General features: G+C 43.5%; 3 protein-coding genes and 2 long non-coding RNA genes across 16 annotated transcripts in view; 2 read left to right on the forward strand and 3 right to left on the reverse strand.

The window, feature by feature from the left end:
* Positions 1–108,703, reverse strand: part of LOC133502021 (anoctamin-1-like) — a 199,870-nt gene extending 91,167 nt beyond the window's left edge. For 4 of the 7 annotated variants that reach the window (XM_061822299.1, XM_061822297.1, XM_061822293.1 and 1 more), the window contains exons 1-16: positions 108,434–108,703; positions 97,375–97,725; positions 83,496–83,594; positions 80,669–80,820; positions 68,505–68,559; positions 66,333–66,381; positions 57,890–57,945; positions 55,998–56,039; positions 47,275–47,339; positions 42,061–42,195; positions 25,245–25,405; positions 22,077–22,159; positions 17,058–17,069; positions 10,891–10,965; positions 5,815–5,883; positions 152–353 (exon numbers count right to left, since the gene is read on the reverse strand). In XM_061822299.1, the coding sequence (XP_061678283.1) occupies positions 152–353; positions 5,815–5,883; positions 10,891–10,965; positions 17,058–17,069; positions 22,077–22,159; positions 25,245–25,405; positions 42,061–42,195; positions 47,275–47,339; positions 55,998–56,039; positions 57,890–57,945; positions 66,333–66,381; positions 68,505–68,559; positions 80,669–80,820; positions 83,496–83,594; positions 97,375–97,725; positions 108,434–108,529 (1,702 nt within the window). In that variant the 5' untranslated portion in view covers positions 108,530–108,703. The remainder of the gene's footprint in view (positions 1–151; positions 354–5,814; positions 5,884–10,890; positions 10,966–17,057; positions 17,070–22,076; positions 22,160–25,244; positions 25,406–42,060; positions 42,196–47,274; positions 47,340–55,997; positions 56,040–57,889; positions 57,946–66,332; positions 66,382–68,504; positions 68,560–80,668; positions 80,821–83,495; positions 83,595–97,374; positions 97,726–108,433) is intronic. The other 3 variants (XM_061822296.1, XM_061822294.1, XM_061822300.1) reach the window with 3 other exon arrangements.
* A 23,792-nt stretch (positions 108,704–132,495) lies between these two features.
* LOC133502070 (uncharacterized) lies at positions 132,496–139,558 on the reverse strand. Its single transcript, XR_009795343.1, has 3 exons — positions 139,439–139,558; positions 132,772–132,946; positions 132,496–132,686 (listed from the first exon to the last, which is right to left on the reverse strand). It is a non-coding gene; the product is annotated as an uncharacterized LOC133502070 (long non-coding RNA).
* Positions 139,559–146,278: 6,720 nt separating this feature from the next.
* LOC133502276 (paired box protein Pax-6-like) lies at positions 146,279–213,244 on the forward strand. Of its 3 annotated transcripts, none has more exons than XR_009795423.1 (10): positions 146,279–146,831; positions 166,979–167,109; positions 167,365–167,580; positions 168,779–168,932; positions 174,797–174,955; positions 197,268–197,350; positions 198,155–198,305; positions 202,099–202,204; positions 208,477–208,615; positions 211,577–213,244. XR_009795423.1 is itself a non-coding variant. In XM_061822898.1 (10 exons), the coding sequence occupies exons 1-10, from the start codon at positions 146,798–146,800 to the stop codon at positions 211,660–211,662; spliced, it is 1,263 nt and encodes a 420-aa protein (XP_061678882.1). In that variant the 5' UTR covers positions 146,279–146,797; the 3' UTR covers positions 211,663–213,244. The 3 variants fall into 3 exon arrangements, 2 of the variants coding, with proteins under 2 accessions (XP_061678882.1, XP_061678883.1); XM_061822898.1 differs by having other exon boundaries at positions 202,099–202,208; XM_061822899.1 differs by lacking the exon at positions 146,279–146,831 and adding an exon at positions 149,958–150,014 and having other exon boundaries at positions 202,099–202,208.
* A 2,140-nt stretch (positions 213,245–215,384) lies between these two features.
* Positions 215,385–240,535, forward strand: LOC133502587 (uncharacterized). Of its 2 annotated transcripts, none has more exons than XM_061823575.1 (3): positions 215,385–215,470; positions 236,257–236,393; positions 237,408–240,535. In XM_061823575.1, the coding sequence occupies exons 1-3, from the start codon at positions 215,421–215,423 to the stop codon at positions 238,493–238,495; spliced, it is 1,275 nt and encodes a 424-aa protein (XP_061679559.1). In that variant the 5' UTR covers positions 215,385–215,420; the 3' UTR covers positions 238,496–240,535. The 2 variants fall into 2 exon arrangements, with proteins under 2 accessions (XP_061679559.1, XP_061679560.1); XM_061823576.1 differs by lacking the exon at positions 215,385–215,470 and adding an exon at positions 234,821–235,238.
* On the reverse strand, positions 223,121–240,951 carry LOC133502589 (uncharacterized). Of its 3 annotated transcripts, none has more exons than XR_009795510.1 (5): positions 240,542–240,951; positions 226,161–226,288; positions 225,060–226,049; positions 224,414–224,716; positions 223,121–224,273 (listed from the first exon to the last, which is right to left on the reverse strand). It is a non-coding gene; the product is annotated as an uncharacterized LOC133502589 (long non-coding RNA). The 3 variants fall into 3 exon arrangements; XR_009795509.1 differs by having other exon boundaries at positions 225,060–225,176; positions 225,444–226,288; XR_009795508.1 differs by having other exon boundaries at positions 225,060–226,288.
* Positions 240,952–247,571: the final 6,620 nt, after the last annotated feature.

The following is a 247,571-nucleotide window of genomic DNA, read 5'->3' on the forward strand; positions in this document are numbered from 1 at the left end:
AAAAAAGAGACCACTTGAGGTAGGCAAAAATAACTTGTTTCTCTCTATCGATAGGAGTCTTTCAAGTATTTCAACAATTGCCTAGAAATCAATTGTCAAAAAGAAATCAGCATGCTAAGTCAACAAATCCTTCAAACTGTTCCACACTTACCTAAAACTGTGAGCCATCGTGCTACTGCTCCATAGACCTCATCCAGTATAAGGATGACCACAAGGTTGATAATGGCTGCTGTTGTTTTCACAGTAAGTTGTACATGGTTTCGTGTGATTGGATTGGAGCTCATATGAAGAGCAGCTTTTGTGGAGATCCGGTAAAGTATCACACCAAATACAATGGCAAATGTCACACCAATCTGACAACACAGAGAGCACTTTTACAAATATAATTTTTCAAAACCGAAGTGTGTGCATATATACAGGTATACACGTGTGTGTGTGTGTGTGTGTGCGTGCATCCATCCATTTTTGGAGACGGTTATCCTCACGAGAGTCGCAGGAGTGCTGGAGCCAATCCCAGCTGCCATCGGGCAGGAGGCAGGCTACGCCTGGAAATGGTTGTCAGCCAATTGCAGGGGACACGGAGACATACAACAGCTGCAGACACAATCACACCCAGGGGCAATCCAGAGTCTCCAATCAATGCATGTCTTTGGGACGTGGGAGGAAACTGGAGTGCACAAAGAACACAAACGCAGGCACGGGGAGAACATGCAAACTCCACACAGGCGGGGCAGGGATGTGAACCCCAGTCCTCAGAACTGAACAAAATATATATATCCATCCACTCATTTTCTTAGCCGCTTATCCTCACAAGGGTCACGGGAGTGCTGGATCATATCCCAGCTGCCAACAGGCAGGAGGCAGGGTATACCCTGAACTGGTTGCCAGCCAACTGCAGAGGCACATAGAGACAAACAGCCACACTCACAATCACACACAGGGGCAATTTAGAGTGTTCATGTTGGGATGTTTTTGGAATGGGGGAGGAAACCGGAGTGCCCAGAGAAAACCCACACAGGCACGGAGAGAACATGGAATCTCCACACAGGCGGGGCCGGGATAGAACCCTGGACGTCAGAACTGTGAAGCCAACGCTTTACAGCTGCGCCACCATGCCGCCGAATATATATATATATATATATATATATATACAGTACATAAAATATCATGGTACCATTATATCAATATCATACCTGTGTGGGCTTTCTCTGGGCATTCCAGTTTTCCTCCCACATCCCAACAAATGCAATATTAATTGGAGACTCTAAATTGCCCCTAGTTGTCATTGAGAGAGGGAGATATGTCTGTTTTCATGTGCCCAGCGATTGGCTGGCAACCAGTTCAGGGAGTACGCTGCTTCCTGCTTGATGACAGCTGGAATTGGCTCCAGCCCTCCTGCAATCCTCGTGAGGAAAAGCGGCAAAGAAAATTGATGGATGGATGGATGGATATAATATCATCCATCCCAAGGTTGGGTCATGGGGCGCAAACTTAAGTAGGGAAACCCAGACTTCTTTCTCCACAGCCGCTTCCTCCAGCTCTTCCAAGGCGTTTTCAAGCCCCTTTCCTGGGGCCTCCACGGGGACATGCCTGGTGTACTACACCAGGGAAGAATCCTAAATAGATGACTGACCACCTCATCTGGATACTCTCAATGTGGAGGAGCAGTGGCTCTAATCTGAACCCCTTCTCTGTGGCCGAGCTTCTCATCCGATCTCGAAAGGAGAGCCTGGACACCATGTGCAGGAAACGGTAAATGGCCGAGCTCCTTCTTCACCACAAAGGACCGATATTGAGCCCACACTACCGTAGATGCTACACTGGTCCGTCTGTGGATCTCCAGTTCTATTCTTCCCTAAATTATGAACACGACACCAAGATATTTGAACTCCTCAGGTAAATAAAGGATTTCATCGCAACCTGGAAAGCACAGTTCACCCTGTTCCGACTGAGGACCATGGTCTAGCATTTAGAGGTGTTGATTCTCATCCCAGGCACTCCACACTCAGCTGTGAACCGCTCCAGTGACAGTTGGGGATCATTGTTTGATGAAGTCAAGAGAATCACATCATCTGCAAAAAGCAGGGATCCATGACTTAAACCACCAAACCAGAGTCCAACCCTCACGAGAAATGAGCGCAACTTACTTCCAACTTAGTCGTACAGGGACTGAATATCCTGTATCAGGGGGTTTGGTACCACATACTCCTGAAGAACGCACCACAAAACTCCCGGGGGACACAGTCGAATGGATTCTCTAAGCCCACAAAGCACGTAGACTGGTTGGGGGAATCCCATGCTCCCTTGAGGACTTTGCTGACGGTGTAGAGCTGGTCCGTTGCTCCACAGCCAAGATGAAAACCACATTCCTCCTCCTGAATCGGAGATTCAACTTCCCCATGGAACTTTCTCTCCAGCACGCCTGAAAAGACCTGAGCAGGGAAGCTATGGGTGTGTGACCCCCCCTGTGGTTGGAACACACCCTACAGTCCCCTTTCTTAAAAGGGAGGACCACCACCTCAGTCTGCCAATCAAGAGGCACTGATCCCAATGTCAGTGTGATGCTGCAGAAGCGTGTCAGCCAGGACACATCAGGACTCTTGGTTTGTGTGGCGTGATCGAGCTGCTCTCCCATTTGCTATTGACGTGGCATTCATTTCGTTTCCATTGGACACAAGACTGTCACCGAATACACAATAACACACAGTGATAAAAGAAAAAAAACGTTTTCGTTTGTTTTTTACAAGTTTATTCATATTTATTCACCATGGGCCCAAGAAACGTTAGTGGAATTAAGTATTGTACGTGCGTACATTTGTGTGTATGTTTTCTCTCAGCTGTCAAACGTTTGCCTCCTCCTCTCTCCTACTCACTCACCCTACTCTTCGCATTGTCACCCAATGCCAAAGGGTAAATACTGTCAAGAAAGTTGCCATGCCACGTAAAGCAATGGAGCGAATTGATAATAATTGGCTTGTGTGGCTCGGGTTCAAGTGTTGAGCTGAGCCCTAGAACCAACTCTCAAATTGAACACCAGATGTCACCAAACCAAATTATACTTGATTGGGTCACCCGCTAGGCAAAGGTCTCTCTAATAAACGTAGCCTTCCCACTTAGCATCTCACCGCATTAAATACATATACCAAAGTCAGTAACCTTAAAAACCCAATTATTTTCATATCTTTGTATTCACATCTTGTTTTTGACATAAAGACATCAACAGGATGCGTTTCAGCAGCTGTTCACACCCTGCGGTTTTCAACGGTTTTTCAACGGTGGAGCACAGTTGCCTGCAAGTGACAAACAGGATGTTTGCAGCATCGCTGGGTTGCCAAACAGGAAGCCTGTGACACCCTTGAGTTACCACGCAGGATGTTTGCAAGCAACTGATCTTATTTTTTTATTACTATTTTTCCATTTAACCATTAGTGAAGAATATGATGCTTTGAAATTGCTTTTTGAAAAGAATATAACCTGTGTATGACTGTCCCTCTCAGACAAGGTAACACAACGATGTGCGACCAACGAGAACAAGCCTGATGAATGCATGAGAGAATTGCATTAACAAGAAAGTTGATAAATTTACCGCTATTGCTTAAGAACTAGAGTGAAACTGAACCCGGGTTTGTGGTTATATCTACAGGATGCACCTGTTGGTTGTTGATGTAAGGGGAAGGGACAGTTGAGTTTTCAGGCGCCTTGGCCCATTTTAAGTGAGCTAAGAGGGGCGTGACAAGACACCCCAGGGATGGCAAAGGGGGCCTGATAGAATAACAAAGGGACCCCTTCCCACTGGGTGCATATAAAGCCAAAACCTTCCAGAAAGTTCTACCCAAAAGCTATAAAAACTTTGGATACGGAGGTCCGAGGCTCTTTGCTTGTTTCACGCTGACGAAGAGACTGGCCTTTCTGCAGGGAGTAATAGTTGTGTGGCAAGCTGGCGGGGAGAAATCTTTGAGCAACTTGGGATGGTTATTTTTGACCTCTTCATTTATAATTGGGCACGAGTAAAACAACTACTATAATAAGGTAACGACAGGATAATACCAGCAATATTATGTGGTTACCTAAAAAGGACAAGTTGGCTTGACAATTTATCCTTAATCCTAAAATTCCTTATTACTAAATTAGGCTTTGAGCTTCGTAGGACTTGATCACCCCTAAAAGGCTCACTCAAAAATGGCTACTTTATCGAATTTCTAATGCTTTTGAATGCTTTTAATCTTCCTTCATTTTTATTAATTTTTACTACTTTTATCATTTATCTCACCCTACTTACCATCAGTATCATCATATTAATCATTTTTCCTTTTATTGAATTATGTTCAATTGACATCGAATTTGCCTTAACATTGCAATCACAACCCCACGACTGGCGGGAGTAATTGTCGAGTAATGAATGTTATCTGAACAATTTCCATCATTTTATTAAATACTTTAACTTCCATTTTCATCTATCGTTGTCATTCTTATGAGTTGTCTCATTTTTACCATTCAACCTCATTAAAGATCAATCGCCAACGACATTAACATCACCTAGTTGTAAATTCATTCTATTTTAATCAGTCACTCATTGATAAACTCCGGCTTAATATAAAAACAAATCCGTAAGTGAGGGCAGATCGGATTGGCTCTGCAAAATTAAAGGCCGTTAGTTTGCCTAGGCGAATTCATCTCAACACCGACTTAAGAAGCTCCCGTCCCCCCGCACGCATAGCGTTAGTCTGCTGGGGTAAAAGGGGAGCTTAACCCTTTAACTGTAGAGTCGGTCAGGACATTTCTCACGATTAGTCCTGCGGATAAGCGGAATCTGACAATACATACTTGTGATTCTTTACATTATGTACTTTGAAGGCTTGTTTTTTTTGGGGGGTGGAGGGGGGCGTTGGGTGTGTGGCTTAGAATTTATTGGGCTATTTACATGTAAAATACACTTCTACTTATGAAACATTCAGGTTCCGAAACAACTTCCGGAATGAAGTAATTTTGTAAGTAGTTTTACCAGTGTATATACAACTCCCAATGAAGTTGTCATGTGTAATGTAAATAAAGGCAGAGTACATTGATTTGCAAACACTTTTAATTTAATTCAGTCAACTACACTACAAACATGATATTTTTAATGCTGAAATCGCTAACCCTTTTTTGGTAAATATTCACAAAATTTTGAATTTGATCCCTACAAAATGTTTTTAAAAAAAAAAAGACGGGCCCGTTTACCAATGTGTTACATCACCTTACCTTTCAACAAAAGTCAACCATTTGAAAATTGAGGACACTAATCGTTGAAACCTTGTACATGAAATTCTTTCTCATGCTTTATTAATGTACAACTTGAGTTACTCAACAGTCTGGGGTCTCTGTTGTCATATTTTGTGCTTCATAATGTGCCATACATTTTCAGTGGGAGACTGGCTTGAACTGTGAGCAGGTCAATCTAGTACTCTAGTAACAACAGAGGTTTACGGCGATATTCTACTACACCCACTAACCTGACCTGTTTCCAATTAACCTGTTCATCTGTGGTATCTTCCAAATAGGCATTTTTTTTTAACATTCCACAACTTTCCAAGTCTTTTGTTGCTGCAGCAATGTTTTTGAGAGGTATAAATTTCTAAAATTAGAGAATATTTGCAAAAACACAACAACATTCATGAAAAAATTAAATATTGTATCTTGTCTTTATATTCAGTTGAATATTGCTTGAAAAGATTTTGCAAGTTATTGTATTGTATTTTTTGTGTTTGTTTCACCTTCATTGGAATTGGCGTATGTATCATATTACAACCATTAAGAAATCTAGTGAAAACTTACCATTAACAACATTGCAACAAAGTTTGTCATGTAGGCTGGGAGGCGATCTCGACATGTCAGCTTTTCCATCTGAGAAAAACAAAAACTTTTGAAAAGAGATTTTTAACAGGTGCACTGACATTGATGGTGAGCTGTAGAACAGAAAGCACATACAGGAAAGAAAAGTACAATATACTGTATTTACTATGAGAATGTTGACCTAATGTTCCATCCATTCATTTTCTCCCACTTCTCTGGTTCGGGTCATGGGGGAAGTAGTTCTGCAGGGATACTGTAAGATAAGCTTACACATTTCACAGAGGCCTGTGAAATGTATCACCTCATGTGTCATAAATCTCTTTTAATGACTCTGTTGCTGTGCAGGGATGCGTGTGTGTGCTGTTTGTCTATGGGAAGTTTAAGAGCTCAAGATGACTGCAAATTTATGATAGCTGCATTCTTGTGGGTTTTTGTAACAGGAAGAACTGTGTCTACTCAGAGGACACCCGGCCTTGAGAAGATTAACTGTCTCTGTATAACAACTTTACTTGTCTTGTGAAACCTGCTCTCCCCCACCCTATGAGTGGAGCTCAATAAAATGTGTGGTTTTGGGGAGACTCGGAGAGAGTCTTACGGGCGGGCTTGGAGGATATGTTCTTCTTCCCCCGAACTTTCCCCAAACTGCAGTTTGGTAAAAAATAACTCTGCCTCTGTCTCAATCATTTTATCCTGGTGCCGTGAGCTTCTAGGTCCACATTGAGCGAGAAGTCCGTGCTTTGGACCTAACAATACCCAGACTTCCCTTTCCCCGGCCACTTCTTCCAGCTATTCCGAAGGGATCCTGAGGCAGTCCCAGGCCAGCTGAGAGACATAGTCTCTCCAATGTGTCCTGGGTCACCAGGGAGGCGTCCGGGAGGCATCTGGCTCAGATGCCCCAGCCACCTCATCTGGCTCCTCTCAATGCGGGGGAGCAGCGGCTCGACACTGAGCCCCTCCCAGATGACAGAGCTTCTCACCCTGTCTCTAAGGGAGAGCCCGGACACCCTGCGGAGGAAACTCATTTTGGCCGCTTGTATCCGGGATCTTGTTTTTTCGGTCATAACCCACAGCTCTTGCCCATAGGTGAGGGTACGAATGTACATCGACTGGTAAATTGAGAGCTTTGCTTTCCGAGTTAGCTCCCTCTTCACCACAATGGACAAATACAAAGTCAGCATCACTACAGACGCTGCACCGATCCGTCTGTCGATCTCCTGCTCCATTCTTCTGTCACTCGTCAACAAGAGCCCAAGATACTTGAACTCCTCCACTTGATGCAGGATCTCACCCCCGACCCGAAGAGGGCACGCCACCCTTTTCCGACTGAGGACTATGGTCCCTGATTTGGAGGTGCTGATTCCCATCTGAGCTGCTTCACACTCAGCTGTGAACTGGACTGGTTGTACAGGGACCGAACAACACGTATCAGTGGGTTTGGTACCCCATTCTCCTGAAGAACCCCCCACAAGACTCCCTGAGGGACACAGACGAACGCCTTTTCCAAATCCACAAAACACATGTAGACTGGTTGGGTGAACTCCCATGACCCTCGAGGATCCGGGAGACGGTGTAGACTGGTCCACTGTTCCACGGGCAGGACGAACACCACATTGCTCCTCCTGGATCTAAGATTCGACTTCCCAATGGACCCTCCTCTCCAGCACCCCTGAATAGACCTTACCAGGGAGGCTGAGGAGTGTGATGCACTTTCATTGGAAAAAAACCCTCCACTGTTCACCACCCCAATCTGCCATTCCAGAGGCCTTGTCTCCGATGTCCATGGGATGTTGCAGAGGCGTGTCAACCAGGACAGCCCCACAACATCCAGAGTCTTTATGAAATTGGGAGAGTTCTTCCCACGAACTCACAACATCCCGAGATGAGGTCAGCAGTGCCCCATCCCCACTATACACAGTGTTGACAGTGCACTGCTTCCCGCTCCTGAGACACCAGACGGCGGACCATAATTTCCTCAAAGCCTTCTTGAAGTCGTTCTCCATGGCCTCACCGAACTCCTCCCATATCCGGGTTTTTGCCTCACTGACAACCAAAGCTGCAATCCGCTTGGCCAGCTGGTACCTATTAGCTGCCTCGGGAGTCCCACGAGCTAAAAATGCCCAATAGGACTCCTTCTTCAGCTTGACAGTATCCCTCACTGTTAGTGTCCACCAACATCTTCTGGAGTTGCCGCCATGACAGGCACCGACCACCTTACGGCCATAGCTCCAGTCGGCCACCTCATCAAGGGAGGTGCAGAACATCATCCTCTCTGACTTAATGTCCCCTGCCTCCCCTGGAACGTGGACAAAGTTCTTTCAGATTCCTTCTGATAGGTGAAAAAAGGTCCACTGTTGGAGCAATTGGAAAATGGAAGAGGCTAAACATGATGGTCGATCTCAATCGGAGTGGAGCCCCATGCAAGATATCACCTCGTGGGGTCTCAATGGTCATTAGAAAGGTGAGGAATCAGCCCAGGACTACACGACAGGACTTGATCAATGACCATTCCACCAACCGTGTTTGGAGGAAGACGAATGATGACTTCCACCCCAAGAGCATTATCCCTACTGTGAAGCATGGGGGTGGTAGCATCATGCTTTGAGTTTTTTTTTTTACTGCACACGGGACAGCACGACTGCACTGTATTAAGGATGACCGCAACCATGTATTGTGAGATTTTGGGGAACAACTTCTTACCCTCATTAAGAGGACTGACGATGGGTCATGGCTGGGTCTGTGAACATGACAATGACCCAGAGCACACAGCCAGAAAAACTGGCTCTGTAAGAAGCCTATCAAGGTCCTGGTGTAGCCTTGCCAGTCTCCAGACGGAAACCTAATAGAAAATCTTTGGAGGGAACTGAAACTCCATGTTTCTCAGCGACAGCCCAGAAACCTGTTTGAGCTAGAGAAGATCTGTGTGGAGGAGTGGGCCAAAATCCCTCCTGCAGAGTGTGCAAACCTGGTGAATAACTACAGGAAACGTTTTTTACCTCTGTAATTGCAAACAAAACCCACTGTAACAAATATTAACATTGGTTTTCTCAGATGTTTTTAATACTTATTTGCAGCTGTATCACCCAAATAAATCCTTAGAAAAAAATCATACATTGTGATTTCTGGATTTTTCCTTTTAGATTATCTCTCTCACAGTGGACATGAACCTACGATAAAAATGTCAGACCTCTCCATGATTTCTAAGTGGGAGAACTTTCAATATAGCAGGGTGTTCAAATACTTATTTTCTTCACTGTATATATAGGAGCGGGGTACACCCTGAACTGCTTGCCAGCCAATCACAAGGCACATCAAGACCAACAGCTGCACTCACAATCAGACCTAGGAGATATTTAGAGTGTCCGATTAATGTTGCATGTTTTTGGAATGTGGGAGAAAACCGGAGTGCCTGGAGAAAACCCATGGTGAGAACATGCAAACTCCACAGAGGCGGGTCTGGGATTGAACCCGAGACGTCAGAACTGTGAGGCCAATGCTTTTCAGTTTATTGTCTTCTGACTAGACTCCCAAAAAAGTATTAAACAACTGTAGCTCATTCAGAAAGCTGCAGCTCGCGTTCTGACCAGAACAAAGCGGTCAGAGCATATAACTCCCACCCTAAAGCCCTTGCACTGGCTTGCAGTCAGCTTTAGAATAGAGAGTTCTGCTCCTAGTCTATAAATCACTAAAGGATTTAGGTCCTGAATACGTGAAAGAAATGCTTACAGAATACAAACCCAGTAGAGCTCTGACAGATTCAGGTCAAATGCTGGAGCACAGAGTCCAAAACAAACACGGTGAAGCAGGATTTAGCTATTATGGTGCACACAAATGGAATAATTTGCCAATAAAGGTGAGGTTAGCTCCAAGTGTGAATGTTTTTAAATCCAGGTTGAAAACATTTTTTGTCATGCTTTTGTAACATACAAGAGAAAAGAGAGTTGGTTATATTGTTTTTTTTTTCTTTCACCAAAATCCCTCAAATCCTTTTTGGATTATCTACGGTATTGTAATTTAATTTCTAATCTGACATGGGATTCCAATTATTAGAGTTAATTTTTACAATGTATTGCTGACTAACATGGAAGTGTTCCTGTGAGAAATGTATATTTTTTTCATTATTTATATAGATGCGTATTTTTTTTATTTTTTATTATTCCTGGTAATCCATTCACATGGTGATTTGGTTGAATTATTTTAATACTGTACATTGAGCACTGGCTTGTTAATGGTTATTAATCTTATGTACAAATTATTCATACATGTTTTATTTTTCATAAAATTGTGAGGTTGCAGAGCATAATGTGAATCAGCCATGAATCTGTTTGCGAGAGGTGGCCTTTTGGTTGGCATGAAGCTCACACTCTTGATTTCATTTCATATGATGCAGGAATAAAACAACAGTCAGACAGACAGCAGCCTTTGTGTCCAGCGTCCCTCTTTGTCTGGTCTCCCTCTATACACCAGAACACAACACAGTGTAGGCAGGGTGTGAGGACTGGCCAGGCTACACTTTTTAGAGTATTTCCACTTTTTAATAATTTCTTGCACTGTACGTGGTTTAACTGCACTCTTTTTAAATATATATATATATATATATATATATATATATATATATATATATATATATATTAGTCATTTTTGTTTCTATCCCAATGTCAATGTTTTATCTCTTTGTTTTCATGGAATGTTAATCATGTAAAGCACATTGAGTTACCTCGTGTATGAAATGCGCTATACAAATAAATTTACTTTGCTTTGCTTCGCTTCACATGGCTTGAGAAAGTTAGCACAACTGAACTTTCCTTGTCATTGCCAAACTGCTGGTGACCCCAAACAGTGCGTGAGCTGAAGCTGTATTTCTTTACCAAATGAAAGGTATCACTGAACTCATTTCGGCTTGTTTAACGTTATAACTGATACCGTGAAACATGCATTGTGTGACTTTTTAAAAAATCTGAATTTGATATTGATTTCTGATGCCTACCTGGGGAACTTACACACAAATATGTAACTTTTTAAAATGTTACTCCAGATTCAAACATTTCCAATGAAGCATACCTTGTACTGTGTTGTGTGATCTCTGCTTAGAGACTTCTGCGTGACTTGGAATTCATATTCTGCTCTGGGGTGGTCCTGTGGTGGTAATGGACAGAAAAATTGGGTAAAAAGGGCTAGAAACGAGGCAAATTTAAGATAGCCATGGACCCTTTGAGAAAAAGTTTGTATTTCCAATGTAAAAAAGAAATTTGAATAATCTATACTATGGTGTCGAATGAAAACAGCAACTTTTTAGTCAGTTGAATTTCAGACAGCGAATTGTAGCCGGTTGAATTTCAGACTGCAAATTGTTGCCGGTTGAATTTCAGACAGTGAATTATAGCCAGATGAATTGTTAACATTGAAAAGTTACACTGTAATACAAGTATTGAAAATGTGATCACTTTACATTTCAAATTCAAATCCTGGTAGCACATGGCGTAATTTCCGTCCTCGAGAGCGCACCTAATTATAAGCGTCACCCAGTACATTTGTAAAGGAAATACCATTTGGTACATATATAAGCCGCACTTGTGTAAAAGCCCAAAGTGGCCACATTGAAACACCAGATATTTACAAAGAAAGATGGTACACAGAAAGAGTTTTGAAAGTTTTAATGCCTTACCTTAGCTTAACATAGCAAAAACACGGTGGCCCGAACAGGGTTGTTTAAAATGACAGCTTAGGGGTAAAAAAAAAAAAAAAAAAAAAAAAAAAAACAGCCGCAGCAGCTACACAGTAGCAACATGGTAGGACAGCACTCACAGGGCCGGTTAAAAAAAAAGAAAAACATACCTAAAAAACTGAGACTCGGCAGTAACACAGCAGCACTATACTAGCGCGGCGCTAACGCTAGTGTGGCGCTAACAGGACCGGTTAAAAAATACATATACCGTAAAAATCACTGGGATGCAGCAGCAACACGCTAGCACAGCACTAACGCTAGCGCAGCGCTAACAGGGCTGGTTATATAAAAAAAAAAAAAAAAAACATACCTTACTTGGCACATATATTCCACCGGTCTCACTCTCGAGTGCCCCCTTGCAGGCATTAAAAAAAATTGTAACAAATTAGCCGCAGGGTTGAAAGCGTGTGGAAAAAAGTCACGGTTTATTGGCCAGAAATTACAGTATTTAATTCCTTAGGCTATTAAGTAAATATCCACATTTTTTTCTCGTTTCTTATCAAGAAAAATAGTATTGTATTGTGTATAAATGTAAAAACATAGTACAAAAGAATGTACAAAAATAGCTCGTTTTGATAAGTACAACTAAGCTGAAAGTGACACACTCAATCAGACAAATATAGACTATAATAGAGTACATTAGTGTGTTGTGTCTTAAATTTCATGGCCAAGAGAATGCAGAGCACCTCCCCTGTAGCCTGTTTTCTCTCAACCTACTCAGCAACTCTTGCAGAAGGGATTCAGAGGGCTTAACTAATCAGTGAGAGCTCAGCGTAATTACCACTCACTTTCAGTGTTTCTTTATAACACAATCGCTTGCAATCTTGTTTTTCCCTAGTAATTATCTGACCTCATTTTCATGTTTTTGGACCTTGCCTTTTGCCACATGATTTTGTGCCTTTGCCTTTTTTGGACTGCCGACCTGTGTATGACCTCTGCCTGGAAAAAAAAAAATATCTTGCCACTGCCTCAGAGTTTTATTTGGTTCCTACCCTTGTCCCATGTTCAAATTGGCCACAACAGGGCCCAGCGGGAAAAACGCGGCATCGCCTGTCAAGCCACCGGTCTGCCTCCCAGCACACTCAGCCTGTGGACCAAGTGTCCCCTCTCTGAGTGGTCAGTCTTTTTGTCCTCGCCTTCCTTTTCTCCTGCGCCTCCCATGTATTATGATGATCCTCCTCATCCAACCCATTCACTGCCACCTGTTTTTTTTAGACACTGATTTTTTTTTTTATCTTGATGAGCTTGACTTATATGACCAGCTGCCTGATTCTGACCCTGATATATCCATAAATTTTCTGAGCCGTATATCCTCATGAGGGTTGCAGGAGTACATGAGGGTTGCAGGAGTACTGAAGCCAATCCCACCTGTCATCGGGTAGGAGTTGGGGTACACCCTGAGCTGGTTACCAGTCAATCGCAGGGCACATGGAGACAGACAACAGGCGCACACACATTCACACCTAGGGGAAATTTACTCTCCATTTAATGCATGTTGGTGGGATGTGGGAGGAAACCAGAGCGCCCGGAGGAAAATCACGCAACCACGGGCAGAACATGCAAACTCCACACAGGGACAGGATTTCAACCACGTACCTCAGAACTGTTGTACAGCAGCTCCACTGTGCTGCTGACTCTAATATAGATTTAGTTTTTTCCCTCCCTACTTTTAGTGCAAGTCAATTTGTGTTACCCTGTATGTCTAAACCCAAGTCCTCTCCCTCTGACCTTTTCTGGGGCACCTGATTGGCCATTTATCTGGGACCCCCACGTGGTGGCCAGTGCAACTGTCCAAGTAGTGCACAGCTTGATGGGTCCCGCTTCACTCCGCCCAAGTCACGCCAAGAAATATCCAACCCTGAGTCAACTCGTTCCATACCACCCATGTTTCCCAGTTCACTTTCCTGAGTTCCTGTTTACTCTGCCCCTCTCGTATCAACTCCTACTAAGTCTCTATCAGCAGGCTAAGGAAACATCTGCAGACCCTGAGCTGCCTCTTGCTCATGTCTCGGTGGAGCCTGAGCCCGAGCCACCTCTTGGTAATGACTCCGTTAAGCCTGACCCCAAGCTGCCTCTCACTCATCATGTCTCGGCACAGCCACACACTGTGCTGCCTCTCGGGCATGTCTTGGTGGGGCTGGACCCACAGCCGCCTCTTGCTTATGTTTCAGCGGTGCCTGAACCACAGCTGTCTCTCGTACATGTCTTGGCGCTTCCTGACCCGCAAGCTCCTCTTGTTCATGACACTGCAGTGCCCGACACCCATCCGCCTCTCCCTCATGTCTCGGCAGAGCCTGACCCCGAGCCGTCTCTTGCTCATGACTTGGCTAAGCCTGACCCCGAGCTGCCACTCGGTCATGTCTTGGTGGGGCTTGACCTGCAGACACCTCTTGCTTATGCCTCAACGGTGCCTGAACCACAGCTGTCTCTCGTACATGTCTCGGCGCTGCCTGACCCGCAAGCTCCTGTCGTTCATGCCACAGCAGTGCCTGACACCCAGCCACCTCTCGCCCATATCTCTGTGGTTCCCGACCTGCAGCAGCAGCATTCTCTCGCCCATGCCTCAGCTGTGCCCAACCATTAGCTATCGACTCTCACCCATTCCTCAGCGGTGCCTGGGCAACAGCCGTCGTCTCTTGTCTTTGCCTTGGTGGTGCCCAAGCTACAGCAGCCTCCACCTCTCGCCGATGCCTCGCTGGTGCTCGACCAACAGCAGCTGCCGTCGCCGGCTCTCGACCATGCCTCGTTAGTGCTCGACCAACAGGCGTTGCCGCCACCACCTCTGGACCATGTCTCAGTGGCGCTCGACGAGCAGCAGCAGGCGCCGAAGGTCTCTCATCCATGCCTTGTTGGTGCTTGACCAACAGCAGCTGCCGCCATCACCTTTGCACCATGTCTCGGTGGCGCTCAAAGAGCAACAACTGCTGCAGCTGCCTCTCAACCATTGCTCGACTGTGCTCGACCACCAGCTTTCAGCGATGTTCGACCAGTAGCAGCTGGCACTGCGCCGCCTCTCGACCATGCTTTGGCGGTGCTCGACAGGTAGCAGCAGCCACGCCTTTCGACCATGCTTCGGTTGGTTCTCAACCAGCAGCAACTGCTGACTTTTGCTCCTGCTTCAGCAGTTTTCTTTTGCCGCAGTTCTCTCCTGTTCCTGTTTGGATCACGTTGTGCCATTGTGACCCTCCTCACGGACGTCCACTTGTTTGGCTCCATAGGACCCTTCGCTGCTTAACCAAGCTCCTTGCTTTGGGTGGGATCGATGGCCACCGGACAGACTGGGTTGGGGGTTTGGGCCATTATCTGGACCCCATTCCGCCCGGCCCTGGTTGGTGTTTTGTTTTTGTCTTTGTAATCGCATCGGGGATCCACTCGTTGGGAGGGACTTCTGTCAGGGCCGTGCGTCCAGCAGCAGTTCCTCACCTGCACCTCATTTGCTCTAATTATGCTAAGTATTTAAGCCGTGTATGTTGTGTTACTAGTTGCCAGTTTGTTATACAAGACTGTCTGAGTCTCGCGTGAGTTGCCTAGTAGTTATCCGACATCATTTTCATGTTTTTGGACATTGCCATTTGACACTTGTTTTTGTTCCCTTGCCTTTTTTGGACTGCCTACCTATGACCTCTGCCTGGAATAAAACCACCCTCGAAATCATGTCACTCAGAGTCCTGCATTTGGGTCCTACCCTTTGTCCCATGTTTGTGACCAGTATATAATTCATAGATTATTTATTGTACATATTGATTCATATCCATCCTCCCAACATTTTCTTCTTTTTCTCGTGTTGGTCACGGGGGAGTAGTTTAAGCAGAGAAGCCCAGACTTTTGTCTCCCAAGCCACTTCCTCCAGCTTTACCAAAGAGATCCAAAAGTTTTCCCAGGCCATCTAGGAGAAATTGTGCATCTTGGGTCTTACCTAAGGTCTCCTTCCAATGGAATGTGCTTCGAAGACCTTCTTGCCTTGCATCCTCATCAGCTACCCCAGCCAGAGCTGAAGTGGAAGTACCCTGACAAGCTCACTTTGTCCTGTATCTGCAATTGTGTTCTTTCAGTCACGAGGGTGAGGGTGAGAATGTAACTAACCTGTAAATCACATTTGCCTTTCAGATGCAGCCCTGATTTTCCATTGGCCAAGGGGTATTTATGGCTAAGTGATTAGTGTCCCACAGGACCTATGCTTGGGGCAGGAGTCCACAACCCAAAGATGACCATCCAACCTTTTCAGACTGAGGGATTATATTTAGTGCTCCTGATTCTCTCTGTCTCTGTCTCTCTCTCTGTCTCTGTCTCTGTCTCTGTCTCTCTCTCTCTCTCTCTCTCTCTCTCTCTCTCTCTCTCTCTCTCTCTCTCTCTCCTCTCTCTCTCTCTCTCTCTCTCTCTCTCTCTCTCTCGTACCCTTGGTGGAGATTACAGCTATATGAAGCAAATGAAATCATCATCTCCAAAAAGCAGATATCACTAAAGCACATGCTCTCTTCTCCCAGCCAGCACCTGTAAAATTTTGATTCAAAATTAAATTCTAAATTAACAGTCAGTGGCCAAGAACAGCCTTAGTGGTGTCTGCCCTCATCATGAAAAGTTGAGACTTAACTCTCAGCAATGGGGACCAAACACTGCCACCAGTTGTGCAGGGACCAAATGACCCATTTCAGGGTGTCAGATAACCCACATTCCTTGGGCAACACCCCAAGAGTACAGGGTCAAACACATTTTTCCTTGTCCACAAAGACATGGAACCGAGGGTATAAAGCTGGTTCGCTGTTCTCCTACCAGGATAAATAGACTGCTTCTCCTAAATTCAAGGTTTGACTTACCAATGGATCAGCCCCTTTCATGCTCATTGTTATGTCAGAGGAGAGAAGAGAAACTCTTTCTAACAGGGGAGTTTGCCAGACATTTTCAGCTGACTCTCACATTATGTTTAGATTTGCTTGGCTAAACCAGCATCCGCCACATTCACCATAGCCAATAGACCACCATATCCTCATCAGTGGACATCGCAACCCTTCTCACAAAATTGCTGGACACGTGGCCACAAGTTGAATCGCACAACTAGAAACTTGTCAAACTGTGACCTAGGGTGTCTTGGTATCAACTGCAGATGTGGACACCCTTATAGTTGAACATGGTGTTTGATATGGACAATTTGTGACAACCATCGTTGTCCAATAACAAAGCACTACTCAGGTTTAGTTGGGGGAGGGAGTTCATCCAAATCACTCCCTTCCTGGTGTCACAGTCTTTGCCTTAATTAAAGTCCCACAGAAGATCAAATGTGTCCCAGAGGGTGTAACTTCAGGACTCCAAATATTGTGGGGACTCAGAGCTGTTCGGTCCAGAGGCACTATGCTCCATTTTCTGTAACATTGGCAAGTTATTTTATTGGATGTTTTACAGTGTATTTTATTAATACATTTACTGTAGTGATAAGCATGAGAAAATAATTTAAGAGTAGCAGAAAGACAGAATAATAACATATGTAAAAAATATACTTTATCCAAACCTTGAGTGCTTCCTGTGAAAAATAAACAAAGAGAAACAGAGGAGAGGGTGGAGGGGAGAGATCTATTGTTAGTGAAGGCAATCTGAAGAACCTGATCAGTGGTAACATGAAAAGTAATTGATATACTACACAGACAAATGATACAAATTATTCATTGCAGGTATATGATGTCGTGCAAGCCTCGTACACTCAGTGGCTCAGTCACACATTAATAACAAAACAGAAGCTATTGGGAGGTTCAGTTTTACTCAAGGACATTTGAGATTTGTGGCACTATCGAGAAAAACCTGCAACATTTACATGTAAATCAGACATGTATATACTGTTCTAAAGTGCAGACAGTACCAGGTGCCTATATGGAGGAGGCGTCTAGTGGAGAGATACTTTTATTTGTAACAGTACTTAAATATATTTTCACCTGCCTGAACAGCAGGGATGAAGCAAACAAACAAAAGCCTCTAGTCCTTACTCTTAATTGCCCATAGTTGTAACTGTGATTGTGAATGGCTGTTTGTTTATATGTGCCCTGTGACTGGCTGGGAGCAAGTTTGGGGTGGACCCCACCTTTCGCCAAGAATAGGCTGGGATGGGCTCCAGGATCCCCGTGACCCCACTGAGGATGAGCAGTATGGAAGCTAAATGAATGAATGAATAAATTGTTTTATTTATCCGTCCCTTATACAGCTTGTCCTCAATGGTGTCGCGCATATGGAGGACTAAGAATGCCAAAATCCATCCATCCATTTTATACCGCTTCTTCGGATCGGGTCTTGGGGGAAGAAGCTTCAGCAGGGGTACCCAGACTTCCCTTCCCCCAGTCACTTCCGGAGGGATTCCAAGGCATTCCCAGGCCAGCCAAGAGACACAGTCTCTCCAGCATGTCCTGGGTCATCTCCGGGGTCTCTTTCCACTGGGACATGGCTGGAACACCTAACCAGGGAGGCGTCTTGGAGGCATCCGGATCAGATGCCGCAGCCACCTCATCTGGTTCCTCTCAAGGCGGTGGAGCAGCGGCTCGACACTGAGCCCCTCCTGGATGACCGAGCTTCTCCCCCTATCTCTAAAGGAGAGTCCGGAAACTCTGCAGAAGAAACTCATTTTGGCGGCTTCTATCCAGGATCTTGTTCTTTCCGTAACGACCCACAGCTTGTGACCATAGGTGAAGGTAGGTACGTACATCGACTGGTAAATTGAGAGCTTGACATTTGGCCTTAAGCCTTTCAAGGCTGAAGAGTCTGATCCCCTATAGAGATCGTGCACATGACATCCCCGTTTTCACGGCACCATTATGCCAGTCAAACAAAGCTGTTCGGCAGTGCACCGTAGCAGATTTTTCACAATAGCCGAGACCTATTGTGCTTTTGATTGTCACAATAGACGAGATAGTTCTTCAAACAGATCATTTAATAGAATACCATCTGAAAAGAAAAGAAAAGATCGATGGATTTTAGCAATTAAACGGGATGGTACCCAACAAAAGACACACGTCTGTGTAGCAATCATTTCATTTCAGGTAGGAATTATTCTTCTCAATCTCAAGTTATCAAGAAGTATTTATAACGCTAAATTGACTCATTTGAGAATAATTCATATTTAAAAATAATAATTAACCATATGTCACGGAGGTTTACGGAGGTAAGCGTGTGGCAGAAATACGCTTCAATGTACCAAGGAGATGACTCCATCCTAACTTTTTTTTTTACAGCCATAGTTAATTCTAAAGTTTTTTGGGAGGTGGGGGTTGAAAATCTTTCTGACAGGGGATTCTGCCAGCCGTTCCTAGCAGACCCTCACAATACATTTGGGCCTGCCACATTGGACCGGCATCTTCCCCCACAATCAGAGTCAACTCACCACCAGGTGGTGATCAGTTGAAAGCTCTGCCCCTCTCTTCACCCGAATGTCTAAGACATGCAGTCACAAGTCCGATGACACGACCACAAAGTCGATCAATGAACTGCGACCTCGGGTGTCCTGGTGCAAAGTGCACATGTGGACACCCTTATGCCTGAACATGGTGTTTGTTATGGACCATGACAGGAGCTTGCGGGTCAGGCAGCGCCGAGACATGTACGAGAGACAGCTGTGGTTCAGGCACCGTTGAGGCATAAGCAAGAGGTGTCTGCAGGTCAAGCCCCACCAAGACATGACCGAGTGGCAGCTCGGGGTCAGGCTTAGCCAAGTAATGATAAATTTGAACTGTAATGATTATGAGCACAGAAGTCCAGTAATGGAACACTCCTCTGATTCTGATCGGGGCGAAGGGGGTGTTCTTCCCAATCATGCCCTTCCAGGTCTCACTGTCATTGCCCCCATGTGTATTGAAGTCACCCAGCAAAATGATGAAGTCCCCAGAGGCAGTGCTCTCCAGCACTCCCTCGAAGAACTCCAAAAAGGGTGGGTACTCTGAACTGCTGTTTGGTGCGTAGGCACAAACAACAGTCAGGACCCGTCCCCCTACCTCACGCACCAACTCGGGCTCCTTCCCTGCCAAAGAGGTGACATTCCATGTCCCTAGAGCTAGTTTCTGTAGCTGGGGATTGGATCACCAAGGGGCCCCACCTTTGGCCATTTCTCACATCTCACCTCACCCCTAGGCCCCTCTCACAGTTGGTGAGCCCATGGGAAGGGGGGCCTATGTTACCCTTTCAAGCTGTGCCCAGCCGAGCAGGTCCGGCCACCAGGCGCTTGCCTCCGAACCCCACCTCCAAGACTGGCTCCAAAGGCATCGGGGCAAGGGAAACCAAGATCTAATATTTGTACTCGTCATAGGGGACATGCCAAAAATGAAATAAATATGTAATTAAAATACAGTAATGACATGTGTCATGAAATATGTTTCAAACATTTTCAGATCATGCAGGTACACTTCAAAACTCAAAAACACTCAGCAACACACACACACACACACACACACCACACACACACACCACACACACACACACCACACACACACACACACACACACACACACATTGAGCCACTTATCCTTGCGAGGGTCACGAGAATGCTGGACCCAATCCCAGCTGTCATTGGACGGGTTGCCAACCAGTCGCAGGACAGATGGAGGCAGACAACAGTCACACTTAAAATCACACCTTGGGATGATTTATAGTCTCCAATTAATGCATGTTTTGAGATTTGGGAGGAAACCGGAGTGCCCAGTGAAAACCCACACAGGCACGGGGAGAACATGCAACCTCCACACATGCGGGGCTGGGACTTGAAGCCCGGTCCTCAGAACTTTTAGGCCAACGCTCTACAGCTGTACCACCGTGCCGCCCCATACTAAACCTTATTGATTAAATTATGTCACTAAGTTTCACCTTATCTTAGTGGAGGGGTTTTTGTGTCCTAGGAGCTACAGACAAACAGATCCTAAGTGAGGCACCAGACAAAGTATGGCTCAGTGATCCCTAATTACGAATAAAGTCAATCGACCAAGGTTTCCCTTGCTTGGATGCGGGTCACTGCTGCCCACCTTTTGGAGCTAGCCCTAAATCTTTGGTTCAAAAGCAAGCACCTGTTGGCCACTCCTGTCACCAGTGGGCAAGGTTGGGCAAAGCCCGAAGATGTAATATGGGGCGCCCCTCTCATGAGGTCATTGCCGGCCAAGGTGTTCAGGTGCGTAGTTGAGCTGGGTGGCGGCCTGAGCAGGGACCTTTGTATGCCAATCTGTGGCTGGCTCTGGCTACAAACACAGGGTCTAACGACATAGAATGTCACCTCTCTGGCAGGGAAGGCATTGAAGGTCGTGTGAAAGGTTGAAAAGTTTCAACGAGATACAGTCAGACTCACTTCTAAACACAATTTGGGCCCTGGTACCACTTTTCGTGAGAGGGGTCAGACTGCCTTTCACTCTGGAAATGGCCAGAGTGAGAGGTGCCGAGCAGGTTAGGGTGTACACATTGCCCCATGTCTTGGTGCCTGTACGCTGGGGATCGCCCCAGTGAATGAGAGGGCAGCCTCCCACCCCCTACAGGGTGGAGAGGGGATGTCAGTGATAGGTCCCGACTATTGTTTGTGCCTATGCACCAAACAGAAGTTAAGAGTATCAACCTTTTTTGGAGACCTTGGAGGAGACTTTGTTGGAGTCTTACTGGTTCTGTGCAGTGGACAGGTGTCTTTATACAGCTAACAAACTCTTACCGGTGCTTAACATTTAAGAATAACAGGTGGAATACTGGTGGACTTTTTAGAGGAGGACAAACAGGTGTTTGAGGGACATAATTTTTGCTTATTGATAGGTATTCAAATCCTTATTTGCTGCAGTAACAACTAAATTAAAAAAAAAATCTCCTGGAGAGCGTTGGCGTTACAGTTCTGAGGACCTGGGTTCCATCCCAGCCTTCCATGTGTGGAGTCTCCCTGTGCGGGTTTTCTCTGGGTGCTCCGGTTTCCTCCCACATCCCAAAAACATGTAACATGGACACTCTAAATTGCCTCTAAGTGTGATTCTGAGTGTGACTGTTGTCTGTCTCCATGTGCCCTGTGATTGGCTGGCAACCAGTTCGGGTGTACCCTGCCTCTTGCCCCATGACAGCTGTGATAGGCTCCAGCACTCCCTGCGACCCTTGTGAGGAAAAGTGGCAGAGAAAATTGATGGATGGATGGGTGGATGGATGGATGGATATATATATATATATATATATATATATATATATATATATATTATATATATATATATATATATATATATAGTATATTTTATATAAACACGTCCACATCCTTTGAGAAATCTCCACCACCCACCACTGCAAACAAACATACATTGGTTCACACCCAATTTTGTCTAATTACCGTAACATACATAGTGTATTTAGTCTATGGGAGGATACTGTCAGTAGTTGTAATTACTTTTGATTATTATTTAGAACAATTGAAAGAAAAATGTTGTATGTTCGGTATTTGCTTTTCTGTGAACATACACACGACTAACTGTGACTTTGGAAAACTCAGAACATCATGACTTGATTGGATGGGCCATACAAATAACCAGACATTTACGGTCAGCCTTACCTCCTCGTCTTCGAACCCGGTGAGGTCCCACTCGTAATTAAGTCTCATTTGTCTCCTCTTCCAATGCTCCATGAACATGGCAGCTTTTGTTTAGAGACAGAATAGAAGACAATGAAGAGATAATAAAAAAGTCTGATGATGGTTATTTTTTGTCATGAGAAATCCACCTGTCTTGCAGAAAATAAGTTTGAACTGTAATGATTACAGTGTAGAATAGCCAAACTTGGACAATGAAAATATTCCCATTGCCTTATAACAACTGGGCAAGACGAGCAAACAGAAATGGCGTGAGGAGGCCTCAGGCAGCTGAGAGTTTTCAAAACATTTCTGACCGATGGGTTAGTTTATCATTGCTTGTGATTTTTAATTAATTGTATGTTCCAAAAAATACAATTTTAAAGCAATACCATGTACCCACTACATTAACCACGTTAATAGAACATATTATGGTCATGCTACCAGAGGTAATGAGGCTAACATTGCTAGATTAGATGTTATTATCCCTTTATCCATGCATATGTTGGGCTCCAATGAGGCGCTGGGATGTTCAATCAGCTCTGTACCACAGTGTTAAGAGCCAGGCAAACTGGAAAAATATTGTTTCTTCTCAGGACACATTTTCTCAACTATTTTTAGCTTTTGATAAATTCACAATCAATGATAGGTTTGCAGCACTATGCTCTCAGCGTTGCCACCATGTAGCTCGCCCTCGTAGTATTTTCATTTGACTCACAGGCTCTTGTGAAAAAGCGCCACTGTGCCATTAAACAGCTTCCAGTTGTTTCAAACCGTTGCCGTATTAGTCTCCAGTAAGCTTGTCGTAATTAAAATGTTTTGTCTGGTAGTGCCGCTTAACAGTGATTTCCTTGAAAACAGCTACTGTGTCATGACAAATTAGGCACAGGTGTTGCCTATGTGGGCAAAAATATTACTCCAATTTCCAGAAAATATTACTTATATATATATATATATAAGAAAACATTTTCTTTACACGAGTATACAGCAATGCAGCCTTGTTGGGGCACAAGCCAGTCCAATCTGTAGGCCGATCCCAAACCCAGATAAATGCAGAGGGTTGCGTCAGGAAGGGCATCTGGCGTAAAACTGCCAAACAAATATGAGCATTCATCTAGAGAATCCCATACCGGATCGGTCATGGCCTGGGATTACAACCCGCCGCCCCCCGGGAATCACTAACCTGCAGGGTGTTAGTGGAAATTCACCAATTTTGGGTCAAAGAGAAACAAAAGGAGGAAACCGGATTCATCGGCAGAAGAAGAAGGGGGATGCACAGACCCTACAACAGGGACTTTGAATGTTGGGACTATGACAGGAAAACCTCAGAAGTTGGTTGACATGATGATTAGGAGAAACGTTGATGTATTGTGCATCCAAGAGAGCAGGTGGAACATAAGTAAGGCTAGAGGTTTAGGAGCAGGGTTTCAATTATTTGGGAAGAGAAATGGATTAGGGGTTATTTTAAAGGAAGAGCTCCTTTTTCCAGAAGAAGCCGGAACATAGAGTGACCTACAAGAGAGGAGGTAGAAGCACGCAGGTGGATTATATTTTGTGCAGACGATGTAATCTGAAGGAGGTTACTGACTGTATGGTAGTGGTAGGGGAGAGTGTAGCTCGACAGCATAGGATGGTTGTGTATGATGACTCTGGTGGTGGGTAGGAAAATTAAGAAGACAAAGGTAGAGCAGAGAACCATGTGGTGGAAGATGAGAAAGGAAGAATGTTGTGCGGCCTTCCGGAAAGAGGTGAGACAGGCTCTTGATGGACACGAGGAGCTCCCAAAAGACTGAACTACAACAACCAAGGTGATCAGAGACACATGCAGGAGAGTACTTGGGGTATCCTCGGTAGGAAAGGAGAGAAGGAGATTTGGTGGTGGAACCCCAAAATTCAGGAAATCATACAAGAAAAAAGATTAGTGAAGAAGAAGTGGGACGCTGAGAGGACTGAGGCGAGGCGAAACGAATAAATTGAGATGCGACTTCGGACAAAGGTCGAGGTAGCAAAGGCTAAACAAGAGGCATATGACGACATGTACACTCAGTTGGACATGAAAGAGGGAGAAAAGGATCTCTACAGGCTGGCTAGACAGAGTGATAGAGATGGGAAGGATGTGCAGCAGGTAAGGGTGATTAAGGATAGAGATGGAAATGTGTTGACTGGTGTCAGTAGTGTGCTATATAGATGAAAAGTATTTATTTAGTTCAAATTCTTAGGGTCAACAATCCAGAGCAATGGTAAGTGTGGTAAAGAAATGAAGAAACAGGTTGGAATTGCTGGCGGAAGGTCTCCAGTGTGTTATGTGACAGAAGAGTCTAGAATGAAGAGCAAAGTTTATAAAACAGTGGTGAGGCCAGCCATGATGTCCGGATTGGAGACAGTGGCACTGAAAAGGTAACAGGAAGTAGACCTGGATGTGGCAGAAATGAAGATGTTGAGGTTCTCTCTAGGAGTGAGCAGGTTAGATAGGATTAGAAATGAGTTCATTAGAGGGACAGCCAAAGTTGAATGTTTTGGAGACAACGTTCGAGAGCGCAGACTTCAATGGTTTGGACATGTCCTGAGACGAGACAGTGAGTATATTGGTAAAAGGGTGCTGAAGATGGAGCTGCCATGCAAAAGAGGGAGAGCAAGCCCAAAGAGACCAGGGATCAAATCCCGGGCCGTGCCCGTGTGGAGTCTGCATGTTCTCCCGGCGGTGCCTATGTGGTATTTCTCTTTTTCCTCCCATATCCCAAAAACATGCATTCATTGAGGATTTTAAATTGCCCTTAGGTGTAATTGTGAGTGTGACTGTTGTTTGTCTCCATATTCCCTGACATTGGGCTGGAACCAGTTCAGGGTGTACCCCGCTTCCTGATGATAGCTGGGATGGGTTCCAACACTCCCACGACTCCTGTGAGGATAAATGGCTTGGAAATGGATGGATGGATTTAAATGTGATTAATCAAGATTCATTAATTACAAATCCTCTAAGGAATGAGACGGTTTTTTTTTAATTGAGTGCCACCCTTCATACTGTATATAATATACAATATATATTCTTGATACTTCTGTGTACAGCATGATTATAATAGCAAGAATACAACTTATGTACATGTGTTTTGTGTGTGTGTGTGCGCGCGCGCGTGCGTGCGTGCGTTTACCCACCCCAAAGAGCCATGAATATAGAGAAGAACACAGTAGCTGGGTTGTCAAATAGGTGACTGGCCCTTGCAGTTCCACAAGCAGAACTTAGGCTCCAATAGCTGCACACTCTATCACACAAAGGACACATGGTGATGTTGTTCTTTTGATGGCATATCTCCATGCTGGAAGACACAATTCAAAGATAAAACTCAAAACTGTATAAAGGTCTAAAAAGCACCAAAGTGAAAGCAGTGAATGGAACACGATATAAACTTTTATTTTCAAATGCATTTATCTACCATCTGCAAGTTTGTGCACGTCTTTGTGGTATTTTAGAAAGATGCTGGTCTAAAGCCAGCTATAAATCCCCCAAGGAGTGAACATTCCAACAAGTATTTTTAATACCTTTAAAAAACGGTGTACAGGTAAGGATAATACTAAAACAACATATGTTGAACGCCTTTGAATTAAAATGAAAATGTCATTACCTACTGCCCACTACCAAATTCCTACTAGTAGAATACAAAATGGCGCGAACTTAATTTTTCCTACATATTTTATAATTACTGAAGACTGTCATAGTGGTTGCAGATTTATAGTATTGGGTGGAGAAGCCCCCGGAGCACAGAAATGACAAGGAATTTTAACCAAGCAGAGAATCTGCAGGGCAACAGGAATGCACAAAAAGAGATGTTCAGTGCTATTCTTGTCTTAGTTTATTTGTCTTGGTAATGTTGAAGGAAATACTTTTTGTTAGTTTTCTTATTTTGGGGAATGGAGTGGAGAGATGTGGGTTTTTGAAAGGATTTAGTACATTGCAACCAAAACAAAAAGACATCAATTTCAGTATGACTTTGCTGAAAGGGGTGTTAAAAAAATAGCATTGTGTTTACCATTGCCTTAGATAAAACCTGGAGGCCCCATATCTCAGTGGTTAGAGCATTCATTTGGTAAACCAGAGGTCATGGGCTCGTATCCCACTGGGGCCTCCACTCCCCAAGAGGGGTTGTGTCAGGAAGGGCATCTGGTGTAAAAACTGCGCCAAACAAGTATGAGCGTTCATCTGAGATGTCACGCTGCGGTGACCCCTAACAGGACAAGCTGAAAGAAACTTACTTCCTTACTTTTTTTTAGATAAAACCTGAATGATGAGAATTAAGGTCTGAGTTTAGAAAGTAAGATAGACAAACTCCCGGTGTAATTCTACTTCAAAGGACTTCTTTGGCCAAGCAATGAGGAAGTGTGTGGAGGATTCGCTGGCATCAGGACTCATCAGACTTCTGTCGTCGCCAGCCGGGGCAGGCTTTTTCTTTGTGGAGAAAAAGGATAAAACCCTACGCCCCTGCATTGACTATCAAGGACTAAACAGCATTACAGTAAAGAACAGGTACCCTCTCCTCCTTATTTTCACAGCCTTTGAAATCCTGAAGGGGGCCAGCGTTTTCACCGAGCTCGACTTGAAAAGTGCATACCACCTGGTCTGGATAAGAGAAGGGGACTAGTGGAAAACCACTTTTAATATGTCCATTTGGCATTATGAATATCTGGTGGTGCCCTTTGGTCTCCCGAACACCCCTGCAGCATTTCAAAACTTTGTCAACGATGCGTTACACGAAATGCTCTACATAAGTGTCTTTGTGTATCTGGACAACATCCTAATATTCTCCGTGGATGAAAAGTCCCATGTTGGGCATGTTCAAGCAGTTCTACAGCAGTTTTTGCGTCATGATCTATATATCACAATGGGAAAATCTGAGTTCCACCAACCTTCCGCATTATTTCTGGGGTTTGTCTTGGCGGAGGGTGAGATTCGCATGGATCACCACAAGGTGGAGAGCATTGTTCCTTGGCCCACTCCTATGAGTTGCAAGGTGATGCAATTTTTACAGAAAATTCATTCGGAACTTTAGTACAGTTGCGGCCCCGTTACATGCGGTAACCTCAGCCCACAGTTCCTTCGACTGGAACCTAGTTGCCAGGTGGCCTTCCGTAAGCTCAAAGCCAGCTTTTCCTCCGCCTCTATCCTCATCTTGCCGGATCCCAAAGGGCAATTCATTGGAGAAGTTGATGCGTCCGATTCGAGTATAGAGGTGGTCCTCTCACAGAGGAGTCTGAAGGACGGAAGATTACACTACTGCGCATTTCTATCCAAGAAACTGACTGCTGCGGACACACTAAAGAACTCTCGCAGTCCAGAAGGATGCCCCGAAGACAAGATGTATGTCGTTCCTCTGCTAAGGGGTCAGGTAATTGATTGGGCCCACACCAACTGCACAGTATGCCAATTGGGTATGGCCAAAACGCACTCTGTGACAGAACAATGCTTTTGGTGGCCGAATATGAAGACATCAGGGAGTACGTCAACAACGCCTGTCCTGCTTGTGCATCAAACAAACTCTCCCGGGAGCGCCCAGCATTGGAATTATGCCCTCTATCCGTGCCATGTCGCCTGTGGTCACATATCTCTCTCGACTTTGTGAACGGGCTACCAGCATCGTGGGGTCATGCCACAGTTTTTAGGGTCATAGACCGATTTTCTAAAATTGTTCACTTCTTTGCGCTGCTTAAACTCGCCTCCACAAAACAGAAAGCTGAGCTCATGATGAATAACATATTTAGGTTGCATGGTCTAACCACTGACATCGTTTCCAACAAGGGGCCCAAATTCTTTTTCCGGTTATGGAAAGAATTTTGCTCCCTAATAGGGGCCAGAGTGAGCCTTTCCTCAGGCCATCATGCTGAAACCAATGGCCAGACTGGGCGTATAAATCAGGACATAGAAATGGTGTCTTGCTTCTTGTGACCCGGACCCGTGGAGCCAACAGTTAATCTGGGTCGAGTACTCTCACAACTCTCTTCCCTCAGCATCCACAGGTATGTCTCCTTTTCACGTTGTGCACAGTTATCCACACTCTTTTTTTCACCATCTATAGACTCCAACTCATCGGTGGCATCTGTGTTGGTCATTGTGAGATGCTGAAAAAGGACCTGGGAGCGAACCTGAAAGATGCTTCTGCGCAAGGGGCGCTCTGATAAGGCCGCGGCGGACAGTTATGAGGGTGCCGGCAGTGGTTTACAGGGTAGGTCACTGAGTCTGGCTGTCGGCTAAGGGCCTCCCACTCTGAGTGGAATCCCGGAAGCTTGCTCCCAGGTCCATCCGTCCGTTCCTGATTGCAAAGGTGATTAATCCAGTCACCATGAAGTTGAGACTTCCAAAGTCGATGCAGGTTCACACTACCTTTCACGTTAGCCTGCTCAAGCCTGCTTAAGTGTCCTTGTTGGTCCCGCCTGCTAGCCCCCCTGTTCCCCTCATATTGTGGATGGGGGTCCGGTCTACACGATACGCCGGCTCCTGTCGTAGTGCCATCAGAGTAGGGGGATGCAGTACCTGGTTGATTAGGAAGGCCACAGTCCAGAGGAGCGGTTGTGGGTTCCTTCGCAGTTCATTGTCGACCCCTCACTCATCAGGGACTTCCACGCCGTGCATACTGAGGCCCCTGGGCCATCTGGTGCCAGCCTTTAGTTGGGAGAGTACTGTCATGGGTGTGTCTGTCCTCGACCCGGCACGCATCTGCTCCGAAAAGACGCACTCACCTGTGTTTTGTCTCGGTAATTACGGTCCATATATATTACCACACGTGCGGTCTGGTCTTTGCCAGATCGTTGTACTTCCATGTCACGTTCCCACAACCCTTCATCACTGTCTTTGATCCTTTGTGTACCGAACCCTGCCTCGTTGACAGCTCTGCCTTTATGCCTGTTGATTTTGACACCGCTGCCTGGTTGGATTGCATGCCTGTGTACCGACATTGGACCAAATGAACACGCTTCCAGAACTGTACCTGGTCTTGTGAGTCGTACATCTTGGGTTCAGCCCAGTGTTCTGGTCATGACAGACGAAGTGGGGAGTGTGTTGTAACAGCATGTGTTTGCATGTGTCTGCATCGGTGCATTGTGTTTGCTGAATTAGGCATCAATGTACCCCATGTCATTCTAAGTGCAATAAGTTGATAGGGAGCCGGCAGGTTTAAAGGAGTGTTGTTAGCGTTCAACCCATCTATTAAGATTACCCTGTGAGACCTAACATAGGCGGGTTTGATGGTTCCAAAGATGGCTTCGAGAACCTGGACAAATTCGATCTGACACCAGATAAAGCAAGCTCCTGTTGCTGTTTACAGTCCACTGTGTAATACGCAGGGAGAACAGGGACCTTTAACCCTTTAAACAGAGAGCCGGTCAGGACCCTCACAATACCTGTAAGTGGATGGGAGTTTGGGATAAGTGAGATTTGACAATCCTCAAAGATGAACATCAGCGGATGTACTATAATTTCTCAAAAATAATGCACAAAATTTTCCCAAAATATTTTCAAAAAGTTAATAGAGCGCATTATATTTAGGTATGGATGAAAAATAAAAAATACAATCACATTGTATAGACGTATACAGGTACATAGTGTGTTAAAAAACGTATAATGTGCACCCCCAACCTAAGCTCTCAGAGCTCCTCTGGGAGCTTGCATCTTATGATTGTTGGCGTAGCATGTTTGTTGGTACTGCACCAAAGATCAGAAACACATGCACATGAGTTTGTTTAAAATTAAACTAAGACAAAAAAAAATGTCGACTGCAACGGCTAGTTGTGTAGCTGCTTTTAAAAGAAACGTGTCATCACTCGCGCCAATGATGCCGGCAACCCAGAAGTCACGCCGCAGTCCGAAACAACGATAGCTCGCCTCAATGGCTTCAGGTGGTTATCAAAACAAAAACTATGTAAAACGAGTGTCATAGGGACATTTAAAAAAAATGGGAGAGCGCACACAATTGAAATGCTTACTTTTTAAAAAATGTGCCCATTACAGTCGTTTCTACGTAGTTTGAGCTCACGTTGTTTTGATAGCTACTTGGTACACATTCATGTTGAGTACTGAGAAGAAGAACAAACAAATAAGAACAATAGACATTGAATATATCTCCATCCTGCAGTGTGTGCAAGTAGTATTTGAACACCCTGCTATATTGCAAGTTCTCCCACTTAGAAATCATGGAGGGGTCTGAAATTTTCATCGTAGGTGCATGCCCACTGTGTAAGTGTCAAGTTGTCTTTAACTCCCTCAGTTCTTTGCCCCAACTTGAAAAGCGCCTTGGTCTTCAAACACATGAACAACTCAAATCTTCCCCTTTTCACAGTATATTGATGGTTAAGGTGGTTAGAGGGTGGTTGGAGGGTGATTAGATGTTGATTAGTTTGAAAATCTTGAACAAAGAAGCACATTGAACACATTGCATTATTTTTGGTTTAAATAAATAGGTCATCAAAGCATTACTTCAACCTTACTAATCACTTTTTAAGTAAATTAATGACATACATTTAAGTATTCAAAAGTAACAAAGTAAAAAGCAAATAAGCACCATAACTGATTGAATAAACCAAACAAAAGCATTCACTTTGTCTCCATGAATACTTTAGATTAATTCAGAAGTTAGACAAACACAAAGAACATAGCTTGTAACTGAAATGACACAAATTAACCTATGAGCATCCAAGTCCTTTCCCTACCAGTTGTGTCTGACCGGAAACTGAGGGGTGCCTTTAGGTTTTTTAGTTGCTTCAGTTGTTTGTTAGTAATTTATTCCTTTTCCTGGTAGGCTTTCTTTGTCCCACACAAGCTCACATGCTGTCTGCGACCAATATGGCCACCCCTTGCCTCTGACAAGAAGTTTGAAGAGTTGTGTGATTGACGTTTCTCTACCCCCTTCAGGTCTGGAGGAGGACAGGGTTAGGGTTAGGGTTTGTCTTCCTGTTAGTTGACTTGACAGTAGGAGATAATCACAATGTATGATTTTTTTTAAACGATTTATTTGTGCGATACAGCTGCAAATAAGTATTTGAACACCTGTCTATCAGCGAGAATTCTGACCTTCAAAGACCTGTTAGTCCGCCTTTAAAAGTCCACTTCCACTTTATAATGTATTGTGTATTATCCTGAATCAGATGCACCTGTGTGAGGTCGTTAGCTGCATAAATACACCTGCCCACCCAAGATAATCAGTAAGACTCAAACTTGTAACATGGCCAAAGACACCCGAGACAAAATTGTACAACTCCACACGGCTGGAAAGGGCTACGGAGAAATTGCCGAGCAGGTCGGTGAAAAAAGGTCCACTGTTGGAGCAATCATTAGGAAATAGAAGAAGCTAAACATGATGGTCAATCTCAATCGGAGTGGAGCCCCTTGCAAGATGTCACCTCGTGGGGTCTCAATTATCCTGAGAAAGGTGAGGAATCAGCCCAGGACTACACAACAGGACTTGGTCAATGACCTGAAAAGAGCTGGGACCACCGTTTCCAAGGAGACTGTTAGTAATACACTAAGACGTCATGGTTTGAAATCATACATGACATGGAAGATTCCCCTACTTAAACCAGCACATGTTAAGGCTCGTCTTAAGTTTGCCAATGACCATTCGGATGATACAGAGGAGTCATGGGAGAAAGGTTTGTGGTCAGATGAAACTAAAATGGAACTTTTTAGTCAGAATTTCACTAACCGTGTCTGGAGGAAGACTAATGATGATGAGAACACCATTCCTATTGTGAAGCATGGGGGTGGTAGCATCATGCTGTGGAGGTGTTTTTCTGCACATGGGACAGGATGACTGCACTGTATTTAGGAGAGGATGAGCGAGGCCATGTATTGTGAGATTTTGGGGCACAATCTCTTTCCCTCAGTCAGAGCATTGAAGATGGGTCTGGCTGGGTCTTTCAACATGACAATAACCCGTAGCACACAGCCAGGAAAACCAAGGAGTGGCTCCATAAGAAGCATAACAAAGTTACTGGCGTGACCAGCTAGTCTCCAGACCTAAACACAATAGAAAATCTTTGGAGGGAGCTGAAACTCCATGTTTCTCAGCGACTGCCCAGAAACCTGTCTGATCCAGAGATCTGTGTGGAGGAGTGTGTCATGGTCCTGCCGGTCCAGCCCTGCCTGTGCGGGTCCCGGCACACCTGCACTGATTAGGAGGCACACACCTGCGCCTCATCAGCAGTGATTAACCACTGTATTTATAGGACCCAGCGGATTATCTGTTTTTGTCAGATCGTCGCCACCCATGCCTCGTTCCCGCACTCCTGCATTCCAACCTCCCCTGTACCAACCAACGCCTGTTTCCTGACTAACCCCGTAAGCCTGACGGTCCTATTCCTGCTGCTTGTGCTGACTGACTCCCCGGTTACTGACTTTGGAACGAATAAAGACTTTCTCCTAACTGCCTTCCTGTCCACCAAGTCGTGCATTTGGGTCCGCCCTCAAGTCCTGGTTATCACAGAGTGGGTCATAATCCCTCCTGCAGTGTGTACACACCTGGTGAACAACTACAGGAAACGTTTGACCTCTGTAATTGCAAACACTCTACCAAATATTAACATTGGTTCAAATACTTATTTTCGGCTGTATCACACAAGTAAATCATTAAAAAAAAAATCATACATTGTGATTTCAGGATTTTTCTTTTTAGATTATCTCTCACAGTGGACATGCACCTGTTTGTTCATGTGTTTGAAGACCAAGGCACTTTTCAAGTTGGGGCAAAGAACTGAGGGAGTTAAAAACAACTTGACACTGTCACAGTGGGCATTCACCTACGATGAAAATTTCAGACCCCTCCATGATTTCCAAGTGGGAGAACTTGCAATATAACACGGTGTTCAATTACTTATTTTCTTCACTGGATACATATGTATATATATAAAACTGAATTATTTCTTATAAGAGTCACAGTTCTGTGAAGATGCAGAGTCTTTCAGAGCAGTTAGAGTGCATCAAGCCCTCACATTATGTTGAGCTTATACAGTGTGCCCTAACCCATTTGTGGTTCGCCGTTATCGACCAGTGAAATGACAATTGTGCAATGGGTGCAGTTTAAATTGACAAATCGTGTGATAGTTTGCAGTATATATAACTAATACTGACATGACCAGCGGGGTGTGAGGGTGTGTCCCAACAACAGCGGAAGGTGGAAAATACTAAGTTCGCTGATCGAGATTTTCATTACTTAATTCCAAGAGGAAAAAAAAACAGTTTGAATGCCAACGAGTTTTGACTTGAATTGATTGGTAGCGCCTATGCGCCGGAAGGAGCTGGAAGAGCTGGTGGCCAGGATGTGGAGGGTCCAAAAGGATCCTGCCCACTCTGGTCCTAGTTCGAGTGCTGTGCCAGTCTTAGGCGGGTACTGTGGTGATGACAAGCTGATCAACATTTCTGATTGTCCGGTGTAGTTGGAGATTATCCTTTTTTGGCAGCCCCAAACCAGACTGTGATCGAGGTACACAGTACTGAATCAATGGAAGCTATGTCGAACTGTCTCAGTCTTCAAGGGTGGGTAGAATGGTGCAAACCATCTGATCAGCGGTTTTGATTGTCCGTTGCAGTCGGGAGTGTGCCCTTTTTGGTGGCAGCCATAAACCAGACTGTGATGGAGGTACACAGTATCCATTCGATAAGTTCTCTCAGCAGCTCTTGTGACAGGCCATGGTTCCTCAGAAGCCGCAAGAAGTATGTCCTTTTCTGGGTTTGCTTTTTTTAGGATGGAGTTGATGTTTGTCTCCCAATTTAAATCCTGTGAGACTGTAATTCCCAAGAATTTAATGCTCTTCATAGCTGCTACCTGGGGAAACTGTAACACTCTTGAGTTGGTCTAGTACAAGGGTGTTCAAAGGACTTCATGACCAGAGATTTCAAGGCAATAAACCTGTAGTCATTAAGAGCTGAGACTGCAGATTTTTGGGGAACTGGTATGGTGGTAGAGTGTTTGATGTTGAAGAAGGTCGGTACTTCACACAGTTCTAGAGACCTGTTGAAGATCTTTGTGAAGACATCAGATGGTGCTAGCTTGCTACTTGCTGGTGTTGAATAGTTACTTCAGTTAAACAATGATTATTTAGGAAAAAAATGCTTTAATACTTTAAATTAAATTTATACAAGCAGCTTTGAAAATGTTTAGTCAGTGAATGAAATGAGACACTTTTCCCAAGAGTATTGGACCCCACTGTTACCAGCCTCTTCCCCTCCTCCACTGATTAACAAGCAGACATCAGTATGTATATATATATATATATATATATATATATAGCTAATATATGTTTAGCAACTGAGTCTTTTGGACCCCACCCTGACAATATATTACAAAAATCACAATTAATTAATTAATTATTCAGACCATCCTGTTGGTGTTTGATGTGTATGATTTAAGATCCATCATTGTCAATAAAAGATCCAAAGGTATTTTCCGTCTTTTAAATATATAACATAATCTCTTAAAGCAGCATGGTGGCGTAAATGAAGCGCGTTGGCCTCACAGTTCTGTGGATCGGTGTTCAAAACCCGACCCCATCTGTGTAGACTTTACATGCTCTCCTTGTGCCTGCGTGGGTTTTCTCCAGGCACTCCGGTTTCCTTCCACATCCCCAAAAACATGCATTAATTGGACACTCTAAATACATTTTCCCTAGGTGTGGTTCTGAGTGAGTCTATGTGCCCTGCGATTGGTTGGCAACCACTTCAGGGTGTACCCAGCCTTCTGCCTGTTGACAACTGGGATTGGCTCCAGCACTCCTGTAACCCTCGTAAGGATAAGCGGGTGAGAAAATGGATGGCTGTATAATCTCTTGAATCTTACATTTTTTTCTGCAGAAAGAACTTAAAGTACACTGCATTCACTAAGAAGCGTATAGAGTGCCTGATTAACACAGAGTTTGTAAAGGAAAAAACAGGTATTGTTGGACTCCAACCAATATTCTTTTATATATGAAATTAAAATATTCGACATGTTAAAGGATTTCATGTTTCATCTGAAGTATTGTATGAATTAATTAACTCAAAATTGTGATGCAAGTTATTATTTTACAAAACTGGTAACAAAATACATCTTAAGGGGGTAAAGATTAAAAAACAAATGCCAACTGAGATTTATTTTCAGATGGTTATAGGAACCGAAACAGGTTTTTAGCGATATGAACTCATTTAAAATGGAAATGTGACTGAGAGATTTTCAGTTTCTCAAATTATGTAATTTAAATTATTGGATTTTATCGTAATTTATATGATTGGAATTTAACATCAGAGTGTACTGATCTCAATCAATTTAGTCATGTTTATTCACACAGAATGCAAATGCAATACAACAATAAATCAAAATGATTTAGTGTGTATTGTTTTTTATTTAAAACGTCATCAGAATCAATGTTTTCTGCTGTTTTACGAATAACACTGCTCAAAATGTTTGACTTGGTTTAAGTTTAACCATGATTGAATTAGTCACAATTCTTTTTGCATCTTCTTCTTCTTCTTCTTTTCCTTTCGGCTTGTCCCGTTAGGGGTCGCCACAGCGTGTCATCTTTTGCCATCTTAGCCTATCTCCTGCATCTTCCTCTCTAACCCCAACTGCCCTCATGTCTTCCCTCACCACATCCATAAACCTTCTCTTTGGTCTTCCTCTCGCTCTTTTGCCTGGGAGCTCCATCCTCAGCATCCTTCTACCAATATACTCACTCTCTCGCCTTTGAACATGTCCAAACCATCGAAGTCTGCTCTCTCGAATCTTGTCTCCAAAACATCCAGCTTTGGCTGTCCCTCTAATGAGCTCATTTCTAATCCTATCCAACCTGGTCACTCCGAGCGAGAACCTCAACATCTTCATTTCTGCTGCCACCTCCAGTTCAGCTTCCTGTTGTTTCTTCAGTGCCACCGTCTCTAATCCGTACATCATGGCCGGCCTCACCACTGTTTTGTAAACTTTGCCCTTCATCCTAGCAGAGACTCTTCTGTCACATAACACACCAGACACCTTTCGCCAGCTGTTCCAACCTGCTTGGACCCGTTTCTTCACTTCCTGACCACACTCTCTCCATTGCTCTGTATTGTTGACCCCAAGTATTTGAAGTCGTCCACCCCGCTATCTCTTCTCCCTGTAGCCTCACTCTTCCCCCTCTACTTTTCTCATTCACGCACATATATTCTGTTTTACTTCGGCTAATCTTCATTCCTCTCCTTTCCAGTGCATGTCTCCATCTTTCCAATTGTTCCTCTGCATGCTCCCTGCTTTCACTGCATATGACAATATCATCTGCGAACATCATGGTCCCAAGGGGATTCCAGTCTAACCTCATCTGTCAGCCTATCCATTACCACTGCAAACAGGAAGGGGCTCAGAGCTGATCCCTGATGCAGTCCCACCTCCACCTTAAATTCCTCTGTCACACCTAAGGCACACCTCACCATTGTTCTGCTGTCATCATACATGTCCTGTACTATTTTAACATACTTCTCTGCCACACCAGACTTACGCATGCAGTACCACAGTTCCTCTCTTGGTACTCTGTCATAGGCTTTCTCTAGATCCACAAAGACACAATGTAGCTCCGTCTGACCTTCTCTGTACTTTTCCACAAGCATCCTCAAGGCAAATAATGCATCTGTGGTACTCTTTCTAGGCATGAAACCATACTGTTGCTCGCAGATACTTACTTCTGTCCTGAGTCTAGCCTCCACTACTCTTTCCCATAACTTCATTGTGTGGCTCATCAACTTTATTCCTCTATAGTTCCCACAGCTCTGAACATCCCCTTTGTTCTTAAAAATGGGAACTAGAACACTTTTCCTCCATTCTTCAGGCATCTTTTCACCCGCTAGTATTCTGTTGAATAAGTTAGTCAAAAACTCCACAGCCATCTCTCCAAATTGCTTCCATACCTCTACCGGTATGTCATCAGGACCACTGCCTTTCCATTTTTCATCCTTTGTAATGCCTTTCTGACTTCCCCCTTAGTAATCATTTCCACTTCCTGGTCCTTCACTCTTGCCTCTTCAACTCTTCCTTCTCTCTCATTTTCTTCATTCATCAACTTCTCAAAGTATTCTTTCCATCTATTTAGTACACTACCGGCACCAGTCAACAAATTTCCATCTCTATCCTTAATCACCCTGACCTGCTGCACATCCTTCCCATCTCTATCCCTCTGTCTGGCCAACCTGTAGAGATCCTTTTCTCCTTCTTTCGTGTCCAACCTGGTGTACATGTCTTCATATGCCTCTTGTTTAGCCTTTGCCACCTCTACCTTTGCCCTACGTCGCATCTCGATGTACTCCTTTCGCCTCTCCTCAGTCCTCTCAGTATCCCACTTCTTGTTCGCTAATCTCTTTCCTTGTATGACTCCCTGAATTTTGGGGTTCCACCACCAAGTCTCCTTCTCCCCTTTCCTACCAGATGACACACCAAGTACTCTCCTGCCTGTCTCTCTGATCACCTTGGCTGTCGTCGTCCAGTCTTCCGGGAGCTTCGGTTGTCCATCGAGAGCCTGTCTCACCTCTTTCCGGAAGGCCGCACAACATTCTTCCTTTCTCACCTTCCACCACATGGTTCTCTGCTCTAACTTTGTCTTCTTAATCTTCCTACCCACCACCAGAATTATCCTACATACTACCATCCTATGCTGTCGAGCTACACTCTCCCCTACCACTACTTTACAGTCAGTAACCTCCTTCAGATTACATCGTCTGCACAAAATATAATCTACCTGCGTGGTTCTACCTCCGCTCTTGTATCTGGTCCCTCTCTCTTCGCTCACTATAATGCCACTCCTCCCTCTTCTGGAAATAAGTGTTCACTCAGCCACTCCATCCTTTTTGCAAAGTCCACCACCATCTGCCCTCAAAGTTCCTTTCCTGGATGCCGTACTTACCCATCACTTCTTCATCGCCCCTGTTTCCTTTACCAATATGTCCATTACAATCTGCACCAATCACAACTCTCTCTCGCTGTCTGGGATGCTCAGAACTACTTCATCTAGTTCCTTCCAGAATTCTCTTTCAACTCTAGGTCACATCCTACCTGTGGTGCATAGCCGCTAACCACATTATACATAACACCCTCTATTTCAAATTTTAGTCTCATCACTCGATCTGATACTCTTTTCACCTCCAAGACATTCTTAGCCAGCTCTTCCTTTAAAATAACCCCTACTCCATTTCTCTTCCCATCTACTCCGTGGTAGAATAATTTAAACCCTGCTCCCAAACTTCTAGCCTCACTACCTTTCCACCTGCTCTCTTGGATGCACAGAATATCAACCTTTCTCCTAATCATCATGTCAACCAACTCCTGAGCTTTTCCTGTCATAGTCCCAACATTCAAAGTCCCTACACTCAGTTGTAGGCTCTGTGCATTCCTCTTTTTCTTCTGACGCTGGATCCGGTTTCCTCCTCTTCTTTGTCTTCGACCCACAGTAGCTGAATTTCCACCGACGCCCTGCAGGTTAGCAGTGCCGGGGGCGGGCGTTGTTAACCCGGGCCACGACCGATCCGGTATGGGATTCTTTAGATGAACGCTCATATTTGTTTGGCACAGTTTTTACGCCGGATGCCCTTCCTGACGCAACCCTCTGCATTTATCCGGGCTTGGGACCGGCCTACAGATTGCACTGGTTTGTGCCCCCCATAGGGCTGCATTTGCATGTTACCCCAATATTTATCTTTATAACTATATCTGATAGTTGTCTACAACCTGTTTCCTGACAATAATTTCAGCCTGAAGAAACTAGAAAATTCAATAAACTGTCAGAGCAGTGTCTACGAAAAGAGACAGAACATCATCTGAAAAGTGGGAGTATCTTCTACAAACATGATGAAGAGCAAACATATCTATTTGCTGTTAGATCACAGTAGTCTAATGTTGAATTTCAGTGTCAGATGCTCACATTTTACATGGCTCATCTCACACACCTGCGAAAACCAATGTTAACATTTGGTACAGCAGCCTTTGTTTGCAATTACAGAGACCTAACATTTGTTGTAGTTATTCACCAGGTTTGCAAACACTCCAGGAGGGATTTTGGGCCACTCCACACAGATCCTCTCTAGATCAGACAGGTTTCTGGGCTGTCGCTGAGAAACATGGAGTTTCAGCTTCCTCCAAAGATTTTCTATTGGGTTTAGGTTTGGGGTTAGGTCTGAAGACTGGCTAGGCCACGCCAGACCCTTGATATGCTTTTTACGGAGCCACTCCTTTGATTTCCTGGCTGTGTGCTTCAGGTCATTGTCATGTTGAAAGACCCTGCCACGACCCATCTTCAATGCTCTGACTAAGGGAAAATCCCCAAAATGCCCCAAAATCTCAAGATACAGGGCCACGGTCATCCTCTCCTTAATATAGTGGAGTCATCCTGTCCCATGTGCAGAAAAACACCCCCAAAGCATGATGCTACTACCCTCATGCGTCACAGTAGGGATGGTGTTCTTGGGATGGAACTCATCATTCGTCTTCCTCCAGACAAAAAAAATATTATTTTGGTCTCATCTGACCCAAAAACCCTCTCCCATGTCTCCTCTGTGTCATCCAAATGGTCAATGGGAAATTTAAGACGGACCTTGACATGTACTGGTTTAAGCAGGGGAACCTTCCGTGTCATGCATTATTTCAAACAATGACGTCTTACCAACAGTCACCTTGGAAACGGTGGTCCCAGCTCTTTTCAGGCCATTGACCAACTCCTGTCGTGTAATCCTGGGCTGATTCATCACCTTCCTAAGGATCATTGAGACCCCATGAGGTGATATCTTGCATGAGGCTTCACTCCAATTGAGAATGACCGTAACGTTTAGCTTCTTCCATTTTCTAATGATTGCTCCAACAGTGGACCTTTTTTCACCAAGCTGCTTGGCAATTTCACTGTAGCCCTTTCCAGCCGTGTGGATTTGTACAATTTTGTCTCTGATGTCTTTTGACAGCTCTTTGGTCTTGGCCATGTAACAAGTTTGAGTCTTACTGTTCATATAGGGTGGACAGGTGTCTTTATACAGCTAACGTCCTCAAACAGGTGCTCTGAGTCAGGACAATATACGGAGTGGAGGTGGACTTTTAAAGGAGGAGTAAAAGGTCTTTGAAGGTCAGAATTGTAGCTCATAGACAGGTGTTCAAATACTTATTTGCAGCTGTATCACACAAATAAATCATTCAAAAATCATTCATTGTGATTTCAGGATTTTTCTTTGTAGATTATCTCTCACAGTGGACATGCACCTACAATGAAAATTTCAGACGCCTCCATGATTTTTCAGTGGGAGAACTTGCAATATAGCGGGGTGTTCGAATACTTATTTTCTTCACTGTATGCAGCTATTTTGAAAGTAATATTCAGTGGAAAACGTGTCCTGGGCCAAAAATAAAGAGTTCAGACTGTGGTAATATCATTTGTATAGAGCTTGTTATCCTGAAATGCTGGTCAGACTTTAGAGTTAAGTATCTTATGAGATGGTTCGTCCCACATCATGTGATTTATTGAGCTGTTTAGATTTTATGCTCTAACATCACAACTGGGCCATGAGTCCATAAGGATTTTACCATGCTCCCTCATAGTATTTTGTCCCAGAGTTATTACTTTGAAAGTGCTCCATATTATTTTATTTCAGACAGACAACAGTTGCACTCACAACCACACCTAGGTGCAATTTAGAGTCTCCAATGAATGCGTTTTTTTTGGGATGTGGGAGGAAACCACAATGCCTGGAGAAAACCCATGCAGGCACGGGGAGAACATGCAAACTCCACACAGGCGTGGCCGGGATTGAACTCAGAGCTGTGAGGCCAATGCTTTAGAGCTGCTCCACTGTGGCGCCTTGAAATTTCCTGTAATTAAATTATCTACTCGTATATTGACTATGAAATTGCTGTTTGTCACTGTGATCTGTTTTAATGCTTATTTGAGCTCATGGTAATGGCTCAGGACGATGAAAACTGTTTAACAATGCTTTTGCGTAGCACACTTGACATGGGTGTCACAATTTCAAGAAAAATATTTATGTTGAGTGTTTACATATTTTCTTTTTTTATATATATACAGTGGTACCTCTACCAACGAACCTCTCTACTAACGAAAAATTCAGGTTACGCACTGCTTCCTTCGAACGCCTTCTGTGTTTGGTTATGAAGGAAATTCAGGATACGAAAGGAAAAAATAGGCACTGGATTCACAACCTCCAAACGTGAACATTCTGTATCTTCATTTTAGTGGCACGGTAGGACTGCTCTCTCATTAGCTATTGCCGTAGCATCTTACTGCCATCCCATTGACTAGGAGGGTCGTCAATCTTTACCCATGAAGCACATCCTATATCATGGTTTTGTGTGGTGCGATAGAGCTGCTCTCCCATTGGTTATCGCCGTATCATCTTCCTGGCATCCCATTGGCTAAGAGAGACGTCGATGTCTCCCCATGATGGTTTGCGTTTCCTTTGGACACTTGACTGTCACGCTTCCATACATTGGAAAAGTTCTACTTTTAGATGAATTTTTTTGTTTGTTGCCAGTTTATTCATCATTATTCATCATGGGGCTCAAGAAAGTTTAGTGGAATTAAGTGGGGTTTGTGCGTATATTCGTACGTATGTTTTCTCTCAGTACCTCCATCCCCCACAATGCCTTTTGCTTATTACTCACCCTTCTCTTCGCATATTCCACCAACGCCAAAGGTAAATGGGTGGGGGGCTTTGAACAGATTAGGCTATTTACATGTAAAATGCACTTCTACTTACAAAAAACTCACATCACCATGCGACTTCCGGAATGGATTAATTTCGTAAGCAGAGGTAGCACAGTGTTAAGGGGAAAAAAAACATGATTTTACCAGTTAAAACCACTTTTCTAGTCCATTCAGAGGGGGTGATCCCCTTCCTCGTTCAAAATATCAGGATTCTTTTTTTCCCCCCAGGACTTAAGATAAACACGTATAAGTGCATGTGTGCATGTGAGTGTGCTGTTTAATCTCATCTCGTGATGTTTACCTTGGTATATTGTCATCAACGGTTGCACATCCATACAGAAAGACAATGACTCCCACCAATGAAGCAGGGATCAGCATCTGTGTGTATAGTCCCAACCAGGCAAAGTACAGTCCAATCTTCTCTCCAAAGTACTTTCTAAAAAACATCACGGAAAAAAATGAAATTTACAACCAGACGGGAAAATAATTACACTTAGTACATTGACTTAATGTGCACACATAAACTGGCTTCACCAAGTTCATTCTATCGATTTTTGATAATTCTCTTAAAATTCCAGTTTACATCCACTTTGAAAAAGAAGCCTTCTAAAAAGTACAGTAAGCAAGATTGAAAAAAGACTGAAAGTAAGCAAGAAAGCAAAAAATGAAAAATTGACATTTCCAAATAGATAAAAACTTTGGTAGAAGAGAAAGCGAGTTTGCAGAATCAGTAAAACTAATGAAGAATTTGAGATTTGCTGTACTTTATCAAAATTAATTTTCTGTACTTAAGCGGCACTGTGGTGCAGCTGTAAAGCCTTGCCCTCACAGTTGTGAGGACCGGGGTTGAAATCCCAGCCCCGGCTGTGTGGCGTTTCCATTTTCTCCCTGTGCCTGCATGCGTTCTCTCCAGGCATTCCAGGTTCCTCCCCCATTCCAAAAAGATACATTAATAGGAGAGTCTAAATTGTGTGATTAGTGTGATTTGTGAGAACAACTGTTGTCTGTCTCCATGTGTCCTTCAATTGGCTGGCGACCAGTTCAGGGTGTACCTCCCCTAACCCTCGTAAGTGGTTCGGAAAATCCATGGATGGATAAATGTACTTCAGAAAACTCAATGATACCATTTTTATTGTTTTTATATCTGTCTACAGTATGTATTCTCTTTCCAGGTGTGAGGAGATCCCAGCAGACATTGGGTAAGCGATAGGGTATATTAATTGCTCACAAGTGAATTGCAGGGCCTATTCATACTGACAGGAATACCTACAGAAAATTTAGAGTCCTCAAATAACCTAACATGCATGTTTTTGTGGGAAAGCCTATACACGCATAAAGGCGATAGTCGAGCCTATGACCTCTGAACTGTGACGTGGATGTGCTAACTAGTTCACCACTGTGCCTCCTTCTCCTTGATCATTCAATTTCATCCATCCTTTCACTGAACCGCAGATTCTTGGGTTGCAGGTGTGCTGGCACATAAACCAGCTAACCTTGGGCGAGTGGCGGGGTACATCCTGAACTGGTTGCCAGCCATTTGCAGGATATATATAAACTCACATTCACACTGAGGGACAGTTTGGTGCAGAGGTTGGCAACCCGCAGCTCTTTCATCTTTACGTTGCGGCTTTGCATTGCTTGGGAAAATAAATACATGTCCGCTTGTGTGTACGTTATTTGTCTCAAAAATGTGTATCATGTCTTCTTTTGAAGACAAAGTTTTTAACTTCTTTCTTCAAACCTTGTACAATTTCGGTGATCACTTTCTTGAGTGACGTTTGGCAGCACTTGATTTACCAGCAGGCAGATTTGACAGCCAGCATATCTATCTATCTATCTATCTATCTATCTATCTATCTATCTATCTATCTATCTATCTATCTATCTATCTATCTATCTATCTATCTATCTATCTATCTATCTATCTATCTATCTATATCTATCTATCTATCTATCTATCTATCTATCTATCTATCTATCTACTGTATAGAAATACATATATCTGTCTGTCTATATACTGTATAGAAATATATATATCTGTCTGTCTATCTACCTATCTTTATACTGTATAGAAATATATATATCTGTGATTTGACGGGAGCGTATGTGCCCACACGCCATCGCACTCACAAATCTGCATAATCGAGCACGAAAAATTACGTGCGTAAAATTTGCTACAAGTAGAAATACATAGATACATAGATAGACGTCGCTTATTTTGTGTAGTCTTGACATTAATTTACATGTTTATTTCATAAACTGTAACAAAACATGTCTGATCCTAAACAATCAGTATTCATCTGGAAACAGGAAATGCAAGTTAACCGTACTGAGCATGTTCGGAATTTATGCCAAAAGAACAGAGCTTCTTCATGTACTTTGAGCGCATTTACATTGAAAATCATCAATATCATGAGCCATGTCAAAGGAAATTAGCTTACACTGTAAACCTTTCTGGCACATAACACAGGCAATGTTCCAGTATCTAACTATAATAAGTATGAGATTGTGATTTACTTTGACTTGATGTAAGTTCTAACGTGAGACTAGTCTGTCCATATATCTAAATGTGAACGATCATTATTTGCCTTGATGATGCTGATGGAAAAAGCACAGAGAAGGTCAGAAGGTGCTACATTGTGTATTTGTGGATCTGGAGAAACCCTATGACAAAATATCAAGAGAGTAAGTGTGGTACTGCATGCGCAAGTCTGGTGTGGCGGACAAATAAGTTAGAATAGTACAGGATATGTATGAGGGCAGCAGGACAGCGGTGAGATGTGCCGTAGGTGTGTCAGAAGATTTTAAGGTGGAGGTGGTACTGCATCAGGGATCTGCACTGATCCCCTTCCTTTTTGCAGTAGTAATGGATAGGTTTACAGATGAGGTTAGACTGGAATCCCTTGGACTATAATGTTTGCAGATGATATTGTGATCTGAAGTGGAGGACCAATTAGAAAGATGGAGGCACGCACTGGAGAGGATTGAAGATTAGCCGAAGTAAAACAGAATATATGTGCATTATTATGAGGGGTGGAGGAGGAGGAGTGAAGCTCCAAGGAGAAGAGATAGCGAGGGTGGACGACTTCAAATACTTGGGGTCAATAATACAGAGTAATGGAGAGTGTGGTAAGGAAGTGAAGAAATGAGTACAAGCGGGGTGGAACAGTTGGCAGAAGGTGTCTGGTGTTCTATGTGACAGAAGAGTCTCCACTAGGATGACTCCCCAACCCCAGTCTGTCAGGTGGCCATCCAGGTCACCCAAAGCGAGGCGTCCGGGTGGGCAGGTGAGGAGGTCGACCCGGACGCCAACCACCAGTATCCCCGGAGGAGGAGGAGTGAAGCTCCAAGGAGAAGAGATAGCGAGGGTGGATGACTTCAAATATTTGGGGTCAACAATACAGAGCAATGGAGAGTGTGGTAAGGAAGTGAAGAAACTGGTCCAAGCGGGATGAACAGTTGGCGGAAGGTGTCTGGTGTTCTAGGAAGCAGAATTGGAGGTAGTAGAAAGAAAGATGCTGAGATTCTCGCTTGGAGTGAACAGGTTGGATAGGATTAGAAATGAGCTCATTAGAGGGACAGCTTTAGTTGGATGTTTTTGAGACAAGGTTAAAGAGAGCAGACTTTGATGGTTTGGACATGTTCAGAGGCGAGAGAGTGAATATATTAGTAGAAGGGTGCTGAGGATGGAACTGCCAGGCAAAAGAACAAGAGGAAGACCAAAGAAAAGGTTGATGGACGTTGTGAGGGAGGACATGAGGACAGTGGGTGTTTGAGAGGAAGATGCACGAGATAAGATTAGATGGAAAAAGACGACACGCTGTGGCAACTCCTGACGGGACAAGCCGAAAGGAAAAGAAGAAGAACATATAAGTGACAAATTATGAACTTATTTGTTCTGATAACTCCCTGGAACCAAGGAAGAGCGATCAGAAATTATCGAAGCAGCACCGGAGAAATACATGACTATCAGAAGAAAAAGTAAAGTGAAGAGAGATGATATTGAAACATCTGGCATGCTTGGCATTCCAGCAAAGAGGCCTAGCGTGGACAGAAACAGTGACAGAGACGTTAAGATCACTAGTGGAGAAAATGATGATGATGATGAGGATGATAATGATGATGATGAAATAAAATGATTTGATTATACGAATATTTAGTTTAGAAATATTATGTCTATGGACCTCTTTAAAAATGTCTGTCTCAGTCAATGCATTATCAACAAAGGCTCTGGCAGCCGGCAGCCGGCAACCGGCCATGAGCGAGCTCCGGTGGCGGGCCGTGAGTGAGCGCCAGTGGCGGGCCGCAAGCAATTCTCCTTTAAATTCACATCACGGCTCCGCTTCACACTACAAAAACCTAATGGACAATGGCTTGATGCTAGATTAATAATTTAAGTTACTTTTAAACCTTTTTTTAAATAGTTAAAAATGTGTTTGTGTTTAATGAATAAAATTACATTTTCTGAAACATGGATATTTGCATTGATTTTATAAGGAACACTATTTTACAAGTGTAAAGATATCTATCTATCTATCTATCTATCTATCTATCTATCTATCTATCTATCTATCTATCTATCTATCTATCTATCTATCTATCTATCTATCTATCTATCTATCTATCTATCTATCTATCTATCTATCTATCTATCTATCTATCTATATATATATATATATATATATATAAAATGTGTGTGTGTGTGTATATACATTCTTTAGAGGGTGTATGGACACCAAAAAAATCTATCAACTAACATCTTCATTTCAGATGTCAAGAAGTATTTGCGGCTCCCATCGTTCTCTTTTGTCATTAGAAATGAGGTTGAAATGGCTCTGGTTTAGCATCTTCAATTAACCAACCATGCATGGTTTTGGGATGTTAGAGGATACCAGAGTACCCGGAGAAAACTCACAGAGGCACAGGAAGCACAAGGCACACAAGAACAACTCGACCCAGGACCTTAGACCTGTGAGGAATACGTTCTAACCACTTGTCCTGATTATTTCAAAAGATGTATGGGATTGAAAGTGAACATTCAGAAAATGTAATGAAGTAAAATTAAAAGCATAAATAATTAAATAAATGAAGGAATATGTGGAAATTCTTTTCCATTCTATGTCAGAAACAAGTATTTGTACTCCATTGCGTGCCAAGACTCAGTACAATTATATCTGTGACAAAGCAATGTTGGCCTTTGTAACGTTAGGAGGCATTGATGCGGGTTTCATCTTGTTTGGCTATGGGGGTTTGTGGGCTCCCGCTTGCTATTTCCTGACTAGTTCAAGCTGAATGATGCAGGACAATATTTTAAAATGCACACTTCATTACATGTAAATCTTAATGTTGAATTCCTTAACAATGGGAGCAAGCATTGTGTTTATATTGAGATCAGGATGGATTGCTGGATGAAGGGACGGATTGATTGATCGACAAGAGAGAAAGAAACAAAGATAAAAAGAGAGAAAAACAAAAAAGGCAAGAAAGAAAAACAGAGAAAGACCAAGGAAATTACCTCACTAGTCCGATGGGCTGGTACTTGTAGAAGACACTGTAGTTTGCCCACTCCTCATACAAAAGCTGAGAAATAAATCACTATTCTTAAAAAAACATCATGTCAATGTATGGGTCTTTCTATGGAATTAATGCAAAGCAAAGGCTAAAAACGTACAAAAATGTATATGTACTGTATATATAGCGTTGCTTGATGCTCACAACTAAAACACATACGTACACTAATGTAACTTTTTTTTTTTTTGGACTACACTAAAATATTTTGTGGAAACAAAAATCACATGCATAAATGCAAGGCCAGTTTCATGTCAAAACAGGTCATCAGAAATATGTATTTGAACTCCAGGAACTCCACGCAGGTAACCCTTTCTAAACAGTCCCATTAGAATTTAATGGTGTATGATAGTGTTTACGAGTGCCCCTAAACCTTATCACCATCCACACTTACAAAAGGATTGTGTGTAGTCCGAAACACAGATTTACCTACATTCTATTTGCAGACTCAGCATTGTTTCTGATAGAAACCCACCACCGTTATACAAACAGCAAACTTAATGATACTATGGTTGCTGACAGGCCAAAAGGGAGGGAACTGAGGACACAGCTGTGGGGAAGCCTGTGTGTAATTCCCACTGTTTGTTGCTGTTGTGACAGGATGTTGAGGACCTAGTTGCAGGTGCCCGTGCCTGCTTTTCCAAGTTGAAATTCTATCCCGTTTAGGATGTGTGCATGTGCGTGCGTCTGTGTGTCAGTGTGTATTTGTGTTTCTCTGTGTGCGTTGTATTATTACACAAAAAAAGTTTTATATTTATATTTCTTAATTCAGCTACTTCGCGTTTCACTTCCTTACGACACTCACCATTGCTCTGGATTGTTGACACCAGGTATTTGAAGTCATCCACCCTCGTTATCTCTTCTCCCTGGAGCCTCACTCTTCCCCCTCTAACCCCCTCATTCACGCACATATATTCTGTTTTACTTCGCCTAATCTTCATTCCTCTCCTTTCCAGTGGATGCCTCCATTTTTCTAATTGTTTCTCCACCTGATCCCTGCTTTCATCTGCGAACATCATGGTCCAGAGGATTCCAGTCTAACCTCATCTGTCAGCCTATCAATTACCACAGCAAACAGGAAGGGGCTCAGAGCTGAACCTTGATGCAGTCCCTTCTCTACCTTAAATTCTTCTGTCACACCTACAGCACACCTCACCACTGTTCTGCTGCACTCATACATGTCCTATACTATTCTGACGTATTTCTGTCACATCAGATTTACGCATGCAGTACCACAGTTCCTCTCTTTTTATTCCGTCATGGGCTTTCCCATAACTTCATTGTGTGGCTCATCACCTTTATTCCTCGAGAATTCTCATAGCTCTTTGTTCTTAAAAATGGGAATCAGCCCACGTTTCCTCCATTCTTCAGGTAGTATTCTGTTGAATTTGCCCATAATTTTTGTCTCAAGTATGCAAAATATAAATGCTGTACTGAATATTAAACATTCTGGGACCCACACCGCACCTCCAGCAGAAGTCTCAGAGTGATGAATGGTAACTATACAGTAAAATAATACAGTAAGTGTTCTATAATTTATATTTGTATGATAAATTTAAAAACTGTATATATTATATTTATAAGGTTATATAATTAAAGATTTTCCTAAATACCTCTATTTGTCTCAAATATGAAAAGTACAAATACTGTTTACATATTTTAAAAGTTCTGATACCTGCATAAAAATACATCCAGCACTATTCGCAGGTGGCTCCAGTCCCAATTAACCATGAAAAACGAGGGATTACTGTGGCGTATACACATTTCCATTTTAGAAATTTCAACATATTCTGCTCTTCAAGGTCAGGAACAATTGTAACATTATATTCTACAGGGTGTCACATAAATCTCCGTGCGTAGGAGACAAAATACAGAGGTAACGCTACTTATGAGCATTTCTAGTCATGAAAAATTCAGGTTATGAAACGCTTCCTCGGAAAAATATTAGGAGTTACGAAGGAAAGGGAAAATAGGAGCTGGATCCCCCAAATTCTACAGAATGTAGACATCCTTTACCTTGGTTTGTGTAGCTCCACAGAGCTCCTCTCCCACTGGCCATCACTGTAGCATCTTCCTGGCATCCTATTGGCTAGGAATGATGTCGATCTTTTCCCATGATGCACTTCCTGTATCTTTGTGTGGCGCGTAAGAGCTGCTCTCCCATTGGCTATCTCCCTAGCATCTTGTGGATTACTGTAAAGCCACAGTCACATATAGCTTGCAGGACCTGATCGATCTGGGACTGAAGCATTATAACAAAGGAATACCAAAAGGAAAACAATATTCCAGAGGACATCACGAGAGCACCGTGATCTCGGTGGATAGTCGCTCTCAGCAAGCGACACCGAAGGCGGAGGGAGTGCAAACAAAAACGAGGAGGTCAGGCGGACCTGGCTGCTAAGCTGAGAAAGCAACCTCACAAACCTGCGCTTCCAACCATCTTTTTGACCAACACAATATCCATCACCCACAAAATGGAATAATTGGAATTACAACTAGCCACAAGCAGCTGCAGTATTATTTTCATCACAGAGACTGGGCTACACCCGCGAATCCTCAATGCTGCAGTTTTGCTAGCAGGCCGCACGCTACATTCACAAGATAGAACCAAAGACTCCGATAAATCCAGAGGGCGAGGGCTTTGTGTCTATGTTGAAAACGTATGGTGTTCTAACAGCAGGATAATCAACACCCACTGTTCCTTCTGATTTAGAGGTCCTTGCAGTCTCGTGCAGACCATTTTATCTACGGAGGAAGTTAACAGTGGTCATTGTGGTAGCTGTTTATATACCGCCAGACACTAATGTTACCGCAGCACTTAGCCATCTGCTCGTGACTGTAAACAAACCGCAGCTCGCCCACCCTGAAGGAGTATTGATTGTTGCTGGTGATTTCAACCAAGAGTGTTTAAATACTGTCTTACCCAAATTCGTCCATTATGTGACGTGTCCCACCAGAGGAGACAAAACCCTGGACCATGTTTACTCCAACATTAAACATGTATACAGGGCCTCCCACCTCCCCCATCTTGCTGGATCCGATCATGTCTGCGGTATCCTTGCGCCCACATACATCCCCCTACGTAAACAAAGACAATTACAACATCTCAGGTGCAAGACTGTTTTTCATGCACTGTTTGGGAATTATTTGAACACCAGAACCTCCAGGAACAAACAGTTACTGTTCTGTCTTACATAAAAAACTGGATAGACACTCTCACTGTTAAGAGATGTATCCGGGTTTTCCCCAACCAAAAACCCTGGATGAGAGACTCAGGCACTCCTGACAGCAACGCCACCTTCAGGTCTGGGTACAAGGCACAGTACAGTGGTGCTAGAGCCGACTTAAAGATGGGCATCAGAGTGGCCAAGGCGGCCTACAAAAGAAATATTGCCTCACAGAAAACAACTCCAAAAAAGATGTGGGAGGGATTACAACACCTCACAAACTCCAACAGAAAGAACAAGATGTGTGTCAGAAACACAGACGCCTTGCTGGTAGAGGAACTAAGCTGTTTCTTTACCCGTTTTGAGATGGACAGCCCAAACCCAGGCTCATCACAACGACCTCCAATCAGCAGCACACTGACACTCCAAGAAAATGAAGTGAGAGGCATACTCAGGACTGTAAACACCAGGAAGCTTGCTGGCTCAGGCAGAGTGCCGGAGAAGGTACTGAAGGCCTATGCTGGTCACCTGATGGGTGTTTTCACAAAAATCTTCAACAGCTCAGTGCAACAATCAACAATTCCCTCTGCCTGCAACCTGCAACAATCATCCTCATCCCCCCCCAAAAAAATCTGCCATTGACAGTCTAAAAGACTACAGGCCTGTAGCACTCAACACCTGTGATCATGAAGTGCTTTGAGAGGCTCATTGCACGCCACATAAGGGGCTCACTTCCTCCCTCACTCAACCCCCTACCAGTTTGCCTAGCTCTCCACACTGCACTGAGCCACCTGGAACACCAAGGGAACTACCTCAGGATGCCTTTCATAGACTTTAGTTCAGCATTTAATACCATCATCCCTGGTATTTTGGTTGGCAAAATCTCCCTCCTTTGAGTATCTCCTTCCATCTGCTGCTGGATTTAAGACTTCCTCACAAACCGTCCACGGGCTATCAGACTTCACCCATATCTACCCTCCTCAATCACCCTCAGCACCCAATCCCCCCAAGGCTGTGTAATGAGCCCTCTGCTGTACTCTCCGCACACATATGACTGCATACCAGTCCATCCCAGCAACTCCATTATCAAGTTTGCTGATGATACCGCTGTGATCGGGATCATCACAAAAGGAGATGAGTCATCCTACAGAAACGAGATTGGAAAATTGTTAAAAGGGTGTTCTGCAAACAACCTCACACTGAACCCCACAAAGACAAAGGAAATCTTCCTGGAGTTCTGGAAGTGCGGCGTCGACCCAGTTGCACTGGTCATCATTGGGGAGTGTGTGGAGAGGGTCCACATGGACTGTGAATACCACCACAGTGGTGAAAAAGTCCAGCAGCGACTACATTTCCTGAGAGTGGTCAGGAAGAACAACTTGGAAGATCAGCTATTGCAGGCTTTCTACAGAACCACCATGGAGAATATCCTCACATACTGCATGACAGTGTAGTATGCTGTATGTGCAGCATTGGACAGGAAAGCTCTGCAAGGAGTGATCAACAGTGCCCAGAAGATCACTGGCTGCTCTCTGCTCTCCCTAGAGGACATTGCCAGTAATTCCCCAATCACAGCGGAGCCACTAATATTGTAAAGGACTCTTCACATCCTGGTCACCACCTGTTTCACCTGCTGCCCTCCGGCAGGTGATACAGGTCACACAAAACACGGACAACCAGATTCAAAGACAGCTTTTTCCCTGGAGCCATCAACTCCTTGAACTCGAAACCACTGAACATAACAGTACTGTAATGTAATACAGTATGATGCAACTGCGCTTTACCAACGCCCGGGCAGGGAGAATAAGACTGAAAAATACACTGTATTCATTTATTAATTTATTTATTTTAGCAATAACTGTGCCTTAATGTGATGATTTTATCTGTTGTTTCTACCCAAGATCTTCTACTTTTATTCTATTTTATTCATACATGCACCTTGTGGAGCAGCACTCATCATTTTGTTGTATGCCAGCATAGAATTACATTAAAGGCTTTTGACTTGATTGATTGATTAATTGATTGATTGATTGATTGATTGATATACATACATACATTATGTACTTTGAATGTTTATTTTGGGCAGGGATGGGGTAGGGTCGGGGGGCTTAGAATGGATCACGCGATTTATATGTAAAATATGCATTTACTTTTAAAAAAATCATGTTAAGAAACCACTTCCGGAACGGATTAATTTTTTGTCTTTATTGTCTCTTGTTATGAAGGAAAATTCAGGATACTGTCACGTCCCATCGGAACGAGAGGTAGGACCCAAATGCAGGAACTCGGAAGACGCAAGGGAGTTGAAGAAGAGACACGTTTATTGTATGCCGACGTCGGGGATCGAGCAGGCAGTCCGGTGCAGCAGCGGTTGTTGGGGCGTCGGGCGAAGAGAGCAGATGAGTGGGCAGGCAGTAGTCGGTACACGGGGAAACAATCAACGCAGGCAGAAGTGTCAAGGAGACAGGCTTACAGGATTGGTCGGAGAACGGACGAAGGTCGGTACACACAGGTTCAGTCAGGAATACGAGAGTGCTGGAACGGGACATAAAGCTCAACGAACTGGCGGCTGACCAGTTGTCACTGGGTCCTAAATATACGGGGGATGATCAGCCCGCATGAGGCACAGGTGTGTGCCTCCCAATTAGCGCACCCGCACAGCTTGTGCTGGAGCGGCAGGATCATGACAGATACCAAGGCAAAAATAGTCGCTGGATTCACAACCACCAAAATTCCACTGAATGGAAACATCCTGTATCTTGGTTTGTGTGGTGCGATAGAGCTAGAGCTGCTCCCCCATTGGCTATTGGCGTAGCATCTTCCTGGTATCCGATTGGGAAGGAGGGATGCCAGTCGTTACTCATGATGCTTTTCGTTTACCTTTGACATTTGAGTGTCACTGAATCACATGCTTGCCTTCCACAGAATTTACAAGTACAACATATTTACGCGTTTTTCATTCAAGTTTTTTAATCTTCCTTCACCACGGGCCCCAAAAAACTTTTGTGAAATTAAGTTGTGTGCATGTACTGTACATTCATACATATATTTTCTCTCAGTTGTCAAATGTTTGGCTCCTCCTGTGTCCCCCACGATGCCTTTTGCTTTGCACTCACCCGTCCAAAAGCATTTGTGTGTGTGCGTGTGTGTGACTAGGGGATCCTCGCCTTAGGCTATTTATAGGTAAAAAAAAAAAACGCTGATGAAAACTTCATGTTCCAGAACGAATTAATTTCGTAAGTAGCGGCACCACTGTACATTTCATATATATATGGTTGAAACGTGATTTCTTGTATGTAATGCGCAAAATTTTCCAAAAATAGTTTTAAAAAGTCAATAGAGCACATTAGATTGAGGTATAGATTAAAAATTAAAAAATCACATTGTATAGTCGTATACAGGTACAAAGAGTGGTAAAAAAGGTATACATATACATTTCAATGTGAGATTTGATGTCACTCCAGTTTCCTCCCACATCCCAGAACATGCAACATTAATTGGACACTCTAATTTGCCCCAAGGTGTGATTGGGAGTGTGTCTGTTTGTCTCTATGTGCCCTGCGATTGGCTGGGAAACCAGTTCAGGCTGTACTTTGCCTCTGCCCATTGAGAGCTGGGATAGGCTACAGCACTCCCGCGACACTTGAGATTATAAGCGGCCAAGAAAATGGATGGATCGATGTTACATATATTTGTACGTATTTCAGTAATGTGTGCCACCAACGTGAGCTTTGTGACCTGCTCGCGGGAGTTTGCTATTTTACAATCACTAGCGTAGCATATTTGTTGGTACTGTACCAAACATCATAAACGGCTGGATGTGAGTTTGTTTTAACTTCAACTGAGACAAAATAATGGCTATAAAAGTTATGAACAAAATCAAAGGGGAGCCTTGGCAGAGTCAGACTCTAACCGGAAACGAGTCTGACTTATTGCTTGCAATGCGGACAAAACTCTGACACTGCTCGTGATGGGATCGAATAGCACATATCAAGGCGTTCGCTACCCCTCACTCCTGAAGAAGCCCCCACAAGACTCCCCGAGGGACACGGTCGAACCTCTCCTCCAAGTCCACAAAACACATGGAGACTGGTTGGGCGAACTCCCATGCACCCTTGAGGATACTGCTGAGGGTATAGAGCTAGTGAAAACATGCAACATTAATTGGACACTCTAAATTGCCCCTAGGTGTGATTGTGAATGTGGCTGTTTGTCTCTATGTGCCCTGCGACTGGCTGGCAACCAGTTCAGGGTGTACCCTGCCTCCTACCCGTTGACAGCTGGGATAGGCTCCAGCACTCCCGGGACCCTCATGAGGATAAGCAGCAAATAAAATGGATGGATGGCTATACCTAATGTTTCTGTCGAGAAACATTTATTTTTCTTATGTATGGAGACTTATGAGACACCTTGTATCCATCCATCCATTTTCTACCGCTTCTCCAAGTCGGGTTGTGGGGGAAATAGCTTCAACAGGGATACTCACACTTCCCTTTCACCTGCCACTTCTCCAGCTCTTCCGGAGGGATCCCGATGCGTTCAGGCCAGCCGAGAAATAGTCTCTCCAGCGTGTCCTGGGTCGTCCCCAGGGTCTATTTCCAGTGGCACATGCCCGGAACACCTCACCAGGGAGCCGTCCGGGATGCATCTGCATCAGATCCCCTAGCCACCTCATCTGGCTTCTCTCAATGCAGAGGACCAGTGGCTCAACACTGAGCCACTCCCGGGTGACCGAGCTTCTCACCCTATTTCTAAGGGAGGGGAGAGCCTGGACACCCTGCGGAGGAAACAAATTTTTAGCCGCTTGTATTTGGGATTTTGTTCTTTCATTCACAACCCACAACTCGTGCCCATAGGTAAGGGTATGAATGTTGATCGACTAGTAAATTGAGAGCTTCGACTTTTGACTTAGCTTCCTCTTCACCACAACGGACCGATTCAAAGTCCGTATCACTGCAGAGGCTGCACCTATCCGTCTGTTTTGTGATGCTCCATTCTTCCCTCACTCGTGAACTCGACCCCAAGATACTTGAATTCCTCCACTTGGGGTAGGATCTCATCCCTGACCTGGAGACGGCATGCCACCCTTTTCCGACTGAAGACCATGGCCTCATATTTGCTGGTGCTGAGTGTCATCACAGCCGTTTCACACTCGGCTGCGAGACGCTCCAGTGAGAGTTGGCGATCACGGCTTGATGAAGCCAACAGAACCACATCATCTGCAGCGATGGTGAGGCCACCAAACCGGACACCCTGTACGCCTCGGCTGCGCCTAGAGATTCTGTCCGTAAAAGTTCTGAGCAAAATTGGTGACAAAGCCAAGGCTGATGGAGTCTACCTCTCACCAGAAACAAATCCATATTTTCATATTAGGTATGTATTGTACAATGATTCATGTTGTGTATACTCAATTATTCCCAAAATCTCTCATTTGTGAGTTAAAACTGGTTATTAAACCTGTGAAGACTTGGGTAAGAAAAAAATAAGTCAAAGGAATACTTACTTTTCTGTCATTAACCTCTGTTGTCTCTTCATCAATATCTCCCTATAGAGGGGAAAGCATATTTATTGTATTTGGAATGGAAGTATTCTCAGCATTTGCAAGATTTGGATGCCTTTGTCAGACTTCTCAGACTTTTGCATATTTCAATGTCCAGAAATCTCAAAAACCTTTAAAATCTAAATTAGTCGGACTCTTGCATTTAAAAAATAGTCCCCAAAATTTTCATGATTTGTAGAAATTGTGAAAACTTCACATTTCGTCTTTCCCTGCAATGTAAGACATTTTTAATTAAAACTTGTCACGGTGTCTTTGGCCTCAGAACTTTATCGGCGCAGTTGCGCACAGATTGCTACAGATTATGCACTTACTAACCTCGATGTGTTCTGTAGTTGTTTGATTCTGACTTCTGAAATTTTATTCTCTTCATTCAAATTTCCCATATGCTAACTTTTTTTTTGTCTCTTATTTTTCCTGGTAGGAGTCAGTCAATAGTTTCTTGGTTTGGGTCTTTAGGCTTATAATGTTGTATTTTTTTTTCCATGATTCTCATTTTTTTCAGTATTACTGTCCATCTTCCTTATTTACTTTGTAAGATTTAAGATAATTTGTCAATTTTTTGACTGATATTTTCTCATGTGGCTTTCTGAGATTCAGTTTTGGTACCCCTATGTTGTGTGTGAACCGTTTGTTGTGTTCTCTGTGCTCTTTATTTTATTAGAACATGTTTTGGGGACTATTTCTCTTGAGTCTGTTTGGGGGAATATGTTCACAGTGTACCCATTAATGACAATAATAACTTTTAAAAGGTTATTTAAATAGATACAGAATAATCTCCAAAATTCTGAAGATCTTTGAGAATCCCCAAAGCTTTTGCATTATTTGATAGTTCATCTATAGAGGGAATGCGCCTACACAATAAAATCACGTGATTTTTATTTACGCCGCCATACTGCCAGTCAAACAAAGGACTGAAGCGTTGAAAGTTAATTATGTTGAGACGCAACGAAAATATGTCTGATAGCACAACACCCAAAGTTTTGTCCGATCCTGTTAAACATTTATAAGGGGTTAATAAACAAAGGTATGTGGAAAAAATAGAGACACTTGGCATTGAGGATCCATTTTTGATGCCGATGTCGATGAGTCCATCAATCAGAAATTTGACTGTTAATTCGCATCCCTGTCTTGGACAACTGGATACACACATGTGTCTGGTGAATAAGTCGTCGAGATTTACAAAGAAGAGTTTGAAAGAATATAAAAGTCTGGACGCATACAAATACTTGCTAACGCTTCGTTGCAGAGGCTAGATAAAGGCCCAATCAAAATATACAATCTTCCTTGATCTGTTCTCAGTCAGGAATAAATCCCACATTGTGATGGACCCACTCAGATTTTTTTCAGTACAAATACATAACTATGATTGGAAAAAAAAATAGGACAGGGAGTCGTCTCCTCCGTAAACCTCTCTGTGACAGTTTATTATTTTTTAAAATACGCATTATTCTCAAATGAGTCAACTTGGAATTATAAAATCTTCTTAATAATTGGAGATTAAGAAGAATAATTCCAACCTGAAATGAAACAATTGCTACATAGGCATGTGTATTTCATTGGGCACCATTGATCCCATTTAATTGCCGAAATCCATTGATCTTTTCTGGTCTTTTCAGATGGTATTATCCAGAATATCTTTGAAGAACTGTCTCGTCTATTGTGACAACCAACAGCAAAACGGGTCTCGGGCGCTGTGAAAAGTCTGCACCGGTTCAGCGACTCCTGCACTGCCGAGCAGCTTTGTTTGACCGGCAATTTAGTGTCGTAAACAAACCGTGACATCACGATCTCTAAATGAGTTTTCATTGTTGCCGAGCGATCTGTACAATACTCACATCGTGGAGAGGGTAGGCAGCTGTATAAACACCACTACCTAAGAGACTTGTGATACCTGCCACAGAAAAAAAATCATTAGTTTTGATGATAATGGTCAACTAAAAGTTTCAACCGCTCCTGATTTTCCCTGTTTCATGGCATAGGTGTCATTGACAGAAACAGTAATTCCCAAGATATTCAGATATTTTGGAGAAGAAACTAAGAAGATCTGTCTTTCAGTTCAAGTGCAATAGCTGATGGATGATGCAAGAAGACAATGACCCAAAGGACAGAGGTAATTCAATAACTGAATAGCTTCAACTGAAGAAATTGCACCTTCTGGAACAGTCCAGTTACAGTCCTGACATCAAAGCAATTGAGATGCTGTCGCCGGACTTCAAGAGAGAGATTGACAATTGACATGAATATTGCTAAACCGAAACATGAATCGATTCTTCTATTTTCTGTACAACTTATCCTCACTATGGTCATGAGCGTGCTGGAGCCTATCCCAGCAATATTTAGATTGGACGCTGTAAGAATAATTGTGATCATAATTATCATACATCTGCTTCCAATAAAGAAATGCTTTGCTCTGCTCTCGATAACATGGCAGCGTCCTAGCAGGAGATGGCAAGAACAAAAACGTCTAATCATCAGAACTGTTAGAACTGCTGCCTGTTAAAGAAATGATGACCACACATGTATTCAGCAATCTTCCACACATGCACACGCATATGAACAAACATGTACACTTTGTTTCAAACTGTTTTGGTTGTCGTCTCCTTTTTGTAACATCCATGTAAATAAGGGGCATCTTAAAACTAAGTAAATAGAGGTGCTGAGGAGAGGATAATCACAGAGTGCAGCGGTGAATTGTACGAGACAGTTCCTCTCCTCTCTCCTTGCGAGACTTGAACTGGTGTCTTTGCTTCCTTTTTTGTCCTGTTTAATGAATGTCTGATTGGTGAACCTGACAGACGCGTAGGATCCCCTCAAATGTTCGCCATCCAATCGGAGTGAATTGTAGTTGTTTTTTTTTTTGTGAAAGAGGCATTATCAAAAATTCCTTCTAATGATTGTGCAGATGTGAGCTACTGTATAACTGTGGCAAACGTTTGACTGAGATTATTTTTTTCAAATGAGGCTAAGCTAATTATGAAATCCAAAGGTTACGATAATTGTTTCACTCTACACTGCTTCCCTTAAGTATTGTCAGGGGCCTGGACTACCCACTGCACTGGGCGTTGCTTCCTGTGAGGGACGTGGCCAGGCCACTGCCCTGGGCGGTGCCTCCTCTGACAGCTGTCACACAGCTGTGTTGCATGTTGGACACTAATTGACCAAGCACTTAAAGTGGTGAATGTGTCATCGGCCTTAACCAGTTCGTTGCATATGTTTTAGGAACCTTGTGCTCGTTTTTGGATCTTGCCTGTTGCCTGGCGTTTTTGTGCTTCCACCTGTTTTGAACTGCCTTTTCATGTTCGACCTCATTCTGGAATACAACCACTCGAAAAATCATGCCCTTGCCTCTGAGTCCTTCATTTGGGTCCACCCCCGTGCCGCTGTCTTATGACAGATCAAACTGTCCAGAACAGGACCCAGCAGGGAAGACGCAGCGTCGCCGCCCACACTGCTGGGCACGCCGCCTGTCTGCCTCCCAGTGCTCCCAGCCTGAGGACCAAGAATCTCGTATCCCGGTGCGCTCCGCCTTGTTGTCCTTTCCGACCGCGCCATCTGCACCACCCTGGTGTCCTGATTATTTCCTGACAACGGCCCACTCACCACCACATATTTCGCTGGACTCAGATTTTTCGGATTATGCAAAAGACCTGAATTTATATGACTGGCCGCCTGATTCTGACTCAGAGACTGACTTCGGTTTTTCTTTCCTGGTGTTCAGTCCAACTCAGTTTATTTTGTCACCCCATGCTTTCAGCCCCCGAGTGCCTTCGTCCTGTGCGTCCAAGTCCTCTTCCTCCAATTCTTTCTGGGGGACCCGTTTGGCCATCTATCCAGGCTCTCTGCGTGGGGGCCAGTGACGAAGCATAAGTAGGGTGCTGCCTTGTCCCTCCCGCTGCTCTCCGACCAAACCACAGCGGTATATTGCTTCCACCCCAGCGACGAACACGCTACAGCCGACATCCGTCCGCCACTCTCCAAATCCCACGCTCCTGTTCAGGTGGTGGCAAGCTTCGCGGCCGCCTCACGTTCCTGTCCAGGAGGTGGTGACGGCTTGTCAGCCGCCTCACATTCCTGTCCAGGAGGTGGTGACGATATCACGGTGCCCTTCATTTCATTACCAGCGGCGACAGGTATTCGGAAGTCTCTCATTACTGTCTAGACGGTGACCGGCCCGCGACCACCCTACGGTTCTGCTTCGACGGCGACCGGTCCGTGGCCGCCTCACGACCCTGTCTTGACGGCGATAGGTATTCTGTCTCCCATTCCTGTCTCGACAGTGAGAGGTATACGGCCACCTCACTTCCCTGTCTTGATGGCTGTGGCCTCCCTCTCCTGCTTCAATGGCGACCGGTCTGCGGCCGCCTGAGGACCACACCACGACGGAGACCAATCTTCGGCTGCCCCCCGACCTATCCTTGGTGGTAACTTATTCCCGACCGCCTCATGACCTAGCCTCGGCGGTGACCAACCCACGGCTGTCTCTCGACCGAGCCTCGGCGGCGACCGATACCTGACCGCCTCACAACCACGTCCTAGAAGGTCTTCATCCGGCGCCCTCGCATGCTTCCGTCTGGTTCCTGCTTCGGCGTTGGGTTCCACCTCGAGGGTGTCCGCCCGAATCACCCTGTGGGGATACTGGTGCTTGGCGTCCTGGTCGACCTTCTGACCTGCCCAGCCAGACGCCTCGCTTTGGGTGACCTGGATTACCACCTGACAGACTGGTGTTGGGGAGTCATCCTAGTGGAGACTCTTCTGTCACATAGAACACCAGACACCTTCTGCCAACTGTTCCACCCCACTTGTACTCATTTCTTCACTTCTTTACCACACCCTCCATTGCTCTGTATTGTTGACCCCAACTATTTTAAGTCATTCACCCTCGCTATCTCTTCTCCCTGGAGATTCACTCCTCATCCTCTGCCCCCCACGTTCATCCACATATATTCCATTTTACTTTGGCTAATCTTTATTCCTCTCCTTTCCAGTGCATGCCTCCATCTTTCTAATTGGTCCTCCGCCTGCTTCCTGCTTTCACTGCAGATCACAACATCTTCTCTTCTGCTAGTATTCTAATACGTTGGTCAAAAACTCCAAAGCCACCTCTCCAAATTGCTTCCATACCTCCACTGGTATGTCATCAGGACCAACTGTCTTTCCATTTTTCATTCTGTTCAGTGCCTTTCTAACTTCCCCCTTACTAAACATTGCCACTTCCTGGTCATTCACGCTTGCCTCTTCAACTCTACCTTCTCTTCATTCATTAACTTCTCAACTCTACCTTCTCTTCATTCATTAACTTCTCAAAGTACTCTACCACTACTGGCACCAGTCAACATATTTCCATCGCTCTCCTTGATCACCTTTACTTGCTGCACATCCTTCCCATCTCTATCCCTCTGTCTGGCCAACCTGTAGAGATCCTTTTCTCCCTCTTTCAAATCCAACCAGGTGTACATGTCATCATATGCCTCTTGTTTAGCCTTCGCCACCTCTACCTAGCCCTATGTCGCATCTCATTGTATTCCTTCCATTTCTCCTCAGTCCTCTCCATGTACCACTTCTTCGCTAGTCTCTTTCCTTGGATGACTTCCTGTATTTGGGGTTCCACCACCAAGTCTCCTTCTCCCCTTTCCTACCAGAAGGCACCTCAAGTACTCTCCTGCCTGCCTCTCTGAGTACCTTGGCAGTCGTATTCCAGTCTTCTGGGACCTCTTCCTGTCCATCGAGAGCCTGTTTCACCTCTTTCCAAAAGGCCGCACGACATTCTTCCTTCGTCAACTTCCACCACCTGATTCTCTGCTCTACCTTTGTCTTCTTAATTTTACAACCCGCTACCAGAGTCATCCTACACAACACCATGCTATGCTGTCGAGCTACACTCTCTCCCACCACAACCTTACAATCAGTAACCTCCTTCAGATTACATCGTCTGCACAAAATATAATCCACCTGTGTGCTCCTACCTCCGCTCTTATAGGTCACTATGTTTCTGTCTCTTTTGGAAATAAGTGTTCACCACTGCCAATTCCACCACCATCTGACCCTCAAAGTTCCTTTGCTGAAGGCCGTACTCACTCACTCACTTCTTCATCACACCTGTTTCCTTCGCCAACATGTCCATTGAAATCTGCACCAATCACAACGCTCTCTCGCTCTGGGATGCTCAGGACTACTTTGTCTCATCTAGTTCCTTCCAAAATATTTCTTTCAACTCAAGGTCACATCCTACTTGTGGGGCATAACCGCTAATCACATTTTACACAATGCCCTAAATTTCAAATTTCAGTCTCATCACTTGATCTGATACTCTTTTCACCTCCAAGACATTCTTAGCCAGATCTTCCTTTAAAATAACGCCTACTCCATTTCTCTTCCCATCTACTCCATGGTAAAAGAATTTAAACCCTGCTCCTTAGCTTCTAGCCTTACTCCCTTTCCACTTGCTCTCTTGGATGCACAATAGATAAACCTTTCTCCTAATCATCATGTCAACTAACTACTGGGCTTTTCCTGTCATAGTCCAAACATTCAAAGTCCCTACACACATTTGTAGGGACTGTGCATGCCTCATCTTCTTCTGCCGACTAAGTCGCTTTCCTCCTCTTTTCCGTCTTCGACCTACATTCCCTGAATTTCTACCTATGCCTTGCTGATTAACAGTGCCCAGGCTGGGCGTAGTTAGTCTGGGCCACAACCTATCCATGATGAAAGTCATTTGATAAACGCTCATGTTTGGCACAGTTTTACGCTGGATGCCCTTCCTGCTGCAACCCGCTGCTTGGGACCGGCTCACAAGTGCACAAGAATTGTGCACCCCTTCGGGCTGCAGATAGACAAAAACAAGCAATCAAATAAACAAAGTCAGCACATAAGATACTACATTTACATACTACCTAGTCTATGTTAAAGTTTAAGTCAAATAAAAGCTTTCAAATAAACACAGTCAGCACATAAGTTATACAAATCACATACTCTCTATGTGAAAATATAATGGATATGACGATTCAAATGATATGTGGATGTAAGGGATGAGGTAAGATTGTTAGCATGCTAGGCTAACTTGGGCCAAGCAGCGTCAACATGAACTATACGGCTCGTATTTGGGTACTAACATAAGACATGTTAAATTTCCTATAAATCCTCACATCCCTTCGTTGTACACGTTGATTAGGTCTTACAACACATTATGAAGTTACACACGTTCGATGTTTCTTCAACAGCACGGAATCCAGAATAAAGTGAAAGATGAAAACCCTGTCCAGGATTTAATTTACCTCCACTGTATCATCCACTAGGTATCTCTCCGTAAATCAGTATTACAGCTGAATCATGTTGTGATTCCTGCTGTGAAACCAGTCAACTTCATACACGGGAGGGGACTTCAGCGCTGTCAGTTTATTGCGTTCCTAGAGGAAACCAATGTAGATCTGCTGTTTTATCACTCCCGTGTCCGCTGGTTAAGTTTGGGCCAAGTGCTTCAATGCATCTGGGAGCTCAAAGAGGAGATTGGCATGTTTTAAAAGCAGCTGGGCAAGGCTGATGAATTTCCTGAACTGAGAAACAAGAACTGGATATGTGACTTTGCGTTTGGCAAGGACATATTTTCACACTTGAACGAGCTCAACACGAAACTGCAGGGAAAAGATCAGTTTGTGCACGACATGTACACAAATGTGAAAGCCTTCAAATCCAAGCTGTCTTTATTCAAGACATTCACTCATTTTTCTACACTAGCCACGCTTGTCACGGCGAGACTCGAGGGCGAACCCAAATGCACGACTCCAGAGGCAAGCAGGTAGAGTACAAAAGCCTTTATTCAGTTCGAGGTCTATGATCAGCAAGTCAGTCCGTAAGAGCAGCAGTAGCAGAAGAGGCAGGCTTACTTGGATGGTCCGGGGACAGGCGAGGGTCGGCACACGGCAGGTCAGGTATACAGGAGAACCTTCAAAGCAGGCAGAATTATCGAGGGAGTCAGGCTTACGGGGTGATTTGGAGAACAGGCGAAGGTCGGTACACACAGGTTGTCGATCAGGGATACGAGAGTGCTGGAACGGGACATGAAGCTCAACAATCTGGCGGCGGACTGGTTGTCCTATAAGTACCGGGTGTACTCAGCCCAAACCAGGGTGCAGGTGTGTGCCGACTAATTGCCTGACCACACCCAGCCTGGGGAGGATGCCAGGAGCATGACAACGCTGAAAGAGGCCGGCGCAAAAGTGAAGAAATAGAGCGAGTCACTGGAAGCACTGCACGGAGAATTCTGTCGTCGGTTCTTGGATTTCGACAAAGTTGACAAGTCACTTTAGTTGGTGGCCTGTCCTCTGTCACAAACAGCTTCAGAGGAGCTGCAACTCGAACTGATCGACCTTCAGTCCAACCCTGTCTTAAAATAGAAGTTCAACTCTCTGAAACTAAATGACTTCTGTGCTTTACTCAATGAAGCAGCGTTTCCAAAGTTCCGGCGGACAGCGCAGAAGATGCTGGCATTGTTTGGCTCGACCTACGTGTGAACAGACCTTCAGTATCATGAACAACAACAAAGCCAGCCACAGATCCAAGTTGACAGACCAACACTTCAGATCATTCTGAGAATCGCCACAACAAAACTAACTCCAGACTTTGATTCACAACAGTGTTCCCATTAAAATTGAAAGTGTCTCTGTGATGCGCATGTTCAAAAAATAAATAGTGCGCGCAAAACAAATATAACACCGCTCCACAGATGAAATTGCTACCATTCTTTTGTCCTTGGAGTAATATTTGTTGACTTGGCGCCGATGATACAAATTGAATAGAACAAGCAGGACAAGTACATCTGCATCTCCTACCATTTAAAAAAAAAAAAAAAGACAGTCAGAAGGTGACATCCTGAAGGATAACAAAACGTTCAGTGTTTTAAATAGAAATGGTTTGTAATACAAAAAAAAGAAAATATTAAATTAATTTGATTTTCACTGTTTTAAGACTCCTTCCTTCTTTTTCTTTTGGCTTGTCCCGTTAGGGGTCGCCACAGTGTGTCATCTTTTTCCATCTAAGATTATCTCATGCATCCTCCTTTCTAACATCCACTGTCCTCATGTCCTCCCTCACAACATTCATCAACCTTTTTTTTGGTCTTCCTCTCACTCTTTTGCCTGACACCCCCATCCTCAGCACAACTTTTACCAATATACTCACTCTCTCGCCTCTGAACATGTCCAAACCATCAAAGTCTGCTCTCTCTAACATTGTCTCCAAAACATCCAACTTTGTCTGTCCCTCTAATGAGCTCATTTCTAATCCTATCCAACCTGTTCACACCAAGCGAGAACCTCACCATCGTCATTTCTGCTACTCATTTCTCCAGTTCTGCTTCCTATTGTTTCTTCAAAACCATCGTCTCTAATCCGAACATCATGGCCGGCCTCACCACTGCTTTGTAAACTTTGCCCTTCATCCTAGCGGATACTCTTCTTTCACATAGAACACCAGACTCATTAAGACTCATTCCTAAATCGGATATTTTGATGTTATGCTTTTCTTCATTTTCATTTGAAATTAAAGCACACGTTTTCTCCAAATCCCAAGGTGTGCATTTTTTTCTTCAATGAAATGGGTTTCAAAAGCACTCCATCTATCTGCTACTGATCTGTTCTGAGGATTGCCACAACATTATCACCACTCTTTGCATTGGTTCAAATGAGTGAGAATCAATATTTCTCATTAAAAGGTATCTTAATACTTCCATACTTTTTTCTTGGTATGTTTGATTTGTACTGTTAAAAAAATGCAGTTTTTATTATATGTATGGTATCTTGTGCTGACCCGGCCCGTTTGTCAAATTCTAAAAGTGGATGTGGCCCCCGAGCCAAAATGTTTGCTAACAACTAACCCCTCCCAATCCGATTGCTCAGTTTTGCACACTGACTCTCTCACTACGTGCCCCTTGAACATCTTGAAATTTGACTTATATGATGCATCTTTCGAGAAAAATGTTGCATGAAACAAAAGTTTGCATCGAAACCCAGTATACTTTAATAGATTTTGTCGCATGAGGCCACCATTTATTTTGAGTGCCTTGGGAATATAAACCCAAAAACTGCTGAATCATACATTTCATTCCAAAACTAATAGGGTGGCAGAAGCTCAACTGTAAGAAACTGAGCTTTGGAACTGGAGGGTCAACTTATTCAATACAGAAATAAAAATATTTAAATACTAAATTGTAGTGATTATAGCAGTATTAGTTACCTGTTTTTTAGTTTGTTTTCTGAAATATTATTTAAATCAGTGACTTACCCATGCTGTACTTGGCCTTGCATTTAGTTCTTTTCAGTATTTCATAAACCTAAAAGAAAAACAATACAATGTAGTGCAGCATAAACATTTACAAAATATGAAATTGAATAAGGACGGCAAAGACAAGTCATTTTTTTGTTTGGTGCCAGTTCAGCCAAGAGGTAACATCAGAGTTTTGTTGCGCTTGCCAAGTCAAACAGCTTTTGAACTAAATACATTTGTATTAGTTTGTTTTGTGTTCATAGCTATCCATCCATCCATTTTCTTATCCTCACACGGGTTGTGGGAGGTCCTGGAGCCTATCCTAGCTGTCAATGGGCAGGAGGCGGGGTACACCCTGAATTGGTTGCCAGCCAATCACAGGGCACATCGAGACAAACAGCTGCACTCACAATCACAGCTAGGTTGCAATTTAGAGTGTCCAATTATTGTTGCATGATTTTTTGGATGTGGGAGGAAACCGGAGTGCTTGGAGAAAACCCACGCAGGCACGGGTAGAACATGCAAACTCCACACAGGCGGGTCCGGGATTGAACCCAGGACCTCAGAACTGTGAGGCGAAAGCTTTCCATCTGAATCACCGTGCTGACATGTTCAGAACTAGCAAGGCTAAAAACTTCTCAACTGATATCCTTAGATCATTACAACCCAACTGACGGGGTGAGAGGCGGGGTGTGCCCCTGACTAGTCATCTGCCAATCACAGTGCACATATAGAAAAATACCCATTCATGCTCAAATTTACACTTACAGACAATTTAGTCTTTCAATAATCTATGTTTGTTTTGGCAATGAGAGAGGAAGACAGAGTGCCCAGATGAGCATCGTAAGAACATACAAACTACACAGGAAGGCCGAAACCCAGATTCAAATCCTCTAAGAACGTCGACTTTTTCCCCCTGATGAAGTCCTTTGGTGTGTTGGCAGTATGTTTTGGGTCATTGTCTTGTTGCATAATGAAACTTCTCACAATTCGTTTTGAGCCATTTTTTCTTTAAATTACCAGACAAAATGGTTTGCCATCCTCCAGCAGGCTGGGGGTAAATTAGCATAATCTGCGATTTGAAGATTTCAAGTGAAGAAATAAACAGGCCATACCGCAAGATGCAAATCACTGATTAGAAAAAATATTCAGGAGCCCGGGTTGGGATTTTTTACTTCTTTCGAAAAGAAGTACAAAGATGAGCCACAAGTTTTGGAATGACGTTTTTTTGACGGATGAGACCAAGATTAACCAGTAACAAAGTGTTGAAAAGGCCAAAGTATGTAGAAAGAAAGTATTTGCTTTTGCTCAGAAACACCCAAGCTCAGATGTGAAGCATGGCGAAGGTAATGTCATGATTTGGGCTTGCTTGGCTGCTTCTGGAAGCGGCTCAATAGTCTTTATTGATTATGAAGATGATGATGATGATGATGTTTACAAAACCATTTTGTTGTAATTTACAGAAATATGTATCCAAACTAATCTGAAAAAAAAACTACATGATGCAACAGGGCAATAACCTCAAATATTATCAACATAAGAAAGGATTCATCAGTGGGGGTAAATGGAAAGTCTTGGACTAACTAGATCAATCAACAGACCTTAACCAAATAGAGCATGCATTTTACTTCCTGAAGAGGAGACTGATGAGTGAAATCCCCACAAACCAAAACTAAAACAGGCTAGAGTAAAGGGCTAGGAAAACATTTCAAATGACGAATGCAACAATCTGGTTAGTCAATGGGTCGCAGGCATGATGCAATTATTGCAAGTTAGAGTGGCCACCATATCAACCCAGCAAATATCTGTCAATATTAAATGTTGTTCACTTTAAATTAATTTAATGTCCAATACTTTTCCTCACTTGAAAAGCGGGTGCTTCAAAGAAAAGTGCTGTCTCCCGAGTTATTTAACTCCTCTAGATCTGAATATTGAGAAATAAAAGCTGAAATCGTTTGTTTTGAAAAACAAATGGATTCATTATCGAACAAAAACAATGGAATTGACTTTGCTGTTTGAGTAACTTTGGACTGTATTTGTGTGTGTATGCATTATCTATATACATTAATAAAATTAATTTTAGTTGAATTATTTTATTTAACCTATATCATTTGCGTAATAATATCACACTATGATAGTGGGCTAACATTATCTATTTGAAAGATGCTCAGTTGACCTCAGTTAACTTACCATAGAGCTCCGGGTTTTACTGTCAAAAAAAGAATCCTTGTCTGAAAAGTCAAACCTGGTGACACAAAAACACAAAAATGTCAATGTTTCACCACAAAACGACATCCATTGTTACCAACTCTTCAGCAAGTAAAGTCACTATGGGTGATGCTAAAAGTTGCGAGAAGCCAAATATGAAGACAATTAATGTGCCACTGTCATGAAATGCATGATTTTTAGTATGTTATTAATGAAAAAACGCCAGCCTCCGTGGACCCATGCATTTTTTTTCACCACAAAACATGATTTTGACGTATACAGATTTTTGTAACTCTCCCCATGAAAATCCTCTCGAGGGGTTTGTTTTTTAGAAGAAGCAGGAAGTGATGTACATGGCATCATTTGTTTCGATTAGTTTTACCTCCGGGAAGGTAGCTCATTGTTCCTTCGTATTGGCCAAAATGCCGGCTCGTTGCATTGCTGGACATTGCTTGAAATTCGGGAGGATGGATTTACCTTTCATAAGTTTGCAAGAGACCCGGCTCTTCGTGTAAAATGGATTGCGCGATGCAAAGGACGAGAGCTTCGTGGGTTCCAAATGACAGGTCAGTGTGTATACAGCTACTTGAAAAAAAACCCACAATAGTTGGGGGGGAGTGTAATCCATAAATCAGCGTTGCTAAATGTGTCTATGTGGCATCGGAAGGCTTCCGTACAGCAGCCGCTGAAGGACGGCCTCCGAAGGCCTTGTGGATCGCTACCGGCTGTCTGCGCTTGCCTTGATAGCCGGGGTGGCTCATCGCCGCAGTGGCTCATGTCCACCGCGGAAGTGGGCGTTTATCACCGCCTTGCGGAGGTGGATATGGCGGGGAGGTGGTTTGGCCGTGATCTGCATGTCATCTAAATATGGCTCGAAACAATAGGGTAATATTGCTCCGGACACTTCACTCGATTGTGAGATGTTTTCTTCGAAAAGAGCTTCTGTGTCTCAAGGGGCGTGTTCTACACTAGGGGCCACAGCGTGTTTTCAATGGTGACGGGGTGAGGTCACGGACCGGGGATGCAGCCAATATGGTGGATGATTGGATGTCGTCGAATGACACTTCCGCAACTTTGCGCATGGATGACGTGCTCTCCGCTCATATTTCTTTTTCGTGTAGACATTGAAGTGAATGATCTTACATGTATTTTTCATTTCAACATCTATTTTAGAATGTTTATAGGGATGACACTTGACCTTTAAGTCACTACTTGCTCTTTTGAAAAGGGAAAAAGGAGGAAAAGTTGGCATCATTACATCCAGCAGCATTTTATTCCATTAAATAATCATAACATTTTTGTCATTCACTTTAAAGATGATGCAAACAGAGAAACAATTTTCAGTGAGAGAAAGTTACAGCAGCATAACGAAGGAGAGGTTTTTTTTTTTTTAGTTTTGAACACATTGTAAACACCAGCGTCCTTCTTGATCTTATTTCGTGTTAAAAAATGATGTTTGAGAAGATTGGAATGTTTTTAATTTCTAATTTAAATTCCACATACATCCATGTGCGCTGAGGCTGCGGCCCAGCCTCAGTCAAACTCCGCCTCCAGTGGCCCCAAGGTAAATTGAGTTTGAGACCCCTGGTTTAGAGGTCCTTGCAGCAGTCTTTTGACCTCAACAGAGTCAAAAGAATGTGCCTTAAAGCCCGGGTGTCATCCCTATAAACATTCTAAAATAGATATTGGAATGAAAAATACATATAACAGTATTCACTTCAATGTCTACATGGAAGAAAAAAAAAGTGAGCGGAGAGCGCGCCATCCATGCACAAAGTTGCACAACTGAGTGTCCCTCGACATCCAAGTGGTCGCATCATCTGTCCTTGACGTCATCGTCACTTCCGCCATTGAAAACGCGCAGTGCCTGCTGCTACGGAAGCCGAACAACAGATATATTCACATTTTTTCAACGCCCCTTCTGACACCGAAGTTCTTTTTGAAAAGGACAACACCACACAACCGAGTGATGTTACCGGGGGAATGTTACACTATTGTTTCGAGCCCTCAGGGCAATATTACACTATTGTTTTGAGCCATATTCAGATGATATCCGATCACGGCCAATCCACATCCCGTCCGATCCACTCCCGCGGCAGAGATGAGCCATTGCGGCTCATCGCAGCCGGCCGGTGTGGCTTATAACAGAGCCGAGCGGTGCTGCTTTAGTGACAGTCGAGCCGGGGCGCTTTATGCGCGTTACGTGACTGAGTATTGGCTGGGTTCTTCAGAGCCGCCCCCGTCGTAAAGCCCGACACGCAGCCTTTGCAGAAGCTGTGACCGCCGAACGCAGTGCCTCAGCCAGTGTGGCTGAGTTTCGTGGCAACATATGAGGAGGTGGAGCGTGGCTATGTTGCTTTTCGGGGTATGTTCAAAGTCGCCACAGTACTCGATGAACACTATCGCGACATTGTTGGCTGGGCGATGCGCACATCGACACATTTCATACGTGGATCTTTTGTTACGTTATGAGAGGGACCGATTACGTGGTCCGCCCCAAACTATTTTTTTTTTTTGGAGCTGTATATACACCTACCTGTTATTTGGAACCCACGAAGCTCTCGTCCTCTGCACCCATGCAATCAATTTTTCACAACGAACAGGGTCTCTTTCAAACTTATGAAGGGTAATTACATTCTCCCGAGTGTTCAAGCAATGTCCAGCAATGCAATGAGCCGGCATTTGGGGTAACACGAAGGAACAACAAGCTCCCTTCCCGGAGGTAAAACTAATGGGGGCGCCTCTGTCCTGTACGTCACTTCCTGCTTCTTCTCGAAAACAAATCCCTTGAGAGGATTTTCATGGCGGGAGTTACAAAAAGCTGCATACGTCAAAATCATGTTTTGTGGTGAAAAAACGCACGGGACCATATTGGCTGTGGGGTTTTCATTAATAATATACCAAAAATCATCCATTTGACGACACTTGAGCTTTATGTTATACGTATGACACACCCCAAAAGTGCCAGCATATTTAATGACAAGTTTACCTTTCAATCATGACAGAATCTTATGAACGTGTGATTTTGAATGCCATAATCGAGGAACATTTTCATTTTTGTCTTAACCACAGAAAATTCCATCCAAATTGCCTTGCCTTGAATTTTTTGACTCAAGCAAATAAATTACTGGATACCGGCAATATCCAATTTCTAATGTTATAAATTTATTTTGTGTGATTGGCTGGGCCCTAGTTAAGGGTCTAGCCTGCCTCTCACCTGAAGATATTTGGAATACCCTCCGGCATGCTCGCACCCCAAGTGAGGATAACCGCAACGGAAGATGAATGAATGAATGAATGAATGAATGAATGAATAAATTTATTATCACCTATCAAATATACAGGCGCGCCATGATGGAGGAGCTGTCAAGCATTGGCGTCACAGTTGTGAGGTCTAGGGTTCAATTCCATCCCTGCCTGTGTGTATTTTAAATGTTCTCTCCGTGCCCGCGTGGGATTTTTCCGGGAACTCTGGTTTCCTTCCACATCCCAAAAACATGCAACATGAATAGGACACTCTAAATTGCCCCTAGGTGTGATTGTGAGTGTGGCTGTTTGTCTCTGTGTTCACCACCACACATTTTGTGAGACTCAGATTTTTCTTATTTTGAGGAGGACCTGGACTGATGTGACTGCCTGCGCGATTTTGACTCGGATATAGATTTTGGTTTTTCCCTCCCTATCTTTAGTCCCAGTCAATTTGTTTCACCTCCCCGTGTTTCCACCTCATGCTCATGTACCGGCAGTCCTGACGCCCACCCACCTGTTATTCATATTGTGGCGGTACCTGACGCCTATGCTTCGGTAGTTCCCTAGCACCAGCCGTCTCTCGTCCTGCCTCTGTGGTGGTCGAGCCCCAGCCACTTCTCATCCACACCTCTGTGGTAACACAGATGTCTCTTGCCTATGCCTTGACGGTGCCTCAGCCCCAGTCCTCTCTCGCCCACGCCCCGGTGGTGCTCGACCAACAGTTGCCGCCTCTCGACCACGCCTGTGTGGTGGCCGAGCTTCCTCCCACCCACGCCTTGGTGGGACTTCAGCCCCAGCTCCCTCTCGCCCACGCCTCGGCGGTAATCGACCAGCTGCCGCCACCTCTCGACCACGCCTCGGTGGTGTGTGATACAAGGCCGCCTCTTGCCCAACTCTCAGCGATGCTGAACCTGCAGTTGTCTCATGTTCATGTCTTGGTGGCACCCACTGACTCCTATCCACCTGTTGCCCATGTCCCAGCGTTGCCTGACTCCCAGCTGCCTCATGCTCATGTTGCGGTGGCGCCGGAGCCCCAGTCACCTCTTGCTCCTGTCTTGGCGGTGCCTGACCCGAGCAGTCTTTTCCTCTTGTTGTGGGGGCAACTATTGACTCCCTTCCACCTCATGCAAATGTCTCAGTTCTACCTACTGAACCCCAACCGCCTCATGCTCGTGTACTGGCGGCCCTGGCGCCCAGCCACCTGTTGTTCATGTCACGGCGGCACCTGACCCCCTGCCGGCTCTTGCTTCTCTATCAGTGTCGTCTGACCTCCAGCCGCCTCTTGCTCATGCCGTGGCGGCACCAACCAACTTCCAGCAACCTCGTGCAAATGTCTCAACCGCGCCTACTAACTCCCAGCCGCCTCTTGCTCATGTCACGCGGCGCCGGATCCCCAGCAGAGTTTTGCTTCAGTCTCGGGCCGCATCCCGCCCACGCCTCTGCGGTCCCCGAGCCCCAGCCACCTCTCTCGTCCATGCCTCAGCGGTGCCCCGTCCACCAACTGCTCCAACCTGACTGGACCTGTTTCTTCGAACATTTGAACTTTGAGAGTGTTTAAACAAGAGATATGTTAATGCCTGTCTCAGAACTTTACAACATGTGTGGTTAGGGGTTTAACAGCCTTAAAACATATCATAAATGGAAAAAAAATAAGATTGTGAATGCAAAAAAACATAATGTAAATGAAAAGAAACCGTGGGGGCGGGAGGGGGGAGCTGCTCATAATATTAGAATAGCCAAGTAATAATAATTTTTATTGAATTCAATTCATAGATTGGGATTATTATCCAGGTGGCACATTTCAACAACTGGTTAGAGCGTTGGCCTCAGTTTTCTGAGGACCAGGGTTCAACTGCCGGAGTTTGCATGTCCTCCCCGTGCCTGTGTGGGTTTTCAACGGGCACTCTGGTTTCCTTCCACATCCCAAAACATGCATTAATTAGAGGCTCTAAATTGCCCCTGGGTGTGATTGTGAGTGCGACTGTTGTGTGTCTCCATGTGCCCTGCAATTGGCTGGAAACCAGTTCAGGGTGTTCTCTGCCTCCTGCCCGAAGATAACTTTGGCTCCAGCACCCCCACGACCCTCGTGAAGATAAGCAGCTCAGAAAATGGATGGATGGATCATTGTTCGTGTGCATTTAAAGTTAAATACTGGACTTCTTCTTCTTTTCCTTTCGGCTTGTCCCGTTATGGGTCGCAACAATATCATCTGCGAACATTATAGTCCAAGGGGATTCCAGTCGAACCTCTTCTGTCAGGATAGAAAGGGGCTCAGCGCAGAGACCCTGATCCGGTCCCACCTCCACCTTAAAGCTCAAGTGTCGTCAAACGGATGATTTTTGGTATATTATTAATGAAAAACCCACAACCAATATGGTCCCATGTGTTTTTTCACCACAAAACATGATTTTGATGTATACAGCTTTTTGTAACTCCCGCCATGAAAATCCTCTCAGGGATTTGTTTTCGAGAAGAAGTCTTCTTCTTCTTCTTCTTTTCCTTTCGGCTTGTCCCATTAGGGGTCGCCACAGCGTGTCATCTTTTGCCATCTTAGCCTATCTCCTGCATCTTCCTCTCTAACCCCAACTGCCCTCATGTCTTCCCTCACCACATCCATAAACCTTCTCTTTGGTCTTCCTCTCGCTCTTTTGCCTGGCAGCTCCATCCTCAGCATCCTTCTACCAATATACTCACTCTCTCGCCTCTGAACATGTCCAAACCATCGAAGTCTGCTCTCTCGAATCTTGTCTCCAAAACATCCAGCTTTGGCTGTCCCTCGAATGAGCTCATTTCTAATCCTATCCAACCTGGTCACTCCGAGCGAGAACCTCAACATCTTCATTTCTGCCACCTCCAGTTCTGTTTCCTGTTGTTTCTTCAGTGCCACTGTCTCTAATCCGTATATCATGGCCGGCCTCACCACTGTTTTGTAAACTTTGCCCTTCATCCTAGCGGAGACTCTTCTGTCGCACAGAACACCAGACACCTTTCGCCAGCTGTTCCAACCTGCTTGGACCCGTTTCTTCACTTCCTGACCACACTCTCCATTGCTCTGTATTGTTGACCCCAAGTATTTGAAGTCGTCCACCCTCGCTATCTCTTCTCCCTGTAGCCTCACTCTTCCCCCTCCACTTTTCTCATTCACGCACATATATTCTGTTTTACTTCGGCTAATCTTCATTCCTCTCCTTTCCAGTGCATGTCTCCATCTTTCCAATTGTTCCTCTGCATGCTCCCTGCTTTCACTGCATATGACAATATCATCTGCGAACATCATGGTCCAAGGGGATTCCAGTCTAACCTCATCTGTCAGCCTATCCATTACCACTGCAAACAGGAAGGGGCTCAGAGCTGATCCCTGATGCAGTCCCACCTCCACCTTAAATTCCTCTGTCACACCTAAGGCACACCTCACCATTGTTCTGCTACCATCATACATGTCCTGTACTATTTTAACATACTTCTCTGCCACACCAGACTTACGCATGCAGTACCACAGTTCCTCTCTTGGTACTCTGTCATAGGCTTTCTCTAGATCCACAAAGACACAATGTAGCTCCTTCTGACGTTCTCTGTACTTTTCCACGAGCATCCTCAAGGCAAATAATGCATCTGTGGTACTCTTTCTAGGCATGAAACCATACTGTTGCTCGCAGATACTTACTTCTGTCCCGAGTCTAGCCTCCACTACTCTTTCCCATAACTTCATTGTGTGGCTCATCAACTTTATTCCTCTATAGTTCCCACAGCTCTGAACATCCCCTTTGTTCTTAAAAATGGGAACTAGAACACTTTTCCTCCATTCTTCAGGCATCTTTTCGCCCGCTAGTATTCTGTTGAATAAGTTGGTCAAAAACTCCACAGCCATCTCTCCAAATTGCTTCCATACCTCTACCGGTATGTCATCAGGACCAACTGCCTTCCCATTTTTCATCCTTTGTAATGCCTTTCTGACTTCCCCCTTAGTAATCATTTCCACTTCCTGGTCCTTCACTCTTGCCTCTTCAACTCTTCCTTCTCTCTCATTTTCTTCATTCATCAACTTCTCAAAGTATTCTTTCCATCTATTTAGCACACTACCGGCACCAGTCAACACATTTCCATCTCTATCCTTAATCAGCGTAACCTGCTGCAGATCCTTCCCATCTCTATCCCTCTGTCTGGCCAACCTGTAGAGATCCTTTTCTCCTTCTTTCGTGTCCAACCTGGTGTACATGTCTTCATATGCCTCTTGTTTAGCCTTTGCCAGCTCTACCTTTGCCCTACGTCGCATCTCGATGTACTCCTTTCGCCTCTCCTCCGTCCTCTCAGTATCCCACTTCTTCTTCGCTAATCTCTTTCCTTGTATGACTCCCTGTATTATGGGGTTCCACCACCAAGTCTCCTTCTCCCCTTTCCTACCAGATGACACACCAAGTACTCTCCTGCCTGTCTCTCTGATCACCTTGGCTGTCGTCGTCCAGTCTTCCGGGAGCTTCGGTTGTCCATCGAGAGCCTGTCTCACCTCTTTCCGGAAGGCCGCACAACATTCTTCCTTTCTCAGCTTCCACCACCTGGTTCTCTGCTCTACCTTGGTCTTCTTAATCTTCCTACCCACCACCAGAATCATCCTACATACTACCATCCTATGCTGTCGAGCTACACTCTCCCCTACCACTACTTTACAGTCAGTAACCTCCTTCTGATTACATCGTCTGCACAAAATATAATCCACCTGCGTGCTTCTACCTCCGCTCTTGTTGGTCACTATATGTTCCTCCCTCTTTTGGAAATAAGTGTTCACTACAGCCATCTCCATCCTTTTTGCAAAGTCCACCACCATCTGCCCTTCAAAGTTCCTTTCCTGGATGCCGTACTTACCCATCACTTCTTCATCGCCCCTGTTTCCTTTACCAATATGTCCATTACAATCTGCACCAATCACAACTCTCTCGCTGTCTGGGATGCTCAGAACTACTTCATCTAGTTCCTTCCAGAATTTCTCTTTCAACTCTAGGTCACATCCTACCTGTGGTGCATAGCCGCTAACCACATTATACATAACACCCTCAATTTCAAATTTTAGTCTCATCACTCGATCTGATACTCTTTTCACCTCCAAGACATTCTTAGCCAGCTCTTCCTTTAAAATAACCCCTACTCCATTTCTCTTCCCATCTACTCCGTGGTAGAATAATTTAAACCCTGCTCCCAAACTTCTAGCCTTACTACCTTTCCACCAGCTCTCTTGGATGCACAGAATATCAACCTTTCTCCTAATCATCATGTCAACCAACTCCTGAGCTTTTCCTGTCATAGTCCCAACATTCAAAGTCCCTACACTCAGTTGTAGGCTCTGTGCATTCCTCTTTTTCTTCTGACGCTGGATCCGGTTTCCTCCTCTTCTTTGTCTTCGACCCACAGTAGCTGAATTTCCACCGACGCCCTGCAGGTTAGCAGTGCCGGGGGCGGGCGTTGTTAACCCGGGCCACGACCGATCCGGTATGGGATTCTTTAGATGAACGCTCATATTTGTTTGGCACAGTTTTTACGCCGGATGCCCTTCCTGACGCAACCCTCTGCATTTATCCGGGCTTGGGACCGGCCTACAGATTGCACCGGTTTGTGCCCCCCATAGGGCTGCATTTTTTCGAGAAGAAGAAGGAAGTGAAAAAGACAGTGGCGCCCCCTCGTGGACTTGTTTGTTTCCATTATTTTTACCTCCGGGAAGGTAGCTCGTTGTTCCTTTGTGTTAGCCAAAATGCCGGCTCATTGCATTGCTGGACATTGCTAGAACACTCGGGAGAATGGAATTACCCTTCATAAGTTTGCAAGAGACCCGGCCCGTCGTGTAAAATGGATTGCACGATGCAAAGGACGAGAGATTCGTGGGTTCCAAATAACAGGTAGGTGTGTATACAGCTACTAAAAAAAATAATAGTGTGGGGCGGACCACGTAATCGGTCTCTCTCATAACGTAATAAAAGATCCACGTATGAAATGTGTCGATGTGCAGATCGCCCAGCCAACAATGTCTCGATAGAGTTCATTGAGTACTGCGGCGACTTTGAACATACCCCTAAAAGCAACATAGCTAGGGTCCATCTCCTCCTTATATGCCACCATGGGCCCCTAAACTCAGCCACACTGGCTGAGGCGCCGCGTTTGGCGGTCACAGCTTCTGCGAAGGCTGCGCGTCGGGCTTTGTGATGTGTGCGGCTCTGAAGAACCCAGCCGAGAATGCGTTACTCAATCGCGTGCGCGCATAAAGCGCTCCGGCTCGACTGTGACTAAAGCTCTGTCATAAACCACACCGACCAGCTGCGATGAGCTGCGATGGCTCATCTCTGCCGCGGGAGTGGATCGAACGGGATGTGGTTTGGCTGTGATCGGATATCTGAATATGGCTTGAAACAATAGTGTAATATTGCCCCGGTAACTTCACTCGGTTGTGTGGTTTTGTCCTTTTCGGAAAGAACTTCAGTGTCAAAAGGGGCGTCGGAAAAATGCGAATATCTCTGTTGTTCGGCTTCTGTAGTAGCAGGCACTGCGCATTTTCAACAGCGGAAGTGATGATGACGTCAAGGACAGATGACGCGACTAATATGGTGACTACTTGGATGTCGAGGGACACTCAATTGTGCAACTTTGTGCATGGATGACGCGCTCTCCGCTCACTTTTTTTTTTTCCATATAGACATTGAAGTGAATACTGTTATATGTATTTTTCATTACAATATCTATTTTAAAATGTTTATAGGGATGACACCCAGGCTTTAAGGCACATTCTTTTGACTCTGTTGAGGTCAAAAGACTGCTGCAAGGACCTCTAAACCAGGGGTCTCAAACTCAATTTACCTTGGGGCTGTCACGTCCCATCGGAATGGGAGTAGGACCCAAATGCAGGACTCGGAAGATGCAAGGGAGTTCAAGGAGACACGTTTATTATATCCAGAGGTAGGGGATCAAGCGGGCAGTCCGGTGCAGCAGCGGTTGTTGGGACGTCGGGCGAAGAGAGCAGGTGAGTGGCCAGGCAGGAGTCGGTACACAGGAGAACAATCAAGCAGGCAGAAGTAACGAAGGAGTCAGGCTTACAAGATTGGTCGGAGAACAGGCGAAGGTCGGTACACACAGGGATACCGGAGCACACGAACGGGACATGAAGATCAAACGAACTGGCGCCGGCCAGTTGTCATCGCGGTCATATAAATCCACAGCATAATCAGGCTGCATGAGGCGCAGGTGTGCACCTCCCAATCAGCGCACCCGCGCGGGCACCCGCACAGCTCGTGTTGGAGTGGCAGGATCATGAGAGGGGCCACAGGAGGCGGAGTTTGGCTGAGGCTGGGCCGCAGCCTCAGTGCACATGGATGTATGTGGAATTTAAATTAGAAATTAAATTAGAAAACATTCCTATCTTCTCAAACATCATTTTTTTTTAACACGAAATAAGATCAAGAAGGACGCTGGTGTTTACAATGTGTTCAAAACTAAAAAAAAAAAATAACTCTCCTTAGTAATGCTGCTGTAACTTTCTCTCACTGAAAATTGTTTCTCTGTTTGCACACATCACCGCTGTTCTGCTGCCCTCCAGTTAAATACTGGACAATTTTCACAATTTTAACATTAACAGATGTTGAATCTTTTAAATGATTGATTATGCTGCAACCTTTTTAAAAGATAACCAGTTACTATTGGCAACTCTTTTTTTTTTTCTTCTCTTCAGTCACAGTTATGTGTGTTTTTTTTTTTAATGTGTTTGGATTGTGTTTTCAGGTCCACATTTCTTTGGAGGAGCAAAATGGTGCAATCAGCGTACGTCTAATGTGTGCCATGCAGTCCTCTGCCTTTCTTGAGGTTTCTGATTCACCCAAGCCTTTTGTTCAGTTTGTGTACAAGCATCAATAGCGGACTCCTTGGCCTAGCAGAAGGTTCATCTGCCAGACTATCCACGAACTCTCGTTAGGCCTTTGGAGTGATTCATGACTTTGCCACCCTTTGGCACCATTACATCTATTTGAAATCTGATGGCAAACCTATTCTTCACCATGGCGACGTTGTCACTCTTCTTGATCCCATCCTCCTCATTTCCATCTGCAAATGCTGAACACACACAAACACGTCTGACCCAGTCTCTCAAAGGAATGCCAGTGTAGATGCAACAACCAAGGCTGCATCACTTCTGCCTACTCCATCTTTCCATCCATCCTCTCCTCACTCACCACCCACCCCCACCCTTGCATACACCTTTTTTCTCACTGACCTTCACTAACCGTCAACTCATACTGAACGTACTTTGTGGTGCATTCAATGTGCTGTGTCTTTTGTGGATTGTGTTTGGATGGACCCAACTGGTACGGCACATCTCTTTTGTCTGTTTTTTTTTTGTAACACACATTTTACACAGGCAGCACATAGGAACAACTGGTTAGAGTGTCTCCCTCAAAGTTCTGTGGACTGGGGTTCAAATCCCGGCTTCAAGCATTAATTGGCGACTCCAAATTGGCCTTAGGTGTGATTGTGAGTGCATCTGTTGTTTCTCTCTATGTCCCTTGCAATTGGCTGGCAACCGGCTCAGCATATACCCCGGCTCCCGCCCGAAGTTAGCTGAGATAGGCTCCAGCACTCCCACGAACCTTCTGAGGGTAAGTGGCTAGGAAAATGCAATGCAAAAATTGACACACAGGATTGACATTTTTGTAGAATCTATGAAGAACCTATGAAGGCAAAAAAAAAAAAAAAGTCTAGTTCTGATAGACATGGTATTTAAAATGGATTGAAGTATTTCTGGCAAAAAAATCATGGATGATTTGAATTCATATTTCACATTTACTCTGGCACCACAGAACCATTATCACATCATCATCATTCTTAAAATGCCCATGTTCATCATTGTGTATATCAAAATTTGTACTTACAGGTGTTGCTTTTCCCTCGAAAAAGTGTGTGATAGGTGTTTGATGTTTTTCGGTTGGGGTTCATCAATGTGAGGATGAAGAGGCTCCAGAACTTTACTGACGAGCAGACTGAGCTTCTCTACAACACCACTTGACTGTTTGACTTCATATACCTACAAACAACAATCCATTTGTAAATCCATGCAGACAAACAAACTAAAACCAACAGACAGCTCTTTCCATACATTCATTAATTTCCCATCTGCTGATCCCTTTTAGAGTCACCAGGAGACCCTATCCCAGCTGTGACGTATGAGCACACCATGGATTTGATCAGAGGGGTTACACACACTCACATTCATATCTATCGACAATTTGGCGAATTCAGTTAACTTGTTTGGACCATGGAAGATGGAATGTCTCATACAAGACCACTGTACAGAATATTAATTAATGCATTTTCGTCTGCTTATCCGAGGTCGTACCGCGGGAGCAGTAGCTTTAGCATGGAAGCCCAAACTTCAATTTCCACAGCCACTTCATGCAGCTCTTCCGTGGAGGTTCCAAGATGTTCCCAGGCCAGCCGTCTCTCAAGGGTAATGCCTGGAGTCTCCTTCTTGTGGGACATTCCCGAAGCACCTCTCCAGGGAGGCCCCCAGGAAACATCCTAAAAGATGCCCAAGCCACCTCATCATGCTCCTCTCAATGTGGAGGAGTAGCGGCTCTACTCTGAGCCCCTCCTGGATGACCGAGCTTCTCACCTTACTGTACCTCTAAGAGAGAATCCAGACACCCTGCGGAAGAATTTAATCTCGGCCACTTGTATCCAGCGTCTTGTTCTTTCGATCATGACCAATGGCTCATGACCATAGGTGAGGGTAGGAACATAGATCGACTGATAAATCCACCTGTCAATCTCCTTTTCCTTTCTACCCTCACTCATGAATAAGACCACAAGATATCTGAACTTCTCCACTTGGGGCAGGGTCAACCCATTCTTTCTTTGACTGAGGACCATGGTTTACGATTTGGTGCTAATTTTCATCCACATTGCTTCAGATTTGGCTGCAAACCATTCCAGTGAGAGTTGGAGATCACCCTTGATGAAGCCAACAGAACCACAAAATCTGCAAACACCAGGGATCCAATACTGAAGGCCACCAAACCAGACCAACTTTCTGCCATAGCTGTGCCTAGAAATTCTGTCCATAAATAATATAAACAGAATCGGTGACAAGGGGCAGCCTTGGCAGAGTGCAATGCTCCATTAAAACAATTCTGACTTACTGCTGGCAATGCAGATCAAACTCTGATACAGGTCATACAATGCCTGAATGGCCTGTTTCAGGGGTTTCGGTACCCCATAGTCCCGAAACATCCCCACCCCGCAGAACTCCCTGAGAGACATGGTCCAATGGGTTTTCAAATTCCACGAAACACATGTATACCTGTTGGGTAAACTGCCATGCACCCTCGACAACCCTGCCAAGACGGAATAGCTTCTCCACTGTTCCACAGCCAGAACAAAAACCACACTGCTCCTCCCGAATCTGAGATTCAACTTTCCAATGGACTCTCCTGTCCAGTACCCCTGAATTTACTTTACCAGGGAGGGTGGAACACCCTTTGGTCCCCTATCTCTAACCCCAGTCTCCCAATCCAGAGGCACTGTCCCCAATGTCCACACGATATTGGAGAGGCATGTCAACAAGGAAAGCCCCACAACATTCAGAGCCTTGAAGAAATCCGGGCGAATTTCATCCACCCCGTGGCCTTGCCACCAAGGAGCTTTTAACCACTTCTGTTACCTCAACCCCAGAGATAGTAGAGTCTGCCTCAGAGAGAACAGACTCTGCTTCCTCATGGAAAAGCGTCTTGGTGGAATTAAGGAGTATTCTCCTCACCAACTCACAACATCCAGAGTTGAGGTTAGCAGCACTCCTGACTGTACACAGTGTTGATGTTGCACTGCTTCCCCCTCCTGAAATGCAGGATGATGGATCATAATTTCCTCAAAGCTATTTGGAATTCATTCTCTGTGGCATCCCCGAACTCCTCCCATGCCCGAATTTTTTCCTAGCCGACATCCAAAGCCTCAATCCGCTTGTCCAGCAGGTCCTTTTCAGCTGCTTCAGGAGTCCCACCGGCCAAAAAGGCCAGATAAGACTCCTTATTCATCTTGACTGAATACCCCATGATTTCTTTCCACCGATGGGTTCGGGCCTTACTTCAAGAGCTCTGGTTGTCTGCCTCAGCAATAGAAGTGTGGAACATTGTCCACTCAGACAGAGTGTCCTCCACTTCCACGGAACAAATGAGCAGAGTTCTGTTGGAGGTGGCAGTTGAAACTTCTTCTGACAGCGGATCCTGACAGACGTTCCCAGCAGCTCCTTACAATATGTTTGTGACTGCCAGGTTGAACATGCATCTTGCCCCACTATCGAAGCCAACTCACCACCAGGTGGTTATTAGTTGACAACTCTGCCCCTCTCTTCACTTGAGTGTCCAACACATGAGGTCACAAGTCCGCTGACATAACCAGAAAGTCAATCACCGAAGTGCAACTCAGGGTGTCCTGGTACCAAGTGCATGTGTGAACACCTTTATCTCTTGATCATGGTGCCCATTATGGATCATCTGTGATGAGCACAGAAGATCAATAACAGAACACTTGGGTTGTGATGAAGGGGGCCATTCCTCCAAATCACACCTTTCCAGGTCTCACTGTCACTGCCCACATGAGCATTGAAGTCCCACAGCAGAACGATGGAGTCCGCAGCGGAAGTGCTTTGTAAAGTATACACAGTGTGTATCGCATCTTGGAAAGGAAAATATCAATAATCCTTACCCTTTTGGTGGGCCTCTTCAGCTTCATAAACTCTGCTTCTCGACAGAGAATATTCCATGGTGCATGAATTTTCACAAAGCCCACACCTAGACTCTTGGCCTATGGTCAACAAGGCAGAATTATTGATGTTTTTTTCAACAGTGTAACATAAATTACAAAAACAGTATACATCAATAAATTTAAGGAGGAAAATAATTTAGTGGTAATGTCTTGTGGGGGCACAGTTGCGGGGATGAGTACAGTTCACAGCACTCTCTGTGGTTAAGGAAGGGCTTGGTGTGTCCTTTTTCTCTGTTTGCTTGACAGGTTGGTGGCTTAGTATTTAAATAGACATTTTTCTTTGTGTGTAGGGGAAGTTCAAGATGTCTGTACCATTTCCAAAGACAATTTCTGACCAGCGATAACCTTGATACATCATAGCAACTCGGATCGCATGCTGGTGGCCAGGTTCACGGTGTAACAGAATACATGTAATAGTGTTACCTATTCAGAATTAGAAAAGAAAATGGAAGTGTTCTGTGATGGTAAAAAAAAAAAAAAAAAAAAAAAAATTATCAGACTACTGGACTCAGATAACAATTACATTTTGAATGCAGGGGCATGCAGGTCACTGGGGCTCCCCTCTGGGGGCAGACCTGGAGGTGGAGCTCAAAGCCAAGCCCCGGGCTTCACCCATGGGGCTCAGCCAGGCACAATCTGAAAGAGATGGGTCACCCTTCCCATGGGCTCACCACCTGTGGGAGGGGCCAACAGGGTTGGGTGCAGTGTGAGCTGCGTACTGGGCAATTCGACTGGCTCTATGAATGTGGAATATCACCTCTCTGGCAGGGAAGGAGACTAAGCTAGGATGTGATGTCAAGAGTTTCTGACTATGTATCATCAGGCTTGCCTCCACACATGGCCCAGGCTTTGGTACCAGTTTTCTTGAGAGGGGTTGGACTCTTTGATGTGGGAGTTGCCTATGGTGAGAGGTGCCAGGCAGGTGTGGGTATGCTATACTCGGAGCCTGTACATTTGAGTTGACTCCTGTGGATGAGAGGGTAGCCTCCCTCCACCTTCAGGTGTGGGGGTGGGTCCTGACTCTTGTCTGTGCCTATGCACCAAAAAGCGGTTCGTAGTACTCACCCCTTTTTGTAGTCCTTTGAGGGAGTGCTGGAGTGCACTGCTGGTTGGGACGCCATCGTTCTCTTCGGGGACTTCAATGCTCACGTGGGAAATGACAGTAAAACCTGGAAAGCCCTCCCACTACCGAACTTGGTTGTGTTCCGTTATTGGACTTCTGTGCTCACCAAGAATTGTCCATATGTGCACTTGGCACCAGGGCACCCTAGGTTGCTGTTTGATGATTGACTTTTTTATCAGACTTGGGGCCATATGTCTCGTACATTTAGGTGAAGAGAGGGACGAAGTTGTCCATTGATCACCACCTGGTGTTAAGTAGACTCTAATGCTGGGGAAAGATGTTGGTCCGGCCTGGCAGGCCCAGATGTATTTTGAGGGTTTGCAAGGAAAGTCTGGCAGAATCCCACTATTGCCGAGGCAGCCGACCAGAGCTGTAGCCATAAGGTAGTCAGTCCCTGTCTTGGCAGAATCCCCAAACCCGTTGGTGAACACCAGCAATGAGGGACCCCGACACACTGAAGAAAATGTCCTATTAGGCCTTTTGGCCTGTGGGACTCCTCAAGCTGCTGATGGGCATTGGCTGGTCAAGAGGAATGGAGTTTTGGTGGTCCCTGAAGTGAGGCCATGGGGAATGACGTCCGGATGGCTTTGAGGAAATTCTGGTGCACCATCTGGTGTCTCATGAGGGGAAACGTGTGCACCATCAGCAATGTCGAGAAGTGAGTATGGGGCACTGCTTAATTAGACTCGGGATGTTTTTAGTCGGTGGAGAGAATATCGTAGGCCTCCTCAATATCACCAACATGCCTTCCTATGAGTAAGGAGATTCTGTGGTCTCTGAGGCAGGCTCACTTATCTCTAGGATTGTGGTCACCATTGTGGTCAAAAAGGGGATTTGCCTGGAGTTCGTAAGGGCTCTGGTTGTTGTTGGGCTGTCCTGATTGACATGCCTCCAGATCATCGCATGGACATCGGCGACAGTCCCTCTAGATTGCAAGGCTGGAGTGGTGGTCCCCCGGTGTGTGTGTCTATTCAGGGGTGCTGGAGTAGAGGTTTCATCAACAAGTTGAATCTCATACAGGAGCGGCAATTTGGTTTAGAACACTGGACCAGCTCTACGTCCTCGGCAGAGTTCTCAAGGGTGAATGGGAGTTCACCCAAGCAGTCTACATATGTTTTGTGGACTTGGAGAAGGCGTTCAAGCGTGTCCCCCAGAGAGTCCGTTTGTATCGGGCTTGTACTTACATTTAAAAACGAGGTAGATACTTGTACTATACTAATTAACTGAACACGTACGTACTTACTTGCTACTGTTGCCAAGTGAATGCTGTACTGGGTTTTCAAAGCAGTCCTCCGTGAAATGCTTGGAACATATTACTCTCAACTTTGATTTGTAAGTCCAATGTGCCCGCTTTGTCTTCACAAACCTGGTCCATAACCTGCCTATCTGTTCATCTTTCACCCATTCATGTAAGCTGACTCCGTCAGCATTTGACGCAGAACAGCTATACACAACACACTTCCTCACCATCTTTGCTAGGTTTTTCACTCTCTGGCTAAATTTTGTCTGGATGTGACGTCACATTCCGGGGAATTACGGAACTTGCCGAATCTAAGTCACATTTTAACAACATTTTGAGATTGTCTTTGACCCTAATTGTCGGATTTACCAATTAGACATTCATTAAACTGGACAAAAAAGGAAGCAAAGACACCAGTTCAAGTTTGGCAGCTCACGAGGAGAGAGGAGAGGAACTGTCTCGTACAATTCGCCACTGCACTCTCTGATTATCCTCTCCTCAGCACCTCTATTTATTTAGTTTCAAGACGCCCCTTAATTACATGGATGTTACAAAAAGGAGATGGCAAGCAAAACACCTTTGGAAACAAAGTGTACTTGTTTGTTCATGTGTGTGTGAATGTGCGTGGAAGATTGCTGAGTACATGTGTGGTCATCATTTTTTGAACAGGCAGCAGGTGCTCCGGGTTCTAACAGTTCTGATAATTAGATGTTTTTGTTCTTGCTATCTCCTGATTATCTAGAGCAGAGCAAAGCATTTCTTTATTGGAAGTAGATGTATGATAATTATATTCACAATTATTCATACACTAATTTATTCCACTTCTGTTGTGTTGAGAATTTTTTAAAAATATTTTTTAATGAAATTTAAGAAACTTTTGTGTAATGGACAAATAAAATCCAGGTCTTTTGGAATAGATCTTCAAAACAATTTAATCACACACACAACAATACAACATAAACATGATAAAATAACCACAAAATAGAAGTTCAAAGACAGAGTAGTGGAGCCAAACAGCGAATAGTCACCAACGTTGAACGTTTTGGGAAGCAGAAATCAAGTGACCAGGCTTCTTACAATAAGCATAGACTGGACCAGAGTCACAAGAGTCACTATAAGACTTGGGTTTAGATTGAGAATGTGACTGCTTGACAGAAGAATTTGAACCTGCCTTATCACCACCAGACCCTGCATGACGAGTAGTCTTACCCCACAAAGTCCTTTTGGTGAGAAAACTTGTAATTGCCGGGAGAAAAAAAGGACCTCTTGTGAATCAAAAAATAATCATCTGCCAACACTGCTGTATCATGTAAGGCATTAACCTTCTGTTCATCAAACTAAGTCTTAAACTCACAATGAACACACTGCTTGAAATCCTATATCAAAACTAACTGCCTCAAACCCTCAAAATCTGAAACCTTTTAACCACTACACCACCTATCAAAGTTTCCTTTACCCTAGAAAACCTTATCCCTGTTATCAGAATTTCTAAATTTCCGACGGTTAGCTTCAGGCAATAACTCATAAGCTTTCAGAAAGGTCTTTTTTACAAAATTATAATCAGAACTGCTCTACAGAAAGGGCCGAATATGCATCCTGAGCTTTACTGTTTAAGACAATTTACAATAACATAGTCCATGACTCTTTAGGCCACTGGAGGTTTTCAGCAACCTTCTCAAAGTAGAGGAAGTACTTCTCAACTTCTTTCTCATGGAAAGGAAGGACCATTTTGGTTTACCATGTAATATCAGATGATGAACTAACTGAATCAGAGGACCTTTCAAGTTTCTCAAATTCAATCTCTTCTTCAATTGGGAGTTGTAATTCCAGTTTATTTACTTCCATTACGTCTGAAGGTTCCTCGACTAAGGCCAAAACATCAGGAACAAAAATGTTCTCATAAATGTAATGACTCAGGACAATTTTCAAAATTTGGAATTTTCTCAGCGCAGGTTTGGCATCAAGTCTGAAATGACTAGCAAGTTGCAAAAGATCAGACTTGCACAAATTACAGACTGATTAGGAGACCTAATAAATTGCTCAAGTTTCAACTACATTCTAATGGATTGGCATTCCAACCCACTGACTGATAACGACCTTCTTGACCTGACAATGCAATTAAGGAAAATGACGAGGACATGACAAAATGGTGTCGACCATTGTGTCAACCTTCGGTACATTCTCCCTCCTATTGTTTGCGTTTGTGTGTTTTTTGGTCGTCTCGAGACTCAAGTACATTACAAGTTATTTGCTAACCATCAGAGTCTTCTATTTTTTTTCCAGAACTCTCGCCATTTTGCTGAATCTTTGGAGTTACTCTTCGCTGCTCTCTACAAAGCTTCGCATCAAAGCCACTGAGGCTAACGAGCGAACACACAAGTTCAACTGTGACAGACAGGACACAGAATGGCACTTCTGTCTATTCAACTCACGAACCTACGCTCCCTAGGCAACAAAATGGATGAAGTTCAGGTTCTGATAAAGACTTCCAAAGACTTTGGACGTTCAGCCGCTTTGTGCTTCACGGAGACTTGGCTTGACGGCGCCGTTACGCTACCCGGCTTTCATCTTTTTCGAGTGGACTGCGTAGGACAGAAATCGAAAGGCGGCGTTATATGCTTTTATATCAATGAGAAATGGTGGATGGATGTTAGTTCAGCACACACTGCGGCCCACTTTTGGAGTCGTTGTTCTTAAACTGGAAGCTGTTTTCCTCACTGTGTGAATTCGCCTCTTTCATTCTCTAGGTGTGTACATTGTGCCTCAAGCTAACATGAACCCAGCACTGCTAACACTTGCCGAGCAGGTAAATGAGACCCAGATTCACCGCTCATTATCCTAGGAGCTTAACTTTACCACGAACTGTGAAGTGAGCAGCCTTGATGAATTCACAGATATTGTTTCTGGGTATGACAGTTTCTGTGAGGAGGTGTATGTACCAAAAACACTTTTCGCACGTTCAATAACAAGCCGTGGTTTACAGCCAGACTTAGGCAACTCAGCAGGGCAAAAGAGGTTGCATATCATAATGGGGATAGAGTTAATGCAATCACACTAGAAATCAGCTGACCAAAGAAACTAAAATTGCAAAGATTGACTATGCAGTTAAACCTGAAAAACAACCTGGTACTAGTGACTCCAAATCAGTCTGGCATGGATTACAATCAATCACTAATTACAAGTGACATTCCCCCCAGTAGAAAACAAGAGTGGGCTAGCTGACGACCTCAATAGTTTTTACTGCAGATTCGAAAAAGACACTTCCACACCACGCACCCACCAACCACACCACAAGCTGCACCAGCTTCCACTCCACCGTTTAATATCCATGAAAGGGACGTTAGACAGCTCTTCAAACAACAAAAGATCAACAAAGCCACATTGTGTCCCCATCTAGTCTCAAGGTCTGCGCAGACCAACTTGCTCCTGTCTTCACAAAGATCAACAGGTCTCTACAACTGTGTGAGGTATCAACATGCTTCAAACGCTCCACCATCATATCGGTCCCCTAAAAAGCAGCAGTCTCAAGTCTTAATGACTACAGGCCTGTTGCGTTGACAACTGTGGTGATGAAGTACTTTGAAAGCCAAGAGTGAGTGGACTTATGCGAGGAACCTGTTCGTAGACTTCAGCTCTGCGTTTAACACCATCATCCCTGAACTCCTCTCCTCCAAATTTCTGCAGCTCACCGTCTCGCCTGCCATCTCCCAGTGGATCTAAAACTTCCTGACGGGCAGGACACAGCAGGTGAGACTGGTGGACACCACCTCATCCACGCGCACTATCAGCACTAGGGCACGCCAAGGTTATGTCCTCTGCACTCTACTCTTCTCGCTCGACACAAATGACTGCTCTTCGAGGCACCCGACTGTCAAACTCCTGAAGTTCGCAGATGACACCATAGTCATCGGCCTCATCAAAGACTACAGCTTTGGTGTGGCCAACACAACCTGCCGTTGAACACTCTAAAGATCGTAGAGATGATTGTGGACTTCAGGAGGCATCCTAACCGCTGTCCAACTTTCTTGTGTCAACCGTCGAGACCTTCAAGTTCTTGGGAATTAAAGTCTCACAGGACCTGAAGTGGGAGACAGAAATTAACTCAATCCTCAAAATAGGCCAGGAAAGGATGTACTTCTTGCAGCTTCTGAGGAGGCACGGCATGTCACAAGAACTGCTGAGACAGTTTAACACACCAGTCATCCAATCAGTAGTGTGTACCTCCATCACAGTCTGGTTTGGGCCTGCCACAAAAAAGGACAAACTCCAACTGCAAAGAACAATCAAAACCGCTGAACGGATTGTCAGCACAACCCTTCCCACTCTTGAAGACCTGCACTACATTCAGACTAGGTCCAGAGCGGGCTGGATCCTTTCGGACCCTCCACATCCTGGCCACCAGCTCTTCCAGCTCCTTCCGCCGGGTAAATGCTACAGATCAATGCAAGTCAAACTAGCAGGGATTCAAACATTTTTTTTTTCCCTCTGCAAATTAAGTCATTAAATTCTGGATCAGCAAACCTGCTATTTGTTGCCTTCTGCTGTTTTTGGAACACACCCTCACATCCTGCTGGTTCAATGAGTATTAGTAGTTTTAATATATTCTGTAGACAATCTCACAATTCGTCACCTTAAACTGCTCCCTTTGCATAGTTGTCATTGCACTGTTCTATAACGGAAACTGTGAATGGGTAAGAACACTCTGTACAAGCTCAACGTAATGTGGGGCGTTGACCCACTCTTATTTCTTATAGGCTCTAAAGGAAGAAGACTATCTTGCACATATGCTGGAGAAAAATTCCTTGTGTGTTTTTACACACCTGGCCAATAAAGCTGATTCTGATTAGTTCCTATTAACAGAATGTCTCTTGTTCTTAGTTTGATTTTTCTTTGTTCTGAATGTTGTACCAGGGTGGCAGAGACTGCCGGAGACAAATTCCTTGTACGTTTTTACACACTTGGCCAATAAAGCAAATTATGATTATGATTCTGACAAAGACGAGGCGAAAACTGAAAAGTGTGGCCTTACCCTGAAGAGCCTGCTATAATTGTAATTAACAGAGGAATTTTTTAGCAGAAGAAAAAACAAAAACATCACAATGTTCTTCTCCAAAATAACACCCTCTGTGGCACTGTCAACACCTCCCTGTACATAATATAAATAAATATTTAAGTAAACACTTGCACTGTTGGAATATTTGTATGTATTTTGTAGTATGCAAATTATAAATGCTGTACTCTTGACATATTTTGAACATTCCGGTACCCCCCCCACACACACATGTATGCACACGCACACACACACACACACACACACACACACACACACACACACACACAGCAAAAGTCTCCAAGTGATAAATGGTAAGTATACAGTAATATAATACAATAAGTGTTTTATAATTTATATTTATATTCTAAATTTAGGCGGCACAGTGACGTAGCTGGTAAAGCGTTGGCCTCACAGTTCTGAGGACCGGGTTCAATCCTGGCCCCACCTGCGTGGAATTTGCATGTTCTCACCGTGCCTGCGTGGGTTTTCTCCAGGCACTCCGGTTTCCTCCCACATCCCAAAAACATGCAACATTAATTGGACACTCTAAACTGCCCCTAGGTGTGATTGTGACTGTGGCTGTTTGTCTCGAAGTGCCCTGCGATTGGCTGGCAACCAGTTCAGGGTGTACCCCGCCTCCTGCCCATTGACAGCTGGGATAGGCTACAGCACTCCCTGTGACCTTCGTGAGGATAAGCGGAGAAGAAAATGGATGGATGGATGGATGGATGGATTATAAATTTATAATCGTGTATTATATTTTCAAGATTCTATAGTTAAATACTCCCGTGACCCTTGTGAGGATAAGCGGCAAAGAAAATGGATGGATGGATGGATTATAAATTTATAATACTGTATGTTTTATATTTGTAAGGTTCTATAGTTAAAGATTTAACTAAATACCTTTATGTCTCAAATATGCAAAGTACAAATAGTGTTGGCATATTTTAAACATCCTTTTTCTTTCAGCTTCTCCCGTTAGGGGTCGCCACAGCGTGTCATCTTTTTCCATCTAAGCCTATCTCTTGCATCCTCCTCTGTCACACCCACTGTCCTCATGTCCTCCCTCACAACATCCATCAACCTTTTCTTTGGTCTTTCTCTCACTCTTTTGCCTGGAAGCTCCATCCTCAGCACCCTGTTACCAATATTTTAAACGTTCTGCTCCCCACATAAAAAAATCATCCCCCACTACTTCACAGTTTTTCACTTGTTGTGGGTGGTTCTGGTCCCAATTAACCATGAAAAACAAGGAATTACTGTATACTTTGCAACAGTAGCTTCTAATTTGACCTGTCTAAACCTTCAGAATAAACCTTTACAATATTATTGCTATGACTTATGAAGAAATTTAAAAATAAGACAGTCCGTCATTTACACATACTGTAAATTCAAAAAGATGGATGCAAAAATACTGTAAATGAAAAAAAAAAAATAAGCCCTGCGATTGCCAGGCAACTAGTTCAGGGACTGGCTCCAGCACTCCCGCGACCCTTGTGAGGAAAAGTGGCTAAGATGATGGATAGATGAAAAAAACCCACTATAAAAAAAAAGCACTATAAATCCTGTAAATGAAATCATACAGTGAAGAAAATAAGTATTTGAACACCCTGCTATATTGCAAGTTCTCCCATTTAGAAATCATGGAGGCATCTGAAATTTTCATCGTAGGTGCATGTCCACTGTGAGCGAGATAATCTAAAAAGGAAAATCCAATAATCGCAATATATGATTTTTTTAAACGATTCATTTGTGTGATACAGCTGCAAATAAGTATTTAAACACATGAGAAAACCAATGTTAATATTTGGTACAGTCGCCTTTGTTTCCACTTACAGAGGTCAAACGTTTCCTGCAGTTGTTCACCAGGTTTGCACACACTGCAGGAGGGATTTTGGCCCTCTCCTCCAGACAGATCTTCTCGACATCAGACAGGTTTATAGGCTGTCGCTGAGAAACACGGAGTTTCAGCTCCCTCCAAAGATTTTCTATTGGGTTTAGATCTGGAGACTGGTTAGGCCACGCCAGAACCTTCATATGCTTCCGATGGAACCACTCCTTGGATTTCCTGGCTGTGTGCTTCGGGTCAATGTCATGTTTAAAGACCGAGCCTTAACCCATCTTCAATGCTTTGACTGAGGGAAAGCGGTTGTTCCCCAAAATGTCACAATACACGGCTGCGGTCATCCTGTCCCATGTGCAGAAAAACACCTCCAAAGCAGAATGCTCCCGCCCCCATGCTTCACAGTCCGGATGGTGTTCTTGGGATGGAACTCATCATTCGTCTTCCTCCAAACACGGTGAGTTGAATTATGACCAAAAAGTTAAATTTTGGTCTCATCTGACCACAAAACTTTCTACCATGACTCCTCTGTATCATCCAAATGGCCATTGGCATGACATGTGCTGGTCGAAGCAGGGGAACCTTCCGTAGCATGCATGATTTCAAACCATGACGTCTTAGTGTATTACCAACAGTCACCTTGGAAACGGTGGCCCCAGCACTTTTCAGGTCATTGACCAAGTCCTGTTGTGTAGTCCTGGGTTGATTCCTCACCTTTCTAAGGATCATTGAGACCCCATGAGGTGATATCTTGTATGGGGCTCCACTCCAATTGAGAGTGACCGTCATGTTTAGCTTCTTCCATTTTCTAATGATTCCTCCAACAGTGGACCTTTTTTCACCAAGCTGTTTGGCAATTTCGCTGTAGCCCTTTCCAGCCATGTGGAGTTGTACAATTTTGTCTCTGGTGTCTTTTGACAGCTCTTTGGTCTTGGCCATGTTACAAGTTTGAGTCTTAATGATTGTATGGGGTGGACAGGTGTCTTTATGCAGCTAACGACCTCAGATAGGTGCATCTGATTCAGGATAATACATGGAGTGTAGGTGGACTTTTAAAGGCGGACTAACAGGTCTTTGAGGATCAGAATTCTAGCTTATGGACACGAGTTCAAATACTTATTCGCAGCTGTATCACACAAATAAATCATTATGGTTTCATACATTGTGATTTCTGGATTTTTCTCTAGATTATCACTCTCACAGTGGACATGCACCTACGATGAAAATTTCAGACCCCTCCATGATTTCTAAGTGGGAGAACTTGCAATATAGTAGTCACTCACACTTGAAGAGCCTTTTCGTAATTTTTTTTTACTAGTAGGAATACATAGACATTCTCGCAGTGAACCACAGCCTGACTATTTTTTTTCAACACGTGTCCTGCTTTTTAGCTGACTCCGCCCCCCTTCGGCTCTTAAAGGGGTACAATCATAATTACACAGTCTGGGCTACGTAGAGCTGGCTGCTTTTGTTACTTTCAATAATAATTGTAAAAGTAAAAAAAAAAAAAAAAAAAAAAAGAAAAAGAAGTGCTGTTGCTTTAATGAATGTCGGGGTATGTAGATAGAAGAAAAAGTGGTGAAACCGGACGAGATTTTCTCTTTTTTGATTAAAAATGGTCTGGTCTGAAGCCAAAGTAGAAAGTATAGGTTGAGATGGTGTCTAATGAATAAAAAATCCCACCTTGTTACAGCTCTGATAGAGGATGAAAGCACAGACAATACAGTGCACAAAAAGCAAATTCTGTATTTTAAATACAGGAGGCAACATAACATTAACCATAAAACTGTGTGGAAGCATCATTTAGCTTTCGACATGCATTGCCAAAACGTATTCTGCAAGCAATAATTTAGTTTTACACCAAGAAAAACAAACAGGGATATCATCGTGGGGTAAAAACAATGAAACAAAGCTGCAAGCGACCTTTCAAATTTATAGTTCATTGTTGGCTTGGTTTAATTACAGTCACTCACATTTGACAGGCTCTTTCAGAGATTGTTTCTTTTTTAAATACTGAGCACGTCAATACGTTGTCTGGCCTTCTTAACAATGGCTGTGGTATTTGTAGTCCAGGAGAGGGTGTCTGTAACGTATAACCAAAAAAATGTGTAACTGTGTAACCCTGGACTATTTCCACATAGTCACCATTGATTAAAATGGGGGATGTTTCTGGTCAGCATTCAAGTCCAATGTAAGTTCTTTGTTTTCTTTGTATTAAAAATCAGGTTGTTTGCAGAGAACCACAGAGACAGATTTTGGACATCAGCATTGTTGGCGTATCCATCCTTCCCTGAGATGAAACCCACCACAGTTTTGTCATCTGCAAATGTAATGATGTGATTGGAAGGGTGGATGGGTGTGCACCTAGAGGTATACAGACTAGACAATATATATGTATACAGAGGAGGACTCAGCACACAGCCCTGAGGGAGCCGGTACTGAGAGTGATGGAAGACGAGAGATGAGGGCCAAGTCTGACAGTTTGGGGGTGGTTAGTGAGAAAGTTTATAATCCAGAAGCAGAGCTGTTTGTGAAGACCAAGGTGAATCACTTTCCTAATCAGAACTGTGGTATAGTTAAATGCAGAGACGTAATCAATGAAGAGCATCCAGACATATGAGTTCTTGTGTTCTAGGTGTTCCAGCGTTGAATGGAGAGCAATTGTGGTGGCATCCTACATTGACCTCTTTTCCCTGTAGGCAAACTGAAAGGGGTCAAAGGTCAGGGGTATACCTTTTGTTGGTCCATAGGCCAGGTGATATCAGGTCTTGCGACTGCATATAAGACCCTGTCATCTGATTTGAAAGCCACATCACAAGCCCTGAGATGGTTGCAAGTCATCCATGATTTCTGATTTGGATAAACCGGGATGTTCTCTTTGATTGTAACATTTTCTGACCAACTAAAGTGTAGAATACCACCGTCTGTGTGAATTCCTCAAGGTCATGGTGTTCAAATAAATCCAAACTTGTCTCAGTGAAGCAGTTTTTTAATTTAGGGAGAGGATCTGCAAGCCAAACATGACCAGTTTTTGTGGTTGGAAAGCACTAATTGTAAACTTGCATCCATTTTCTTAGCCGGTTATCCTCACAAGGATTTTGGGGAGTGCTGGAGCCTATTCCGGCTGTCAGCGGGCCGGAGGCAGGATACACCCTGAAAAGGTTGCCAGCCAATCGCAGGGCATGTAGAGACAAACAGCCACACTCACAATCACACGTAGGGGGAGTTTAGATTGTCCAATTAATGTTATATGTTTTTGGGATGTGGGAGGAAACCGGAGTGTCCGGAAGAAACCCAAGCAGGCACAGGGAGAACATCCAAACTCCACACAGGCGGGTCTGGGATTGAACCCGGGACCTCGGAACTGTGAGGCCAACGCTTTCCAGCTGCGTCAATATGCCACCTCATTGTAAACAAGATGAGAAAAACAAATCATTCTCCTCATAATCGTCCCACACTGAGAGACCCTGACAGCCGGCCACCCAGAGGAGGCTAGGTCTCTGACTGGCAATTATTGGCTCAACCCCTTGTGTCAGTGGCCCCACTCTCTCAAATGGTGTGCCGCATTTAAATCTGGAGAGGCCAGTTAGCCAAACTGTGTGTGTGTGCGTGTGTGTGCGTGTGTCTGTGAGGGGAGGGGTGTGGTGGTGCCAGGCACTGCCTCTTAACAGCCAAATCCCCTCCACCCACGACCCACTACACGTCACTCAAAAAACACCATACTAACAGTGAAGGAGATTGTGTGGGTCTGCATTTCAGCAAATGGTACTGGTAAACACATTGGAGGATGGATGCATGGACAAATGTACTGAAACATTATTTAAATAAATCTGAGATGAGGATGATGAAAATGAAAAGAGGGTGAATATTTCAGCAATGACCCAAAACATACTGCCAAGGAAACTCTACATACATTTCGAAGAAAAATAAATAAAGCTGCTAGAATATCCCAGCCAATCATCTGACTTGGAGAGGGAGAGGGAGAGAGAGAGAGAGAGAGGAGAGAGAGAGAGAGGGAGGGAGAGAGAGAAACTCCACAACTCCGGAGAATATGTCACAAACCACCAGTGCAGTTTATCCAGACAATCAACAAATTTTAAAAGGCAATTAATCTAATCTCATCCCCATCTGTCAGTTTACAGATTAATTATTGAAACTGTGCCATATAAAACATTAAGCGATTGTATTTTTGCCTTTTGAGTGTAACTTTGTATGCAAAAGTTATCAGATATTTCCCAAGACAGGGTCATACTTGTCTCCCTTTTTGTAATGTTATAGCGAAACATCTCATCCACTAACTGCTGAGAGCTATTCACCATAGCACACACTATGAATCTAGAAAACTGGTTTCTAATTTTTCAGAGAAATTGGTCAGATATAATACTTTTTTATTGAGGTGCTGCAAAACACACACACACATTTGGAGATTGGTCATACATAGCCAAAATATCAGATTAAGCTACCCTGACTTGAAAACAGCTCTGCAAACATGACAAGAGCATTGCATTCATACTTATTAGGTTAAAAATTATAATTAATACAAGTATGAATTCAACTTACGTCTTCATCAATCTCCAGCTCCAGACCCATATCTCTAAGTTTCCCTTCAAACTCCTCCCTCCTGAGGTTTTTTTGATGCTCCTGGGCACTGAAGGTCTCTCCTGTGGAGTGTAGATCCAAATTTTTTGAAGATAATGAACATTTTTCAGCAGATGATTGTTGATGGCTATGCTGTAAGCTGCGTGCAACTGCATTTTCCATGAGCAAATGCGTTGGGTATCGAATGGAACGTCCCCCAGAAAATTTCTTCAAAGCGTAGGTGAGAACATAGTCCACATGGCGTTGACCATCTCGAAAGTAAAGGCCATGATGACGATGGGGATTTTCCGCTGGGGTTAGAGTCTTCAGCAGCTAACATTTCCAATAGACAGACAATGGGACAAAAATAGCATTTAGGTTCAGGGAAAACAATTTGAAAGTAAATTAATGTTTTCATTTACCAATGCTTTTTCCTTTGTTTTTATAGAGCATTCCTCTCATAACGCTTCACTAATATGGGTGGTTTGACTCTTAGTATTGTTGTTTTATTCTGGGTGATTGTAGCTCAGTAGATTACAGGAGGTTATCATGGCAAAGGCTAAACAAGAGGCATATGAAGACATGTACACCAGGTTGGACACGAAAGAAGGAGAAAAGGATCTCTACAGGTTGGCCAGACAGAGGGATAGAGATGGGAAGGATGTGCAGAAGGTTAGGGTGATTAAGGATAGAGATGGAAATGTGTTGACTGGTGCCGGTAGTGTGCTAAATAGATGGAAAGAATACTTTGAGAAGTTGATGAATGAAGAAAATGAGAGAGAAGGAAGAGTTGAAGAGGCAAGAGTGAAGGACCAGGAAGTGGAAATGATTACTAAGGGGGAAGTCAGAAAGGCATTACAAAGGATGAAAAATGGGAAGGCAGTTGGTCCTGATGACATACCGGTAGAGGTATGGAAGCAATTTGGAGAGATGGCTGTGGAGTTTTTGACCAACTTATTCAACAGAATACTAGCGGGCGAAAAGATGCCTGAAGAATGGAGGAAAAGTGTTCTAGTTCCCATTTTTAAGAACAAAGGGGATGTTCAGAGCTGTGGGAACTATAGAGGAATAAAGTTGATGAGCCACACAATGAAGTTATGGGAAAGAGTAGTGGAGGCTAGACTCAGGTCAGAAGTAAGTATCTGCGAGCAACAGTATGGTTTCATGCCTAGAAAGAGTACCACAGATGCATTATTTGCCTTGAGGATGCTCGTGGAAAAGTACAGAGAAGGTCAGAAGGAGCTACATTGCGTCTTTGTGGATCTAGAGAAAGCCTATGACAGAGTACCAAGAGAGGAACTGTGGTACTGCATGCGTAAGTCTGGTGTGGCAGAGAAGTATGTTAAAATAGTACAGGACATGTATGATGGCAGCAGAACAATGGTGAGGTGTGCCTTAGGTGTGACAGAGGAATTTAAGGTGGAGGTGGGACTGCATCAGGGATCAGCTCTGAGCCCCTTCCTGTTTGCAGTGGTAATGGATAGGCTGACAGATGAGGTTAGACTGGAATCCCCTTGGACCATGATGTTCGCAGATGATATTGTCATATGCAGTGAAAGCAGGGAGCATGCAGAGGAACAATTGGAAAGATGGAGACATGCACTGGAAAGGAGAGGAATGAAGATTAGCCGAAGTAAAACAGAATATATGTGCGTGAATGAGAAAAGTGGAGGGGGAAGAGTGAGGCTACAGGGAGAAGAGATAGCGAGGGTGGACGACTTCAAATACTTGGGGTCAACAATACAGAGCAATGGAGAGTGTGGTCAGGAAGTGAAGAAACGGGTCCAAGCAGGTTGGAACAGCTGGCTAAAGGTGTCTGGTGTGTTATGTGACAGAAGAGTGTCTGCTAGGATGAAGGGCAAAGTTTACAAAACAGTGGTGAGGCCGGCCATGATGTACGGATTAGAGACGGTGGCACTGAAGAAACAACAGGAAGCTGAACTGGAGGTGGCAGAAATGAAGATGTTGAGGTTCTCGCTCGGAGTGAGCAGGTTGGATAGGATTAGAAATGAGCTCATTAGAGGGACAGCCAAAGCTGGATGTTTTGGAGACAAGATTCGAGAGAGCAGACTTCGATGGTTTGGACATGTTCAGAGGCGAGAGAGTGAGTATATTAGTAGAAGGATGCTGAGGATGGCGCTCCCAGGCAAAAGAGCGAGAGGAAGACCAAAGAGAAGGTTTATGGATGTGGTGAGGGAAGACATGAGGGCAGTTGGGGTTAGAGAGGAAGATGCAGGAGATAGGCTAAGATGGCAAAAGATGACACGCTGTGGCGACCCCTAACGGGACAAGCCGAAAGGAAAAGAAGAAGAAGATCACCCATTAGCGTGTGTGCATGCATGTGTGTGTCACGGACGAGACTCGGGGGTGGACCCAAATGCACGACTCAGGTGAGAGGTAAGCAGTGCGGAATAAGCCTTTATTCGTTCCAATGTCGGTTACCAGGGAGTCAGTCCAAACAAGCAGCAAGATCAGTAACGGCAGGCTTACGGGGTAGGTCGGGAGACAGGCGTTGGTCGGTACACGGGAGGTAGACGTCAGGAGTACGGTAGTGCGGGAACGAGGCATGAGAGGCAACGATCTAGCAGAGTCTCTGTCATCCCCCGGGTCCTATATGTACTGGGTCTAATCGGAGGTCATGAGGCGCAGGTGTGACCCTTCCGATTAGACGGCCACGCCCACCCCTGGCTGGAATCCAGGATCATGACAGTACCCCCCCCCTCAACGGCCGGCTCTGGATGGCCCAGGCGCATCAGGGTGAGCCGCGTGAAAGTCCCTGATGAGGGAGCGGTCCACGACGAAGCGGGAGGGGATCCAAGAGCGCTCCTCCGGGCCATATCCCTCCCAGTCCACCAGGTACTGGACCCCCCTCCCTCTGCGGCGGGAAGACAGCAACCGGCGCACGGTGTACACCAACCCACCGTCGACCATGCGGGGGGGACTTGAGCGGAAGAGCCAGCGACGACGTGCGATTCGGGCGAAGTCTGCTGACGTGGAACGTAGGGTGCACCCTCATCGACCTGGGCAGTTTCAACGAGACGGCGACCGGGTTAATCACCTTGGAAACAGGGAACGGGCCAACGAACCTGGGAGCAAGTTTGCGGGATTCCGTCCGCAGCGGGAGATCTTTGGTGGAGAGCCACACTCGCTGTCCCACTCTGAGCTCTCGTGCGGCCCTCCTCTTGCGGTCTGCTGCGGCCTTGTAGGCGCTGCTCATGCGCAGCAGTGTCCTCCGAGCTGCTTCCCAGGTCCGTTTGTAGCGTCGCACCACGGCCAGGATCGACGGAACTGTGGATTCTGTGACCAGTGGAGGAAACAGGGACGGAGGATACCCATGCACGACATGGAGTGGAGCCATACCTGTTGAAGCGGAGGGTAGGGAATTGTGGGCATACTCCACCCACTTGATGTGCTGGCTCCACGTGCTCTGGTCCCTGGATACCAGACATCGAAGACCGGTCTCTAATTCCTAGTTAATCCTCTCAGTCTGGCCATTAGACTCTGGGTGATGACCCGATGTCCGACTTGCTGAAGCGCCGATGAGGTTGCAGAACTCCTTCCAGAAACGGGCGCTGAATTGCGGACCCCTGTCCGAAACGATGTCCTGGGGTAGACCGTGGTAACGGACGACCTCGTCTAATACCAACTGGGCTGTCTGCTTGGCCAACGGGATCTTCGGGAGCAGCACGAAGTGGACCATCTTGGAGAAACGGTCCACTATGGACGGCACCACTGTGTTCCCTTGTGAAGGCGGCAGGCCGGTAACGAAGTCCATCGCGATGTGTGACCACGGATGAAAGGGGATGGACAGGGGTTGCAACTCACCAACGGGCCGTAGGCGGGAAGTTTTATTGGCAGGCGTTGACGAACTCCCTTACATCCTTGCTGAGGTTAGGCCACCAGAACCTTTGTTCGACCACTGACCGTGTCTTCGCCATACCCGGGTGGCAGACCGTCTTGTTGGTATGGGCCCAGTTGATGACGTCTCCCCGCAGAGATGGGATGACGAACAGACGGCCCGACGGACAATCCACGGGTGGCGGTGTCTCTTCCAGGGCCTCCTTCACCCGCGACTCGATCGACCAGGTGAACCCGGACACGAAGCACCCCGCTGGCAGGATAGTAGCGGCGTCTGAATCAGTGCGCCCTCCCTCGTGGATCCGCGAGAGTGCATCCGGCTTTCCGTTTTTGGAGCCTGGGCGGTAAAACACCTTAAAGTGGAAGCGGGTGAAAAATAGAGCCCACCTGGTTTGACGGGCGTTCAACCTCTTCGCGGACTTCAGGTATTCAAGGTTCTTATGGTCCGTGAAGACAACGAACGGTACTTGCGAGCCCTCCAGCCAGTGCCGCCACTCCTCCAACGCACTCTTGACCGCCAGCAGTTCCTTATCTCCCACGTCGTAGTTCCTCTCTGCCGGGGTCAACTTTCTAGACAGGAACGTGCACGGGTGAATCCTTCCATCCCTGGGACTCCTCTGCGACAAGACTGCTCCGATTCATGAATTCAACGCATCCACCTCCACCACAAACTGGTTATCGGGATCCGGAATAATGAGAACGGGCGCAGTAGTGAAACTTGCCTTGAGCCTGCCGAAGGCCTCCTGGCAGGTCCCGGACCAGTCGAAGGTGGTATTTGGCGAAGTGAGCGAATGCAGAGGAGCGGCCACGGAACTGAAGTTCCTTATGAATTTCCTATAGAAATTGGCAAATCCCAAGAACCTCTGCACGTCCCTCCTGTTGGTGGGGGTAGGCCACCGCAGCACCGCGTCGACCTTCCCGGGATCCATCCGTATCTCTCCCTCAGCCAGGACGAAGCCCAAGAAGGACACGGATGCCTGATGGAACTCACACTTATCCATATTCACGTATAATTGGTGCTGCTGCAGACGCCGGAGCACCTCTCGGACTTGTTGAATGTGAGAGGCTAGGTCTGCTGAAAAGATGAGAATGTCATCCAGGTAAACAAAGACAGATCTGTTCAGGAACTCCCGGAGCACGTCATTAATGAAGTTCTGAAAGACGGCCGGAGCGTTTGTCAGTCCAAAGAGCATCACAAGATACTCATAGTGCCCTGTGGGGGTGTTGAACGCCGTCTTCCACTCATCCCCTTCCCGAATCCGCACCAGATGGTTAGCGCTGCGCAAGTCGAGCTTGGTGAAGATCCGGGCTCCCTGGAGGAGTTCGAATGCTGTAGAGATAAGCGGCAAAGGGTACCTGTTCTTGACTGTGATGTCGTTCAGTCCTCGGTAGTCAATGCTGGGTCGCAGCGTGGAGTCCTTCTTCTTGACAAAAAAAAAACCCCGCACCGGCTGGTGAAGATGAGGGGCGAATGAGTCCGGCTGCCAGCGAGTCCTCGATGTAGTCCCTCATGGCTTCATGCTCCGGTCCTGTTAAAGAGAACAGCTTCCCTCTGGTAGGAAAGGTGCCTGGCAGGAGTTCAATCGCGCAGTCGTATGACCGATGTGGTGGTAGAGACTTTGCCTTTGATTCAGAGAAGACCTCCCGTAGGTCATGATAACAGGAGGGCACTGTGGTCAGGTCCAGGGCGGTACCAGGTTCTGTTAGCCGAACCGGCGCGACTTGAATACCCCTGTCTCTCCGGACAGCGAAACAACGACTGAGACAGTCCTCACCCCAAGTCTTGATCTGACCCGTGGTCCAATCTATGTGCGGATTATGTTCTTTGAGCCACGGACTGCCCAAGATGATGTCGCTACTACGTGCGTCGAAGACATGAAAGCTAATTCGCTCCGAGTGAGCATCCGGAAAGCTCATACGTAGCGTCTGAGTACAATGTGTAACCCGACAAAGGAACTTGCCGTTGGCGGCATAGGCGTGACGAAACCGTTGCGTGGGGAAGGTTGCCGCCCCCAGCTCCTCGACCACGCGGGGATTTATCAGGTTTGCTTCCGACCCAGAATCTATGAAAGCCGTCACAGAGCATGAATGGGAGTCCGTTCCCAAGGTGAGGTGAAGAAGGGACCTCCCTGACCCCGTCGCGGTGTACCGCACACTCACCGGAGTAGCGATCCTGATGTCAGAATGCCCTGGTCGAGTCGGGCAACGGGCGATCAAGTGTCCCAAACGCCCCCAGTAAAAACAGCGTCCCTCTCGTCGCCGACGTAAGCGCTCCTCCGCTGAGCTGCCAAGCCCCTCCACTTGCATGGCTTCCGGTGAAGCTGACAACACGGGTGGCCGGGAAGCGGAAACAACCGGACTGCGACTCTCCCTCTCCTCCTCCCTCAGGCCCTCCATCTGTCTCTGCACGGTGAGGCGCTGGTCCACCTTGAGGGCCAATGCGATGAGGGAGTTAAGCGAAGGCGGAAGATCCATGGCCACGAGGTGACCACGGATCTGTGGGGACAGTCCCTCGTAAAACGCGTCATGGAGGGCTTCCTCATTCCAGCGGCTCTCGGCAGCCCGAATCCGGAACTCAATGGCGTAGTCGGACACGCGGCGACGCCCCTGGCGAATTGTCATGAGTGACGACGCCGCCTGGCGTTCCGGAGCCGCATACTGGAACACCTGGGTGAGCGCGCAGACGAAGCTCGCCCATGAGCGGCAGGTCTCCGAGTTACGGCTCCACTCGGCGGTGGCCCATGCCTCCGCCCTCCCTGTCATGTGGGAAATGACGAAGGCGATCCGGGAGCGGTCCGTGGGAAAAGCGGAAGCTTGCAGCTCAAAGTGGAGATCGCACTGCGCCAGGAAGGGCTTGACGTTACCGGAGTCGCCTGAGAACCGCTCTGGTCGAGAGAGCGGAGTGATGGTGGCACGGGGAGGCACAGGAGCGGCCGCGCTAGCTTGGGAGGCTAGCCACGGTTGCAGCTGGGTACAGAGCTCCTGGATCTGGTGAGTCATACCCTGGAGAGCAGCCTCTTGCTCACCCAGGCGTTTGCCCTGCACTTGCAGCGCACGGCGAATGGCTTCAGAGTCGGCTGGGTCCATGTTCTTGGCTAGATCGTTCTGTCACGGACGAGACTCGGGGGTGGACCCAAATGCACAACTCAGGTGAGAGGTAAGCAGTGCGGAATAAGCCTTTATTCGTTCCAATGTCGGTTACCAGGGAGTCAGTCCAAACGAGCAGCAAGATCAGTAACGGCAGGCTTACGGGGTAGGTCGGGAGACAGGCGTTGGTCGGTACACGGGAGGTAGACGTCAGGAGTACGGTAGTGCGGGAACGAGGCATGAGAGGCAACGATCTAGCAGAGTCTCTGTCGTCCCCCGGGTCCTATATGTACTGGGTCTAATCGGAGGTCATGAGGCGCAGGTGTGACCCTTCCGATTAGACGGCCACGCCCAGCCCTGGCTGGAATCCAGGATCATGACAGTGTGTGTGGAGGGGGTGAAAGTCTGCTTGGGCACTGTGAAGGTGTAGATAAAGTATTATATAACCCCAGAACAGATTTACCATTTTATTGTGGATCTGTAATTTCTTGTAGCGACACAGCAAAAATTTAACAAGTTCACTTTTTAAAAGAGAATTTGTTATTTTGGAGTGGCTGACAAAATATGCAAACCCTTCGGCTTTTTTTTTTTAAATTGCTCTAAAAATTGTCTTTATTTATTTATTTATTTATTTATTTATTCTCATGGTGCTACAAAAAAATTAAAAACATGACTATTTACAATTTAACTTAACTATTTTAAGAGAAACTTTCTTCTTGGAACAAATGTAGTGAAATAAATAAATAAAGTGAAATAGATAAACTTAAAAAAACACAAAACAACAAAATGTAAATTCTCCATCCATCCATTTTCCGTACAAATTATTCTTGCAAGGGTCACGGGCATCCTGGAGGCTGTCCAAGCTATCTTCGGGCGAGAGTCGGGATACACCCTAAATTGGTTGACAGCCATTTACAGGGAACAAATATGCAAACAACCATTTACACTCACATTCACAGCTATGGGTTGAGAGTAACCTACCATACATGCTTGGGGGATGTAAGAGGAAACTCGAGTATCCAGAGAAAACCCACAAAGGCAGTGGGGGGGAGGGAGGGTGTCATTGGCCAAGTCCTGTCGAGCAATCATTAGAAAATGGAAGAAGCCAAACATGATGGTCAATCTCAATCGAAGTGGAGGCCCATGCAAGATATCACCTCGTGGGGTCTAAATGATCCTTAGAAAGGTGAGGAATCAGCCCAGGACTACACGGCAGGACTTAGTCAATGACCTGAAAAGAGCTGGGACCACCGTTTTCAAGGGGGCTGTTGGTAATACACTAAGATGTCATGGTTTGAAATCATGCATGTCACGGAAGGTTCCCCTGCTTCGACCAGCACATGTCAAGGCCCGTCTTAAGTTTGCCAATGACCATTTGGATGATACAGAGGAGTCATGGGATAAGGTTTTGTGGTCAGATGAGACCAAAATGGAATTTTTTGGTCATAATTCCACTAACCGTGTTTGTGCGGCTCATTTTCGCTAATTATGGCATGTATTTAAGCCTTGTGAGCTGTATTGTTACTTGCCGGTTGGTTGCATGAGACTGCATCAGTCCGTGTGAGTATACGAGCTTCTGAGAATATTGTGAATTTCCCCCATTGTCACTGCCAGCGTTCCTGTGGCACTGTAGCTAAGTCAAGTCTTATTTTTGCTTAGTAGCTATCTGACCCTGTTTTCATGTTTTTGGACCTGGCCTTTTGCCACGTGTTTTTGTGTCTTTGCCTTTTTTAGACTGTTTACCTTCGTATGAACTCTGTCTGAAATTAACCCCCCCTCAACAGCATGTCACTGCCTTGGAGTCCTGCATTTGGGTCTAAACCCTTATCCCATGTTTGTGACAGAACGAACTGGATTGACATGGACCCAGCGGACTGAACCAAATAAATGCGGAACTTCTAGCCCAGTGGCATGAAGAATTTGCTGCCCTTCAATTGCAGCGGGTCAAAGAATTTGCTGCCTTCTGCCTCCGTTTCAAGGATCACTTGAAGTGGTCGAATTCCTCGATTAATCATTTGGCCTCACTGGTTGTGGTTCTTGTGTACCGGGCTCAGGAGAGGGATTAATAAACTGGCCGCCGCCCCTTTTTTTCCGGCAATGCCCAGCCTGTGGCATTCACCGCTGTCTCCTGTTTTGTCGGCGGAAGGTACGTGGCGACCAACCTCCACTTGTGTGGTCATGCTTCGACGTTCAACCTGTGGCTGTCTACTGCTCATACTTCGGCCACTCCCAACCCGTGGCCACCATTATGCTCTCCTGCAGCAGCGTGCGACGTATGGCTGCCACCTCTCGCTTCTGTTTCGGCAGCTTCTGTATAGTAGCCGCTCCCTCTCTCTTTCTTCAGCAGCAGCGCCCAGTCTGAAGTTTTCATCACATGCTCTTGTTCCCGCAGTACTCGGCCTATGTAATCCACCACACGCTCAAGTCCCAACGACACCCAACCTGCAACATCCACCACGGCACCCAACCCTCAACTTCCACCACCTGCTCTCCTTCCGACAGAGTCGGACCCGTGCCCTCTACCACTTGCTCATGTCTCGGCAGAGCCTGACCCCCAGCCACCTATTCCTCATGTCTCAGAGGACCCTGACTCCCTCCCATTTCTTCCTCGTGTCGCTGCAGAGCCTGACCCCCAGTCGCCTCTTGCTCATACATCGGCAGAGCCTGGACCCCAACTGCCTCTTGTTCATGCCTCGATGGAGCCTTACCCCAGCTGCCTCCCACACATGCATTGGTAGAGGCTGACCCCCAGTCATGCCTCGGTGATGCTAAACTATCAGCAGTAGCAACTGCCACTTCTCGACCGTGACTTGGTGGTGCTCAACTAGCAGCAGATGCCCCTCTTGACCATGCATCTGCGGTGCTCAATCAGCAGCAGCATCCGCCGCCTCTCAACCATGTCTCGGTGGTGCTCGACCTGCAGCAACAGCCGCCCACTCTCGACCATGCCTTGGTGATGCTCGACCTGCAGCAGCAGCAGCAGAAGCCCCCGCCTCTCGACCGTGCCTCGGCGGTTCTCAGCTGGCTGCAGCCGCACCCTCTCACTCCTGCCTTGGCAGTGCTTCATCCGCTGCTGTCACCTGCTCCTGTTTTGTTCTTCCACCCGAGTGGACCCTTAGGGACCTTGGTGGTTGCCGTCCTAGCCAACCTCCTGAACTACTCAGCCAAGCTCCTCGCTTTGGTTGGCCCGGACGGCCACCAGGTAGACTGAGCTACGGGTTTGTGATACATAAGTGAATAAACCTCAGCAACTGGTGTGAATAGTGTGAATAAATGGTGTCATGTAATTTGAGATTACTTCCAGTATTCTTCCCATTTTTCTGGTGACCCTGAAGAGAGATGACTAAACTTCCATGAAGTTATGCTTACAAAGGTAATCCACTGATTTTGAACTCGATTGTAACAGTACGTAAGGAAAGGATTCTTGGCAAAGCAAAACAAATTAATTTATGTAGCACATTTCAAACTAGGCAACTCAACGTGCTGTACATGATCAAAAGCATTCAAATACAAATGAATAAAAACATTTGAAAATAAAAGTACAGTTAGAAAATAATTATTACTCTCATACAATTTTTTATTTGGTGAAATCTGATTATATTAGACATGGTCTCATTACAGTCAGAGGAATAATAAGCCGTGAGAAAAAATATATAAATTTTTTGGGGGAGGGAGGTTCTCAAACCATACTTGTACTTTTAAATGTGTAGTCTGTCTCATCATGACACTGACACCACACAGTTTTATGTTAATCAAGCATCTTAAAAAAACAAATGAGTTTTTGTGACTGACTAAATTAGCCCAAAGCGAGAATTGAATCATAATATCAGACCAAGAATCATAAGTATTATGGACTAAAGTGGGTGAGATTACTATTATTCATCCACATTAATACAGGTATATTAAATTGTAACAGCATGTCTCGAATTGTTACTAGTACTGAATACATGCAACTTTAACAAGACTGTTGATGTGTTTTGGGATTACATAGCCAAATAAACATGTATGAGCAGCATAAAATAGCAGGGTGAGCATGAATATAATGTAAACAAAAATTACTTAAAGTGCAGTTATGATTTGTGTGACTGACTCTCACCTCAAACTTTCCATGGAAGACAACATCTTGCAGAAAATGTGGGATTTGCTGCACTGAAGAGCCTGAAAGGTTTGCAGCCTCTGGTTCATTACTCATTGTTGGTTAAAGATGTGTTGAAGTGGAATAGCAAGATAAAAAATCCCAACTGTCCTTAATTTCGTTGACTGTGAGTTGGAATTTTATAGTGGTATCTGGAATCAAATTATCTTTATCCCTCTCAATGGCTTGATTGTCTCCCTCTAAAGCTCAGGGTAGAGTCCTGTTTCCATCTGTTTCTGTAACTATGTGGCGCGGCTATGATCACCCGCAAGCTTTGCTACTTGAGAATCTGAATTTGAGCCAACTTCTAAACTTAGACAACCATAAAACTCTGATGAACACAAGGCAAACTCCCTCACTTCCTGTCAATCTCCCCCTCAGCAGTATTCACTGCAAAATGAATCAACCCCAGCCCTCTGTCTCCTTACTTCCCTTTGTTTCAACAGTGAAAAGAAATTGCTAAAAAGGTCAACTATGATTCACACGTTTTGATACACACTATTTGATACACACCCCGGTATAAATAACAAACAATCCCCACCCATCTACTCATAAATCCGAGAAATTAATTCCAATTATTTTGTACTTTGTTCATTTAAACTTTTTTCATCCACGTAAGAACATTGAGACCAGGATATCATTTGAAATGCTGATTTGGCAGCAGACAACAAAATAAAAACACAGCAAAGCAATAGAAAATGTAAATAAAGACCAAACTGTACAGTGTGATTTAGTTACATAACGCATTGACTACTTGTTCGTGAACATGTCAGGAAAAAATGATGAACTCGCACAACCGTATCAACTTGAGCAGTTTTTTAAGAATGTACATAGGAAAATAAATGTTACTTCTAAACGCACTATTGTTTAGGACATGTGTTGACTGGAATTGGAATTTGTGTGACCAATGGTAAACAGAAAGACCATATTCAGCCTCAACATTGCACCACAGCAATATGTCAAATGAAGTTTCCCAAGGAACAACAAACAGCTCACAATCCAAACTCACAAGGTTAGAAAAGTACAATTGAAAATCAAGGACTTTTATTATCATACCAACTAGGGTTGTGCACCAATTGAGAATCGATTGAAACCAGGACTAATGTTCTGATTCTCCTCGAATTGTTAAAAAAAAAAAAAAAAAAATGAAGTTTTGATGCCATTACAGTTGTCCCACCCCAAAGAAGAACGCACCTCAAACCAACAAAGACTACCTGCTGAAAACCAATGAAACAGTATGGGTACAAAGCAGAGGTGGGTAAAAATTTTGATTTGGGGTTGTTTTCATTGTAATGTTTCTGGGTCCAATGCCATATTGATTCAGCAAAATAATCTGAATTGAATTCTCCTGCCCACTGCAAGTACCTAACTGGAAGAGCCAACATTTTCTTCAACTACACCACAACAAAACTGACATAATTGCTTTTTGAAATAAAGAAAAGATTATTCCTGTAAGGTGGCACGATGGGGCACCTGGAAAGCGTTGGCCTCACAGTTCTGAGGGCCCAGGTTCAATCCCAGCCCTCCCTGTGTGGTTTGGATGTTCTCCCCATGCCTGTGTGGGTTTTGTCCAGGCACTCCAGTTTCCTCCCACATCCCACAAACATGCAACATTAATTGGACACTCTAAAATGCCCCAAGGTGTTATTGTGCGTGGAGCTGTTTGTCTCTATGTGCCCTGCGATTGGCTGGCAACCAGTTCAGGGTGTAGCCTGCCTCCATGGATGGATGGTTGGATGGTTTCCTGTTTGTAAATACCTTAGTGTTCTGATCGATTCCAATCTGACTCTCAACAGCCAGATCAAATCAATTACTAAAACTGCCTTTTACCATCCGAAGAACATATCCAGCATGTGTCAAGCCAACCAGGAAAAACACAACCTTGCTTTTATCTCAAGGAGACTTTATTATTATAAAGGTCTTCTGACTAGACTCCCCAAAAAGACCACTAAACACATGCAGTTCATTCAGAATGCTGCAACTCTGGGTTCTGACGACAACAAGGAGTTCACACAATGCCAATTCCAAAGTTGTACACTGGTTTCCAGTCAGCTTTAGGATAGATTTAAAAGTTCTGCTACTGGTCGGTAAATCACTAAATGTTTTAGGTCCTGAAAATGTGAAAGAAAAGCTTATGGAATACAAACCCAGTCGGGCTCTGAAATCGACAGACTCAGTTCAAATGGCTCTTGATCACCTGGCTTTGGACGTGACTCGTGAACATGCATGCAGCAAGCTCAACAGTATCCATCCTTCAGTGTCCCTTGATATACAGTTGGGTTTCTCACCGTGCCTGCGTGGGTTTTCTCCAGGCACTCCGGTTTCCTCCCACATCCCAAAAACATGCAACATTAATTGGACACTCTAAATTACCCATAGGTAGAATTGTGAGTGCGGCTTTTTGTCTCGAAGTGCCCTGTGATTGGCCGCCAACCAGTTCATGGTGTACCCCGCCTCCTGCCCATTGACAGCTGGGATAGGCTCCACCACTCCCACAACCCTTGTGAGGATAGGTGGCTAAGAAAATGGATGGATGGATGGAATAACCTTTGGGTTACCTATAAGACAGAAAAAGAAACATATTAAAAAATGCTAAAATCAACCAGTATAAATTATTTTAATTGAAAACAGATCTGTCGAGCTCTCACTCCATTCTTCCCACACTTTTGAAAAAGATCCCAAGATACTTAAACTCCGCCACATCTCATGGATGGATGTTATGTAACATTCATGTTTGAAATGATGTTTTTTTTTTCATTTTCCATTTTCAAACCATTTTCAATTGATTTATATATGATTTATTTTTTATGTTATTTGAAATGTTGCACTTCGCAGCACATGGTTAGCTCATCTGCCTCACAGTTGAGAGGACCCGGGTGGAAATCCAGCTTCTCATATGTGGCATATGCATGTTCTCCTGGTGCCGGCATGGGTTTTCTCTGGCTACTCTGGGTACTACATGATTGAAGAATCTAAATTTCATGTAGGTGTAAATCTGATTAGGTGTACCTCCCCTTTCGACCAGAGATAGCTGGGAGAGGCTCCAGCACGCTCACAACACTAGTGAGGAGAAGTAAATAAGGAAAATAGATGGATTGGGACTGCACGGTGTCGCAGCTGTAGAGCGTTGGTCTCACAGTTCTGAAGACTGGGGTTCAAATCCAAGTCTTCCACTATGTGAAGTTTTTATGTTCTCGCCGTGTCTGCGTGGGGTTTTTCCGGGCACTCTGGTTTCTTGGCACATCCCCAAAACATGCACTAATTTGGACACTTAAATTGACCGTAGGTGTGATTGTGGTTGCAATTGTCTGTCTCCATTTGCCCTGCGATTGGTTGGCAACCAGTTCAGGATGTACCCTGCCTACTGCCTAGCTGTGATAGGCTCCAGCACTCCTGCGGCCCTTGTGAGGATAAGCGGCTCAGAAAATGGATCGATGGAGGGATAGATTGATGGATATTGTTCTGCAAGTCCTGTTCCTGGTCTGTCATAAATCTAAACTGTGGAATGCAGAACAGTGACAATCTACTCAAAGAGGCACAGACTGACAATTAAAAGAATTTTATTTAGCAGTGTATAGATAAAAATAATTTCTGCCTTTTTATTCGGCATAATACAATTTTCTGGGCTTTTACCTCATCTGATGTGTAGGATTATGGGTAGACATAAGTACCTCTATTTTAACATTATAAGCAAAGACATTCCCAAGATATTCCTGGATTTATTTCCATAAGCATATTTCCATTATTATTAGAGTGCGTAAGTCTTTTGTCTTTTCAAGAGTACAGAAAAACCTGAAATATTCAACATTATTAAAGATTGACCTGTCCTAAAGTTTGCAGTTAAATCTGGCGAGTTTTAGCTGTGAAGTAGTTACAGGAAACAATCCATCTTCCATGTTTACTTAAAACCAAGCTCCTAAAGTCTTAAAATCAGCCACTCATTTCTCATTCCTCATAGAACGTTGCGCAACACAGTACTGATATCCGTGCTTCAGAATATTTTTAGCTTTTAAGAGAGAAAAAATATACAGATTCAAGCAAAGGAAAGCAGAAACCTTGAAGAGCACAAAGTGTCAAACTCTCAGGAGGATAATATGGATCTTACTTGATGATGAGAGCAAGATACCATACTGAGAAGCTAACTTCTCACAGGAAATAGTAGGAAGTTTTATTTTAGTTATCAATAAAATAAATTTTACTGATACCAATGGCCAAACCACATCGTACAAATTCTAGTTCAGGGGTGTACGATAAACCAGTAACAAGGGCCATGAAAATATCATATAATAAAAGATATTCATCCATAATTTTCTTTGCCGCTTATCCTCACAAGGGTCGTGGGGAGTGCTGAAGCCTATCCCAGATGTCAACGGGCAGGAGGCGGGGTACACCCTGAACTGGTTTCTAGCCAATCACAGGGCACATCGAGACAAAAAGCCGCACTCACAATTCTACCTATGGGCAATTTAGAGTGTCCAATTAATGTTGCATGTTTTTGGAATGTGGGAGGAAACCGGATACCAAACCCATACAGGCAACGGGGAGAACATGCAAACTCCACACAGGTGATTGAACCCAGACCTCAGAACTGTGAGGCCAATGCTTTCCAGCTGCTCCACTGTGCCGCCAATAAAAGATATTATGATAGTTAAAGTCATTGAATCCTTGAAGATTAGAATGCTTCACCCATTTTAACTAAAAACCTAATAAGTGCATATTCATAGTCTGCTTTGTTTCATGAGCTATCTACATGAGAGTGAATTGTTATACCCCTGCAAACAATGGTAACAGAACGACTTTTGGAGTTACACTATAGACACATATTTTCGATCATCTGTAACAATAGAGTAGGCAACTTCTGTACTCTACTCATGAAGCACTGATGGATGTAATCATCATGTTAGACCTTACTAACAGCAAATATTACCGGCTACAACAGGAGTCTTCATAATTTAATGGTGCAATATCAACAACACACTTGTGTTCAATTCAGAAGCATCTCTCAAACTGCAAAAGCACCAGTGAGTGGGGTTGAAGCGACAAGCCTGAAACAAACAAATACATGCAGACAGCCCACAACATGAACATGAGGCACTCTCTGTACGAAACCTCCGGATTAACAAATACTTCCAGTTAGATCGAAAATTTTGAATGAGGTACTTTTTAAAAGCAAAGAGATAGCATAGAGTTTGGAGTGAGGACGCATTTGAATGTGTTAAGTACATTAGTTAATGTCCATTTTCCATCTCCAGGGGAAGAAATGAAAAGGCACAGTTTACTACGATTTAACGCCAAGTCTCAGTTTATGCAACTAAAATGGATTGAGTTTTCAATCATTTACTTAGATTCACAATTAATAATTATAAAGAAAACACACTTGCAGAGTCACTTTGATAATTGTGCATGACTGTTGCAAGCTAACATGACGGTCAACACCAAAGCAAATGACAAACGGAAAAATAAGGGCCACTTTGAAAACTTGGACACCCACTGAGCATGGCAGGGGATGCATTACATAACTAGACAGGATACCAGCTGCCTATCCAGTAGCGATATTTTAATAGTAGAGCAGCTCAACCAGTTCTTGAGATGGAAAGAACAACAATGACTGTCGACACAGTTTCCTCCACTAACAGCCAAGCCACTGGCATCTGTACCGAACATGGCATATAGCCAAAGAAGGTGACACAGACTTCCCATGACTCAACAAACTGCATTCTTTGATGCTGCCCCACGGACATGGTCTGGTGGCCCCTAAAATTAATCAACAGCTAACCTCGAAGTCTACACTCCCGAAAGTTGCCACCAATCCCGACCAATCAAAAGGCTGGGGAGACATCAAATGGAACTAAATGGAATTAAAACTCTTAGCAGCTTCTTGTCAAATCTTGATTCCTTAAACACGGACTCATGATGTCACCCACTGGCGTTGAGAGAAACTGCACACATCCATGTCAATAGAAGATAAAATCCATCCATTATTCAACAGGCTTATCCTCACAAGAGTCATGGAAGAGCTGGAGCCTATCCCTGCTTGCTTCAGGCGAACAGCGGACTACACCCTGAAATGGTCACCAGTCAGTTGCAGAGTATAGATATCAACACCATCACTGAGCGGGAATCGATCCCACGCTGCACACAACAAAGGTAGGCGTGTGTACCACGACACAATCACTGACACTCGGAAGGTAAAATGTTTTAATATTTCATGAACACTTCAGAAATATTTTAACCATGCCTTGATGTCTGTGTAAATATCTCAAATCTGTACACTTGAACTATTTCTCAGTAACAGATTTTGAGAATTGTTCCTTAATTTTGATTTAAAGTAGTCTCAATTGTGAATTTGAACAGTGAACAACTGATCTGCTATGACTAAAGTTAAATAATTATTTTTTGCATTCCAGAAACAACATTGGGAATGACTTAGTTTATGATTTTAAACTTGCATCCGAAAGTTTCTTCGTTGTTTTTGTAGGTTGTAGTCAATGACGTAGATTCTATGAAATTCCATCTCAAATATTTTTGCATGTTGTGATGTGTGTTTTGGTTTATTGGGAATGTCGACAACTCTATTTAAAGCTCTCTTACTTCTTCTCCATGTATTTATTTATTCATTTATTTTCAAAAAGTGCTTGAGCCTCTTTATTTTAACGAAACAGTCCTTTGATTTCGAATGAGGAATTCTAGTCTCCAGGATTGTCCAAAAAGAATGACAACCTCCCGGTCCAGAAAGTTTTGGACTGGCCTCAACCTACCGGTGTGTCTGACAGTCACTGGATTTACAAACTTTTGTGTCGGCACAACCTCCGAACACAGGGCACTTCTAAACCCTTTTTAGAGTGGTACGCCCACACATTCTAAGGCTTCTCAACCTTTACTCAAGACTGTAATTGTGTATTTTCACTGTTCATCCGGGTTATTCTTCTCAACTTATTTTTATAGAGTACACTTAGTCCTTTGATTTTAAATGAGGAATTCTAGTCTCGAGGATTCTACGAAAAAAAAGGAGACAACCTCCCGGTCCAGAAAGTTTTGGACTGGCCTCAACCTACCGGTGTGTCTGGCAGTCACGGGATTTACAACCTTTTTATATTGGCACAACCTCTGAACACAGGACACGTCTAAACCCTTTTTAGAGTGGTACACCCACACACTCTAAGGCTTCTCGACCTCTACTCAGGACTATACCACCCAAAGTTTCCCCCACTGTTCAACCAGCCAGAAACTATAATTTCACAATGTCACAAATTCCAACATGAGACGTACCTCAACCCAGTTAATAGACAGAAGATCACTTTTGGAGGATAAATGTCCTCTTATCTTATCAATTGTTGGCCGGCTGATGTTCTGTCTGTCAACCAACACTTCAGTCCGAAATCATGTCGGGGTCACCAATTGTTGGATGATGGTTTTTTCCTCCACGTTTTCATTTAATTTTGGGTAGTGAGAATGTTGGTTACCCAAATAAATGCTAGAGATGGTGAACAGTTTTTTCAAAGTTTTTTACTTACAGAATATTCCAGGCACTTATGAAATACAGATCGATAATTTCCACGCAATGAGAGATAGACAAATGATGAAGGAAAAAAAAACTTACTCAAGTGGGAAGGTCCCTTTCAGGAGTTATTGACATCCCCATCAGCTTTAAAAATACAAAAATTAATACTTGAGTTCATTTGTCTATTGTAAGATTTTGAAACCATTGTTAATTCTAAAGCCCAATTTGTTTTTATTGGCCACTTATAAGATATCTGTTGTCATTCCCACTGCCAAGTAGTCCGGTTACACAGGGGGTAGTGGTATTTAGAACCCTACCATCTCAATCCGGTGAAGAAAACAACCCGACCAATGTATTTAGAGGAGTGAGACTGCTGTCATAATGGCGACCAAACAGTTATATTTTGCTGTTGGGTGTTGGATGAAAACACTATCCGTTAATTTAAATTTTTCTGATTGAGTGGTGCCTGTAGAAACCACCCAAGGTCCCAGAAAACAAATTGGATAACAACATCCAAAAAAATTAAATTGCGTAAATGTAAAATCACAGTCTTGTCACAAGTGTTACAATATGTGTATCTGCAAATGGAACTCGGGTTTATGTGTCTTCCAAAAATCCTCAATTCCCCGTGTAGATTTGTGCAGGTCACAAACTACGATAACCTGCTTTTGAAACAGTTTTGAGATTAAAGGGAGTGGCTTCTTATTTTAAGAGATTGTAATGTCTAATTTCTAATGCAAATGATCTTATCTAAAAAAATAATATGTGTTCAACTGTAAAATACATATCCTGTTAGATGTTTTTTCCAAAAAATATGTTTTTGAATTAAAGTCAGCCAACTTTAACCTAGTTTACTCCACCTGAAAAACGACTCATTTACGGGGGCAGAGCCTTTGATGTCACTCAAGGTGGAGCCGGTGGTGCGATTTACATCCGCATGGAGACTCGCTGGTTTTGAGAATTCTTCAGTGATTGTAAGCTAAAACCAATCCATAACAATGGTGAACACGTGGTTCGGTTTTGTAGCAATTCGAATAATTCTGGTCACATTGTGCTTTATTTTCCCAAAGACCCCAGCCTCAGAAGACAGTCGATAAGCTTTGTGCAAACAAAGGGGGCTAATTTTTCCAAATCCGGTCAACACTGTCACATGCAGTGAACATTTCACCTGAACCTGGACACTCTTCGACAAGCTTAGGGTTACAAACACACACACACACACACACACACACACACACACACACACACACCACACACACACACACAAACAAAGGACCAAAACTGCAAATACCTTTTGTTAAGAGATAAGTTGCGGAGATATGTTGATAATCTTTTATTTCCTGAAAACGTCAACCAGATGACTAGAAACTACAAAAACAGGATAATGTGTACAAATGGCGGCACGGTAGAGCAGCTGGAAAGTGTTGCTCTCACAGTACTGAGAACCCGCGTTCAATCCCAGCCTCCATGTGTGGAGTTTGCATGTTTTCTCCGTGCCTGCATGGGTTTCGTCCCACGTCCCAAAAACATTAATTGGAGACTCTAAATTGCCCCTATATGTGATTTTGAGTGTGCCTGTTTCTCTTGATGTGCCCTGTAATTGGTTGGCAACCAGTTCCGGGTGTACCTTGCCTGTTGAAAGCGGGGCTCCAGCACTCCCGCAACCCTTGTGAGAGAATAAGTGGCTAAGATAATGGATACAAACCTTTTATTTATTTTATTTATTTATTAATTTTGTTGCAGGTTTTTATTTTATTTTAATAATATATTACATAACATTAAAACAAGTAGTATTACTTACTAGTCACTCACAGGAGTCCTGTTTGCAACTCAAGTTGCAAGCGCTCAGAGAGAACCCTCGCAGGCACGGGTAGAACATGCAAACTCCACACAGGAAAGGCCGGGCTCGAACCCGGGTCCTCAGAACTGTGAGGCCAATGCTCTACCAGATAGGCCAAAGTTTTACCAACAATTTTTTTTCTTATTTTATAAACTTGGAACCTCATTTTTCTATTAGTTACAGATGTTGCAGGAAGTATCTTCTGCACAAGAGGTTGACATCGAACCAGCAGATGCTGAATGTCCATCTTTGGTCCATTCCAAAAGTTGACAGACTGAAGTGCCTATTCACGACGGAACACATCTTTCCGACAGCAGAGAGAATGTAGCAACATGTACTTGAACCACAGGTGTTCTCAAAGACCAAATAATTCTGTGCTAATGTTATATTTATACAAAATATAAGTATACAGTTCAATACAAATGCTATGATTCTACTTCTGTGGTGTATGTTTATTTCATGTACAAACATATTGTCAAATAGCTTGCCATGCCATGTGAAGCAATGGAGCAATTGATAGTAATTGGCTAAAGGCAGGGGTGTCAAACTCAAATTCACATAGGCCAAATTTTTAAATTGAACAAAGCTGTGGGCCAAGGTTGAACAAATGAACCTTTTAATATGGACCCAAACAAGTGTGTGATACTTGTAATACCAGCGGGACAGCTCTAATAAGAATTTGAAATTGCCTCGTGGGCCAAATATAATTACACTGCGGGCCAGATTTGCCCTGCAGGCTAGAGTTTGACACCTATGGCTTAAGGCAGGGGTGTCAAACATACGGCCCGTGGGACGGATCCGGCCCGTCTGGTGGTTTGGTACGGCCCGGGGAAGAAAGCTGCATTGTATAAAAAAAATATGAATTTTCTTTAAAATTTGTAGTTCTTGTATTATCCGCTAGGGGGCGCAGTGTTTTAGTACGTGCAGACAACATGAAAGCAACACTGCGGCGGAACTAGGACCACCTTGACCTGGTAAAATTGAACGTCTGTACAGCATCTATTGGCGACAATTGCATTATCTACTTTTCCGTTTGCCTCGCACCCTCATCAGAAAAATGTCTTTGTCAAAAAGGAGAAAAGTAGACACAGAGTGTCGGACTTTTCAAGAAAAATGGACATGTTCTTATATGTTCACGGAGGTGAATGGGAAACCAGTGTGCCTGGTGTGCCAGCAGCAAGTTTCGGTGCTTAAAGAATGCAATATTTGGCGCCATTACGAAATTCAGCATGGTGAAAAATACAACAGTTTGCATGGAGAATTGAGAAAACAGAAGGTAAATGAAATGATGGCGTGTCTGAAGAAACAGCAATCTGTTTTCACCCGGAGCCGAGAAGCCAGTGATGCTGCGGTGAAAGCCAGCTACCTAATTGCGAGCCAAATAGCAATGGCATCAAAGCCGTACAGTGATGGAGAGTTCATCAAAAACTGCTTGCTGACGGCTGCTGAAATTGTGTGTCCTGAGAAGCGACATGCTTTCGCCAATATAAGCTTGACAAGAAATACTGTGGCAGACAGGATTTCGGAACTCTCTGCAGATTTGGACCACCAACTAAAACACAAAGTGGGGTCATTTGTGGCATTTTCTGTTGCGATTGATGAGAGTACTGATATCACGGACGTCGCTCAACTGGCCATATTCATTCGTGGAGTTGACAAGACTTTGAATGTCACAGAGGAGTTTCTCGAGCTGGTGCCGATGATTGACACCACAACAGCTGAGGACATTTTCAGCTCCGTCGTTGGAGCGCTGGACAGAGTCGGAGCGGACTGGTCACGCGCCGTAAGCCTGGGTACTGATGGTGCGCCGTCAATGATCGGTAAAAAGGCAGGTGTTGTGACAAAGTTCAGAGATAAAGTACAAGCCGCAAATGGGGGAGGTAATTTTTGGACATTTCATTGCATTTTGCATCAGGAGGCATTATGCAGCAAATCGCTAAGAATGGATCACGTCATGGAGGTGGTTGTCCGAACTGTTAATTTCATCCGAGCCAGAGGTCTCAATCATCGTCAATTTGACAGCTTTCTCAGTGACTGTAACATTATCCATGGTGTGCCTTATCACACGAACGTACGATGGTTAAGCAGAGGTGCTGTGCTAAAGCGCTTCTTTGATTTACGTGATGAAATCGGACAATTCATGGAGAAAAAAGGTGAACCTGTTAAGGAATTACAGTGCCATCTGTGGCTGCAGGACCTTGCGTTTATGGTTGACATCACTGAGCACTTGAATATTCTTAACAAAATGTTGCAGGGACGCAAAGAAATCGTAACACAGTATTATGACAGCATACGTGCATTCAAGTTAAAGCTCGGGTTATGGGAGATGCAGGTGGCAAGCGGTGACCCTGCTCATTATCCCTGTTTAAAAGATATGTGCGCAGCAAGCGTTAATTCTGACGTGAAACGGTACAAAGAGAAGATTTCAGGGCTGTTGATGGAGTTTGAGAAAAGATTTCAGGTTTTTAGCGAACTCGAAACAGATTTTGCAGTTTTTCGCTCACCATTCACAGTCAGAGCTTCTGATTTGCCCGTTGCCATGCAACTTGAAATCATTGATTTGCAGTGTGATGTAGAACTGAAGGACAGATTTGCCACTGTAAGCTTGGACACATTTTACAAGTACCTCCTACCAGGCTATCCCGCATTGACAGCACTAGCTGCTAAAACATTGTCCATGTTTGGGACAACCTACCTTTGTGAGCAAGTTTTCTCACTAATGAACATTAATAAAACAAATCTGCGCTCAAAGCTCACACATTTGAATGAGATTCTGAAATTGGCTGCTTCTCAGGACATGATGCCTCATATTGATGCACTTGTGCTGGATAAACGATGTCAAGTTTCAAGGGCAAATTCCAAGCAAGACGAATAATTGCTGTGAAAGTTATTCATTTGTTCAAATTGCTTTCCAGATGTTGAAAAACAGTGTTTTTAAGTTCCACAAGGCTGGTACTAAATGTTTTTGGAACATTGTTACTATTTCTGTGATCAGTTTTATGTACAACACACTTAAATATATGTTTAACTGTGTAAAAGTGTTGTTAAAATTGCACATACTTTATTTATGTTCTTATGTTATTCTCTTGTTCATAATATATTGTTCATAATGTAAAAGGAAAATTCTGTTAATAAACATTTTGATAATTTACTCATTCTTTGCACTAATTATTAGTATAAGTGACTAATACAAGGGAAAAAAGTGGGTTAATAGTTAGTTCTATGTAATTTTGCAATGAGTTTACTGGTCCGGCCCGCTTGATCTCAAATTAAGCTGTATTCGGCCCGCAGACCAAAGGGAGTTTGACACCCCTGCCTTAAGGACTAGGGTTCATGTGTTGAGTTGAGCCCGAGATCCAACTCTTAGTTCAGACACTAGATGTCGCCAAACCAAATTATACTTTTGCCGGATTGCCACCACAGCAAAAGTCTCTCAATAAATTTTATTCTTTCACAATCCTTACCACAATTCTTAGACACATACCAAAGTCATTAACCTTAAAACCTTACTAATTTACTATGTTTGTATTCATATCTTTGATGTTTTTATAATACGTTTCAGCAAGACTGTTTACCAAGGCTGATCACACCCTGCGGTTTATAGCAGCAAGAACACTAAGCAAACAGCATGCTTGTATCACCCTTGAATTGCCAAACAGGATGCTTGCAACATATATATATAGTATCTGCATTTACCGGATACGTTTATTGCTTAGAAATTCTCTTGGTGCCTTTCTAACTACTCCCTCACTAATCTTTGCCACTTCCTGGTACATCACACTTACTTCTACTCTTCCTTCTCTCTCATTTTTTCATTCATTAACTTATCAAAGCATTCTTTTCATCTATTCAGCACACTACTGGCACCTGTCAACACATTTCCATCTCTATCCTTAATCACACTTACCTGCTGCACATCCTTCCCATATCTATCCCTCTGTCTGGCCAACATGGAGAGATCCTTTTCTCCTTCTTTCGTGTACAACTTGGTATACTGTACATGTCATCATATGCCTCTTGTTTAGCCTCTTCGACCTCTACCTTTGCCAATGTTGCAGGCATATTCCTTTCGCCTCTCCTCAGTCCTCTCCAGGCCCTACTATATTTCTTGAACTATTTTTAATTGTACTTTTATTTTCATTTTTTTATGTTTATTTTTATTTTAATTATTTTCCCCCTGTTTTAAATGTTGCATTTCTTTGTATCAAATGCTTTGAATCATGTAAAGCACATTGAGTTACCTTATGTAAGAAATACATTTCCTTTGCTTTTTGTGGGGGGAAACATTTCATCTGGTTCAGTTGAAAAATAGATTGGATAGCAAGTATACAAATTTGCAGAAATACAATCACTAGTGGTGCTATTGTGGTGGTACCGTTCAACATTCAATTTCAGTGAAGATTGTAATAACTGTAATTCATTGGTTGTTGCAGTATCGTTCCACTACCTGTAGATGTCGCAAGTGCTCCATCCATTATCCCAGACAGAAGGAACAAATGTCACTGAAAACAGAGGGAAAAGAAAAAGACTTTGGTGGTGAGACTCTTCGGGCTGGCTTGGAGTGGAAGTTCATTAATTTAGCGATGAGAACCTGGGACGTCATGCACAAACACTTGCATGTATTTCCTACTGAAAAATGTAGGAATGAAGAAAGTTGGCAAATCCAAAACGTTGGACACACGAAAATATGCAGATGTATGAATCTGCGTGTATGCAAGGAAAAACGCACATTTTCTTCGTACATCCTAATCCACATAGAATTGAGCGCACATTTTGGAGTAGCTAACCCCTCCTTGTCCACGCCCATATTTAAGTATGCAAATAGTGTTTAAATGAACGCAGTACCCAAGATTTTGATTCCTATATTATCAGGAAAATATTGTAGCGCCGGAGAAAAGGAGTCGGAGGCGGAGTGTCGGACACAGGAACAGAACTTGCTTTATTGTTCGACATAAAAAAAAAAACTACTCGCAAAATGGCGGGAACTCTGTTCACCTTTACTCCGGAAGCGCAACAACAAAAACAGTCCGTGCGGAACCCCGCACCCCAGCTCGAGGTCCCGCGGGTGAATTATGTAAACGCCACACAACGCCCCCAGAATTCACCCATAGTCAAAGTCCTTGTGCCATGGAGGGATGATGACCCGACCCCGGCGGGTGTGCACTGTAGGGGCCGAGGGGGGCGGGGCCGCACTGTCCATTGAGTCACGGGACAAGGGCTCAGGCGGGGTCAAGGGCACCCCGGCAGGCGCAGGGGCACAGGGCAAAGGGGGACGACCCCGGCGCGGGGGGAGGGCCAACCCAAAAGGCTGGGCAATGTCCAGGTGCGCGGGTTTGACCCTGTCCACGGAAACAGTCTCGGGTCTGCCGCCAATGTCCACGACCAGGCTCTTATCCCTGTGCTCCAGGACCCTGAACGGCTCGTCGTATGGGGGGCGCAGAGGTCCACGGTGGGCGTCATGATGAACAAACACAAAATCCTCAGAGCGCAGGTGATGGGGCAGCCGGGCAGCTGGGGTGCCATGTTGCGACGTGGGAACCTGCGCGAACCCTTTTGCGGCCTCCAGCAGGGAGGACCGTTGCCTTGCTGCGGACCAGGGCGCTGTGGCGTCCGGGATGAAATCGCCGGGGACCCGCAGTGGCTGGCCGTAGACGAGTTCGGCGGATGAGGACAACAGGTCCTCCTTGGGGGCGCACCTGAGGCCGAGCATGACCCACGGGAGCTTATCCAACCAGTTGCCGTCCGTCAAGCCGGCACGCAGGGCTGCTTTCATGGAGCGGTGGAACCGCTCGCAAAGACTGTTCGCCTGGGGGTGATAGGCGGTAGTGCGGTGCAGCTTGACCCCCAAACTCTCAGCGACTGCGTTCCAGAGTTCAGAGGTAAACTGAGGGCCACGATCTGAGGAAAGGTTGCACGGTGTCCCGAAGCGTGCAACCCATGTGCCGATGAACGCCCAGGCCACGTCTGACGACGTTGTCGAGGAGAGTGGAACGGCTTCGGGCCAGCGGGTCGTCCTGTCCACCATGGTGAGCAAGTAGGTGAATCCGTGCGAGGGAGGAAGTGGACCTATCAAGTCGACGTTGACGTGGTCAAACCTCCTCTCGGGGACAGCGAAGGGCTCCAAGGGGGCTTTTGTGTGGCGATGCACCTTAGCCCACTGACAGGCCACGCATGAGTCGACCCAGGCCTGCACATCTTTCTTGAGACCGCGCCACACAAACTTCTGGGCCACCAGCCTCACGGACGGTTTCCTTCCGGGGTGGGAGAGGTTGTGGACCGCCTCGAAAACAGCTTTTCGCCAGTTTGCAGGGACCAGCGGCCGAGGCTGGTCAGCCGAGAGGTCGCACAGCAACCTGACGCCCGAGTCACCAACCGCGACTTCCTCCAGGCGCAAACCCGTGTCAGAAGTCTTGAGGGCCTGCACCCCGTGGTCCGAGGCCTGGTCTGCACTCATGCGGGAGTAGTCGAGACCCAGATGCACAGTGCCGACGATCGCCCTGGAGAGGCAGTCCGCGACCACATTGGATTTTCCGGCGATGTGTTGGATGTCCGTAGTGTACTCAGAGATGAACGACAGTTGGCGTTGCTGGCGGGCGGACCACGGCTCGGCCACCTTGGACATGGCGAAAGTGAAGGGTTTATGGTCCACATATGCCGTGAACTCACGGCCTTCCAATAGGGAGCGGAAGTGGCGGATCGCCAGGCAGAGGCCGAGGAGCTCTCTATCGAACGTGCTGTATTTGCGCTCCCTGGGGACCAGCTGACGGCTGAAAAAGGCAAGCAGTTGCCAGGCGCTGCCGACCTACTGTTCGAATACGGCTCCAACAGCGTAGTCCGATGCATCAGTAGTGAGAGCGACAGGGGCCCCGTGGGTCGGGTGGGCCAGCATAGCGGCACGACTCAGCGCAGCCTTCGTAGCCTCGAAGGCTTCTATCCTCTCGGCCGTCCATTCAACGTCCCGGTTGGGGGCCTTGTCTTTAAGAGCCTCATAGAGCGGGCGCATGATGTGGGCCGCCCGGCGGATGAACCGGTGGTAGAAAGTCACCATCCCCAGGAACTCCCGGAGGCCCCGAGCCGAGCGAGGTCGGGGAAAAGCGGAGACGGCCTCCACCTTTGCCGGAAGGGGGGCGGTGCCGTTCTTGTCTATGAGGTGCCCGAGGAACTGGATAGAGGGCAACCCGAAAACACACTTCGCCGGGTTGATGATCAGGCCATGCTGCTCAAGCCTTGCGAAGAGGTCGCGGAGGTGCATCAGATGTTCATCCTACGAGGAGCTGGCGACGAGGATGTCATCCAAATAGACGAACACAAATGGCAAGTCCCTGAGCACAGAATCCATTAAACGCTGGAAAGATTGTGCCGCGTTTTTAAGACCAAACGGCATCCTCAGAAACTCGAACGGTCCAAACGGAGTGATTACAGCTGTCTTGGGAACGTCTGAGGGGTGCACGGGAACCTGGTGATACCCGCGCACCAGGTCGACCTTGGAGAACAAGATTTTGCCTGCCAGGTGGGCTGAGAAGTCCTGAATGTGTGGAATAGGGTAGCGGTCGGGCGTAGTGGCGTCGTTAAAGCGGCGGTAGTCACCACACGGTCGCCACCCGCCACTCGGTTTAGGGACGATGTGTGGTGGCGAGGCCCACGGACTATCCGAGCGGCGGACGATGCCCAGATGCTCCATGTTGGCAAACTCGGACTTAGCGACTGCAAGCTTCTCGGGGTCAAGCCGTCGGGCCCTCGCGTGAATCGGGGGGCCCTTGGTCTCAATGTGGTGCTCGACCCCATGTTTAGTCGTGGCAGAGGAGAAAGTGGGCCGTGTCAAGCCAGGGAACTCACCAAGGAGGAGTTGGTACTTGGTGCCGTCCGATAGCGAACTGGAGAGACCACCATAAGTCGCCTCATTGCGGACGCAGGCGACCGTGGAAAAAGTCAGTGCATCCACCAGACGGCCCCTCTTAACATCCACCAGCAGCCCGTGTGTACAAAAAAAATCAGCGCCGAGGAGAGGGAATGAGACATCCGCAGTGACAAAGTCCCATGTGAAGCGCTGACTCCCAAAACACAAGTCCACAGTCAGTCCCGCCAGCGGCGTCCTCCGCAGTGGCCGTCAGGACGCTCCTCTGGGCGCCGGTGTCGCAAAGGAATTTGCGCCCGGAAAGGTTGTCCTTGACGAACAGCAGCCGGCTCTTCGCGCCCACGCTCATGGCCGCTGCGAAGCGTGGGCTTTGGCGTTTCCCGACGCGTCGTAGTTGCAAGGGGCGCGGCACCGAAACGGGCATGGAAGTAGCACAAGCCTATGCCAGCACCGCCGTCGGTGGCGATGGGGCCCCCTGCTGGATGCCGCCCCCGCGCCCGGAGGCGAGTAACTGCGCGTCGCGGCCAGCGTCTCAGGGGAGAACCGCTGGGTTGCCAGGAAGAAACGGTCGGCCTCCTCGGCCAGGGCCCGGGGTTCAGCGACAGTACTGTTCGCGAGCGCCGTCTGAACATGCGGTGGCATATGCCTGAGAAACAGTTCCATGAAAATGAAATTGGGCTCTTCCGTGCCCAGCAGGTTTAGCATCATTTCCATGAGTTTGGAAGGTTTGCTGTCCCCCAGTCCATTAATAGCCAACAGATGTCGGGCACGCTCCGGCCGTGAAAGCTCAAAAACCTTGAGAAGGTGAGCTTTGATCCCAGGATACTTATCTCGGGCCGGGGGAGAGGTGATGAAGTTCACTGCTCTGGCCGCCGTTGAGCTCCCGGGTGCTGAGACAACGTGGTAGTAACGCGTGGAATCATCTGAGATCCTGCGGAGGGCGAACTGAGCCTCCGTCTGCGCGAACCATGCTGCCGCGGACGTCTCCCAAAACTCCGGCAATTTGAGGATGGCGGTTGCCATGTTCGTTTCAGTCTCGAAAACGCCGGGACTGACGTCGGGGTCACCAGTGTAGCGCCGGAGAAAAGGAGTCGGAGGCGGAGTGTTGGACACAGGAACAGAACTTGCTTTATTGTTCGACATAAAAAAAAAAACTACTCGCAAAACGGCGGGAACTCTGTTCACCTTTACTCCGGAAGCGCAACAACAAAAACAGTCCGTGCGGAACCCCGCACCCCAGCTCGAGGTCCCGCGGGTGAATTATGTAAACACCACAATATCAATATTACCTGTATATCAAGGAGAATGAACAATGTAATGAAAATAAAGTATTTTTCTGATTCTGAAATTGCTCAATGACGTGGCGGTAACCAAGGCAATCCTATTTAGCAGGCTGTTCCGGCATTACAACATGCCAAAATGTGAATGTGAGTGCGAATAGTTGTTTCTATGTGCCCTGTGATTAGGTGGCAACCAGTTTAGGGTGTATGCTGCCTCCTGCCCAAAGATATTTGGAATAGGCCCAGCACTACTGCGACCCTCGTAAGGATAACTGGCTCAGAAAATTGATGGATGCAAAGAGAAGTGAATGGAACAGCGTGTGTGTTTTTGTCAATACTGTGGAGTCAGAACAGCGCACATAACCTGAACTAAAAAGGTAGTCAGATATTCAGGGGATGTGAAACAGAAGACAGGTGCCCACCTCCACCATGTCCAATGCTGATGGGCACGGCAGTGTACCTAATTACTGTAATAAGTTCCTTAAAAAGATTCGTTCACTGGATCGGAAATATAACAACAACAACAACAAAAAATGTTGCCTTCAGTGAGCTCAGCTATCAACCATCCTTCCCCATCTGCTCACAACCAGTTGGGCTTTCGCCAGCCGGTGTGACTTTTCTGCATTCCATATAATCCTCATTTGATAAGGGAGATACAGTTGACTGATTAAAAATTAGCCGTTAGCTTGAAGAAGCAGCTGCCCGTGAAAGCTATTCCTGTAAGGATGACAGACTTGCTGTTAAAATCCCCTGTGGATACACTCACTGCTTAGTGCGTCACTCTGGCAAACGAATCCCTCATTGTAGTAGTACATCGCACCTTAGTGGATCGCAAATGAGCAAATCACTCTTCAGTTCCTCAGTACTGTACACCAATTCATTGAATATATGACTCAGTTGACTTAAAGCCCGGGTGTCATCCCTATAAACATTCTAAAATAGATATTGTAATGAAAAATACATATAACATTATTCACTTCAATGTCTATTCGAAAAAATAAATGTGAGCGGAGAGCGCGTCATCCATGCGCAAAGTTGCAGAAGTGTCATTCTACGATATCCAAGTGGTCGTCATGTTGGCTTCGTCCTCTGTCCGTGAGGTCACCCAGACATTCGCAAATGAAAACACACGGTGCACCCTGACTATGGGAGACAAATGTGCCCCGTCTGACATGCAAGCTCTTTTCGAAAAGGAGAACACCACACAACCGAGTGAAGTTACGGGGCAATATTACACCATTGTTTGGAGCCCTCGGGGCAATATTACATTACTGTTTCGAGCCATATTCAGATGATAAGCGATCACGGCCAAACCTATTCCCGGTCCAATCCACTTCCGCGGCGGAGATGAGCCATCGCGGCGACGCGCAGCCTTCGCAGAAGCAGTGACCACCGAACGCAGCGCCTCAGCCGGTGTGGCTGATTTTCAGCTCCGTGGTGGCATTTAATGGAGCTGACTCGTGCTGCTTTTAGGGGGATGTTCAAACCCGCCGCAGTACTTGTTGAACACCGTCGAGCCGGGGCGCATTACTGCCTACCTGTTATTTGGAACCCATGAAGCTCTCGTCCTCTGCACCCATGCAATCCATTTTTCACAACGAACCGGGTCTCTTGCAAGGGTAAATCCATTCTCCCGAGTGTTCAAGCAATGTCCAGCAATGCAATGAGCTGGCATTTTGGCTAACACGAAGGAACAATGAGCTACCTTCCCAGAGGTAAAACTAATGGAAACAAACGAGTCCACTTGGGGGCGCCTCTGTCCTGTACGTCACTTCCTGCTTCTTCTCTAAAACAAATCCCTCGAGAGGATTTTCATAGCGGGAATTACAAAAAGCTGTATACGTCAAAATCATGTTTTGTGATGAAAAAACGCATGGGACCATATTGGCTGTGGGGTTTTCATTAATAATGTACCAAAAATCATCCATTTTATGACAGTCCCCCTTTAAGTCCCTCTTCTGTCTACACAGCGCTACCTGACACTGGGTGTTCATTGGTCATTGCTGAAGTGAGTCTCGCCGCCACATGTAGGCTGACTGGTCATTGATCATTCTCCAATTATTCAGAAGTGAGTGACAAAATGCTTTAACAGTACATTTCCGCTCCTAGGCGACTTCCTCAACTCGTGGCGGTGGTCGGTAGCCAAGCAAAATGAAGGAATCATTTCATAGACTGATTCAGTTCAGTACATTCACAAATTATTCGATCTTTTAAAGAAATAATTCGTGAATGAAACAACATATGTGGACAAACCAAGGGCAGATCAATTAATAGGTGTGCTCATATGCCAGATGGTGTTTGGAGTGGAATGGCTAAGACATTAATAACGTACAGTTATAAACATTATTTTTGCCCCACCAATTACACAACACACACAACAATAAAAAAAAATACTTTACCCCTCAAATCGAACTCTTTTGTGATTCTGGATATATAAAACACATTTGCTTCGTTTAAGTGTGTCCATTCTTATACTAACACCAATTCGCCAGCTGAGGGCGCTGTGTTTCAGTCGTCGGCCGACGCTGCCCAGCTCGTTCGCAGAAGAAGCTCCAGCACCCGGAAATATAAAGCATGTGAGAACGGTTAGCGGGTGCTATTTATGTGCTGTTTACAGGTAAAATAAACGGGAGGTGGGGGGTGTTGTGTTGTGTTGTGTTTCAGATCCCTTGCTGTTGAACCCTTATAGCAATTATAAGTTTTGACACGTTCATTGAACATGAGAACGCTGATAAAGCCCGCGCTAAAAAACAAAAACAAACAAAAAAAAAGCGATGGAACAAGAAGAGTTTATTTAATCCGGCTGTATTATTTTCGATATACAACTTGTCATGTGTGATTTCTCTATGTTGAACAACGGAATTAGAATTAGAATAGAACTCACTTATTTGAAATATTGCTTCAAAGAGTTTTGTTCAGTACATTTATCTTATATGCTGTGTGATTCAATTCGCAGAAGAATCTGCAAGATAGGGAGACATATCATGTATGAGAGCAGTTAGCGGATGCTATTTATGTGTTGTGAGGTAAATGTGTATTCTGTGCTGTTTGCAGAAATAAAATAAACAACTAATATGCTGCACAAAGAATTGGGTGACTCCATTCTTTAAAGTGTAACATACTTTGGAGAGCCAGCCAGGAGGTGGCGTCGGTGGACTTCAAACCCATTGACTCCCCTTCCTCCACCCAAGAGACAAACCTTCATCAAACCTAAGAGAAATGGTCGATATTGAGCGTCTGCGAGACCAAGTGAGTGCAGCCCTTGGGCAGCTAAAGGAGGAAACTCCTGGATGTCTCCTTGTCCTTAAAGTGTGATGGCCTGGACAAGAAATAGCCCGCTAGCGTGTCACACAGGTTGCTTATAAGGAAAGCAGAAGAGGTACTGGATGGTATAGAGAGAGATCGTACTTATGTGGCGTTTAAAGAAGTTTTGAATAATGTTCTGATCAAAATGGAAAAACAAGACAAAAGACATTGGAACATTGCCGAGAGAAGGCTGGAAAGAGAATCTTCACCACACCACTCAACGCCAGCTGTGAAGGCACGTACTCACGAGAAACGCTCATCACTGCGCTACCCTCTGCCAAAAAGTCCAGAACCTTTACTAAGGGACCCATCAGACGTTGCCTCAAGCACACTGAGGAGAGAATTTAAAATATTCGGACAAATAGGGGACGTGGGCAGAAGGACAAATTATACTACCTCAGTTTAGTCCGACAGATTGAGATGGGGACAGAAAATGGGCACGCAGAGTCTGAAATAACTGATGCTGTGATCAGGACTGCCATTAAGAGATGTGTTGGAGATAAAGTGTGGGTTGACACACACCTCAGTACTCACCATCCTGAGAGCTCACTATAAGGTCGATAGCTCCACAGACCTTTACTGCCAATTTATTAACCTATCTCGAGACCCAAGGGAGACGGCCCTGAACTTCGTGTTTCGTGCAATTGAAATAAAAGAGAAGTTGTTATGAGAAGCTGAAAATGAAGATGCTGGGGAACATTATAGCCAAGCCATCATCCAGCGATACTTTCTCAGGTCCATTGAAACAGTGTTATTGAGTGACTCTGTAAAACATATTGCCCTACTACTACTGTCGGCATAATTGGGGATAATTTGAGCTTGTTTTTATTTGGAGTCATCATTGTTTGTGCGAAGAAAAAAAACAAACCCTTTGTACCATAAACCCTTCGTCCCCCATAAAGAGTTCAGTTAATGGATTTTCTGTACCTTCACAATGTAAATGGTGATCTCATGTTTTCAAATACAAGGATGACTTTAATTCTAGACGTAAGAAGAACTTAAACTACGGACTTCAGAAAAAGGTTGACCATTTGCTCGAGTGTGAAAAGACTGGAAAAAACCCACGTCTATTTCCAACAACAAAGAAAAGGTAAAGGTATTGATACACAAAGTCGTCATCTAAATGTGTGTGCAGGACACTGCTACCAGTGTTGTATTTATATTTTCTTTCCAACAAGAGCACATTGACAGCACAAGGGGCTGTGGCTTGTTACAAAATTGCAAGGGCATGTATTCATGTGCAACGTGCAAATGAAAGAATTAAACAATTTGAGAAACTAGGCCACATATCTGCCGTATACAGACCCAGTCTTTTAAATGATGTTCAACTCTCGTAAACTTACAAGCAGCATTGGTGAAAGAAATAGAAGTTGGAGTAATATAAACAATAAATGTACATGTAGTTCACTATTAAAAGATGTGTAGATTATCAAGCAGATTATTGATCTTCCATTATATATTTAGGATAAGTTTCATTTTAGACAATGAAAATACATGAAATGTCAAATTTTACATTGTAAATGTGTACGGTTGTATATTGAAATTGATATTGTGTGCTATTAGTCCATGTTTTGTATTTTAAACCGGATTCTTTAAAATGTTTTATTTAATAATTTATAGCTAACACACCACGTTCGTTACAGAAGTTGAATCTGTATTCCAATGTATATACAATCAGCAGTACAAACAATCAAATAAAAATTTTCTTGAAGCATACGATAACTTATTTGTCACCTTTTGTTCATAATAATTGATACATTTTAAATTCCGAGCAAAAAGGCAACACAACATATTGTAAATACGTTTTAACTTTCTCACCACCATTAACAACTGTGGCATAATATCTTCATGGTCTTACAAAGTCGATCCTGATCTACGATGGTGGCGGCGTACACGACAAAACCATACTATCCGATCGGATACAACGATTTAAGATGTTTTTTCTGAAACTGAAGGTATAAATTTTGAAAATTTAATTTCCATGAGGGTACCCAGGTTGGGGTACTAAGATCTATCTCCAGGTATTCTGGCACTGGCATAGTATTCCGGTGTCCAAACCACAAGGTCACAGCATCTTGTTCATGTTAGGTACATCTGACTTTCTATTTGAGAATTGTATGCATTACCTTTCTTAAGAATGGCGTTCTCATTTTGGATTTCTGAAATTACACCAGACTAAAAACGGAAGTCAATGTTAAAGTAGCACTAATACCATATATATGATAGTTTAACTACTTGCCCAAAAAGAAAGATTTTGTGTCTTTGCCGCATCGATTATTTTCATCTGTTCCGGTAAATACGGACACTTGACCTCGATCAATTCACCACGTCCTGGGCCTCTGGTGTTTGCCAGAATATCTTCTCTCTTGATGGGGGGCAGAGAACAATGCCACCTGGAGATGCTCCAAGGACCGCCTCGTGAAGCCAGATACCTGATTAATTAAAGGGAACTTAATATTTTTGATGGACACAAATAAACATGTTGTACATAGAAAACATGGAAAATACGTGAAGTACCAGTTTCACAAACAGCAACACCCAGTTGATCCTGGTAGAGTCGCAGGGCATCAGCTTCATGGGTGATTGTGAGGGGCACAGCCAAGCCACTGCTCTGGGCAGTGCTGCCTGTAAGGGGTATGGCCAAGCCACGACCCTGGGCGGTACTGCCCATGACAGCAGTTCCACAGCTGATCTGCATTAGACCCCAATTAGACCAGGCATTTAATGTTTGAATGTGTCATCGGCATTTGCCAGTTCATTGCGTTGTGTTACTGTATGTTGGATTCTCCGCTATTGAGCGTAAGTTCGCAAGCCTTGTTTAGAGCATCCATTTGTCACAGTGAGCCTGAGCCACTTTCGTCTTGTTACTTCTTGTTCACGTTTCCAAGTTTGCCTCATAGTCATCGGACCTTGTACAGTGAAGAAAATTTGTATTTGAACACCCTGCTATATTGTAAGTTCTCCCACTTAGAAATCATGGAGGGGTCTGAAATTTTCATCATAGGTGCATGTCCACTATGAGTGAGATAATCTAAAAAGAAAAATCCAGAAATCACAATGTATGATTTTTTTTCAATGATTTAATTTGTGTGATACAGCTGCAAATAAGTATATAAACACCTGTCCATCAGGTAGAATTCTGACCCTCAAAGACTTGTTAGTCCGCCTTTAAAAGTTCACCTCCACTCCATGTATTATCTATCCTGCATCAGATTCATCTGTGTGAGGTCGTTAGCTGCATGAAGACAGCTGTCCACCCCATACAATCAGTAAGACTCAAACTTGTAACATGGCCAAGACCAAAGAGCTGTCCAAAGACACCAGAGACAGAATTGGACAACTCCACACGGCTGGAAAAGGCAATGGAGAAATTGGCAAGCAGCCTGGTGGAAAAAGGTCCACTGTTGGAGCAACCATTAAAAAATGCAAGAAGCTCAACATGACAGTCAATCTCAATCAGAGTGGACCCACATGCAAGATATCAGCTCGTGGGTTCTCAATGATTCTTAGAAAGGAGAGGAATCCGCCCAGGACTACACAACAGACTTGGTCAATGACCTGAAAAGAGCTGGGACCACCTTTTCCAAGGTGACTGTTGGTAATACACTAAGACGTCATGGTTTGAAATCATGCTTGGCACGGGAGGTTCCCCTGCTTAAGCCAGCACTGAATTTATATGACTGGCTGCCTGATTTTGACTTGGAGGCTTACTTTGGTTTTTCTCTCCCGGTGTTCAGTCCCAGTCAGTTTGTATTGCCCCCCTATGTTTCCAGCCCAGAAGTGCCTTCGTCCTGTGTGCCCTAGACCTCTTCTTCCGATCCTTTCTAGGGGACCCATGTGGCCATCTATCCGGGCCCTCTGCGTGGCAGCCAGAGGAGACTCCAAAGTAGGGTGCCGCCTTTTGCTTCCCACTGCTCGCACACCAAGCCATTCAGAGCTGATCCCTGATGCAGTCCCACCTCCACCTAAAATTCCTCTGTCACACCTATGGCACACCTCACCATTGTTTGTCTACCATCATACATGCCTGTACTATTTCTTCGCCACACCAGACCTATGCATGCAGTACCACATTTCCTCTCTTGGCACTCTGTCATGGGCTTTCTCTATATCCACAAAGTCACAATGTAGCTTCTTCTGACCTTCTCTGTACTTTTCCACCAGCATCCTCAAGGCAAATAATGCATCTGTGGTACTCTGTCGAGGCATGAAACCATACTGTTGCTCGCAGACACTTCCTTCTGTCCTGACTTTACCCTCCACTACTCTTTCCCATAACATCATTGTGTGGCTCATCAACTTTATTCCTCTATAATTCCCACAGCTCTGAATATCACCTTTGTTCTTAAAAATGGGAACTAGCACACTTTTCCTCCATTCTTTTTAGCATCTTCTCACCCGCTAGTATTCTGTTGAATAGGTCTTTCAAAAACTCCACAGGCTTCCAAATTGCTTCCATACCGCCACAGTTATGTCATCAGGACCAATTGCCGTTTCATTTTTCATCTTTTGTAGTGCCTTTCTAACTTCCCCCTTACTAATCAATGCCACTTCCTGGTCCTTCACACTTGTTTCTTCTACTCTTCCTTCTCTCTCATTTTCTTCATTCATCAACTTATCAAAGTATTCTTTCGATCTATTCTGCACACTACTGGGACCAGTAAACACATTTCCATCTCTATACTTAATCACCCTTACCTGCTGCACATTCTTCCCATCTCTATACCTCTGCCTGACCAACCTGAAGAGATGTGTTTCTCCTTCTTTCGTGTCTAACCTGGTGTACATGTTGTCATATGCCTCTTGTTTAGCCTTCACCACCTCTACCTTTGTTCTACGTTGCATCTCAATGGATTCCTTTCGCATTTCCTCAGTCCTCTCAGTGTCCCACTTCTTTGGTAATCTCTTTCCTTGTATGACTTCCTGTGTTTTGATGTTCCACCACCAAGTCTCCTTCTCTCCTTTCCTACCAGAAGACAACCCAAGTACTCTCCTGCCTGTCTCTCTGATCACCTTGGCTGGAGTAGTCCACTCTTCCAGGACCTCCTCCTCTCCATCAAGACCCCATTTTATTTATTTCCGAGAGGCCATATAACATCCTTCCTTTCTCAGCTTCCACCACATGGTTCTCTGCTCTACCTTTGTCTTCTTAATCTTCCTACCCACCACCAGAGTCATCCTACACACCACCAGCCTATGCTGTTGAGCTACACTCTCCCCAACCACTAGTTTAGTCAATAACGTCCTTCAGATTACATCGTCTGCACAAAATATAATCCACCTGCGTGCGTCTACCTCCGCCCGCTCTTGTAGGTCAATCAATGCCTCTTCTCGAAATAAGTGTTCATTTCACCCACTTCCATCCTGTTTTCAAAGTCCAGCACCATCTGCCCCTCACAGTTCCTTTCCTGGATGCCATACTTACTCATCATGTCTTCAAAATAATGACAAAGGCAAAAGTTGATAACAATATAGACATGAACAACTTGACAAAAGTCATCTGGGTCACACAATTTACATGTTGCCCTTCAAACTCTACACAAAGAAATGCATAAATGATCTTGACTACTCATTTAACCCAGTACACGCTTGTCTTTAGACAATTGCCAGAACAGAAAAGAGATCCCAGAGTTCCAAGACTTTGACATGTTCATACATATTCATTGATATTGCATAAATCATCTTGCTCTATGCTTTTTTGTTCATCCAAAGTGTACTGTTCATCATGGAACTTCACCTCACAGAGGTGTATTGCAACAAAATAATGAGGCTCTCGCAAGCTGCATTTATGATAATTGTAATTGCAAATCATGAAACTTGGATTCAGAAACCAAACGGCAATATTTTGGCATTGAAAATTTAATGAAATACCTAAAAATATATTTTCTTTTTTGAAACAATAATGAACGTTTAATTGATAATTACCAATAAATCAAAGACCCATAATCCATCCATCCATTTTCTACCGCTTTTCTGGGTCGGGTCGCGGGGGAAGTACCTACAGCAGGGATACCCAGACTTCCCTTTCCCCAGCCACTTCTTGCAGTTCTTCTGGAGGGATCCCGAGGCGTTCCCAAGCCAGCCGAGAGACATAGTCTCTCCAGCTTGTCCTGGGTTGTACTCAGGGTCTCTTTCCAGTGGGACATGCCCGGAACACCTCACCAGGGAGACGTCCAGGATGCATTCGAATCAGATGCGCCAGCCACCTCATCTGGCTCCTCTCAATGCGGAGAAGTAGTGGCTCGACACTGAGCCCCTACCAGATGACCGGGCTTCTCACCCTATCTCTAAGGGAGAGCCCAGACACCCTGCGGAGGAAACTCATTTCTACCGTTTGTATCGGGGATCTTGTTCTTTCGGTCACAACCCACAGCTCATGCCCGTAGGTGAGGGTAGGAACGTAGATTGACTAGTAAATTGAGAGCTTCGCCTTTCGACTTAGCTCCCTCTTCACCACAATGGACCGATACAAAGTCTGCATCACTGCAGACGCTGCATCGATCCATCTGTCGACCTCCCGCTCCATTCTTCCCTCACTTGTGAACAGGACCCCAAGATACTTGAACTCCTCCACTTGGGGAAGGATCTCATTCCCGACCTGGAGAGGGCACGCCACGCTTTTCCGACTGAGGACCATCGTCTTGAATTTGGAGGTGCTGATTCTCATGCCAGCTGCTTCACACTCTGCTGCGAATTGCTCCAGTGAGAGCTGGAGATCACGTATCATAGGGGGTTTTGGAGTCGTACTTTGTCTGGTCCCTCACCTAGGACCTGTTTGCCATGGGTAACCCTACCAGGGCATGTAGCCCCAGACAACTTAGGTCCTCGGATCATCGGGACACACAAACCCCTTCACCACGATAAGGTGACGGCTCGAGGAGGAGAGACCCATAATCAGTCAAATTAATTGATTGGCCATGTCATTACTATTATTGCCCAAATGATCCGAAACATCACCCATTCTTCTGATAATGACTTTATCTTGAACCATCATGAAGTGAACTGACCCAGCAAGTAAGGTGTTCAGGGTCTATGAGAGAGACAGTCACTCTCCCTTCTTCCCTCACTCCCTCTCTGTCCCTCTCAAATACAAATGAACTCATCACTATCCTGGTTGAAATGTTCCCTCCCCCTCTTAGCTGGTGCTCACCTCCCTGTACTACCCTCCTCCTCCTCAGCAGTCTCTTCACCCTCCAACTCTACCAATCTCCCTCTCTACCTCCTACCCTCTGTCCGCCCTTCTGTTTTCCTCTGCATTTGTCTTTTCAGGCAAGGAGAAACTACTTGGAGGGAAGAACTAAGAAGGAGCTGTTGCAAAACAAAGTGAATCAAAAGTTATTCATTTTTTTCTCACAGAATGCCACAAAAAGGTAGGCCCACTCACGTTTTCATTAGATTTTTCAAATTTCTTCTTTCTTCATCTCTTGGTCATATGCACCTGCTGCCATTTGAAAGCTGGACTTGAAATATTGTACGTTATTGAGAAAGCATTTGAGGATGATAATATGGATGTTACAAAAATCACATATGATCATATTTTCAGATAAAATAGTAGATTTGGAGGGCAGAATTAAAAAAAAAACTTGTCTGATAACATTCTCTTCCAGATGGCAACTTTTTAAAGATTATTATTATTTTTTTTTTTAAGATGGACTATCTCTTGAGTGATTGTACCAGTTGACAGCAATGTGTTAGCTGTATGAAGAAACCATCAAAATCATTTCAATAACACATTAGAATTTTTATACTCAAAACTGACCGAAGGTGTCAAAAGGATAACTGAAACCTATTGTGATATTCTACAATTACAGTCTAATAAATCACCATAGGTGATCTAATGTTGCACAGTTTGCAACCTATTTTACTAAACAAATCCTATTTGCAAAAAAAAAAAAAAAAAACTACTTTATAATTGTTTTTATCTCTGACCGTTTTGGCTCTGTTGTAAGTATTGTCAGTTGCTGGAACTCTGAAAGATTGGACTGCGGTTTAAGATAAAATTCATCATCAAATATTTTGAAATAACAGGATTAATTCATGATCTAATTCCATTGTGGTTGCTAACTATTTTTAATCATTTAAAAGGGGCTGAATGACTTCCCCTAAAACTTAATTAGGGGAAACTTTTCTGAAAATACATTTCATGGAGAGTGTACAGTATGACACAAACTAAATCGATTTATCAAGGCGGATTTACATACCTACCCCCCCCCCTTTTTTTCTTTTTTTTTTTTTTTGCTTTAAATACGCTTACACCAACTCATGAATTCCAATAATGTCTTTGACCATTTTAATGTCATTAGTCTCCGAAAAAAGTGGCCGTATTATCTGGACAACCGGAGACTTCTATCTTTTTAGTCATCGTCTTAAACATCCAAGACGACACAGAATGCCCAGTAAACAATGCGTCAAAGCGTAGACACTTGTTGCAGCGATAAATATACACCGGGGGGAAAGTACATTTTCGGCTATACGTGATTCAGATGTGGTAAACCTACGGAAGGTTTCCCTCTTTTCCTCGAAAATGATCTACTTCCAAGTTTATTCATGTCCAACGTTGAAATGAAGAGAATTTAAAAGACTTTCGTGGTTTCATCATTGTAAAGAAATAGGGAGTACAAAGTGCGCCAAACTTTTTTTTAAATTGTGTATGATCTTTTTCTTTTCATTTGGTCAAAGCTGGGTGTGAATTTCATCATTCGGCGTACTCACAGCGGAAAGTATTCGGCCTACATATTTAGGCCTACTCGTGATCATTATTTTCTCTCGAACGTTATGCAAATTTTTGGTCACAATGAACCATTTTCGATGTCTAAAAGTGTGTTTTTAATGGTCTTAATTCGAACATGCACATCACTCGCACTTGATTCAAATGTGTTAAACTTGTGAGTACCGATTATTTTCGTCGAGAAGAGAGGGAAATGACATTACCACAGTTAAATCGTGTGGAACCGGTGTACTGTAAATGATTCAATAATTTTTTTTCCCAGTTAATGAAATAGTGCAACAAATAAACACGGGTTTATGTGGAGCAAGTCTCCTCTCTACCCCTTGTCTTCAATCAAACGTTTATATTTGTAGTGAGTGTGTTCAGCAGACGTCCATTAAGTCAGCCAACTGGGCTCCCCGCCGCGGTTTTGTGCTGTGGGTTTTTAACGAGCCGCAACTAACGAAGCAAACGCACCGAAATCCTACACGGGCACAAAAGCGACCGCAGAGCCACCGGTTCTTCTCCCCCGGGCTCTTTGTCCCCTTTCAACGGGGCGCAAGGTGCTGCGCTGGAAGAGTAGTAAGGGGGGACCAGGTGCCCAAATGCAGGCCTGTGCGTGTGCATTGCGCTGGAAGAAAATACAAGCTTTGAAGTCCTTCAAGTCATTGTGAAACCCGCCAGTAAGCTTTAGTGGCGGATTTGGATGTATTACATCAATGAGGTTATCGTCATATATCAAACAGTTACTTTCCGTATGATACTGCAAATTCCATTAAAGCTTCTATTACAATCAAGTTTGCAAAGCTAAACAACTAAACATAATATTTAATGCTTTCCCTTGGGATCTTATGACAACGTCAATTAAATGATTACACATTTTATCTGTATTACGTTGCGACTCATCAGATTTATAAGTGAAAGCTAAGAAAAGGATGCTTGTTTTATCCGTCCATTCAATTTCTGAGCCACTTATCCCCACAAGTGTCCCGGAGCGCTGGAGCCTATCCAAACTATCTATATCAAAAGGTGCAGTACAGCCTGAACTGGTTGGAGGAGAACATGAAAACTCCACAAAGGCATGACCGGGATTTGAACTGTGAGGTCCCTAGAACTTTGAAGTAGACGCTCTATAACCAGTCTCCCACCCTGAGTCCCCGCTGTTTTATTATTGTTATTATTATGATTATTTTTATTATTATAATTATTATTTAGTAGTAGTAGTACATGGAAGAAGTATATCGAACAAACAATAAATACTGCTTTATTTGTTTTTGAAACGTTTCATTCCTTATTTCAAAGGATATTGTAGTGGGTTTGAATATTTCTGGTGCGATCTCAGTGATAAAACAAAAAAATGACATAAATGATTACACCCTTTAAAAAAATGACGTTTTAAAAATACATTTCTCGGTAGGTCATGTATTATTCTTATCATCCAGACAGCCATTTGCTTAGCCGCTTATCCTCACAAGGGTTGCGGGAGTGCTGGAGCCTATCCCAGCTGTCAACGGGCAGGAGGCAGGGTACACCCTGAACTGGTTGCCAGAAAATCGTCACGATCACACCTAGGTGCAATTTAGTGTCCAATCTATGTTGCATGTTCTTGGGATGTGGGAGGAAACCGCAGTGCCTGGAGAAAATCCACGTAGGCACGGAGAGAACATGCAAAGTCCACACAGGCTGGGCCGTGGTTGAACCCGGGTCCTCGGAAATGTTAGACCAACGCTTTACAGCTGCTCCACCATACTGCTGCTATTATTATTATAATTTAATGGAAGATGCATGTCTAACTAATAAACATATGCAGCTTTATTTGTACGTTTCATTGCTTATTTCAAAGGATTTTGTAGTGGGTTTGAATATTTTTGGTGCGATCTCGGTGAAAAACCAAAACGGAATAAATGACTACACTCTTTGTAAAACGAGATTTAAAAAAAAAAAAAAAAAAAAAATCATCTTTAGGTCTCTGATGGTATAATAGTACACACGCTTGACTTTGATGCGGCAGCGTGAAATCAATTCCCACTCAGTGTTGGTGTCGATATGTGCTCTGCGGCTGGCTGGTAACCAGTTCAGGGTGTTGTCTGCCTTCTGCCCAATGTTACCGAGGATGTGCTCCGGCACTCCCGCCACCTTTTGGGGGTTAGGGACTCTGACAGTGGACATCGATATTTTGTCGGTGATCACCTGTCAATTGTGTGTGTGTGTGTGTGTGTGTGGTTGGCTTCCTGTGAATGAAATAAGAAGTAAAGCTTCGTTGGGCGTTCACTAGTGGTTGTTCACCTTTCCAATATTAAATGCATATATAAATGTGTGTGTGTGTGTGTGTGTTTCGAGTTCAGACGCAAAAGCAGATATATCCATTTCTCTTGTTTCTGTAGATTCTTAGCTTTATATAATATATAATACAGCAATACATTCATCCATATATGCTCCAGTGGCGCAATTGGTCAGCGCACAGTGCCTATCAAAGGAATGAGCCCCGGAGCTCAGTGGTTAGAGCAGTGGTTTGGTAAACCAGGGGTTGTGGGTTCGTATCCCACTGGGGCCTCCACTCCCTGAGAAGGGTTGCGTCAGGAAGGGCATCCAGCGTAAAAATTGTGCCAAACATATATGTGCGTTAATCTGAGATGACACGCTGTGGCGACCCCGAAAGGGACAAGCCGAAAGAAACTTACTTACATCAATACATCCATCCATTTTCTTAACCACCTATGCTCACGAGGGCCATGGGGAGTGCTGGAGGCTATCTCAGTTGTCAACGGGCAGGAGGCGGGGTACACCCTGAACTCGTTGCCAGACAATCGCAGGGCACACGGAGAGAGACAACACTCGCACCCACAATCACACCCAGGGGCAATCTAGAGTGTACAATCAACTCATGTTTTTGGGAAACCAGACTGCCCGAAAAAAAAAAACGGTGCTCAGAACTGTGAGGACAACGCTCTCCAGCTGTGTCCCCGTGCTGCCTCTCTCTCTCTCGCTCGCTCTGTGTGCGTGCGTGTTTTTGTGCGTGTTAGTGTGAGTGCATGCGTGTGTGTGTGTGTGTGTGTGTGTGTGTGTGTGTGTGTGTGTATGCAGCGACCAATCTCAGTCATGCACCCGATTTCCTACATTTGTGGAAGTTTTTAAGAGGATGGAAACATTTCGAGTCATAAAAAATAGTTTTTATTGAAATAAAAGTTGTTCAGAACTCATTTATGGTGAGCTCTGCATATTTAGAATGTACATTCATAAAGATTTTTCAAGATATTTAAAAAATACAGAAGAATAAAATCACATTGCTTTTTTGTACAGTTTTAAATTGTTTGCCCTCATTTCCCCAAACCTTATGTTGCTAAGGAAGATTTTTACATAAAGAAATCACATTACATCGAATTTTTTTCTTCAAAACTATTACGCTTATTTCTCCATTGATCCATCCGTCCATTTTTGTACCTCTCACATATAAATAAATGAATACATTTCTTTCCTGATGAATTATCCCAAATTTATAACACTCAATTTGTCAATTTGTCACTCAACTGTCAAATCAAAACGTGAATTACAGCGCCTCTTCAAAATGATTGACTTGCTATTTCAAAACTGATCAGAATTTGATGCTTACCATTTTCCACATTAGATTTGATCATTTCTCAATCTTAATGTCTAAGAGGAGTTGTACATGACAATGCATAAGCTGTCCATGATACCACAATTAAGTATGTTATCTTTTTGGACAGATTACAGAAGTCAAACAAGATGGGAGACTGGAGTTGCCGCCACAATGCAAAACAGTGAGTTTATTGATATCGCCATTGCTTCCTCTGAATCTATTGTAAAGCAATTAACACTTCAAACCTCATGTTCAGAATCTGGACCCAAATATTATGCGCTGAGCAGACAATCTGATGTCAAACTGAAATTGTAAATCCAGGTTTTAGCACATACAATTTAAATATAAAAGACTTAGTGTGTTGTATTGTGATAGTGCTGAATTGGTGCAAATTACTTTCCAAAGCTGTGACAAATTTTGCTATTCACAAAATTGTTTGTTGTTCTATTGTACATTTTCTTTTTTTTTTTTTTTAACTCCACATACATTTCTTTTACTCCACGCTATGACGTTGTCATAATTTTCAGTAAATGTGTACCCCTTTTGTCAGTAACTGACTGACTAACGAACTAACTTAGTTTGTAATTGTTACTTTGGCCATTTGGATTTTATGATGAATACCACCTGATTTCTGTCTTCTTTTTTTTACTGCCGGACAAGAGGTCCATGCTGTCTGCAGTGAAGGTGTGTTGATTTTCTCTGTCTTTTTACGTCAAAAACCCTTCAGTAATCAAGTTTAAATTACACAGGAAATGTGATTAGTAAAGGAAAAACTGTTGTCCTTTGAGGGGAAATTCCATGTTTCATTTTGTTATTTGGTACACAGCAACATATTTTTGCTGGAATTTTATGGATAGCATTTAACCACCTTCTTATGAACATACAAAGTTGCAAAATGGATGTATGTTCATTAATTCATTCTTTTCAAAGATAAATCATATACGATAAAATCACACACACGTACACACACACGCACACACACATAAATATATCCATATATCCATTTTTTTCAGCTGCTTACCTCACAAGGGTTGCGGGGGTGCTGGAGCCTCTCCCAGCTGTCATTGGGCAGGAGATGGGGTACACCTTGAACCCGAATCATAGCCAATTACTGGGCACATGGAGACACAACAGTTGCACTCAGAATCAGACCAAGGGGCAATTTATAGTGTCCAATCAATGCATGTTTTTGGGATGTGGGAGGAAACCGGAGTGCCCAAAGAAAACCACGAAGGCACAGGGAGAACATGCAAACTCCACAATGGCAGCGCCAGGGTTTGCGCCCCGGTCTTCAGAAATGTGAGGCAACCGTTCTTCAGGTTTTTTTCTGAGTGTCTTGTAACTGTGACATCACTAGTGACCGTCACTGGTGAGCAAAGTATTTTAACTCAAGCTCTCCTTATAATGCACTGTTTTAATCATGTGATGGTCAACCAAAAGTTAATATTGTAAGAAACTCACTGCATACTCTTCTTTTTAAAAGGAAACATTTCAAAAAGCCTTATGTATATGTACATTTTTTAAAAACACTGTTTACTGTAGATATACATCAAATTATCCATCCATCTGTCAATCCATTTTCCGTACCCCTAATCCTCAGTAGGGTTCCTGGCGTGTACTCATATTCCTACCAAAGGGCAATTTTGTCTTCAGTTAATTTAAAAGGGTTTTTGAGGATGTTGGAGGAAATTAGAGTGCCCGGAGAAAAAGATCCACACAAGCATGGGGGTGAACTTGCAGAGCAGGGATTTAAATCCCAGTCCTCAGAAACTAAGAGAGATGTACTAGCCAGTTCTCCACCGTGGTGCCTACATAAAATTAACATGAGTAAAATGTTTAGGTCTGGGAAATAAATGATCTGATGTATAGAATGTCAGAAAAGGTATCTTCAAATATATCCACAGGGAATAATTACAAAATATGTTTCAAGGAGAATGAATATACATTACTGTTCAACTACAATGAGTTGATTCAATGTGAAAACTGCTGCGCTCCCAGAGGCTGGGGCTGACTTGGTCTGTCCTTTTTGCATTCATGTGGGTGTAAGTGTACCCACATGCTCATATATGTGTGTATATATATATATATATATATATTTTTTTTTTTTTTTTTGAGGGGGGGTGTAGACAGATTCACAATGGGAGTGCAGCTAAATTTGTGCCGTATGTCGGTCTATTAATTGTATGTCACTAAGGGAAAACGGTTACTCCTCTGGGAAATTATACTGTGATTAACATTTCTGCTGCAACAAGATCACATGGATCACACAATGTAAACATGGTGTGTGAAGCAGCACGTCAAGGGCTTAGAAAAATGACACACTCATACAACTCAACCACTGATTCTTGGTCACAGTTGAGAGACTTTTTTGTGTTAAAAAAAAAAAAGAAACATATCCAAACAATTAATATACATAACATAAAAATATGGAACAATGACAAGTTCCAACGAGACATAGTTTGACTCCCCTACACACATTGGAGGTTGGGCTCTCGTACCACTCCTGTCGAGAGTTGTTCAACTTTTGTCCACTCTGGAAATGGTGAGAGAGTGCCAAGCAGAGGTGGGTACATTTACTGCTTCCCATATCTGCACCTGTGTATTGGGGTTTAACCCGCTGGATGAAAGAGTTGACTTTCTCCGCCTTTGGGAGGGGTGGCGGGGGGGATGCTTCCTGACTGTTTGTTTTTGTACCTATGCACCAAACAGCAATAGAGACCCACCGTTTTTATACTTCTTGAAGGGTCTACCAACAATTGCTGCAGAAGGTGACTACTGATAGGAAAGGACAACCCCACCTCCAGATCCAAACATGAGTGGTGTTCTTTTATGAAACTTATGTGCTCATGATGGATTGTCAACAATGAGCACCATGTTCAACCATTATGGTGTCCATATGTAAACATGGTCACTTGTGGTCGTCATCAGATTTACATGTCTGGACAGTAGGGTGAACAGAGGGGCAAAGACGTAAACAGACCACCACTGGTTGTGAGTTGGCTCTATTGCTGTTATGCTGGTCCGACCTGGCAGGCCTAAACATATTGTGAGGGTCTGGTGGCAATGTCTGGCAGAATCCCCTTACAGAAGGAGGTTGGACTCCCACCTCGAGCAGAACTTCACTTATGTCCCGAAGGAGGGAGGGGACATTGAGTCTGAGTGGAACATGTTCTTTGCCTCCATTGATGAGGTGGCCGATCGCACCTTCGGCTGTTAAATGGTTGGAACCCACCATGGCAGCAAGCATCGAACCTGTTGTTGGACATCAGTGGTGAGACAATGGAATGAAGATCAACACACAAATTAGCGCAGCTTCTGCGGTGATGTGGACTTTGTATTGGACTGCTGTGGTGAAAGAGCTAAGCTGAAAGGCGAAGCTGTCAATTTACCAGTCGATTTATGTTTCATTCTCACTTATGGTCACAAGCTGGGGTCTGTGGGATCTTCATTAGAGACAGGATGAGAAGCTCAGTCATCTGGTCAAATTTCAGAGTCAAACCGCTGCTCCTCCATGAGAGGAGCCAGATATGGTGGGTCCTCTCAAAGTTCAATGTTCCATAAAGGAATAGTCTGCTGAACAATGAAAAGCCTTAATCCCATAGGTCATGTCATATGTACTGTTCCTTGAAACTGTGAGTTGCTGCCATTATGGTGAGTCACAAGACTTAAAAACAGGAAGTGACGTCTCCTGTGCGCCTCCTGTGTGCAAACACAATCACGGACAGAGCTGATGTCTCAGATTTATCCTCATCTGCTGAAGAAATAATGGCATCGGTTGATCGGGAAGACGGAGGAACACGGCCATACTGATTTGAACCTGTGGCTGTAAATACTGGTTAATGTTTGGATGGACCTTCGGACGGGAATGATATGGAGTCTGACTCGCTAACTAACCACAGGCACAGAACGGTCGAACGCTGATTGTGTGGAACAATAGTAATGGAAACTTTTGACAAAGGTCGCTCAAAGAAAAAAATATGAGTACCGAAGTTTTCAACAAGAATGGACAGCATTTGTGGAGAGGTTTCTGCTGTGTGTTTAAATTCACAGATGGGGAGTATGCCAAAGCATTTGAACTCGACGTTGCCAATCAACATTTTACCAACTTTGCATAAAGAGAAGATAAATGAATAAAAGACATCCCTTTGTCGTCAAGAACTGTTCACCATCATACTATCATGATGGCAAATCAGATTAAATTACGGTCACGATGAACGGATGGAAGTCTTAATGCCTGCATGACGTATGAAAGCACAAGAAGTCGCATTAATGGTAAGAAGTACTTTTGTCATCATTGATTAGCAACATCATAATGTTATTGAAAAGAATTCAGAGACTTATAGTACTCTAAAAGTGCTGGTCTTAAATAAATGTGCAAATAGACCTGTACATATGTCTTACGGCTCAGGGCGACCACACTTCGGCACTTACTCACCACTGGGTCCTTAAATGTTTCCTTTTCTTACTGCCCAGAATATGCCACCGAGCCATCCTCGAATTATTTCTATACGAATTATGGCAAAATTTTGCAATACAGTAGGGCATTTTCACGTGTCCGAGGGTGTTGGTACTGCATGTGTTTACACTACAAATCAGCCATGATTTCTTTGTGTAAGCACAGAATACGTCACATCTCCGCATGTAGATCATGTGGCTTGCCAAAATGGCAGCGCCCGTGAAAATTTGTAATTGCTGATAAAATGATCATTAAATGATATCGGATTAACCTCGAATATCAAGTTACAGTACATATGACATGACCTTTTGGATTAAGGCTTTTCATTGTTCAGTGAACTATTCCTTTTATTTACAATTTCAAAAAATGTAGGGATTTCATCGTCAATGATCCATAATATCGTCAAAAGGTTCGGCAAATCTGGAGAAATCACTGCATGTAAGTGACATGGGCGAAAACCAATATTGAATGCCGATGACCTTCGATTCCTCAAACAGTACTGCATCAAAAACCAACATCAAACTGTAAAAGATATCACCACATGAACTCAGGACAACTTGAAAACACTTGCAAACCCATCCATCCATTTTCTGAAACCGTTATCCTCGCAAGAGTGCTGGAGACTATCCCAGCTATTATTGGGAGGAGGCTGGGTACACCCTGAAGTGGTAGCCAGCCAATTGCAGGGCATGGAGACAGGCAAGTCACACTTACCATCACCCCAAGGGAAATTTTGAGTTTCCAATTAATGCATGTTTTTGGGATGTGGGAGGAAACCGGAGTGCCCAGAGAAAATCCACACAGGCAAGGGGAGAACATACAAATTCTACACAGACAGGGCCGGGATTGAACTCTGGTCTTCAGGCCAATGTTCTAACCAGTTGCGCTAAAAAGGCCGCTCTACTACTGCTAATAATGATGATCATAATGTTTTAGTTTTAAAGGTAAATGCCAGTGCTGTTAGCATTTTGGCCAACAAAGAAGGCTTATAAGGCCTTCACTGCAGACCACTATTAAATTTCCACATAACTATAGCCATTTGTCCACTTGTTTCTCCACCCCCCACCCCCCACCCGGTGAGTACAGCATCCATTATTTTGTTGAATTCTAATCCAAAACAGGAAGGGGGACATCAACGGATGCAGCTTAATGCTCTGTTTGCCACTCGACAATAGAGTGTAGAATTGTGCTCAGACACAGCGCAGGTTAAGTAGGGATTTACTGTGCAATTAATCCAGTGTCTATTGTCTGTTAATGGCTTAGCGGGGGAAACCATATTGCAGATTTAAGGATGTCTTCAAAGGGTATTAATACATCATACATCATAACCCAGAACACACAAAGTGTGCATACACACCGGAAGTTGTCAAATGAGGCTTCACAAAAGGCCTGCACAGTACTGTACAGGTCACCCGTCTACCCATTTATATACTGCTTTTCCTGTGCAGTGTCACAGCAAGCTGGAGGCTATCCCAGGTAATTTTGGATAAAAAGCATACCACACCCTGGACTGGTCGCCAGTCAGTCACAGGCCACATACTATATAGAGAAACGAACATTAATTTCCATGAAGATGCACACCATCACTGAGTGTTGAAGCCACACTGCCTGCATGGAAAGCAGAAAATCACCATACCATTAGTGGTTTTATGCAGTCAAAAATGTCATCAAACTTTCAAAAGCAATTCAACCTTTTAATATACAAACTTAATTCCAATGAAGTTGGGATGTTGTGTTAAACAAATAAAAACAGAATACAATAACTTGCAAATCATGTGAAACCTATATTTAATCAATATTTATTTCCTTCAAATCTCACTAGAGCAGTTCACAGACGAGCGTGAAGCGGTTGGATTCAACCTCCAAATGTGAGACCATGATCGTTAATTGGAAAATAGTGTGGTACCTACTGTTCAACCTATATTTAATTTAATAAATTACAAAGACCTCCATCCATTATCCAAGCCACTTTTCCTCACAAGGGTCAAGGGAGAGCTGGAGCCTATCCCATCTAGCTTCGGGCAAAAGACGGATTACAACCTGAAATGGTCGCCAGTCAGTCGCAGGGCAGCTATCAACACCATCACTGAGCAGGAATCTATCCCATGCTGCCTGTACCAAAGGCAGGTATGTACCAAAGGCAGGCATGTGTACCACTACACCATCAGTGACTCTCTTACACTACAAAGACAAAATATTTAATATTTAAGTCCCAGCTGGAGCCCAGGGATAGGTTCCAGCACTGCCATGATCCTTGTGAGGATAAACTGCTCAGAAAATGGATGGATGATAATATATATTCATTTATGTTCAAGTCTTTTGTCTTCAAATTCATAACATGTGTTCTCACTATCCTTCCAGTTGTTTAAGATTTTATTGTACAATCAGATTTCCGTTGCTGTGTGTTTCCATGCAAATGTAATCTGCACTAGGCCTTCAAAATTCGCATGAGTGGCACGGACAAATCTGCACCATGAACAGTGGCTGTCTTTTTTTAACCAATTAGATGTTATATTCACTGCTCTTATGTCAACTCACCGGCTTTTCTGCAAATTATGTCTTACAGGTCTGTCTTGGGTGGTATGGCGCTGCAGCTGTAGAGCATTGGCCTCACAGTTCTGAGGACTGGGGTTCAAATCCCGGCCCTGCCTGTGTGGAGTTTGCATATTCTCTCTGTGCTTGCATGGGTTTTCTCCGGGCACTTCGGTTTCCTCCCACATCCCAAAAACATGCATTAATTGACTCTAAATTGCCCAGAGGTTTAATGGTAAGTGCGACTGTCGTCTGTCTACATGTGCCCTGCAATTGGGTGGAAACCAGTTCCAGGTGTACCCTGTCTCTTGCCCAGCTGGGATTGGCCCCAGTACTACCGTGACCCTCGTGAGGATACCCGGCTCAGAAAAAGGATGGATGAAGGTCTCTCTTGCTGTATGCTACATTTTCCTGTCCTCTGATTGGTTGATAGTTGTCCTGCAACTAACTCAATGGGATTCATATGGGTGAGCGCAAGTGCTTTAAAAGATGAATATCAGACATAATTAAAAACTAAATAAAAAAATATTTTCAAGAAAAACTAACCATTTTTAAGACAGGATGGCTGGATTGTCTCTGCCCCAAAAAATTATTTGCTTCAGATCTCATGTAGCAACAACTACCTTGTTCTGAATGGTAGCTACTAGTCGCAACGACTACCCAAAACCTCTCTGAGGTGCTCATTATGCATTTTGTCTGTAAATCATACTCATCCCTGGTGTGTATGATGTATTTTTTTTTAAACTTATGTTGTTGTCATCTTATTCTAAGTTCGAGGTTTATACGTTTTTGGCATTTCTAATTTTAGTAATAATTGTATAAAAGACAGGTCTCCAAATTCTTTGAATATTCGTGCTATCTTTTGGGTTCTAATTGATGCGAATGGCTACCTGACTGATACACACTTCTGAAATTGCAAAAATACAGTGGCACTCAAAAGGCAGTGAGCAACAACTTAAAAAAAGAAAAGCAATCTTAGATTAGATTAGCCACTGGAAAATCAAAACCATTTACATCCCCAGTGCCGCAAGCATGCAGGGAGTGCCTCCTCCCTCCCAGTGATGCTACACAGCCTAGTTGGTTAGCTGTCCTCAGCAACCTTAGGGTCCAATACGTTGTTCCTGCTTTTGCGACCAATTAATGCATGTTTCTGGGATGTGTTATGCAACCGGAGTGCCTGAAGAATACCCATGCAGGCATGGGGAGAACATGCAAACTTCACACAAGGGGAGGTCGGGAATTGAACTCCAGTCCTCAAAACTGTGAGGACTCCACCACCACCACACCACCGTGTCACTATGTTTTAATGTTCCGACTTTATTTTGGCGGTACGGTGGAACAACTGTTACTAGATGCTCTGCCTTGGTAGGCTGGGAAGCCAAGTCTGTTCTCATCCCAGGCTTTGTGGTTCCTGAGTCATGTGCCCAAACAAAGAAAAGGAATGGGGGGGGGGGGGGGGAGTGGCCAACTCCCAGCCTGGGTGTGAGCTGCCAGCAAGACAAGAAAAAAAAGCACACCAGATCCAAAAGGGTGGGCGTTCAGAATTAAAAACCCTAGAGGCGGGGCCTGGGGAAGAGGGATTTATGACTCGAACAAGACCACACATCATCTTAAATCTTGTCTACAAATTTGATAAGGCCATCTTATCGTGGTCGAAGGTTTTGTGTGTCCCGATGAGCCTAAAAGCTAAGTTTTCTGGGGGTTCATGCCCCTTGTAGGGTCACGCATGGCAAACAGATTCTGGGTGAGGGCCCAGACAAAGTCCGGCTCCACAAACCCTTATGATAAGTATAACAAATGGATCCAGGTTTCCATTGCCCAGATGTGGCCTCTCTGGAGCCAGGCCTGGAGGCATGGGTCGATGGCGAGTGCCTATTGGCCATGGGGCTCGGCCAGCCACAGCCCGGAAGGGTAACATGATCCCGCTTCCCATTGGCTCACCACCTGTGAGATGGACCACAGGGGTCGGGTGCAATGTGAGCTGGGTGGTAACCGAAGGAGATCTGATCCCCGGCTATAGAATCTAGGTATAGGGACATGACAATTTCTGAACTTCTGTGCTGATCACAGATTGTCCATAACGAACGCCATGTTCAGGCATAAGGGTGTCCACATGTGCACTTGGCACCAGAACAGTCGCAGTTCGATGATCGTGTTGCTGAGAAACACAGAGTTTCAGCTCCCTCCAAAGATTTTCTATTGGGATTAGGTCTGGAGACTGGCGAGGCCGCGCCAGAACCTTGATATGCTTCTTACGGAGCCACTCCTTGGTTTTCCTGACTGTGTGTCATTGTCATGTTGAAAGACTCATCCACGACCCATCTTCAATGCTCTGACTGAGGGAAAGAGGTTGTTCCCCCAAATCTCACATGTCTGATGGTGTTCTTGGGATGGAATTCATCATTCAACACGGGTCATGGAATTATGACCAAAGAGTTCCATTTTGGTCTCATCTGACCACAAATGCTCCCATGACTCCTCTGTATCATCCAAATGATCATTGGATTCTCTCCTTAATACAGTGTAGTCATACTGTCCCATGTGCAGAAAAAGTGTCCTGCCGGTCCCAGCCCTGGCCGTGCAGGTCCCCTGCACACCTGCACCTCATAAGGGATAATTAATCCTAGTATATATAGGAACCAGCGGACAGTCTGGCTTTGCCAGATCGTTGCCATCTTTGCTTTATTCCGGCACTTCCTTGTTCCCGATCCTGAATCCCTGTGTACCGACCTCCGCCTGTCCTCTGACCAACCCCGTCAGCTTGACGCTCTTGATACTGCTGCTCTCTCTGACTGACTCTCCGGCTTATGACATTGGGATGAATGAAGACCTTCCTTTCACTGCCTCCCTGTCTATCGAGTAGTGCATTTGGGTCCACACTAGAGTCCTGGTTATGACAACCCCTCCCTCCCCAAAGCATGATGCTACCACCCCCATGCTACACAGGAGAGATGGTGTTCTTGGGATGGAACTCATCATTTGTCTTCCTCCAAATACAGTTAGTGGAATTATGACCAAAAAGTTACATTTTGGTCTCATCTGACCACAAACGTTTCTCGCTTGACTCATCCAAATGTTCATTGACAAAGTTAAGACAGGCCTTGACATGTGTTGGTTCAAGCAGGGGAACCTTCCGTGCCAGGCATGATTTCAAACCATGACGTCTTCGTGTATTACCAAGAGTCACCTTAGAAACGGAGGTCGCAGCTCTTTTCAGGTCATTGACCAAGTCCTATCATGTAGTCCTGTGCGGATTCCTCACCTTTCTCAGGATCATTGAGACCCCATGAGGTGATATCTTGCATGTGGCTCCACTCCGATTGAGATTGACTGTCATGTTTGGCTTTTTCCATTTTGTAATGATTGCTCCAACAGTGGACCTTTTTTGACCAAGCTGCTTTGCAATCTCTCCGTTACCCTTTAAAGCTGTGTGGAGTTGTACATGTTTGTCTCTGGTGTGTTTGGACAGCTCTTTGGTCTTGGCCATGTTACAAGATTGAGTCAGGTGTCTTTATTCAGCTAACGACCTCACACAGGTGCATTTGATTCAGGATAATACATGGAATGGAGGTTGACTTTTAAAGGTAGTCTAACAGGTCTTTGAGGGTCAGGATTCTAGCTTATAGAGAGGTGTTCAAATACTTATTTGCAGCTGTATCACATAAATAAATTGTTAAAAAATCATACATTGTGATTTCTGGAGTTTGCTTTTTAGATTATCTCTCTCACAGTGGACATGCACCTACAATGAAAATTGGGAAAAGTGGGAGAACTTGCACTATAGCAGGGTGTTCAAATACTTATTTTCTTCACTGTACTTAGCACACTCCTAGCACCAGTCAACATATTTTCATCCTTATCCTTAATCACCTTTACTGCACATCCTTCCCATCTCTATCCTTCTGTCTGACCAACCTGTAGAGATCCTTTTCTCCTTCTTTTGTATCCACATGTCATCATATGCCTCTTGTTTAGCCTTTGCTACCTCAACCTTTGCCCTACGTTGCATCTCATTGTATTCATTTCGCCTCTCCTTATTCCTCTCCCTGTCCCACTTCTTCGCTAATCTCTTTCCTTGGATGACGTCCTGTATTTTGACGCTCCACCACCAAGTCTCCTTCTCCCCTTTCCTACTAGAGAACACCCCAAGTACTCTCCTGCCTGCCTCTCTGAATACTTTGGCAGTCGTATTCCAGTATTCTGGGAGCTCGTCCTGTCTCACCTCTTTCTGGAAAGCCACACAACATTCTTCCTTTCTCAACTTCCACCACCTGATTCTCTGCTCTACCTTTTTCTTCTTAATCTTCCTACCCGCTACCAGACTCATCCTACGCACCACCATGCTATGCTGTCGGGCTACACTCTCCCCACCACTACCTTACACTCAGTAACCTCCTTGAGATGAAATTGTCTGCACAAAATATGATCCACTTGTGTGCTTCTACCTCCACTCTTGTAGGTCACTCTATGTTCCTGTCTCTTCTGGAAATAAGTGTTCACTACTGCCATTTGCATCCTTTTTGCGAAGTCCACCACCATCTGTCCCTCAAAGTTACTTTGCTGGATGCCATACTTACCCATCACTTCTTCATCGCCCCTGTTTCCTTTACCAATATGTCCATTACAATCTGCACCAATCACAACTCTCTCTATCTGGGATGCTCAGAAGTACTTCGTCTAGTTTCCTTCCAGAATTTCTCTTTCAACTAGAGATCACATCCTACCTAAGGGGCATAGCCGATAATCACAATATACATAATATCCTCAAGTTCAAATTTCAGCCTCATCACTCGATCTAATACTCTTTTCACCTCCAAGACACTCTTGGCCAGCTCTTCCGTTAAAATAACCCCTAATCCATTTCTCCTCCCATCTGCTCCATGGTAAAATAATATAAACCCTGCTCGTAAACTTCTAGCCTTCCTCCCTTACCACTTGCTCTCTTGGATGCACAATATATCAACCTTTCTCCTAATCATCATGTCCACGAACTCCTAAGCTTTTCCTGTCATAGTCCCAATATTCAAAGTTCCTACACATACTTGTAGGGTCTGTGCATTCCTCTTCTTCTTCTACCAACTAAGCTGGTTTCCTCCTCTTTTTTGTCTTCGACCCACATTACCTGAATTTCTACTTACGCCTTGCAGATTAACAGTGCCAGTGTCAGTCACTAACCCTCATATATGTTTGGCACAGTTTTACAATTCCCTTCCTGATGCAACCCTCTGCATTTATCTGGGCTTGGGACCGGCCTACAGGTTGCACATGGTTATGCCCCCAATTGGGCTGCAGATAGTCAAATAAAAGCAATCAAAAAAACAAAGTCAGCACGTAAGGTATACAATTCACATGCTACCTAGTCTATGTTAAAGTTAAAATTAAAGGGGTATTTGGGTAATGGTGTATCTGTCTCCCTGCACCACAATTCACCAAAATCATTGTAAACCACCTGTGCCAAATGTTGTGCTTCTACAAGTAACTAGTAAATAGGTTAGTAGGCATAGGTTTAGTCAAAGGACAAGCAGACGTAGACAGACTAATCTGCTGTTAATACACACACAACAGCAAGCCTCGTGCTTGCACAAAAATCAAGATAAACCACCATTTGCACATAGGCTCATGTTGAGCAGCCTGTGAAAATACAGCTTTGGCTATTCCCCATGAGTCTGTATTTTTTTGTCCTTTTGTTAATTTGTAAATTGTATCATAAGTTCATTAATGGAGATGAAATCATTTAACAGAGAAGGTTTTATGGTTTATGGAGGCACATTAACCTAAATCCCAAGCTCTTGCAAGCATTTTTAATTTCTCTTGGCTATTTGAGCTTCTTGGGACCGGAAGAACTTAAAAACAAAAAAAATAAATTAAATTAAATTAAACCAAAAAAATATATATAAATAATTTTGCATTATGTAGTTTATGAGCAAAATGATGTACACATATGAGATTGTTAGTTCAATATTTCAATAGTTTGAATAAAGTCATACCTGAGTAATAATGTGCAAAACAATTTTTTTCTGTACATGTCATCATACATAAAGCATTCCACTTACACTCCCAAACTGAGTTCAAACTTTTTTCCCCATGGAAACATCTTTACAGCTATGTGTGAAATGCTGTGTAATAGGTGCAATCTGTCTATTAGCAGAGGAACACCTTGCATGTAACACATTGCACTTGTGTTTTCTATGAACAGCATTTTGCTCTGTAGTGCACTGGTTTTGTCAAGTTTACTACCTCTGGAAGATATATATTAGGCCCTCCTGTGGACTGAGACATGGGGTACAGTTGTCACAGGATGCTGTTGCAGTTGCTGCCCAACCAGTCAATGTTCAAAGAGGAGTTACAGACAAAAGTTGTACATGTACAGATACAGTTTGCCAATCAGAGTTTGGTACCGTCCCAACATACACACGTAGTAACCAAAGAGGCTCGTCATAGTTGACGTCTCATAAGGCACAAAATTGTGTCACTGTCAATGTAGGACCATTTTAATTATGGTAAATACGTCGATTAATGCCAAACAACAAAGGAGACCCCAGGAGATGTCATCGTTGTCATCTTTTCTTTTAACGAGATAAGTGTAGAGTGCCTTGTGAAAGTATTCGGTTTCCTTGAACTTTTCAACTTTTCGCCACATTTCAGGCTTCAAACATAAAGATATAAAATTATTTTTTTTTTGTCAGGAATCAACAACAAGTGGGACACAATCATGAAGTGGAAGGAAATTTATTGGATATTTTATACTTTTTTAATTGATAAAAACCTAAAAAGTGGGACATGCAATATTATTCGGCACCTTTACTTTCAGTGCAGCAAACTCACTCCAGAAGTTCAGTGAAGATCTCTGAATGATCCAATGTTGACTGAAGATGATAAATACAATTGCCCTGTGTGTAATCAAGTCTCCGTATAAACGTGCTCTGTGATAGTCGAAGGGTTCTGTTGAAAGTGCAAAGAGCATCGTAAAGACCAAGGAACACACCAGGCAGGGCCGAGATACTGTTGTGGAAAGTTTAAAGCTGGATTTGGATACAAAAAGATTTCCCAAGCTTTAAACATCTCAATGAGCACTGTGAAATCAATCATATTGAAATGGAAGGAGGCCCGTGATCACTCTAGATGAACTCCAGAGAACTACAGGTGGGAGAGTCTGTAGGACAACAATCAGTTGTACAAAGCACAAATTTGACCTTTATGGAAGAGTGGCAAGAAGACAGCCATTTCTCAAACATATCCATAAAATGTCTCATTTAAACTTTGCCACAACCCACCTGGGAAGACACACCAAACATATGGACGAAGGAGCTCTGGTCAGATGAAACCAAAATTCAATGTTTTGGCCATAATGCAAAACTATATGTTTGGCATAAAAACAACACAGCTCATCACTCTGGACACACCATCCCCACTGTCAAACATGGTGGTGGCAGCCTCATGGTTTGGGCCTGCTTTTCTTCAGCAGGGACAGGGAAGGTGGTTACAACTGATGGGAAGATGAATGGAGCCAAATACAGGACCATTCTGGAAGAAAACCTGTTGGAGTCTGGAAAAGACCTGAGACAGGGATGAATATATATCTTCCAACAGGACAATGATCCAAAACATAAAGCCAAATCTACAATGGAATGGTTCACAAAAATCCAGGTGTTAGAATAGGCAAGTCAAAGTCCAGACCTGAATCCAATCGAGTATCTGTGGGCAGAGTTGAAGACTGCTATTCACAAATGCTCTCCATCCAACCAAGTTTTGCAAGGAAGAATGGGCAAGAATTTCAGTCTCTCGATGTGCAAAACTGATAGACATACCCCAAGCGACTTGCAGCTGTATTTGCAGCAATTGGTGGCGCTACAAAGTATTAATGCAAGGGGGCTGAATAATATTATACGCCCCACTTTTCAGGTTTTTATTTGTTAAAAAAATATAAAATATCCAATACATTTTGTTCCACTTCTCGATTGTGTCCCACTTCTTGTTAATTCTTCATGTTCAAAGGCTGAAATGAGGCGAAAATATACTTTCACAAGACACTGTACATAAACAGTGAAGAAAATAAGTATTTGTTAACCCTACTATGTTGCAAGTTCTCTCATTTCGAAATCATGGAGGGGTCTGAAATTTTCACCGTAGGTGCATGTCCACTGTGAGAGAGATAATCTAAAAAGAAAAATCATCCCTCACTGATAAGGTTAGGAAACCTTTCCTCCAAGTAATGACGAGCAGCATCATACAGAGGCACGTTTCTTAGGCCATATCTTTTTTGAAAGTGTTCAAACCATCCTTTGTTGGCCAAAAAGCCTCCTCCTCAAGAGGGCGAATCACAATGCAGGGTACAACAAGGAGAAAAGAGGTATGGAGGACATCCCAATAAGTACCATAGTACCCTTGCCATTTGCTGCACAAGGTGGTTGATTCCTGCCGTTTGATCCCCAAATGGATAAAAGTGCTTCCAAATAGGAGCCCATTCCTCCCACTGGATCCCTAAAATGATAAATGTGCACGAAGAGTCACCACCTCTTGGGCGCCGCTGAGGAAGCTTTCGCTGGGGCACAACGCTGAGTTTTCGCTTAAAAAACACACACACACAAACACACACACACGCCACCTTTTTCTCACTGAGGACAGTTGTCTCATATTTGGAAGTGCTGACTCTCATCCCAGCCGCTTTACCCTCAGCTGTGAGCCTCTCCAGTGAGAGTTGGAGATCACAGCTCGATGAAGCAAACAGAACCTCATCGTCTCCAAAAAGAAAAGATGCAATACTGAGGCCACCAAACTGGACTCCCTCTACACCTTGGCTTCACTTGGAGATTCTGTCCATAAAGGTGATGAACAAAATTGGTGACAAAGGGGAGCCTTGGCAGAGTCCAACACGAAATGGGTCCGATTAACTGCCGACAATGCGGACCAAAATCTTACACCTGTCGTACAGAGACAGAACAGCCTTAATCAGGGGGTTTGGATTCCCATATTACCGAAGGACCCCCACAGGACTCCCCGAGGGACATGGCCGAACACCTTCTCAAAGTCCACAAAACACACCACAAAAATGAAGAAAATCATCCTGGACTTCCCGACGTGTGGCATGGACCTGATCCCTCTGTTCATCAATGGGGAGTGTGTGGAGAGGGTCCACTCCTTTAGATTTCTGGGAGTCTAAACTCACCTGGACTGTAAATACCATGGCTGTGGTGAAAAAGGCCCAGCAACAGCTCCACTTCCTGACAGTGCTGAGGAAAAACAATCTGAAACCTAAGCTGGTACTACATTTCTACAGAAGTATCGTGGAGAGCATCCTCACATATTGCATCACAATCATGCTGGATGTATAACAGCGAACAGTAAAACACTGCAAAGAGCGATCATTACCGCCGAGAAGATGACTGCCTGTTCTCTGCTCTCTCTAGAGAACATTGCCAGCTCTTGGTATCAGAACAGAGCTACTAATATTGTGAAGGATTCTTCTGATCCTGGTGACCACCTGTTTAACCTGCTGCCCTTTGGCAGGCATTACAGGTTCCACAAAACATGGACAAGTAGACGCAAAGACAACTTTTTCCCTAGAGCCATCACCACCTTGAACTTAATACCACGAAAAATAAACAGTACTGTAATTTAAAATTATGCAACTGCACTTTCTTGTTTGTTTTTCTTAGTGAGTAATAATCTATTACCTATCAATCATAATAATAAATATTGATTGATTTGTAAGTTCTTTTAGCAATAACCGTGCCTTGATTGTAAATATTTTTTTATGTGAGTTACTTTACCTCATATTTAAGATGTTCTTCTATTTTATTTCATTTTATTGGTTCGGCACCTTGTGGAGAAGAACTCATTATCTTGTTGTATGTACAGTCATATAATGTCAATAAAGGCTTTTGATTGGATTTTATTAGACATCGAAGCCAACTCACCACCAGGTGAAGATCAGTTGACAGGCCGACTCAACTTCACTCAACTCTCTAAGGCATCTGTCTGCAAATCCAATGATGAGACCACAAAGCAACCTAGTGTATCCTGGTGCCAAGTGCACTTATACCTGAACATGGTGTTCGTTATGGACAATCCATGGTAAACACAGAAGTCTAGAAACAGAACAACACTCGGGTTCTGATTGGGGGGTGGGCTGGGATTGTGGTTGTTCTTCCAAATCATGCCCTTCCAATCATATCCTTCCAGGTCTCACTGTCAATACCCATGTGAGCATTAAATTCTCCCAGCAGAACAATGGAGTCCTCTGCGGGAGTGCTCTTCCAGCAGCACCTGTAATGCAGGGGTGGTCAATATTTGTATCTCAGGGATGCATTGACTTTTAAAAATTCACGGACAGGCCAGGTCAGCACCAAGTTACAATACATACAAAAACTACATTTATTAACAGTATATATCAAACAAATGATAAAAATGCATCACAGTATTAACATACTTTTTAACAGTATTGTTGGTCACCCATTTTAGCCAGTGCATCGAAGTCTGGTGGTAATCCGGTTGTGGAAATTCTCAGAACAAATCTGAGGTGTTTATCACTCATCTGGGATCTGTGGAGCGCTTTGTTGGTGTTGTTCACACTAAAAGTCTCTTCACGGACATTTGTAGAGCCAAACAACACCATCTTCTGGATGTTTGGAAATGTGGCTGCATTTAATGAAGCATAAAACTCATCCAGGTTCAGGGAGTTAAACTTGACCTTGAACAGCATTGGAGATTAATGCTGTGGCATCTGTTTTCCGGGTCTTGTCAGTAAGGAGATGACACCAGCTAAAGTGTCTTGTCAATTTTTCCAAAATCACAAAATTTATTGCGGAATTCGTCATGCAGGTCATCCAGTCGTCTTTTCCTTTTGCCATGTCCTGTTAGGGGTCACCACAGCGTGTCATCTTTTTCCATCTTAGCCTATCTCTTGCACCTTCCTCTCTAACCCAACTGCCCTCATGTTTTCCCTCACAACATGCATCAACCTTCTCTTTGTTCTTCCTCTCCCGTTTTTGCCTGCCAGCTCCATCCTCAGCACCCTTCTACCAATATACTCACTCTGATGCCTCTGAACATGTCCAAACCATCGAAGTCTGCTCTCTTGAACCTATAAAAAGTATTTATATATTATATAATATATATAATACAATATATATTTCTTGGCACTCACCGTTGACTTTTCTTTCCTTTGACATTGCTGCAGATAGATTCTGATTTGACCAGTGGAAGAAGAGCGATAATTGGAAATTGCTCTCTCATTCTTCCGGGTCCAGGCTCTGCTAAATCAAGTCACTTTTTTACACTTTTTTCACTGACTGACTCAACAGTTTCATTGGTGCTTATAAAAACGTCTAAAGCCTTAAAGTATATACAGTAGTCTTAAGATAAAGTAATAATGTACTGAACATCGAGGAAGTAAGTGTAGGGCCACCACTTTGCTAACAGTTTAACACCAGAGAGTAGCAAGCAAGATCGCTAGGTAGCATGTGAAACTAAAATCACATTTACCCAAATTAAATAATATGGCGTCTTATGTCAACACTACATATAATTCACATATAATATACATATAAGTGTACTGTCAGTGTATTATTACTCTTTATCAGAATCAGAATCATCTTTATTCACCAGAGATATAAAGAAATTGCAGTAACAGTCATGGAGCAATAAAGTCTGCTTGTAATCTGGTAATGATGGAACTCCTTTTTGGGGGCGCAGTTGTGCAAAGGACACAGTCTTCTAGCATTTAGAGCAGTGAGAGTGGCTAATAGACCAATTGTCCTGTGCAATCACCATTGTAAAAAGAGTGTTAAGATGTCAAGTAATGTATCCACTTGAAGTTACTAGTCGTGCAGTAATCTGGGACAATGTCGATTGTGCAAGTGTTGCAGATATCCCTCAATCAATTGTGCCAGTGGAGCAGATGCTACTCATGTGCGAGAGAGTAGTATTGGTCAACAACAGATGTGCAGATGGTGCCGCGTGGTGAGACTACTATAGAGCTTGTGCACGTGACGACACAGTTTGCACGGTGCCATTTTGCTGGTCAAGCCTAGCTGCTCGGCAGTGCGGGAGTCATTGAACCGGAGCAGATTTTTCACAATGCCCAAGACCTTTTGTGCTATTGACTGTCACAATAGAGGAGACAGTTCTTCAAGGATATCATTCTATAGAATACCAGCTCAAAAGACGAGAAAAGATCGATGGATTTTGGCAATTAAACTGGATGGATGTGCCCAACGAAATACACACGCCTGTGTAGCACCTAAGCAGCAGCCGCTACCTTTCACCCATGCCTTGGCGGTGTTCGACCATCATCAGGTGGTGGCTCTCGCCCACACCTCAGCAGTTCTCATCCAGCAGTAGCCATCCCATCTCACTCCTGCCTCGGCGGTGATTCATCTGCAGTTGCCGTTCCTGCTTGGATCCTGCTTTGCCATTTGGACTCTCCTCGTGGACGTCCACCTGAGTGGCCACATGGAGACCCTGGTGCTTGGCATCCTAGTCGACATCTTGAAATGCTTGCTCAAACTCCTGGTAGGCCACTGGACAGACTGGGGTGGGGTGTGTGCCCTCCTCAGTGCCCCCTTCCACCTCCCCTTGGTCGGTGTTTTGTTTTTTGTTTGTTTTCTCGCGTCTGGAATCAAGCCCATGGGAGGGGTACTGTCAGGGGCATGGGCAGGCCGGAGAAAGACAAAATACAGCTCATGGACCTCTTATGATGAGTACAAATATTGGACCTTGTTATCCCTTGCCCTGTTACAGGCGGCCCTGATGAGTGTCTGGTGGCTGGGCCTGTCCCTAGAGGGTTGAGCACTGCCTGAAGAGGCAAGTTGGGTCCCCCTTCCCATAGGCTCACCATCTGAGGGAGGTGCCAAGGGGGTTGGAGAGTGGAGAGCTGGCTGTCAGTTGAAGGTGCCTGGTCATTGTTTTGATCCTCCATGGAGATAATTTAGAAATGTCAGTCAGCGGTCAAATCCCCTGCTACGAAAGCGGGCACTAGAAATGTGGAATATCACCTCACTGACAGAGAAGGAGCCTGAGCTGATGTGCAAGGATGAGAAGTTCCCTCTAGATCAAGGGTCAGCAACCCGTGGCTCCAGAGCGCATGCAGCTCTTTAGCATCGACCTAGTGGCTTCTGAGAGCTTTTACAAAAACGTATGAAAATGGAAAAAGGTGGGGGAGAAATTATATTTTTTGTTTCAATGTGATTTATGTAGAAGGACAAACATGACCCCAAAATTCTTTTGTTTTCGAATGGTGTAAAAATGTATCGAATGAGTATTAAATGTCAACATTTCTGTAAACGATGATTGCGAAATACCCTGTAACACGTGCTTCTTTGATCTTGGCATGGCGGGTGCCTGTCGTACCATTCGCCGAAAACTAAAAAAGATAATGCACAGAAATCAATCATTTGTTATACTTTACCTTTTCGAAAGGCTGCTGTTCTATTTTTTATAATTGCAGGCTGTATTTTATTACCACGGGGAAGTCTTAAATTACAGGAGGCATGTTCCATTTTCTTTTTTTTTTAATCCTCAAAATTATAATGACATAAAAAGTTCTCATATATCTCTCTCTTATATTTCTGCAATTTTACTGGCGCAGCAATAATCGAGGTTAAATTTAAAACACCATTGTACAGCAGAGTTGTCACATGGTGACATTCTCTCATTCTCTCATTTCATTTCTCATTCTCTCCATAAAGCGCTGTAGGAAAAATAAACATTGAATGGTGAATGTTTGTTATGTCAGTTGGATAGTGAGACATACCTGTATTGCCTTCATCATAAGGCTTATATAAGGCTTTTGTTTTTTGCGGCTCCAGACAGATTTGTTTTTTTGTATTTTTGGTCCAACATGGCTCTTTTGACATTTTGGGTTGCCGAACCCTGGTCTAGATAGAGTTGAGTAGCCTGCACACATGGCTTGGGCTCTGGTACCAGTCCTCTTGAGAAGGGTTACACTTTTCCATTCTTGTGTGGCCCATGGTGAGTTGCGCTTGGCAGGTGCGTGTATACCTATTGCCCCCCGGCTCGGCATTTATGTTTTGTGGTTGAATGTACCGGAATCAAATCCTTCATTTGGGCGGGACGGGTCCTCACAGGAGTTCAGAGTACCTACCCTTTTTGGAATTCTTGGAGGGAGTGCTGAAGAGTGCTCCTTGTGGGGACTCCATCCTTATGCTAGTTGACTTCAATGCTCACGTGGGCAATGACAGTGAGAGCTGAAATGGCATGATTGGGATGAACGGCCTCCATGCCCACCCCAATCAGAACATGGATTGTGTTGTTATTGAACTTCTGTGCTCATCACGTATTGTATAAGGAACACCGTGTTCAAGCACAAGGGTGTCCAAACTTGCACTTAGCACCAGGACAGCCGAAGTCAGCGTTCCATAGTTAACTTGATCATGATCATGCCACTGGACTTGTAGCCACATGTCTTGGAGACTCAGGTGAAGAGAGAGGTGGAGTATTCTACTGATCACCAATTGGTGGTGAGTTGGCTCTGATGGTGTGCGAAGATGCCAATGTGACCTGGCAGGGCCAAACATATTGTGTGTGCCTGCTGGGAATGGCTAACCGAATCCCCTGTAAGAAATAATTTAAACTCCCAACTCTAGCAGAACTTCACCAACATTCCGACGTAGGTGGCGGACATCGAGTAAGGGTTTCCCACGTCTCTACTACTGAGGTAGCCAACCGGAGCAGGAGCCTGCCATGGTGGCAATCCCTGAACCCGGTGGTGGGCACCGTTAAGTTGATGAAAGGGTCCTGTAGGGCCTTTTTGGCCTGTGAGATTTTTGAGGCAGCTGATGGGTACCATCTGGACAAGCGGAATACAGCTTTGGTGTTCGCTGATACAAAAAGATGGGAGGAGTTCATTGAGGCCATGGAGAACGACTTCCGACTTCTGGTCCAGCATCTGAGCATCTGCTGTCTCAGGAAGAGGAAGCAGTGCAACATCAACACTGTATAATGGGGATGGGACGCTGCTGACTACGATGGGATGTTGTGAGTGAGTGAAGAGAATTTTTCAAAGGACTCAATTTCACCGACATGCCTTCCAATGAGGCTTCAGGGAGAAGAGATAGCGAGGGTGGAAGACTTCAAATACTTGGGGTCAACAATCCAGAGCAATAGTGAGTGCGGTAAGGAAGTGAAGAAATGGGTCCAAGAAAGTTGGAACAGCTGGCGGAAGGTGTCTGGTGTGTAATGTGGCAGAAGACTCTCTGCTCGGATGAAGGGCAAAGTTTATAAAACAGTGGTGAGGCTAGCCATGATGTATGGATTAGAGACCGTGGCACTGAAGAGACAACAGGAAGCAGAACTGGAGCTGGCAGAAATGAAGATGTTGAGGTTCTCGCTCGGAGTGATGGGAGTGGATAGGATTAGAAATGAGCTCATTAGAGGGACAGGTAAGGTTGTATGTTTTGGACACAAGGTTTGAGAGACGAGACTTTGATGGTTTGGACATGTTCAGAGGCAAGAGAGTGAGTAATATTGGTAGAAGAGTGCTGAGGATGAAGCTGCCAGGCAAAAGAGCGAGAGGAAGACCAAAGAGAAGGTTAATGGATGTTGTGAGGGAAGACACGAGGGTAGTTGGTGTTAGACAGGAAGATGCCTGAGATAGGCTTAGATGGAAAACAATGACATGTTGTGTCGACTCCTTATGGGACAAGCCGAAAGGAAAAGAAGAAGAGGCATGCACTGGAAAGGAGAGGAATGAAGATTAGCCAAAGTTAAACAGAATATATGTGTAAATGAGAGGGGTGCAGGAGGAAGTGTGAGGCTCCAGGGAGAAGCGATATCGAGGATGGACGACGTCAAATACTTGGGGTCAACAATTCAGAGCAATGGTTAGTGTGTTAAGGAAGTGAAGAAGTGGGTCCAAGCAGGTTGGAAAAGCTGGTGGAAGGTGTCTGGTGAGTTATGTGACAGAAGAGTCTCTGCTAGGATGAAGGGCAAATTTTATAAAACAACGGCCATGACATTCAGATTAGAGACGGTGGCACAGAAGACAAAATCGGAAGTAGAACTGGAGGTGGCAGAAATGAGGATGTTGAGGTTTTCACTTGGAGGGAGCAGGTTGAATAGGATTAGAAATGAGCTCATTAGAGGGACAGCCAACGTTGGACGTTTTGGAGACAACGTTCAAGAGAGCAGACTTTGATGGTTTGGACATGTCTAGAGGCAAGAGAGTGAGTATATTAGTAGAAGGGTGCTGAGGATGGAGCTACCAGGCAAAAGCGTAAGAGGCAGACCAAATAGGTTCATGGATATTGTGAGGGAAGACACAAGGGCAGTGAGTGTTTGAGAGGAAGATGCAGGAAATAGGCTTATATGGAAAAAGATGACACCCTGTGGCAACTCCCAACGGGACAAGCCAAAAGGAAAAGAAGAAATGGATGGATGTATGGATGGCAATGAAAGAGCCTAAGCTGATGTGCGGTTTTGAGAAATACGGGCTTGACATCGTCAGGCTCCGTTAGACATTTAACTTGGACTCCAGTAGTAGTCCTCTTGAGAGGAGTTGGACTCTTCCTGCAGTTGCCCAAGGTGAGTGATGCTGAGTGGGTGGTGGTGAGTGGTTATACAGATTGTCCCCTTGCTCAGTGCCTGTACAGGAGGGTTCACCTCAGTAGATGAGAGGGTATCCTCCCTCCGCTTTCAGGTGGGGGAGACGGGTCCCGGGCAAAGCAAAGTACGTCATTCACCTGTGGCTTGTTTGCTTCTAATTCTGTAAAAATGTATTTTGGCCCTTTGGACCTCCTGGACTCAAGCAATTCAGTTTCTTTTTTTGTCATGTAACGGGCTGTCAGTGTGCATTTAAAGGTATGAAAGAAGTGGCTTCTCGGAGGCACGCACTGGAATGGAGAGGAATGAAGATTAGCCCAAAGTAAAACAGAATGTGTAGATCATTGGTTGGGTCGATTGAATTCAACTGTGATCAGATGTCCCTCTTTTAATGCGCTGCTCCAAGAAATGACCAACATTGAGTCTAACCCGCTTCGTCCCAAAATTCTGCCATGAATCGCATAGAATGTATGGGTCATGAAGATAGAGCCCTTGGTGTTAATGTACTTTTTAGTTTTTGTTCATCGCTCTATTTGCAAAAAGTAATGAATTATCCAATATGTCATGGGCTCCTGAATAATTAAAACTCAGGAGGAACTGAGAACTACAGGAGAACCTTTGATTAGAAACATTTGCCCACATACATATATCAATAAAACTAAACAGCATTTACTCAATTTAAAGGTTCTCTTAAAACCATTGGATTGTTAAAAAAACAAACGTGTAAATTTTGATTAAGATTTGTTTCAAACTACTAGATGTATGTTTTGCATCCATGTGGTCAATTGTTGCAAACCAGCTCAATGTAGTTAGACAAGTCACCATTTTTAAGATTTTGTTCCTATAAATATAATCTTTTTTGGGAGTGTAGGTCACAGTGGAGTAAACCAGCTTGGAGGTGTGTTTGTGAATGGGAGACCTTTACCTGATTCCACCAGGCAGAAGATAGTGGAGCTGGCCCACAGTGGAGCCCGACCATGTGACATATCCAGAATTTTGCAGGTACACTCTGGGTACAGTGGTTACAGCCTGTGTAAACATGTATAATGAGCTCATTACTAATAGATCTTATTGTCTTTCACAGGTTGCACTGAAATAAACATACTATAAAAGTGTTTATGTCATACCATTTTAAATTAATCGAGTGTCCACATTCTTGTTATCTATAAAGCAGCAAATTGGTTCTTTATTAACTGAGTACTTTTTAACATTTTTATATAGCAAACATTGCATGTGTTGTACTTTTATCTTATCCAGGTATCTAATGGCTGTGTGAGTAAGATCTTGGGCCGGTATTACGAGACAGGTTCTATTCGTCCTCGGGCAATTGGAGGAAGTAAACCCAGGGTGGCCACTCCAGAAGTTGTAGGCAAAATTGCTCTGTTCAAGAGAGAGTGTCCATCTATCTTTGCCTGGGAGATCAGAGACAGGCTATTGGCAGAGGAAACCTGCACTAACGACAATATACCTAGTGTAAGCATTTGTTTTTTCCACATTGTTAACAACAAGCATACCGAGTACAGTATACCGTTACTTTTGTATAACAATGGCATATATATCCATCCATCCACCCATCCATTTTCAGAGTCGCTCATCCAAAGATCGTGGGAGTGCTGGAGCCTATGTCAGCTGTCATTGGGCACGTGGCGGGTACACCCTGAAGTGATTGTCAGCCAATTGCAGGGCACACAGAGACAGACACAGTCACAATCACTTTTAGGGGCAATTTACAGTCTCCAATTAATGCATGTTTTGGGGATATCGGAGGAAACCAGAGTGTACGGAAAAACATGCACAAAGATACGACATGCAAACTCCACACAGGGGGAGGCCGGGATTTGAGCCCCGGTCCTTAAAACTGTGAAGCCAACACTCAACATCTACTCTACTATATATAGACAAGGTTCGAGAGAGCAGACTTTGATGATTTGGATATGTCCAGAGGCGAGAGAGTGAGTATATTGGTAGAAGTTTGCTGAGGATGGAGCTGACAGACAAAAGAATAAGAGGAACACCAAGGAGAAGATTGATGGTTGTTGTGAGGGAAGACATGAGGGCAGTTGGTGTGAGAGGGACAAGCTGTAGAGGGTTTGCCTCATAGTTCTGAGGACCGGGGTTCAAATAGCGGGCCTGCCTGTGTGGGGTTTGCATGTTCTCCCCGTACCAACGTGGGTTTTCTCCAGACACTGGTTTCCTCCCACATTCCAAAAACATGCATTAATTGGAGACACTAAATTATCCTTAGGTGTGATTGTGAGTGCGACTGTTGTCTGTTTGCATGTTCCCTGTGTTTGGTTGGCAACCAGTTGAAGGAGTACCCTGCCTCCTGCCCGATGACATCTGGGATTGGGTCCAGTACTCCTGTGACCCTCCTGCCGCATAAGCGGCTCAGAAAATGGATAGATGGATGTATGATGGATTATTTCGCTTTTGTAAATTCCAGATTACTGTTGAAAATTAGCATTTAACTTGACTCAAGACTGTATCTTAATGTAAACCTCGGCAAACTATCTCATGCAACAGTACTGTTGTGTGGTATAATAAAGTACAGTGTTACGAAAAGTGTATTTTTAATCTGCTTTTGTTTGTGAATATAAATATGTCAAAATGCAATGTAATGTAAAGCTAATTGTGGTAATTAAAAATGTAATAATTTTGTCTCTTTCATCAGGTTTCCTCAATAAATCGAGTACTGAGGAACCTGGCCAGTGACAAGCTGCAAATAGTAAATGAGGGGGTGTTTGAAAAGCTAAAGATGTTCAATGGACCAGCCACATGGGGGGGACGCACTGGATGGTACCCTGGGTCCACACTCAGTATCACAGGTAAGAAAGTACTCATATTTTTTACAAGCTTTCATTGATCCTGTGATTACAACTCTAGCCAAAAAAAAAATTCAGTGGGCTCAGAATGGTATTTCATCATTGTGAATGGTGCACAAGAAAGAACTACAGTCAAAAATTTGGAAACTCAGGAAAGCATTTTAATGGGATATTCATGTTTAACTATCCTTGAGGAAGATACAATTCTGAATGCTCAATTTGTCAGGGGTGTAATAATGCCACTGCTTGGCACGTTTCTGATCCTAGCAGCAGCCTCCTCACCTGCTCCTTGTTAATAATTATGTCATGCATTTAAACCTTAGTTGTCTTGTCATAATTTTTACATTGTTGCATGAGTATACGACCTTCTTGTATTAAGTGTATGTGCCTCGTTGCCATGTCCGAGCATTCCTGTACCCCATAGCCATGTCTTGTTTTGTCATGTATCATGTATTTTGCCTTTAAGTAATCCAACCCTCGTTTCACGTTTTTTGGATCTGGCCTTTTGCCTTGCATTTTTGTACTGTTGGCTTTTTGGACTGCTTACCTGTCGACATCTGCCTGGATAAAACCATCAATATAAACCACATCTTTGCCTTGGGAGTGTTGCATTTGGGTCCTACTCCTTGCTCACGCTCGTTACAGAGTGAGCTGGCCAAACATGAACCCAGCAGACACACACCCAGTGCACAAAGCCCTTCGAGCGCAGTGGTATGAACAATTTATTGTGATTTCCTGCTCCTGTTTTAGCAGCGCATGACCTAGCTTGCAACACAATTTTGAATTGACTGGTCAATGTCCCTTGATGAATTCCCAGGTGTGTCGATGAATGAAATTCAACAAAAAACTGCATGATTTTTATTTAATTTATTGAAACATAAAGTACTGTACAAGTATAGGTGTAGGTTAAATTAATCAAAGAAAAAAATCTACCATACAGTGAAGAAAATAAGTATTTTAACTCCCTGCTATATTGCAAGTTCTCCCACTTAGAACTCATTGAGGGGTCTGGAATTTTCATTGTACGTACATGTCCACTGTGAGAGAGATAATCTAAAAAGAAAAATCCAGAAATCACAATGTATGATTTTTTAACGATTTGTGTGATACAGCTGCAACTAAGTATTTGAACACCTGTCTATCAGCTAGAATTCTGACCCACAAAGACCTGTTAGTCCGCCTTCAAAAGTCCACCTCCACTCCATGTATTATCCTGAATCAGATGCACCTGTGTGAGGTCGTTAGCTGCATAAAGACACCTGTCCACCCCATACAATCAGTAAGACTCAAACTTGTAACATGGCCAAGACCAAAGAGCTGTCCAAAGACTCCAGAGACAAAATTGTACAACTCCACACGGCTGGAAAAGGGCTACGGAGAAATTATCAAGCAGCTTGGTGAAAAAAGGTCCACTGTTGGAGCAATCATTAGAAAATGGAAGAAGCTAAACATAGTCAATCTCAATTGGAGTGGAGCCCCATGCAAGATATCACCTCGTGGAGTCTCAGTGATCCTTAGAAAGGTGAGGAATCAGCCCAGGACTACATGACAGGACTTGGTCAATGACCTGAAAAGAGCTGGGACCACTGTTTCCAAAGTGACTGTTGGTAAGTCACTCAGACGCCTTCGATTGAAATCATGCATGACACGGTAGGTTCCCCTGCTTAAACCAGCACATGTCAAGGCCCATCTTAAGTTTGGACATTTTGGGGGACTTTTAAAGGCGGACTAACAGGTCTTTCTGGGTCAGAATTCTAGCTGATAGACAGGTGTTCAAATACTTAGTTGCAGCTTTATCACACAAATAAATCATTCAAAAATCATACATTGTGATTTCTGGATTTTTCTTTTTAGATTATCTCTCTCACAGTGGACATGCACCAACGGTGAAAATTTCAGACCCCTCCATGATTTCTAACTGAGAGAACTTGCAATATAGTAGGGTTTTCAAATACTTATTTTCTTCACTGTACATGTACAGTGCCCTGTGAAAGTATTCGGCCCCCTTGAATTTTTCAACCTTTTGTCACATTTCAGGCTTCAAACATAAAGATATTAAATTATTATTTTTTGTCAAATTAATAAGTGGGACATAATTGTGAAGTGGAATAAATTTTATAGGATATTTTAAACTTTTTTAACAAATAAAAACCTGAAAAGTGGGGCATGCAATTTTATTCGGCCCCCTCGCATTAATACTTTGTAGTGACACCTTTTGCTGCAATTACAGCTGCAAGTCGCTTGAGGTATGGCTCTTTAAGTTTTGCACATCGAGAGAATGAAATTCTTGCCCATTTTTCCTTGCAAAACAACTTCAGCTCAGTGAGGTTGGATGGAGAGCGTTTGTGAACAGCAGTTTTCAGCTCTGCCCACAGATTCTCGATTGAATTCAGGTCTGGACTTTGACTTGGCCATTCTAACTCCTGGATACGTTTATTTGTGAACCATTTCATTGTAGACTTGGCTTTATGTTTTGGATCACTGTCCTGTTGGAATATAAATCTCAGTTCCAGTCTCAGGTCTTTTGCAGATTCCAATAGGTTTTCTTCCAGAATGGTCCGATATTTGGCTCCATTCATCTTCCCATCAATTTTAACCATCATGAGGCTGCCACAACCATGTTTGACAGTGGCGATGGTGTGTTCAGGGTGATGAGCTGTGTTGCTTTTACGCCGAACATATCATTTTGCATTGTGGCCAAAAAGTTCAATTTTAGTTTCATCTGAGCAGAGCATATTCTTCCACATGTTTGGTGTGCCTCCCAGGTTGCTTGTGGCAAACTTTAAATGAAAAGTTTTATATCTTTGAGAAATGACTTTCTTCTTGCCACTCTTCCCTAAAGGCCAGATTTGTGCAGTGTACGACTGATTGTTGTCCAATTAAAAGACTCTCCCACCTCAGCTGTAGATCTCTGGAGTTCATCCTGAGTGATCATGGGCCTCTTGGCTGCACCTCTGATCAGTCTTCTACTTGTTCAAGGTGAAAGTTCAATTGGACGGCCGGGTCTTGGTAGATTTGCAGTGGTCTGATAGTCCTTTCATTTCAATATGATTGTTTGCACAGTGGTCCTTGAGGTGTTTTAAAGCTTGGGGAATCTTTTTGTATTCAAATCCGGTTTTAAGCCTCTCCAGAACAGTATCTTGGACCTGCCTGGTGTGTTCCTTGGTCTTCATGAAGCTTTCTGCACTTTAAACAGAACCCTGAGTACAGAGTCACAGAGCAGGTGCATTTATTTGGAGACTTGATTACACTCAGATCGATTCTATTTATCATCATCAATCAACATTGGATCATTCAGGGATCCTCACTGAATGTCTGGATTGAGTTTGCTGCACTGAAAGTAAAGGAGCCGAATAATATTGCACGCCACACTTTTCAGGTTTTTATTTGTTACAAAATTTGTTAAAAAAATCAAATTTTATATCTTTGTTTGAAGCCTGAAATGTGGCGAAAGGTTGGAAAGTTCAAGGGGGCTGAATACTTTCACAAGGCACTGTGTGTCTGCGTGTCTCTCTCTCTCTATCTATCTATATATATATATATATATATATATATATATGTATATATGTATATATATATATGTATATGTATATATATATATATATGTATATATATATATATGTATATATGTATATATATGTATATATATATGTGTGTATATATATGTATATATGTATATATATATGTATATATATATATATGTGTGTATATATATATATATATATATATATATATATATATATATATATATATATATATATATATATATATATATATATATATATAGACACACACACATACTGTGGGAGGATTTTAGTGAGGCATTGGGGAACTTCTTTCAGATGGCATCAAGGAAAGTCTAGTGCACCATATATATATATATTATATATATATATATAATATATATATATATATATATATGTGTGTGTGTGTGTGCGTGCATGTGCTTGTATCGGAGACATGTTGGAACTTGTAGCCTTTGCTTCCTCCAAATTGCTGTGGGAGCCTGCTGCTGTTGCTCCCCCTCCTCCTATGCCTACTCCAGATGCACTTTGGGATTAGAACAGTGGGATAAAGTTATCAGTTCATTGTAGGTTTGCCAATTGTGTGCACCTGTGTGTATTGGGGGAAATTGTTGCATTGGTGTCTGTTTCTGCCTGACTGACTGTGACACTGAGCAATGGCTTTATTCTCTTTTGCATTCTCTGTCTACAAGGAATAATTAATAATTATGGTAGAACCACAAATAACCACTGGGAACTGAAGTCAAGATCCACTCTGTTTAGAAATTACATGTTGGTGATCATTTGAAGTGCTCTTATTCCTCACTCTCATAATGTATTTATTGCAAACAACTGAAAGATAAAAATCATGTTAGTCTTTTTTTTTTCTTTCTATGATGACCTACCTACAATTTCTTCACAATGCCAAAATGTTTTGGGAAAAAAAGAGGAAATAAAGGGAAAAAATTAAAGCATTAGAAAGTGGGTACAAGTGAAAGCAAAGCAATCCATGAGGTAACTCAATATGCTTTACATGATTAGAGGCATTTGAAAATAAAGAGATAAAACATTTAAAAAGGGATTAAAACAACAAAAATGACAAACAAAATGGGAAAAAAGACCATTAAAACCGCATACAGCTAGTATGATCAAAAAGTGGCTATATTCTAAAAACCATGAGAAAAAAGTTTTTTCAACCTGGATTTAAAAACATTCAACCTGGGGCTGACCTCACCTCTGTTGGCAACTTATTCCATTTGTGTGCAGCATAATAGCCAAATGCTGCTTAACCATGTTTGCTTTGGATTCTGTGCTCCACTATTTGACCTGAGTCAGTCGATCTCAGAGCTCTACTGGGTTTGTCTTCCGTAAGCATTTCTTTCATGTATTCAGGACCTCAATCATTTAGTGATTTATAGACCAGTAGCAAAACTTTAAAATCTGTTTTGAAGCTGACTGGAAGCCAGTGCAAGGACTTTAGGATTGGCGTTATCTGCTCTGACCACTTTGTTTTGGTCAGAACGTGAGCTGCAATATTCTGAATGAGCTGCAGCTGTGTAATACTCTTTTTGGGGAGTCCAGTCAGAAGACCATTACAGTTGTCAAGTCTACTTGAGATTAAAGCATGGATGAGCTTTTCCTGGTCTGCTTGACAAATACTTCACTCGAGATATGTTTTTCAGTTGGTAGAAGACAGTTTTTGTGATCGATCTGATATGATTGTTGAAAGTCAGGTTGGAATTAATCAGAACATTAAGGTTTCAGATTGGGTCTTTGGTTTTTCAAGTTAGAGAGTCCAGGTGTTTAATAACAGCAATTCTCTTTTCTTTATTGCCAAAAACAATTTTCTCAGTTTTGTTGTGATTTACTTGAAGAAAACTTTGGTTCATCCAGTTATTTATCTGATTTAAACAGTGGCACAATACCTCAATTGAACTGTAGTCATCTGAAGACACTGCTAAATATAACTGTGTGTCATCTGCTTAGCTATGGTAGTCAAAATTAAACTTTTGAAGAATTTGACCCAAGGATGGAATATACAGGCTGAACAGGAAAGGTCCAAGAACTGACCCTTGAGGGGCCCCATAGGTCATTGCCATCTGCTAAGACCAAGCACCTCCAATGGTCAAAAAGTAGCTCCTTTCCTCCAGGTAGGACCTAAACCATTTAAGGACCATTCATTTAGTCCTACCAAACCTGTTTAGCAGTATATTGTGATCTACCGTATAAAAAGCCGAAACTTGCTCGCTGTGCTTATTGTCAGATAAGGTGAGGGGATGAATGATTCACGAGAGACCTCCTGATGAACAGCATGTACTCTTTTGCTTGTTGGAAGTTTGTAACAACTAATATTCTTGGTTTCAGAAAATATGTGTTCTCAAGTAGAAGGAGTGGAAAACACAATATCGGCTAGTTCCATCAGTGAAGATTCAGAGGAGACACAAATGAGGCTTCAACTGAAGAGGAAACTGCAGAGAAACAGAACATCATTCACCCAAGACCAGATCGACGCACTTGAGAAAGGTGTGCATCTATTTGTGCAGCAATTTTTACCTCTTTAAGTGCATGCAGGCTGCATGGTGGTGCAGCTGTAGAACGTTGGCCTCACAGTTCTTGTTCTATGTGAGGAGTTTGCATGTTCTCCTCGTGCCTGTGTGGGTTTTGTCTGGTCATTCTGGTTTCCTCCCACATCTCAAAACATGCATTGATTGAAGACTAAATTGCCCTTAGGTGTGATTGTGAGTGTGACTGGTCTGTGTCGCTACAGTGAAGAGAATAAGTATTTGAAACCCCTATTATATTGCAAGTTCTCCCACTTCGAAATCATGGAGGGGCCTGAAATTTTCATCATACGTGCATGTCCACTATGAAAGATATAATATAAAAAGAAAATTCCAGAAATCACAATGTATGATTTTTTTCATGATTTACTTGTGTGATACAGCTGCAAATAAGTATTTTAATACCTGTCTATCAGCTAAAATTCTGACCCTCAAAGACCTGTTCGTCTGCCTTTAAGAGTCCACCTCCATTCAATGTATTATCCTGAATCAGATGCACCTGTGTGAGGTCGTTCACTGCATAAAGACACCTGTCCACCCGATACAATCAGTAAGACTCAAACTTGTAACAGGGCCAAGACCAAAGAGCTGTCCAAAGACACCAGAAACAAAATTGTACAACTCCACACGGCTGGAAAGAGCTACAGAGAAATTGCCAAGCAGCTTGGTGAAAAAGGGCCGCTGTTGGAGCAATCATTAGAAAATAGAAGAAGCTAAACATGACAGTCAATCTCAATCGGAGTGGAGCCCCATGCAAGATACCACCTCGCGGGGTCTCAATGATCCTTGGAAAGGTGGGGAATCAGCCCAGGACTACACGAAAGGACTTGGTCAATGACCTGAAAAGAGCTGGGACCACCGTTTCCAAGGTGACTGTTGGTAATACACTAATGTCATGGTTTGAAATTATGCATGACACGGAAGGTTCCCCTGCTTAAACCAGCACATGTCAAGGCCCATCTAAAGTTTGCCAATGACCATTTGGATGATACACGGGAGTCATGGGAGAGTTCTGTGGTCAAATGAGACCAAAATTGAACTTTTTGGTCAGAATTCCACGAACTGTGTTTGGAGGAAGACGAATGATGAGTTCCATCCCAAGAACACCATCCCTACTGTGAAGCATAGCATCATGCTTTGGGGGGTGTTTTTCTTCCCATGGGAAAGGAAGACTGGACTGCATTCAGGAGAGGATGACCGTGGCCATGTATTGTGAGAGTTTGGGGAACAACCTCTTTCCCTCAGTCAGAGCATTGAAGATGGGTTGTGGCTGGGTCTTTCAACTTGACAATGACCCGAAGCACACAGCCAGGAAAACCAAGGAGTGGTTCCGTAAGAAACATATCAATGTTCTGGCGTGGCCTAGCTAGTCTCCAGACCTAAACCCAATAGAAACTCTCTGGAGGGAGCTGAAACTCTAGAGAGATCTGTATGGAGTGGGCCACCTCTGTAATTGCAAATAAAGTGTACTGTACCAAATATTAACATTGGTTTTCTCAGGTGTTCAAATACTTATTTGCAGCTGTATCAGACAAATAAATCGTTAAAAAAAATCATACATTGTGATTTATGGAATTTTCTTTTGAGATTATCTCTCTCACAGTGGACATGTACGTACAATGAAAATTTCAGACCCCTCCATGGTTTCTAGTGGGAGAACTTGCAATTTAGCAGGGTGTTCAAATACTAATTTTCTATTCACGGTATGTGCCCTCCAATGGGTTGTTTTCACGTGACGTCACCCATTGGGGTGCCTCGAACAGTGGCCATAGATCGATCCCTGAGCTCCCATTACTCCTATGTAGGTAAGGTGGACATTGTTTCTAACCGCATTTATTGAAGACGCGACCGACAGCACATCGAGCCCAGACTGACTATTAGGCTACCTGGCATACACACATCATGGGACTCAGGAATGCGTAACAAAGACGCAGTATTGTGCCCAAGATCTTTTACTCTATGTGACAGAAATCACAAATGATGAGCACTTACCTGTATGGTAACACGGAAAACAAAAGGTGGTGGAATATTATTTTTTTAATATCGAGGCAAACTCCATTTATTCCTTTTTTTTTCAAAAACTAAAACCTGTAACCTGTAAAACCTTGCCACAAGCAAACTGAAATATTTATTATTTAAAATTTGATGGCAGAAAGACAAAAGAATAAACAAATCACCAAATTCTCAAATCTTTCAAGTGACGAACAAAAAACGATCTTAACTGCAGTCGGCACGGTGGATCAGCTAGTAAGGCATTGGCTTCACACTTCTGAGGACCCGGGTTCGATCCCGGCCCCCCGTGTGGAGTTTGCATGTTCTCCATGTACCCTGGGTGTGATTGTGAGTGAGAATGGTTGTTCGTCTGTATGTGGCCTCCAATTGGCTGGCAAACAGTTCAGGGTGTACCCTGCCTCCTGCCTGTTGACAAGGGGGATAGGCGACAGCACTCCCCGCGACCCTCGTGAGGATAAGCGGCAAAAGAAAATGGATGGATGGATCTTAACTGTAATGTTGGCCTTCTGAAAAGAGTATAGCTTAAGCTTGTTAGCTTAGTTGGGCGACACATGAGCACGATGCAGGCTGAGACCGGGGAGCAGGATAGCAGCGTCGGGCAATCATCCACAACGCCAAGTCAGCATGAAGCACATAGCCGCGGAACGTCCAAAGTCTTTCGTCGAAAGAGTTAGACGATGTCCCTGCTTACGCAGCTGGACTTATGTACCGGATCGTGAGGCTTTGAAGAGTGTGCCAACTACTAACTCTGGAAAAAGCTTCAGCGAATTGGCGAAAGTTGTTGAAAAAAAGTCAGAAGAAAAGTCAGAAGGCTCTCTGATGGTTAGCAAGTCCTCTCTTGTGTACTTGAGTCACGAGACGCCCATGAAACACAAAAACACAAACAGTAACGGAGAGTATTCTGTAGACTTCCACACTGGGTATGTGTTAGGTAGAGAGGTGAAATGGCAGCGCGCAGTGCTTCAGCAAAAAATGTGACGTCAGTGAAAACAACCCATTGGTTGGTGTCAGGTTCACCAATCAGACATTCATTAAACAGGACAAAAAAGGAAGCAAAGACACCAGTTCAAGTCTCGGGAGGAGAGAGGAGAGGAACTGTCTCGTACAATTCACGACTTCACTCTCTGATTATCCTCTCCTCACCACCTCTATTTATTTGGTTTCAAAACAGCCCTTATTTACATGAATGGTACAAAAAGGAGACGGGTGAGCAAAACATAGTTTGAAACAAGGTGTACATGTTTGTTCATGTGCGTGTGCATGTGTGGAAGATTGCTGAATACATGTGTGGTCATCATTTCTTTAACAGGCAGCAGTTCTAACAGTTCTGATGATTAGATGTTTTTGTTCTTGCTATTTCCTGCTAGGAGGCTGCCACGTTATCTAGGGCAGAGCGAAGCATTTCTTTATTGGAAGCAAATGTATGATAATTATGATCACAATTATTCCTACATTTCCCCCCTGTTTATCCTACATTTGCTACCACGTTTTCTAGAGCAGAGCAAAGCATTCTTCATTGCAGGCAGAGACAGTAACTGAATTGGAGCAGAGCAAAGCATTTCTTCATTCCAGGCAGAAAGAGTCACTGAATTGGAGCAGAGCAAAGCATTTCGTCATTGCAGGCAGAAACAGTAACTGAATTGGAGCAGAGCAAAGCATTTCTTCATTGCAGGCAGAAACAGTAACTGAATTGGAGCAGAGCAAAGCATTTCTTCATTGCAGGCAGAAACAGTAACTGAATTGGAGCAGAAGAAAGCATTTCTTCATTGCAGTCAGAAGCAGTTACTTAATACTATTTACAATTATTTCTACATTATCCTCCTGTTTATCCTACATTTGCTCAAATCCTTAAATCATCAAATAGATTACCCTTTCAGTTTACAGTTGGAGGAAAATATAGCACTAATTACTTGTAATCTTCTAGATCAGAGAACAGGTCTGGAAGAGAAGTCATAACGTCATCATCGTGGTCAACAATTTCTGCCAATTTTGAATTTGTCAGGGCAATAGCAGTGGTTATAAGTTGGTTAAGTCATGCCTTTATGCAGGGAATACAACAACATCCACACGATGCAAGAATAGCTGCAAACAGCGATAGAAACTAGGACAGAGAACACCAAATTTTTAGATTTGTCAAACTTTTTTTTTTTTCCCACCACTCAGATCTGGCTGATGTGTTTACACGAGAGTGCTCCATGTTGTGGTTCAGGGTGCGGAGGCCTTGAATGGCCCTTGTGCATGACCCATCAGGTGCTGTGATATTTGGAATAAACAACACTGGTCACCGAACATTGAGCAGTCGCCACCCTTCTCGGCCGGGAGCATGTCGACCGCTATGCGGTTCTGGAATGTCATGAGTGAGGTTGCAGCTGGTTGTTCCCTTATGGCAATAAAGCCTGCTTCCATATAATTACCTAGTTTCTGTACATTATAATTTATGTAGTTGATTCTGTCAACATTTTTATTTAGCTATCCATAACAAAATGGATTCCCATCCTGCAGCAATCTCGTTAACCAATTTATACTCATCTGGTATGCAGTTGGGATGCCATTTGCATCAATGTATGTCAGATATCCATCTTTCCAATAGGACCTTCGCCTTCGGGAGAACCCAAGAGGAGGTCCAAAGATGGATGCGGCCAATTGTATATCCTCTGCTTTGGATGGAAACACAGTCACAGATAAGAGCAGTGATACCAGTGTACACGTTCCTGCTGCATTTATCAGTGTGTCATACAACGTTTGACCAACACACCACCACAACAAATCGCTGCATGGGAGCAGTGGGGCAGTTTGCAGATGGATATCATGACACCATGTTTTGTTGGGACTTCCCACCTTAAAATCTGTCCCTGTAAAGGTAACACAGGAGAAATTAGCCAATGCAACATTAGTAGAAAATATCAGGTAATCATTTACTGCCTTAGTTGTTGGATAAACACTTTTCCATTCCTGACAAGTGGTGTTAGGAGTTTTTTTAGTCATTACCTCCAGGGTACATTGTGTTGGGATTTCTGTTGGAATTACACGCATTAGTGTCCCAGGGCCCATGCATGTGATGTAACTATAGTTTACCTTGTTAGCTGCATTTTACATTAATAACAACCAGTTTTGTTTCCTATTTGTAAAAAAGATAATCATAATAATGAATTATGTTCCTCAGGCTTTTTCGGTTAAAATACTCCCTCCATAGTATACGTACTCTTTTGTATGGCATTCGGGTTTAAGATAGCATTTAATTGGCAAATGGTGAGAAGAAAGTGGGGGTTTCCTTTAGCATAAGCCCATAGATGGAATCCCCAGCAATTAGACTCTGCCAAGGAATTGAAAAAGTGCTGAACTGATTCACTGGGAGGCACACATGGAGTCCTCCTCTCATGTCTCGGTGACTCCCGCATAGTTGTTTACCAATGTTATTTGAAACGAGGTTGCGCTTCTTTATCTTATGTGTGGTAAGCATAGTTGACTGAGTATAATTATTGGTTCTGTTGTTATGTATTTTTGTCAGCGTTACAGTTGTCCAAAAGTAGCATATGAACAAAAATATCATTCCGGCAGTCAATGTTGCAGCCCAACATGCTATCATATTATTTAGCCATTTTGAAGTCGTGTCGACCAAGTCACCCCTAAATGAGTCAAGTGTCTTTCAAATCTTCACCAGCCTTCAGGTATTTTCAGATACTATAATCTATAATAATAAAAAATCTGCACCCATCGTATGCTGGTCTTTGCTCACGTTTCCCCTTGGGTGACTCAGCTGAGATGAACTTTTACAGTGTGTAAGGTGTATCCACGTGTTTCTTTCTGCTATTTTGTCCATGTCATTCAGCTCTTGCTCAGTCTATGCCAGTGTTCAGATAAAACTGCATGTACAGTAGATGTTAATTCATAAACAGACATAGGATGAATAAACAAATTATAAGGTTATTAAAGCACAGTAACTTGTTACTTTTTTTTTTTAGTGTAGTGCAGGGATGTCGAACTCATTTCGCTTGAGGGCCACGTTGTAGTTCGGGTTTCCCTCAGAGGGACATTTCGAGTGAAGGCAGCATGAGATCGATTCCCGCTCAGTGATGGTGTCAACATCTGCACTGCGACTGGCTGGCGACCAGTTCGGGGTGTAGTCTGCCGCTGCCCGAAGTTAGGTGGGATTGGCTCTACCTCTCTCTCAGAATAAATGCAGAAGGGTTGCATCAGGAAAGGCATACGGCGTAAAAAAATCTAAAAGACAGTTACTGCCGCACCACCACGACAATGGCACAAAAATGGCTTTACACATCAATGCTGATAAAATTCCCAATTTGTTTCTATGCCTATAAAATTGATTCATTTGAAATTTCCTGGTGACACGCCATGAGAAAACAGTTTTTTTGTTTTTCAAGAGAAGTTAATGGATACACAGAATCCCCCAACTTTTTTATTTTTATTTTTTTTGCATTTGTTATAAATTAATAGCATTGGTATTAACTTTGGATCTGTGCAAACAACACAATCTTTTGGACACGTTTTTTGTATGTAGTTATCCAAATTGTTTTGTTTTTATTTTATTTTATCTTTTTTTATTTTGGGGTGGGACGTTGAGTGGTTCCCACAGGTACCACTCGAAGAGAAAAATGAAAATAACTGGTAGCGTTTTCATCCAACACCCAACAGTAAAATTTAACTGTTTAGTTGCCATTATGACAGCAGTCTCACTCCCATGTGTAGCCGGACTACAGCAACCTTGGCAGTGGGAATGAGAACAGCTATCTTACAAGTGGCCAATAAAAACAAATTAGTTTTGTTTGTGTTAACAATGGTTTCAAAAACAAAAACTTTCCTACAATGAACAAATGAACTCAAGTACCCCCTTTGCAATTTTTTAAGATGTTTGGGGTTGTTAAAAACTCCTGAAAGGGACCCACTTGTGTGTTTTTTTTTCCCTTCATCATTTGTCTATCTCTCATTGTGTGGAAAATATTGGTAATTTGTATGGTCTCCCAAACAGTGTTTTGAATGGAAGGAGACCCTTACGTGCTTGTAATGTATGTATAGTTAGACTAAATCTATCATTGTGTCCAAATTGCCCCTACGTGTGATTGTGAGTGCGGCTGTTTGTCTCCATGTGACCTCCAATTTGCTGGCAACCAGGTCAGGGTGTTCCTTGCCTCCTGCCCGTTGACAGCTGGGATAGGCTCCAGCCCTCCCCGCAACCCTTGTGAGGTTAAGCGGCTAAGAAAATGGATGGAGGGATGAATGGATGTGTATCTTGAGGAAATTGACCACGTTTTGGATGCACATTCCCTTGTGGATTATGTCACACACAGGTCAAACAAGCCCTACAAAAAAGTTTTTTGCATACAAGTTAAATCCATGGATCATGTAATACCTTTGTACCAGGGCTACCATTCCCCCTGTTGAGACCTGAGACTTCCCATGGCTCAAGATTGCTGCCCACTTACAAAATGTTTTTTGGTAGAATTTTTTTTTTTTTTTTTTTTTATCTGTGCTGACATAATTCCCATTTTGTAATGTAGTACCTTATTTTTTCCACATTTTTAGTTCTACTGGTAAGCTTTGTTGTTGCATTTTGTTCAACACATCTCAAAGTATGTCTTCATTTGTTACATGGTCAGCTAATCCCATAAAGATTTTGGATGCTGCTTCTTTTGCTATTTTATCTGTAAATCCATTTCCTAATGATTCTTTGTCTCTATTTTATGTGTGTACTGCACATTTACATATGGCTATTTCTTTTGGTAATTGAACTGCTATGAGCAAATTTTGTAGTAGCTATGCATGTGTCACTGTGTTCCCTGTAGTTGTCGCTATTCCTCTATTTTTCCAGTATTGTCGGTGTAGATTGTGATACCACCGTGAATACAGCAGCATCTGGTCTCAGATTGTTTAAGACTGTCCAATAAGATATTGTCTGTACAGTTCAGTCGTCCCAATCCAAACCTGGTTCTTTTTCTGTCCAATCAGGAACATTTCATACTACCAAAACAAATTGTCCCAAACTCTTCCACTCCCGTTGTAATGACGTGTGTGGTGGTGTCCATTCCTTGTGTAGTGCACTTAGTTTGTCAGTCAGTCTTGTTCCTGTCACCACAAATGATATACCATCTGAGTACAGATAATCATGATTTTTTTCTGGTGTGGGTTGTTATAAGTTTACAGTATCTTATACTACATAGTCACATGCAATGAGTCACTTCATATGTCATTTTGTGGTTGTTCAATCACGTCTTGAGCTGTTTGCAGCAAGAAATCTCCTGTTCTTGTGGGAGGTTTGGAATATCTAAGATGTAATAATAGAGTGCTGGATTCCTATTTTGTAAGATATTTAACTGTCCTCCCAGTAATTCCTTTTTTTTCTTTTTACTTTTATTTTTCCTGCCAGAGAGGGAATTAAGCCCAGTCCTAGTTTCAGCAAGCCATCTCTTCCCCAAAAACGTATGGGGCAAATTAAAATGTTGCATTTGGGAGCATTAGTTGTGACATTTTTGATGGGGAGATGATTGCGCTCTTCCTCATCTGTGGCCACAATTATTAAATGTTTCGCATAGAGTTCCATAAATTTCTCCTTCCTCTGTCAGAAAGGTGTCAACTTTCTTTTTCTTATTTTGTAGCACTCTTTCTGCATGTAGTGCTTGGTTAACGTAATGTTACCGGGTGCCAGTTGGTTTGTCAACCCAATGTTTTTCAATCCATTGTTTTGTAGGATTATTTGAATTTGCATGAAGAGCATTTTTTTAATTGCCCTTGATACACACTCCCTGGAGTGTGATCTTCAGGAATGCCTCTGTTTGCTTTAAAACATGCAGTCATTCCAATTATATATTCGTCATTGGTATTTTATTTCTCTCTTCCAATGGCAGAACAATTTGTTTTTTTTTCTAAATCTAGCAGAGGTGCGCGATATTAACCCTCAAACTCCCTGCTGCTGTGAGAAAGTAATTTGCTGTCATCCACATTTATTATACTTCCACACCATTTAAGTGGTAAGATTTTATCAAGTCTTGCGTTCCCTGGACTAATTGTGTTACATCAACTTTATGAGATGTGATACCTTTTATGGCCGTTTTCACATCATCTTGAGTCCAACTTTTTTTTTTTTTTTTTTTTTTTTTTTTGGTGTGTGTGTGTGTTTCTCTTATTTTACCCTGCAGGTTAACTGTGTTTATTTTTTGTGTGTATGTTGAGCTGGCCAGCAGTCATATTGTTTTTTCCACAAATTTAGATGTTTTGTTTTAGTAGGACATTTGCTTTCTACAAACTTCTTGTCCTTACACATCATTATTATTATTATTATTTTTTCAGATGTTGTGTTTCAACTATTTTGCTATTTATCAACTATTTTGCTGTTTGTTTTTCACCTGTTGGAGTCAGTGGTTCGCCTAGGGCGACTATACTGACTTCCCCCTGAACAGGGTGACAATTACGTTCTGTTTGAGGTAATTCTCAAGCTTCTACCACAAGTGGCGGAGAATTCTTACCTCTGCATACTCAAACAGTTGTCACTCAATTTCCTGTTCAAATGAGGTAGCGAACCTCCACTCACACTTTTACACATGCACACGTTTCATGGAGCTCACGTACAGGACACACCTTGCCCTTTTCTCAGTTTTATAGACTAATTAGTCTACTCGATAGTGACTAGTATTCTTGAGGGTTGGTTCTGCCGCAGTCACCCAGACGCGCATTCACTCATTCCTCATGAGTGTGGGAGTTTCCTACTCACCAGAGATGTCTTCACTTCCTTCGGCTTCTCGTCAACCCTCAGCCTTCAGGCGCAAAGTCGAGGCCCAGTCCCGGAAAGGGTCTCAAGTGCCGTGGCCACGGTCTTTGCCTGGACTTGGAATGCTGAAATGGAAAACAGCACCTTCAAATCTGAGAACATGGTCCTGAGTCGGAGAAGGGTGGAGTGCCCTCTCCAGGTCATGCAAGATATCCTACCTCAAAGCGGCCAAAATTAGTTTTGTCCACCAGGTGTGCAGGGTCTACATTACAGATAGGGTGACAATCTTGGTCATCAGCGGCTCAGAGATGCTCTCAAATAAAATAAAATCAAAAGCATTCAAAAGCAGTCATTGCATGACTGTGCATACGAGATAACGTGTGCTACGCCACAAGGTGCTTTAACCGATGCAATTACAATAGTATAAAGCATATTAGATCCAGGATAAGATAACTAACATTTAAATATTTACAGTCAAGGCACAGTTGTTACTAAAATGAAAACAAAAATAAGGTGTCTTTAGTCTTATTGCCCATGTCCAAGGCATTGGTCATATTATTGCATGTTTGTAGTCTGTTTCTGCACAGAGAAGTAACAAAAACAAAAAAGAAGTGCATAGACTAGATAGGTATCATAGACTTTCATTACAGTGGTGAGGTAATGTTTATTTTCAGTACTGTTGAGTTCAATGTGTCGATGGCTCTAGCTTTTCTGTCTCTTTCAGTCTGTTTGTTCGGGTTTTGTGGGAGCTGTAATGGCAGCAGATTAAACAGTTGGTGACCAGGGTGGAAAGAGACTTTAGCAATATTAGTAGCTCTGCTATGGTAGTGAGAGCTTGCAATGTCCTCCAGGGAGAGCAGAGATCATCCAGTGATGTTCTGGGTGCTGTTGATTACTCTTTGCAGAGCTCTCCTGTCTGCTGTTGTCCACCCAGCATATCACACTGTGATGCAGTATGCAAGGATGGTCTCCATGGGGGGTCTAGGGGCAATTTAGGGGAGGCAGAATGGGATGATTGATTGATTCAGGGAACAGTTGATGATTTTTATGCCGCCTTGGCCTACAAGGTTTCTCTTCAAGTCAACTCTGGCAGTGCTGTACTGCGCCTAGTCCCCTGAACTGAAAGTGGTATTAAGACATCTCGGTACCTGAGTCTTCTGGGCCATCCAGAGTTTTTGATTGGGAAAAACCTGAATCCGTCTATTAAAAGTTACAGTGTCTAGGCAGTTTTTCATAGGAAAGAAGTCTCTGTGTATTTCTGGAGGTTCTGGTTTTCAAATAATTCCCAAACTGTGTATCAAATACAATCCTGCAGCTGATAGTGCATATGGATGGATCAGTGAGAATGATTGAAAGCTCCCTTTTGACCAATCAGTGAGCGTCATTTTCTGAACTCTACCCATGCTATCCACATCCGGGATCTTGTACCCACAAAACAAAGAGATCGGGTGCTTACTTTTAAGCCTCTGAATTGAGAGTGTATAGTCTTGCTTATATCCGATTCGGAAATATGGTCCTTCATTGTGGCTGGGGAATGTGTCATGGAGATGAGCGCTATCCAGAGAGATTACTGGGAGCGTATCTGGTGTGCTTTCCCACCCCAAAGCAAAATTTGGACAAATGCTGGATTAAGTCTTGTGGTCGACCTCATGACCAGCTGAACCTGTCAAAGATAAATCAGCACAAAGCTATCTGTTCCAAGGTATGTTACTCAATTAGTCGGTGTAACAGCTATAAAGTACAATGATGATGAACATCTCCTGGAATGTGACAAGGGGCTTGCACTACAAATTGACAAAGACCATCCTATTATTTTCACGATTATCCATTATTTATTTTATTATTTTAATCTGTAGTTCATATCAGTCTGACAAAGAATTGTTTTTCTTTTCCTCCTTTCTGTTGGTCGAGCTACAACTACTTCACTCATCCGCACTGGTTTGATTTTGGATCCTCTGGGTTTATTCCACTGCTGTGGCAGAGACTTGCAGATTTGCTCACACGGCACATGAGAAAAGTTATGGAATTTTAACCTTTGTAGAGTTTAAATCAAACCAATAATATGGGAGCACACCAACACACACCAACCGGCCAACACATTGCAGAAACCTGAACTGGTATTCCCATTTGAGAAACATTGACAATATGAATACATCCCTATTGAAAGTAATTCAGGCCTTTCTGTCCACTCTGTCGATATTTGTGATACCATGGGCACAAAGAAAACAGAAATACTTCAGGGAATTCGCTGTAAATTGCCCCTAGATGTGATTGTGAGTGCGACTGTTGTCTGTCTCCATGTGCCCTGTGATTGGCTGGCAACCAGTTCAGGGTGTCACCTGCCTCCTGCCCGTTGGAAGCTGGGATATGCTCCAGCACTCCCGTAAACCCTTGTGGGGATAAGTGGCTAAGAAAATGGATGGATGGATGGATGGATGGATGGATGGATGGATGGATGGATGGATGGATGGATGGATGGACATGATCCATGGTTTTAACTGCTCTCGTGGGACTCTTAACATGCTGGTCAAATTTGGAGAGAACAGTTTTTAAACATGCTTCATTCATTCACAATCAACAATAAAAACTTGGTCGGGGTGGGGGAGCTGTTGTTTTTTTAAGTTAAATACTGTGCTAGTGTTAGCATCTGGCAGGACAGCGATGTGAAGGAATATCGTGAGCTCCCTCGGTAGATAAAAAAAATCTCTACATCTGCAAGTACATTGAAGAAAATAAGTATGTTAACACTCTGCTAAATTGCAAGTTCTCCCACTTAGAAATCATGGAGGGGTCTGAAATTTTCATCATAGGTGCATGTCCACTGTCTTCTTCTTCTTTTCCTTTCGGCTTGTCCCGTTAGGGGTCGCCACAGCGCGTCATCTTTTGCCATCTTCGCCCATCTTCTGCATCTTCCTCTCTAACCCCAACTGCCCTCATGTCTTCCCTCACCACATGCATAAACCTTCTCTTTGGTCTTCCTCTCGCTCTTTTGCCTGGCAGCTCCATCCTCAGCACCCTTCCACCAATATACTCACTCTCTCGCCTCTGAACATGTCCAAACCATCAAAGTCTGCTCTCTCGAATCTTGTCTCCAAAAAAAATCCAACTTTGGCTGTCCCTCTAATGAGTTCATTTCTAATCCTGTCTAACCTCCTCACTCCGAGCGAGAACCTCAACATCTTCATTTTTGCTACCTCAAGTTCTACTTCCTGTTGTTTCTTCAGTGCCACAGTCTCTAATTCATACATCATGGCCAGCCTCAGCACTGTTTTATAGACTTTGCCCTTCATCCTAGCCGAGTCTCTTCTGTCACATAACACAACCGAGACCTTCGACCAGCTGCTCCAACCTGCTTGAACCCGTTTCTTCACTTCCTTACCACACTCACCATTGCTCTGGATTGTTGACCCTAAATATTTGAAGTCCTCCACCCTCGCTATCTCCTCTCCCTGTAGCCTCACTCTTCCCCCTCCACCTTTCTCATTCATTACTTTGGCTAATCTTCATTCCTCTCCTTTCCAGTGCATGTCTCCATCTTTCTAATTGCTCCTCTGCATGCTCCCTGCTTTTGGGGCATATCACAATATCATCTGCGAACATCATGGTCCAAGGGGATTCCAGTCTAACCTCATCTGTCAGCCTATCCATGACTACTGCAAACAGGAAGAGGCTCAGAGCTGATCCCTGATGCAGTCCCACCTCCACCTTAAATTCTTCTGTCACACCAAAGCCACATCTCAACATTGTTCTGCTGCCATCATAATTCAGGGTTCATACTCAGTCTGACCAAAAAAATTTAAGGGCTTTTTAGGGGCATTCTTAGGGGCTGACACGAAAAATTTAGGGCTGACACGGAAAAAATTTAGGACCATCGTGGGAAATCAAGAGTAAGGTAAAAAGACTCACCCAATGGTGCCATCAACCGTTCTTGGTTCATCAAATGTTCCAGTATCTCAGTACCTGTGACAGTGATCACCTGTCGCCCCTTGTGGTAGTTCTCATTGATATGACCATTGTCAACGTCTTCACATAACAGTATAAAGAAAAACAGATTCTAGCTACAATTGCAACGATATACACAAATGTCTTCTACTGATGTCTGTTTCAGCACCCCGACTCTAGCTCCTTGAGCCTACCCAGTGCCTCCTCTATTTGTTGCTGCAGAGGTGCCAAAGTGGCTCTCTTGTCCTTTGCTCTGCCTCTGAGTGCATTGGCCTCGGTGATAAACCACACATTCCTCTTGTCTTCTGCCTCCTCACACAGCCTGTCACCCTTCTCAATAAACGTAGATATGTCAGTCTCTATTCTGGCTTTTTTGGCTTTGAGGCAGTAGAAATGAAAAGTGGGCAGCGATGCCAAAAGTAGCCAGGTACGAAGTCTTCCTTTCCCCACAGTGGTAGTTTTTAATTTTGGCTGGACAACTGTAGGTGTGGATTAGGGATCGCAACCAATTACAAATAACCGGTTATAACTGATTTTCATTTTTTTTTAACCGAAATCGTAATCGGGCTTTCGAAATCGGTTAAAATTTCAGATAATTTCTTCCAGTTCCGGTACTCCACATTGCGCTATTTTTTCAACATCATTTCCACTTTTTTCAAGTTTCACAGTGAGAGTAAAGTTGGACTCAAAAGAACATTCAGTTAAATCAAAGAAACATCAAACATGGCATCGAAGAAATGCTCGGTATACTTTAATGCCCTTTCTGAAAGTCCAAAAGAAGAATGTCAACATTAAAACATTTTTACAAAAAAAACCCCACAAAAATTTACCTTACACGAGTGCGTTGTTGAAAGCCACATTCAACAAGCTTGTTTGTCAATATTGTAAACAAACTTCCACATTACCGCGGAGTAAATTAACGATCGATGGTGAAGCGCCGGAGAAAAGGAGTCGGAGGCAGAGTGTCACACAGGAACAAAACTTGTTTTATTGGCAGACATCAAAACACTACTCGCATAACGGGGGGAAATCTGTGCACTCGTCACTCCAGAAGAGCAACAACAAAAAAAGTTCCGCACCCCAACTCGAGTCCCGCGGGTGAATTATGTAAACACCCCGATGGTACCGGTTTTAAAACCGGTTAATCGTTTTTTTGCTACAGGTGTTCAGTTAAAACCGGCTATGAAAGTACGCGTTTTTTTGCAATCCCTAGTGCGCATGCACTGCTAGTACCACTGCCTGAAGTTGATGCTTCACTATCTTGATATTTTAGAAAAAGATTCATACCAACGGAAGATGAGAAAGTCTTCGCCAAATCAGCGTGTCTCCTGTTTTTCCGGTGCGACTCCAGCGCTTTGATGCCCATCTTTTCAAGCTGGTAACTCTGCTTTCACAGATGACAGTAAAACATGTGCCAATCTTTTGGATCTCAATGAACCCAGCTCCCAAACTCCTTACTTTCAACCCAAGCTTCTTGAAAAATGCACTTCCCCGTGATAAAAGTTGGATCGATGAAAGAACTACGCTAGTCGTAACGAAGACGAAGTGAAATGCCTACTCACGGAAACAAACAATGGAACATCGACAAGATGGCGACTAGTTGTCAACACGGTGACTTCCGTTGACAATTTCCGGCTGATTTGGACGCCAGACGGATCGTTACTTTTTTTTTTAAATAAAAGATTAATTTATTTTTTAGTGAGAATTTTGGCGGTAGAGGTCCTCCCTTTGATTTTTTTTTTTAATGTAAGGCTTTTTTAGGGGCTTGACCGGTTTTCACGGATTTTAAGGAGTTTTAGGAGCCCTTAAATGCACCTTTGAAAATTTTGGGGTTTTTAGGGACTTTTAGGGCCGCGTGCGAACCCTGTACATGTCCTGTACTATTTTAACATACTTCTCTGCCACACCAGACTTACGCATGCAGTACCACAGTTCCTCTCTTGGTACTCTGTCATAGGCTTTCTCTAGATCCACAAAGACACAATGTAGCTCCTTCTGACCTTCTCTTTACTTTTCCTCAAGCGTCCTCAAGGCAAATAATGCATCTGTGGTACTCTTTCTCGGCATGAAATCATACTGTTGCTCGCAGATACATACTTCTGTCCTGAGTCAAGCCTCCACTACTCTTTCCCATAACTTCATTGTTTGGCTCATCAACTTTATTCCTCTATAATTCCCACAGCTCTGAACATCCCCTTTGTTCTTAAAAATGGGAACTAGAACACTTTTCCTCCATTCTTCAGGCATCTTTTCGCCCGCTAGTATTCTGTTGAATAAGTTGGTCAAAAACTCCACAGCCATCTCTCCAAATTGCTTCCATACCTCTACCAGTATGTCATCAGTACCAACAGCCTTTCCATTTTTCATCCTTTGTCGAGTCAGAAAGACTTCCCCCTTAGTAATCATTGCCACTTCCTGGTCCTTCACACTTGCCTCTTTAACTCTTCCTTCTCTATCATTTTCTTCATTCATCAACTTCTCAAAGTATTCTTTCCATCTATTTCGCACACTACTGGCACCAGTCAACACATTTCCATCTCGATCCTTAATCACCCTTACCTGCTGCACATCCTTCCCATCTCTATCCCTCTGTCTGGCCAACCTGTAGAGATCATTTTCTCCTTCTTTCATGTCCAACCTGGTGAACATGTCTTCATATGCCTCTTGTTTAGCCTTTGCCACCTCTACCTTTGCCCTACGTCGCATCTCAATGTACTCCTTTCGACTCTCCTCAGTCCTCTCAGTGTCCCACTTCTTCTTCACTAATCTCTTTCCTTGTATGACTCAATGTATTTTGGGGTTCCACCACAAAGTCTCCTTCTCCCCTTTTCTACCTAAAGACACACCAAGTACTCTCCTGCCTTTCTATCTGATTACCTTGGCTGTCGTAGTCCAGTCTTCCAGGAGCTTCTGCTGTCCATCGAGAGCCCGTCTCACCTCTTTCCGAAAGGCCGCACAACATTCTTCCTTTCTCAGCTTCCACCACATGGTTCTCTGCTCTACCTTTGTCTTCTTAATTTTCCTACCCACCACCAGAGTCATCCTACACACCACCATCCTCTGCTGTCGAGCTACACTCCCCCCTACCACTACTTTACAGTCAGTAATCTCCTTCAGATTACATCGTCTGCACAAAATATAACCCACCTGCGTGCTTCTACCTCCGCTCTTGTAGGTCATTGTATGTTCCTCCCTCTTCTGGAAATAAGTGTTCACTACAGTCATCTCCATCCTTTTGCAAAGTCCACCACCATCTGTCCCTCAAATTTCTTTTCCTGGATGCCATACTTACCCATCACTTCTTCATCACCCCTGTTTCCTTTACCAATATGTCCATTACAATCTGCACCAATCACAACTCTCTCGCTGTCTGGGATGCTCAGAACTACTTCATCTTTCCTTCCAGAATTTCTCTTTCAACTCCAGGTCACATCCTACCTGTGGGGCATAGCCACTAATCACATTATACATAACCTCAATTTCAAATTTCTGCCTCATTGCTCGATCTGATACTCTTTCACCACCAAGACATTCTTAGCTAGCTCTTACATTAAAATAAGCCCTAGTCCATTTCTCTTCCCATCTACTCCATGGTAAAATAATTTAAACCCTGCTCCTAAACTTCTAGCCTTACACATTTATATATATTATGGTAATGTGCGCCCCCAACATGAACTCTATGACCTCCTCAGGGGAACTTTGTATTTTACGATCGTTCGCATACCAAGTTTGTTGGTACTGCACCAAACATCAACAACGACTGCCCAAGATTTGTTTTGACTTAAACTAAGACAAAAAATGTTGACTCCATCGACTAATAAAGCAGCCGATTTTAAAAGAAATGTGTCATCACTGACGCGAGGAACCCGGAAGCTGCGCGGCCATCACAAACAACGAGAGCTCAATGGCTTCAGGTCATTATCATTATCCGAAATCTATGTAGTGCCAGCTTAATGAGTACATTTAAAAAAAAAAAGGAGCGCACACACAATTGAAATGCTGGCTTTTTTAAAAATGTGTCAATTTCATTTGTTTCTACGTAGTTTGAGATCTCGTTGTTTTGGGAGCCACTAGACGTCATAGGAAAGCTGCTACAGATTGTAGCCGAATGGAGGGCGAAAGGCTGGGCTGCTGAACCAATACTCTTGAGATTCAAAACATATTTCCTCACAAATGCCATGGATGGCACAGAGGATGACATGCTGTGGGAGCAAGATGGGATGATGCAATGCACAAGGCACCAGAAGTGGACCAAGTCATCAATGGTGAGTTCGACAGTGATGCACCAAAGGTAGTTACGATGGATATTTTTCAGACTGGAGATAAGTCAGGTCGCCAAAGTGGCGCAGATGGAAAAAGCCACAGTTCTGAGGACCCTGGTTCTGTCCCGCCCCCGCCTGTGTGGAGTTTGTATGTTCTCCCCATGCCTGCCTGGGTTTTCTCCCGGCACTTTCTTCCCACATCCCATAAACATGCAACATTAATTGGACAGTCTAAATTGCTCCTAGGTGTGATTGTGAATGCGGCTGTTTATCTATGTGTGCCCTGCGATTGGCTGGACACCAGTTCAGGGTGTACCCCGCTTCCTGCCCGATGACAGTTGGGATAGGCTCCAGCACTCCCGCGACCCTTGTGAGGAGTGGCTAAGAAAATGGATGGAGGTATGGGTGGATGGATGGAGATGAGTCAGGTACTTCTTTTGAAGTCTTGACCAAGGATGTGTAATGTTGAGGATAAACTGCACTATGCGCAAATGTTTTTATGCACAAATATTTAATGCAAAAAAATGTTAAACAGTGTTAAATAGTTTCTTTATTTTTGACTGTAATATGTGTTATCAACAGTATTAATAAAATGTTATGCCATCATTGAACATTTAATTTTAAATTTTGGTTGAGGGATTCTGTTCTGACAATTACAGGAACCGGGACAAGCGTGTCCTGTGACCTGTCCCGACTTACAGTGAAGAAAATGAGTATTTAAACACCCTGCTATATTGCAAGTTCTCCCACTTAGAAATCATGGAGGGCTGTGAAATTTTCATCGTATGAAATTGGATGGATGAAATTGGTGGCGCACATTGTCCCAATGTACAATGTGTGGCACCAATTTGCTGCTATCTATATGCTCAAAATATTGGGAAATTATCTCTATTTCTACTTTGCTAGATTTGTAATTTTATTGTTTGTACTTGTATTGTTTTTCCAAATATGTCTTGACAGCAATCATTTATAATAATCTTTGTGCATGTACTGATGTAGTAGTATTACATATATCTCGGGACATGCCACACGACACGCTTGTCCTGGTTCCTGTTATTGTCAGAAAATAAACCCTCAACCAACTAAAATAAATGCTCAATGGTGGCATAATATTTTATTAGTACTGTTAAAAATACGGACTACATAAATGCTCAATGGTGGCATAATATTTTATTAGTACTGTTAAAAATACGGACTACAATCTTAAAAAAATAAACTGTTTAACTTGAACTTTGTGCAGAAACATTTTTTGCATCAAATATTTGTGCACAAAACGTTTGTGCATAGTGCTGTTTATTCATTACATTAGACATCCTTAGCCAAGCCTTCAAAACAAGCATCTGACTCATCTCCAATATGAAAAGGATCCATACTAGCTACCTTTGGGACATCGTTGTCAAACTCATTAATGAGTTGGTCCAGTTCCGATGCCTCCTGCATTGCATCATGAACAGTAATCCCATCTTTTTCCACAGCATGTCATCCTCTGTGTCATCCATGGCTTTTGTAACGAAACTTTTTATGAATCCCAAGAGTCTTGGTTCCCTTTTTTTCTCATTATTGTCAGCGCTTTGAAGCAAAGGCCCGCAGTGCTCTCTCTCTGTAACACCAACTGCCCTCATATTTTCCATCAAAACATCAATCACAACCTTTTCTTTGGTCTTCCTCTTGCTCTGTTGCCTGGCAGCTCCATCCTCAGCACCCTTCTACCAATATACTCACTCTCCTGCTTCTGGACAGGTCCAAACCATCAAAGTCTGCTCTCTCGAACCTTGTATCCAAAACATCCAACTTTGGCGGTCCCTCTCATGAGCTCATTTCTAACCCTATCCAATCTGCTCATTCCTAGAGAAGATCCACATCTTCATTTCGGCCACCTCCAGCTCAGTTTACTGTTGTCTCTTCAGTGCCACCGTCTTTAATCCGAACATCATGGCTGGACTCACCACTGTTTTATAAACTTTGCCCTTCATCCAATCAGAGACTATTCTTTCACATAACCCACCAGACACCTTCCGCCAGCTGTTCCAACCTGCTTGGACCCCTTTCTTCACTTCCTTACCACACTCGCATTGCTCTGGATTGTTGACCCCAAGTATTAGAAGTCATCTTGTTATTTCTTCTCCCTGGGCCTCACCCCCCATCCCCATCACTCTCATTCATGCACAGACTGTATATTCTGTTTTACTTCAGATAATCATTTCTCTCCTTTCCAGTGGATACCTCCAACTTTCTGAATTATTCCTCCACCTTCTCCCTTCCTTCACTGCAGATCACAATGTCATCTGCGAACATCATACTCCAAGTGGATTCCAGTCTAACCTCAACTGTCTGTCTATCCATGACCACTGCAAACAGATCTGATCACTGATGCAGACCTACCTCCACCTAAAATTATTCTGTTACAACAAGGGCACACCTCACTATTGTTCTGCTGCCTTTATACATGTCCTGTACTATTCTAACATATTTCTCCGCCACAACAGACTTATGCAGGCAGTACCACAGTTCCTCTCTTTGTACTCTGTCATGGGCTTTTTGTAGCAATCCTCCCCTCGTTGCTCGCAGATACATACTTCCGTCCTGAGTCTCACCTCCACTTCTCTTTCACATAACTTCATTGTGTGGCTCATCAACTGTATTTGTCTATCGCTTCCACAGCTCCGCAAGTTGCTTTTGTTCTTAAAAAATGGGAACTAGCGCACATTTCCTCCATTCTTCAGGCATCTTCTTGCCCGCTAGTTTTCAGTTTAATAAGGTGGTCAAAAACTCCACAGCCACCTCTCCAAATCGCTTCCATACCTCCATTGGTATGTCATCAGGACCAACTGCCTTTCCATTTTTCATCCTTTGTAGTGCCTTTCGAATGCCCCCCTTGATAATCATTGCCACTTCCTGGTCCTTCACACTTGTCTCTTCTACTGGCGCCAGTGGACACATTTTCATCTCTATCCTGAATTAATTTTTACCTGGTGCATATCCTTCCAATCTCTATCTCTCTGTAGTGATCTTTTTCTCCTTCTTTCGTGTCCAACCTGGTGCACATGTTGTCATATACCTGTTGTTTGGCCTTCGCTACTTCTACCTTTGCTCTACGTTGCATTTCAATGTATTCCTTACACTTCTCAGTCCTCTCAGTGCCCCACTTCTTTGCTATCCTTTTTCCTTGTATGACTTCCTGTATTTTAGTGTTCCACTATCAAGTCTCCTTCTCCCTTTCCTACCAGAAGACACATCAAGTACTCTCCTGCCTGTCTCTCTGATGACCGTGGCTGTAGTAGTCCAGTCTTCTGGGAGCTCCTCCTGTAAAACATCAAGAGCTTGTCTCACCTTTTTCCAAAAGGCCGCACAAGATTCTTCCTTTCTCAGCCTCCACTACATGATTCTCTGCTCTACCTTTGTCTTCTTAATCTTCCTCCCCACCACCAGAGTCATCCTACATATCACCATCTTATCACTTAACACTCTCCCCTATACCTACCTTACAGTCAGTAACCTTCAGATTACATCATCTGCACAAAATGTAATCCATCTGCGTGCCTCTACTAACACTCTTGTTGGTCACCCAATGTTCCTGCGTCTTCTGGAAAAAAGCATTAATTACTGCCAATTCCATCCTTTTTGCAACGTCCATCACCATCTGTCCCTCAAACTCCCTTTTCTGTATGTCTTACTTACCCATCACTTCTTCATTGCCACTCTTTCATTCACCAAAATGTCCATTACAATCTGCACCAATCATAACTCTCTCTGTGTCTGGGAATCTCAGAACTACTTCATCTAGTTCCTTAAAATACAAGAAATTACAGGAGGTGAATTTGGCTTTACAAAAATCTACAAAAAACACCAAAATATTTTTTCACAAAAAGCACAAAACATGAGAGCTAAGAGAACAATAGTGCTCACCGTCATCTTGCATCTGGTTAGGATGCCACCCCTGGACCTCTCCCTTGTGAGGTGTTCTAGGCATGTTCTATTGGGAGGAGACCCCAGAGATGACATTGAATCTGCTGTAGAGATTTTTCCTATCTGGCCTGGGAATTCCCCCAAAAGAGCTGGGGAGAGAGAAGTCTGGGGTTTTCTGCTTTTTCTGTTTTTAAGCTACTGGCACCAACTGAACTTTAGAAAAATTGAAGAAAATTGATGGATGGCTGGATGTATGGGTGGAGAATGTAGAAACTTAAATCACAATTTCTGTAGTTTTCATTTCTGCTTTTTCAGCACAGCTCTGGCACTCAACCTGATCCTGGATGTGGTTCTCATACATTTTTAAACACTACTATTAAAATAGTCAATATCCTAACTCACAAGGAATAATGATGATGTTTTTGTTGTAGAATTTGAGAGAACGCACTATCCTGATGTGTTTGCCCGAGAACGTCTTGCCAACAAAATAGACCTACCCGAGGCACGGATACAGGTATGCGTTTTGGTTAACATGCATGCAGGTGAGTGCATTTAAATTGTACGTTTGCAAATATGTGTGTATGTGAACTTGTGTTATTTAAACAGACAGTATTGTTTTCTCTGTGACGTGTGTGGCAGAAATTATGTAAAAAACAGTTGTGGTTGTTACTTGTTTAAGTTAGAGTAAATTAGATTTTTTTTTACAACACCTATTCCAATATTCTTTTGGAAATAGGTCATGCATTGCCAGAGGAAGAACGAGTCTATTTCTGTGTGATTGTGGGAATTGATCCCCCGTTCGATTAGCTGGTGATCATTTTTGGATGTTTACATACATATTTTGACAAAATATATATTTTGTCTAACATTACCTGAAAAGAAAAAAACTGTTTCTATGAAATTTGATAGTTCATCTGAAGAACTGAAAAAAAGAATACAAACAGTAAAGAAACTCTTCAAAAGAGAAGGAAAACATTGATTTTAATGTCATTTTCACTTGCTTTTTGTGCAAGTATTGGGGAAATTTAAATCATCTAATTAATTAATTTAAACCGGAAAAAAACTATCTGAGGTTTTACAGTAAAAACATTATAATCCATTCATACTCAAGAGTTACATTTTATTTGGACAATTTACTTGGAGAAATTCTATTGATAGACAGTTCTGGGTGTACCCTGCCTCCTGCCTGAAGTTAGCTGGGATAGCTCCAGCACTCCCATGAGCCTTGTGAGGATAAGCAGCTCAGATCATGGATGGCTAGAAGTTCTATTGACGTTGGACTAAGCATGGCTTTCTTTGTTTTTAACCCTGTTTATAGGTTTGGTTTTCCAACAGAAGAGCAAAGTGGAGAAGAGAAGAAAAGTTGAGAAATCAACGCCATCAGGTGTCCAACTCATCCAACCATGTTCCCATCAGCGGCAGTTTTAACACAAGTGTCTACCAATCTTTACCACAACCTACTACACCAGGTACGGCAAAAGACAATATTTAGCTTCCTTGTTTTGTTTACTTGGCGGCATGGTGGTGCAGCTGTAGAGTGTTGGCATCACAGTTCTGAGGACCGTGTTCAATTCCAGCTCTGCCTGCGTGGAGTTTGCGTGTTTATTTTTTATTTTTTAATGGACACTCCGGGTTCCTCCCACTACCCCAAAACATGCATTAATTGGACACTCTAAATTTGGCTGGCAACCAGTTCAGGGTGTACACTGCCTCCTGCACGATGACAGATGGGATTGGCTCCAGCACTCCTGTGGCCCTCATGAGGATAAGTGGCTCATAAAATGGATTTTGTTTAACCATTTGATCCCTTGACATTCAACCTGAAAATGATTGTCTTCCTCTGCCTGTTGTCCTTTATCATGAGCTTCTTACAGGTGCTTGATTAGCTGTCTTAACAAATTTGCTTTTAAAGTGTTTTTATTTTGTCATGATGTTTTGTTTTTTTTCCACATTATTTGGTTTGTACTTTTGTTCATCCATAAATTAATACTGAGTCCATTCCAGCATGCATGTTGATACTGCAGACTTAATTTGCCTGTTTTTCCCGAAAAGTAAGTCTGCCGTTGGCAGCTTCACTTTGCATTGATCTGCCGTTTTATGCTATCATCAAAAGTAATTGGAACACACAAATATTTAATTGCTTAGATGAGGTGAGGCTTCTCATGTAATGTAAGGTTGCTGTGCAACCTTAGTACCCAAATTGGAGTCATATCGTTCGCGTCGAAGTTGCTCGGCCCAAGTTAGCCTAGCTGAGACCACTAACAACAAAAGCATCTGTTTTCCAATATTTACTGAGGAGGAAAACATCAAACGCTAGTATCTACACGTCCTGCAAAACCTACGTATCGTATACAACGAGGATAGTGAGTACCAATAAGAAGTTGGGCGAATGGAAATGCCAACTTAAACTTGCTTATCGGCCTAGTATTCCTTAGCTTAGCTTGCTAACAACGAGACGCGTTTGTGATCAATTCGTGGCTGCTGAAGAAACATCGAACGTGAGTAACTTCATAACTTGTACGACGAGGGCCGTAAGGACGTAGGAAATAGAACAAGTCTTATCTTAGTACCCAAATTGGTGCCGTATCGATCGAGTTGAAGTGCCTCGGCCCAAGTTAGCCAAGCGCGCTTACAATAATACCTACGTAGAATATACAACAAGGATAGAACATTAATCGTCGAATCAACCTTGAACTACTTGTGGTTTGAATGCCCTCTATCCACGTGTTAATTTAAATCATCATATCCTTTATATTTTTAACACAGGTAGTATGTGATTTGTGTTCCTTATGTGCTGAGTATATTTATTGTGATTGCTTTCATTTGACCTTAACTTTAACATAGATTAGGTAGTATGTAAATAGTGTATCTTTTGTGCTGACTTTATTTCATTGCTTCTTCTTTTTAATTATCTGCACCCCGTTGGACAGCACATTATTGTCAGCCAGTCCCGAGCCCAGATAAATGCAGAGGGTTGTGTCAGGAAGGGCATCCGGCGTAAAACTGTGCCAAACATATGTGAGCGTTCATCATACAAATGCCACAACACTTAAGTCGTGGCGCGGGCTTCCTACACCCGCACCCAGAAATGTTAATCTACAAGGTGTAGGTAGAAATTCTGATAATGTAGGTCGAAGACAAAAAAAGAGAAGGAAATTGACTTAGTCGGCAGAAGAAGAAGAGGAATGCACAGACCATACAGATGTGTATAGGGACTTCGAATATTGGGACTATGACAGGAAAAGCTCAGGAGTTAGTTGACATGATGTTCAGGAGAAAGATTGATATAATGTGCATTCAAGAGAGAAAGTGGAAAGGGAGTAAGGCTAGAGGTTGAGGTGCAGTGTTTAAATTATTTTATCATGGAGTAGATGGGAAGAGAAATGGAGTTGGGGTTATTTTAAAAGAAGAGCTGGCTAAGAACGTCTTGGAGGTGAAAAGAGTATCAGATCGTGTGATAAGGCTGAAATTTGAAATTGAGGGTATTGTGCATAATGTGATTAGCGGCTGTGCCCCACAGGTAGGATGTGACTTCGACTTGATCGAGAAATTCTGGAAGGAACTAGAAGAAGTAGTCCTGAGCATCCTAGAGAGAAAGAGGTTTGTGATTGGTGCAGATTTCAATGGACATGGCGAAGGAAACAGGGGCGATGAAGAACCGATGGGTAAGTACGGCATTCAGCAAAGGAACTCTGAGGGGCAGATGGTGGTGGACTTCGCAAAAAGGGTGGAATTGGCAGTGGTGAACACTTATTTCCAGAAGGGGCAGGAACATAGAGTGACCTACAAGAGCAGAGGAAGAAGCACGCAGGTGGGTTATACTTTATGCAGACTGTATTCTGAAGAAGGTTACCGACTGTCAGGTTGTGGTGGGGGAGAGTGTAGCTCGACAGCATAGGATGTTGGTGTGTAGGAGGACTCTGGTGGGGCAAACCTTATAAAACAGCAGTGAGGCCGGCCATGATGTACGAATTAGAGACTGTGGCTCTGAAGAAACAACAGGAAGCAGGACTTCAGGTAGCAGAAATGAAGATGCTGAGGTTCTCGCTTGGTGTGAACAGGTTGGATAAGATGAGAAATGAGCTCATTAGAGGGACAGCCAAAGTTGGATATTTTGGAGACAAGATTAGAGAGAGCAGACTTCGATGGTTTGGACATGTTCAGAGGCGAGAGAGTGAGTATATTGGTAGAAGGGTGCTGAGGATGGAGCTGGCAGGCAAAAGAGCGAGAGGAAGACCAAAGAAAAGGTTGATGGATCTTATGAGGGAGGACATGACGACAGTGGGTGTTAGAGGACGATGCACGAGATAGGCTTGGATGGAAAAAGATGACACGCTGTGGCGACCCCTAACAGGACAAGCCGAAAGAAAAAGAAGAAGAAGACATCTCATTGAATGTAAGTTTCCCTTGCCCAGACACGGGTTCCCCAGGCCCTCCTCTGGAGCCAGGCCTGGAGGTGGGGCTCAAAGATGCAGGCCTGTTGGCCAGGCTTGAACGCATGGGGCCCGCCAAGGCACAGCCAGAAAGGGTAACGTAGGTTCCTCTTCCTTTGGCCCCACCACTTGTGGGAGGGGCCATGGTGGTCGGGTGCAGTGTGAGCCTGGCTGTGGCCGAGGGCAGAGACCTTGGCGATCCAATCCCCTACAGAAGTTGGCTTTTGGAACAGGTCGAGGAAAGAAGTTCCAACTAGATGTAGTCGAGCTCACCTCCACACTGAGTCTGGGCCCTGCTACCAGTTTTCTTATGAGGGGTTGTACGTTCTTCCACACTGGGGTTGCCCATGGTGTGAGGCACCGAGCAGGTGTGGGTATACTTATAGCCGCTGAGAAACTGAGAAGTAAATTATTTCCAAAGTATGAGTATTAGTCTACTCAAATATTCTAAATTTTTGAATTCCTGATTTTGTTGGGTTTTTTTTAGCGTGGAACCCAAATTGTGGTCTTCAAACGAACAAACACTTGATGTTGTTTAAATTGTGAGCCCTGCATCTATAATCTATCAAAGTTTAACTTTTGAACGGAATCACTGAAAAAAAGAAAGTTACCCATGAAATAAAAAAATTCTGGAGAATATCTATGCTTTTTCCTTATTGAAGTTGGATTTGAGCCTGTAGCAACTAACTTAACCACTGTCCACTTGGCAAGTTATTTTGCAGGGCACAAAAGATATAGACTTTATTTGTGCAGGTTTCTTGTGTAATTAGTTTTGGTACAACGTTGTCCAGAATTCTACTGAGCCCCTTTCTATCCTCTGGTATTTTAGTGTCCTTCACATCAGGATCTATGTTGGGGAGATCTGACTCAGTTCTGTCCTGCAGCTACAGCCTTTCGTCCATGCCACACTTCAGTTTGGCTGCCACCTTGCCTATGCAAGTAAGATTATTTTATCACATGAACTTTGATATTGTACAGCATTTTCACGATCTATTGAGCCATTTATCCATCTTCCACCACTTATCTGAGGTTGAGGAGCAGAGCAGTAGCTTAAGAAAGAATGCCCAGACTTCCATTTCTCCAGTCACTTCCTCCAGCTCTTACGGGGGGATCCTGAGGTGTTCTTAGGCCAGCTGAGAGACAAAGTCTCTCAAGCATGTCCTGGGTCATCCCCGGGATCTCTTTCCAGTGGGATGTTCCCGGAACACCTCACTAGGGTGGTATTCGAATAAGATGCCGCAGCCACATCTAGCTCCTCTCAGTATGCAGGGGCAGCGGCTCTACTCTGAGGCCCTCCCAAATAACTGACCTTACTCTAAGGGAGAGCCCGGACACACTGCGGAGGAAATTCATTTTAGCTGCTTGTATCCGGGTTCTTGTTCTTTTGGTTATGACCCACAGCTCGTGACTATAGGTGAGGGTAGGAATGTCGATTGACGGGTAATTTAAGAGCTCCCCCTTTTGACTGAGCTTGTTCTTCAGAATCAGAAAAATCTTTATTTGCCAAGTATGTCAGAAACAAACAGGGACTTTTTTTTAAATTGCTGCACCAATGCACCTGTCAATCTCACGCTCCATTCTTTCCTCACTTGGGAACAAAACTCCAAGATACGTGGGGTAGGATCTTATCCCCGACCCAGAGAGGACACGCCACCCTCTTCTGACTAATGACCATGGTCTCAGATGTTGACCACACCAAAGCTCCAGTCTTGTTACTACCTGTCCATACACAGACTCATCTCTGTTTTTGATGAGGCCTATGACCCTGGTGTCATCTGCGAACTTCAGAGGTTTGTCAGGCAGATGCCACGAGGTGCAGTCGTTCGTGTTGAGCAGAGGGGAGAGGACACAACCCTGGTTTGCCCCGTCAGGAAGTTGTAGATCCACTGAGAGATGGAAGGTGAGACGCTGAGTTGGAGAAGTTAGGAGAGAGGAGTTCAGGGATGATTGTGTTAAACGCAAAGCTAAAGTCCACCAACAGGATCATTGCATAGGTACCCTCGCTGTCAAGATGTTCAAGGATGAAGGGCAGACCCATGTTGATAACATCATCTGCAGACCTGTGACAGTGAAGAAAATAAGTATTTGAACACCCTGCGAGATTGCCAGTTCTCCCACTTAGAAATCATGGAAGGGTCTGAAATTTTCATCGTAGGTGCATGTGCACTGTGAGAGAGAGTTTAAAAAGAGAAATCCACAAATCATAATGTATGATTTTTTTTAACAATTTATTTGTGGGATACAGCTGCAAATAAGTATTTGAACACCTGTCTATCAGCTAGAATTTTGTCCCTCAAAGACCTGTTAGTCTGCCTTTAAAAGTCCAAGTCCACTCCATGTATTATCCAGAATCAGATGCACCTGTGTGAGGTTGTTAGCTGCATAAAGACACCTGTCCACCCTCGACAATCAGGAAGACTCAAACTTGTAACATGGCCAAGACCAAAGAGCTGTCAAAAGACACCAGAGATAAATTTGTACAACTCCACACAGCTAGAAAGGGCTTGGTGAAAAAACTTCCACTGTTGGACCTCATGGGGTCTCAATGATCCTTAGAAAGGTGATGAATCAGCCCAGGACTACACGACAAGATTGGGTCAATGACCTGAAAAAAGCTGGGACCACCGTTTCCAATGTGACTGTTGTTAATACACTAAGACGTCATGGTTTGAAATCATGCATGGCACGGAAGGTGCCCCTGCTTAAACCAGCACATGTCAAGGCCCATCTTAAGTTTGCCAATGACCATTTGGATGATACAGAGGAGTCATGGGAGAGCCGTTTGTGGTCAGTTGAACCCAAAATTGAACTTTTTGGTCATAATTACACTCATCGTGTTTGGAGGAAGACGAATGATGAGTTCAATCCCAAGAACACCATCCCTACTGTGAAGCATGGCGGTGGTAGCATCATGCTTTGGGGTGTTTTTCTGCACATGGGACGGGACGACTGCACTGTATTATGGAGAGGATGACCGCGCCCATGTATTGTGAGATTTTGGGGAACAACCTCTTTCCCTCAGTCAGAGCATTGAAAATGGGCCGTGGGTGGGTCTTACAACATGACAATGACCCGAACCACACAGCCAGGAGAACCATGGAGTGGCTTCATAAGAAGCATATCAAGGTTCTGGGGTGGCCTAGCCAGTCTCCAGACCTAAACCCAATAGAAAATATTTGGAGGGTGCTGAGACTCCATGCTTCTCAGCGACAGCCCAGAAACCTGTCTGATTTAGAGAAGATCTGTGTGGAGGAGTTATTTTATTCACTGTCGCTTGATAGGCAAACTGCAGTGGGTCCAGTTGGGGACCAGTGACGCTTTTGAGGTGGTCAAGCACAAGGCGTTCAAATTTGCACAAGTTCTAGCTTCAGCGACCACAAAAGCTGTCTTTTGGATGACCAGCCGCTACACATCAGCTGCCTTGATAATCTCACAGGCAAAAAATGCCTGACTGGACTTTCTTCACCAAGACGTAATCCCTCATGTTGGTATCCACCACCGGGTTCGGGGATTGCCGCCATGACGGGCACTGACCACCTTACGGCCGCAGTCTTCTGCACCAGTATTTGAAGTGTGGAACATGGTCCACTCAGACTTAGTGTCGCCTGCAACCCCTGGAACATGAGCAAAGTTCTTTCAGAGGTGGGATTTTAAACTTTTTTATGACAGGGGATTCTGCCAGACATTCCCAGCAGACCCTCAAAATATGTTTGGGCCTGCCATGTCGGACCGCCATCTTCTCCCACCATTGGAGCCATGTGGTGATCAGTTGACAGCTCTGCCCCTCTCTTCATCTGAGTATCCAAGACATGCGGTTGCAAGTCCGATAACCTAACCACAAAGTCAATCATCGAATAGTGACCTAGCATATCCTGGTGCCATGTGCACATGTAGACAGCCTTATGCTTGTTCTTTATGGCAAATGATCAGCACAGAACTTCAGTAACAGAACATCGCTCGGGTTCTGATCCAGGAGGGGGGGGGCATTCTTCCCAATTACGATCTTCTGGATCTCATCGTCGTTGCCCAATGGAACAATGAAGTCCCCACGGAGAATGATGGAGTCCTCAGAGGGAGTGCTCTGCAACTGCTGTTTGGTGCATCGGCACAAACAACAGTTCAGTGTACCCAATATCCATCTGCAGCTGGAGGAATGCTACCCTCTCATCCACCGGGGTGAACACTAAATACAGGCACCAAATCCGGGGGCAAAAAGTATACCCAGACTCCGACCCCTCTCAAGAGGACTAGTACCAGAGCCCAAGCTGTGTTTTGGCGAGCTCGACTATGTCTAGTCGAAACCTCTTGACCTCACAAACCAGGTCGGGCTCTGTCCCTGCCAGAGGGACAGAGATTCCACATAGCTGAAGCCAGCTTCTGTAGGTGGGGATCGAAACACCAAAGTCCCTGCCTTCACCCACTACCCAGCTCACACTGTGGTTCACTGTTTTGCACATCTGCAGCACAGTTCTGAGGACTCATGTTGAAATTTGGCCTCGCTTTGTGTGGAGTTTCCATGTTCTCCCTGTATCTGTGTGGTGTTTCGCTGATGACTCCTTCATCCCTAAAAACATGCATGGTAGCTTCCCTGAAAAATCTAAACTGACCCCGATGGCCCATCCCATAGCTGTGCCCGGTTGAGCCTCATGGACGCAGGCCTGGCCACCTGGGGTCACCTTCAGGCCTTACCTCCAGGCGCAGCTCCATAGGGCAGCACTGGTGACCTGAGTCCAGGCAAGGGGAAACTAGATCCAATTTTTGTGTTCGTTGTAGGGATTTATGGAGTGTGCTGTCTGGTCTTTTGCCCTGGATATTTTTGCCGTGGGTGATCCTAGCAGGGGTGTGAAGCCTTACACAACTTAGCTCCTGTATCAATGGGACACACAAACCCCTCCACTAGGATAAGGTGATGGCTCAAGGAGGGGTGATATCTCTCAAAACCCAATTACTGTACCTAATAGTCCGCATTCAAAAGTACTCATATTTACATTTCAATTACTCAATTTATTTTGACACACTGATGGTCACCATTGATGCTCTAGTGCAAGACACTGATAACCCCAACTGTTCGCCGGGTAATAAAACACACCCAGTGGATGCCAGCAGTCATGCAGTGTTTTTTTTCTCCTTTCACGACTGTGATGGGTAAAATCCAGAGGAAAAATTTTATGTCTACGTGTTCACAAGAAATAAAGATGATTCTTCATCTAGAAAATGTACAGAGGAAATACAAACACCAATTACAGTGAAGAAAATACGTTTTTGAACACCCTGCTATATTGCAAATTCTCCCACTTAGAAAACATGGAGGGGTCTGAAATTTTCATCGTCGGTGCATGTCCACTGTGAGAGAGATAATCGAAAAAGAAAAATCCAGAAATCACAATGTATGATTGTTTTTAACGATTTATTTGTCTGATACAGCTGCAAATAAGTATTTGAACACCTGAGAAAACCAATGTTAATATTTGGTACAGTAGCTTTTGTTTGCAATTACAGAGGTCAAACATTTCCTGTAGTTGTTCAGCAGGTTTGCACACACTCCAGGAGGGATTTTGGCCCACTCCTCCACACAGATCTTCTGTAGATCAGACAGGTTTCTGAGCTGTCACTGAGAAACATTGAGTTTCAGCTCCCTCCAAAGATTTTTGATTGGGTTTAGGTCTGGAGACTTGCTAGGCCACGCCAGAACCTTGATATGCTTCTTACAGAGCTACTCCTTGGTTTTCCTGGCTGTGTGCTTCGGGTCATTGTCATGTTAAAGACCACAACCCATCTTCAATGCTCTGACTGAGGTAAAGCAGCTGTTCCCCAAAATCTCACATGTGTGATGGTGTTCTTGGGATGGAATTCATCATTCCTTTTCCTCCAAATACACAATACAGTCCAGTCTTCCTGTCCCATGTGAAGAAAAACACCCCGAAAGCATGATGCTACCACACCTATGCTTCACAGTAACTTCTTCCATGACTCCTCTGTATCATCCAAATGATCTTTGGCAAACTTAAGACTGGCCTTGACATGTGCTGGTCGAACCAGGGGAACCTCCTGTGCCTTGCATGATTTCAAACTATGACGTCTTAGTGTATTATTAACAAGTCACATTGGAAACGGTGGTCCCAGCTTGACGCTCTTGATACTGCTGCTCACTCTGACTGACTCTCCGACTTACGACCTTGGAACAAATGAAGATCTTCCTTTAACTGCCTCCCTGTCTACCGAGTTGTGCATTTGGGTCCACCCTCGCGTTCTGGTAATGACAGGACTTTTAAAGGCAGACTAACAGGTCTTTGAGGGTCAGAATTATTGCTGTTACAAGTTTAGGTCTTACTGATTGTATGGGGTGGACAGTTGTCTTTATGCAACTAATGACCTCACACAGGTGCATCTGATTCTGGATAATACATGGAGTGGAGGTGGACTTTTGAAGGCGGACTAACAGGTCTTTGTGGGTCAGAATTCTAGCTGAAAGACAGGTGTTTAAATACTTATTTGCAGCTGTTTCACACAAATCTTTAAAAAAATCATGCATTGTGATTTCTGGATTTTTCTTTAGATTATCTCTCTCACAGTGGACAGGCACCTACAATGACAATCTCAGACCCCTCCATGATTTCTCAGTGGGAGAACTTGAAGTATAGCAGGGTGCTCAAATACTTATTTTCTTCACTGTAACTCTTGACTGAGTTTCATAATATTCCTTTCCACAATTATTTATCGACACATTTATATATACATTTAACTACATATTTACTGACTTATTTTTTTTATCCTAAATTATTTTATCTCTTATTGTCCTCCAGTTTTCATCTGGTCTTGTAATCTATTGGAGAGTTTGTAGCCTTACAGGTCAATTTACTTTTCCCTTTGTCCTTTGAAGCTTTGAGATGTTTCTAGCAAAAGGATGAAAACATTGTCTGTGTAGTATTAGTTTATTTTTGTGATTTAGATTAAGATCAGAATACATTTTATGGCCAATATATGCAAAAATATAAGAAATTCAAAAGGGTTCACATACTAAGCATTTTCCTGCTACTATGTGTGACGAAGGGACTAATTTAAGGACTTATTTCACCCCTAAAACCACGTTTTATCTTTTGTTGTTAAGCAAAAGCCTTTGGTGTCTCAAGGCTTTGTGACTGTCAGTTTTATTGGCCTCACTCCCAAATTATGTTGTTTCATGACTTTTATTTATTTTTACTTTCAGGCATCTAGTCAGACATCTTACTCATGCATGCTGCCCACCAGTTCAGGTGTAAATGGAAGAAGATATGAGACCTACACGCCTCCACATATGCAACAGCATATGAACAACCAGTCGTTGACCTCCTCTGCCACATCCACAGGTGTAGTGCTGAGACTGCTCCTCAATCTTCCCTAACAAAGATCAGTGACTGGTATCATAGACAAACAGCAATTCATTTTAATACTTATCCAACCATCCATCCATTTTCTGAGCCACTTATCCCTAAATGGGTTGTGGGAGTGATGGAGCCAATTCCAGCTGTCATCGGGCAGGAGGAGTACACCCTAAACTGGTTGCCAGTCAATCACAGGGCACATGGAGACAGACAACATTTAACACTCACAATCACACCTACTGGCAATTTAGAGTGTCCAATTAATGCATGTTTTGGGGATGTGGGAGGAAACCAGAGTACCCAGAGAAAACCCACACAGGCAGGGGGAGAACATGCAAACTCCACACAGGCGTGGCCGGGATTGAACTCTGGTCCTCAGAACTGTGATGCCAACGGTTTAAAGCTTCGCAACCATGCCACATTTTAATACTTATTTAATGATAATTTATTTTGTTTTCATTATTAAATTGCTATTCAGCTTCACTATTTGAAAATACCAAGCACAGTATAATACAGCAAATATTCAATATAGGTAGCATATGTCACAAATACTTGCTTGGTAGCAGTCAGGTTAGAAAATAGAGAACCGACTAGACAGCATAAAAATACATGAATAAATAACTCAAAAACATAAAGAGCTAAACAACAAATGGATGCCTACACTTTCATACCCCTCTTACAATTTTCAGTGGAACCTCAGTATTTGAACATAATTCGTTCTTGTCAAGTGTTCAAAGTCCGAGTTGTTCAACTTCTGAAACATGCTTTCCCATGGGAAATAATATAAATGAGTTTAGTCCATTTCCAACCTTCAAATATTAAATTCCAATTTTAATTCCCATTTGGTGGCACGGTAGATCAGCTGGAAAGCTTTGGCCTTAAATTCTGAGCACCCGGGTTTAATCCCACCCCTCCCTGTGTGTTGCAAGTTTTCCCCATGCCTGCGTGGGTTTTCTCCGGGCACTCCAGGTTCCTCCTACATCCCAAAACAAGAAACAATAATTGGACACTTTAAATTGCCCCTAGGTGAGATTGTGAGTGTGGTTGTTTGTCTTTGTGTCCAGCACTCCCGTGATCCTTGTGAGGATAAGCGGCTAAGAAAATGCATGGATGGATAATTCCCATTTATGTAAAAAGATGTGCAGTCTGGATTTAAACAATAAAATATGCATCAACTTAAAGACACTTAAACGTCTATCATTTACCTTTTTGGTGGTGGTACGATCGCATTGGAGGGATTGAAGAGGGAAGGAGGAAGTGTCAAAGTTATTCATGATTTGATTGTGTAATTTTCCAGTAGCTTCTCCATTTCTTCTATTATCTGTGGTCTTTGCCTTATAATGCTAGTCATTCCTCTGGCAACAGTAGCTGCTATTTATTACATTGTTATCCTTTATTCATCCATCCATTTTCTTAGCAACTTATCCTAACGAGGGTCATGGGGAGTGCTGGAGCCTATCCCAGCTCTCAATGGACAGGAGGCAGGGAACACCCTGAACTGGTTGGAAGTCAATCGCAGGGTACATGGAGACAGACAACAGTCACACTCACAATCACACCTAGGGGAAATTTAGAGTGTCCAGTTAATGTTGGATGTTTGGGTGGAAACCAGAAAAATGCAGGCCCAGAGAGAATATGCAAACCAGAATTGAACCCTGGTCCTCAGAACTGTTAGTCCACCGCTTTACAGCTGCGCTACCGTGGCGCCCTTATTATCCTTTAGGTTAGTCAAAATAGTTGACCTATCCGCTTTCATCCTGGATCAGGCTGTGGCAAGGTGGAATTTTAAAATTACACACCATCTCATCCTGCACCTTCTACTTTTGCTTCAGACCAGACCTTTCCCACCCGGAAAAGAGAAAATCACCTCCAGTTTAACCACTTTTTCTTCAATGATTATATTATCCATTATAAAACACATTGATAGGCTACGTAAGTATTGTAACATTTCTAATTATGAGTGTATGCCTTGGGGGGGGGGGTGTCAGGCGAGTGTAATGTATACTAGGAAAAGAGTGTGGCGGAGCAGCGGTCGTTGTAAGAGAAAGTTCCGTGTGCTGCTTAAAAGAAACTAGTGGCTTCTTATCCTTTTTTTACAGTATGTATGTGAATTGTGCCATTGCATGTAACAACCAGTCATCCCTCACTCACTGAATCACATTGCAAAATGCCACAAACTGAATAACTATGTTATACTTTCAATGAAGACTGCATCCGCGGTGCATAATTGCGCACGCGCGCAGTTTCGAGGGACCATTGGCTGACTTTTTTTTTTTTTTTTTTTTGGCCACGCAGTCCCGCAATCGACCAAGACTGCCATCGACGTATTGAGCACCCCTGCACTAACATTTTCCACCGTTGCACAGTCATTCATTAAGACTATTCTGTTTTTTTTTGCTGTGATATTTTATGGGAATGATGAAAGCCAACAACTGAAAGTGTTAGTAAGTCTCTGTTATTATTATTATGGGCGGCATGATCAATCAGCTGTAGAGCGTTGCCCTCACAGTTCTGTGGCCTGGGGTTCAAATCCGGCCCCGTCTGGGTGGAGTTTGCATGTTCACGGGTTTTCTCCGGGCACTCCGGTTTCCTCCCACATCGCAAAAACATGTATTCAATGGAGACTCTAAATTGTCCCTCAGTGTGATTGTGAGTGCGACTGTTGTCTGTCTCCGTGTGCCCTGTGATTGGCTCCCAACCAGTTCAGTGTGTACCCCGCCTCCTGCCCAATGACAGCTGGGATTGGCTCCAGCACTCCCGTAACCCTCGTGAGGATAAGTGGCTCAGAAAATGGATTATTGGGGGTTAGTGGGTTATTTCATGATCACACCTAAAAAAAAAAAAAAAAAAAAAAAAAAAAAAAAAAAAAAAAAAAACCCTGATCACCCTTACTCTATTGCTTTGCACTTTATTCTAACCACAGATATGTTATCCCCTCTTCATTAGGTCTGATTTCTCCAGGGGTCTCAGTTCCTGTCCAAGTTCCAGGAAATGAAACAGACATGTCGCACTACTGGTCACGTCTGCAGTGACGTTGTTTTAGCAACACTTATTTAAAACTAAGTGAGCAACATTCTGTTTGAATAACGCAAATCTCAAAAATCCGTCCGAGAATACCTCTTAGTATCAGATTGGTAATAAACTCTTAAGGTGAGATAGAGAGTTTCGACATGGTGCCGGAGGACTTCTTCCAGAAGGATGCATATATGTTTCAGAACAATAGATTTGACTATGGCATAAGCATCAGCTGCCATTGAGAATATGGTACAATGCTTTGACTAAAGTAAAACAAAGACACTTCTTTGGTAACAAAGTCATTCACTAATTTCCCAAAATATGTAAAATGATTGTATATAAATGTATAATGAACATTTTACATAAGAAATAAAGATGTGAACTGTAAATGTGCTTCATTGGAACAATTGATTAGAAAAACTTGTAAGGTTCATAATATCAAAAATTGTGACTTGCTTGGTATTGTAAATATCCTACGAGACATGGATGATTTTAAAATCTGTTTGGGGGCTTGCTAGTTGTAAATCCAATCCTCATTTGTAAACATTGAAACAAATTGACACAGTCTAAATCGTATACTCTCTGATACAGCATTAACGGACCTTTCCAATGGCGACCTTATGCTGCGCCCCCTTGGCCATGTCCCACAAGCTTTCAAAATTGCGATTGAACATAACATGTTTGAAGTCGATTCTCTATCGTGTATTCCATACAATAATGGGGTAAGTTTTTTTCCAAATGCGTCAGACTTGTCCAAGAGAGTTCTACAGAGAGGTCTCAACTATTTCACGCACGGAATTAAGATTTTGGACGGAGCAGGGCGCAATGTCAGAGTTAAAGCGAAATGTTGGCGATCGATGCAAAAAAGTTTCACGCCTCACAAACTTCACATTGAAATCCAACATAATAAAATAGTGGAATCGTACTGCGGATGTAAAGCAGAGTAAGTACTTTTTATTTGGAAAGATCACAACTAATATCTTTGTCGTCTTTATAAGTGAGTTGGTGTATTCATTTGACTTGGCTCATAATCGAACCCAGTGCTCTGTCTTAAAAGTCTGATGTGATCCAAATAGGCAAATAGGCATTGCTCTTGCATGACATCGTGCATTTAGTATCACTTCGGCATGAAACATTACACACTTTATTCAGCAGGTCAGTGATACACTAACAAAGTGAAAGTTCTTCTCCTCCAAAGTATAAAGCACTGATAATAATTAAATCAAACTCAGAGAGGATACTTCTCCCTCACTTATCTTCGAACATACAGCCCTGTGCTTGTTGATATTGTTCACATTGAGTTGTACGTGCGGTCTTCCGCAAGCCTTAATCCATCGTAGACACAACTGTGTTTTGGGCTTTGGAAAATGAATAAACCGGGCTCCTTGTAGCCCAACAGGATACCTTTAATCAGAATTCCACGTTCCCCAAGCAGATCTGAGGACCATTTTCTTCGTAACATTAACTTTTACAAGCACACGCTACAGACAACCACCATGGCTTGTGGGGCAACGTGGCGAGAGGGGCGTCTTAAACCAGGGGTTAAGACAATGCGGCTATCTGATTTGCTATTATTGTAAGAGTGATTGACAGGTCGGAACGGTACGGTCGGTCTTGGTATGAATTTGTTTTTATGTTTATGTGTTAAGTTTTAGTCTTCTTTGATGATTGGAAAAATGTCCATAATAAACTTATCTCAGCTATGAATATTGTTCCATTTTCATCTTTTTGTCATTTTGTCATGAGCACATATCTACATTATCTTGAGCTTTGGAAAAGTAAATTATGTCTCTAAAGGAACACCTGTCTCACACCGAGAAAATGGTACAGAGTTATAAACAAAGCTGTGAGGTTGAAAGAACGATAAGAGGGAGATAAGATTGTCACTTTCACAAATCTTGGCATTTAGAGAAGCAGAGACTTGACAAGAGAGCTGATGATCATCTTGGTTAAGATCTTGGGCACCTGATGCACAATAAAGTTGAAAGAAAACCTTTGTTTGGGTCTGCCTTGAGATTTTGGCATCAATGATCCACAGTAGTAGTTACTCATTCCCACATTTTTTGTATAAAATTATTTCAGAGACAGAAGACGAGCAGTAATGTCTTACTGAGATCTGAGTATGGTGTAATGAATTATATGAATGAATAAATTTTATATATATAAATATATATATACATTGTACGTACATGTCCACTGTGAGAGAGATAATCTAAAAAGAAAAATCCAGAAATCACAATGTATGATTTTTTTAACGATTTATTTGTGTGATACAGCTGCAACTAAGTATTTGAACACCTGTCTATCAGCTAGAATTCTGACCCCCAAAGACCTGTTAGTCCGCCTTCAAAAGTCCACCTCCACTCCATGTATTATCCAGAATCAGATGCACCTGTGTGAGGTCATTAGTTGCATAAAGACAACTGTCCACCCCATACAATCAGTAAGACCTAAACTTGTAACATGGCTATGACCAAAGAGCTGTTCAAAGACACCAGAGACAAAACTGTACAACTCCACACAGCTGGAAAGGGCTACGTAGAAATTGCCAAGCAGCTTGATGTGAAAAGGTCCACTGTTGGAGAAATCATTAGAAAATGGAAGAAGCTAAACATGACTGTCAATCTCAATCGAAGTGAAGCCCCATGCAAGATATCACCTCGTGGGGTCTCAATGATCCTTAGAAAGATGATGAATCAGCCCAGGACAAAACGACAGGACTTGGTCAATGACCCGAAAAGAGCTGGGAGTACCGTTTCCAAGTTGACTGTTGGTAATACACCAAGACGTCATGGTTTGAAATCATGCATGGCACGGAAGGTTCCCTTGCTTAAACCAGCACATGTCAAGGCCCATCGTAAGTTTGCCAATGACAATTTGGATGATACAGAGGAGTCATGGGACAAGGTTTTGTGGTCATATGAGAAAAAAATGGAGCTTTTTGGTCATAATTCCACGAACTGTGTTTGGAGGAAGACGAATGATGAGTTCCATCCCAAGAACACCATCCCTACTGTGAAGCATGGTGGTGGTAGCATCATGCTTTGGGGGTGTTTATCTGGACATGCGACAGGACGACTGCACTGTATTAAGGAGAGGATAACCGCGGCCATGTTTTATTATTTTGAGGAATAACCTCTTTCCCTCACTCAGAGCATTGAAGATGTGTCGTGGCTGGGACTTTCAACATGACAATGACCCAAAGCACACAGCCAGGAAAACCAAGGTGTCGCTCGGTGAGAAGCATATCAAATTTCTGGCGTGGCCTAGCCAGTCTGCAGACCTAAACTCAATAGAAAATCTTTGGAGGGAGCTGAAACTCCGTGTTTCTCAGCGACACCCCAGAAACCTGTCTGATCTAGAGAAGATCTGTGTGGAGGACTGGGCCAAAATCCCTCCTGCAGTGTGTGCAAACGGTGAACAACTTCAGGAAACGTTTGACCTCTGTAATTGCAAACAAAGGCTACTGTACCAAATGTTAACATTAGTTTTCTCAGGTGTTCAAATACTTATTTGCAGCTATATTCCACAAATCGTTAAAAAAAAAATACATATATTAAATTTCTTATTTTATATATATATATATATATATATATATATATATATATATATAACCCTGAGACTATCACAGACCAGATGCATTTACTTGACTTGATTACACACAGGTGTATTCTATTTATCACTATCAGTCAGCATTGGATCATTAGTTTTTCGTGCACGGCATGACAACATTACAACACCCCACAGATATCTCAAAAGCAGGAATAATGTTACGATGGTTACAACCACTCCACAGCATCCCATTTCGGGACCTAACTACTTTTGGTAGGTATTTCATCTAGGTATCCATATCGGTTGTTTTCCATGTACCGGAAATGGCAACATTTGCTGGATTAAGAGTTGTACATATTTCTATTGGGATACAAATGTTTAGCAGAAGGTGGAACAAAACAGTTAATGTACTTATCTCTATGAAGTCACAAAGTGACCTTAGAAAGTCATAATATCACAATTTGGCAAAATCAAGACCGGGCTTGTCATGAATGCTTACTTTATGTTGCAAAATGCTTTTTTCGCATCATTTCATTTCAACAATGTCATTTTTAAGTCTTTTTTTATTGCATCATTTTGTGTTATGGAGCTGTTAATTTGGCTAATTTGGTACCCAAAATTCAGCATTAATTTGTCAGTCCCAAAAATGAGAAATTGTTAATTTTTTTGTGGGTTTAGAATTTGTAAAATGTTTAACCTGTTATTGGCAAATTTTGAGTTTCTTTTTGCTTTGTGCCCGTTCTCAGCCAGATGCTTAAAAAAAGCCACTGTCTTTCACATTTCCTTATCAGGGGAAGCTATCGGTACATCATTTAAATAAACCATGGAGTTGAAATTTTGACTCCAAATATAAATGCGAAACAAATTTGTCATTCTTTACCCACTGGGCTTGAGAAAAATGCATTACTTATCTCTATTACGGTGAATATTTTGCATCTGATCTGAGGGAATTAAAGTGTCAGGGTCAGGCACGCAACGTCGTCTTATTTTGTATATCCTGAGGTGCAGCCGGCACACTCCACTTAAAAGTTTTGTCCAAGTCCAGTCTGTCTCAGTCTTTATTTTTTTTTACATAATTCAAATTTTTACACTGGAGTGTGTCCCTAAAGTTTTTCTTACAATATTTTTCCCCATTTTAGTCAATTTGAACCAGGTAACAACTCCTAAGCAGTTCTAAGTGGCTTTGTTCTGGAGTTGTAAGTGGATTTGTTCTAAAACTCGTTCAAGTGGAGAATTGTTGCCTTTATTTTCTGAAGTGACGTGTTAAGTTTACAACTGAGGCTATACCTCTTTCACACGATTTTCTCTTGCACACACGGGATTAGGGGTGTTTATGGACTTTATTGTGAAACTATTTACACACGGAATATAAATGCGTAACACCGCTCCGCCACCCTTGGGGTGTTTAGGGAATTTTAGGAGCAAAAGCTATTTACCCACAGAATTTAAGTGCGCGACAGGGCTCTGTCACCCTCGGGTGTTTAGTAAATTTTCAGACCAAAAGCTATTTACACACTGAATTTAAGTGCGCGACAGGGCTCCGCTGCCCTCAGGGTGTTTCGGGAATTTTAGGAGCAAAAGCTATTTACACACAGAATTTAAGTGCGTGACAGGGCTCCACCACCCTCGGGATGTTAGGGAATTTTAGGGTCAAAAGCTATTTACACACAGAATTTAAGTGCGCGACAGGGCTCTGTCACCTTGTCATTGACTAGAATCGGCAAGGCTTGATCGTGTCTCCTTTCACGCTTTAATGACTCCCTGTCATTTACTATTTGAACTGGTTTCACTCTTTTTAAACTAAAATTGGACTCACCCTGTTATCTTCCATCCGTCTCTGGATCCCGTCAAATATCGGATACCAGCCAGTGGGCTGCACACCAGTCCCGGAAAGGGTCTTTAGACTCAGAAGGAGTCTGCCGTGCCCAGGGTCTTTCTGGTATTCAACACACCTGCTGGAATCCTCAGGCATCTTGGGATCCGGCTCGAAGGACCAATTTAATGTCAGGTTTAAGCAGCCTAGGACATTTAAAGTAAAATTCTCAAGGAAGGAAGACAACTTCTGGCTCGTGAGGAGAACGTGGGATGTGTCCACAATCTCCAACTCGTTCTAATCACATCTCCACATCTCCACTTTTTTATTCTTTAGCGTGGGCCGCATCAAATGCAGCCCTATGGGGGCACAAACCAGTACAATCTGTAGGCCGGTCCCAAGCCCGGATAAATGCAGAGGGTTGCGTCAGGAAGGGCATCCGGCGTAAAAACTGTGCCAAACAAATATGAGCGTTCATCTAAAGAATCCCATACCGGATCGGTCGTGGCCCGGGTTAACAACGCCCGCCCCCGGCACTGCTAACCTGCAGGGCGTCGGTGGAAATTCAGCTACTGTGGGTCGAAGACAAAGAAGAGGAGGAAACCGGACCCAGCGTCAGAAGAAAAAGAGGAATGCACAGAGCCTACAACTGAGTGTAGGGACTTTGAATGTTGGGACTATGACAGGAAAAGCACAGGAGTTGGTTGACATGATGATTAGGAGAAAGGTTGATATTCTGTGCATCCAAGAGAGCAGGTGGAAAGGTAGTAAGGCTAGAAGTTTGGGAGCAGGGTTTAAATTATTCTACCACGGAGTAGATGGGAAGAGAAATGGAGTAGGGGTTATTTTAAAGGAAGAGCTGGCTAAGAATGTCTTGGAGGTGAAAAGAGTATCAGATCGAGTGATGAGACTAAAATTTGAAATTGAGGGTGTTATGTATAATGTGGTTAGCGGCTATGCACCACAGGTAGGATGTGACCTAGAGTTGAAAGAGAAATTCTGGAAGGAACTAGATGAAGTAGTTCTGAGCATCCCAGACAGCGAGAGAGTTGTGATTGGTGCAGATTGTAATGGACATATTGGTAAAGGAAACAGGGGCGATGAAGAAGTGATGGGTAAGTACGGCATCCAGGAAAGGAACTTTGAAGGGCAGATGGTGGTGGACTTTGCAAAAAGGATGGAGATGGCTGTAGTGAACACTTATTTCCAGAAGAGGGAGGAACACATAGTGACCTACAAGAGCGGAGGTAGAACCACGCAGGTAGATTATATTTTGTGCAGACGATGTAATCTGAAGGAGGTTACTGACTGTAAAGTAGTGGTAGGGGAGAGTGTAGCTCGACAGCATAGGATGGTAGTGTGTAGGATGACTCTGGTGGTGGGTAGGAAGATTAAGAAGACAAAGGTAGAGCAGAGAACCATGTGGTGGAAGCTGAGAAAGGAAGAATGTTGTGCGGCCTTCCGGAAAGAGGTGAGACAGGCTCTCGATGGACAACCGAAGCTCCCGGAAGACTGGACGACGACAGCCAAGGTGATCAGAGAGACAGGCAGGAGAGTACTTGGTGTGTCATCTGGTAGGAAAGGGGAGAAGGAGACTTGGTGGTGGAACCCCAAAATACAGGGAGTAATACAAGGAAAGAGATTAGCGAAGAAGAAGTGGGATACTGAGAGGACTGAGGAGAGGCGAAAGGAGTACATCGAGATGCGACGTAGGGCAAAGGTAGAGGTGGCAAAGGCTAAACAAGAGGCATATGAAGACATGTACACCAGGTTGGACACGAAAGAAGGAGAAAAGGATCTCTACAGGTTGGCCAGACAGAGGGATAGAGATGGGAAGGATGTGCAGCAGGTCAGGGTGATTAAGGATAGAGATGGAAATGTGTTGACTGGTGCCGGTAGTGTACTAAATAGATGGAAAGAATACTTTGAGAAGTTGTTGAATGAAGAAAATGAGAGAGAAGGAAGAGTTGAAGAGGCAAGAGTGAAGGACCAGGAAGTGGAAATGATTACTAAGGGGGAAGTCAGAAAGGCATTACAAAGGATGAAAAATGGGAAGGCAGTTGGTCCTGATGACATACCGGTAGAGGTATGGAAGCAATTTGGAGAGATGGCTGTGGAGTTTTTGACCAACTTATTCAACAGAATACTAGCGGGCGAAAAGATGCCTGAAGAATGGAGGAAAAGTGTTCTAGTTCCCATTTTTAAGAACAAAGGGGATGTTCAGAGCTGTGGGAACTATAGAGGAATAAAGTTGATGAGCCACACAATGAAGTTATGGGAAAGAGTAGTGGAGGCTAGACTCAGGACAGAAGTAAGTATCTGCGAGCAACAGTATGGTTTCATGCCTAGAAAGAGTACCACAGATGCATTATTTGCCTTGAGGATGCTCGTGGAAAAGTACAGAGAAGGTCAGAAGGAGCTACATTGCGTCTTTGTGGACCTAGAGAAAGCCTATGACAGAGTACCAAGAGAGGAACTGTGGTACTGCATGCGTAAGTCTGGTGTGGCAGAGAAGTATGTTAAAATAGTACAGGACATGTATGATGGCAGCAGAACAATGGTGAGGTGTGCCTTAGGTGTGACAGAGGAATTTAAGGTGGAGGTGGGACTGCATCAGGGATCAGCTCTGAGCCCCTTCCTATTTGCAGTGGTAATGGATAGGCTGACAGATGAGGTTAGACTGGAATCCCCTTGGACCATGATGTTCGCAGATGATATTGTCATATGCAGTGAAAGCAGGGAGCATGCAGAGGAACAATTGGAAAGATGGAGACATGCACTGGAAAGGAGAGGAATGAAGATTAGCCGAAGTAAAACAGAATATATGTGCGTGAATGAGAAAAGTGGAGGGGGAATAGTGAGGCTACAGGGAGAAGAGATAGCGAGGGTGGATGACTTCAAATACTTGGGGTCAACAATCCAGAGCAATGGTGAGTGTGGTAAGGAAGTGAAGAAACGGGTCCAAGCAGGTTGGAACAGCTGGCGAAAGGTGTCTGGTGTGTTATGTAACAGAAGAGTGTCTGCTAGGATGAAGGGCAAAGTTTACAAAACAGTGGTGAGGCCGGCCATGATGTACGGATTAGAGACGGTGGCACTGAAGAAACAACAGGAAGCTGAACTGGAGGTGGCAGAAATGAAGATGTTGAGGTTCTCGCTCGGAGTGACCAGGTTGGATAGGATTAGAAATGAGCTCATTCGAGGGACGGCCAAAGCTGGATGTTTTGGAGACAAGATTCGAGAAAGCAGACTTCGATGGTTTGGACATGTTCAGAGGCGAGAGAGTGAGTATATTGGTAGAAGGATGCTGAGGATGGAGCTCCCAGGCAAAAGAGCGAGAGGAAGACCAAAGAGAAGGTTTATGGATGTGGTGAGGGAAGACATGAGGGCAGTTGGGGTTAGAGAGGAAGATGCAGGAGATAGGCTAAGATGGCAAAAGATGACACGCTGTGGCGACCCCTAATGGGACAAGCCGAAAGGAAAAGAAGAAGAAGAAGAAGCGTGGGCCGCATCACAACAAAGCAAATGTGACAAAGCAACCGTGACAAAAATAGTCCATGTGAGTCTTTGCGATGTCTTCACCATCCTCTTGAGATCATCAGTCTTTATGTTGTCTTCTGCATCACTGTCTGGTGTTTCCACGGCACCCAATGTAACTTGATTGCATCACATTGTTTAAGTAGATCATAGCAAAGTTTCCATGGTACCCAATGGGCCTCTTGATTGCATCACATCACATAAGCAATGAAGCATTAAAAACCCAAGAAAGCAAATATGAGACAACTTTATATCCAATTAATCTAACAACAATGACAGTTGCCTTTATGTCACTGGAAAATCTAAAATGTGGGAGGAGCTCAAAAATACATAAAAATTTAACTTTTCCAACATGAAAAGGTCAATACAATATGCTATCAAGCTGTACATTATTCTGTTTCAGCACTAGTAGGATAGTGGTACATGCTACTTCCTTTGGTGCTGACGGCTCAGGTTTGATTGGTGACCAGTGCCCAAAGAAACAGAATCTACTTGAGCATTCTGCTTCACTTGATGCTGTACGGATCAACTTGATTTGCAGGTTCTGCCAAAGACTGTGGCTAAAACATATACAAAACCCTAAATCAGTGTGGTGGGGTACATTAGTGTGCCGTGACTGCTCTTCAGGTGTGTTGTGGGAAGTTATGCAATTTTATGTAATTGCTAAAAAAAACATTTATTCCAACAAATGAGGTATCTTTATTCATCTATTTATGCCAGTGAGGCACAATGACAGACAGAACAAAAAAATCCTCTTCTATTAAATGGCAGGAAGTACATACAGTAATTAATCGATCCATTTTTGGTAACATTTACTTTTGTTGGTGTGCCATGGGATTTTTCAATTGTAAAATATGTGCCTTGGCTCTATAAAGGTTGGAAATCACTGCCCTAAATCTTAGTGTCTCTATCATGCCTGGCTTTCGTCATTATCTGACTCTTCCCTCTTTCGTTCCAGTCGATAGGATGAGTGAGTCAATGTTACTTTTATTAAAATTCCTCAAAAGTTCTTAATTCCATATTTTGTAGTAATATGATGGCAATATATATATACAGTGGTACCTCGGTTTTCGAATGTCTTGGTTTTCGTACAAATCAGTTTTTGAATAAAAATTTAGAGATTTTTTTGCTTTACTTTTCGGTATTCGAACACCCACGATGATTTGTTATTATGCTTTCGAACGGAAAAAAAAAACGGAAAAGACATAACACCTGCGACCGTGCGCACTAGCTGAGATTAAATTGGTCCTTCGAGCCGGATCCCAAGATGCCTGAGGATTCCAGCAGGTGTGTTGAATACCAGAAAGACCGTGGCCATGGCAGACTCCTTATGAGTCTAATTCAGGTAAGCTGCGTAATTTAATGTTAAATTTTCAAACAATGAAAATGTTTACCTATTCATCCCAAATCCACAACAGAAACATTAACAAAGTAGTTGCTCTTGTATTTAACTATGAGTGTATATATTCATTTAAAGTAGAGTAGTAAATCAGATGCACTTACAATTGATTGAATAATTATGACCTTCTGCGTTACCTAACTAAAGGGTTCAGTGACTTTTGGCCAGCAATGTATTTTTGCCCCAATAGTTGTTTACACATCAGGTCCGGAGCACTACATGGTAGTGACACATCTAAAGCTATGCATCTATTTCTCTGCTCTTGGACATTTTATTTAAAGTTATCCCCCCCTTTTGCTTAATAAATACAGCAACTTTTATAATGATTTAGTTCAAGATATCCTATCACCAAAATGCCAGACATAACATGAATAATAAACTGTTCTCTTATTATCTATAATGCGGCATCATTACCCCCTTCTCCAGGATGAATTAGATGAGACCATCCATGTGTGGGATGCACATATCAGACCGTAGAAGAATCCCAGGGTACCCAGTGGCCATCCCCAAAACATGTACGCGTTCCCAGAACTCTACTCAACTTGTGATTGCATATCCCCAGTTGACAAAACAGATGTACAGTTGTGCTTCAGATTTCGTCCAGCAGTGCCATGCGACACAGACATCTACAACATCTGCAATATTTTGATGGGGGAGTCACAAATAAATCTTCCAGCTCATCCTGATCAGGCATTGGATCTTTACCTTCATTTGAGGCATGAGATAATAATTTCCCTCGATTTTGAGACCTAACTACTTTTGGACTCCTTAACTGAACATTTGTTTAAACAGGTATTCACAATCCACCATGGTTTATTGCAGGGGTGTCAATTTTTTTTTTTTTTTTTTTTTTTTTTTTTGCAGGCCACACTGTGGTTGTGGTTTGTCTTGGAACACCATTTTCATTGTGAATGCCCATTAATCTACTATACCTATTTTAAAATATATATACTGGCCCAACAATTGTTTTTGCGTTATGTCTGTGTAGATTCACGAAATGTTCAATTGAAACAACTGGGTTCTTCTGATTTTCCAAATATCTAATGATCCGAGCCAGTATTCTACTCGGCGAGCATCTGTGAGACTAAGAAAAAAACAGCTATCAATAACATTTTAAAAAAACAAGAAAGCTGCTTTTGTATTTGTATCAAACATTTATTTTTAACTGCCTTTAAACCAAGTGAACAATTGAATAAAAGGAGCAATAAAAACATGCTAAATGTGCAAATGGTGCTTGAAAGAAGTTAGCATCACCTTTCGAAAGCCTTTCAATCGTCAACGATGTTTGCACGTCTTAAATTTACAAGGACTTGTCTCTTATAGGGGTCTGATGATTCTGCACCATTGCTCGATGACAGAGGCTCATCATTTGGTGTAGAGTACAGCAAGATGTTAAAAAAAAAAAAACATACTCATCAGTTCATCCAATAGTGAACAAAATATTATTCAACAAAAAAAATATTGGGCCCATTCCAAATTATTGTATTTTTGCATTGTTTCATCACTTTATCCTTCCAACAATGTAAATTGACCAATGTAACAGGTTAATTTAAAATGCTGTTTTCAATGGTGATTTTATGTATTCGACAAAAATGCATCTTGGCCCTGTGTGTAAAGTAAATAAAGTAACTGACATCAACAAGTTTGGAAAGGGTTTCAAAGGCCTTTTCTAAATCTTCAGGATTCCAGTGAACCAAAGCAAGACTATCCTCAAATGGAGAAAACATGGAACAGTGGTAAACCTTCCCAGATGTGGCCGGCCTACGAAGATTAACAATAAAATAGCAATTGCAATCAAGGATGCCACAAAGAAACTCAAGAAAACTTCTAAAGAACTGGAAGCCTCCCTATCCTCAGTTAAGATCACTGTTTATAATAACAAGAAAGAGACTGAACAAAAAGGGACCCATGGGAGAGTTCAAAGGCCAAAACCACTGATGCTCAGGAAGAACATAAATGCTTCTCTTACTTTTACAGAAAAACAAACGATCCGAATGATTCCCAAGACTTTTGTGAGAATATATGGGCTGGTGAGATGAAAATTTAGCTTTTTAAAAGCTATGTCATATGCGACGTACAGGTAGCACATCATAACAAAAAAACATAGTATCAGGCGTCAAACATGGAGATGGTAGTGCAATGGATAGTCTTGGGCTGCTTTTATCCTTCAGGACTTTGGAAAACTTGATGTGATTGATGGGACCATGAATTCTGCTCTTTACAAGAAAAAGCTGGTGGTGAATATTCAGCCATCAGTTTGTGATCTCAAGTTGAAGCCCACTTGAGTTCTGTAACAGGACGATGGTCCAAATACACAAGCAAATCGACTTCTGAACGGAAAAAAAAGTGGAAATTAAATGTTTTGGCATGATCTAAAAAAAAAGCTGTTCATGTTGAACTAAGACAATTCTGCAAGTTAGAACAAAAATATCTCCACAGAGATGTAAATACTCATTGACACCTACTATACCTGCATCCTGTTTTCCTCATATGGATTCCAGGGAAGGGTGGAGTCTTGGTCCTCATCACCAGTAGTTCGTCCAAAGTGTACTTCATTATCATCAGGGGATCTTTCTATAGCAAGGGCAAGTGGTGGATCCAAAATATCACCTAGCCCATGTTCACTATCTTCATTTGACACAGTAATTTAATGGCCTCCCTCATAGCCATGCATGCCTGCTGTCTGTCCAAGTGCTTCAGAAGATAGAGGATGAAGGGCTTCTGTGACGGTCATATCGGACACTGAACTTGAGTGATTCATTTGCTCTCCTCTCTGTTATTGATGACAAGAAAAACAGCGAAAAGCATATCAAAAGTGAAGTGAAATGGGAAAAAAAAACCATTTTCCTTACAAAATCCAATCCCATGGAAGTTTTGCAATGAACTGAAAGTTTATTCCAAGAACAAGCACATTTTTTTTTCTTTTCTCACGTCAGATTATGGGTTCCAACTTGCTCATGTGTAATGAAGATGTAACGTAAATGTCACTAAAGGAAACTGAAACTTTTGATTCATTTTTGTTTGAATTTTAAAAAAATATTGTTTAAACAATTTGACAAGAATTATTCCAATACCAGTTTCATACTCAGTATATTGCAGACTATTCAATGGTTTACCTGCATTGAGCAAGTGAGTGCTGGATCTAGAGCAAAGGAACTTTGTGAGTGAGCCACTTGGTTGTTTCTAGTCCTGCTGTGCTTATGTCTGTAAGATCGTCTCTTCAAAGATCGTCTCTGCATTGGCAGCAATAAAGAAAGTTGTTAGCAGATCAGCACATTGTAGGTTTATATAGTCATGTTGTCCCATTGTTGCTTTCCCCCCCAAATATAGGTGACGGGACAATCAACAACAGGTTAGAGCATCTGCCTCACAGTTCTGTAGACTGGGGCTCAAATTACTATAATTCTTGCCCCAAACGTCAAACTTAAAATGGTATCTTTACGATTTTAGTATGTGCAATACCTTATGTATTAAAAACACATGGAAGAGAACCTCCTTACCTTCATTGGTGGATCATCTGTGGGCTCAAAGTCCGAGGATAAATCAGAGCTGTATTACTTTGGTTTTGGAGGTTGTGTAAATGCGCAGCATGGCTAGTTTACTTTGCTCGTATAGTTAACCGACAGTGACATCACAAGCCACAAAATTATGACTATAATCACGAACATCAAAGTCAAAGTCTTCACATGGTCCTTTGAGCGAACGTCCATTTGAGGGAAAAAAAAGTCTTTGGCTGTCCCCAGCAGTTCCGCCATAGTCACTGTTTTGTCAACGGATTGTTGCCGTGTTCCACCTCTACCTCTTGCTCTGACTTGATGATACAAGCCGTTCTGAAAGTGGAGCCAACCCATTTCAACACAGCGCGTGACTTTGACGGCACCTTTATTTCTAATAGTGCCCCGGTCGGTAGTAACTCTCTATTCGTTCCCAAACCTTTCTCTGATACATTGCATAAGCGTGTCTGTAAAAGCCTCACTTCCACCCTGGTTTTCATCTGTCAGGGTTCTTCGACGACTAAATGCTCTGAGTGCATGTCGGACTCCATATCTGACAAAATACTGTCCTAACTCTTCATCTGTCATAACACACATGACGTTAATATCGATCTGTAAGAAGAAAAATGCGGGTTACAAATGTCAATCATTTTAGCCTAGCAAGCATAAATGAAGCCTATACTACTATATTAGTGTGATAAAAGAGTTTACAGGTATACTCACCTTATCTTCTTTGAGTTGATCGATGACGCTGTCAGGTATATTCCTTGTTTTGAGGAAAGAGACCAAGTCCTCTTCTGTTGCCATTCTCTCAGCTGGTGTGCTCAAAGCAAGTTGTAGTTTACGGCTCCCTGAAGACAGGAAGTCACCACTAGCTACCATGTAAATAAGCTACGACCCATAGATAGACATTTCGTACTCATTACAATAAGAAACTTAAACATTACAATGAGAAACCTACTCATTACAATGAGAAACTTTTTTTTCCCAATGTCCCTTCAGGGGTTCCGTAAAGACGAGATAATCAAACGAATAAAAAAATGTGCCTTTTTCAGCAAGAACTCTTCACCATCGTACCAGGATGATGGCAAATCCAACTGAATTACGTTCACAATGAACGGATGGAAGTTTCAACGCCTGCGTGAAGCTTAATTTGGCGATGTACGAAACAGACGACAAAGTCATGAGCAAAACCGTGCAGCACCAGATGTCGCATTAATTGTAAGAAGTACTTTTGACATCATTGGTTAGCAACATTATGTTATTTAAAAGAATTCAGAGACTTATTGTACTCTAAAACTGTTGGTCTTACATAAATGTGCAAGTACACCTGTATTTAGAGAATGTCAGGACTTGTTGCTTGGTGCTAATGACTCCAAATCAGTCTGATGCAAATTACAATTGCTCACTAATTACAAGTAACATACACCTCCCAGTAGAAAACAAGTACGGGCTACCCGTTGACCTAAATAGATTTTACTGGAGATTCGAAATACACACTTGCATACCACACACCCAGCAAGCTGCACCCCTAAGCAGCACCGCCTTCCACTCCACCATTTAACATCCATTAAAGGAACGTTAAGCAGATCTTCAAACAACAAAAGATCAACAAAGGGCCGGCCCAGACCTTGTGTCCCCATCCTGCCTCAAAGTCTGTGCAGACAAACTCGCTCCTGTTTTCACAACCTGCTTCAAACGCTCCACCATCATTGCGGTCCCCAAAAAGCAGCAGTCTCAGATCTTAATGACTACAGGCCTGTTGCCATGAAATCTGTGGTCATGAAGTCCTTTGACGCCTTGTGCTGGACCACCTCAAGAGCGTCACAGGTCCCCAGCGGGACCCAGTGCAGATTGCCTATCGAGCTAACAGGTCTGCGGATGATGCCGTCAACATGGGTCTTCACTTCATCCTTAAATATCTCAACAGGAAGGGAACCTATGCGAGGATCTTGTTTGTGGACTTCAGCTCTGCATGTAATACCACCATTCCTGACCTCCTCTCATCCAAACTTCTCCAGCTCAGTGTCTCCCCTGCCATCTCCCAGTGGATCTACAACTTCCTGATGGGCGGGACACAGTCGGTGAGGCTGGGGAACTCGACCTCATCTACGCGCACTATTAGCTCCGGGGCACCTCAAGGCTGTGTCCTCTCCCCTCTACTCTTCTCGCTCTACACCAGGGGTGCTCAATGAGTCGAGCCTCGCGATCGACCAGAATGCCCAGTCGAAAAAGCCGAAAAAAAAGAAAACACATCAGCCGTATTTACGTTAGTCAGCGAGTTCCCCCCATATTAAGGCCTCGCATTTTTCTTAAAATAAAGAAATCTTATCAAACATGATTATGGATGCTGGAGCAAAGAAGAAGACAAAAACGTATCACTATTATTCGGGATGGGAGATGGACTTTTTTTTTGTCACAATGTCATTTTCGAAGTGCGTTTGCTTCATCTGCCAGTGTAGTGAAATGTGTAGTGGAATTCTCGAACTGTTCATGGAAAATACGACACCAACATACCGCTGAAAAGCAAGCTGAGAATGAGAAAAGTGAACGAACTAAAATCCCAATTAGTCGCACAGCAGTCACTTTTCACACAATATAGTTCAACAGCGAAAGCTGCCCACGAAGCATCGTTCCAGGTTCGTCACATCACCGTTAATAAGAAGTCCTTCCCAGATGGAGAGATGGTAAAAGAAGCATGGCTGACTCATTGTTCGAATCTTTTAAAAATAGGGCGGAAATATTGTCTTCAATAAAAGTTCTACAGCTGTCAAGGAGTACAATTACAATGCGCTGTGAGGCCATGGCTGAGAACTTAACCCAGCAAATGTGGAAGGAAATCGCAGATTGTGAGTGTTTTTCACTGCAGTTGCCATCTACCAACGTGAGTGACAGCCCATGTATGCGTTTTCATTCGTACGGTGTTTAGTGATCATCAACGTGATCTCAGATAGTTACAAAAAATGTTCATAGTTAAGTCATTGTTCTCCAATATTCGCTCATGCGGTTATGCAAGACACACAAACATACATTTACACAAAGAATAAAAATACTCAAAATGCTTAATATGTTTTGTATTTTTGTAGTGGATAGATTTTTGTGAAGATCATTTGGTCATTCTATTTAATCACTGGTCATTCTAAAAAAAATAAAATAAAATAAAAACTCAGACAACATGTTCGCCTCACAGTGGCGGCTGGCAGCAGAGCAAAAATCACAACATTTATTAACATAACATTTCACTCACCGATTCAATTCACCTCATCACAAAAAAATCATTTTTAATAACGAATCATCTGCAAACAAAGGTACCAAATTTCAATGCAAATAAAGCTCTTAGTGGTAGGACCTGGCCACTTGTCTCGTATCCATTCCATGCTCAGACCCACAGAGTTCCAATTTTCATATTCCAGAAATATTGTTACATACTTCGTATTGTCGGCGTAACTTGAAAAATAAAATATATAAATAAATACGATGAAAAAGTATAAGCTTGAATGGGGCTGACATGTTTAATTTTTTATAGAATTATCCATCCATTTATTCATTTTCTGAGCCACTTATCCTCACAAGGAGAGAGATCTGTTCGCTTGCAGTTTCTTTTTAGGGTGAGGGGCTTCTCTGTTATATTTGTCATCCTCATAGGAACCCCAACCATCCCCCCACAAATGTGTGATCACTGTGCCTACCATAATGCTTTGGGAGGCACACTTTAATGAAGTGAGCTCTACCATCACTGTACTGCCAGGTGACATAGGGACATTACTTAATAACCCACCCCACAACAGATACTTCTTTCCTGGTTGTAATGTAACTGCCTGAGTCAACTTGACTGTGCCCACTTTGTCCGGTACGTCCTCTCCTTTCCACCTTGAGTGGCCAGCCATTATCACCAAGAACTGTGCACACTCGACAGACTGTCCATTGCATGAGAAGTTACCAGTAAGTGTCATCATTTTTCACACCACATACTTCAACAGTTTGGTGCCTACGATGATTTCATCTTTCTGACCAGCAACCACTAGGAGAAGCACCATACACTGGATCTCATACAATCCCGGGTCCGTACCATACATGCACTTGGGGCTCACCTGCATTCCTCCACACACACTTTGCAAATAAAGAACATATAAAGTATAAAGCCAAAATAAATAAAGATGTTAGATTGAAGATAAAATTACACGAGTGAAGATAATCCAAAACACAATGTGAGGGATTTTGGTGAAATTAAAAAAATGATATAGCCAACTCTCTTTTCTCTTGTATGTTACAAACAGATACATGTTTGGCATAATTGGGGATAATTTGAGCTCCAAAAAGGTTTCTAATAACTATTATTTTGTAATAACTTGTTTTTATTAGGAGAAATTCATGTTTGTGAAAAGAAAGAAACACAAACCCTTTGTAACGTATTCCCTTCGCCCCCTATACAAAGTTTGGTCCATTGTGTGTGTGACTGTTGTTTGTCTCCATGTGCCCTGCGATTGACTGACAACCAGTTAAGGGTTTACCCCGCCTCCTGCCCGTTGACAGCTGGGATAGGCTCCAGCACTCCCCATGACGTGGATGGGTGGAAGGTTTGGCACACAGGGAGCTGGAGCATTTATATAACAGCTCACAAATCACAAATCTTGAACAAAATGGCATTCGGACTGGAAATATTGATGTTTGAACTCATGCATTATCATATTGTAAAATTATTCCTGCTTTAACTCTCGAGAACCCATGGGGTGACATCTGACCCAGTGTATTTAAGGGCCTACTGTATAAACACAACGCAGCACAGTTACTCTTTTTACCCCAACGTCTAACATGTGTCCACCTGATAGTGACTGCTGGTGGGGATTTCAAAGGGAGCACTCTTCCAAAACTGGAAGTAAATTGGTCAATATTTCCAAATGTGATGTTTTTGTGTTTCTTTGATGCTTATTGATTAATTTAATTCCTACATAAAATTTTAAAAGAGGATTTGGATGTCTTGGGTTCTCTCGGGTTAAGCGATACTTCAAACACTGGTTAAATATCACCTACAGAGTCTGCGTGCAATGGATATTGATGCGATACAGGGCAATAAAATGACTCAGGCTTAATCTGAATATGTGGACATTACTTAATTAGCACCACATCATGCTTAGTGGAAGCCCACGGTATTGGTGGGACTTGGTCCAGGAAAGGACCAACTCCCACCAATACTGTGGACTGCTATAGGAGGTTGTGTGTGAAACAGCTGAGATTGGAACAAGGTTGACTTCAATATAAAATAGACGGAGTGCAAAGCACCTGTGTGCAGACTTGTGTGCATTTACAGATTCTGAAATAAAACATTTGTTGGATCCGATGCTGGTGCCCAGTCAGTCTCATCCTGATATCGATAATCACTTGGGCCTTCATCCTGCCATTTTTCTGTAGGTTGTTTTTTTAAGGAAATGTGTGGTGCTGAACAGACAACATGAAAGACAGACAGCTCTGCTGATATTAAAGACAATTTAAAGACAAAGACAAATGAAGACAAATGCTGTGCAAAAGTCATGGTCAAAAAAGGTCACTGATATTCAGGGAGTCATTCAGGTCTCTGTAAAAAGTCTCCTCGAAATGTCAGTCTCGTCTGTGATGTGCATGAGTGGTCCAATGCTATATCCAGCTGCTCATGCAAACCAGAACCGGGATAAAATGAATAGAATCACAAATCTTGTCAAATAGCTGCTGATTGGACTGCTGGTTCCTTAATGGTAAATGTATTGGATTTTATCAGGACTAAATTTAACAAATGACGATTCCACATTATCTACCAGGTGCGTGATTTCAATACGATCGAGAGTGGATATCAGTATCAAACCCGAGTGAGATCAAGAGGTCCCTTCCCAATAGATTGAATGAACATGTGGAGGACACCGCAAATGGATGCTTGAGCCACCTGATGCACATGAAGCAGGGTGTGTAAGTTTATGTCTTGTGAAACCTCTCATTTGCAATCATTGTGTAAGATCGTTTGGTTGGACCAAGAAATATAGGTTTGGATGCCATTATCACAGAATTTGAAGCTCCAGAATTAACAGGGAACAAAACAAGTGTGGTATTTACCAAACAGGTAACTGTGGGAAAGTTCGTGTTTGCGTCAGTTTGCAAAAGCATGTGAACGTCTGGTGGTTGGGCTGCAATTTTTGTTTTTCTAACCCAACAATGTTATTCTGAATCTCAGCAAGCAGTGTATCAGTTTAAAGTGTGTCTTCATTGCTTAAAGGTGCGAGTGTTGGGTGCAGGTGTGTTTGTGTATCACCATTCAACTGCACATCTCCAGGCCCCGTCATGAATCAGTCAGAGGTGACACAACGTGAGCTGAGTCCTCCACACCTCCTCCGATGGTTAGCCATCCCATCTTGGTGTTTTTTCAGACAGTCTCTTTTCCAATGTCCCCTCTCTCCACAGTAGTGACAAGTGTCAATCTTAAAGTTGCCACACGCGTGGTTGGGATTGTCGCAGCATCTTCTTCCCCCACAACATTCCCTGCACCGTCCATCATGTCCTCTGCTTTGAAAGTGCAGTCATCACTAGAAGAGCAATCCTTTTGCAGAATATTTCTCTTTTTTCTTCTTCTGGTTGCATTCTTTGGTCTCAGAATGCTTGGCATGTCGTTTAATGTCGCCTAGGCAGTTGTTTGACCAACCACCAATCAGGGTATTAGTCATGATTTTGGTCAATGGGCAGTGTGGACCATCCACAAAGGCTGCCTTCATAACAGACTAAAAGGGGCTCTCCTCACCATCAAAACTGGCTGGTTTATAAAGTCCAGAATGGCTTTCACAAATATCCATGACACAGTGCTAGCTCTCACCTGCTGTCTCCTCTCCTAATTGCAGACAGGTACGCACCTGGAACAGGTCAGCGTCGAGTGGGAAGTGCATCTCCAATGCCGACCCTATGGCTGTCATTTGCACTTCCCATGGTCCATTTGAGTTCCCGGAGGCAGTCCTCGCTTGCAACAGCTCATACGCTCCTTGTTCAACTATCACAGCAATTTTGCCAAAATTCTTCGCTCCAAGATGGAGAAGAAATTTGCGGACCTTGCTGCCAGTGGGCCTCCTATCAGACAAACTGGAGGAAACCTTGACACAGCTTTCAAAATGTGGCCACTCTTTTATTCCCTCCTTCATTTTTAGGTCCATAAAATGGTAAGCCAGAACAGGTTAAGCTTCCAATATGGGAAACTCAACCATTGGCATTCAGAGGTCCGGATCCATCTTGGCCTCCTGTGTGGTAACTGCTGGCGATGGTTGACACAGGACCCATCTTTCCTTTCTCATGGCAGCAGTTGGTCTGCTGCTATCAGGATCAGGCTGCACAGGCGAAGCAGTAGCAGATTGTGTGCAGATGGGAGGGAGTGGAGGAGTCATAGGCAGTGCCGCCTGTGCAGGAGGCAGCCACTGATTGTCATTGTCAACAGGTTGCTTGGGTAGCTATTTGACTTGTGTGGGATATGGGTGTAGCCAGTCACTGGCATCATCCCAACGTCTTCCACCAGTCAACCTCGGATATGGTGTTACAGGAGGAGATACTGAGTCATTATTTTTTTGCACTCTTTATTTTTCACTTTATTCTTGTCTAAATTCTTTTGACTCTTCTTTCGCTGATTAGCCTCCGTCTATCACAGCGGTCGGCAACCTTTGACACCGAAAGAGCCATTTGAACCCGGTTTCCACGGAAAAGAAAACACTGGGAGCCGCACATCTAAAATGAAGAAAAAAAAAAACTTCTACTACTTTACTGCAGCATGTTTCTCCATTGGCTTTGCCGGGCTTGAAAGTCGCTCAAAATAGACGGTGTTTCAGCGGGTATACCCGCTTCCGCAGTGTGACGTCTATTTTGAGCGACGAAAAAATAATATCAAATAATTTAATTAATATTTTAATATTTCAAGATCACAATCTTCAAATTTAGAACTAAAATAATATAAAAACTAACACAAATAAAACGCACTTCAATTAAATACAAAAAAAAAAATTTTAGTAATTTATTTTCCCAAGCCAATCAGAGCCGCATTATAAGGATGAAAGAGCCGCATGAGGCTCCGGAGCCGCGGGTTGCCGACTGCTGGTCTACCATATTTCCAGACATTCTGCATTTTTATCAAAATCTTCTAAGTCTTTCATTTTAATAGTTTTGTTCTTCTTTAAACTACTTTTCTCCTCCTCCAACCTTTATTTTTAGATCCCGTCGCTGCCGGATATTTAAGCTTCCTGTGACATAGTCAGTTTCCACTTATCCACCCATGCTATGGATTTTTCCCCATATTTTTCCCTGATATGGTTCATGATGGGTGTGCTGTCCTCACGACATGTTACTATGTGAAACTAGACAGCCAGCGAACTTATAAAGAAACTCCGTAAACAAGGCGTTCTTTTTTTGCTTTTATGGAGGTCAAATGTGGTAAATGAACGAACAAATTTGTAACTGAAAGATGCAGAAAAATATACATTACCCTGTGCACTGTAGAGGTAGCTAGCTTATTGATGCGAAACATAACAATAGCTGCATCAACGATCACACGTTTACATCGAGATCTCAAACAAAACACAATTGACCCCTCCGTGGATATTGCGCAATCCGCGTCACTGACCAATCAGAGGCCAGAGATCTACATAAACAAAAGCCCTGTTTTGCTCCCACCATTTTCTCAGACAACATTGCATGGTCCAGTATAGGTTTAGTTAGCGTTTTATCGCGTATTTGGGTTATTTAACAAAAAATATGGTTAAGAGGTGTAGTCACGGACAGGTACCTGAAAGGCTAGTTGGTGGAGTTCGATTCGTACGCTTTCCAAAACCGAAGACCCAGTGCGAAAAATGCCTTCGATGCATCAAACTTTGTGGAAGACCGCATCATCAACTAAATCCATCTAATATCAACCGGAACACATGTTTGCACGAAGGTATGCCCTATATTTGATTTTCAATACATGTCTCGTGTAGATGAATTCGAAGTTCTTCGCTAGCATAACACTGCTGCGTGTGAACGATTGACACACTTATTCTTTGTTGAGCGATATTTAGCGATGATCGGACTGCACAAACGTGTCGCTTACTTGCTGGCTCGCGGCCGAAGCTTAACCAGACTGTGTTTGCACGAAGATATGCCCTAAATTTGATTTTTAATACACGTCTCGTATAAATGAATGAGACGTTCTTCGCTAGCATAACACCGCTACGTGTGAACGATTGACACACTTATTCTTTGTTGAGCGATATTTAGTGATGATCAGACTGCACAAACGTGTCGCTTTCTTGCTGGCTCGCGGCCGAAGCTTAACCAGATTGTGTTTGCACGAAGATATGCCCTAAATTTGATTTTTAATACACGTCTCGTATCAATGAATGAGACGTTGAAGTAAGAATAATTTTATTGTGTTGTTTTTCCATAATTAAAAGATGTTTCGCAATAGCTTCGTATATGTTTCGCAATAGCTTCGTATATGTTTCGCAATAGCTTTGTATAACCTAAAAGACGATCGCAATAGCTTTGAATAACCAGCAATGTCATAAAAGGATGTTTGGATAACCAGCAATGTCATAAAAAGATGTTTTTGTGTTATATGATGTCGTGCAACGCCATCTGTTGGTAACAAAGAATAGTGTGGCGTCAGGCGGGATGAATTGGCCACTCACCCCTCCTTCCGCACACGCTTAGAGTATAAAAGGAGGACTTTGGATACTCTCGGTAGAGTCTGCTGCGGGTTGCGTACGGATGCCCAGCCGGTATTGAAGCTGCTCTACCTGGAGTGTTGGCTCTCCCTCCTATTGGCGCACGGTAAGAGCTGGATATTCTTCTAAGAGCTGGTTGGATATTACTTAGCTTCATACCACGTGATTTGTGCTTGTGCTTGTGTTACCATTTCTGTGTGGGACCAATAAAGTGCCAATTGTTGGTAGCCAGAAGTGTGTCTTGTCTTCATTTCTGAGTGCCTATCTCCGACGAACCTATTAAAATTTGATACCGAACTCCTGAGCGAGGTATCAGAAATGTTTTAAAACAGACGTTCTTCGCTAGCATAACACCGCTACGTGTGAACGATTGACACACTTATTCTTTGTTGAGCGATATTTAGCGATGATCGGACTGCACAAACGTGTCGCTTTCTTGCCGGCTCGCGGCCGAAGCTTAACCAGACAGTGTTGCACGAAGATATGCCCTATATTTGATTTTTAATACACGTCTCGTATAAATGAATGAGACGTTCTTCGCTACCGTAACATTGCTACATGTGAATGATTGAATGAAATCAGAAGCATGGCGTCTGTCTCAGTTAACAATGTATTGTATTTAGAATCTATAATATATCGTTGATTTGAAACACGTTTGCTTCTTCACTTTTTTAGCACTTCATAAACCAGTCACTACCGTTCAAGAAATTACCAGACCCCTTTCCTGCGGATCCCCTTTGTCGGTCTAAATCTACCAGGAAGGCACCAGTAAAAAAGAAAATGTTTGAACTTTGCAACTGAGCGGTATGGTTTTATATGGACAATAACTCAACATTGGACAATGGAAAAGACAACAAAGTGTTTTGAACTATAACTATATTTTTGTATTGCATAATGTGCCAGTTCTCTGGGTTAAAAGTCACAATGCAGTGCTTTAAAATCCACTTCTAATGTACCAAAACAAGGACGCACTCCCCCTATATATATATAACAATTACAAGATTAAAGTACAGCTGTTCAAAACATTGTGCATCACATAATGAAATTTTAATTCTAGAAGCATAACAGTGCTGGACAACAGTTTCTTTATGTATAAAACTCATTTATTATTTAATCATTCACAGGAAATCAACTGTAAGTACTCAGCCTCAGGAAAGCACCATGACAGAAGATATTGGCACCAACGGCGATCCATCTACCGGAACAGTTTCTACTGCGAGTACCGAAACAGTTTCTACAGCGAGTCAGACGGATTCAAGATGTAAGATGTTTCTTTATTCAAGTTACAACAAAACAAAGTTTATGATCCATATGGGGAAGAACACAAACATCCTATGTGACACAAATGTAAACAACCCTAAAAAGAAATTCATGGATCAGTTGAATGTCTTCTGATATAAGACTGCACATGTTGGAAATAAAATTGACTCAGCTTATTCAACATATTCTCCATGAAGTCAATGTTTGGGTATATTCTTTGAACAAATAGGTCTACTCTTGTGTAGACTACAAAATCACAAAACTCAGCTTCAGATGTGAGCAGCTGTCCTTGTACTTGGTAGTAATAGTTGTGATTACTTTTGAGCCTCAATTGTCCATAATTATTTCCAAACAGAAACTGTCTGAAGCGCTGGCTTCTTGTACAGTAACATCCCGTGCAGAGTAGGGGCATTTGACCTCAAGGAGTCCTGCAATTCCATTAGAGCACACTTTGGAATCGGGTGTTGATCCAAGATATGGAAATTTGGGATTTACTATTAGTCCACAGTCATGCACATGGTTTCCTGTCCTCTTGATATATTGTACAACTGCCACTTTCTCATTTTTTTGGCCATACGAAGTTTGCACTGAGCTGAAACGCTTTGGGTCGATTAATTCCATCAGAAATTTGTCAGAAAGTTGTCTTTCTTTGCAAAATTGCTCCAAAATGTGATGCTGTTAGACTTTTTTTTTTCTTTCTGTGTGCCACAGAGTACTGTTGGCTTGGTCCCTTGTGCTTTCTTCAATCTTGATACACTGTTCTTGATGTAGTTCAGTGAACCATGTCTTGAATAAATCAGCTGGGGTAACTTTTGCCGATTGAGGGAAGGCTAGGTTTACACAAGAGGTCCCAACTTTCTTTGCATCTTCTAGTTCAAAGAATGTGGCCTGAAAAATAAACATTTAATGAGTGATTATAGTTTGAAAAATATACACTGTATCATCATGTCCATGTAAACTGTTTCAACTATGTAAACATACTGTCAAAAATTATATAAATTTATTTTTTTTGCAGGGGTTGAACCACTGGATCTGATGTCGGTAGTCGCTGAAAAAGAAATCCTACTGAGAGATTATGCCAAATGCACACTTGAACACCTGGAGACCAAACGACAGCTGAACATGCTGGAAGAAAAGTTGAGACGGAACGACAATGTGACATCTTCATCTTTCAATGTTGATGTGCTTATGGGGGATAAGAGTCATATGAATTATTACACAGGCTTTTCCAAGGACACATTTAATGCAATTTTCAAGTTTTTGGTGCCTGACACTGATTCATGCCCTTTAAAATATGTTGGCAAAGGCAATCTTTCTCAGATAAAGAAGATATCATTGAAAGATCAATTACTATTGACTCTATGCAAACTAAGAAATGACTCTGACCTACAAGACCGAGCTTTTCGATTTAGTCTTACACAGCAAGTTGTTGGCGTTGTGTTCAACTCGTGGGTGAATTACATGTATCTCCGATTTGGTGAAGTATGCATCTGGCCACCCAGAGATGTTATATATGAACACATGCCAGGTAATTACAGACAGGAATTCCCAGATACTTTCAGCATTATTGATTGTACTGAAATTAGAATTCAAAAGCCTTCATCACTCAATGCCCAGTCTCAAACCTACAGTACTTACAAATCATGTAACACACTCAAAGCCTTAGTTGCTGTAGATCCCAGAGGGTCTGTTATATTTAGCTCTATGCTGTTTGCTGGATCAATTTCTGATAAGGAAATCTTTAAAAAATCTGGATTTCAGTCGATGTTGAAACAACTTGTTGAGATTGGATATCTAAAAATGGGTGATGGGATAATGACTGACAAAGGTTTTGACATTGTGAAAGAAGTAGAGGATGTAGGACTTAAACTGAACATTCCACCTTTTGCCAAATCAGGGATACAAATGAATTCACATGATGTGAACCTTGCACAAAAAATTGCCAAACACAGAGTTCATGGAGAAAGAGCGATCAGACGAATTAAAAGTTTCAAGATACTGAGTGGCCGCATTCCTTTGTCACTGATGTCTTCAATTGCACAGATTTGGTATGTCTGTTGTTTTCTTACCAATTTCATGCCATTGTGTATAAAAAGAAAGTGAAACTTACAGATGTTGCAAGACCACTGGCCACAGGCACTGTACCCAGATGAGTGTTCAATTTCAGTCTTGGGCTGGACACCACATAGGCCATTGAACAGTGTGATAGGTAACACGAAAATTGGAAACTATCAATGACGAATTCGTCTTTGGGTTATATAAAGATCAATTCACGTACGGTTAATTGTTTTCCACAAATGTATAATAATAACATGCAAAATATAACAAATGCACTCACCCCGCTTGACATGTACAGTGAGCTTCGGATATCCTTGTGGGATTCAACTTCAGATGCAATGTATGTGGCTGCTCGGTCTTCCTTTGACTCCGGAAAGACCTCGCGCTAATTTCGATGGTTTCTCCGTCGATATGCATGTAAATACCATTGAAATACCGCTCGCTGAAATACTTGAAGCCCTGCTGTATGCTTTTCAACGATATTTCACTGTTAGCTAAGAATGCGAGTGAGAAATCAGCCGGTAAATCGGACAGTTTCGCTCTAGTTTCTTGCTGCGCCACTCTTTTTGGTAATTGTTTGTCAATCAATTAGAAAAAATGGCGGCGTTTGTGCAGTCAGATCCTCGCAAAATATCGCTCAACACAGATCAAGTGTGTCAATCATTCACACTTAGCTATGTTATGCAAGCGAAGAACTGCTAATTCATTTATGTGAGATATGTATTGAAAATCAAATATAGGACTTACCTTCGTGCAAACATATCTGTTCCGGTTGATGGATTCAGTTGATCATGCAGTCTTCCACAAAGTTTGATCCATCGAAGACATTTTTCATACTCGGTCTTCTGTTCCGGTTGATTTTAGATGGATTCAATTGATGATGCGGTCTTCCACAAAGTTTGATCCATCGAAGACATTTTTCGAACTGGGTCTTCGGTTTTGGAAAGGGTACGAATTGAACTCCACCAACTAGCCTTTCAGGATACCTGTCGTCAATATTATAAAGTCCGTGACTACACTTCTTAACCATATCTATTGTTAAAGAACCCAAATACACGATAAAACGCTAACAAAAGCTATACTGGACCATGTAATGTTGTCTGTTGGAACTGCGGGTCCAAAAACGGGGTGTCGTTTATGCAGATATCTGGCCTCTGATTGGTCAGCGACGCGGATGACGCAATTTCTACGGAGGGGTCAATTGTGACCTCAACCTAATGTCTGTGAACATACAATACTTACAAAGACGAATGTTTTCCAAGGTTCAAACGTTTAGAACATATTCAACGTAGTTATGAGTTGCCTTCAGACTTAAAGCCCGGTTGTCATCCCTATAAACATTCTAAAATAGATATTGTAATGAAAAATACATATAACAGTATTCACTTCAATGCCGACACGAAAAAAAAAAGTGAGCGGAGAGCGCGTCATCCATGCACAAAGTTGCACAATTGAGTGTCCCTCGCCATCTAAGTGTTCACCATATTAGTGGCATCCTCTGTCCTTGACGTCATCGTCACTTCCGCCGTTGAAAACGCTCAGTGCTTCAGCCAATGAAGCCGAACAACAGAGATGTGTGGCTTATGACAGAGCCGAGCGGTGCTGCTTTAGTCACAGTCGAGCCAGGGCGCTTTATGCGCGCACGCGACTGAGTAACGCATTCTCGGCTGGGTTCTTCAGAGCCGCCCCCATCGCAAAGCCTGACGCGCAGCCTTCGGAGAAGCTGTGACCGCCGAACGTGGCGCCTCAGCCGCTGTAGCTGAGTTTCGGTGCCAGTGGAGGAATATAAGGAGGATGTGGCTAGCTATGTTGCTTTTTGGGGTATGTTCAAAGTTGCCGCAGTACTCGATGAACACTATCGAGACATTGTTGGCTGGGCGACGCGCACATCGGCACATTTCATACGCGGATCTTTTGTTAAGTTATGAGAAAAAACGATTACGTGGTCTGCCCCAAACTATTTCTTTTTTTAGTAGCTGTATGCACACATCAACACATTTCATACACGGATCTTTTACTACGTTATGAGAGAGACCAATTACATGGTCCGCCCCAAACTATTTTTTGGGGGGGAGCTGTATACACAAGTACCTGTTATTTGGAACCCACGAAGCTCTTTTTCACAATGAACAGGGTCTCTTTCAAACTTATGAAGGGTAATTCCATTCTCCCGAGTGTTCAAGCAATGTCCAGCAATCACATGAGCCGGCATTTTGGCTAACACGAAGGAACAAGGAGCTACCTTCCTGGAGGTAAAACTAATGGAAACAAACGAGTCCACTACGGGGCGCCTCTGTCCTGTACGTCACTTCCTACTTCTTGTCGAAAACAAATCCCTCGAGAGGATTTTCATGGCGAGAGTTACAAAAAGCTGTATACGTCAAAATCATGTTTTGTGGTGAAAAAAACACATGGGACCATATTGGCTGTGGGTTTCATTAATAATATACCAAAAATCGTCCGTTTGACGATACTTGACCTTTAATGTCCGCCATGCTCATGTTCTCACCGGAGACACGTCAAAGATCCTCTATAACATACAGAGCATTCACTCCGCCTAGAAAATGAACTATCCTCACAGATCAAGAGGTGTCATTCTGACGCTTTTTCTTTAAACACATTTTAACACATTGCATCATGAAATGAGCATATTTTTAACTAACTTAATTATCTTACGAAATATACAAATCTTTTAACGAAAGACATTACAATGGGTGATGTGTATACTGGTAAATCCCTGTTTTGACTCTCATCCCGGTTTTTGCTCTCTCCACTTTTCCTATTTTTCAGAAGTGCTTCTCTTTATCACAATATTCAAATGTCTTTGAAATTATCAGGGACTCAAAACATTGTCACTGCTTGGGTACTTGCACCTCACACACTTAAAGAAACAACCTAAACGAGCACAGAGATAACAATTTAAAACACAAGATCAAAATTCTGCAGACTGACACCAAGACAGCTTCATCTTCAATGAAGACTGAGTCATAATGAGAAATTCATTCTTTTAAAATAGATGCATTTCTCGGTATCTGTCAAGACACCACGCTTCAAGGGCCCGAGCCTGGGAGAGATCACAGACCTCACCAGAACCCTGACTGAAAGATTATATAGTCTGCATAAAATTTAAAATTTTTAAATACTTGAGTTAAAATTCACTTGTTAACAAAGAAAAGTGAAGAGGTGAAAGGACACTGCCTTGTTGGGAAACTGTGCTTGTGATGAGCTATCCGGATAGAGTTTGAGGGCTGCAAGAAACAAAGTCTCTGCTCTACAATAAAATCAATATCACATTTTCCAAATTTAAATTTGACAGACTTTTGCAAAGAATTTGTCATTTAACTGAGTGAAAAGCTGATCAATCTGGAGATGATGATAATAATGATGGTGTCAAGTATTGCTCGTCCTCTCCAACCTCCCATGTCTTTTTGCAGGACCTGTTTCCTATCCACCTCATCATCGCTGGCTGATGCAAACAAGACACATAATTCCTCATTGCCTTGTTAAATCTAGTCTCTCCTTGTTCTTAAGTTCCCTATGTTCCTGACCCACATCATTCCTGCCACAAAGCCAGCTGCCTGTTCAGTCCACTGTCTGCCAACACATCCAAGGCCACATCCTTAATATTTCCTGAATAAACAGTTTGTCATATTACTTCTGCTTCTGCCTAGTCCTGGGTCCTGCTCCTCTGTATACATGACAGATCGGCCAAAAATCATCAACTTTACTTTTGCAATTTCAAGCATATGGCCACCCTTGTGACCATGAGATAATTAAACTGTCTTGAGAAGACTTCCTTTACTGAGCTTTCAGGTTATCTGCACCCGTGGCCTTTTTGAACTTGAGGTTTTTTTTTGTTGAAAAAAATACAATACAATCAAGAAAACATTTGGCTTTAAATGTGAAATCAGTGCTATCTGATTTGCAACACATAATCAATTGCTCACTTCAATCTGGGGAATTTCCTAAAGGTTTTATAGTAGCTGTTGTTAAGCCACTTCTGGAAAAACATCTTGGTGCTAGTGACTCCAAATAAGCCTGGCACAAATTACAATCACACACTAATTACATGCAATGTTCCCCCTCAATAGAAAACAAGAGTGGGCTAGCCGACGACCTAAACAGCTATTACTGCAGATTTGAAATAGACACTTCAACATCACACACCCACCAAGCTGCACCACCTTCTACTCCACCGTTTAACATCAATGAAAGGGACGTTAGTCAGATCTTCACACATCAAAAGATCAACGAAGCGCCGGGCACAGACCTTGTGTCCCCATCCTGCCTCAAACTCTGCACAGACCAACTTGCTCTTGTCTTCACAAAGATCTTCAACAGGTCTGTAGAACTGTGTGAAGAACCAACCTGTTTCAAATGCAACACCATCATACCAGTTCCTACAAAAGCAGCAGTCTTAGGTCTTAATGACTTTAGGCCTGTTGCCTTGAGATCTATGGTCACAAAGTCCTTTGAATGCCTTGTGCTGGGCCACCTCAAGAGCATCACGGGTCCCCAGCTGGGAGCTCAAACTAACAGGTCTTCAGCTGATGCTGTCAACATGGGTCTGCACTTCATTCTTGGACATCTTGACAGTGGGGGAACCTATTCGAGGATCCTGTTTGTGGACATCAGTTCTGCATTTAACACCATCATTCCTGACCTCCTCTCCTCCAAACTTCTCCAGCTCAGTCTGCCATCTTCCAGTGGATCTACAACTTCCTGATGAGCAGGAAACAGCAGGTGAGTCTGGGGGGCACCACCTCATCCATGTGCACTATTAGCATCGGTGCACCCCAAGGTTGGGTCCTGTCCCCTCTGCTCTTCTCGGGCTACATGAAGAACTGCTTCTCGAGGCACCTGACTGTTAATCTGACAGCACAGTTATCGGCCTTTGGTGTGGTCAACTTAACCTGGAATTGAACACTGTAGAGATATTTATGGACTTCTGGAGGCATCCTTCACCACATCTGCCTATGATGCTGTCCAACTGTCTTGTGTCAACCATTGGGACCTTCAACTTCTTGGGATTTACAATCTCAAAGGACATGAAGTGGGTGACGAACATCAATTCCATCCTCAAAAAAGTTCAGCAATGGATGTAGTTGCAGCTTCTGAGGAAGCACAGCCTGTCAAAAGAGCTGCTGAGACATTTCTACACAGCAGTCATCCAATCAGTACAGTATAACTCGATCACAGTCTGGTTTGGGCTGCCACAAAAAAAGGACAAACTCCGACTGCGATCAAAACCGCTGAACGGATTGCCGGCACCACTCTACCCACTATTGAAGACTTTGCATGCCACTCGAACTAGGTCCAGAGCAGGGAGTATCCTTTCGGACCCTCCACATCCTGGCCACCGATCTCTTCCAGCTCCTTCCATCAGGTAGGGGTATCGATCAATGCAAGTCAAAACTAGTAGCCATTTGAACAGTTTTTTCCCTCTGGCAATTAAGTCATTAAATTCTTGATCAGTGAACCTAATATTTTCTGCCTTCTGCCATTGTTGGGACAGACCCTCATATTCTGCTGGTCCAATTAGTATGAGTATTAGTAATCAATTCTGGAATGCAGCCCTATGGGGGCACAAACCAGTGCAATCTGTAGGCCGGTCCCAAGCCTGGATAAATGCAGAGGGTTGCGTCAGGAAGGGCATCTGGCGTAAAAACTGTGCCAAACAAATATGAGCGTTCATCTAAAGAATCCCATACCGGATCGGTCGTGGCCCGGGTTAACAACACCCGCCCCCGGCACTGCTAACCTGCAGGGCGTCGGTGGAAATTCAGCTACTGTGGGTCGAAGACAAAGAAGAGGAGGAAACCGGATCCAGCGTCAGAAGAAAAAAAGGAATGCACAGAGCCTACAACTGAGTGTAGGGACTTTGAATGTTGGGACTATGACAGGAAAAGCTCAGGAGTTGGTTGACATGATGATTAGGAGAAAGGTTGATATTCTGTGCATCCAAGAGAGCAGGTGGAAAGGTAGAAGGCTAGACGTTTGGGAGCAGGGTTTAAATTATTCTACCACGGAGTAGATGGGAAGAGAAATGGAGTAGGGGTTATTTTAAAGGAAGAGCTGGCTAAGAATGTCTTGGAGGTGAAAAGAGTATCAGATCGAGTGATGAGACTAAAATTTGAAATTGAGGGTGTTATGTATAATGTGGTTAGCGGCTATGCACCACAGGTAGGATGTGACCTAGAGTTGAAAGAGAAATTCTGGAAGGAACTAGATGAAGTAGTTCTGAGCATCCCAGACAGCGAGAGAGTTGTGATTGGTGCAGATTGTAATGGACATATTGGTAAAGGAAACAGGGGCGATGAAGAAGTGATGGGTAAGTACGGCATCCAGGAAAGGAACTTTGAAGGGCAGATGGTGGTGGACTTTGCAAAAAGGATGGAGATGGCTGTAGTGAACACTTATTTCCAAAAGAGGGAGGAACATATAGTGACCTACAAGAGCGGCGGTAGAACCACGCAGGTAGATTATATTTTGTGCAGACGATGTAATCTGAAGGAGGTTACTGACTGTAAAGTAGTGGTAGGGGAGAGTGTAGCTCGACAGCATAGGATGGTAGTATGTAGGATGATTCTGGTGGTGGGTAGGAAGATTAAGAAGACAAAGGTAGATCAGAGAACAATGTGGTGGAAGCTGAGAAAGGAAGAATGTTGTGCGGCCTTCCGGAAAGAGGTGAGACAGGCTCTCGATGGACAACCGAAGCTCCCGGAAGACTGGACGACGACAGCCAAGGTGATCAGAGAGACAGGCAGGAGAGTACTTGGTGTGTCATCTGGTAGGAAAGGGGAGAAGGAGACTTGGTGGTGGAACCCCATAATACAGGGAGTCATACAAGGAAAGAGATTAGCGAAGAAGAAGTGGGATACTGAGAGGACTGAGGAGAGGCGAAAGGAGTACATCGAGATGCGACGTAGGGCAAAGGTAGAGGTGGCAAAGGCTAAACAAGAGGCATATGAAGACATGTACACCAGGTTGGACACGAAAGAAGGAGAAAAGGATCTCTACAGGTTGGCCAGACAGAGGGATAGAGATGGGAAGGATGTGCAGCAGGTTAGGCTGATTAAGGATAGAGATGGAAATGTGTTGACTGGTGCCGGTAGTGTGCTAAATAGATGGAAAGAATACTTTGAGAAGTTGATGAATGAAGAAAATGAGAGAGAAGGAAGAGTTGAAGAGGCAAGTGTGAAGGACCAGGAAGTGGCAATGATTACTAAGGGGGAAGTCTTTCTGACTCGACAAAGGATGAAAAATGGAAAGGCTGTTGGTACTGATGACATACCGGTAGAGGTATGGAAGCAATTTGGAGAGATGGCTGTGGAGTTTTTGAACAACTTATTCAACAGAATACTAGCAGGCGAAAAGATGCCTGAAGAATGGAGGAAAAGTGTTCTAGTTCCCATTTTTAAGAACAAAGGGGATGTTCAGAGCCATGGGAATTATAGAGGAATAAAGTTGATGAGCCACACAATGAAGTTATGGGAAAGAGTAGTGGAGGCTTGACTCAGGACAGAAGTATGTATCTGCGAGCAACAGTATGATTTCATGCCGAGAAAGAGTACCACAGATGCATTATTTGCCTTGAGGACGCTTGAGGAAAAGTAAAGAGAAGGTCAGAAGGAGCTACATTGTGTCTTTGTGGATCGAGAGAAAGCCTATGACAGAGTACCAAGAGAGGAACTGTGGTACTGCATGCGTAAGTCTGGTGTGGCAGAGAAGTATGTTAAAATAGTACAGGACATGTATGATGGCAGCAGAACAATGGTGAGGTGTGCCTTAGGTGTGACAGAGGAATTTAAGGTGGAGGTGGGACTGCATCAGGGATCAGCCCTGAGCCCCTTCCTGTTTGCAGTGGTAATGGATAGGCTGACAGATGAGGTTAGACTGGAATCCCCTTGGACCATGATGTTCGCAGATGATATTGTCATATGCAGTGAAAGCAGGGAGCATGCAGAGGAACAATTGGAAAGATGGAGACATGCACTGGAAAGGAGAGGAATGAAGATTAGCCGAAGTAAAACAGAATATATGTGCGTGAATGAGAAAAGTAGAGGGGGAAGAGTGAGGCTACAGGGAGAAGAGATAGCGAGGGTGGATGACTTCAAATACTTGGGGTCAACAATACAGAGCAATGGAGAGTGTGGTCAGGAAGTGAAGAAACGGGTCCAAGCAGGTTGGAACAGCTGGCGAAAGGTGTCTGGTGTGTTATGTGACAGAAGAGTGTCTGCTAGGATGAAGGGCAAAGTTTACAAAACAGTGGTGAGGCCGGCCATGATGTACGGATTAGAGACAGTGGCACTGAAGAAACAACAGGAATCTGAACTGGAGGTGGCAGAAATGAAGATGTTGAGGTTCTCGCTCGGAGTGACCAGGTTGGATAGGATTAGAAATGAGCTCATTAGAGGGACAGCCAAAGCTGGATGTTTTGGAGACAAGATTCGAGAGAGCAGACTTCGATGGTTTGGACATGTTCAGAGGCGAGAGAGTGAGTATATTGGTAGAAGGATGCTGAGGATGGAGCTCCCAGGCAAAAGAGCGAGAGGAAGACCAAAGAGAAGGTTTATGGATGTGGTGAGGGAAGACATGAGGGCAGTTGGGGTTAGAGAGGAAGATGCAGGAGATAGGCTAAGATGGCAAAAGATGACACGCTGTGGCGACCCCTAACGGGACAAGCCGAAAGGAAAAGAAGAAGAAGAAGAAGATTAGTAATCAATTCTGGAGACTATTACACAACTCATCTCTTTAAACTGCCCCCTTAGCATAATTTCCATATCACTGCTCTATAATGGGAACCGCAAACGGGTAAGGGCACTCTGTACAAGCTCAACATAATGCGGGTATTAACGCACTCTTAACTGTTCTAAATGAAGAAGACTATACAGACTCTTCTCTTATGAGGAACAGTTCCTATTAATTGAATATCTCTTGTTCTTTGTTCTTGTGAGTTTATTTGTTTTTTGTTCTGAATGTCATATCAGGGTAGCACCGACTGCCAGAGACAAATTCCTTGTGTGCTGTTTACACACTTGAACAATAAAGCTGATTCTTATTCGATTCTAAAAAAAAAAAAGAGCACTAGATGCTTTCATGTGAGCAAGCGATTGACCCA

The sequence above is a fragment of the Syngnathoides biaculeatus genome, chromosome 6, assembly GCF_019802595.1.
Source record: "Syngnathoides biaculeatus isolate LvHL_M chromosome 6, ASM1980259v1, whole genome shotgun sequence".
Classification (NCBI taxonomy): domain Eukaryota; kingdom Metazoa; phylum Chordata; class Actinopteri; order Syngnathiformes; family Syngnathidae; genus Syngnathoides; species Syngnathoides biaculeatus.

What these genes read in the sequence shown, in the direction of transcription:
- LOC133502276 (XM_061822898.1), top strand. Translation starts at nt 146,798, where the DNA reads ATGACGTATGAAAGCACAAGAAGTCGCATTAATG. An exon ending in ACCACAACCTACTACACCAG is followed by an intron (nt 198,306 to 202,098) that starts GTACGGCAAAAG and finishes CTGGTATTTTAG; the next exon opens with TGTCCTTCACATCAGGATCT. An exon ending in CTCCTCTGCCACATCCACAG is followed by an intron (nt 208,616 to 211,576) that starts GTGTAGTGCTGA and finishes CCTCTTCATTAG; the next exon opens with GTCTGATTTCTCCAGGGGTC.
- LOC133502587 (XM_061823575.1), top strand. Translation starts at nt 215,421, where the DNA reads ATGGTTACAACCACTCCACAGCATCCCATTTCGGGACCTAACTACTTT. An exon ending in TCGGGACCTAACTACTTTTG is followed by an intron (nt 215,471 to 236,256) that starts GTAGGTATTTCA and finishes AATCATTCACAG; the next exon opens with GAAATCAACTGTAAGTACTC. An exon ending in GAGTCAGACGGATTCAAGAT is followed by an intron (nt 236,394 to 237,407) that starts GTAAGATGTTTC and finishes TTTTTTTTGCAG; the next exon opens with GGGTTGAACCACTGGATCTG.